This window comes from Patagioenas fasciata, chromosome 1, assembly GCF_037038585.1.
Source record: "Patagioenas fasciata isolate bPatFas1 chromosome 1, bPatFas1.hap1, whole genome shotgun sequence".
Taxonomy (NCBI): Eukaryota; Metazoa; Chordata; class Aves; order Columbiformes; family Columbidae; genus Patagioenas; species Patagioenas fasciata.
The window spans coordinates 37,847,111-38,135,468 of NC_092520.1; the positions used below are offsets into that span (position 1 = coordinate 37,847,111).

The 288,358-nt window shown below is 37.0% G+C and overlaps 1 protein-coding gene across 7 annotated transcripts; it reads right to left on the reverse strand.

The window, feature by feature from the left end:
• Window positions 1-16,937: 16,937 nt before the first annotated feature.
• On the reverse strand, window positions 16,938-243,369 carry DIAPH3 (diaphanous related formin 3). Of its 7 annotated transcripts, XR_011738190.1 has the most exons (29): window positions 242,917-243,369; window positions 232,599-232,631; window positions 218,447-218,620; window positions 213,079-213,183; window positions 207,396-207,526; window positions 204,217-204,291; window positions 204,064-204,133; window positions 203,572-203,708; window positions 203,005-203,110; window positions 189,759-189,869; window positions 189,205-189,323; window positions 188,937-189,053; window positions 187,600-187,718; window positions 187,411-187,475; window positions 186,699-186,803; window positions 183,890-184,225; window positions 182,776-182,890; window positions 146,488-146,583; window positions 145,476-145,570; window positions 143,921-144,022; window positions 121,315-121,554; window positions 116,142-116,271; window positions 103,457-103,582; window positions 93,312-93,475; window positions 87,351-87,486; window positions 75,612-75,707; window positions 75,136-75,195; window positions 21,623-21,801; window positions 19,673-19,724 (listed from the first exon to the last, which is right to left on the reverse strand). XR_011738190.1 is itself a non-coding variant. In XM_071805973.1 (28 exons), the coding sequence occupies exons 1-28, from the start codon at window positions 243,064-243,066 to the stop codon at window positions 19,465-19,467; spliced, it is 3,573 nt and encodes a 1,190-aa protein (XP_071662074.1). In that variant the 5' UTR covers window positions 243,067-243,369; the 3' UTR covers window positions 16,938-19,464. The 7 variants fall into 7 exon arrangements, 6 of the variants coding, with proteins under 6 accessions (XP_071662074.1, XP_071662078.1, XP_071662083.1 ...); XM_071805973.1 differs by lacking the exon at window positions 21,623-21,801 and having other exon boundaries at window positions 16,938-19,724; XM_071805993.1 differs by lacking the exons at window positions 19,673-19,724; window positions 21,623-21,801 and adding an exon at window positions 57,117-57,194.
• Window positions 243,370-288,358: the final 44,989 nt, after the last annotated feature.

The window sequence follows — 288,358 nt, forward strand, 5'->3', positions numbered from 1 at the left end:
CTAAAATTAATATCTGAAATACCTAAAAATTGGATAGCTTGGGGGTGAGGGGAAAGAAAAAAAAATGGCAAAAATATCTTTTGAACACTTTCTGGACCCAGGTTGGAAGAAGAATAATCTGATGGCCTTGAGGCAAATGAAATGTGCATGTTTTGTTGCTCAGAGAAGATAGAAGTGAGACATTATCATGTACCACATGAGCTGAACAATCACTACAGCAGATGTGAGCTGCTATGATCTGTGAAGATGCACTGTAACAGTGCAGAGCAGGACTGAAAACTCTCATAAATAGGCACTCTCCACTTTTCATATATACATTAAAAGACTTGTTGATACATGCAAAGTTCTGCGCTTTCACCAGTGTAATAAAAAAAGGCAAAAGAAAAACATATCTATCTTGCTACTACAAAGGGAAAGGCAGAGATTGGTTGCAGAAATGAGAACTGAAATGTGATCTTGTTTACACCCGCAGTCTGGAAACAGTCAGTACCAGTTTAGCCATTCATCCAAGCAAAGTTATGGATCTCACAGGATATAAAATATAGAGGAGATCTAGCCACAAGACCAATTATTTTTGTCCTCAGGATAAGAAAGAAACTTGAAGACGTATTTAGACCAGCTGGGAAACAGGGTATCACTTACCTGGATGGTACTCCAGTGTAAAAATGTGCATATTGTTAACTGGACGTGAGTTCCTCCATTTAACAGGACCCTTTCAGGGTACCAAATGTAACCAGTTGGTCAGACAGGGCCACAGAGGATGCTGGGAGACTGCTGGGAGGTTTGGATCAGTATAAACACCTGGACGTGTTTTTATAAGTTCTGTGGAATACCACATGTTAAATTAGTGAGGTAAATATAAGTCTGGAAGTGTGTTCTGCTTCGAGTTCTCTTACTCTGAGGAAGGGTCCACCATACTTGGACTACCTTGCACTGATGTTTGTCTAACCTTTTCCTTGAAAATCCTGCTGATGGGTGTCATGCCTGGGGGGTGAAGGTGTAGCTGTTGCCCACTTGTCTGAAATTTTTCATCTCGAAAAGTGACAAATGGCAGCGCAAGCATCCTGTGCTAGGTCCCTGTAATGTGTACTTACCAAACCCTGAAGCTCTTCAGGACTCAGATCTCTGCAAACAGCCTTAGACTGATCTGTCATTTCCACAGAGTCAGCACATCCCATTTTATCATCTCCACTGTGGTTCATTCCATGACACTCAGCTCATCCCATGAAACTAGGCTGTCTTTTTAATGAAACGAATTACAAGTGTAATTATCCAGGCCTCGTATGTCAGAGGAATAGATGCAAAGGCTGAAAAATAAAAAAAAAAACAAAACAACAAAAAAACTTACAATTGAAGTAAAATAGAGCTTCACAATGAGACATGTCCCTTGCTGCAGCACTGACCTGGGATATTAGACAGCCTTCTATTTCCTCTCTTTCTAGCCCAAGACCATTATGTTTCAGGATACACTTCTCTGCTACAGAGAGTCATACATGTCATTAAAATGTCTAGATTTACAGCAATCCATGCATGGTGCATTGACAAATTGGTTTAAGTATGTTCAGTTGTGTCACTGTCCTGCAGCATGTTCTCAGGGTTTTTTTTATTAAAAAGGTACCACAGGAACAGATATTGTCTCCTGACTTGTCTCTAAAGTCAGGCTGTTCCCTTGCTTACTCTGTTGTGGGGGCACAGTGAGAACTCCACTGCTTCCAGTATAGCCTAATGATTTGGTGATTCTCAAATCCACTTTTTCTGTGCTGTGAACTGAGGGGACTGGACCATCTTTCCTTTTGGTGAACTGAGGCAAAGACTGGCATTTGTCCCATTGTGTGTGTACATGTGTGTATGTACAAGAAAGCATAAAGTATATGCATACATAACTAGTATGTCTCTGTGTGAATATATACATAAGCATATATATGCTATTTTCCCCCAGTCTTTTCTCCTGGACAGAGAGCCCTTTAACTGTTCCTCATAAGTCTTATGTTTCCACAAGTATTGTCTCTGTTTTCCACTGACCCTTCTGCATTCTTTCTACCTGTCTACTGAAGTGCGCTGAACAAAGCCAGACATGGTGACCTAGGTGGAGTGTGGTCAGGGTACAATAGATTGTGTACTGTTACATAAAGGTTATTGGGAACACATCCCAAAATGCAAAAAGGGGCAAATCACAATGGTAATTTGTTGTCTCAAGTTAGCATTGCTTGATAGTACACTGCTGGATTAATCAAGCTCTCCACATTTTTATTGTTACATTAATTCTTGTCTTTTGTTTAAGTATTTTGCATTAAGTATTGTCTTTTGCTATTTACTGAATAGCATCATGCTTATTTCATACTATGTCTCCTATTTGCAGAGTAATTTAAGACTTTAATCCTATTATCCCAAATGCTTGCAAGGCCTCATGGCCAGGTACCATCTGTACATTTTCCAAATGTAATCTCTTCTGTAATACAACCAGTTCAAAAAAACCTGTCACAGAACAGGATCCATGATCAGTCCTTCAGGATCTGATGGAAAATATTCTCCTCATTTTACCAGTGAATTACTTACAGCTACTCACTGGGTAATGTAGCTACCACATGGCAAATTCATTTAGATAAAATTAAGGGTATATGGTAAAAAAAAAGAAAAAAAAAAAAAAGTTTTCTGAATTAAGGTCTGGCTACCCCTATCCACCAGACCCCATCAGAAAAATGACATAGATCTGCCATAGCTTATTCTTCACAGCTCTATGTTGGCTGTCCACCCCAGGCCCAGTCCTTAGGCCAGCATATGTCAAATTGCTCATGGTCCAAGAGGCTGCTGTAAGAGGCCTGGAGCTGGTTTGTGGTTGCCCTCTGCTCCTGAAGGGGCCACATTAGTTCACTGTTCTCTTCCCCTGCAAGGTTTCACATCAGATCTGCTGGCTATATCTAAGGAGGTAACAAGGGTCAAGAATGCTTTCAGTGCTTGTAATTTGCTATGTAGGAATTTGTTCTTGTGTGTTACCATACATAAAAATTAAACCAATTAATCTTGATTCCCCAGCTTCTCTTTGTTTCATCAGAAAAAGGATATAGTTACCTTTGTCTTGGTCACTTGAGCCTTCCTTGTACCCATACATTCTTGAAGACCAGGAAGACTCCATAACATATAGTTCAGAGACTGCTTTGACTTACTTCTTCAGTACCTTGGGAGACATTTCTTTGAGGAATGCTGACAAGAATTCAGCTAAACAATTTAAGCATTATTTCTTTATTCTCTCTCTCCCCTAGCCTAGGTTTCTATCTCCTTGTAAAAACACTGCTCTAAATAGCTGATCACATATACTTGTTTTTATGAAGACTGATGCAAAAAAGGCATTAAATTCCTCAGACCTGTCCGTATCATTAGTTATTGCTCTTCTCTGATTTGAATAATCAGTCTATATTTTCCTTTGTCTTTTCCACACTTCCATTTTTTCTGTTAAACCTTTCCCAGTTTCCCTTTATGTCCTTTGCTACTTGTAAACCATTTTGAAAATTACCTTTTCTGATTTTATCCCTGCATGCCTTGCTGCTTCCATAATACCTGTGTGATCAAATAAAGTAATAGTCTCTTGCTTGTAGTAGTACAACTAAAGCATTACTTCTTGTTACCATAGGCAAATGTGGGAGTCCAGATCTAAAATCCCATCTCTGCAAGATGTTGAGATGGAAGTCTGCAGCCCCAGCCTGTTCTCAGGAAGCACCAAATGTCACAACAAGTGTGATCTTCAATGCTTAAAGAAAATTGGTTTGGATCACTTGGAAATTATTTATTTCCTACAGATATAATGTGGGCTTACCATACTGCAGTAAATAATGATAATAATAATAATAATAATTATTATTATTATTATTATTAATAATAATAGCTTTCTAAGTAATCTTGAAAAGTCAGCTATTAAATATCAAATTGAATAATCTTTACAGTATAATTTTCTTAGAGTTGCTGTGAGTTCATACATTACCTTTCCAAAGCATACAAGTATAGCACAACTGAAATGCAGCCAATTCTGCAGTGAAGGGCAATAGCCAGGCAGGCTGTTGAGGAGGCAGAGAAAATGTTGGTGAAGGACAATGGGGCAATGCTTCTTTTCATGAGAAAAGTGTCACTCATTCTTTGATGTCCTTGCAGAGCAGACAAGTCCTCATTTTTTTGCAGTCCTGCATTATCATAATGGCTCTCTGCTATACACTGAGTAGTTGCTAACAAGGCTACCCCCTGCCCTTTTTTTTTAATTACTTCCAGGTTAATGCATCACATTTCATTTGCCCAGGCCATGTTTTTCCCTTCTGGATGCCCATTCTGGCCTCTCTGCGCCTCAAACACTGACAATATGAATATCAGTCTCAAAGCAAAATATATCTCTGCCTATCAGACAACTCTGTAATTTACATTTAGATTTATTTCATTTCTCAGACTCTGCAAGTTACAGAGCTGGGAACATTTTGGCCTGCAAAACCTTTTTTAAATAGCTGAAGCTGCATTCTCGTCCTCTTTTCAAACCATCAGACATCAGGTGCTGACCCAGTCCCTTTAGCCAATTACTCATACGTCATACAATTAATCTTTCATTGCAATTCGATCAAGTTCATTCCCATCTCCATATTATTCTTTACAATTCCACTGTGTAAAAACTGCACATTTTTCTCACTGTTCATTTCACCCTGGTCTGCGCAGCTTCGGGCTGGGAAATGAAGTGACTGTAAATGTAATTTATAGAATCATTTGCGATATGGAAACTCTTTTCAGGCTGACCTGATACGACAGGTTGTAATCGTTTCTTTGGAACCACTCTGGTTTGTCAAGTAGACAGGCTTTTTTCTTTAAATATCCAAAATAACAGATTTGTTTGAGCAGGATTAGGTGGTGTTCAGAGCTCTATTGCTGTCTTATCTTTTGTCTCTTTTGTTTCACATAAAACCTTTTTCTTGCAGCTTTCTGCTCATGCTGAGCTTTGGAAAGAAAAGGAAAATAATTCTAGCAGGCAAAAATTAGGTACGGAAATTGAAATCTCCACCCTCACTTTCAGGTATTTGAACTGAATTCAGCAAAAGCCTTTGCCATAGCTGGAGTGCAGAACCATGTGCTGCCTCTTCTGACAGAAAGAGACCTCTTTGTTCCCATTTCCTTCCCAGTATTCACATGCCAGGGACAGGGCTCTGCGTCAGCATTACATCTGCTCAGCGCAGAGTGGTCAAATATCACGGCTGGGTTCCAGAGGAAGAACAGCGTGTGGGCCACACATCTCGGCGTTATCACTGGCAGATCGGCTTAGGTGTCAGAGGATTACTGTGACTACCGTGTCACGAAGGAGGAGGATAAAAGTCCTGCTTTTTCTCAGATGGACAAAAAAATTACAGGGTAAGAAGGGATCTTAAGAGATTCCTCACTTAATCCATCACCCTGCCATAAGGCAGGTTCAACTCTGATTATGGAAATCCTGATAGATACTTGACTAAGCAGTTAAAAGCTGAGCAGTGTGGGGACTCCACATCCTCTGCCAATGGGAAGTGTATGCAGTGGAAGCAGGATGTATGGTGGAATCACTGTCCTTCTCTATATGTCGCAGAATGTATGGTGGAATAACTGCCCTTCTCTATATGTCGCAGGATGTATGGTGGAATAACTGCCCTCTCTATATGTCACAGGATGTATGGTGGAATCACTGCCCTTCTCCATATGGAGAAGGATATATGGTGGAATCAGTGCCCTTCTCCATATGGCTAGGAACTTTTCTTTGTTCTCCGTTTGGATCACTGTCATTTCACTTTGTCTGTGACTTTCATCCTGGTCACAAAAGGCATCAAGAACAGAGTACTCCTCTTTGTGATCCTTTTCCCTACTTTATTTTGTAGCCCTCCTCATTTTTCTTTAGGTAAACAACCCCAAATCTTTCAATTGTTCCTTCTAGGTCATGTTTGATAGATCTCTGATTGTTCTCCTTGCTCTTCTCAGGATTTATTCCTGGATTTATTATGGAAATGCAGTGCTGGAAATCAGGACATAGCTTTCCAGGGATGTCTTCCCAGAGCTGAATAAAAAGGCTTGGTTACTTTAAGGGTGTGTCGTGCTGTCCAGGTATCTATAAGCCTCAGTAGGATAGTTACCTTTCTTTGAGACAGTCTGCTGTTGTTCACATGAGCTTGCTTTGGTTCTACGAAAATCCTCACTATATTTTTCAACATAGCTACTTGGAGCTGTTTTTTAAAAATTTTTTTGTTTTTTCTCTTTGCCCAACAGATTATTTCTGATTACAGCAGGATACATTCTTCTAATCAGCTTCATAAGCATTTGGGACTGTTTCTTTTAGTCCATGCTTTCCTGTGAGAAAATTACAGAGCATAGTGTGTAAGGCCACATGGATGCCAGGGTATATGATATTCTAAGGTATTGCTCCACATCTTCTGTCTCTTTTCTGGTAGGCACCATGATTGCTATTTCCTATCCTTTTCACACCTCCTGAACCCTCAGGATTTCTCAAGCGTGGTCACTGAATGAAATGGAATAAAACTTCTGAGACTCAGCTGATGTGAAAGCTTTTAGCTTCTTCGTGCCTTTAAAGCTCCCTAGCCTAGGTAACCCTATTCAAAAATGAGGTCTGGTCCATTACTCGCAGCTCTGAACTGACAGCCATTTGATCACAGTTTCTCTTTTCAGTGAAGGCATGCAAGAAAGTTAAAGAGCTTTCCTGGAGCTGTCTCTTGATAGCCTCCCTTCTCCACTGAATATCAGACCAACACTTTTCTTAACCTTTATGTTAACATCAGTATTCTTACAAACCAATTTCTTGCCATTTTCCATATTCCTTGTTAGTTGAATCTCACGTTGCACTGCTGCTTTTGTGTGTGCGTGTGTTTGTGTGTGCGTCTCAGTGTGTTTATTTTTGTCCTTGGAAACCTGACTTATATTTGTCTCGTTGTGAAATTTTTCCGGCTCTCAAATCCCACGTAGTCATATTTGTATCTGACAGCCTTTTCCCCTAGAGATTTGTACCTTTCCCCATGGTTTGTTTGGTTTTGTTTTGGTGAGATAGTTTTTTAGAAAATGCCATCTTTAACTCATATTTCCTCTGTTTATAGAATCATAGAATTGTTGGAGTTGGAAAGGATCTTTAAAGGTCATCTTGTCCAGCCCTCTGCAATGACCAGGGACATCTTCAATTAGATCAGGTTGTTCGGAGCCCCGTCCAGTCTGGCCTTGGATGTTTCCAGACATAGGGCATCTTCCACCTCTCTGGGAAATCTGTTCCTGTGTTTCACCAACCTCATTGTAAAGAAATTATTCCTTAGGTCAGCCCAAATCTCTCCTCTTTTAGTTTAAAACCATTACCCCTTGTCCTAATGCAACATGCCCTGCTGAAAAGCCTGTTCCCATCTTTCTTGTAAGACCCTTTACATATTGAAAGGCTACTTTAAGGTCTCCCTGGAGCCTTCTCCACGATGAACAACCCCAGCTCTCTCAGCCTGTCCTTATAGGAGAGGTGTTCCATCCCGCTGATCACTTTCGTGGCCTTCTCTGCATCTGCTCCAACAGGTCGCTGTACTGACGACTACAGAACTGGATGCAGTACTCCAGGTGGGTTTTGCCTCCTTTCACTATCCTTTATTAAATGCAAATACACACGTGAAGTTAACTTAATCCTTTCCCAACTGCTCATTAAACAACAGCAACAGAAGAGAAAACCGGTACTCCAGTGCAACCTCCAAAAGCCTACTCTGTTTTTACCTGAAACACAAATTTTTTCAATTGGTACATGCAAGCTTTTCCACCTTTGCTTTGGTTCCTTCTAGTCACTTTTGGTCTGCCATGGTCATTCCTGTCAGTATTATTAATACCATACGGATAAGCAGCAGCGGGTAGCAGTTGGTGTTAACTTCTACTGGATGTCATGTCTGGTTGACAGATACATTCCACAGTTGCCCTTAGGAAAGAGGCCGCAATCATCACCACTGCTCTTTTGCTTGCTTCTGGAAATTATGATGAATTGCCAAGCCTTTGGACTGCATGGCTCTTCCTAAACAGGCAGCGAGGTTGGCGCTGTACCTGCAACACAAGAATTAGTGCCAGCAGGTGGCATTGGTAGGAGTCAGGTTCAAAATAAACAAAAGGAGATGCAGTGGGGGAGTAAACGCACTGAGTTCCTTGCCAAAGGATGCTGTCTACAAGAGACATTTGTATGACTGGAAAAACAGCAGAAAGAGAGATCAGCTGGGTGCTAGACATGTTTACAGAACCAAATCGTTTCCATAGTACGTAATTCTTCCTGCACAGGGGTATGTAGCCTGCTAGACACTGGTAAGTCCCTGCATTCACCTCCAGGGATCAGGAGTGGTTTGTTGCTGTTGTTACACTCCCTTGACACCATGCCAGTTGTCTCTGGAAAATCTCTTTTTTTTGTGTGAGTTGCTGGATTAAAGGTTTTCTGCCTTCAGTAGTACAAAGATCTTTGCTTTGTCTCATCATTTTTTGTCTTGATGCCATGTGTCTGAAGCAATCTTGGAGGATTTTGCATTTTACTTTTCACATTATTAAAAAATAAAAGCTACATGAGGTATTTTGCTATCTGATGGCAGCTGTGCCTTTCAGAAGCCCCCTGTGCAAAAGTGTCACTCTTCAGCCTTTTGGAACATGACACTAGACAATCCCCCTTTGCTTTCCCAGAGACGCTGCAAATCTGCCACAAAGCCAGAGGCTTTCGGTGTGTTGCTGCAACTGTGATCTATGAAGCATCTCAGAATGCTGTGGCAGGGGATTATGCAGTTCTGCATGTCGATATAATTAGGTGAGATAAAGGTGATACTGGGAGGCCAGCATTCTGAAATGTCCTTGTTTTGGTGAGCTTAAGTAATTTATCCTGTTATGTTCACAGGGTTTTCTGAGATAAAGTCTCTAAAAAACACAGATAGCAAGTCCTTTGCTATGTAACACTTAAGCTGTATGTTCTTTTAATTTTTATAAAGAATCTAGAGTAATATTATAAACTTCCAAGATGAAGTTCAAGAAGTTATTTTCATCATCAAAAGCCTGAGGTGAAAATACAGCCTTGCACTGTACATTGTACATCTATTATTTTTAGGAATAATAATTAAGAATTTTCAAATCTATAGGATATGAGATGGCAAATGGGTTTTATAGATGACTTTGTGCAGCTGCGTAGGTGAGGCATTTGCAGAAGTTGCTTGTTACAAATACAATCCAGGCCATGAATAACTGCTATACCAGACAAAGGCCAATTCAGGGCATACACACACAGGAGGAAGAGCAGAAGAAGACACCTCCTTGCCATGTGGTTGCTTCAAAGTTTATGCTGCTGTTTTCTTCAACTTGCAGTGTCTGCTGCTTTGTTGGTGGATTGGTTTCAAGTGAATCATTGTTTTGCTATAGGCTTAGTAAGTGAGCATGGGTGGATGGGTTGAAGGTGGGCATTTAATTTCAAGGGCAGAGCAGAAAATCCAAGAGACAGCAGACAACACCATAGTGCTAGTGTCCAGATTAAAATGTACCCTATATTGGATCATGGTTGGGGCTTCAGTTTTTGGGTTGTATATCCAGCATATTGTCAACTCCATGGCAGACAGAAGGACCTGGCAAACGGCGTTGTCCAGAATATTTTTTTTAGATTCTGGAAGGAGAAAAAGTTGTACTGATACTATTCAAAGAGAGAATTTTCTGGCAAGAGGACTCCTTTTGAGAGCAGGAAAGACTGCTGCAGTTTCAGGTCTGGCAGGAAAGAATAAAGCATGTGAAGTTCATGACGCGATGCTGAGCAGGGGCTCCATCCTTTCTTTATTCTAGATTTAGGGAGCACGGTGGTTTCTCTAATCATTTGCAAATGTTCAGATTCATCTGCCCACATCTGAGCTGTTGCCCTCAGGCTCTCTTTCTAGTCAAAGGAGGGAATAGGGATGGCTGCAGACTGGTTTCTCTCTTCCCAATGTATGCAGTCAAAGAGTTCAAATTTGCGTGTTCTAGATGGAAGGAAAGGCAGGATGAGTGGTAAAGTCAAGATGAATGATCATCTCTGCTGGGGTTTTTTACATCAGCAACATCTGAAGTTAGGGGAGATGAAGCCTGCACAAGAGACTGTGCATTGTTCCATGAATCACACACACACAAAAAACAAAAAAAGAGCTTTCCTTTCACTTTTGTTATTAGCAAGAGCAATCTGTATGAAATGCATTATATCTGGATTGTGGCAGGGACCCTAGATTTCAGTGGCAGTGCCCTCCTGCAGCCCTCAGTCTGATGTTGCTAAAAATAAGCAACTTCTTCCATGCATGACATCTCCCAGGGAAGCATAGAGAGGTGTCGTATCACAGACTTATGGGCCTCATTTTTGTATAATTAACTGGTTTGCCACCTGAAATGCTGTAATTAAGTTTTCATGTGTAAAGCAGGAGCATATGCCACTGTCAAATGAACGTGAATGAGACAAGTCAGCATTTCATGTTAATTTAACTTTACGGTGATTAACTTTCTTCCACTTGTTAGTGGTGGCCATACACACAAACTACTGGGGGTGACTATTGCTTGCAAACAAACTTGACAAGTTTCTTGGTAAGGCTATGTATTGCACTGTGTACTGATGTCTTGATACTTGTTAAAGGCAGGAGTTAGTTCTGTCCAGCATGAGGAATCTCAGTGATAAAGAGAAAATTTCACGTAGAGATTTCTTACTCCTAGTCAGTAACGTACATCTGAGTTAGCATGGGATGGAGATAAGATATGTGCTAATGTTCTTTGTTTTTATAAGAGTGCCAGAGTGTGGTTTTCAAGTTCACAAAGTATCTGACCATAATAGTATTCTACGAGAGGTCACAGCATGGGTTGAGGCATTGGGCCATGATCACCCGTACTATGTAATTGTTAAACTGCCCTTGAAGTAAGTTTCACCCACAAGAACATGCCCATGCACAGTTTGTGGGGCAACATGGAGACCATGTGTTCTGGGACGTGGCCTTCAGAACTGCTTGGCCATTGCTTGGTCCCTCCATTGGTTCAGCCACTAACTGGAATGCTGCCTTGTAGACCATGTGTCTTCATTTGAGGGGACTTAATGGCTGTGTCTGATTTAAGGAAAAAGAGAACTGTACACAGGACCCATCCTGGCTCTTGCTTGGTATTCTTTCTTTCCTTCCCTTGAAAAACCAGTGAGATGGCAACACAGAACTGTATTGTGAAATCTGATTGCAAGATCATTTTTTTCTGGTTAGAATTTCAGGCAGGAATTGAGCTTGACTATTCAGCATCATATTTATTGGGCTTACAACTAGAAAATAATAATTACACTTACCAACTGCACAGATTGGAGCTGGAAGCAATAAGACTATAAAGCCCCACAATACCAGCTGTATAGCTGCCTCCAGGCTAGAGCTGCACTTTGAGTCATCCCATTTAGGAGCTGCCTCCAGCAGCCACTGAAGTCAACAGGAGCCTTTGATTTCTTCTCAGTGGGTGCTGGATCAGATTGGTATAGCCTCCTTTTAAAGTCTAAGAACAAGGGGGCAAAAGACAAGTTTAGTGAGCTACAGTGTATGGATAAAATAATATCATTTTAAGAAGAACCTTAACCTTTGGAGGAACATTAAATCTCCAGGTGGATAAGAGTTCAGAGCACTGCGATTACTACATAATAGTAAAATTTCATCAGCGAGCAAGGACAAAGCTGACTCCTAGGGTAACACTTGATGTGCAGCATGGGAGAGATTTGTAAAGAACAAATCTGTGGTTGGAAAATGGACATAATTTAGAAACAAAAACATAACAATTAACAGTGCAGTTTATATGCAAGGTGCTTCAAATTAAAAAGGTATTATACACTCATGTGAAACTTTGCAGTGATATGAGATATATCTGCTATGATGTGAGATATATCTGCTGTGTAGATGGACAATTTTTATTTTGTACTAGTGACCTGTGCAACATGCCAATCATTTGGCAAAAAATTGCACAAAACTTCAGTTGGATGAATTGGTTAGTTAGAACATTACCCATTCCTTTCTCAAAGCCAGTCACACAGGGGTCAGGTTGTTCTGCCAGGAAAATGTCCTAAGAGGAATATTTTATTTTCACCTTTGTCAGCACATTGGGGAGGATTTTACTCAAGTCACCTTTGTATATTTTATTCATTAGGGCATGATCCCAAAAGTCGATAGGTACCCTGTGCTCAGAATGATTTTGTGCAATCTGAGAATGATGAGCACTTACGAGGACATGGATGGGACCTCATAGGATTAGGTCCTTATTTTGGCAATCTGTGTTCATATATTGGACTTCTGTTCTGAGTTAAAAAACAGGACAGGTTAATTCTTTGAGACAAGGTGCTGAAACTGTGTGAATCAAAGCATCCTAGTAAAAGGCACAGAATGAACAGTGAATCTTCTTAGTTTTATCAAATTCTGAATCTTCTTGGTTTGATCTAATTAAAACAATTCTAAGTTTATTTTAATATAGATTTGTGTATTTAGTATTACAGATATTGGAGAGGGAAAGAGAAGTCATGATCACACATGGCCTTTCTCAGGAAGGGCTTAATTTGTTCTTGCCTGTTGATTTTGATGCTCTGCCTAGGTGCTATTGAATTAAAAGCATTTATTAGTTTGTGAAAAGATTTACTGTAGTGCAGTCCTTCCGAGAAAAATAAAAACTTCTCATCCCTCTTTGGGGATTTGGTAATAAAGGAATAGAAAATTGTATGCTGGAGTTAATGAGAACTCATTCAGTTCTTCGTGGACTGGGTGCCCCTCATTCCCTGCAGAGGAGACAGGGAGAAAGTGGGTTGTTCTCCCGTGTCATCATAAGGCTTGGGCAGTTAACCTGCAGTGTGGGTTCACAGATTGGAACCTCTTACACCCCAAGTAAAAAAAAAAAAAATCCTGTTCTTACTTTAGTTACTCTTCCCTGTGATTCTCCATTATTTCAGTGGATGAAGATAGGACTCCAGCTCTCTCACCATGATGCTGCAGCACAAAATGGTGAGATGCCACCAACTATGTGGCAGGATCATATTTTTATCAGTCTAAGCCTTTTTGATGCAGTGCCCAGACACCTTGGAGATAAATTCGTCATAATCAACTCCACTTTTAAAGCGGTGAAAAGCTCTTATCCCATTTTTCATTTCAAACCTCTTTCTGTGGTTCCTCTGCCCCAGAGATTGTCTTTCAGAAGCAATGTTGATGCTTTGTCTCCAAGGTTCATTACTGAAGAAGTTGTGTGCAAAATTGATGGGTCTTGCATTATACTATCAAGGTGCCTTGTTCGATTGGATTGCTTTGCTTTCCTATCCATTAGCAGAAAGTACCCTTCATTAGTAAAAAATCTGATCAACAGACTGCATAATTGCCATTTCTGTCTTAACGGAAATAATCTTGTTGCACTGCATGTTTTCAACTGTGTGTAACAACCTTCACATTAAAAGGCAACAAATTGAGCAGGGCTTTCACAAAGCCATTTTTTTTTTTTTTACTAACAGTAACAGACTGCAAAGTTTATATGGCTTGCTTTGGACTGAAAATTTCGATTAGAGGTTGAACTATATATAACAAAGAAACCTAAATAATTGAGAATTAGAACTCCTTCTGAATGTGTAGATAGTCATCAGACTTAGAGACTTGGTGTAATAGCTGTCTTTAGGAGACATCAGGAGCAGGCGCATGTTCTGCTGCTGTTTTGACACCTGAACATTTTAGAAGACAGACTTTTTTGTTATGTTTAATGTGTGGCTACGGAAACGTGGGGCTTTTTTATTGTGACCCCATTATTTGAGCCCACATTTGGTGGCCATGGCCCTTGTGGCTTTCCTCACAGTCTGAAAGGCCATGGGGGAAAACTGCTATCTGCGTTACCTGCTGTGCTACCAAGAGCAGGATCTGAGCCCTCAGGACAGCAAAGACATAGACCTGTTGGAGAGGGTCCAGATGAGGGCCACCAAGATGATGAGAGGGTTGGAACACCTCTCCTGTGAGCACAGGCTGAGAGAATTGTAGTTATTCAGCCTGGAGAAGCCTCCAGGAAGACTTTATTGTGGCCTTTCAGTAGTTAAAAGGAGCCTACGAGAAAGACAGGGACAGACTTTTTAGCAGGGCCTGTTGCAATAGGACAAGGGGTGATGATTTTAAAATAAAAGAGGGGAGATTCAGACTAGATATAAGGAAAAAAATGTTTACAATGAGGATGGGGCAACACTGGCAGAGGTTGCCCAGAGAATTGGTAGATGCCCCATCCCTGGAAACATCCAAGCCCAGGCTGGATGGGGCTCTGAGCAAACTGATCTGGTTGAAGATGTCCCTGGTCATGGTAGGGGGGTTGGACTAGATGAGCTTTGAAGGCCCCTTTCAACCCAGACCATTCTATGATTCTATAATTGTCCCACGTGGCACCAGAGAGGCATGACCATGATGTGGACTCTTTCCTCATGCTCTTTAGCTATCCAAGTGCACAGGAGCAGGACTGATACTTGGATTTAAGATTAAAATATTCTCAGGTTTTATGGAAGCTCGTATTTATCTCTGTCAGGCTTTTGCTTCCCTTTATTCATTCTAGGGCTTCGAGAACTCACAGCCCAGCAGCATTGCTATTCTGAGGATATTCTGATATATGTCTTTGAATAGACAAGACACCTGTGGCCATACCAACTATGGATCACCCACCATCGTTTCCTTCATGACCTTTAAGGATGTCAGATGAGACTGTTCCCTCCCAACCCCCCGCCCCAGTTGCTTCATTCTGCACTAGATGCAATTTCAGGTCCCAGAAGTGAAATCAGGCAGCACATTAATCAGCTCTGATTCCCAGTCTCTGCACTTCTGTCTTTCCAATAGCTTATTTTTCTGGCTAATACAACGCAGATTTAAAAATAGGGGTATATTACCCTCTCAAAATACACACAATTCTGGTATTAGCAGTGGAATAAGCTCATTTAGATGAAAGAAGCTGTTTTATTTTGGTGGAGTGAAATACCTTATCTGCCTCTGTTTGGATTACATTCAAGTGTTATGCCTCCTGTGGTATCTGGGACTGATGTTGCATGCAAGCTCTGTGAATTTTTGGTATGTTGCTGGAAAATATTTACATTAATAATTCTTCAGTGTATGCCATTGCATGGATCACAAAAAAGCTGCATTACTGAAACAAAAGTATAAGGGCGTTTAAAATGTACTCAGCTAACATGAAATAATGGCTACTTCTGTAACTGGCAGTGAGAGAAAAATTGTACCTGAACCACCTCTTGTTTATTCCTCATTGGTGTCAGAGTGACCAGAATCCTTTATCAACATGGTTTTACGGTGAGATGTATAGACCTGATGTTAATACTTCAGGTAAAAGACACAACAGTACAATGTAGAAAGTGCATTTGGAAAGGAAGAAAATGTGTTTGCTTCATGTGCCAAAAAAATTTAAATCAAATTGATTAGTTGGCGGAGTAGTTAATTTAATAGCAGAGACTAACTTTAGAATTTCTTACATATAGGCATGTTGGCATAAAATCAGACTGAAAGCTGATACAATCTGGAATTGGTCAAATAATTTTTATTTCATAAACTAGACAAACGGTTCCCCAAAACTTCTAAATGAAGTTATTTTTCTGCTGCAGCTCAGTTGTGTAAAGTCCAGACATCACATTAAAAAAATAGAAAATGGTATAGTAATGCTTTATTTTGTTCTGGAGAAAACAATGTTGTCATGTAATTGCTTTTTTTCCGAGCTCTTTCACTTGACCCTGGTTGCTTATTATAATGTTTTAGGTGCCATAGCTTTGGGTTTATCAACCCCTTCTTGTTGTCCATTTGTTTTAAACTTACCAAGTATTTTAAGTCTTGGAAAGATTAGTGTAAAAATTTTAATTTGGTCCTGTTCATTAGAAATGGATGCGGAAAAAGTGTTAGCAGTAAATGCCTTATTTTTTCAGCATTTATTATATAAGCTTGGAGAGCTGCAGTACCTCAGGCTGCTCAGCATTAACTCGTTCAGTTCTGGAAAGTGTCACTTTGGATGGGCCACGGTGAGGATTGGTCACATGAAGTAAAACAAGGAAAGTTATGTTTTGGAGGAAAGCTGTTTATAACAACTGCATCTCGGATTTTTTTTTCAACCTGTGGTCTTTTCAGTCTCCTAAGCAGTAATGTTGCTGTAATTAATGGGGAACCAAAAGCAGCCACAATTTTTTCAGGTTGCTGGTCCTAGTGCAGTATCACAACTCACGGCAGCCACCACCTCCTGGTGCTCTTGTAGTAGTTTGTAATAAAGTTGCTACCATCATTTTTCCTTCTGGGTTCACAGGGACTAGTACATTACCCACGGTCCATAAGCCCGGTGTCAGGCTTGGTTGCGTGCACCTTGAAGAGACTGATCGCAAAGGTTCTTATCTTGATAAGGTCAAAACATTAGAACGCTGCATATGAATTTAGACCACCACCATGAATAATACAGTGTATATAGAGAGTAAAAATTGAGGTAGTAATCAAAATCCTTCTACTGAGTGAAATGAAAAGTCATCCAAAATGAGCGTGACAAATCAAAAAAAGATGTGTTAGACCTTCACAGTTTCACCGGTAAGAAAAGCCAGGGGTGTTCGTGCCTTGTGTCTGCTGCCCAGGGACAGAAGGAGCAGTGGAATGTACCTCCAAGATTATTTCAAACGCTTTTATCCGAACAGAGATGTTTGAAGACATCCAGAAACTCTTTTCATAAGGATTTAATTTTCAGGAGTGAATTACAGAAAGACAGGGTTTTGCACAGTATGTGAAGCGTCCTCAAACCCTCAGCTCACAGAATAGACTTGATACTTACTAAAAGATGGCTTACTAAAGATAACTAGCACCCATCATTAAAAGTCTACCCTAAGTATTTTTAGATTGGATTAACTTCAATTTTTAAATTGAATAAATGAAATAATTTTAAAATTTATTACAGCAATTTACTCCATATAATTTAGAAGTTGAGCTTTATACTTTAATAAAAACATAAAAGCATAGAAATAGAATACAAATGTAATACTTCCAAACTTTTGTTTACCTGAACTCATCAGGTACTACAAGCATGTTTTTTCCTGACAAAAATGTACTGTGTATTTGTTTACTTCTAATGGAAGTTAAAGAAAGATGAAAAGTAGAAAGAAAACTTACTGTGTACTTCACCTGGACTGGGTACTTGAACTCTGAATACATTAAGTAATGACGGTGCAAAGAAATACTTAAAGGGAAAAAAATTACATGCTGTATTTACATGAATTCTAACAAGTTGTATGGCTTTTTCATTCTCCTAGTTATACAAAATAAACAGTGAATTAACTTGACAGCTGCTTGAAAGTATTAATTCAGAAACAGAATATCTTAGAAAGATTAAAAGCCCTGAATACTTTTCTAAAAGCTTCTCAAAATGTAGGAAGAGGTAGCTTAAGATCCATAATTTAATTGTAAATATTTATTTTAAAATCAGAAGACGCTAGGCTGCTAGTAGCATTTTGTCCATTGAAATTTTCAGTATATAGACAGTTTTGTAACTTTTCTTTGCTCGATCAACTACACAGTACTGTCCTGGACTGTCAGTTTTCTCTTGTGGACTATTATCCACTAATTCGAATGAAAAAGTTTACTGTGTTCAGGAAAATAAAGTTGTACTTCCAACTTCACTTGGTAAGTCATCCTGCTAGTATTTCAGAGACAGTTCTCCACTCCTACCCCTTTTATTTTAGCACGTTCTCAGCAACGGAGGACATCCAGTGAATGGCTATTTTATTTTTTCTTTAACATACATTTTCTTTGTGTTTGAGACACTTTTTTTTTTTAGTCAAGCATACTGTACTTCGCAGATAGTAATTTGAACCTCATCCTGTAAACGGGGGTAGTAAGTCTTAATAGCTGAGGTGCAGACGACCTTAGTGGAACAACTACTAGTAGTAGTATTTCTACCCATCCACTAAAGGTGCATTAAGCCCCAATTCTGTGGTTACTCTACGCAACTTCAAGTTACCAAAGGTAGCCCTTGCATGACAGCTTTGCCCATTGTTTGCAAGGAGAGCTGAAGAAATGACTGTCTGCCAGGTTTTCTCTGCATCTTTCTGTTTATGCCTCTTATTTTTTTCAGCTAAGGCGGGAAATATAATTAGAGTGTATAATGACAGTTACAACAGCCTCAGAAAAATGAGATTGATTCCCATGACAGCTGAAAATCCCTCCATGCAGTATGTATTAACAGGCCCAGCTTCCAAGTTCTAATTAACTTTATTAATGTCTAGTGCAGGAAGTACGAAGGCAACGTTAAAGATATAAAAAGTACTGGAGCATTGAAATACTGGTTTCATGTAACTGACTCTTACTGAAAGACATATTTTTCAGCATTTTGTAAAGAAAAATAGAGTAATTTAGAAGAAAGATATTAGATACATAATACTCTCTTATAATAAGGACGCTTTAAATAACGGAGCAAAGATACTAATCGTAGCTTCCTACTAGGTAAAATAGGTAGTGATTCTTTACGATGTGCAATTAATAAATAGGATAGCAAACATGTAACAATGTACAATGACAATGCGATAGAAGAGATGCAATTATGTGCAAGATTCCTATTGTGCCAGCAAATACGACTTTATGGGCTACTGGAAAATGAGCTTGTGAACAACCAGTTGTAAAAACCTTTTCCATTACATGTTCCTTTTATAGAAACATATTAACTCACATGTGAAAAGATAAAAAAATTACACTGGTAAATAACTCTGAAGACATTTTCCCCCACTATGGACACAATTGCAAAACCTTGCAATCACAGAAATGTTATATATTATTTTGATATAATAATCATAACTAAGCTTAACAGCGGTGATATATTAATCACACATAAAGTATATTATTTGCATAGACTCTGTCTACTGTCCATGGATTTCCATTTTGTAAATACATACATAATGCAGAAAGCTTTGGTGCTCTTTGATGAACTCAAACTGGAACATGGCTGATTTATATAATACATATTTCCTATTACTATAATTGCAAAGGATGCTACAAGAAGGACTTTTTAGGTGCTAAAACCTCTTATGTATAGCAATTGCAGCAGAAAATATAATACCTTTGATGTTATTTACTGACTCTTATTCCCAGGCATGATAATTTCACAATGTTTTAAAGATATCCCTATTGTGAGAAGCTCTCAAAACATGTGGTCAGCAGTTTGTCCACTAAAAGGATTGTGCCTTGGAATAATTTAGTATTTGTTTCTTTTGATAATTTTTGTACGCTCAGTAAGTAAAAACATAATAAGAATCATCTTGCAATTACGCAAAACTGTAGTATCATTTTCTATGGTCTTGCAAACAGTTTAGAAGTAGAGTATTCATCCATAGAGAAGCTGGGAACTCAGAAGTATGTAATGTCAATAATAGAAAATTATCACATCTTTAAAGATGTAGGCCATTATAGCTTGGTTTTAAGCTTCGATTTAATCCCTTATATTATTATTCTATAGTGCTCGTAGTCTTGCTAGGAGAGCATCTACTTCTGGAATGGCTTCTCCCTTAGAAGGAGACCCGATACGATCTATTTTCTTGTCTTTGTTGCCTTCTCCGTGACAGGCTTCCTTTCTCCCAACAGCCTTGTTCCACACTGCAGAAGAACTTGTTTCCACATCACACGTAACCTCTTTGGTGACTGGGCTTCTTGTCAAGTTTAAACTGATACTGTGGTGTGAACATGACTTCTCTAGTTGTCCTTTCTGGTTCTCTGCAGAAGATAAAACAAATAAACCTCCTTTAACTATTAAAATATTCAGTTTCAATATTTTGTAATATAAAGAGGCCTCTTGATCAGACAAAATTTTGCATGCAGATGACATACTAGAAGGGGTAATGATTGCCAAGGATGCAAGACAAAAAATATTAGCACTTCAAAAGCAGTGGGCTTGGTCCCTTGGAAGTGATACAGACTTCACATGACTTCATTAGATTAGCATCTATATTTCATACAAAATCACACACAAAGCCTGACAGGGTCCTCCTTTCTAACTGGAGTCAAAGAGAAAACAGAAAACTCAGCACTTCTCAGTGTCTTCCAAAGTTTTCCGTGGTTGATTACATTTTCTACCTATTTTTTAGTTGTTCAAATTTTAAAATGTATTAAAAAAATCTTCTTCTATTCAATAATCCATTGTAATAATTCTTCTTTCCTTTGTGATTTTTAGACAATTAAGTAATTTTAAGAATTTGCATAACTTGCTACTTTTTTGCAAGACATTATTGGCATTGACTGTCACAAGAAGTTCCACTCAGTTAAAAACCAGGAGCTTTGCTGGATCGATATATGTTAACAGACAGATTTGCTCTTTGTCCCCCTGCTCCAACCAAGTGACTGTTCTCAAAACCAGCATCTGAGTGGTCCCTCGCACAGATTAGTTTTCAAACTTTTTTAAAAACAGGCATGCCCAATATTCATATAACCTTGAGCAAGGCTTGAAAACGGCTTCAACAAACTTGACATGACATTTAAAGTTTTTTGGTTATTCGCTGAAAGATGTTCCATCATCCCAACAGTAATGACTTTGGAGCACAGGCAGTCACTCATGACAGTGTGTTTTATGTGAGTGCTGAAAATTCCCACCGAAAACAGCTTGTACATTAAAAGGCAGCTGCTGAAGATATTTACTGCACTGTCATTCCCTGACCAGGGGCTGTCGGTGATGGATGAGGATTTTACACACTTTCTTGGACAATCTCAGCAAATTTTGTAAGTAGGATCACCTTTTGGCAAGTGGAGGAAAATAAATACCTTCTTTCTACCACCTCCTAAATCAGATAAACAATTCTTAATTACAATTTGCTAAAAGCCAAATTTTGCATTTAGCTGAAAAATGTAATTTCTGGTTTATACCATACAAAATAATTTGACCCTGAAGATGCAGCAGTACACATTTCAGTTTTCCTTAATCTCAGGAGGCCAAAGATTGGGTATAAACACATCTTTATAATTACATAGAATAAACTCATCATATGTAATTAAAATACCCCTGGCATGTACACTCTTAAATATCCCATTCTACTTAAATATTTGTATTTATTGATTCTGAACACATATTTGAAGGCTGATAAAAGCATGCTACCTGTGTCAATATAGAAAATAGTGCTTTTTGCTTACATTCAATCTAGGGGCAGCAGGAAAAATACGTGGTCTTCTCAAAATCTATACTTTTTTTTTTAAGTAGAAGAAAACAAATTGTCATATAACCAGAGATTATATATAGGTGCCGGACTTTAGAAAAGGCAAAAATAAATTAGGCACTGAAAGTAAGCTTTTCAAGTGTACTAACAACCGAATTTTAACTACTGTGCAGTTCAGTGGAGTCTTTGCCCCAAAATCCTCAAGCATGAGGATCAATTAGGTATGATGAACTAGACTGAATAACAGAGGTGGTGAGCACTTATGAACCCAGGCCTCAAAGTAAAATCCAGCAATATTTTCCCCAGTTTTGGGCAGAGTATGGTGCCTTAGAGAGAGATTTAGAACAGCAAATGGTCCAAGAAGGGATCTGTTGCCCGTTAGCTATTAAGATGTTGGGACCTATCTTGTCCCGCTTTGAATCCTGGTAATGGATTTAGCCTTTCAGAAAGGTGCATCCCATAACTTACTGCCCACAATCGGGAATTGTTGCGTGGGGATAATGACACAGTAAAGCTGAGCACAGCTGTGTCTTCCCCCCACCACCTTAAAACAGCAGCAATCATGTTGATGTTTGTGACTTCCTAGGCATAGACTGGTGAGTGGAGCACTCAACTTGAAGGACCAGGGTCTTTCAGTCTGAGGGGTCCTGCAACAATGGGAAGTGGGATTAGGAAAGTGCCTTAATCACTGGCCAGTTTCTCGTTTCATCCGTTGTAACTCCTCTGCAGTGAAGATGCCACAATTCACTGCAAAAATCACAAAGTGTCATATTCTTAGTACGTGACACTTTACACTAATGATTAGCATTACTTCCTAAAGAATGAGGACACTTTGGTCTCAGCCATGCCACCAAAAATACTGAGCAGCTAGTGTCAATTAAAAAAAAGAAAAGGAAAAATAAAATAAAGGATTTGGGCACACTATTTAATCTAAATCTAGTTGTATTATCTCAAAGTTATTTCAGCTGCTTCCTAAATCAGGTGGCATCTTTACTGTGAATGTTCTTCCAGTCAAGGAAGAATGGCTCCATGTGTCATTGCTATGCCCAAGTGCATGTCCAGTAGCAGCAGATGTGTAGGCAGGAAGTTCCCTGCTTGGTTAACTGGCTGTTGTGAATCTCACTTGGAAATACTCAGCTTTGGTTGACCTGCTCACAAAGCACAAATATTTACTTACAGTCTTAGATTTCACTGTGGTAAATAACGACCTAAAGAATTAACTGCTGTGATACTTGATGTATATATATGTGGTTGGTGGCATTTTGCTTATCAGAGTGAAAGATCACATCCATGTAAATTCAAGTATAAAATTAGTTAGGTACTAGCATGGTGAAAAGTCTCACTAATTCCTCAGAAATATTAATGTCTACCCTGCCAATTTTTTATTTTAATCAAGCAGGAATTAATTTGTATTAACCCCAAATGTTCAAACACCTTGTACTGCTTCACACACTGATTCAAAACTTGCATGTACTGGTGATTTGGTACCCCATCTATTTCACTGTCTTGACTTGGGATTGTGACTGCACCTCCCTCAAATCCTATGCTATAGTGGTAAAGCCAAAGAAGTGCATTTTCAGCCTATAACTGCTGAGATGGGTGTTTTAAAAACAATGCAGCTTGCATATGAATTTAAAACTACATGTCTACAAGCTGCTGCAGGTTAGCATGTAACTTTGATCACAACAGTAGAAGAGCTGGACTTCCTTAGTTCAGTGTGATAAAGGGTATAAAACATATAGTTATTTACTTTCAAGAAAAGCCCCAAGTCGAGATTAACTGACAAAATAAGCACAAGAATAAACAGCCATTAATAGATCAGAAATTAAAACCTTTTGAATCATCAGAGTAATGAAGTTTTGGAATGCACATTTATAGAAAGGAGAGCAAAACCCATGAGCAGTTTATAATCAGGAATTTGACCTGTTTCTGAAGGCAATATGTGATGTGGCTGCCTGCAACAGCAAGGAGATGGTTAGTGACATTAGCCACCATTTTAAACCTATGTTTCTAGAACAAGAGTACTCACAGAAACTCCACAAACCATACAGATATTATCAGACTTTTCCTAAACTACTTTGAAACATCACATCATAGACACACAAAAATTTGGTTTGTGCTTTTAGCAGTAAACTATATTTGAAACAAATTGCAGAATAAAATAAATGTATTTACGCACTTACACACCTTGGTTTGAATACACTTTCAAAGAATTAAATATAATTAAGTTATAGAAGGTTAAACTAAAACTACTAATGGAAAGGCACTTCTACATGAAGTCTTGTTAGGAAGAAAGCTTACATTTCTGGAGATGCACTATTTGTCCACCTACTGTAGTAAGATGTACCTTCCGGCAGTAGCAAGACAAAAAAGAAATCAGACATTAAAAATCACTGGATAAAGACAGAAGTTATGAATTTGCTGTATATATTAGAAGTAGTTGAGACAAGTTTTGAATGTTTGGTCACTTTTATCAATCAAAAACCATCATTCCCCTGTATCATAACAATCACTACGCAGATTAAAAAAAAGAGCAAAAACTTTGAACTTACATGTAAGTTTTCTAAAAAATGGGGAGAGGAGACATTTAATCATAACAGTTTTGATGTTACTGCTCCTTAATGTTTCCAGGCACAGGTTAGGCAGAGATCGTGTTGTACACTGAAGTCTCTGTGTCCAGATTCCATGACATTTAAATCGTCTTCTTTCCCTTGTTCAATATCTAACTCTTGTTGGTCCTTCAGACCTACTAAAATTCAGTTTTTGCAGATATGAATTTCCTGAACAGGGCTGTTAATCAAAACCATTTCAAAATCATCTTCATATAACCTAGAGCCAAACAGCTACTATCGCATAGATACAAGTCTTTCAAAATTACTTTGATTAAGAGCAACAGCCAGGAAACTCCCTGACAGAAAATTGGTTTCCAAAGTTTAAACAGTGTCCTAGTATAGAATAACTTGAAATGCTATAACTTTAAATGATATGCTTATAATCTGTTAAAGGCTACATACTTTATATTCAGAAAAAAGAAATTGTGCACTGGCATACGAACAAAAACAACAGCCCCAGTAGTATGAAACTTGCCTGCTGTGAACTTGGGGAAACAAAATATAATCAGCTGGAGATTTTTAAATCCTGCATAATCCTGTTATATTACCTTTAACAGAGAACAACGATTGCAAGAGACTCACTAAAGCAGAGACACAGATTTTTAAAAAATGATTAATAAATATTTAAAATAAAAAAGTACTTTGAAAAGCTTTATTTTATGGCATAGTTTCTCAATAAAAGTCTTGAAACTAACGACATATTTAGTTTTTATGTAAACACTTGTAAACCGATTGAAAAATAAAGTTGCAAATACAATAAGGAGAACTGCATTACATGGCATTATATGCTTGTATTACAATTATAAATCTCAATGTGGGGCATGACAAAATCATAACATAAGAAAGAACAATTGCAGTTACAACCTCATTACATCTTTTACCATGTTAACAGGGAAAAATGCTCAAAAACCCAGTGGAATGTTTCTGATTTCTGCCTTGTGCTCTACGTGCTATATCACATTCCTGAAGTTACATCTATGCTGAGATTTTCCAAAGCCTGCACATACCATCCTCCCCACCAATGCAAATTGTTTTTACACCGCAAGCCATGATATGCCTGTGCTAGAAGACACTCTGAGGGCATGCCTCCATGCCAAATGGCTTTGGCTTGGAAAAAATAACAGCCCAAGCTATAATCCCCACCACCGGCTCCCCAGTGAGGTGCCACAGTTTGTCTCTGGTTCCCTGTCCCTGATGTGTGGAACTGAAAGTCAAGGTAAAGCCACACCACCACATTTGTGCTGTGTTCATGCATTTTCACAGCAAAACAGCAGAAAAGAGCATGGGTTTTTTGCCAGCAGTGCAGTGTGCTGGTTCTGGATGCAGCTGTACAGCATTCCCACAGCTGGAATACCTGCAGCACTCCAGTCTCTGTTTGGAAATCCTGTCCATCTTCCATAAATTACACTGACCGCATCATCACGCACTTCCCAGTGCAACCTTACCAAGCATATTTGGATGATGGTCACATCCTCATCAGTGAGGATATTGGTGTGTACCCAAAAACACTCCACCTAAATAAACAGAAGCCCTTGATAAGATAGTCTGAAGTTGTTCCTAAAGGTTCTTTGCTGACACCAAAGTATTAACATAAAGCATCCTTGGTGCTTTGCTGGAGGTATGAAGAGAACAGCAAAACAGTTTCTAAGCTGGAACTGATGTTTCAGATGGTTGAGATTTACCCAGACTCTCATTTTGAAAGGCTGAATATGACCACTGTTGGTAGATGTTTTGAGGACTCCTGTTTTTCAGTTCAGGACAAGGTGGAGGCTCTGATTTCCCACTTCAGCTGCATGTATCTTCAGCTGTAAAGTAGACAGCTGGATTGGGTATAGGTGGCGAAGTTTTGGTAGCAGGGGGGCTGCAGGGGCCTCTGTGAGGAGAGACCAGCAGTTGCCCCATGCTGGCCACAGTTGGTTCCAGAGGGCTCCAAAGGACCCACCACAGGGCACAACTGAGTCTGTCATCCCTTTAAGCCATTAGCTGCCTCACTGATGGGACTGTCACCTGCTGTGATAATAAGGGGTGGGGGAGGGGTGTGGAGTGAAGCCAAGCCTCAGAAAGCAAGAGGAGCATGTTTTCCATCAGTGTTTTAATTCTTTTTTGTTGTTTTGATTTTCTTTGCAAATACTCAAACCAGCAGTTATGTATATATACATCTTAAAAATTGGCAGTAGATTACTTTTCCCCAAGTCAGGACTGTTTTCGCACATGACAGTAACTGATAAGTGATCTTTTTCTTGACCCATGAGCATTCCACCCATGTTGTTCTTGTTCCCCTCCCTGCCCCAACTGGCCAAATGGGGAACTGAATGAGAGGCTGGGAGGGAGTTTGGCTGCAACCTGAAACCAACCCACCACAATAGCTTAGAGATAAGATGATTTATCTGTTTTTTTAGCATTCCTTATTTTAATTTTTTTTCAATTTAAAAACTACACCTACTCTGAAAATTGACATTTTTAACTTCTACATTGCAAACTCTTGGCTTTCTACTATCAGCAATACCAACAAGAAAATAATTAATTCTTGTTTTCCTCTCAGGTATGAAATGAGGGCCTCATGTCCTGCACTGACCCCCATTTTTCTTAGACTCTAAGACTCTAAACCCATCTTTCCTTAATGCCTTTTCTACAGCCCAAAGTTGGCCTTCTGAAATCCATTCCCAGACCTTGGCACTGGTGTAAGAACAGAACAAGACCTAATAATCTTTCTTAAAAGCCTGCCTGACCACCCAGAGGCAGAATTTAGACATAATATGAAAGACTGCTACTGCTAGAAGGCCTGTGTCTATTACATAGCATCACTCATGAAAAATGGGATAGGTCCTTGCTGGATAGTATAATGGAAAATACTTTAAATACTTTTTATTACTACTTTTTATTAGTTTCATATTTTTTCAACAATTTCTATGACTGACAAGGGTAGGATTGGAGAATGTCCCTGAAGCATCAAAGGAGTGCTGTGTGTTGTTATGATTTATTTCAGTTAAACCCTGCAGCCCCAGCCCTAACACTTAACGGAGTGGTACCTGTACTCAAATGATCTTTGCTTGATAAGTAATTTCTTATACCTTAGTATTTCAGGCTGAATGCTCACAACTTGACTCATCTAAAGCAGACAATAATTAATGAGGCATGAAAAGGTGTTACTGCTTTTTGGAACATCTAAAAATATATTTTTTATGCACATTTCATTTAATAGTTGCTGCTGTTCTTCACTTCCATGTTAAATATGGTTTGAAGCACAAGGAATAAACAGTAATCGCTAAGATCAATTAAGATTAGACTAAGTCTCCAGAAACAGTAAATAAAGTTTTATTTCGTTCATTTCAAAGGCAAGAGTAGAGAATGTCAGTGCTAAGGTTAGCACAGAGGACTTAGAGAAACTAAATTTCAAAGATAATCAGTTACAAACTGTGAGCAAAGTAATTTGTGATGACAGGAACTATGCTGCACCAGCTCCTTTTTACTTGGCCCTAAAGCAAAGCCTTTCAAAATTCTTCTAATCCCTTACCTACCCACATTTTCTCAAATGTTACTTTAAGCTCCTGTTGATCACTCCATTCAATCTTTTTCCTGTCTTTTCCAAATGTACTTTGCATTTGCTTTGAGTTGGAACTAATTTCTCTGTTTAAACTTACATATTCTCACTTCTAATACAGCAAAGACTTTTGTTACAAGAGATGCAACTTAAAGTTACTGGGATTTAAATGGAAGTCTTGAGTGCCTGTCAAGATGAAAAGAGAACAAAAGCATGGATCAGAAATAACCCAAGGTTTTTATGTAAGTGAGAGACGAAACCTCTGAAGGTGTTTGATGGCTAATTCAGATTGAGCAGTTTGGTATCCTCCCTATCTCACACTGTATTACAGTGAATATTCTGTGTCTTCTCATGCATCTTTCCCCAAGTGAAAGCACATTTGGCAGTTTCTAGAAAAATGCAAATTGGAAATGTCTAAAATAGAAACCTATTGGTCATTTTTGATTTTCAGAGCACATGGTTTGAATAATTCTTAAAAACTGAAGTGTGTCTCTTAACTTCAAAATTGATAAATAATTTGGCGTAACTTTAGTATTAGTAAATAATAAATTGATCTTCTTATTTATGTTGCGATTAAGGGGGTTGAAAAGAGAAATATTGATCTACATGAGTACTCAGTGGCAGTGGGTCTTCAGGCAATGGTCAGAAATGTTAGCCAGTCTGGGGGTTTATGGGATTCTTCCCAAGGTACAAATAGAATAAACATCAACTTTTTGTCTTCTTGAAGTCAGGAAATGATCAGGAAATTGTAATGATAAAACTGGAAGGTAACACATTTAGGCTATTTTAGATTCCTGAAATTATGTGGTTTCTTACTTTATTTTAAATAAAACTTTATTCACAACTATTTTGTATCTTGCCATTGCAAATCCTCTTTAGAGTTAACAGAGACTCAAAAATGTTGACAATACAAGTTAGCGATCTGTGACAAGAGACACAGAGGTCCATAGCCTAAAACTATCCTCTGTTCAGCTAATGATAATTTATGCAGATCCTACATTCTAAACCGCTACTAATGCCTTTGAGCAGTAGACATATTCTCTCTCCAAACCTGTTTGTAAAGCATTTACTTATAGACAAATATTGCTTTCAAAGTACACTTTCATAAAGAATTTCAGGAATATGCATAAGGACTGCTGTCATCAAAGGAAAGTCACTGGCAGCTACAATGGCTAATGATAAGTAGTATGCTGATGAAAATAACCCAAACAGAAAGGAAACACACTATTTGTCTTCTTTTACTAAAGCCTCCTACTTTTGGAAAATAAAAACCCTAACAAATCTGAACAACAAGGCAAGTCTTAAAGATTGACCTGATGTTTATGAGATTCCATTTACTGTGGTTATAAATAACGTTGTTGTCTCTCTTAAGTATTTACTATTTAGCATAAACATTGAAAAAAACCTATGTAACTATATTTAGTAATTGCCTTTAAAGTTTAACACTAAATCATTTAATATAAAGAACAATGGATCAGAAATGTTTAAAAGCTATTCCTTAACTAACCTAATAACTGCTACAGACCCATTCAATTCGTATTTCCTATTTTTACATCAGCAATCACAGTATTGGTAGTTTGCATTGCCTGAAGGTAGAGCACAAATATTTCGTAATATCAGATCAAACCAATAGGAAAAAATGTCTTTCCCTCATCACCTGTTGCCCTTCTCTCCTAAGGCATCAATCTGCTTCTAAGGGAAAGGGGGTCTAGGATCTACAGAGTCCCACGAATGTTTTTGGGAGCACCATCAAGATGAAAGGCTAGAGCAGTAAGTAAATTCATTGGGAGCTGGGTTTAACCATTGAGCAGACACATAATTTTCTCACATTCCTGTGACAGGTACTGGACCAATGTCCTAGGGCAGTTCTGTCCCACACAGGTCACAGTCACAATGGGTTGTCATTCAATGTTATCCAAAACATTGCAAGAATAGCATAGGGCTCTTGGGTTCCTCTTGTTTTAAAACATTTTTAAAGCAAGTCTCTGGAGGGAAGCAGGGCAACAGAGAGCACTGCAAGCTGCTGTTGCAGTGCTTTCATAACAAGTGGGAGTGTAGCGACTTACTAACCCGGAAAAGTATTTATGAGAACTCCAAATACTAAGTAGATTGAAAAAATATTTACAGAACACTGATGTCAGCTTAAAGATATCTGTGCTTCTGTATAGAACAACAGAACAGTTTGGGTTGGACATCTAGTCCATCTAGTCCAACCCGCTTCTCAAAAGGACACAAGCAAAGACCTGAGAAGTTTAACCTGTTTAAACTAACATCCAAGATCGTCTTCCTATGAAGACTGGAGATGGGATGAAGCCAAATCATCTTAGTTCATGTAACTTCAACTATTCAAGCATTACTATCATGGTCCTTTCTTCCCTCTGATAAAGCTCTGCAGAAAACAGTCAAAAGCATGCTACCAAGGACACTGAAACTGCATAGCAAGAAATAGTAAATATTCAAGAAGATGCTCACACAAAACTAAATATTGGGAAATAAAGGCAGAAAAAAGTGATTCATCTTCCCCTTGCTCTGCAATAATGTAGTTTTATATTCCTTTGACAATTCTTCTCTCTCTGTTTATATGAAGCTCTAATTAATACCATGTGCTTTCACTTAATTATTTCCTTTCTTTGGGATGGACTGTACCTGGGCCTTCCTCATGTGTGGAGAGAGATGGGATATAAAAAAATGCTTCTACTTCACATTTCATCCAGCAACAACTGTACTTTGCAAGAGTGACAAATTGCTTTGAAAAGGGACCAGGATTTCACAGTGTAAAACAGGAATTATTTTTTAAGGATGGCTTTTACTGACTCTTCCTGATACCACTGATTTATCCTACAAGACAAATTCAAGACATTTTGTCATGGGTAATTAATCTAGTCATTCTGAATTCAAAATGCCCTCTTTAACATCATTAATGGTATGCATTTTTCATGTGATAAACATATTTACTGCAGTATATTCTAACAATTAGACTCTTAGCAGCTACTTTGATATGTAAAAAACATCAGAATCCACCTGTAGCATCTCCAGCTTCCTCTTTCCCTAATCAATTGCTTGCAATTACTGTTTAGCGATAACCAGATAACAGAAGTTAATTTTGCTATGTAAGAGGATTTTTTTTAACTTCAAGAAATCTAAGACACAACACATCTTTGTGGTTACAGAAGAAACCTCTCTCTCACTTACTGAGGAACATGGAGAGAAAATTTTAAGCAGAATACGAAAAAATAAAGGACACGGAAAAACTGAATCCTTTATGCTCACTGAGAAATCCAGGCAGAAGGCAGTAAGACGTCCCAAGCCACTGAAACAAAGGATTCTTACACACAGACTTTATTTTCCTTTGTCTGTTCTGAACTGCGAAGCAGCCTTACAAATCTGTTTAGCTCAAAAGGTAATATTAAAACCAAATGGTTAGAGATCATCATGGTATATTAATTATCTGAAAGAAGCCAAACTGAATTTAAGCAGAAACAGTAGACTCCAAACAGGAAAAATACATATTTTTTTGTCACAGACAGTTAAGAAAACATTTATGGTAATGCCAGAGCATCTGCTGATTACGGCCAAAGCTGCAGGATGTCAACATTAAATCACCGAACCATCTTGACAGCTTCTGGGTATTCGACTTCCATTCTAATAATAATTTGCTGTGAAATTTACCCAAATCCGAAAATTAGCCATAAAATGTTTACAAGTAATATAGGCAAGAGTAAATAAAGCATACACAAAATTGATTTACATCTGAAAAAACATATCTAAAATGGATGTTCAGCACTCAGACATTTCAGAGCTGCATGTGAACTGGTAAATCTCCAAAAAAGACTAAGCGCTTTAAGAACAGAATATAATTTTATCATCCATTTCCTATTGATTGTGACCTATCACTTTTTTGTTTAGAATTGTTAGCATGCTTATTTGTTTAACATAAACACAGATTAGCCATTTGAAGGCTGCCTGCACCCTTTAAAATCAATTTTTAATTCCTGACACCTGAGGATTCTACACAGAACAAAATACTTCATTGTAAAGCTTTAATTGATGCATCTATGTGCTGCAGAGGGTGATTACTTGAATAATAAGTATAAGAGACGTGTGATCTGGTTGCTAAGCAAATGTAAGAGAAAAACCCCAAGAAACAACGTAACAATGAATCAAGGTGCGATGACAGGATAATTATTCTACGAGCCGTCATGTTGAAGGACTCACAGAACATTGACCTGCACACAATCACACATCAGATGATTGCCTGAGGGGTAATTAAAATAATAACACACATGTCCAGTCAGTCACAAAGAAATAAATATATGCCTAACTTATTCCTCTGTAGTATTCACAGTCAAATGCATTTTCATGTTAAATGTAAATGCTTGAGCAGTACAAGAATTCAGAGGACAACAGATTACAGCAAAGACCAATGAAGTTTATCTGAATTAACATCAGTGCTTTTCTTTCTTCAATTACTCTGGGTATTTAACAAAATATTATTCATGCTATGACACGTGAAAGCATAAAATCTGGGAACTGACTTCCTGAAGGAAATTGTAAAAAAAAATTAATCCCTTCAAAATATATTTATAGTTGTAATGTAACATGTTAAAACATAATTACTGTTGTGAATTGACCCTGGCCAACAGCCAAACATCTGTCTGGCCTCTGGCTCACTCCCCTTTTCCATGGGGTGTGAGGAGAAAATGGAAGGAAGGTGAGAAGACTCATGAGCAGAGAAAATGACATTTTAGTACTGACAGCAAAAGCCGTGTGTGCTAGCAAAGCAAAATAAGGAGTTCATTCACTATTTTCCATTGGCGGGCAGATGCCCAGCCAGCTCCTAGAGAGCCGGGCCTCCATTGCTTGGGAAGACAAATGCCATAACCACAAACCTTCCCTTATCCTCCTTTCCCTGAGTTTTTATTGCTGAATGTGACCTCATATGGTACAGAGTACCAGTCTGGGTCAGTCTGGGTGAGCTGTGCTGGTTATGCCCCCTCCCAACCTCCTTGCTGTGTGTGTTTTGGGGATGGAGGGAGAGCAAGCCTTGGTGCTGTGCAAGCACTGCTCAGCCACAGCCAAATTGCTGGTGTGGTATCACCCCTTTTTCAGTCACTAATACAAAGCTCCAACTCCAGCCCAGGCACAGCCTGTAAAACTGCAGATATTGTCACAACTCTGTGCTCACTCAGCTGACATTGTATATCTAAATTTGATGAAAGCTGATCACATGATGGTTTTAAGACCATGAAGGCAGACTTTAGCACAACTCCTTTTTTTTTTTCTCTTTAGGCTTTTGTTCAGTTGCTCACTGTATCGGTTTACATTGGCACACACCTCTCTACAAGTCAACGCTTTAGTTTCAAGCATGTGGAAAAACATAGACCTGTAGAAGAAGGTCCAGAGGAAGGCCAGGAAAATGATCAGACCTACAGAGCTACTGTCCTCTGAGGACAGGCTGAGAGAGTTGGGGTTGTTCAGCCTGGAGAAGAGAAGGCTCTAGGGACATCTTATTGCAGCCTCTCAATACTTAAAAAGGGCCTATAAGAAAGATGGGGACAGACTTTTTAGCAGAGTCTGTTGTGATAGGACAAGGGATAATGGTTTTAAACTAAAAGAGGGGAGATTCAGCCTAGACATAAAGCAATTGTTTATAATGAGGGCGGTAAAATGCTGGCCCAGGTTGCCCAGAGAGGTGGTAGATGCCTCATTCCTGGAAACATTCCAGGCCAGGCTGGATGGGACTGAGCAACCTGATCTAGTTGAAGATGTTCCCGCTCATGGCAGGGGGGTTGGACTAGACGGCCTTTGAAGGTCCCTCCCAACTCAAACTATTCTACCATTCTACCCCAAGCTCACATCTGAGCAATGCATTCTGCATTTCCTTCTCACATGTAAAATGTGCAGACACACTTGAACTGCCTTTAAACCAGCCATCGTCAGTCTTGTCCACGGCAGAAACATTCTTTGCTCAGTCTGTGTTCTTCAACTTGCTTTTTGGGTGAGCTTTGCCAATTGTGTGGAATCACTGATGGTTAGTACTTTGCAACTATATGGATTATAGATGCCTACTCAGTGTAGACACAAAAAAATCCTAAAAAAAAACCTGTTTCCAGAACCAAGCTAGTCTGTGATGGAGACTGCTGGATTGCTCAGAAGAGGAAATTCAGAAATTGCCTCAATTTTTTTTTTACCTACTTTTATTCCCTATGTAACTGAAGATACTGGAAGAGAGCAAATTAGGAGAAGTTCTGTGGATACTCTTAAAAAATTAAAGACCATTGAGAACACAGGAGAAGATTTTTTGGAACACAAGGTAAGCATGCAGTTTACGTGTACATGAATTCATACAGACTAGCATGTCCACACATTATTGTCATGTCATATATAGGCACTATCACTGCACAATTCCAAAAAAAAAAAAAAGAAAATTCATTTTCTGCCACCATATTCTAAAGAGATGCTAAAAACACTTTTTAGGAAACACACTACATACCATATTATCATAATGTCATTTCTTTCTACACCAAATTTGTTCTGTAAACACACTGCTAGCTCATCAATTAAGTTACTTGCTCATACTAAATATGCTAGAGTCGTATTCTCAAATTTCTTCTAGCATCTTCATTAGTGCTCATTTCAAGAGTAATGCTATACCCAACTAGATTTAAATACTAAGAGGGAAAACTAAAGCTATTGAAAAATGTCCCAGTGTTCGTCAGCTCACTGTGGTCTAAGTAAAATTTATTAAAATGCAAATCTCAAGTATTTTAGTATTAATTTCAAAGTAACATCCTATAGAAGAAATAGAATTTTCCATTTTGTGTAATAAAATAGTACCACTTACAAATCTAGATTTTCAACGTAAGTCAGCAAGGTTAAGCCTAACAATTCAGCAGACCAGACCCCAAAGACGTTTGTAAAAACTTTGGAGCAAAAATAGTAGGCCAGATATTTGTATGCTTTTACTCCAGAAACATCTTAACTGAGGAAAACTAGGCAGAAGGGAGTGGAGAAGGGAGAACATCCTCTACCTCTAAGAATCCAGCTATTGCAATCAAGAATTCAACATTTTCTCTTAAAAATGTTTGCTTTTTCTGATGTTACTAACCACACAGATTTTTTTTCCATAAATTAAGCTTAAAATCAGGACAGTTTCAATATGCTGAAGTGGATTTAACTTTTTTGTTATCTAAGAGTATACAGCTTGACCCAAAAGTTTGGTTACATTTGAGTAGGTACACTTCCCTTTCATTTAAATTAATAATTTTTTGGGGGTTTGGTGGTAATGAATACTCTAAATTAAATTAAAAAGTTAAATTTCAAACCTGAAACCACAAATCTATTTGGGCTTATTGTAACTACAGCTATGAAATACAGATAATTCATTGAGTACAGATACATATCTATTGCAGCTACAAAAATAAAAACAGCTCTTTTCTTCAGTGTTATATAAAATTATACGAAACAAGGGCATGCTTAAACCTGTGTGTCCTTGTGCCTGACCAAAGGCCCTTGATCCCAATGTGAGATTCACTGGACCGAATGGATTTGTGCTGGTTGCCTTGGGCTCCCTTCCAGTCAATGAGGAGAAACAAGCACTTTTGAACTGCGCTTCATTTCACCCTAATGTAGATACTTTAAACGGGTAAAGAGATCTTCACTCACACGTGAATGCCTGAACTCCAGACATCTAAAGGTAACTTGTATATCTAGAAGCTTCTGACTTTGGATTGCAGCAGTATGTTCTCTACGAGGGAGGACAAGGTGCAGACTCAGCGATTTTAAGGCCTGATAGAACATTATGGGTCTCCCTCTCATCATCTGTTTAACACAAGCTATAGAATTTCAGTGTTTTCTGGTTGCATAAAGAAGAGAATTGAAATAAACTATCTTCTGGTTACTACAGTGAATGGTTTGGATATAAACAAGGAAACTCTGTTTTGTAGATTACAGATCAATATGAACAGTAGCCATTACCCATCCATTTTTTTTCCTTTTTAAATATACATATTTCATGTTCAGTAACCTTTTTCTCAAGTAAACATAGATCTTATGGTTGTTTAAGTTCCTATCTCGTACAGATTTGTGATACCAATACTTTTGCAAGTTTCTCACAGATTTGAAACATTCTGCATTTAAAAACAGAAAAAAAATTATCCGTATTTCTACATCGGTATATGGAATCCTGCCCTTCACATGAAAATAATCACTGCATTAAACTGAAGATAGCTTAGATTTAGTCCTGGCCATGCAAAACTTATAAACTGCAATAGTGTACGTTCAAACTTAAGAATCTCACACCCACGGAATACTAAGTGTTGGAGTTTAATATTTAGGGATGAAGATGTAAATGTGATGCTTTGTATGGCTTGGCAACTCTGATTTTTAGATATTACTCAGTCCTGTGTGTTTGAGTTTTTGTTAAGTAAGATAGCTAGCTTACTAGATGAAAGAACTAAAGGAAAAGTTATTTGAATCCCATGAAAATATTTTACGAGCTGTCAAAAAAAAGAAGTCCTGTAACAGTTCTTATGTAGTACATTGCAGCAAGTTAAAAAAAAAAAGGATAAAAATAGTATGCAGTGATAAAAACTGTAACAGCACCTGTTATTCATCACTACTTTAATTCATATAGTCTCATTGCCATTCAAAATAAGTAGTAAACAAAATATTTTCATTGGATCTTATAATCATATTTTATGCATATATTCAAGATTATTTGCATCTCGCTTGTAAACACACTGAATATGATGTTAAATTTGAATTATTCCATAAAACATAAAGCTAAAGAATTAGTAAAGAAAAGCATTAAGGTTCCGACATGGGAAAGGCAAGAATAAGACTAACACACAAAGTTCTTTTTTTCGGAATGAAATAAACACATACAGTTATTTCAGACTCGGTCTTTTGAAAAAAACTATTTTGATTAGCCTTTTCACTACGTTTAATAGACTTTCACACTATATTCCATCTTTCATTCAGAAACAAATTCAAATGACCTACACCCATCAGAATTAAAATAAAAATGCTATTCCCCTCACTGGATTATGCACGGCTCCGTATTATTTCATGCATGCAGGAATGACCATGATATACAAGGATCCTGCTGAATTGCATTTCAAATTTAGGAGACACCTTTTTTACAGGCAAGTACATAAACTATTCTAGGTGGCTGAAGTTGTTTTGTACTGTACTGACTACACAAACTACATAATTTTTACATGCAACACAAAGTGTGGGATGTTCTCCATAGACTCCACTTGTGTTGTATTTCACTAAAATAAAAACTTTGTAGGGTATGGCCACCTCGGTGCAGCATCATTATGCCTGACTCTACAGGACAATAATAGTAAGGAGATTGCACTGTCAAGGGACTAGTCAAGGGAAAAAGGCAATCTTCAGAGCACAATTAAAAGCACATACTTTAGATATCTATTGCCTTCTTTCGATTAGAGAGCCTACCTTAGATTAGTTTTAAATAGATAGTGAGGGCAGGCAAATCAGACCCCATGTAATTAAGTGGAATATACCTACACCAGACCGTCTTGAACTTTACTTGCTGTACGTGTCTAAACCTGCCTGAGAAGTGCCAGGTTTGAACGGCAATTTCTGACTGATATTCTTTAATTTATTTATATATATATATATATATATATATTTTTTTTTTTTTTTCCCAGACAGGAGTGGTGTAAGTTGGCTGAAGAGAAAAGGGCTGAAGGAGCTAAATGGAGTGTATGACAGCCAGAGGCCACTGGGTTTGGGAGTCCTCACCTGCCATGGGAACTCACTTTTGCTCTTCAGAGAATAGCAATTCTTGGCTGCCTTAAGGGTGACGTGAACATCGTGAGGAAGAGATCACACTTCTTGCATTAGTTTGGTAACAAGAGACTCATTTCAGGTGCGATGTGCTCCTTTTGTGAAGATTTAATTCTAAATCAGGTCACAAAAGAGGATAACTTGCCTTTAACCCTGGGTCCTCCACCAGTTCATTGTATATCATGGTCATTCCTGCATGCATGAAATAATACAGTCGTGCATAATCCAGTGAGAGGAATGGCATTTTTATTCTAATTCTGATGGGTGTAGGTCATTTGAATTTGTTTCTGAATGAAAGATGGAATAAAGTGCAATATAGCACAGTTCAAGTTTTAACTGACTCTTTTCATTTGTAGTTTCACTTGGTTTTAAATAGTGTTTAAGACTTGTTTAACAAGTCAGATTAGTAAAATAGCTAATGGTAATTAAATTATTGTGACATATAGCTAATTATACATTTATATGAAACACTGACTATATCTCAATCTGCATTAGATGTAAAGCGTCTTGGAAAGAATTAATGTAAACACTCCTGATATATGAGGGAGTTGTGGAAGATTATTTTCAGCTGCACCTGAAAGCACATAGCGGAAATGCAAGATCTCCAAACTTAGGATTATATAAATCTAGGTCTCAGTACAGTACTTAAATTTTACACAGGCTTATTTGACTTGGAAACATGAAATCCACTAAATGGGAGCATTTAACAATAGGAAGTTAAAATACAGTAGGATGGTGGGTTCAATTTAAGAAGACATTTGATCACCTGCATTTTCTAGTTTTGAAAAAACATTGTGCAAAAAATTTAAATGAAGAAATGACACAACTATGAAAAAATGTCTTTGATGTTGTATATTTTTTGACTGATGTTTCATATTGCTTCTCTTTAAGTCTAATTAAATGTCCTTTATTATTACCACAGCATGAGATTTTTTTTAATTAGGTTGAGATAATACGAATCTAGATATTACATCAGTTCAATATTTTATTGTCAAAAATAGATTATTTATATTGTCTTGATATATTTATTAAGATATAAATAAAATATTAAAAAATAGCTAATACAGGGTAGAGCAGAATGTTCACTAATGTGAAATCACCATTCCTGGAACTCTTTCTGTTTAAATGTAAATATTTAAGGTTAGAAGCTACAATTATAGATGGGTTATCAAAGAAAATATACAAAGTCTGGAGAAAACTATTAGCTTTCTCAGACAAATTTTAAAGCCATTTTCAGTAAAGTCTTCACATAAGAGGTTTCATTGAATACTTGCCGTAATATTTAAAAAGAAAAAAAATATATGCAACAGGTGATTGGAGATAAATATTGTCATATTTCATCCTCACAATTTGAAGTAAGTCATATTTTTATCTTTGTAACTACTTTACTAACAGGTTTTACTCCCAAGAATAGGAAACATTATGTTAGTCCTCATTGGAAAATTTGGTCTTCAATGTTTAATATCCCATGTTTGATAATTCAGAACTCAAGTACAAAGTATTGTCCTTTTTAATACAGAGAAACACTGGTTATAGTAGGATGTATACTGTTGCAAAGTAAGACTTTGGGAGCTGTATTGCAATTTATTGGTAGCCAGAGTTTTCTAACAAAAGCAATTGAGTAGTAGGAGGGAAAACATCCTTATTTAAGACAATAAGGAATACTCTAATAGGCAGGAGCAATTAAAAAGTTATGCACTAGTACATCTTTTAGAAACAGCCGTTGGGAAATGTCTAGTGTCCAGTGTTAGGTAAAGACATTAGACATCATCTTATGGAAAATAACCCTCCAGAGAAACGAAAAAAAAATGCAAAACAGAGCACATTCTGGATGACATTGTATATGAAGAATCTTCAGTTCTTTGAAGATCAACTTTCATCACTGGCCATACATCAGTTTACTGTAATTATCATTGTGCTACCTGATGACTTCCTATTCAGAAAAAAAAATATCAAACTTTTCATTCTCATTACATTTATTGCTTTTAAGGAGTAGTAAGAAAAATAGTTTTCCGAAGTAATCAAACCCATACATAACTGCTCTCTTTCTTTTCCCCAAAACAACAGTAATGTTTAAACAACTGCTCATTTAAAAATACTTGATTTTTTAAATATATATAGCTTTTAGTTGATTTCTGTTAAAAGAAATAATAGACACTTATTAATGTTGAGTTACTATAATAAAAATTAGGAGCAGCCTAAAAACCTGTCGCTTGATGCAGTTACTTTTTCACAGAGGGAGGAATAATTTCTCGTAGAGTGACATGTTCCCTTATGTCACAGTTATTCTTCCTTTACAAAAGCTGTTACTTTGATGGGGAGGACAAATGCCTGCCATATATTACCATGCAGTCCATTACAATGGGTTCATTCATATTTATAATACAATCTGTGATGTTGATGAAATCACTTTAGACTTCACTGTTATTTCAAACAAATCCATAACTGAGAAAAAGGCAGGCTGTTGACAGGAGTTAATGTGGGTTTTACTCTGTTTACAATTGCTTTCTAATCTACTAAATGGCTGTGAAAATTGATGCACTGTTAGAAGTGCTTTCATACACTACTACAGATAAAGGGCTGTTATACTGCAGTAATCTCTGTAATGCTAAATTGAATTTTCGACAGGTCTTTTTTTGTTGTTTTTCCAGTTTGAATGTGACAAGGTAGGCTACTCAATTTATGGTAAGCTTAATTCCACCAATGCAAAGCATTTTTCTGTTTTTATTAATTGAGATGGCTATTATTGCTAGAAAAATAAAAGATAAATCTTGTAACTATCACAATATGTACTTTAGGGAAAATCTCTTAGTGGTCAAAGCATGGGTCAGAGTTGCTGAATTTTGCAATCAAATTTGTGATCTGTTGAAGCAACGCAAATGAATCCTCAGCAGGTTAAACATAGTAGTACAGTTTGCAGGACTGCTCAGCTTGCCAGGAACGTAAACAGATCCTACTTAAACAAAACGAAATAAGGTTTAGGATTACATGATTTGCCAATAAATGTCTTTCCAGTGGGATTTTAGGGAGACATATAAAGATAGTGTTTTAGTTACATGACCAACAAAATTACAGTCATAAAAAAGTCCAGAGGATGTATACTTCAGTTTAGCACCCTGTAAAGGAAGTCAATCAGGAAAAAATAATAAAGCTTCTAAGCTTCAAGTTTCCCTGATAAAGGTGTAAAGAAATACCTAAGCTGCTACTGATATGAAACAGAAGTACAGAAGACTTTGGTACTTTAGAATAGGTGCCCTAAAAATATTCCTGACACATTACTCTCAGATATCTGGTGTCTCATTTAAACCTGTACTTGAGGAATGCAAGACAAAACGTCTTCTTATGTCAATCAAGTAGCTGCTAATTTTTATGTGAACATCAAAATATTACTGAAAATTAATGAACAGAACTTCTACATGGCTTCCAATGGAAAGAAATCCTTTATATTGGAGACATTTGCATGTCTAGTAACTTTAAAATTTGCTTATGTGTTTTAATTCTACCATATTTAATAAAGAGACACAGTTCTCTCAGCTAATAGAATAATTTACTTTGGAGGACACCTCTCTCAAGGTCATCTGGTTTAAAGCTCAGCTTCAAAGTGAGATACAGTTGCTAAGCTGGATCATAAGGTTTCTTTCAAAAAATAGGCTGTTAGATATAAAGACTCAAACTTCACAATTCAACCTTGGTGACATTTAATCACATCAGCTGAATTCAGTAGTCAAACATAACACAAAAATGCTCATACATTTTGTGCAGGACAGTATAATTAGTCTAAGCAGAGTAGTAAGTAAAATTCACTTAAACAGTCTAACAACTACTTGGCTTCATGAACAACAAATATCACAGAGCACTTTTATTTCTCTTGTGTTTTCTTTTTCTGTATGACTTATTTCTTTTTTTTGAATGTTCACTTTTTCTTCTCTCCATTTTCAAAAGAAAAAAGCTTAAGAGTGAAATTCTGTAATTCTTACTAACACAGACGAAGAACTGTTGAAGTTGAGGGCTACTGAATAAGTCTTATGGATTAGGTAACATAAAGAATAAATACATGCTTGGTATGTAAAGACTGAATGATTTTAGAAGATGACAGAATTGAAAGAAGGTACTTCTGGAGTTGCTTTAAAATGTACGGGGAATGGACATCACTTATAAACTATCACTGATTGCTAAAAACTACCATATTGATTGCAGTTGCAAATGGAATTTCTTCCCCTATCAAATTAAGTAAGGTATTACACACAGGTGTTCTATAGAAAAGTTACTATTTTGCTTGGGCGGGAGTAAGAAAAAGGAAAATTTGCTGCACAGCTGTCATTCTCCAGTATTATTTTCTCATATTAGACCACCTAATACAACCTCTTAGGAACAAAAATGTTTCTTCAGGTAATTAGTGGGCATCTTCTAAATGCTGTTAAGCACTGTTTCATCCCAATTTGTAGATATTGTGAAATACATCCAAAGAAGCCATCTACTTTAGCAGCCCTGTTTACTTGAACAACTGTCATTCTCCACAGCAATATCACAAAAGTTGTTTATGTTCAAGGCTATGATTTCACTAAATGTTCTGCGCAGCAACACTGCCTTATACAACATAGCTTTCAAATTTTCAAACGTCTGAAACTTTCCCTTAAAGTTATATGAGAAAAAAAACCACCTTATTTTAAAAGGTACTTTTATAATTTGTGAAAATTACAGAAAATCAGTAATCAGTATTTGGAATACTAACTCAGATTAAATTTAGCCCTCTTTGGTCTGGAGTGATATCTCCTTCATTTAGTCACAAAGCTGAGAAAACTTGATATAGAAGTGTACTCTTTGGTGCATTATAATATATTTACCACATAGCACTTCAAAATATGGCTGAATGAGCTATTCCTAAATATAACAAGAGCTTCAGTCCATGCTAATGTGCATATTGCATCCTTTAGATATTTCAAGAATCACTTTTTTTTCTCCCTAGAATTAAAATTGAAATCAAATGTATAACTTAGAATTGTTCTGCTTACAAAAAAACATTTGAAAAAGCTCAACAATTATAATTACAGGCATGCTAAGATGTAATCTAGCAGATCACAGGTTTTCTAATAAGTACAGCGGCCATGGAAGTCCCAGTTACAAAGACACGCTAACATTCTGGAAGGCTGACTCATGGCAGAAAAGCAGGAATTAATAACAACATCCTGCACAACTTAAGGGAAAAGAGATGATGGAGAATGAACAAGTGTATGCCTGTAAAGATGACACACATTTTGGACAGCAGGCATAATGAAAGCGGTAACAATGGAACATGGAGTTATTACTTGTGTGGAAAACTCTATGGAGTGTCAGGATTAGCTGGTTATTTAAAGCATCAGAACTTGCAGCATGATTCTGGAAGGCTGGATTTCTCATTTAAGTACAAAAGTGAGGATGACTTAAGAGAAAATGCTGCTTCTGTGGAAACATAAGCATCTCTGCTCTAGCAGGCTGATGTGCATGAGACAGACTGTATGTACTTCTGTAGAACTGGACTTACAGAAGCTCTGCCTTACTATGCACTAGTAAGAGATCCTTACTAGCAAACTGTTTAAAGCTGTAATAACCTGGCTGAGTTGCAATTTGTGGAAATTAATATGACGTACTTTGTATACTGTGTATAACACAAAGGATTTACTCATCTGTAGCAGAACTTGAACATATTCAACAAAAATAGCCATCGACAATCATAGAGAAGTTTGACAGAGTATGTTATAAATATATCTACTTGTATATCCGAGAACAAGATTATGAATGAACTGTAGTTGCCAAGAAGTTTTGAATTTGTAGTTAACCTGCCAACAAGAAAAATGTCTTTTCTTGAACAGGACTCTCATGTAACTGTGAGGTCCTACTTTGTCTAGGAGAAGAGAAGGTGGAAATACAGTAGTCAGGTCATTCAGATCATTCTTTTATTCTGCTTCCTGTAGAAGCAAACTATAGTTTTGCTGTCTGTCCATACTGAAATCAGTCTGAAATATGAGATTTTTATTTAGACACTCATATGAACACATCATATTTAGGAAACAAGTTTGTCTTCCAAACGGCACTAAGAAAAGACAGTTTCATGTCTGTTGCCATAATTATTCACTGCAAATAAGTTCCTAAAGTACTCTAACAGGCAGTAGATCTGAAGATTTCTTTTCACAGAAATAAAGGCCTAAATCTTACCTGGCCCTTAGATATGTTGCAGTTAAGAACCAACTACATAATATGAAATTGAAAATGGGTGTAGACAGTCATCTTCCATCCCTCCTAATAATCTGTACAGGTTCATGGACAGGGAATGACAAAGAGTAACTGAGACAGTTCAAAAAGTGTAGGTGTATACATCTTTACGGAATTTCAAAATAAATTGAGAAGGCATCTTTGGAATCCTAAACTTTGGAAAGCACCATGTCTACTTTGTACCATTAAGCAGAAGAATGACATTTTTAGATAGTGATGTTCCCATATAGGAAATACCATGCAACTGATGAGAAATCTCATTAAAGATTCCATAAAGCTTTTTTTAAGACTTTGACATTGACTTTGGTCATTCTACACAAACAGTATTAAAATACGAGGAGTTATTTTTTGCAAGGCCTGATCAGATTTTACAGAATGACAAAATGTTTGGATGGTCACAACCCAAGTCCAATGCTACATCTTTGCGCTACTGAATGACATTGCAGTCACTGACCAAAATTCTAGCGTCTATCCCAACCTCGCACTCATAATTCACTATGGAAGGCCAATTCCCTTCCTTCTTTTAATGTACTATTATTACTAGGCTGCATATTCCCTTTATTTTTATTCTAACATGAAAAGGTTACTAAGAACATAAAAGGTACTACTAGCAAATTGATTGCCTCATGCATACAATCAAAGTGGAACCTCATCTAAATTTTGCTGCAATTCAGTGTAAATAGAAATCTCCTGTAAGTTTCTGGTTTTCATACCACTCAAGATGCCTTTGGTGTGTTTTGTAGCCAAAACCCACAACTGTTACCTTAATAGTTTTTGTGAAAATTTGAGCTTAGGCAGCACAGCTTTGATAGCTAACTCTGTTTCACCTTTCAATAAACTACATTTCCTGAAATGCTATTCAATGAAAACATAAAGGAAATAATGTTGTATGGGCAAATATAATTAAAATCACAGTAAGATTTCAGTATGCAATTTTTACTGTTTAATGACATTTAAAGTTTTGTCACTAGCGCTGGGTAAAATTACTTTGTACAAAATGCTATTTCAAGAAGAAATAAAACAAGTTGCTTTGTAAGTACTCATATCTCTGAATTTCTTCTCTAAGAGGAAGGGGACTTCTCAAGAGAATAGTTTATAGCAGTCAACTCAGTTTCTTAAAGTATTATTCTTTATTTCATCTTCACTATTTCCAAAATACAATATCAGATTAAGCCCATCTTCAAAAGTATAAAGCTTATAATTTAGCTTCTGTGACAGTCGTTCTTTCCTCTATATATGTTGCTTGTACAAAAGAGAAAAAAACATTAAATGCAGCTTTTATAATTTCTATTTCTTGTAATTCTGTATTAAAGATACTAAAATGCCAAAGGAAAATCTATCACGAATGTCAGCACTGTATTTTTAGACATACATCCGTAATATTACAGAAGCTATAGTTCAGAAGCATATAATTTAAGTCCGGATTGCCTGATTTACATTACTGACTCCCTGATCTAGCTTAGTTGAACACTGAATTTAAACAGAGATGCTTGAAGTCAGGAGGGACTTAAGTATGTGCTTAAATGCTGTGCTGAAACAACATCTCATCACAGCAAATCACAAGTACAGTATGTTTAACAAGCCTAACACAGCAAGAATATTTATCTATCCGCAATAAAGCCAAAAATGACATCTCCTCTATGTGTTTTTGTGAGTTAGAAGAAATCACCAGGCAACAATAACGTTAGTTACTACCTAGTTTTCCTTAGAAAAAATTATTTAGCATAATAAACCAAAAACAGAGTATATATTTTGAAGTTGAAAAGGTCCAAACTGGCATGCTTTAGCTGTTTGTTAACTGATTTTCTCCTAATGAATTGCCCTGTTGCTCTGCATCACTCTGATTGCAGTATAACAGCTTTCATTAGTCAGTATAAATACGTCTTTGTGCCATGTTATTTACATTCTTATAGCAAATAGCTAGAACTTCACGTTACAATAACTCAGGGTATTTCTGCACTTGCTGAAAAATAACCTGGTAATGCCTAATACACGGTTTTACCTTAAAGAACCTTAAACCTAAATCTAAGTTTTTGCGTTTGTGGGTTTTTTGATACAACTTTGCCACCAGTGTAATTCCACCATGGCCAAAATTCTTGCCAATAACAAGGCTAAGGGAATTGGAATTTCACTGTAATTAGACTTTGCAAACTGGGCTTCTCTTTTGGTAGAACTGTCACAAGGGGAAACTGATATTCAAAGCTTGAAATACGATTATTGCTTAAAAATGAACTAGCACTGTAAATATGCATAAAAATGACCTTAGGAAAAATCTGAATCACAAATATGAATGATAATAAATATTAATTAGTAATAGGATGGCTTTCATAACATACAACTATTTTCAGTTACATTTCATTAAAAGGCTTCATTTTCTTCTTAACACTGTAGCAAGTCAATAAAGAGGACAATTCTTACCCAAAATAGTTTGATCGTAGAGACACTTTGTAGAATTTTTTTTTTTTATTAACTACATTATTTTACTCAGGTCAATCTGAAGTCGATGAATTTCAGATACAAGTGGCCTGCTTTGAATTCCAGTGAGTGTTTCAGGTACAAAAGTCAGTGTGTTTATCATCTAAAAGTGAAAAGCTTCAGTTTTTTAAGGTGTTTTTTACTTCCTAAAGTTGAAAAACAAAAGTAACAACACTTCTATCTACATTGAACAATAACTACTACAAAGAATATTTGTCGCTATTAGTATTCCTCAAACCCATGACTTTGGTACTACTGACAGTAATGAGTATGCATGTACATACACAGCAAAGTAATGATGTCTATATACATTTTATACACACATGGCTATTACATTCAGCTTTTTTGATTCAACAGGCTTCAGTATAACAATGCTAATACAAGTTTTATTAATGATCTATGCCAATACTTTAAAATAGTGATTCTTTGCGAAATCCCAGCTGGCAATCTAAACTCAGTTACAAAAAGGTATTTCACCTTTTCACTAATTCTGCCAAAGAAAGATTTATCAAGTGCATTACAATGATTCCAACATAATATTTACATAATATAATGGGAAAAAGTACAAAGACATGAAAAGATGTCTATAAATGAGGCTTAGTCAACAAAAAGGAAAAATAAAAGAGTCCTCTGAAAGAGGAACAATGGTATTTTTTAAATTCATTTTGAACCTTCCTAGAATAAGCAATTAAACTTGTTTTGTCCATATATTAAGATCTTTACAATGAACAGATACACAAATTATCTTCTATTTAGCATGTTCCTCTCTGAGTAGAAAACCATTTCAACTTGATGGATGTGATATTAAGTATATTTAGTTTGTCATCTGGCCACCTTTTGTCCAAATTACACATTGGCAACACAATCCTTGAAGGTGCTTCTTTCCCCTCCTAACCAACTATGAACCACACGTCGCAAATGTGGTGCCTACACTACAGCGATGTAACCTCTTTGGCAACATAACTACTTAATTCCATGGTAGAACGTGTTCTGAGCAGTATTTTTATATTCTTTTAAATATTTGAAAAGTTTTTCTAACATTAGACTTCCAGACCCCTTCTACGGACTTTCTCTTGCATACCCAGTGAAGATGAACAATTTTAATGTTCGTCAGCTGCTGTGGCTGTGAAGCTCGTTACCTGCTCATTTATCAAAGTGTAACTACATGGTAACTTCAATGGAAATTATTACATCTTCTTCTCTAGTGAAATTATTGTGTAGTCATTGCATAACAGATTCCAATACTTTCCACTAACAATTTGGCATCGCTATACTTATTCTCTAGCAGCAGAGGATTACATATAGCTCAGAAAAATAACTGGCAAACAACCTCCTACCATCAATGGACTGCACATATTTTAGAATACACTAGGACAATAACTGTGTAAAGTTAGAAAAAAACATACAGAAGGGGAAGTTCTTCACTATATTAAAGAAATATGTTGAATTTGGTATGCTGAAGAGCATGCTGAAGATAGCTTCATAATATGTCAAAATCAAGGAGAGCTTAGTGTCTTTTGGTGTGTACATTAATCATGAACTATCAAGTGGTCTCAGACTCAAGTCAGCTGAAACATTCTGCATTTCCCAAATGCCACTAAAAATGCATCTTTTCTCCATTTTTCATAGAATCATTTCAGTTGGAAGAGACCCTGAGGATCATCGAGTCCAAACATAACCTAACCTAACTCTAGTACTAAACCATGTCCCCGAGAACCTCATCCATAAGTCTTTTAAACACCTCCAGGGATGGTGATTCCACCACTTCCCTGGGCAGCCTGTTCCAATGCCTGACAACCCTTTCTGTGAAGAATTTTTTTCCTAATATCCAATCTAAACCTCCCCTGGTGCAACTTGAGGCCATTTCCTCTTGTCCTATCACTTGCTACTTGCAAGAACAGAACAACACTCTCCATGCTACAACCTCCTTTCAGGTAGTTGCAGACAGTGATTAGGTCTCCGCTCGGCCTCCTTTTCTCCAGGCTATTTGAAATCTTTTAAAAATCTTTTTAAAATAACTCAAAGGTACACTACCCATCTTCAATGTTGGTCTAACTGAAGACCAAACATATGAGTATGAACAGCAGCCTTAACCGCTTAATGTGGGAGATCAGAAATTTTACTAACCAAAAAATCTTACCAGAAAATGGATTTTGAAATACTCCAGAAATCTGAACTCATGTCAGCCAACCTATATATTCTCTTTTCTTAGATGTAATTAAAGAATAAAATTAAAACCGTTTTTCTCTAGAAGAACATATTTTTCTTTTTAAAAAAAGCACATTTTCAAGTCACTGGATATAGCACCTTACTCAATCTTTAAGAACGAAAAATTATTACTTAGTGCTACTTATTAATAAAAATAGGTTGGAACACCAACATTTTAATTTAGATGAATGTGAGAAATATTTCACAGTGAGAACAAATAGAGCTAGGAGAGACAAATCTAAATTTAATTGCTTAAGTATCTAAAGTAGTCAAATAACTCTTACTTAAAACTCATTTTTCTGGGAGGTTGGATAGATATAATACAAGGGCATAAGAACAGAGTTGTACTGCAGCGATCTAGTGAAAGCATGGCCAAGGTTGGACTATTTTCTTTTTCTTTATTGTAGAACAGACAAACACAGTGATAGTCTAAGAATTTATAAATACTCCAACTTGAGTTACACAAGAACAAAGTAATATATTAATTTTATTTGGAAATGATTGCTATGGTCACATGAGAAGTCTGAATGAGCTCAAAAAAAAAAGGAAACAAATTAAAACTATGAAAGAACTTTAATCAGAACAAGCTTAAAATGTATTTATATGCAAAATGAAGTATAAAATGTACTACTCTTCCAGTCAAGCTCTATCAGACCTGATGACAACTCTGGTCCCTTTTTTCCACCTGCAGTTTTTTCCCTGGCTACTTGTTTTCCTTTTAAGTACTACATTTACAACCTGTTTCACTAGATTTCTAAAATGTAAACTTCCGTAGTGATGAATATGGAAATTATGAAAAAGTAACTCCGTGAATGAGTTGCTGAGCTATGCAATCAGCAAATATTTACATGGCATTTGGTAGAAGTAAAGGCTATAATATTAGAATAGTGATCAACAGATCAGGCCAAGTACTTGCTTCCTTTCCCAACTACAATACTTCAATGTTTGGTTTCCAAAATAGTTATTTCTTAAACATCTATGACTGATCCATAGTTCAGGATTACCTATCCTCGATTAGAATTACCAGTCTCGAACTAAAATGACAGATTATTTTCCTGACTCCCCCAAATTCCCAACAGGTTGACTGAGAATAATTATCGTCCCTTTCTGCTAGGTTTTCCCTTAGCTTTTCTTCCTGAATTGGGATAAGACTCTAAATTTTAAATTAGCAATACATCAGGTGCCTGAGTATGAGCCTACCAAGGAACAGCCCTTTTCTTTTTGACTTTTTTTTTTACTTCCCATAGAGTACAATTCAGACCCTTTTCTAGCAACACATAAACACACGTAATATACATTAATCTCACAGCACTATTAGGTACCACAACCTACAATACTTTTGTAAAGCTATTTCTTTTCACTTGGAAGACATCTTCCCACAGAGATAACACGCATTACATTAATGTACTGAAACTGATGTGGAAGCAGATAATATTATAACTACGTACTTGTAGTATTCTTTCAGAGACATCTTAAACTACAGAAAATTTGGTACAGCTAGGGCAGATTTTGAGATATACACGTATTTATAATGCAATATTGTATATTTTGAAGTGCTACAGGTCTTAACACATTATAAGCATACACATATACACATGCATGCATACAAATGATAAGTGGATGAGTAAAAGTCCATTGTCTGTCCTGGTAAAATGTCTTAATACAAAACAATTGTGATAGGTGATCACCACGTTGCAATTTTTAGGTTTGCAAAGTTTCAGAACACAGACTCTTAAATAATGTTCTCAGAATGGAGCAGCATTTTTTTTGAATTCTCCTCTCTGCTCAAAAAAACAGAAAAAATATGGTGAGAGAAAAAAATCAGAAGGTTTGAGGAAGATAAAGAATGATGGAGACTGTTCAGTACCTCGGTAGGGTTTAGTTAGGCATCAGTATCTGGTTAAATGTTTGCAAGTGCTTTCGAAAAAGGACACAGCCAACTTAAAAATCACATTTGCCCAACTGCAATTCAGAGAAATGAAATGAAGGAAATAATTTCCCTTCTATAAAGGAACATTCTGCATTATTTACCTTGCTTAGCTTACCAATTTCCTCTTTTGCATTGGGCTTTCACAAAGCAATAATGGACTGACACCCATGAAAAATATAATAATAAAGCCACAGAAAGTAGAAATGGAATACACAGATTAGGTATAAATGCATACAATTAAAATTTCAAGCTAAAATGTGTCCACTGAAAACTCCTAACACAAAGTATTAAGCTGTAAGTTTATAAGCTACTGCAATATAGTGCAGCCTTACCCTTCAAGGTAGGAGAGTGGGGAGTAAAATTAAAAAAATAAAGAAGCAGCTAAAAATAAAAATCTTTTATAAGAAAGAAATAAAATTTAACCTAAAGATTGATGAACCATCTTGCAGAGGCAAACACTGAAGCTTTCTTTGCCCCCCTCCCCACCCCAGGTAATTTTAAACACCGTAAAGTGGTTCAATTTATCTCAACTTACTGCTAGGTAACAGCATTATACAGAAAATAACTGTAAAGTTTGCTGCATGGATGCAGTGATGTCCATTTTGTGAAACAAGCTCATCAGCAGGGAGGAAGGTTTCCTGTTTACCATCTCCTGACCATTGCAGAACAGGTGAACTTGAATATCTTGGACACGGGAATATTTGCTTCTGGCTTGAGGAAATAATCATGCTCAGTTTTAGCTAAGTTTCTTAATGCAGGAAGGAAGGGGATGAAGGAGACATGCACATTTTCAGAGGACAATGAGGGCGGGATAGAAATGGGTTCTGAAGATTTTAAGGTCATTCGACTCACCCAGCAGTTTTGATTTTTCACTACACAAATAAGTATTTTATATTTTTTAATATTCTTATATAGCGGGAAGATAAATATAGAGCCTTTAGTGTCTTTTTGTATGCTTCCTTCAAAGCTTTGCCTGAATTGCAGTCTCATAATTATATTCTAATCGAAAAACATGCAAGTTCCCAGGGCTTTTGACATGCCAGCTTCAGAGACAAGAAGCACCTTGGGAAATCTCAGAGGTGATTTTGGTCTGAAGCTATATCAAGTCAAAGAACAGTCTGATGAGATACTATGTAAATGTTAATGAAATGCTCTCCAAAATGTTAATGGTCTAATGCAGGTGACCAGAAGGAGAGTCTCTGAATAAGTACGCTAAGAAGAATTGATAGCTGTATATTAGCCTCGTAACAAGTTGCCGAAGTAGTTAAATTATATTAATGAAAACAAGCTATTCATTTGATCCATCTGTAAGTAAGCTCAAATGCCATATTTATCTCAGTGGACATGCAAATTTAGATTTTACCTTCTAATGGTTTCATATCTATTTACTATAGGTACTGGTTGGGAATTATTACTATTATATGGCTCATGTTAAAGAGCTGTACCCAAAGAAGAGATGGCTCACAATATCTAAGGAAAGATGATGAAGAATTTGTACCCTTAAGGCTGGAGTACCAATGTTGTGTTATAGTGACTTGCTTCAAATTTTGTTAAGAGGACACAGGAGTCTAAAACAGCAAGCAGAAAACAAAACCTGTGGATTAGTGGCAGAGAGAAATACCAGCTTAGTAAGTGAAGTGATTTTTCTGATTTTTTTCTGGGGGAAGGTGGGAGGTAAGAGTTAGAAACTGAGAGCATAATGAGCATATCATCAGCATAGAGCAGTCCATTTTAGCTCTAAGTCTCAGTCAGAGCCCTCGGTGCAGTGCCAGCTCCATAATGAGCAAGCATTCCACTCAACTGGGGAACTTAGTGTATTAAACAAATCACAGGATATAAAAATAAACTGCTTGTGGAAACAAGCATAAAGAGATCAGCCTTAATGACGAAGTGTAGCAGATAAAATAGTGAAACAAGGAGACAGAAGCACCACTAGTTTAGATACATCATTAAGCCAAATCACCTTTGACACAAGCTGGTTTGATATTTCAGTACTCCACCTGTGTCAAACCCCATGAACTTCAGCATGTTGGAATGGTGTCTTAAAGGTTGCAGCTAATTAACCCAGATTGTCTTCTGCAAGTTCCAGACCTGTTTCTTGTGGGATAGACCTCCCAGGGTTTTTTTACAGCTTAAATTGACAGGATTTAGAGTGTTACTCTTTAATATAAATGTGGCATGAAAGTAGAAAAAACAATTGCATCATTTTCTGTGAGTTGTGTAAGGTCATTGGTCAGTATTTATAGACTTATTGCAGTGGCTCAGTAATCTGAAGTAGCGTATTACACTGGTGCTCTGCTGCCTTGCTGTGGTTGCGTCCAGGCAAAACGTAAGGTGATAAACAGACTGTATGAAGTCCAAATAATTTAGACTCCAATTCTTTAGAAACTCCTTCTTCTCACAGAATTTTTTTGGTATCTGTTCTTAGAGTAACCTCTGTAGGAGCTGGAACAATGATCTTACTACAAGTTTTTTCAGTTGTAGAAACTCAAATTCTTCAAGATTATACCCATAATCTTGCCTTTACCTACATCTTTAATCCTAGTTGTTTCAATTTGCTTGCTCTCTCCAGGTTCCTTGCAGACTTCAATACTCCTTTTGTGTCTTCTTTAAATCTCAGCTTCAAGTGTTTTATCAAAACATGTAATTGAAGCAGATTTCCACTTCTTATCCACCTAACAACCTCTTTAAACTGGATTTTTTTTTAGAAGCAGTATGAAATATGATCTCTCTTTACCTCCTTCAGTTGCCTTTTCTTTCTTCATTCTATCTATAACATTACTCTGAAATTAATATCCCTTAGCAGAAAACAAAATGAACACTTCTTTTTTTTTTCTTTTTTTTTTTTTTTTTTTAACATGGAGATGTTAATAACATTGAAATAATTTAGGGAAGATATATATATTTGAAAGACCTAGTTATATTTCATGTTTGGAGGGCAAAAAACTTACAAGCAATTTTTCTTTTGCAATACAAACTCAATAAATGCCCATGTCTTTTTGAGACAATATTTTATCTGAAAAAGCTGAGCCTTGTGAGCATGCATAGAATGGGAAAGATTACAAATGAGCGTGGAAAAATCAGTTACAAATAGAAGTCTTAAGAGATTCCAGTTCCCTTTTACGTTCAGCAATGATGCTAACTTACTTTGACTTGTTGATTAATTGATGAAATTCTAAAACATTTGACCGGCCACCCGTGCTACTAAAATGCTATTTATAAAACTTGTTATTAAACTCCCTTTGCTCTTGTGTTTATGCTGTCTGCTAATTCAACATTTCTTCTCTGGTATTCACTCTCCCAAACATATACAACATATGTATTTTATATATTATAATTCTATATAATTATATATTCTCTATTCTATATATTTTATACACATACACATGCATACATGTACACACACACTTCCTGCCTTTTTTCTGTTAGACTAAACCAGGTTGTTTCATTTTAAATAGCCTCTGTATTTCTGTGTTATCCTACAGACCTGCTCGACATTTACTCTAGTTGAATTAATTATTTTTGAACATTGTTGAATGGCATCGATATTTCACCTTTTTTAATTAGAAAAATACTTCCCATGCTCCAGTCGAAGAATTTCTGACTTTTCTTACAAAATAAGTCTGACCTTTCCACCTACTTACCTGTACGAGTCCTTCCTAGCTCACGAATCCCCATCTCTCAAGTTCTCACATACATAAAATAATTATTGAAACATAGTTAGTTTGGGAATAAAGTCTGGATCTAATTGGTATACTTCACACTTATAAATGAGGAAGAGAGGGAATGTATCTATGACTTCCATGCAATTATACCAAAATATGTTTTGAATATTTCTTAAGATAATTCTCTGCAGTGTGTTTACTAATTCTATAATCCTTATTCTTGTAGGGAATGGTGAAGAAGACAATCTGTCTTTGTTAATTAACTCAGCTGGAACCTCAAACAGGAATCAAAAAGTCACAGAGAAACAAGCGAGGTTTTTCTGGACATTGCTCTACAGAATAATTTAGGGTTACCTCAGAATTAAGTCCCAAAAGCCTTATTCAATAGTATTATTAGGTCTCCAATAGCCATCATTATATTTCCTTTTTTTTTTTTTTTTTAAAACCAAACCAAACCAACCAACCAAGCAAACAAACAAAAAAACCCCCACACCCAAACAAAAACAAACCCCAGTCTATTACAGAGGCTCAAAGTATCATAGTAATACTCTGCAGTCACAGTAAGCATAAACGGGACAGATGCTATATCAGGGGAAAAGCTTCATCAAAAGACTAAACTGAATGAAATCATGAAAGCTGCTGTTCAATGCAAAGAAGAAAGAAAGAAAAGAAAGAAAAGGAAGGAAGGAAGGAAGGAAGGAAGGAAGGAAGGAAGGAAGGAAGGAAGGAAGGAAGGAAGGAAGGAAGGAAGGAAGGAAGGAAGGAAGGAAGGAAGGAAGGAAGGAAGGAAGGAAGGAAGGAAGGAAGGAAGGTCTCTTTACCCATGCAAATCCTTTCAGGTCACAAAACATCCATTAAATTAATGCCACAACATACGACAAACCCATTTCCAGACTAACCTCAAAACTGTATGCTATCAATAAATTGCATCTCAGTCTGAAAATTCTGATTTATAAAATGTTTTGACAAACATTCCCCTTTAAATCACACAACTTTGCCTCTGAGGAGTCATGTCACTTCCTTTTCATGTCAACTCTCTGCACTGCTGCATTGCCACAATCTGTGGTGCCCACTAGAGCACAAGTCAGACGGAGCTATCAAATCAATTATAACAGCCTGCCACTGTCTTACACCGACAACAAATGATTGATAACAAAACCTACCTACTTTCAGTTCTCATCTGACAGCAACAAAACAGTCCCTGCCTGTTTTTACTGGCATTTGTCATAAATCAATAGCAATTTCATCACTCAGAAAGGTGCTGTCAGCTCTACTCAGTTCATCTGGTTTCACTTTACCGTTATAATTTTTAACGCATAAACTATTCAGGAAGGTTAATGTATAAAACTGGTTTCTTTTAAAATCTCCTGTACATTGGCACCAGAGCAACACTTACAAAATATAAAGCATCAATCATTTTTAAAGATGGGAGGAGGAACCAAGAGACTCATGCTCTGTAATCTTAACAATATATCTACGCCTAGCTTTGCCGGTAATTCTCTCTTTATTAGATAATACTATCATTTGATCCAAAAAGAAATTGCTTTTTCTGACCTGTTATTATGGCCTTACAGTAATTATACATGCAAGTTAGAACAGTGAATCATTTAAATGAAACTCAGACTTTCAAGCATGAGGTGATAGATAAGCTCTGTATTCTTCCTACCATGCTCAGTTAGAAAGTCAATACTATAAAGAAAAGGCAGATCTTCAATATTCTACAAATGTGAAAAAGAATAATTATAATATTCTAAAACAGCATAAGTAGTTATAAATATAAATTTGTATTATATTACAGAACTCACTGATCTACTGAGTGGCACAATGAATTGTGTAGCAACTGTGGTGGTACAGATCTTAACGCATAGATCTCCTTCACATCAAAGTTTCCAGGGCTGATATGAAAATCATTCTATCACTTAATGAATTGTAATCTTCATTTGCTTAAAGCAGTTGGTGAATATTTCAACTTTATTGCAGTGTGTGAAGCTCTGAACCGTGGTATTTACCAGGTTATAGTGTACGCTTAAGAAATAAAGTCTTTCACACTCAGTTTTCCAGCAAACCACTGTTCAGATGTTGCTGGGGAAAATGTTGTTTTAGCAGTTTATATCTGCATTTTGGGAGACAAGCCATGTTATATTTCCACTTCGAATAACAATGATACTTCTGTAGTAGCACTTCATAGTAATGTCAGCACTTGGTTTAGTAATATTTGCATTGACTAAAATAAGTCCTTACTTAAATCACTTAGAAAGTTTATTTCTCATCTATAATGTTAACATTCGGTAGTTAAATCAGCAGAAAATAGCTCCATTAATACTTAATTCTTCTATAAGAGAACACTACAATATATGTGCACTTCTGAGGGAGAATATTGATTGATCAACAGATAATTCTGTTCTTTCTGTAAAAAAACTAAACCTGTCACAGACATTCACAGGAGTCCCTTTGTTAACTCTAAAGGATTTCTGAAAGAACACAGCAAAACAAGTCTAAGAAACTCAAACTGATTCCTGGCAGCTTTGGGGCATCCAGCTTTACCAAAAGCCTCCAAAACAACCAAAACCAAACCATGTGCATAGGCTACCTGAAACTCCATTTCTGATGTTCTAGAGTGTTGCCTTTTTATTTTTCTCTACTGAATGTCTTTTGGGATCTTCCACTTGTATTTTTAGCAAGGCTAACAGATTATAACCAGTTTCCACATGACTTGTCTCTCTGAGTTTCCTTCCTGGGATACTTAGGGCAAATGATATTGACTAACAGCTTTCTCAGATATTTTGTATTTAACAGGTAGACTAAGACATAAAAGAACCCATGGGTTTTAAAGGAACAAATGAGGTACAAATTTAGAAAGCTGCAGATGAATTGAGCAGGAGGCTGCTGTTTTATATTATGGAAAATCAGAAAACATCACCTGCTATTCAAATGAACACTTATGCTCAAAGTGTTTTATTACCACTGCCAAACACTTACTTGAACCTTTTGTGTGTAGCCAGTCCAAAAAAGTAGTTTTTTTTTTTCATTATGTTCCACTGTGACAGATATATCAAAGCCTAGGAATTCATTTTGAGAAATGAGTGGGCTGATGAGGTGATGGAAAACGTTAACATTACAATGTAAAATTTAAGAAAGAATTAATTCATTTTTTTCATGAAATGTACAGGAAGGACATTTTTGTTTGGGATGAAAGCCTAACTGAAATGCTACCTTACATCCTTCTGTTAATGTAGAAAAATACGGCAGGGACATTAGAAACATACACTGTGCTATTCAGTGTTTATCTTAACCATAACTAATGGCTAAAAAAAGAAGATAAAGAAAAAAAAAAATGAAGAAATAAAATATGCAGGAAATGACTGCTTAGTACTTGCACACCAGAGCTTAACTCATATTGATGATTATTTGAAAGAAAAATGCAACAGACGTTTTCTTGAAACCGTAGAAGAATTTATGTTGCTACTGCCTAAACTGATGAATCATCTTTTAAAAAACAATTTCTCTCATGAAGGACTCAGAAAAGGGCGATGAGGGAGACGACCTGGAAAAATATGAAGTGAAATTAGAACAGCAACTTTCCTCAGAAGTCACTACATTCATTTGAATACTGTGGCAAAACACGAACGTCCAAAAGAAAAGAAAAAAACAAAACAAAAAAACAACAAAACAACAAAGTAGTCACATTGACCTTATGATCTACAGAACTATGTCAAACATAGTATCTTTTATTCCCAAGGTGGTCAGGGAAGGTGCCTTGGGACTGTGTTTCTCCAAAGATGGATTAAAAAAATTGTCATTTATCGTGGCATGTTTTCATCAGTTATTATAAAAAGAAAGGTTGTATAAAAGAGGTGAAAAGAAAGGCTGCAGGCATGTGTTCTTTTGATTTTACTAGCACATCATCCACATAGAAAATCCTGCACCTCACAAAACAGGCCCACAGATCAATCTAAATCTTCTCAGATTTTATGCCTGATCTAAAGGTTATCTAACTTGTAATAAGTGAGGCTATAAACCCTGAAACTTCAACTAAAAAGTCAGTTGACGATCCAATGCAGTGGCTGGATGTCTTGATTAACTCTGTCAAACCCATTTCTCATTGAGACTTAATTTAGACTCTCAGCCCATCAGGACTGTTCTACTTCTCATAGATATGCAGAGCATGCCCTGACTAGGAAAGAGTGGTTAAGCTGGTGCTAGGTGACTTGTTTATTTCTAGTAAATTCACAAATATTCTTAAGCAAAGGAAATAAACTGGATCTGTGTTTCTCATACCCTGGCTAAATGACGAAGTAATCTCGGTGTTGAGCAAAGGCAGTAACATCCATCTCCTCCTTTCTCTATTGTTTTTCTTCCTTACTCTCAGAAAGCAAATATTTCATGCCAAATGGAAAGAAATTTCAGTTTTCAATACAATGAAGAAAAATTGACTTTTCTTTTTTTTTTTGGTAAAATTTATTTTTTCTCTTTGTCTTTCCACCAGAAAAAGAACAGGTTTGCACAACTCTGCTGCAGACATTTCACTCAGGTAATCCGTTCACAAACTCCTCATCGACTCATCCATTCCATAACTCCCCCTTTCCCCAAATACATCTACAGTGGCAGAAGTGCTGCTTCTTGATGGCAGCCAGTCTGCTGTTCAATGACAGGCTCACTTAAGGAAGAGCTACCCTGTTTATCTTCAGCCTAGGATTTCTCCTAAATCTTTCTGGCTAACCCATTACAACTTTAACAAGAAAGCCTCTTATTCCCCCAAAAAAGACCCCAACCCAAACTGAAACAAAAAACCCCTCATCACACAGGCAGTTTCAATTCACTTTCCTGGAGCTGAAGGAAAGAATTGAGAGGACTGGATGCTATAAATAGATATATGTGCACAGACATGAAAGAAAAGCAGAAAGACAAACATTCTGCCTTTTAAGCCAATTTACGTGGTACAAAGGTAATACAAATTTCAGCCACCTGAAAATTCAGTAACCAGTTTTAACTGTGAACAAATTTTCATCTTTCAGAAACAAACACAAATGATGTCTTCCTTTGATGAAGTTTTTCATGTAACTGGCTACTTTAAGGTTTCTTTCTGGTATGTAAAGACACATGATTTAAAAACTGCATTTAAAGCTGAGTACGTACAATACACATTTGAAACTACAGATATTGCCCATTTGTGCAGGAAATGTTACGTGACTGTGTTACTACCATCAAAGCTCATTGCTACGCATTAAGAAATAAGAAGGGTAATTTCATTTTTATGGCATTTTCATGGAAGGCAATTAGAGTGTCTGTGCTACTAGTGATCATGTACATTTTACATAAATACTAAAAAAAAAAAAAATTAACGGCATCATCACTAGTTTCCTGGAGTAGAACCGGTGTACTGCACAGTCTTTGTTTTCCAAATTCGCCTTTTAAGCCTTGTGCATCCCCAACCAGCGGGAAGAAACACCCATAACTAGAAAGTTTTGCTAAACGTGCAACAGCTTTGGAAACTCAGCAGCAGCCTTCGGCTGGGTCTCCCTTCAGCCGGGAATGAACCTGTTTTGCCAGCCAAAGGTTTGGAGGATGGCTGACACCCAGCTGGCACCCGTAGCTCCGGGAGGGCCCGGGCCGCAGCGACTGGTACTCGCCCCTTGGCCGCGGTTGCCATGGCAACACGGGTTGCCCTGGCGGCTCGGGGGCATCTCACTGCTGATGCGCCCCAACACAGCAGCTGGTTCACCTGCACTTCGCATCCCCTCCCCCTGTATTTCCCACCTTAATTCATAAGAACCTGGTTTTCTTCATCTTCCCTGCCCCAGCCCATATTATACCCAGGTCAATTTTAATAACCAGGAACAGCTGAAAGACCTTTCTTACTCTTTCCCTTATACTGCCATAAAAACACCTAGAATACAGTCAGGCAAGGAAATGCAAGAAGTCCATCCAAATATGTTAATTTTTTTTGCAGGTGGTTTACACTGCTTTCACAACTGATGGGGAGAAGAAAAGATTTATTCCTAAATAACAGAGCTGCTGTAGCAATGGAGTAAAGGCAGCTATAGGGGTGGGCAATAGTCTGCATGGTGAGCCAAGATAAGAGGAAACTGTAATTTAATTATCCCAAAGCACATGGAGTTGTTAATTTGAGCTGAATTTGAATTAACTGAAAATATTGTACCAGAAAATAAAATGTGTAAATAAAGTGTTTCAGAAGTACTCTTCAAAACTTTTAACTCAAACAAAACAGAGGACTCCATGCTGCTTTTTCCTGTTGGGCCATGCATTTAAGTCAGGAAACTGCTGTGAATTTTTAAACCTTTTAAAAGAACTTAGACTTAGTATTTTTTCTGATAACGCTTATGAATTTATCAAATGCAAACTCCACTCTGAATAATGGCAATAAATGGTCCTTCAGCTGACTCTTATTAATGCAGGTGGGCCAATGAACTGGCTAGTAATTAAATACTCCCCTCAGGAAACTAATACACTCGAAGTCTTCAAGAGTCAGTTTGGCTACGATGTCAGCTGCCACATTTTTAACAGGTTCCTATATGCAGGGAAAGAGTAAAAATGAAGATACTATTCTGATTTCTTTCTGCAAAATAGGTGCTTTCTCTTCTCCCTTTTTTAACAGGTAGAGAATGGCTATTACCAGAGCAGATTAAAGAAAAGTGACTATCAAAAGATTAAAAAAAAAAAAATCTAATTTCTAGCACCACTGTTGCTGTGAAATAATTTGTTTCCTTTCATATTCAAACGTAGCAAGGAAATGGGCACAAACCAATCAATTTCTAAAAACCAAACAAGCAAAAAACTATAAACACTTTTTCTTTAAAATAATAGCCTCCCTGCCCCAAGTTCTGCTTACAAGATAATAATTTCCACTGCATTACAAGTCAAATTCTTAGGTGAACTCTGATTTTGATAAAGAAATATGCACATTTTTATTGTAAGTGCTGATGATGGCACTTGGATAATTTATATGGTATCTTTTTGCTGCTTTGGAAGCTAGTCTTATTTACTTGCTTTGAGCTTTAATTTAGTTTTGCAAATAATATTGGTTATAACATTGAATTTCTTGTTTCCTTAAACTGCTGAAAATGTAATTCGTCAACAAGAAAGAAATAAGTAATATTAATTGGAAATAAGCAGTACCCCAGAAAAATCACTGCTTCTGCTTGATTGTTGCATGGTGATCCAGTGAGTTTCAAGGTTCACTCAATTTCTGGTTAATAATTAATGGATTTTTATTTCTAAAAATGTAAAATGCGAGCTAGTACAGATACTTCCCATGAATACAAATTAAAACAGAACATCCCTCATGCATTGATCAGTAATGAGGTATTATATGAACTCCAACCATCACTCCCAGTGGAAAGTTTAACTGGTAGAAGTTCTATTCTTAGGTTGACTTAGTACCCTGGACTGATTTACTGAGTAAATTGAAAGACATTTCACTTTGGGTGAATTTGTTCACTTCCACACGCCACTTCTAAACAAGTATAATTAAATCCAACACTACACTACTCAGCTTATACACCTCAAAGTTAAGAAACTCCCCCAAAGCGACGGGTAAAACATCTGTTAAAGTGTATGCTACTTTCATTAAGAGAAGGAGGAAGGATTTTACTGAAAATGGCATAGGTTCACAGCTCTATTTATTTGATACAACAAACAACATGTGAAAAGCACTTGAAACAGCAATTATGATATTTTTAATAATATGTGGTTGGAGAACCACCAAACTCTTTTTGTCCTGAGGAGGCACAACAGAAGCAGATAGTGCAGATACACTGTGCTTCAACTGAATGAAACAATTAGAGGGCAATATGTTTTCATAGGTTTTTTTAGTTCTTGCCAGTATCCCCCATGCAAGTGTACCAAGTGTACCATTAGCTCTAAAATCTGGAAATCTTGTTTAGTGCTGCAGTGTTTTCTGAACATTAAGCATCTCAAAGTGGACTTCTTCACTAGCTTGCTCATCCTATTCCAAGAAAACTGACAGTTTATAAAATTTTACTGCAGTCAATTTGGTTTTTGAATGTGGACAATTTCACGTAAAGAGAATTCCACATTAATAACTAAAAAAATTAAGGCTGAAATCTGCAACTGAAGCCAAGAGGATAAGGCAGTGGAGTGTGCCCTTTACTAACATACACATTGGCAGCTTAAAAAGAGCTTTCCAATTTCTCATATTTTCCTATTGTTCTCCCTAACTTGTTCAGTTTAGCTTCGACAAAACCAGACCTTGGAAGATTAATTTTAGCCAAAATTTATTTCCATATAAAATGCAGTTAGTATTCTTGTTAAAAAGTGTTCTTGACCAAATAAGTTTTCTTATCACTTGCAGAAATGTATTACTTATTGCAAACTTTTAAATAACTTTCACTATCTCCATGCAGGCTATGGTAACAAAGATTTGCAAACTAAAAAGAAGTAACTCCTGGGTTTTGGTGGTTTTTTTGGGTTTTTTTTGTTTTTTTTTTTTTTTTTTAGTGCCCTAAATTAAAAGCAGAGAAGTGCTAAATACAAGAGAAAATACCCTGCAGCTACTCAATGTATTAGCACTGTAGAAGCACAGGTGGAGAAAACCTTGTTAGATTGTATGGTGCAAAACCACAGCTGTAAGTTTTTAAAGTGCATCTTATACCAGTTTCTGAGCAAGTCCAGATTCTGAGTGACACACAGTTTTGGATGAGATGTTTGAAACCCGTCCCGCCACTTTTCCCCCAGATCCTTAAAAGGATGTAAACAGTATGGCTGTTTAATTTAAAAGCACTTTATGAAGTTTGGACAGTACAGTACTCTAAAGTTATTGCTGACCTTTTTCTCATTTAGCTTTCTTTTAGGCAAGCTAAAACATGATTTGTTAATGCATCCCTGGGCACTTTCAGTTCTTAGTAAAAGAGCAATCAAAATTATACTGTATTTGGTGTTGCTATAGCTTTTCCAGAAAAAATGAGCTGGAGATCCCTTTGCAGCCTTTCTGGTTGCTTAGTTCCTTCAACATGCACAATTTTGCCAAAGCTTTATGACCAGTGTAAGCATAGAAGATTTCTCTAATAAGTAATATTCTCATTTAGGCCACTGTACATTTATAGTGTATTGGTACAGGTCAAAAACACCCTTTTTATTAGGTTAAATCTGCAGTTACAGACTGAAGTAGGAGTAAAATGTTTTATATGCTACAGTTAAGTGGTACTGTAGAGTTTTCTAATGTACTATAGCACTGATAGATAAGTAAGGAAGATGAGCTTAGAACAAGGAAATGACAAGATGTGGCTGGGAACAAGAAATACTATCATTAGGTAGCACTCATAGGACTTTAGAAATAACTAGAAAGGAAGAAAAAATACCCACGAAGGGAGATCAGACCCCAAATCAAGAAATTAGGATATAGCTAAGCTTTTGCTTAACAAAAGATGCAGTCATTTACTGTTTATTTTTTAAGTCTTAATAATGAAGACAAACCTTTTTTAAATTGGTTATCATTGGAATGAGACAAAAGAAGAGAACAATTGCACTTCAGCATACTTTGTTTTCCACCCCATAGGAAGTGACTATTCCAAATAGTATAATATCCAATCTTAGACAGTAAGATTCATGCTTTTCTGACCTCAGTGAAACAAACCCAACATACTATAATAGGAGATCTCACTACACAACAAGTTTTCAATAAAATTATCTCAGCACAACTGTTGTTAGGTGGATAAACAGCGACTGGGTAAACCCAGCAGAGAGTAATTGGCTGTGTCCTGTTTTCAGTCAGCAGCTGGCACCAGAGGAAGAGCAGAGTTAAAGCATCAGGGCTGAAGCCTGGAGACTGATTAGTCAAGAAGCTGTTGCTAAAAGCAGCAGGAGCAGGAGCCATCCCGAGAGCTCTCACAGCAGTTTGCTCTGCCCTGTGAGAGACAACTGGAAATCCCTTAATGCACTCTGCCCTTCATTTATTTTTGCTACTGGACATTTGAGAGCATTTAAGAATGTTTCTTTTTTGAGTAGTTGCCTGATGATGGATCACACAGAATTAAAACGATTTTAGATTTCTTAGGGATAGGGGAAGACTACCATCTACAGTACAATTATAAAACTAGGAATTACCTGATAGCAAAGTATTTTTTATCCAGTGTCGAATAGCCAGAACAGTGTTGGCAACTACTCACACATCAATTCTTATTTAGTCTTTAAGCTGAACTTATCTTGCATACAAGGGAAGCTACGTAACTTAAAGTCAGGGTACTGATTCATTTACTTTTAATCCAGTTAGTCTAATGAAACATTAGTTGACTTAAAATATTATCATTGCAGCTAGCAGTATAATATAAATTACACAAACACACTCTGTATTAAAGGGAAAGAGCTGAGTACGAAAGTCCTAGAATGTGGAAGCATGAGAAAACTGGCTAGCCAAATTTTTATGTATATGCAATGTTTATGTATATGCACTGTAAAAGATTTTTTTTTCCTTACAAGAATTTGTACTGTTCATTGCCTAGAACAGAACATACTACCTTAAAGAGCAGCTATTTGAGCTATTGTTTTATCTTCAGTATTGAGTGCACGGTGCCATATTTTATTAACTTTATTATAGATAATGAAAACACAGAGAAAACTCTTCGGGTCTATCAGCCTCAAGTACTTTAAATTAGAGGCCTGAACTCACTGACTATTAACAATTTATATATGCTAACTACTGTCTAAGATGGGTATTGTCCCCCTCTCTGGCCAATATAATAAGCCTAATCTCCCTAAATTGTGTATCTATATTTATGAGGTATTTTATATCTTCAAGAGATTAAATACATACACTAATTTTGGGAGATCAGTTAAAAATGCTTAATACCTGATATCCCAGAGTAATTAACTTTATAAAGCACTTTACGTGTACAGTGCTCTGATCCTACTGCTTTCACTGCAGTTGTAGATGTTTGGTACATCTGTAAAGTAGACCCTGTGGATCTCAGCTTCAGAATCAAAAAACGAAAACCGGGAAAAAATCCAAACAACCCAGACCTGAAACTAACAAGCCCCGGCTCTACCTAGAATGGTTTAGGACCAGAGGAAAACACAGGGCACTCTGCCAGCTTCTAGCATTTCCTTTGATGTAGTTCTCATTTCATATCATCTCATTTTTTAAATACTGACCAAAATCTAACAGATTCCTCCTCAAGTTCCTCCCTCAGCCTAATTTCCTCATGTAGCATCATGTTCATATGGGTTATCTGCAGGTTTGGAATCATTAGATCGACTCAGTTCTTGAGCTAATGATAGTGGAGTGAAAGATTAGACATCATAATGTTTACTTTCTCATGGAAAAGAGGGATCAAAAATATTATATTTTAGCACACAGGAAGAAAAGGTATATTAAATCTCCCTTCTCTGGTAACGGCAGCAATAAAGTGTACCCATTGAAATAAGAATAGGTCCTCAGTTAAATTTCTCAAGAGACAGTTCTTATGGGAATAGAAAGAAGCAATTTTGGCAAGGGATTGAAGCAAAGTATTTAGGAAGGAATCTCTACTGTTGAAACTAAGGGAATGTAAAATTCACCAAGTGTAATTATGATCACAGTATAAACCAAACAAAACCACCTTATACAAAGATATAAAAGCAACAGAAGTAGGAGACTGTTTTTGCAAGATGTTTCATTCTATGACTTAGTAGCTCGGACACTGTCTCTGTTAATAGAGTATATATTATGATCCCTTCTCCAGAGGCTAGAGAAAAAAAAAGGAAGATCAATGCAGCTCTTGAAAACTAATTTCTCTGGCTAGCACATCTGTAGTACCTCAAACAGCCGCCTCTCAGTTAAGATACACAATTCTGACACTAGTTTCTTCTTCTGTTAATAACTTCAGTTATGAAACTAAAAGACCAGTAAAATGTAAGTGGCAAAATTCAGCCTGGGTAATGAACACCGTCACGCAGCTGTATTTAATCCTCATTCATCCAGATTCCATTATTCCCTCAGGAAGAGGAATTAAACCGTATTTTTCATATCCCTGGAAAGTGCCCTTCTGTTCATTGGCCCCTCTGCTCACAGAGTTCCACCATAAATATCAAACATTACTGAGTCTAGTGAATCAAATATTCATATTGAATGGGGAAGGATGACTATGAATCCTGTCACAAAAATCCAGGAACTCAAGTAAAATGCTGTCCATGATATAGAAGCTCTAACGATGAAAATACCAGCCTATCAATTCGTGTCGCATTAGGTGTTTGCCAATAAATAGGTTCTCTCTGGCTCTGTTAACCTCTTTTATCCAAGATATTCATACCAAAGCAGTGGTGATTTCACTCCATTTCATGAAACAATCTTCTCAATTTACGACTATTACAACTTATTTTTTGGTGAAGTAGAAATTAGTACCATGTTTTAACTAAAACAAACTGTCAGTATATCAAGCACAACGAGAGGCATATCCTGTTTTCAGATTATTTAAAATGCTTTTCCTCTTTCTGTTTATGAAGAAATTATTTAAAAAAAAATATAAGCTATTATCAGAAAATATTGTGTTTCTAGCTGGTATAGGTTCCCCAACAGAGACAAAAAAGCCAAGTGACAAGTGACTGTAGATATAAAAATATATACCCTATTAAAGTAGCTAATTCAGATCTCAGAAATACAAAAAATCCCCACCAAATCCTACGAAAGTTTGTTCATTATGGTACCGCATTCTACTTTTAAGGCTTTCAAATTTCCTGGACGTAGCTCCTGAAACTGCTTCTGCACAGATTCATTAGGTGCCATACACAGACAATAAAATTTGTTTTGAAACCCCATAACTGGTTGTGATACCCAAATTTGTTCCTGACCTAAAGCTCTCCTGTCTCAAGTACGCAATGTACTCTGTACAGAGCTAATTCAAGTATCTGTATGTGTACCGTACTGTAATGTAACATGCACACTCATCTTTACAAAGAAACTGGCTTAAAGCCTACGAAAACAGATAAAAAGAAAAACCTGTGGAATAAATATTTGCCCATGCCGAATATTTGCTGAGATTTCATTCCATTTCCCTGTTTATGACATTAAGTATTTTCGATGTTATCTTTTCAGTTTCTCATTTTATCACTCTGCTATGCAACCATGAGAAAGAAAAATCAATGACTACAAGTTTTAATACAATGCGGAATAAATTCACTCTTAGTTTTCTAAACCTCAGGTTTTAGACTTTTGAAAACCTAAGGCAAATATGGGCAAACTTGTAGGGTCAGATAATAGTTTTTCTTTAGTTCTTCTATATGGAGTTAAAGAAATACCATGAGACAATAAAGCATGAGGAAAAACTATTTCCCCTGAGAAGTCCTCTTTTCAACATACCATGACAAAATATAGTAACAGAAAGACTACGCCTACTCACAAGGTATTGTTGAAGTCTTTTGAAGAAACAAGAAGTATATATTAGCAATTACTGTTTTTTTCAAATGTTGAGGAAGTAAAATCTGCTACAAAACCACATGAACTTCAAGTAATTTTTCTGTTTGGTTAAAATTATCTTGCTTTAAAAAGCTGTTGGTTGCTTTTAACTCAAAAAATATTATCATGCCAAGAACAAGGGTCGAACTATTTACAGTGTATGCTGAAAGTGAACAGATTTTTGAATAGCCCAATATCCTACAAAATCCAAATATTCCTTCCTGAATCACTTAAACCATAGCTTCTCATCTTGGATTTGTAAGCTACCTCAACACAAGAGAAGAGGAGTCACAGTCCAACTTCAACAGTCACACTACTCCAGATTATTCAGTGTAAGCCTGGCAATCACCTCTCCTTCTGCCATTCATGTGAAAGCTGTATTTGCCCCCTGTATTTCCTTCCTTTACCACCACTCACGATCTCTAAGTCTGAGCCACCAAGAAAAAGTCTCTTGAGGCTTCTGACTATTTTACTGGGTTATTGATGTAGATTTTGCCTGAGGCATGTATGATTGAAATACACAGGACTCATCTATTTTTGAAATGAAAGAAAGATGATAGCACATTCATCGAGCAACTCACAGACACAACCACGAGTTCTAGTTCAACTTTAATGCAAATTTCCCTTTAGAGTGTTCCAAATATTAAAAGTAAAGATTCCAAGTGTTCTTACCCCAACAAAGGGAAGAAGCTGCAGGATACCCTTGCTTTTCCTGCATCTGTTTAATGTACTCTATTTGTACCTTTGCAGAACATTGGCTTACAATGAAAAAAAATCAGGTAGAAACATAACTGCAGGGGGTTTTTTTTGTTTGTTTTGTTGGGTTTTTGTTTGTTTGTTTGTTTGGTTTTGGTTTTTTGTTTTTTGTTTTTTTTTTTTTTTACACTCTACATTTTTGCCACAACCACTTAGGAAAAAAAATGACACTAAATCCTCCCAAAAGAGGAAAAAAAATCCCAGAACATTAAGGAAACAAATTCACTTACATAGCAAAGAAAGATGAACTAAGAAGTGTAGTTAAATTTAGAATTTCATGAGTAATGTTTTGTGCTTTCTATACATCTTTTGAATAACCAACGAAACCATGTTGCATTAAGCTAATATCAACTGAGTCACAAAACAGACGCAGGTGAGGGTTGATACACCGTTTCCATCTCAGATTTTGTCCCTAATGGAGTCTTTTAATCAGAGAAAACTCATTTCTAATGTCTCACTGATGAAATTTCCCTAACCAATATCTAACTTTTTTCCTTTCTTTTTTTTTTTTTTTTTTTTTTGTAAAGAACAAACAATAATCCCTGTAATTATAGATATAGATATATATATATATAAAAACAATATAAAAAGATTATGGTTCTCATTCAGCTGATAGATACATCATTTATTCTATTCGGATCAGAGCTCTTAGAGTCTTTGAAGAAAGAGGCAAGAGTTTAGATGTTACTAGTTCTTAGCATTCAGAAAACACAAGTGAAGGAGTCTTGTAAATTTATATGTAAAATCTTGCTTAACAAATATGGAAAAGACTTAAAAAGTACTCTGAGATGCGACAGAACCTCTTTGCTATACAGACCAAGTCAGTAATTGTCTTCAAATGTGAAGTTCTGCATGACTAAACAATGAAAAGACAAATATGGGTAAAATGTTGGTAATTTACAGCTCCCTTCACAGATTTAAGATTGTCCACTGATCCATATTCAGAAGACTGCTTTGAATATATAACTTGCCTACCATAGCTTTCAGAAATCTGGTTACCTAGTGAGATGATTATGAAGCTGACATTTACTGTATGTGCAATTACAGAATACACAGTGTCACTGCTTTCAAATGTCACCTCTTCGCCAGAATCTTACCTTGCAGAAAATGTCCTTGCCTCTTTTCAGAGCAGCGGTTTTATTCAACTACTACCAATAAACACTGCCAAGGTATTTACAAAAGCAATTAGCTCTTATGAGTGCCCAATTTGACATATTCAAAGGGTCTCACTTTAGGAATGAATGTGTCAAATCTCTGGAGATTAAGCCCCATTGTTAGCTACAACTTGTCTCAGGGTGGCACCTGAAATTTTCACTCCTAAAAAGCTTTGGTTCTCTTTCTTATCTATATTATGTTCGCATATAATTCTTTACGATAAGACATAGAATGGTAGGATATGTATATCACCCTACTCATGGGAGGTGATAAGGGAAATCTCACAAGACTTCATAAGAGGAGTAATAAAATATACAGAGACATTTTTTGGCATAATTTTCTAAATACGAGCAGTACTAAAGTTGGCATTGTGTGTTTGCCTTATACTGAGGGCAAGTTAATGACATTTTTTTTTCTTTCTATACCAATACTTTCACAGTAGTACTGTGCAATTACTACTAATTTGAAGTATCTTTTTCCATTCTTGAAAGAGTTTCCATCCACTTTGCAGCATCTGTTGCTTAAAAATAATTAATCAGTGTTTCATATACCTCTCTTTATCTCAGACTTTATTATAGAAGTTCATTTTGTTAACTTTATTGGAAAGGCTCTGAAAAAAAAATAAATAAAAAAATCAAACTTTATCATTTGTCATACCAAACTCTTTTTGCTGGCTGTCATCCCTTCTGGCTTGAATGCTTTCTTCACTCCAACATTAAATTATGAGAGGGAGATTACTAGAAAATTATTCTAAAACCTTCACATCAAAATTAATCTTATTCCTAGATATTTTGGAATGTAAATTCCTCATGGCCAGCTCTGTGAGAGATGTATGGTTATGTAACTGTGGCAATAGTTCTAAATAGTTCTAAACAAACAAATAAAAATGAGTAAATTCACTTCCCTTGTCTGGATATTTATTTTCCTCACATGCAAAATTGACCATTATGGTCACAGTTTCTTTGAACTCTGCTTCTGCTCTAGGAAAAAAAACTATTATAAACAGTGCAGATGGTTTCAGGGGAATTATTTCTGTTAGAATAAGCAGCAATTTTTCTTGACCTATGAAGTCAATATTGAAGTGATGTTTTGGTGTTAAAATAGGAACAATTGAGAACTATGTTGTTTTGTTTTGTTTTTTAATAGAAATCCTATTAAATGTTTTAGTTCTTAACAGTCCCTATTTCTGCTGAGGAAACTTGGCTATTGAGCAAAAACTTCACAAAGCCTTACAAAAATTTTCTCCATCAGAGGGACAAATACGAATGTTTTAGGTCACATACAGAGAGAAGAATAGGTGAACATGCATAATGTCTTCAAAACAGTATCTACCATGAAGAACTGGTAGTGCTTAAGAATGCATCTTCACTACTAAACGGCACTGGGTAAAAAGTTATCCTCACACGTTTCATTGTTCTTCTAGTGTTAGGTACTTCCTAATGTTTACTACATACAGTTGGCGAAATGACAGCAATATACACAGACTTAAGAAGAAAGGAAGGAAAAATTAGGCTGAAATGTCAATCATCATTTGCTGTCATATACAGCAATGATGAAATAAAATAGTGACCTCTAAGTGGTTGCACTGCCCGTTTTAAGAATTCAGATGAGCCTGAGCTCATTGTCAGCTATAATTGTCAAAAATAAGGTAGCAGAGACACTAAATTTCAACCTTGGATGACAGTTCTATTATGAATAAGAGATTAAAAAAACCCAACAAATGTGAAAAAAGGGTTTTCTTCTGCTTAATTGGGATCAGAATGACATTGATCGACAAGAATTTTATTTAACAGAAGCGTTTAAAATGCTTCAGACTAAATGTGACATAAAAATTATTCTATTGTTTATAGACTTACCGAACAAACAGCTATAGTAATTATGGTTATCTCTTACCATGGAAGTTTGATTTGCATATAGAAACAAGACCTTATTGTTACCTTTGGAAGTATAGTCCACAACTCAATTACTGATTGCAACAGAAATATTTCTTTCAACCTTTGTAGTCACAAAAGAGTAACCTGTATTTTTTTTTTAATTTCTATTTTATTATAGTATTTCTTTACTCACAACATTTTGAATACAATCTGCTTTAAAGAACAACACTTTCTGCTGCATTTGAGGTATACATACATGCAATCAAAGCTGCATCTCAGATTTATATTAATGCATTTCAGATGACATTACCTTGACTAATGTTACTGCAAATAAATACGTAGCCATAGCAGCAGAGAACTTGATGCAGGCTGCAAAGCCTGACCTAAAACTCAGTGAATAATGCAGCTTTCTGTGCTGCAGTGAGCTCTGTGCTGCCTTGGATATGCTGATATGTGTATTTGAACTTAACTAGCTTGAAATAAATGTGCAAGCTGCAAATATGCCTTGACTATTGTTGTAAATAACTGATAAACTCATATCAGCCATAGCTATTAGCTGCTTGAAATGATCTTCTAATGTGCAAAATCCTGATCATCGAAAATAAAGTGCTTTTTTCTGCTCTAAATAAAATAAAAAAGCTCCCCTGTTAGAAGCTACCGAATCAAAATCTTATCGAAATATAACACTAAAACTATACTAATACTCTACTGTGCTCTGAATGGGAATTAGAAAAAAAGCACATACTACAATATCACTGCAGTTTATGGCTCTCTGCAGTTAAAGCAAACTCTAACCTTAACAGGTAGTTGTGAACATAAATGTAATTCAGTCATTAATTTAAAAATACAAAGCACAATGAATGGAAGCAAAGCAAATATCTACATCAACAAAAATCCAGTGAAGATTATTTGTATTCTTATAGTGCTAGGATATTTCCAAGATCTAGCAGTTCCAAAAGTATATTATTTCCATTAGTTATGCAGCGGGGCTTTTCCTCAGTAAGAAATTATCTGACTGGATGGGCCTTGTCATAAGCTGAAAAAAATACAATTGGGAATTCCGATCACAGAAATAGAGTAGATTTAAACTTGACAAAACCCACATGCCATGTTAGAAAGAGGCAATCTGTTCAATAAAAGAGTAGTGCAGTAGGACCAAAAATAAAATAACACACCTAAGAGGATACCCTGGGATGCAGCATGAGAACTATTACTCCCTTTGAATCAGAAATATCAGTTGAACACTACCGGAGCTTTCTAGGGAGTTCAAGAGATCACAAAGAGAAAAATGGCCAACCAATGGCTAGCGTTCTACTTAATGTACTTTTTTGTTGTTGTTTTCTCAAGTAGTCCATTTAGTTAAAGGAAACAATTTCATTTCTCAATTACAGAACAAGCATTGGCTTGCTTCTCATTATTCCTTCGTTTTAGAGGGCTTGGCTCAGCTTCACGAGCAAGTGACAGTTTGGTGACTTGAGCTGTACCGTGCAACAATGGCAACGGTTAAAGAGATTTCCTTCCTATTGCCATTGATATCACAGTCATGGACAAAGTGTGGATTCCAGCTGAATTTCTCTCCCTTGACATCTCCTGTGAGACATGGAGCCGCTACTCTCTACTTCTCACTGATGCTTGTGTCTGATTTGTATTCCACTTCTTTAGATAACTATCTAAAATCATAAAGAGTAAACTGTTTTTTATTCATTTGCTTGTTTTTTGCTTTGTTTTGAAACAGAAGAGATTGTCTAGAACTTTATGGCATCTGCCCAACAGAGATTGCTACACTCTGAATGATTCAGAGGACAGATATTTCAAGTCATGGCTTGTAATACTTTCTGACTGCATAAGTCAAAGAAATTCATCCTAGGTATTAATCTGCACTGTGTATGAATAAAGTACATCTACTGTAAGCGAATCTGTTTGTCTCAGTAGAAAAAAAGAGTAACCAAACCAGTTACCAGTTAACCTAAACAGTCAAAACGAAATACAAAAGCAAACAAGGAAAGTGCTTGAATTGCTGCTCAAGGACTTCATTTGTTTCCACATATTTTAAGCCCACAGTAAGCCAGGAACTTTTTTGCAATGATAAAAAATTTAGCACCTATTTGAACTTTCAGGTTGGGATAAAAAGCAAATCAATGAGAGAACAAGTCAATACTTCTGTCTAACGGCATATGACAACTTTTCTGAAGTGGGCTGAAATCAAAGACTTCTTGCTTATACAATGTATATGTAATAAACCATTATATACACTTGTTATACACAAATACATAGAAAGAATAGGTTATTTCATGTGTATCTATATTAAAGCTTAAGAAAAAAAATATGTAGGATAATATTAAAAAACCCCTGACACTATATATTGTTGAATTCAGAAACTTAAAGAAACTTTATAATGATAATTCTTGCTTTGAATGTGCATACTGTTAGCTTTAGTGACACTACTATTATCTAAAAACAAACTTTGATATTCAGGGTCTAGTGCTAATTCTAGACAGTATGCAAACTGATTTCCCAATATCAAATTCTCAAAAGCAATTTCTCAACTTACCTACACAGAATAGCAAAAATTAAAAAAAAATCACCTCAAAGATAAACTCGGAAATACATAGTCATAGGTTGCTCTATCAAAAAGCCAAAAAGTGATAAGTGAAGTCACCAATATCTACAACATATTTAGCGCTCTGCTTGGCTCAAGACAGGAAGATGTAACATGTAGATATTGTTACAAGTGTCAACAAATCAAAACCATAACAATTATTTTCTTAAAAGCAAGCTCAGAGTTGTATTATCCTCTTCCTGTGCTAACAAGACAGGTGAAAGAAACGCTGAATTCATTTTAAAATATCTTAGAATCAGATTGTATCAAAACACTCTATGCAAAAAACTGACTTTGGTAAAAAAAAAATAATAATCCAAGAGTTTACTCTTCTCTCCAAATCAAATGTTTGAACTTCAAACTTCAATATCAAATTATACCCCTCCAATACACAAATCAGTCCCTGGGTTAGACCAAGATCTTGCAGAATTAAAAACTTTTTTTTTTTTTTTGTTTGGTTTTGTGTTTTGTTTTTAACCTGAAACATAAAACATGGCCCTAATGTTTGTCCAATCCAGTTAGTTTGAAAACTGGAAACCATACTGTCTGTCCACAGACAGCTAGACAAATAGGGACAGAATGGGCTGAAAAGAAGTAACACTCAACATAATTGTTCCTACAAGCAGAAACACTCATAGGATGAACTCAGATGTGCTCTGTAGTCATTATTCAAATATCAATACGCTGCATGTTAGACAAGCACCTGCCAAATATACTTGATTCTTCGAGTCAATTCCTGTAAGTGAATTAATTATCTGTAAACTGTCCTTCTAGCTCTATTTTCTTTAATTTTGTATTTAATAATGCCAAATTCTGTACATTTTTTCCCTATGGGCATTTAAGAAATAAACACTTAAGCATGAGGTATAATTAATATCGTCAATTTGACGGCATGTGCTTTATACACTCTACAGTGCATTTAAATATCAAAGGATAATGCATTCTGCTTACAAAACTAAGAAAGGACTTTTTTTTAAGTTTCTATGAAAAGTTATCTTTAACAGAGGTACTACATATATCAACTTTTTCCTGAGACCATTAATTATGAGCCACTGAAAACAGTCACCCTGGACTCCTCAAGCTTAATTAAAACACAACTAATATAATAATATTTTGTACACTGTCTAACAAACAGAGATAACAAGCATCCATGCTCTCATTGTAACTTTTCACATAGGAGCAAGTCCTACTGACTACAGTGAGAGAGTTCAGGAGTTTATGAATAAACATGTGCAAAAGACTCATGCTCAAAATTTGGAGTGATAGTGTGAACCATTCCAGCTATAGTATTGAGGAAACCAAGACAAACAGAAAGAACGCAGAGAGTTCTCTGATTCGGTATCATAAACATTTAGTAGCATTTAAAATGTTCTGCAATCTCTGCTTTCTATTATAGTACCATAATCTATTAAAATATCCTTGCATAATTGTTCTTAACGATTATAAAAGTATTACACTTAAAAACAAAACCAAATTTTAAACAAACAAAAAACCCAGAAAAGAAAAAAGAGCTTTGCGAAGTAATCAATAAGAGCAGTTTCAGGATGCAATATTCAGGTGATTCTTAAAAAGCACGTTCCAATACAGTTTCAGTGTTCTACTAAGGTAGAAAACTGAAAAAACCACAGTAGTCTTTTGAAAGCACAGATCAACTACATAAGCTATGAGCATGCAATTCATGAATATGGTTCATTACCATGGTTACAAGCTTTCAGCACAGGCCGCTGTGTGTTTGGACTGAGATTTTGTGGTATGTCTGCAAAAGCGAGAAAACAATGAAAATAAAACACAAAAATAAAGCACACCTTTGACAGTGGAGTATTGTAACAACATTATGAAGCAGAATTATTTAGAAGCTAGATACTTCTAGGAGTAAAGTGACTGTTACACACCAATGAAATAATTACTTTTACTTCCCTCATTCAACTATAAACCCTAAACAGTTAAAGTACATGTGGCTGTATCAAAGAGCCTTGTCATAATAATCAGGCTATGCTAAGTTCAGTAAATTAATCTCCGAAGTGCTACCGACATCAGTAAAACAGTCTGAACATCCCTTAAAGTTGTCATTGCAAAAAAATAATTAAACTAAATAGCATTTCAGTTCTAGAGCACTGGACCCATAACACTTTCAACTTTCTCTGAAAAATAAAATGTAAACAGAATATTCACCTTTAGGCCTTGGTATCCTTTTCCTTCGGTCTCGAAAAGCTGCACCTGACTGCAAGGCCTCCAAAAGGCTGTCCATCACCCCAGTCTCCTCACCTTCTGTAAAGGACAGAGAAGGAACCCTCTAGGTTACCATATCAATACTGAATTGTAAATAATAATATTAATAATGTAAATATTAATATTAATAACAACAACAATAACAAACATTAATTAAAACAACAAAAATATTAATGGTATTATTAAGATTACTTGTTTCAAACTTAGACTGGGGTTTTAACATTCACAATTTGCTTTTTGCAATTAATCACAACCGATTTGGTTTTCTATACATTGAACTAGGCTGAATTTTTTTCCATTCATTTCACATTCCTCTTGCTCTATATGAGAGAGTAAAGCATAGTTTCAAGTGAAATGTCATTTTAGTCATATTTTCATTTCAGTACCCTTTTGCAACTGCAAATAATCAGTTTCATGTCAGCTTTCAAGAGCTGTCCCTTAAATGATTTGCTATATTAGACAGGAGATCATTTTAGTTATTGTTAGAAAAAGTTGAAATCGTTTCTCAGCAGGAAGCTGACTGAACAATATCGGACTGGATAGGATGCATAATGATATCCATAGGTAGCTTTTATCAAAAGCCATTTTCCCTTTGTATTTAATAACCTCTGGCCAATATTAAATAATGGATGTAATTAATGAAAATTCTACTCGTCGTATTATGCACATACGTAAAATATCCCCTGACAGAATTATGAAAATTACTGTGAGATTATAATTACATGCAAACATTAAATGCCCTACTTTTATTTCCTCAAATAAACACATCAGAAACTACTGGATTTTTGAACCTTGTTAACCTCTTGTGTCTATGTCTGGGAGGACAAAGAACACAACTCCAGGGATTTACTATATGACGAAAAATCATCACAGAGTAATAAGGAATTACATGGTAGAAATCTCATCATGCTTTACTGGGCAAAACTCCCTGGATCAACACACACCTTGAATACGGTCAGACACATCACATAATTCTGCAGTTATTGCTAAAAGTGAAAAGTGAATATTCAAATCAGGATCTAAATTAGCTGATGAGTATAACAACATGTGACATCACTAATTTAAGGAATTCTGAAAGTGCTGGACTACAAGTAAGAAAGCAAGGCAATCCTTTAAACTTGAATATGGGGGAAAACTCTTATGGGAAATGATGATTTCTAACACTGTTTCTGTTTGTTTTCTTCTAAAGAAATTCTATCTTTCAATAAGCTTTAAAGAATTCTAGCATCTTTCTAAGGTAAGTGCTTCCAAGGGCAACAAAAATAATACAGACAAAAAACCTCAAAGTTGCAGACAGGAAGGTCTGGCAAAGTGCTGTCAGATAAGCATGGGCTGAATCATGAAGTTGTAGAAACAACATTTTTACTTTCCTTATTCTACTGCTAAGCCAAGAGTTGAATCTAATTTAGTTTCCCTAACCCTGGATATCATTTAAAAGCAGAAGAGGAAAGCATAACAAAAAAAAAAGGTACAAGATTTTGGGAAACAAGATATGCAGACTGTTAAAAAAAGACAAAACAAAAAAAAAACAACACAAATTTATAATCTCAAAATTTGAGCTCTCTTGTCCACAATATAAAGAAAAATGTCCTTCAAATATAACTTGAAGTCACACAGTAGTAATCTACTCATAAAATAACAAGAGTTTATATATTCAAAAATTCTACAGAAATCCATGTGCTGAGTACAGGAGGACAATCACTCCTCCAGTCCTGCTGGCCATGCCATTCCTGATACAAGCCAGGATGCTTGTTGGCCTTCTTGGCCACCTGGGCACACTGCTGGTTCCTGCTCAGCTGCTGTCGACCAACACTGTCAGGTCTTTTTCTGCCAAGCAGCTCTCCAGCCACTCTTCCCCAAGCCTGCAGCGCTGCCTGGGTTTGTTGTGACCCAAGTGCAGGACCTGGCACTTGGCCTTGTTGAATCTCATACAATTGGCCTCAGCTTATTGATCCAGTCAGTCCAGATCCCTCTGTATAGCCATCCTACCCTCCAGCGGATCAACTTTCCCACCCAATTTGGTGTCATCTACAAACTTACTAAGGGTGCACTCAATCCCTTCATCCAGATCACTGATAAAGAGATTAAACCGAACTGGCCCCATCACTGAGCTCTGGGGAGCACCACTCATGACTGGCTGCTGACTGGATTTGACTCCATTGACTCCATCTGCCACAACTCCTTGGGCCTGGCCTTCCAGACAGTTTTTTACCCAGCAAATAGTAATCCTTAGTTCTTATATTTTCCTTGAACTCCATATTATCAGACTAGTAAACTTAACAACCTTACACAAAAGAGCTATATACAAAAATAAACAACGCAAAATTAGGAAATATTTTCTAAATGTTCGTAATATTTAAGTACATTTACATTCTGTACAATACATGGCAGATACAGAATAAACACAAAGACTGAAATACGGATTGTTCTCTTGCTTTGCATTTGGTTTAACGTGCTTTATTATGTTGAAGTTTGTTCTTTTATGACTAAAGGACTATCAAAGGTATTAATATGGTTTGAAACATACTTGACAAAAAATTACTCAGATAATGCATTCATCTTCCTGAATATTTGGTGGTGGTGGTGTGGGTGGTATAAACAAACAAACAAACAAAACAATAAAAACCAAAACAAAACCATTCTCCTTCCTTCATCTATTGTCGTGCAACTCTCTAAAATACTCAAATTTGGAATGAAAACACTCAGTGAACAGTTTCAAAACAAAGTGATACCTGAAGAAATTTTGAGGCCAAGACATTAGTTACATTAAGGTACATGAATGTTGCTATAAGCATTGTAACACGTAATATTAATGCAAAAAAGACCATGATACCATAAATGTTCATAGAAAACAGTTCATAAGCTTTGTTTGAGGAAATAAGAATAAGAGAAGAAAAATTTCAATCCTATTTCAGCATGTCATCTCTTTCCTTTTAAGCCTATTCCAGACTACTATGGATTTCATAGTTCTTTTAAAAATGTAACAGTTGGCAGTAGAAAAAAATCCTGGTGCATAATCTGCTGTACTAAAAGAAAAACCCTTCAAATAAAGTTTAAAAAATATTTTAAATAATGCAATAGAAATACTGAAAACCAACAACTTTTTGTAGTATAGCTGTAACATATTTATGGGTGCTGTTTTTCATACTTATTTGAAAAATAGTGTAGTCACAAAATGGATTACAGATTAGTGCATCCATTGATATGCAAAACAGTTAACAGAAGAATAAAGTATAGAGAAACTTGAATAAAGAAACTTGAATAAAGAAAAAAAAGTAGTTTTTCTGTATGCACAGATCTATTGAAAAAAGTTAACCACTGAAAATAAAAACATTCATAGTTAATAATCTACATACCCAAAACATGCAGAAAGCTCGTTTTTCAAACATTCAGCTATGTTCCAAACTGTTTTTTGATGCCTTCACCAACAGGTGACAGTGACACCTTCTACGAAATTACACAGCTCACTATTAGTATCCACACTATCTATAATATTGTCCAGGTTGCTATGACAGAAAGCTTGAGAAATGAAAGTGTACCATGTAGTATTTTAAAAATCTCTTAAATTGAGCTAGGACACCTGCATACAACATTGCTGCACTGAAGGTATAAGAGTTGCAAATATTGTTCAATATTAACACTTCCTATAGGAACTTTAAATCAGCTTTCACAAGCTGCTACAGGTGGCTGCCACCAGTCCCAACTGGCTTCCAATCAGTCAAGTGTATCAATCTTTTGATATCCTAGAACTAGTAACTCCAGTTGGCTTGTAGATAGCTACATAGCCCACAATAATTCCTTTGAGAAATACACCCTTTTATGATCTAAATGATCTCTTTTCCTTCAATTGCAGAATAGGATATTTAAATACTTTTTAATATCCTACCTAATTAAAACTCATACAACTGTCTTTTAAATACCACCTAAAGCAGAAGTAAATTTGCCAAAATAGCTGATAAGATTTGCCCTTGACATTTCAGTGCCAAGTCAGATATAAACTAATTTCATAATTATGTCTTCAAGAATATTAGAGACCCTTCTCCTTTAGTGAACTACCATAAGCTTTACAGTGCAACTTCAATATGTCTTACGATGATAGCAACAGATACTGCAGTTAGTAAAGACTGCTACATTGTACGCACTCATTAAGGAACAAATAATATGTATCACTTTCAAGAGCGGTAGTGATACAATGATACAATCACAAATATCATTAGCCAATATAGTTTTAAAATAAAAGTGGTACAACAAAACTACTTTGGATGAAAAATGTTTCATTTTTACAGTTTCCCTGCATCTGTCTAATATAAACTAGAACATAACGCTCAACACTAGGACTCCAGAAGTTCACTTTACCAGGGGAAAAACCTCTAATAATACGTCTATTTCCTCTTCGAAAGAATCAAAGCTTTATTCAGCTACTCCCTCCCTTCCAAAATGAAGAAAGAAAAACTGTGGAGCTTCAGAAAAACCAAACCAAGAATTCTTTAGCATACTTTCTGTTGAAGTTGCGTCCTCAGCCTGTACACACAAATCTGTAGATTTGTCTACAGGGTTTTCAACTGTCCGTTTCCACAGGGATACAATTTACGGTATTGCAATTACATACAGCTTTTCATTAAATTGTGGGTATGCTCTTAAATTCTTCTGAATATTAAGCCTCATCTGAAATTAAAATTGCACGATTTGGACAAATGTATACATTAAAAACAAACCTTAGTATTTCATAGCTGTAACAGAAGGGGTGAAAATCTTGAGGGCTACTCAACAAGTTATCTGAATTAACAAAGACTCAAATTAATTATATATCATCTTTGAAGTAACTCCATGCAGCGATCAAGCTATTATACAACTTAAAAACAAATTTGGAGTGCTGAAGCTATTGGATTTTTCTACCTGGATTTGTGCAAAGCATTTGACACTGTCCCACATGACAAGTTGGAGAGACATGGATTTGATGGATGAACCACCTGGTGGATAAGGAACTGGCTGTATGGTGACACTCAAATAGTTGTGGCCAACAGCTCAGTGTCCAAATGACCAGTGATGAGTGGCCTTCCTTAGGGGTCGGTAGCGGGACCGTCACTGTGTAACATCTTTGTTGATGGTATGGACAGTGGGACTGAGTGCACCTTCAGCAAGTTTGTGGATGACACCAAGCTGAGTAGTGTAATTGACACGTCTGAGGGACAGGATGCCATCCAGAGGGACTGTGACAGGCTTGAGTGGTGAGCCCGTTCAAACATCATGAAGTTCAACATGGCCAAGAGCAACATCCTACATCTCAGAGGTGTTCAGTGACACGATAGAAAGCAATGAGCACAAACTGAATTGCAGGAAATTGCTTTCAAACATAAGATTTTTCCTTTTGAGAGTGGTCAAACACTAAAACAGGTTGTCCATCTCAAATCAAAATTCTAAACATGGCTATAACAAAAAAGAGGCTACTTTTTCACTAAGTCCACTGAAAGAGCAACTAACAGGAAAATGAAGTTATTTATCTGCATTTACACTTACTCTATCACTGACTCAACAGCACAGGATATTCTAGTAATGTCTTACATATTGCCTTACCTATTAATACTTTTTAAAAGCCAGTTTACAGACACAATCTTCTTATAAACCTTTTTCTATTCACTAAGAATATTCAGCCTTTTAGTGGAAAAATAAACCACTAAATTAAGCAGAATGCTAAGATTTAGTTACTTATATTTAATCACTCGTAACTAAAAGAGATCAACTTTGTTCATCACTATCTAAGATTAAGATTTGATGGCACAGCTACTATTGAGAACTGTCAGCTGTATACAAAGAAGTCAGTCAGTAAGTTTTACTGTTAATTAATGATTTTTCTGTTTTCTTTACACATCACAGTTCCAACTCCAACACTGACAATAATGGAACCAATCTGTTTTTCAGATTAACCAAAACCTAGTATTTCCATTAGTATTGTTTCACAGAGGGTAAAAAAAAAAAAAAAATCTATTATTGAGATATATCAATTACAATTTCATTTAGAAAGCAATTAGAACCACTCTAGCAGCATTCCTAACTGAACGTAGATTCTTATAAGAATATATGTAGCTGCATATAATATATGTGTGTGGGTGTGTATGAACATTTTGTCTCTTGGTTACCATGTGCCTCTGAAGGAGTTCATTGAGCATAGGAAAAAACATTAATATTTCCACTTAAATTTATAAACAACTGATAAATCAGAAAAATATACATAATGATCACTCATACTGACAGCCACGCTACAGAGATGAGGGGCTGAAGGAAATTTAAAAGTTATATGATTTCTCAGTTGTGGAGTGACAAAGTTCTGACTGTGTTACATGGCTGAGCTTAGTCAAAGGAAAGCTACCAGACAGCTTTGGGTGGTCGAGACCCTTTTTGTTTGGGTGGCTATAAATACAAAAGAATAGCTGGGAGGATCAGATCAAAGGTCCACCTGGCCCTGCATCCTCTGTGCACTAGTAGCCAACATCTATGAAAAGGACAGGATAAATATGTAATGACATTTCTAGAATAGTCTCCTGGTCTCCAGCAGTTTGTGATTCAAAGACTTTGTATTTGCATTTAATAGCTTTCAATGGACAGAAGCTGCCAGAGAAATCAAGTAACTTCTGTCAGCAAGCTTCAGAGCAAGAATATTTTGGTATGCAGTAACAAGACTGTACTTCTGTACAACCACTGAGGTATTGCTGAATGAAGATAAGCGTCACAGTGAACAGCACAGAAACAGAAGCAGCAGCAGACTCGGTTTGAAGGAAGAGTCAGAGACATGACCTTCTCTCCTGCAAGCTTTCCAACAATGACAGAGGAGGTACTTGGCTCTTTTACAACCTTGGACTAAGGAGAGTAAAAATAAGCATACTCTCCAATGCTTTGGTATTTATCCCTCTGCTACTTGAGAGAAGAAACTTTTGATAATTCAGAAAAAAACCCCAAGCAAACACAAAGAATAAAAGCCTTTACACATAGCAGGAGCGAGAGTTTAAAGAGGACTCTGATGTCTACCTCCTTATGGAGATGTGAGGTAGTATTTGGAGTAGGAAATGCTTAGTCAAACCAAACTCTATTCTCTGCATTAATGTTAGCACTCTTAATCCCAAAGATGGCTCTAGGGATTGTAACTTTTTTTCATGGTAATGCCGTTTTAAGTTTGCAGCATTCTTTTCACATTTGTTTAGGATTTTTACTGCTACAACATAAATGACAAGTCTTATGAGAATATTTATCTACAGACATTACTTTAATGACCCTTCATTTTTTCAACAGTTCTGTTTGTTTTTACTATTTCTCTCTCTCCCAAATATCATTGCAGTTTATTTTTTTCAGGGGCTTTGTGTAAACCTCAGTTTCACAACTGCCTTTCAGCCACTATCTCCAAAGGTTCCACTTCAAAGTAAAATTTTCAGAAAGGAAAATAATTGTTTCTTCTAAACCTCTTGTTCTTTTGGAGTTAGTACTTAGTACAAACAAACAGCAGCTGCGACATTCTGAGCCCATGGGTTGCCAATGAGTGCATGAACTACACCTCCATGCTTCAGAAGATTTAGCACCTTTGAGATCTTGTTAGAACATGACTTGTAACTACTAGTTGTTGGGTTTTAATTAATACACATTCAGATCAGCTCTACTTTTTTTTCCACAAAAAACATCTAATTCCCTAAACATCCTACAGTGTGAGACTTGATAAGGTTTTGCTGCGTCTCATCTTTTTCTGTGGTTTCTGAAGATGTATCACACATTGTTTCTGTATCATTTTCAAGTACAAATGTGACAATTATTCTTGAGGGAACATCTGTTCTTAGTAATTTACCCAAATTTATACTTTACTGTCAAAACAATAGAATTGCAGCTGAAAAACAATCTCCATACTTAGTGACATACCAGGTGACATCTCCTTTCTGGTGAAGTTGTGATTAATGTCTGTCACAACTCATTCTTCGCATGTAGGACTCAGGTTGTTTTTTTGTTTGTTTGTTTGTTTTGGTTTTGTTTGGTTTGTTTGGTTTTTTATGGCCATAAAGCAAAATTAGATCTACTCTCCAAGCCTGTCATGAGCTTACTGTCAACTGATAACTGATTAACATGAGTAAGTACTGAGTGGGCAACAGGTTACTTGATATTCCAAGAAGGGGAGCTCCCTGGAGAGCCCTTACACAAAAGACTTGTTGGATATTAACATTATACTCTCAGGATTTCTTCATAGATAGTATTATCAGATTTTTTTTGTCCCCTTCACAGTAAATTTAGTTGCACAAAACATATACCTAAATGCCCAAAATCCAGCAATAAAGCTACTCTTGTCCAAATTGTGGTTTTTTTTTTTCATAAAAGTAGCCCGGCAGACATTTTAAAACAACGAAGTATCACCATGTTGAAAACTACTGATGTAATCTCAGTTGTAATGGAACATGAGCAGATTTTTATGATCTGCAACATATGCGGTCCTTCACTCCTCTCAGAGGAAAGCAATACTATTAAGTAGTATTGATTCTCCTCTCCCAGTGGGAACAAATTAATAAAATGGAGGCCTTATGAACTTGAGCTATGCAGGGAAAACAGGGTCTTTGAGGGTTTGGAGGTTTTTTAATTTATTTCAAAGGCAAGTATTTTATCTGTTAGAATATGAATTTTAATTACCTAATTATGTTTACTATGTTCATTGCTTAAACTGTCAGTGCTGGGATCTATGGTGTCCTTTTGTTCTGAAGAACACTACAGAACTGATGAAAATATTCGTATCGCACAACTTAGCAGACAGTAATAAAGTAGTAAATGTTTCAAGAACAAAAACCTAAGATGTTCTTACCAAGTTTGTGAGACTTTTTTTTTTCCAAAAGCAGATAAAAAATATAAAACCTCTGCAAAAATAAATGCTGCAAAATTGACTGCAAATAATATCATAACTGTCTAAATGAGTTGAAACACGGATTTAACACCCGTTAGGTGTGATAAAAGTGAAATTGAGTAACGTAATTGAAAAACAACTAATATTCTAGATTGGAAATCAGATGTTTAAGACACCATTTTGGCATCACTACACTACTTTTGCATAAGAAAGGGCAGCCTTTGTAAATAACCACTGATTAAAGTGGCTTGTTACTTAAATAGTATTCAAAGTAAGACACAATGAAGATGCCACAATGATGGAGTTCTCAATTATATTACAATAAATTTAGCTGGTGTTATCACACTTATAGAATTCTTTACACTGTGATAAGATCAAAATAATTGATTGATGTGTTTTCTACTGAGAATCAGAACAGCTTGAGAAAGTATGTATCTGAATGTTAATAGTATGCAGACAAGTGGCATTTACATAAAGATCCCCTTCCACCGGTTATTTACCTTTGGAACGATAAGCATGTGATAGTTTGAACTGGCTTCACAGATGCAAGTAAAGCAATCTTATTGACAAAGCAGCTCAGGATGAATATCACATCGTAGCCCAGAGAGTATTTAGGAGACAGACTTAATTATCATAAATTTCAAAATACTAAATATCATTCACTGCTTAGACCTTCAAAATCTTTACTGAATTCCACTTACTTTTCAAGTTACGCTGGAGCTGAAAGGAAAATATGGAGCTGATATTTTTATCATGTAAAGTTAATGCCCTTAACCTGCTGTATCAGTGAATCATTTGACCGGTGATCGTTAGGACATGTTAAGTGTCGTTATCTAAGATGTAAAGTAGAGATTTATAATTTTAACAAATTACAATTTAGACGGATCTAAATTTGACGTTGGCTTCAGGTCCAAATCTCAAAAAAATACTTTCAAGAAAGAAAGTCAAATGATTCCATTTGATAACAAAAAATCTATGGTCTTATTAGAGGTCCAAATTTATATCATAAAGCCTACCTAAAAGTCTAAGTTTTTTCTAAAAGATGCTATACTGCATATTCATAAAACACTACACATTTCAGAATCTACAAAATACTGAAGTAAATATTTGTATCTGAAATATGTAAAAAAAAACCAAACAGAAAACTTCATGAAGATTTATCACAGAGTCAAAGACTTTTCAGCCAGGAGGCTGGAGATGCACGAGAAACTGGGAGGTGGCACAGCCAGGACCATTGACCTAAACTGGTCGAAGGGATATTCCATACCTTATGGTATCATGGTCAGCATATGAACAAGGGAAAAGTTAGCTGGAAAACCACTGCTCAGGAGCTGGCTGTGTACTGATTCGACAAGTGGTGAGTAATGGCATAATGCGTCGCTTGTTTTCTATATTCTTTTATTATTACTAATAATATTATTTTCCCTTTCTGTCCCATTAACCTGTCTTTACCTTAAGCCAGCAGGTTTACTTTTTTTCCAATTCTCTCCCCCATCCCACCGGTGGGGGGGACAGGGGGTGAGCAAACAGCTGTGTGTGGTGTTTAGCTGCCTGTGGGATTAAACCACAACACCTACGTACACATGTGGGCATATGACTCAGAAGCCCGTGACATTAGCACCTGTATTCTGGAAAGCCTGAACGTGACATTATGAAGAACAGGACTTGTTAGGAGCTTGAATTTTCACTTAAAGACCAGCAATTTTCCATCTAAAGTACTATCAGTCATACATACAACATGTGGGAGAGAAGAATATCTAACCCTCTTTTCAAACATTTCCAATCATGCATGAATACAGATACCAGTTTTACCCTTTCATAGTCTTCTGCAGCCTCCTCTGTCTTCTGTGAGCTTTAAAAAGATTGTCACTGGTAGTTGTCTGATTGGGTCTTGAATTTACTTCTAAAGAATTAGAAATTCTGTCTTCAGAGGGCAGCAGCCTGATTTCCCATTTTAATAGAAAGCTTTCGTCTCATACATCAAGACATGGATGTTCTTATGAAAATAAATCAAAGACTTTTGGTTTGAAGAATCTCTGAAACTAAACACACCTACTCTGGCTATTAGTGAAACACAGAAGAGACAGGATCATTTATGCCAAAGGTGCTGACCAGGGTTCGAGTGAGCAACTGTTTAACAAGATCTGCTCAGAACAAAAAATTAGAGTAGCTCACAATAATTTACACAGTAAGTCACGTATCAGTTGTAAGTATTCTGGAAGCTCCACCTGGGATAAAATAAAGCAGTACAGAGGGTCATCAGACATCTTTTTTAGTAACAGAGAGCTCACAGTGTCTGCCATCTCTTTTGGTACAAAAGACAGCACAGCACAAATAACTTTAAAAATGCATGGCTGAGGTTTCTTTTAAGGTGTTTCAATGGGGATCGATCAAAATAACAAGTGACATACTCAAATTAAAATCCAGAGAAGTTCAGGAAAGGTTTATTCTCATAGAAGAAAAAAAAATATGTAACCTTAGTTAAAAAGAAAGAAAATGGCTTCGTGATTTAGAAAATGTCTGTTGTAAAGTAAAGGGTTCTGAGCATAACTGAACTTATACTTGGTCACACAAAGTTCAATATATTCTAACAGAAAAATACCAAACAACATTACAAGTTCTAAAATAGTGTGAGGAAAACAGGTAATTAGAGAAGCTCATTAACAAAACAAAATGTATAAACTTCTTCGCTGTGAACTTTAATTGGAGAAAATCATTCATTTATTCTGTCTTTTCTCATAGCACATTCAGATAACGAAAAAATAGCAGCTTTATTTCCAGTAAAACACTAGATAAAATGCATTGTGTATATTACTTACCCGTTTTCATTTCTAACAAGCGCTTTTTCTTTTGTTGCCTCTCTTGTTTTTCTTTTTCTGCTTTCTCCTTAGCTATTTTAGCACGTCTCTGTTTTTCTTCTGCTTCCCTTCTTCTCATATTCTCCTTTACTGCTTGCTATGAAAAAAGTAATATAGAGTTCTATTAAAAGTGAAGTCTTAGCAAAACCAAAGCTGAATTTAAAAAAAGAAAAAAGAAAAAAATCTTTAAAATCGCATCTTCTAACATTCATTTCTCAAGCCAAATAAGTATTTTAATTTCCATATTTAATACATTTTATTCAGAAAAGTAACCAAATTCAGAATAAATGCATTAGAAACATACTAATTGGCCCCAACTGGGGATTACAAATTCAGCAAGAAATGCAGCTTAGGAATACGCACGTTAATGTAGGAAGAAATCAAAATATCTAAACCACCTGGTTTCATGAAACTGTAAGTATGTTACTATTTGTATTTCTAGAGTAGTTTCAAGATTTATTCTTTCTCATGTTGCTACTGGACCAAGCAAAATAAGACTACTTAGGTGACTTAGCTGTGTATTTTTTTTTAATTCTTATCCACATATGCAGTAATTCACTGGGTTTACACATTTTTGACTTCTGTTTAATACCTGCAAAACATTGTTTATTTTGAAAAAAAATAAATACTCCGAAGCCTCCAATGAAGCCAAAACAGAACCAACTTTCAGTTTTTAAATAATTATTTTGCATACTCAGGCATTAAGCAAAAAAACCGGTGTCACATTCAAGAATTTTTAAACTAAGCTATTTTAGGATTATGTTTTAGTTATTTTAGTGTACCCCGTAAATTCTCAGTGCTCTACAGTGGCTTGCACTAAATGCAAAGTGCCATGCACCTGTTCTTCATTGCAGAAAGTTTCTCTTTTCAGAATGCAGTTACATAAAAAAAATCTCATATTTCACAGTAGATTGAAGTGTCCCCTCCTACAAAATGTCCAACATTTTCACAAGGTCTGATGTAGAGGTTATATGTTTGCAGGGATAATTACTGTCTCATCTTATTTTTAGCAATAAAATATCCAGCCTGCACTCAGGAAAAAAAAAAAAAAAAAAGTAGAATGGACTGAATAAGTACTGTAATGCACTGATGAATGTGGATTACACCAGTATTTGCATGTTGCACTGTTCGTAGCATCACTGCAATAGAGAGTGACCAAGGAAGGAAAAAAATAAAATCACACAAATCTTGTGAGGAATTACCTGTCTTCAATAATTGAAGAAGAATATGATTTCAATGATGAAAAATGACAATAGTATGGACTTCTTAAAGAAAGCAAAAACTGGAGAAGACACTGTGGAAGTACAAAGTCACCTCTGGCAGCTTTCTTGATAGTGGGGAAGAAGGGGAGAAGCCTACTACTAAATGTTAAAATTCTGGAGTGAATTAATTTTCAAAAATGATTTGCTGATTTTCAGGCTGGGAATTCTGTAAAATAAACTGCTGGGCAAAACTGAAGTGGGACTTGAACACAAGTACAATTTTGGCAGAAACTACACACTTCCCTAAAGAATGACGAAGGAAATTCCTACTTTGCATCTACTTTTTCCCCAAAAATAATACCAGCAGCACTCAGCCTTAGACTGCAGTCACCCCATGTACATGCCTATTACTTTCTAACCACATTGATCAACTAAGCTCAATTTAGTAGTTCAGACCTTCACACCCAGAGTAAACTGGATGCTTTGGAGTACTCTGTCTTGCCTCTAGCCTTTCTCTACTGGTCTTTTCTATCTTCTGTGTCATAACTTCAAATTTCAGGCTGATGATGTTTTTGATACCATTTAAGACACCACTCCAGGTACTTGCTATTGACAGGTCTTCTTTGAGACATGAGATAGACAACTCTCCAGATTCCACTAACCATATTGAATATGCATCTCCCTTGAGTAGAACAGGAGATCAGACACTCAAGCTCACATACAGATGCCAACGTTTAGAGGTCTATGCCCTAGAATCAAATTCTATCCTACATTCTGTGTTTTCAACACAAAACATAGGTGCCTAAAGTTCTGCAAAATGTTTATACCAAGAACTGTCACAAACTTGACTGAGACAAACATATATTTGTTTCTCACACTGTTTCCATTTCAATGATTAAATGTCTTAACACTTCCTTACTCAAAAGGCCTAAAAAGTTAGGCATGGTCTGATGACAACTGCTATGTGTGAGCAGCATCACATTCAGCATACGACATGGCATGTAAAGTTAAATCTCAGAAGAATCACCAAAGTATACACCTGTTGCGCACCACGCCACGGCTTAGAGTTTCTGAGACAGAGGTTCTCTTGTGCTCTCCAGGACTATTTCTGAATTCTATTCAAGCATTCGTATAATATAAAAGAAAAATATTCTAGGGCTTAGGGAACATATTCTTAGTTGTTTGGTCTTCTTCTGGTTCTTTAAGTCATTTTTCTGCTGCAGAGCAATCTAGTGTTGATGGGAGCGAGGGGTTTCTATAGTCTCACGATAAGTGTACTGCTCTGGACATGAGAGTTGTTGACACAAGGCCTCTTCCCTCCCTCTCCTATAACTACAGGAAAATTCTACCCAGCAGGCAAACACAAGAAGGGTAAGTGCTATAATTACTTCACGTTATTTCAGAAAGCTGTTTTTCCAAGGAAAGGAATGAGCCTGTTAGCAGTAGCTCTGATGCTGTGAGAGCACAGAAGGACGTTAACAGAGATGTCCAATACCTAAGATGTTCCACTGACTATACCAGGAATTTAGCTTTGGGAGTCAAAGCACTGAAGGGAAGATGCTTCACCCATATTTTGGATGTAGCCAACTAACTGTGCTTAAGATTTGGTGCTTACAAAATGTGAATGTCACAGCCACCAGATAACACTGAAGTACCAAGTGCAGTCCAAAGTTAGCTGTGAACATTTTTTTTAAACATCTTTTAAACATTTTTCATTAATTGAAGACCAAAAAAGCCCTATAAGTAGATAAGTGCTGTATGTAAGTTAACAACTTTGACAACAAGGATGACTGAACTTAACCTTCCCACACCTACTGGTGACTTTAGTCTTTTAGTTTTGGACTTTTTAAGTATCTAATGATTTTTCAGCACTAAGTTTATAAGTCTTTTGAGCTAAGTTTTCTGAGATACCACCTTCAGTTTCTGTCAGTAATCAAGACCAATGCTAAACAATCATGAAAATCAGACCTCAGGCGTCTCACACTAGGCATCTCAAAAAATCTTTTCCAAAAAGCCTCAAAACTGTGCACTTATTCAATACTTTGTTTAGTGTCATTGAATGATAAGTAGTTTCATGCCTTATCTACACATCTTTTTCATATAGCCTTCAAACTGTGCTCTGCAAGACAGGATTATTAATTTTCCTCAAGGTTTCTTCTATCATGCTCATCAATAACATCTATCTGTTTCGAAGCATTAATTAATCCGTCTTTATAACACTGCTGTGAGGCAGGGGTTAGTATCAATGCTACTTTTATAGACACAGAAAAGAAAGATGGGGAAATCAAGGTAAAGCACAACCACTTATTTGTGTCTCCAGTTCAAGATGAATGTAAGCATTTAGAATTCCTGTGCTAGAGCATTTAAAAGGGATGCGTGGCTTAAACACTAGAAATTAAAGTAATGCAACTATTCCATTACATTTAGCATTTTTAAATCAGACTCCCAAGTTTCAAATTAAGCACTGAGAAAGTTAGGAAAACATAATTCTCATGTTGAAAAATCTGTCATATGTAACTTGCCAAGCAAAATTATTCTGATGGAAAACTCTGCCTTCTAGGTTTTTAGCTGTTCTTCTAGGTTTTTAGCTGTTAAGCTCTGAATTAGCAGAGGCTTCAGAATCTTTACATGTTCTAATAACTTTGCTAAATATGGGTACCATTTTAAGTCCTTTCCTCACAATAGATGGACACTGAAAATTCAAAACCATTTTTCAATATCTACAAAAGAAATATTTTTCCCTTACCTATACCCTCAGACATCTGAAATAATTTAAAAAATCCAGCCAACCAAGACCAAACAAGACTGGAGAACATGCAAGCAACTTAAATAAGAATGTTATAATGATAATCATCAAGTTGCAATGAGGAGTAGATGGCAGAATGACTAATTGATTCTTTCTACAAATCAATAGGCATGAGTTGAATTGCTGCTCCAGACTGGCACAAGGCTCATGCTCAGATAAGGTTCTTGCAGAAATGTAGCCAGTAAGTTATGTCATCATAAGTAGCCAGATGTGACATAAGTCACCATTTCCAAGTTATCCAAATGAATAAATTCACACACAATTGAGGACCTGACTTCTTATTCTGCCACTTCTTGAGAATGAGTTGCTTACCCATCAAGTTTGCAGAATAAAACAACAAAAACCACCAAATTATTTTTGCAAAGAAAGCTCAAAGAAAAAAAACAAAACTGAAAAAAATCTCACAAAACCACAACCCCCACAGAAAATCAACAACCGCTTCCTCCCCCGCCACACTTGACCAATCTGAATGTACTCATAAATTACCAAGATAGTGAACCTCACTAATCCTAAACAAGAGCTCTAAAAAAGTATTTCAAACTTATATAGCCATCAGTTTTCCTGAAGTTGTCCAGTTATTTTAATTTGAGGGATATACCAGTCTTGAGTATGTATTCTTAAGTACATTCTCAAGTTAATTATCCCTCTTCCAAAATAACTACATTGACAATGGTAAAAAAAAATGCAATAATATGGAAAACTACTAATTATAATGAAATTTGCCAAGAAGACTGTTTCTATGAAAATACTTTGTGAGAAATTTCTACCTTGCTTTTCAGAATTGTCTCTAGTAAAAACTCTTCAACCATATTTTGGTGAAATTAAAAACAAACACACGTCATCATCACCAGAATACTGAAGTTAAAGAATACCTATCTTATTATCAAAATTTGTAAGCATAATGGAAATACAGTTGGCCTCAAAGAACATCTAAAATAAAATAAAATTAGATTTCCAAAGTAGCTCAAGCTTTTAAGATGAGCTAGTATGTGCAAATGTTTAAATATAGAATGTGGATGCTGCCCTGTAACGAAAGGACTAAGTTAACCTCCACATCTGTAACTATTTTAGACAACTCTAAGCCAAAGCACTGCTGAATTTGAATTATGCCTACAACTATGTTCTGAGCACTACGCAAAATGAGCCACTCAACAATAGCCTGTCTCACCCTAATTATTGTCTGTTTCTTAAATGTAATTTGAACATTGAAAACTGCAGTAAAACAGCAGTTCTTAGCCTGCACCCACCCCAATCATCTATTTAAAAGGGAAAAGAGGAAACATTTGAAATGCATAAAACCAAAATCCTTGATGATCTACTGTCACGAAAATTAAGGGTCCTTAGAAACAGTCTGAGACTGAGGAAAATACGCTAGTTTTTTTAAACCAGGACAAGGAGCTTTGAGTTCCCATAGCAGGGAACCTGCTTACAGATGTACATCTTGACACTGATCAAGTGCTGCAGGCATAAGAAAAATTAAATTAAATAAAATTCTGGGTCTGGATTTTGCATGGGAAGAGCATGCATTATAGATATAGAAAAATTGTTAGAATATTTATATTTCAGTAAATAACAAGCATCCTTTAAAGAGGAAATGTAGTTGTATTTTGAAAAGTTAGTTTCAGATTTTTCCCCTTCAGGTTATGCACGCACATAAGAGGTTCAGTTTTAAATTACATCAATGGCTATTAGGAATTTCCAATTCTTTCAGAAAGAAATAATCCACAACTAACAACTCAAAACTCTATTATCCTTAGGATATCCTAAGAATTTAGGATGTGCAAAGTCCAATTTCTGATATAAGTATCAGACATCATTTAAGGAGGAAGAAAATTACTTTTCGTTTGTTCAGTAACTGAAATATTACAAAAATAATTTCTAAGAAACATTAGGCAGAAAATAAACAGACTGTACCATGAACATTGTCCTGAAGTTATTCAAGTCTGTTAAAAACTCCTCCACTGAAACCTTCTTCAGATCAATGGCATAATATCCCATCACATTCTGATAGAGTTTTTCCATGTTCTCATGCATCCGTGAAAGTTTCTGAAAATCTTCTTTGGCATGAACTAGAAAGCTGTGCGCTGCTGTTAAGGCTGCAAAAATACTCAGTAAATCCAGTCAAGCCCGCGATTTTTACTTAACACAGATCTGTATGTCACACACATTTTTCATTTGCATCAAATGAAGTATCAAAATAATTCCTTCCATATCACATACGATTTCTAGTATCTACTGTGCATATTCAGGCTCTGAACAAATCAGGGTGCTTTCATCAAATTTTCTCAGGCACTTAAAGATTATTCCAATATCATATAATCTTGTATGCAATGAGATGTATGAGGCTAGTCTAACTTCAAGGACCTATGTGGTTTATTTAGTATCACTGTCTCCTTATTGAAGCTAAACGTTTACTTATATAAACTACAAACACATGAAATTTAGGTACAGAAACCAATAACTAAGATACTTAAATATATAAAGAAATAGTATAGTTCCTACTAAAATTAGAGTAAAAATACAAAAATTCATAACAGTATTAAAAGTAAAAATCCTGAATGATTAAAAACTTAATCTTAATTATTTTTTAATGCTTTTGGAGCAATAGCCATGCCTACATTTCTGTTACTGGTGGCCAAATCAGGTATTTATGCTTTTTTCTAAGGCTGTTTGCAATGTCAACACAACTTAATTAGTGGTAAAACAATAGAACTACTTCTGCACCAAAACACTGTGTAACATAAATGGAATAAAAACCTCTATGTTTATTCAAGACTTTTGATAATACAGTTTGTCAAAGAAGCTCAAAGAAGAAATACTGTGTGTAGTCATTTCCTTATGTAGGACGACTTCATAAGTGTTTACTTTACTGGAGTAGTAGCTAAACAAATATTTACTTTCCATTATTTTCCTGCTGCAGGAAAGACTACAAAAGACAAGAAATAGCAATTTTACCTTTACTCCCAATTGCCCACCCCAACTCTCGCAGAAGAGAATTTACTGTGTTTGTATATTTTATACTACAGATACACACACTATGGTCACTTTACTATATGAAAAACAGGATTTTTAAGCCAGTGCATTAAAATGTAAACAAGTAGAATTTTTGTCCAACATTCTGTTTTATACACACAGTAACAATTTACTGCTGGGTGAATGTTTTTACCCTTCAGGTTTTATGCAATGCACTCTTCTTTTAGTTTTGTTCAGAGGCTGAATCCAATTTGAATTTCTGTATTAAATGTCCTTCTGTTTTGTCAACGTTGCTTTTAAAATACCAAGTAAGCAGTTAATGGTTTTATATTTATGATTTAGAATTCATGCTAGAAAGTCATCCAATGATGTTCTCGGACACATACAGGAAAGGAGAAAAAATGCACTTCCACAACATTCAAATGTCACTATTATAGAATAATGGAATCAGAATAGTTTGGGTTGGAAGGGACCTTCAAAGGTCATCTAATCAAACCCCCCTGCAATGAGCAGGGACATCTTCAACTAGATCAGGTTGTTCAAAGCCCCGTTCAGCCTGGCCTGGAATGTTTTCAGGGAAGGGGCCCTCTCTCCTTCTTAGCTCTCAAGATGCACACAGAGCTTACAGGAAACTACCATTCATAGTTGAGTTTCTTTAAAATGTTCAAAAGCTATTGGTGGGACTGCAAGGAAAGGTGGTAAGAGGTTAGTATGTACCAGCTGCCAAATATTAAATAAAAAAATTAAGATGAGAAACAAGACATGACAAAACACAGGTTAGGACCATCAAAAGAAATGTCAGCAGTTCAAAAAAACCACTAAGTGAAACTAGAAACAAACATTGCTACATCCTGTTTACTTTTGCTCCTATTATTTAGGATACTTATTTGTGATTCTTAAGATTTCATTAACAGGACTTAGTGAGAAATAAACTATATTTTGCACTTATGAGGTTGTTTGTTTACACAGAGGGTAAAGAGAAATTAGATAAATTTGTTTTGTTGTCAGTATGTGCAATGCCATACATCAAACATCCCAGTGACTTAGTTCAGTTTTCTAGGAAGGAAAACAAATTCAGAAAAAAAGCACTAAAATTATCAATAAAGTGTATACTTGAGTCTATAAACAAAGGATATGCCAGAGTATATACAGAAAAGGAAACTTGGGGGATAGAGAAGTGAGAAAGAAGAAATTTCTGTGATATTCTGCAAGATGCAATTAAAGTTACAGCTATGTAAACAGAGTAAACAGAAATATATAGGGTATAAACTGCTTAGTTTATACTGTGAAAACTGACTCCTCTTGCATTTGAGATACATAGTTTTAAACAAAAATACAGCATTCCAGAAAGATCCTTTACTATTCAGTGTTTTAATACCAGACACGATGAATCCTGAGATTTTTATTTTCCGTCTGGTGCATCACGGGATACCTTAAGCTCTTGGCATTCTATTGAGACTGTGCTTCAATTTAGGTATTTTTAATAAGTCTTCTTCCTTTTTTGCTTAAATGTGGCTTTTGTTAGCCAGCACTAGCTAAACTGGAGACAACAGGGAATACTACTGAGTAGAGCAGTCTCAACTGTAATTATTATGAACAGGTTGATATATATGCATTATCAGCTACACAATTCATTTGCTTTGGATGAATGAAGACAGAAATACAGCAGAGCGGCAACACAGGTGGGAGAAAAGGAAATCAAGAAGTTTGGTATTTGTTAACTTTTTCTGAAGTTGCTTCACTTCAGACTACCTTTCTGGACTCATGGGACTACAGATCATCATACTGCTCATTAATGGAACAGGAAAGCAACACAGGGTTGAGACAAGTCACATCTGTGGCAAAATTCTAACTGTTCTATGTTTTGTCTCACAATATTCACGGCAGCTCTTTTCATAGGGAATTGCTTGTCTGAAGTTTATACTGATTGTAATATTGTAGAATCATATCAGTTGGAAGAGACCCTCAGGATCATCGAGTTCAACCATAACCTCAGCTAAATCTGGCATTAAACCATGTCCCTAAGAACCTCATCTAAAAACCTTTTAAACACCTCCAGGGATGGTGACTTTACCACTTCCCTGGGCAGCCCATTGCAACGCCTGACAATCCTTTCTGTGAAGAATTTTTTCCTAATATCCAATCTAAACCTCCCCTGGTGCAAATTGAGGCCATTTCCTCTTGTCTTATCACGTGCTACTTGGGAAAAGAGACCAATACCCTCCATGCTACAACCTCCTGTCAGGTAGTTGTAGACAGTGATAAGGTCTCCTCTCAGCCTCCTTTTTTCCAGGCTAAACAGCCCCAGTTCCCTCAACTGCTCCTCATCAGACTTGCGCTCCAGACCCCTCACCAGCTTCGTCGCCCTCCTCTGCACTCTCTTACATATATTATGCTATATAAAAATACTAATATATTGCAGGGTAATCAAGTCAAATAAAAGCAGTTGTAACCTTAGAGCAGATCATGAATAATGTGAACCTGTACCAAACATTTCCTTAGTAGACCCTATATTCACTGCTTGTGACTTTTTTCACAAATTAACCTACATATTAAGTGTAGATAATTGAAAAGGAGTACTATTCTGCAGAAGAACAGAAGATGAACAAGTGCCTAGATGATGCATACATTTTAGCAGAATCTTCAAAATCGAACTCAGATTGCTGCTATATTAAGCCAGTAACTGCCTCCATAAAAACATGGCAAACTTTTTGAAGACTGGTGTAAAGACTTTAAGGTCACTTCAAGCCAGGATTTCAACAAATGTTTTCCACTGAGGCTAAAGGGTGTGAATGTTCTAGGGCTCTGTTAAGGATTTCCCACATCAAGTTCTTCTGAAATTAGCTGCAATTGTCTGAAAAATGTGTCATAGGGATTTCCTTTTATATACATATAGCAGGTTCAACATTAAAATTCCATATCTGAATATAATAGTCCAAGAAACACATAGAAATGTTTAGATTTTTAAATTAGCACCTTCTGAGGAGTATTTGTCAAATAATACCTTTTCCTTGACTCACTCACTCCTACTTGCATCTATGCTATAATACTAAAGCAGATTGACACGTATTTATACCACAAAGAGCTGCTGCATCCAGTGCGTGCACTCCATATATTATGAGCAAAACCACCACTGTTAGCTGTAATATACATCTGAGGTCCAGATCAGATACTAAAGACCTGTATAAAGGATTTTTTTTTACTTACGTTTACATTCTTTGCCAAAGCCCTATCTCACTACCCGTCTACACTGTCAACATCTTGACCCTCTCCCAAAGAGCAGCATACAATCCTTTTCACCTAACGAGGTCAGGTACTCTGATCTTCCAAAGTCCTTAAGATGTGATGACATCTTACAGACTTCAGTTTGTTTATGTTGCACAGAAAGAAGCTCAAAGTATGAGGCCTATTAAGTAACCCACAATTTAGAGACAGCAGGTAGTCTCTTTGTCACAGCTGAAATGGGTTTCTTCTACCTCCCTTGAATCAGACTCTGACTTGGGTAAGCGCTGCTCCTTCCTTCTCTTTTCAAAATGTCAGCAAATTAACTTAAATAGCAAGGAAAGAGGAACAGAGAACTGATCAAAAAGAAAGGACTCTGTTCCTGTCTGAAAGGCAGCACCCAACTCATTTTCTCTCAAGTATTGGTTCCATAAGCTTCTGTGAAAATCACCATTAACACTCCATTCAGCGGTAGGCTGAAACTTGTCAAGAGTTTCCCAGTTCCTATTTAGAAAATCATGAGATGAGAGCTGGGCTGATAAAAAGCATGTTGACTACGTTACTTAATTAAGCTATTAACATGCAATACTCTTCATAAACCCACTAAATTTTTATTTTGAACATGCAAGTTTATCTTGTTCACTATGCTTTTTATTGAACATTTCACTCAACGGATTGAATACTCAAAATCAATATCAATTCAATATTCTTTGATTTTCCTAACTAAAGTAAACAAAAGAACTGCAATAATATTAGAAACTATAACTTCTTTTCAGCCTCTACACATAAGATGACTGACAAACTAGCACTATCTAATATATAAGAGAAATATTCATAATTCTAGACTTTGTCAATAAAAGAGTGTGCCAACTGTGCATATATCTGACTTCCTAAAGAAATAAGAATGCTAATCAGTTCATTAGGGGCCTTTGGGTTGTGATATTTAGCGACAGGATGTAATAGCCTGCTTGTCCATGGAGTCTAATTGTACTCAGGATGAAAAATTATTTCCAACAAAGCACCATCCTTCCTTTTTCAGATTTCCTGCTGGTTTCTTTTTATGAGCTGCATGCCTTTCATGGCATCAGCATCATTCAGCTCTGCTTGTCATAGGAATAAAAGTGAAGACAGGTCCAGGCTTCATCAAGCTGTGCAGGATTATCTAACCTTTACATCAAACATTTTTTGCTTCGTAATTTATTGAAGTTCCTGTTTTTCTAAATGGGAGCTTCTTTAATTAGTGTGTTCACAGACTTTACTGGAAATAATATCCAAGTTCACTGTTCTGAAATTACTGCCCATCTGCTGGGAGAGGTAGTAGGTGAGGGCAAACTATTCCTGTTCACAATATTTACTATTCAAAATATTGTAAATTGTACAGTCTAATACCATGAAATATGTAGTACGGCTACTTTTACCTGTACCAATTTATTCTGAGTAAGACCAAATATTAATCTCACCTGTTTCTGACAGTAGTCAATACCCAATGATTAGGGAAAACAAGAAGGAAACTTGGTAAGCATAGTGTGATCATTCAACTGATCTAGTATTTACTTTCTAACAGTCAGCACCCTGGTGATTTTTCTGAGCTAAGGCTACTTCTGGACTACTGTGTTTAATAGCTCCAGACATACTACTTTCAGCTAACTATCTAAGTCTTACACAAAATTCATTTACATTTTCAGCCTCTACAACATCCTAAAAGCAAATGCTACAGTTTTAATTGTCTGTTGTGTAAGAAAACATTTCTGCTATTATGTTTTAACTTGCTGGACAGTACTTTGCTTGGGAGAAACCTTGGCTATTAATAAGACACAATTAATATGCTCCTAACCTTCCTCTTGTGTGGCATACAAAATTACAAGTATTTTTACTATATTTTCCTAACTTTTTTGATTTTCCATCTTCAGAGTGTTAATTTTTAAAATATCCCTGATGCAGAAACTATTGCCTGCTGCTGATCATTGTCACCACTCTCTGCTCCACCAGTAAGTATACAGTATACTTTTTGAGATGGGGTGATGGAAGCACTCAAAATACAAGAGTATTACTGATTTTTCAAGTAACTTGTTTGTTTTCTGCTTGCTCTTAACTACAATTGTTCTCAATTGTTCTGATGTAATGTTTTTCCTTCAAATCTATTACTCCATCATTGAAGTTGACTTGTTCTTTTGTCAGCATCTGCCAGTTATCTCATTTTTTGACATGAAGGTTTTTTCCTTTATTTTTTCCTTTCTTTTAAGATAGTAAAAAAGAAGAGAAAAATATCATTCCACTTTTGACCTAAGAAATTTATTTTCTAGCAAGTCTTTATTAAGACACCTTGTTGAAAGATGCATGGAATTTCAGTTGTGCTCTACTGACTGTCCTACCTTTACTGCTTGCTGTAAGAAATCTGCGAGGGATGGTTTCTCTTTGCAAAACCCACACTGACTCTTCCCCATCATATTATATCTCCCATTTATAGGTGTTGGTTCTGGTTTTATTCAGTCTTCATCAGTTTTCTTCGTACAGAAGCCAGACTTACGGCTTCACATCTCAGATCCTCCTTGCAGCCCTTTAAAAAAACTCACGTGCTTCTTTTCAGCTTTGATTTCTTTAGTGTCTTGGGGTAACTTAGTTCTTGTAGGAATCTGTAATCCAACTTACATTTGAGTTCATTTTAAAATCTTCTCAAGTCTTCTGTGACCACTGGTTACTCCTGGGGATTTATTGCTATTCATTTTAAATTCTCCTTTAAAAAAACTTCCACTGACTCCTTCATCTGAGATCATCCTTCTCCTCAAAATATTGCAGAGTGGGGTCAACTGAAGCTCTCCCCAGAGAAAACTGATGCAAAGAACAAATCTAGCTTTATGGCTATGGCTTATCTTCTTGGTACACATTGATAATCTAAGTCTTCCTTGGCAGGATTGTAGCTTTTGAGATGCTTGAGAAAGATGACATCTATACCACCCTTTGCAATTCCTAAGATGATCACTATCCTTAAAGCAATCAGTAAACTGCTCTAATGCTCTTCATACTTGGGAATGGAATTTCAATCCCTTAAAAAGTTACATTATATATTGACAAGGTTTGCCTACTTAGCCGATCTGACTTCTATTATATTTTAACTTTTCGAACTATTTCTCTACAACTGTGACTTAATCTTCCTAAATACAATTTATAACCTTATAGCACAATATTCTACTCCCCGACAAGAAGTTTCAGAAGTGCCCAATACATCAGCAACACAAAGGGAAATGAGGCACCCCACATAATATTTTTCTTTTTATTTTAGATCTTTGATATTAGCATAGAAGTACCTATTTATTCCTCAGCTTGCTTTTCCCATGCTCTCTTTCTCAAGTGAAGCTATTTTTTTCAGAGTATTCTTCATGCATTCTCAACTGAACTTTGCTAATTCCTTTCATGTCTGTTTTATAGGTATGGAAGTTTTATAACCACATCTCCAAAGAACGCTGTATACTAAATTATCTGTTACTTCAAACTCTAGTCCTCAGCTTAAAAATGAAAGGTTATAGGGTATTTGAAGTGCCAGCATCATGACTATTTTGGATTAAGAATAGTCTGTCCTTTTTTACAGGTTTTATTTCTTAATACGTGTTTTTCATTCCTAACTTATTAGACCATACATCATTTTCTTAACCAAACACAGACTTTGCATAGTCCTAGCAACATTTCTGAGAAAGCTATGATGGATATGTTTTCCTTTAACTTCCTAGCAATAGTTTATCTCTTGCCTTCAGGATCCCTTCTCCTAGTTTTGCTGTTATGCTACTGGCTTCTTCAGGGACAAAACTTACATTTCACACTATACAGACACCATGCTGGTGGGCTGCAACATATCTCTCAAAAACACATTGAGCTGGAAAAAAAAGCGAGCAACAAAAACAAACAGAACAACCTCACCAACTTTACGAAAAATCAGTAGCAACATTGCAAGGCTACAGATAGCCCACAGAGTCCAGAGAAGGCCTAAAGCTAAGTTGTGCACACTTCGCTTGCAGCTAGTCTACTGAAGAAGAAACTGGCCCTAATGCACCAAGAACCAGTACATCCACTTGGCCTCAGGGTCCCTTGTCCTCTTTTATTTAATAGTATGAGATTAATCAATAGGACTGTCTCCTGAGTCCCCCTGCCTTTGTACACAGCAAAGTTGTCTTCCAGCTAGGGAGCAACCTTACCATGCCGGGAGAGGAAATTTCTACCTGATTTTCTATCTGCTGATATTTCTGATTCCAGATTAGTCTTAGTCCCAAGCATATATGAACATCATCTGGTATGGAAGTTTAAGTAAAAGAATGGGTTTTTATCTTCGTTAATAAAGTATCTTCCTGTCACAAAGATTTCTTATGAGAGAGGCAGGCAGGCAGGGAAGCTGGCTGCAGGATTTGGAATAAATAAATGGGGTAAAGTCTAGTTGGAGGCCCATACCTAGCGGAGTGGCTCAAGGGTCAGTACTGGGACCAGTACTATTCAGTATATTTTATATATATACATATATACTTATATATATAAAATATATATTCAATATATTACTCAACGACTTGGATGAGGGAATAGAGTGCACTGTTGGCAAGTTTGCTGATGACACCAAGCTGGGATGAGTGGCTGACATGCCAGAAGGCTGTTCTGCCATCCAGTGTGACCTGGACAGGCTAGAGAGCTGGGCGGGAAAAAATTTAGTGAAATATAACAAGGATAAATGCAGAGTATTGCATCTGGGTAGGAACAACCCCAGGTTCCAGTATAAGTTGGGGAACGACCTGTTAGAGAGCAGTGTAGGGGAAAGGGACCTGGGGGTCCTGGTGGACAGCAGGATGACCATGAGCCAGCACTGTGCCCTTGTGGCCAAGAAGGCCAATGGCATCCTGGGGTGTATTAGAAGGGGGGTGGTTAGTAGGTCGAGAGAGGTTCTCCTTCCCCTCTACTCTGCCCCGGTGAGACCACATCTGGAATATTGTGTCCAGTTCTGGGCCCCTCAGTTCAAGAAGGACAGGGAACTGCTGGAGAGAGTCCAGCACAGAGCAACGAAGATGATCAAGGGAGTGGAGCATCTCCCTTATGAGGAAAGGCTGAGGGAGCTGGGTCTCTTTAGCTTGGAGAAGAGGAGACTGAGGGGTGACCTCACTAACGTTTACAAATATATAAAGGGTGAGTGTCATGAGGATGGAGCCAGGCTCTTCTTGGTGACAACCAATGACAGGACAACGGGCAACGAATGCAAACTGGAACATAGGAGGTTCCACTTAAACATGAGAAGAAACTTCTTCCCAGTGAGGGTGACAGAACCCTGGAGACATTCTCTGGAGACATTCAAAACCCATCTCACCACACTCCTGTGTAACCTCATCTAAGTATTACTGTTCCAGTGGGGGCATTGGACTAGATGATCTTTTGAAGTCCCTTCCAATCCCTAACATTGTGCGATTCTGTGAAATGAGAAAAGAAATTTTTTGGTTCTGTGGTTGCATACACAAAAAACAATCACAGTGGAAATGCATACATCAGAAAACAAATACAGGGTGACAGACATCTTTTCCTAAGATATTCTCTCATTAAAAAAATCATTTAACACTAAAGTGAAGTGCTTAACATTCTCATTATAACTACTTCTCAGCAAGTTAAGAAACTTATACACAGTGTAAAACCTGACAGTAAGCACTTTTCTCCACAGTCTATCCACTACAGAAGAATCCTTTAATTGGGCTGTTCATATATTTAGTTTTGAGGGGAAAGAGTTACATTTTTCAAAAATAGATGCTGCAGATTAGACGGAAGTTATGAAAAGAAATGTAAAGTTGAAAGTAGTGCAATTAAATTATTGCCTTTCTTTTTTTCCAAAAGTACTCCAAAGGATATTGACATTTTTGCTACAAACTTATCGTGCTTATCTTCAGGAACTGGAAAAGTCTGCAAATCCTTATCAAGCTGTTGGAGTTGTCTCTCCATATGCTTCAGGCTCTTCTCCAGGTTTTCTGCTGAGACTAAAATACAGAACATTCATTCTGTTAACACCTTAAACAAGAAACATTGTTTGTAAAACACATGAGTTAAAAGCTCATCCAAATCAGCATACTACATTTTTAATTCTGAAATAAAACCACACTGAACAAATAAAATACAAGATGGGGGGAGGGGAGGTGTCATTCTACAATGTTCAGCTCCTCTCACTTATGCGGTTGCCTTATTCTAATTACATGTATGCTGTTTGGACACTGCATTTTGTTTTCTTTTTATGCTTAAGGTTTTGCACTGCAATTTACACTCTTTTAAACATCCTGACATACACGTATGCTGGTCTGTCTTCTGACCAGGACAAGTTTTGAAGCTACTCCAAGAACTACTAAGCTTTCTTCCATCTCATTCTGCTAAAAGAAGAAAATAAGGACATTTGTGTGAAAGGTCATAAAGAAAATAAGACCCTCAAAACACAGAGAAAATGGAGCTATGAAACACCTATGCATGAAACATAAGATTCTATTCCCTAGTTTGAAAGCACGATGCCTGGGAAAAAAATAACAGAATTTGTCAAAGCAAAAGTGCTTGACAAGCTGGAGGGAAGCACAAGCACTTGAGAAAGTTTGGCAGAGCAAAACATAGACCTAGGAAAAAGAAAAGTGTAGAGATGAAACATCAGGGATTTATAGAAGGATGGAGAAAACGCGCAAATTTTCTGTATCAGAAAAAGAGAAATGCAACTTTCATCCATTTGAAGCAATGCATGGATGTTGAATACAGATTATAAAAATACCAAGACCATAAGTAGTAACCTGAGGATAACTCCTGTTAGCATGTATTCTATGTTGGACTTACGTTACTGAAATCAGTTAAGATTTATTTCCTGATTGTTTATGAATTAAACTTAACATGTAAATATGTTCCATAGGAACAACATATATAGATAAGAACATATTCTGAATTTTAGTCTAATGACTTGATTTTTTTCCTTTTTTTTATTTATTTATTTCATTCATAATATGCTGTACATATAATGGTAAAGCTGCTTTAAGCTTTATCTAAAAAAACTCTAAAGAAAGTTTGTGGTCCTATGACCTTACTACTAAGATCCATAGTGGATCCATGAATTCATGCTCTGAGTAGAGTTATGTGATGGAAAATACAAGACACACACACTGAACACAGCTTTCTCTCATAAAAGTCTGACAGAGTGACTAGAGTAAAATGGTACATAGCAACTACAATGCCATTCATAGCGGTTAACAAAACTATGAAGTGATCAATGGCAACCTGTTAAGATGGTAGTGTAAACTTAAAATACAAAACAAAACAAAAAACCCCCACAATTTGGAGACAACTTTTCTAAAAATAATAAGGGAATATAAATGTATGTTCATATTATAATTTATAACTCATCATTTGGTTTTTAAAACCCACTGTTTTCTCAAAAACACTGTTTTCCAGTTGAATGGTAGAGTTGGCAGATCATCACCAGGTAGGTCAGTTGGCTTTGGTAGTAAAGAAACTGCATTCTTTGGGAAGCAGAGCTAAAATTAGAAGCTGACAATGTTGATTACAGATGTGCTTCAGTCTTCACAGGTTCCTAAAACAAACCTGATTGTAATACAAAGTCATACTTCTGCTGCCATAAAAAGCCTTTGAGGAGAGGCACACAATTTTAAGACATTGATTTACTTAGAAACCTGCCAAGAAACACAGACTGTAATGCCCTGTGCTTTGTGTCTTATAGGAACCTTCACAATGTAGTTTCTCTTGCATAAAATGAGTTCATAGCATAAAATTAAAGCGACACACTTGCAAAATGTCAGAATGATGAGACTTATCAAGTACACAGGTTTTAAAAAAAAACCAACTAAACACAAAAACCACCATGAAAAAACTCTCTATAGCAATTGCAGGTAGCAGTTGACTAACAGCTGCATCCTTTTACCCACCAACTCAGGGCCTAGAGTAGATTAACAGGTTGTAAATAAGAGATTTTTGAATTCTTGCTTCCAACGAAACCAATTATAGATTTCTACTACTTCAGTTCTTTTGACCTTGAACAGTTATATATTTGATCAAGAATCTTTACATCTCTACCTTGTTCTGAAGGGTTATTTTACTCTGTCATGATCTTAAGCTGTTCCTGAATACAAAAATTCAACATTCCTTTGATTTCAGCAGTGCACAATTGTCAGATATGTTTTCCTTTAAGGCTGTATTTCTGGTGACAGCCTCATGCAGAGGCTAGCTCACAATACGCTGGTATTACTTTGGGACCATTGTCTTTGCAACTTCCAATTTAGTGAAAAACAGATGAAAAAAATCTAATCTGTAAACATGAGCAGCTCTTCAACAAAAAGATCACTTGAAAGAACTGCAAGTCTTCCCTCATGCCCCTCCAGAAGAAATAGAATAAAATCTGAAGAGACACAGAAGAATGGCAGAAAAGGAAAAAAAAATCCCTAACTTTATTCCCTAATCCCTGGAGGATTCAGATATTAACTCAAGCCAAACTGAAGTAAGCAACTCATATAATAGTTTGGAAACAAAGACTGGGGATTTGAATGTTAGTGAGCCCACAAACCCAAGTTTTTAGTTGAAGACAACACGTGTACCTTAACACTCTCACATCCTCTGAACTCTCATACCGCTATTTCAAAAAGGCTCTTGATATTTTTATAGGCAATAATTAGATTTCACGCTTAAAACAACTTTGTTTTTCAGGTTTCCTCTCCTGATTCAGATTTTCCATCACCGTGATTATTCCAAAAGTGTCTTCACCTGCTCCTGTTTTAAAACCTTTCTCCATAGTATTCCAGGTGATGACTCACGTGTCCTTTTAAAGTTTACATTACTATTTCTACTGGAAATACCTTATCTGATTATCTTACAATAAAACAACATTTTTTTTCTTGACCAAAGCTCTTATAACAGTATCAAGATGCCTAATCTTGTACTTCATACTATCGATTTTCATTTCTTTTATCCTGTTTCCTCAGGATCATTCAGTGATGACAACCCATTCACTGCCTTGGCTTGGCAAAGCTATCTAACCCTTTGTCAGATATGCTCATTGGTTCAATAATAAATGTTTTGCCATGTTCCTTTTAGACAATACTTTATTCTTCTTCCACTTTATATTCTAATGAATATTCTTTCCTTTTACAGAATACCAAGTGCTTTCCTGAAGTCAACACAGATTTCACGTGTTGATAAAAAAAATAAACTAATAGTCAAAGCTAGCAGATTAGTCTACTACCAATAAATGCATTTCCATTTTATGCCACTCTCATTAACCTCCACATGTTTGATTATTCTTTCCGTTATAAAATTTCATATTATTAAGGTCAGACAAAAAGATGTGTAATCATCCAAATCACTCTTTTCTCCCAGTTTCTTAATTATACTGTAGTCACACAACATTACTAAAGTCACAGCAAAACTCGGTAAAACATATACTTACTAAAACATGTATTTATTAAACTTTTAGTTCTATATCTCAGTTGTCTCAGAATGCAGAAATGGAAACTTGTATTCACAATATGAGAATACTGTACTCTGAATTTTTTCTTCCAACAAATTTTTATGGAGGCATTCTTCTCTCCTCTCTCCCATCCCCAGATCATTATTCTTGCTTAAAATTAAAGCAATATTTCATCTAGTTTTGGGACTACACCTGTTTTATCTCAAAACCTAGAAATAATTCTCCAAAGCAAAATGCTACTACTGTGCTCTCTCATTTATATTGCTGTAAACCTTCTGCTACTTTTTGCAACAGGTATTTCAGAAATCCTACATGCTGCCCACCCTATACAACAATTTTCTTGAATGGTCGCAATCTCCGTATCAACAGAATCTTCCTCTGCCTATAGATATTTTGCATCCCTTGTGCTATACTGGTCCCTATATTTTGAGGAGAGTGACAGTAACAAGTCTGATGCAGAAAACTATATCATATAATATAAAAAACAAAAATCTGAAAAGATATTCTTGATTTCACCATTTGAACTTCATGCTGGCCTGATGGACAGAGTTTACTGATTTTTTTTTTTTTTAATTGCCAATGTATTATTGATGTAGCATTTAAAAATAAAGTTAAACGACACAATATACCCTAAAAAACCTCCTAAAAAACAACAACAAAATCCCTGTATTGTTAAGATGGTTTAGAGCACTAAAAGAAATATTTCAGAGGCAAAATATTAGAAGGTGGAATAAGGTCTGGTTGGATACACTCACTGGGTGTCACAGAATACTGAGAATACCATATTCATGCTTTATTTCTCCCAAGGTGACGTTTTCTCTTGCCTTCTACAGCCATTTTCTACCTCTTTGCACCCCCCCACCTTTTTCTTTTTTTTTTTTTTTCCCTTGGCATGTGTATAACAGTATACAATACTCTTGATGAAATCCAATTTTCCCCAAAACTCTGACAATGCCATTGATGCCTGAGCCCTTGAAATTGCTATAGCCAAAGCAGATTCCAGTTGCACACATGAAAGAAGCAGCTCTCTAAGCAGCATTTAATTCATTTTGTCCTATTTCAAACTAAAATTTAAATATACGCAGTCTAATGCAGTTTAACTGGTAAACAATGCATAAGCATTTTTGTACCCAGTTGCCCAGTAATCATCGTACTATTATCAGTAGGAATATGCTTTAGACCTTATCCTAAGTGTGCCCTTTACTACCTACACAAGAGCCCTGGCCTGCTAGGCATGTGATAAACTTCTTTTGGGAACCTCTTGGGTGAAATGCAGCTTGACACCACATCTTTCTTTTTAAAGTGCACCATTTAAGCTCAGAACTTGAAAATATAGGCAAGCTGAAAACAGAAACCTCTGAATGACAAACAAGTCACCGATGGTCAGTTATTCATCCTTGGACTGATATTGAAAGAAAGAAAGAGCTGCAAAGGCAAGAGGTAAAAATGGCCAAGCAACATCCCCCAGTATTGCACAGCACACAGTGATATGGTGCAGTGGTGGACTAAAAGCTGTCAAGCGACAGAATCTTAAAAGAAGAAATCAAACTGGGAGGAGGGAAGAGAAAGAAGACCCTCGCATCAGTTGCACCTTCCCTCACTGAAGAGCCCTTGAGCCCCATCACCTCAGCTCGTGGGGACCAGCATCACAAAGTGCTGTGCTGGCTGCACTGGATTCTCTGTTCCCAGCTAATGAAGGGTATGATTGTTAATAACTAACTGCTTGGAATACACAGTAATAGCAATTAACAATTATTAAGAAGGAACAGTTAGCATGAAATGTTAATGAATAGCAATCTAACAAAGTTTAAAATGGAAGTTTAAAACCAGCCAGGTTTATCAACATTCTCCACAATCCCATCACCACAATCTCTATCTCCCTGAGATAGATATATAGGTAGTGAGATACACAAACCCACACATACATGTATATATATATGCACTTGCCACACTTCCCTATTCATTAAATTTAAGCTTTCTTGCTTTCAAGGCTCTATACACCTGCACAATGTATTCAACTTTTCTATTCCATTGCCCTTTCTGCCATTTTAAAGTTCCTTTTGTAACTGATTTCTGCATAACCCATTTGATACTTTTCTTTGTCTTTTAATAGATACCTACATGTTTCCTTTATAGAGTATCAATAAACTTTTATTTGTCTTAACCTCACTGTCACTTAAAATGCTATACAGCAATGAAATCTCTCAGTAACATCCAGATATTTATACCCAGTTGAATAAATATGAAATTAAAAGAATTGTACAGCTTTATGTGAATCCTGACCTGTCTACATGTTTTAATAACTGGGTGCTCAAGGACTACACCAGGTATTTACCATGATATTTAACTGCTGAATCACTGGAAGATGATAAAGCTACTTTCATAGACTATTGATATACTTCAATATTGTATAACAAATTAAAGTGTTGTTTTGGTAAAAATGTGCAAGTACTCAAATGCTTAATATTGATTTTGCTAATTCATGGTTGCAAGAGATGTAAATACTTCCATGCCCTAAAGGAACTAGAATACTTCACTCATATTTCAGCAATTCATGGCATAATTGTATCTTAAAATTACTTGCCAGATAGCAGAATTGTGCACAACTTAAAGCTACAAACATTAAGACAAAAAGTAATTTGCAGTAAGTATATAACAGTATTGCATATGTTCCATCATCTTTTCAAAACAAAATGTTTATATTGTGAAATGTACTCAATCAAAAAAAAAAAAAAAAAAACAAAAAAACAAAAAAAAAAACAACAAACCAACACAGAAGGTGAACTTATTTTCAATAAGTTAAATTTATCATACAATAATAAATTCAGACATGAATATGGCAAGTCTGTAGTATGCCAATGTGTCCCAATAGAGCAAGAGCTGTTGATCCATTACAGATATAGACAGGAGTGCAAAAAACATGAATAAACACAAAACTGTAGAAATATTTAAATGCGTACTTAAACCACATCACCATGAATTTCCCTTTGCAAATATCTAATGCTCCTGGTACATTATCTCAAATGCTGAAGTGGTACATTTTATGTCTTAAATGGTACATTTCTGGTAAATAGACATAAATTTTTAGCCTAAGATTTTCAAGATTAAAAAACAAATTATCTTCAAATAGTTTCAAAAAACAGTAGCCACAAAATAATATGCTATTTCGGTCATGTATAAGAATCTCTTTCACACAATTTAGAGCTTGAAATACTTCTAATCTAAGTACTGCATTCATGGACAAATACTTCCTTTATAATTTCCTCTGTTGCTTAGTGCTCTATAATATTGTAAAATGAATTGCTAAAAACATCACGTTTTTCACAGTCTTCACAACAAAAAGCAAGAAAAAAAGATCACTTTAAAAAATGTTTTTGTTCTTTTTAAACAATGTTATCTCAAAACCCTTTTCCCATATAGAATTCTTTGTCTGTCATTAATTTGTTATACTTCAGTATCTATTTTAAGGCTGATACCATCACTTCACAGTTCATATGAGTCTTGTTTGAAAGCCAAATCGACCCAAAACTTCAATTCCTATTACTGTTTATCTCTTGAGCCATAAAATTTAGTATTTTCTATTTTGAGTGCCACATTTAAATAATCATTATTATAAGCAATCTAACTCCATCTTAAAGCGCACAGTTGCTTTTTTCCACCAAGGAAAACAAATTTCAAGAAGGCACTTCTGTAACCTTACTCTTTTGATAGTTAGGCACATTGATCTAATTTTCTAAACTAATTTGCATTTGTGGTAATCTAATTAAGTGAAATATCTTTCTCTTCTTTATTACCCCCATACACATACTTTAGTGCTCTTCATGACTGTGGTTTTCTAACCCTTTTCTAATGACAGCTGCTAATTTTGTCTCATCACCTCATTTTACTGGGGCATTTCTACTCCTAATAACAGCAAATCTTTAGAAAACAGAAGTACAACTGTTCCCCAAATGAGCAAATTCCTTTACAAAATTAAATATTGCATTCTTTTTTATATAGTAATTTGACTAATTCTCATTTTGTTCAACTTTGATATCAACTTTCCATGGGACATAAAATCAAATTCTTTACTATGATAGAATTCCTCTAATTAAGTCCACATTTCTTTTAAGATTTTTTCACTTGATATAAGGAATACTTATAGACTTAGAGACTTATATGCCTCTAGAGTAACTTACAAGAGTATTCAATAGCTCTTATAAAGCACACATTGGCTTCTTGCCATATAAACTAAGGCATAACATAAGTTTGATACCTTCCTTGGGTCATGTCCTGATATGCAACCAATAGGATCACATACCAAAGAACCAGAGGTTCTAACAGGTACAAGTGATAGAGCGACTTTCACTCAGAGGATAAACCTTGTGTTTTGACTGTTATGATCATTCCTGAAAACTTTGTGACTATTACCATTCGATTTTGAGCTACAGGCCTGTGTGTACCAGAAAGTTGCAACAAGAGCCATTTGTCACATTACTCTCTGCGATTCCTGGAAATCTCTGAATAGCTACTTTCAATTGTATTCCATAAACCTACATATAAAAAAAAAATAACAAAAACACAGATGAACTGTATACCGTAGGTGAAGCTACCTAATAGCTGAATTAGTTAAATTAACATCTGAAAATGAAGAAGGATACAGATCCTTTTTCAATACTCTGAAGAACTCTTTTTATTCTCTTTCTGAAAAGCCACCAATTCTCAAAAAATTCTCAAAAAGAGGCATAATTAAGATAAAATTGTTACCATGTTAGTTACAAACATTTTTCAAAGTAAATCTCTGAATGGGCTACTATTCCAAACTATGAGTCTGCTATAAGAACTTGGAAACCTGTGTAATCTGCAAGATGGTGAAACCATCTGTTGATTTCAGTAGTGACTGAGTACAGTACAGTATGGAATAGCTCATGATGTTCGTAATGTTTTCTGAAAGTACAAAAAAACCCAGGCAAACAACACAATAATCCTATCTGAAAATACTCCCTGTGAATTTTGCAACCTAAGACAAAACAAAAGCCGAAGCAATGCATAGCACAAAGTATGTTATTTAATAGTACTGAGAAATTTGCCATAGACTTTTAGAAATTTTGTAGCAGGAAAAAAATACTGTTCTCTCGTGCTGTTCTAATTTTTAGATGTTGTAGGTGGGAGTGTTCTGGTTTTTAATGAGTATAGAATAAATTTCACATTTACAATTTGGTGCCTAGGTTAAAAAAAAATAATTATCTATGGAAAAACCTGAACAAAATTTCAAAAATGAGAAAACAGTTAAGTTACTTGGGTTAAGCTACTTGTACAGCAACAATGAGTTAATGACTTTTAAAGGAAAGAAAACCTGCAGTTTTACATTGTTATTACAATATCAAAGGAAGAGTGTATACACTGTTACCAGTAAGGTCTGTGTAAATTAGAGCCAATCAAATAAAACAGCAGCCTGCACAAGTCAATATAAATCATTAGAATACCAGAAAATAAGAAATTAGTAAAGTGGACTAAATTAACAAAATATTTCTTGTCTGGAATGCTAACAGAAAAGCAGGAAAGTCATTATGTTTAAAAGAAGAGACAGCTTCAATTACATGAATCTTCAGGAACTGTCATATCAGTAAGCTCATTAGCTACAATGAAAGTCTCTCCTGCTGATCTAAGAGTACTTAAAAAACAGGATTTGTTATACTTCAAAGCAAAAAGGTATCTTTAATTCATGTACTGTAACAGTGAATTAAGCCTACTTCTAGTATTACAAAAGCAGAAACTAAAACTTCAGCACATAATAGAAAAAAAAAATCCTCAAGTAAACTACAACAGCATAGGTCACATGTCCATTGCTGCTTGCTTGTAATAGATATATTTGAAAAAAATGTATTTTATTCTATAAATGACAAAACATTCACCATATGCAAATTAAAGTACTATAAAACACGTTAGCCATACAACTTATAGACCTTGTCACTGCCTTTAAAGTTTTGCAAGCTACGTTAACAGCTTACTGTACAACAATTACTGAACAGTATTTAACACAACAAAAGGAGCAAGAATGTTTCTTTTAAAAAGGATAAAAATGAGTTGCTAAACATAGTAATATTCTAATGTTCAACATTTTTAATCAGAAATAACTTGAGAGAGAAGTTTTAAGAATGAGCTAGTACCAAAACAAACAAACAAACAAAACCAAAAAAAAACCCAAAACAAACCAACCAACCAAACAAAACCAAAACCCAACAATATCAGGTATGCTGCAAATGGGCTGGTTGACACAAGGACAGTCATATCAAGGAAGAATTCTAAGAAAGCATATTTTAAGTAACTTGTTTTAAGAAGCTTGTAGAAGACTCAAAAATCACTTGATGGTGATTAAACCAGAACCAATAAATGTATAGTATAGTTCAATTTTTACACAGTGTGTTCAACTTAAATTTTTCTGTTCATTTTGATTTATGATTTAAAAGGTACTTGCAAATAACTTTATGTCGCATATAAAATGTGAAATTATTGTATCTGAAGAAACAAGCACGCAGACAGGAAATAAAAACAGCTCAATAAAAGAAATAGCTTGCAACAAAGGTATGGGAGAAACAAATATTCATATCAAACTCCGCTGATTTATTCTTGGGAATTACTTTTTAAAATTACTTCAGAGAACAAAGTTCGGTGAAACCATGAAGTCAATGGTATTCCACCACCTCTATAAGACCCTCACCTTTGCTAGCATAAAAAGCAGAGAAAAGGATTTGGAAACAAAATACTGGAATAAAATACAATCTATATTTTTCACAGAAAAATCTAACATTATATTACTATGATACAAAACCAAAAATGAATGATGTTTCCCCTCACCCAACAACTCCGAGCAACAAAGTAGCACATACGTAAAGAGAACCTTCCTATTAGATGACAGGAAAAACCCAGGCTGACGTTCTTCTTTCTGTAATATCAGCAGCCTGTTACCCTTAGACGTAACCTTTGGATCCAAATTCCCTGAAAGTCTCGCCTGCCCCCAATAAATAAAATCCAGGATGAATTATTCTTGCTAAGCACTAAGTACAGTATCTTGGAATACGCCCTCAATACCCTAATTCTGTTCTAATACACCAGTATTTCTTCTGCAATAAACAGATTTGACTAGATGATCAGCAAGATAAAGTATTTTTTATGACTTCCCTTCTATCACTCTCCCTAGCAGTGGTAACGATACCTTGCTATACCTGCTGTGTTTCCCAGCTCACTATAGAAACCTCAATGTGAATAATTCTTGGTCAACTTGTCTTCTTCAGCACATCAGTAAGTTACACCAGGCAAAGTGAGTCCATTATGTTGGACATGGCTGATCACAACCACAGATTCACAGGTTTTTTTGAACTGACCTTTTGGTAAGTTGAAGTAAAAATATTCACTTAATCAAAAATTTACTGTGCAAAAAATGGTGCACATAAATCAACTTGCTCCATAAAAATTTATTTCTGCAAAAGCACAAAAAGTTTTCAAAAAGACCTCAGGAGCTGCAGTCTTTGGGATCTGCTGGATTTTGCAAAATTCCAATGCAGGAGGAGTCTTCCAAGACAAAATGGAGTTTTGCAGGTAGGAAACAAGTATAAACAATCACACTGATATACTAATCTGTTAAAGACATCCTAAGCCTTTGTCTTTTTCATACAATAAAGCTGAAATGCAAAATACATCTCATAATACACTGAAATAAATTCAATATTTAAGCTTGAAAAATTAGTCACTGATTTCCATCCTACAACATACTGAATGAGATCAAAGATTTGTCAACGGCAGATACCTAACAAAAAAAACCCAACAAAAAACACCACCAACAAAGCAGAACACAAAAAAACCAGAAAGCCAGGACTAACGGATAATTTTACTAGCTACTCTTTCAGTGGTCAGTGGTTTATATCTCGGAAGTTTTCCAGAAGACAATCAGCAGCTTCATGTAAGATGACTGTCTACACTGAAAATAATGGCTTCTAATAATGAACATTTTCGTTCTTCTGGCTGATATACAAAATTCAACCACAATACAGTCAGTAACACAGTAGTAATAATAATAATTTTTTTAAAAGTCAGTGTCCAGGTAACACTGAAAATAATGCATAAAATACTAAATTTATACGCAGCAGAAACTCCTGTTATCAGTACAGTTAGACGAAGGGCTTGACACATCTGACAGCTGCTTAAAAATACTTGAACTTTTAAGTGGCTATAATGCACCAACTAAAATTGGAAACTTAAAGAACTGTGCCAACAGAAAGCGAACTCTATGTGAGTGACCGCTATCTCAAGTTCTCTATCAGACACCGGTTTTGCAAAGCTGTAGTTTGTGGCAGGGAGACTGATTGAGGCATAAGAGTGACACTGTAAAAAGCAATACAGATAAACAGTGACATTCTCCAAACTCACAAGAACTAAGAAATGATTAACTGAGACAGCCCATGCAATCTTCTTTTCCTGCAATAGTAGGACAGAGCTGAGGTGGCATCAATTTCTAACTCCATGGTTAGTCAGTTTAAATTACTTAAGCTGTGATAAAATATGGAGAAGGCACTCTTAATTAAGAAATCAACTGCAATAAGACTGCTGCTGCTTACACTGAGATTTGCCATATTTTATGCTGCATGATGAAGCCATAAAAAGAAGAATTTGTTTTTCCAGACTTGCAACACTACCCTTGCATGAAAAGCATACAGACAGGGAAGACAAAACTGTTCTGATTCATGTTTAGAAAAAGAAAAAAAAAAGTGATGATATGACAGCCTTTCTGAATTAAACGACACCAAGTAATAGTACTACATTTAGCACATAAAAAATTGAAAATTGGAAATAGTTTAAGATCTGGTAACAGAAAATAGCTTTCAAAATAAATCTATTTTACACAATGATTCTAGACAATACTTTAGAAAAAATGCAGTGGGAAATCCTGTAGCAAAAATTGGAGAACCAAACAATAAATATCTTTGGGACCACACACAGCAGCTCAAATTACTGATCTATTATATTAATGTACATTTTTAAAATAACTTCAGTAAAAAATAAGCATCATCTCACATAAAAGACACTCAGAATCAAAACTTTTAGTGAGTTATACACACCTTTACTAGCTTTATCTAAATGCTGAAAATCCTCAACAAAATTCAAGACATCCTGATAGTTTTCTTCACACACTTCTACAAGAAAATGGAGCAGTGTTGTTTTTTGATCTGCTGATTTCGTGTCCTTCAGCTAGAGAGAAAAAAAGAAATGTTAAAACACTGAGAAAAAGACTACTTCTGACTATTTTGATAAATATATATTACTAATTATGAACCCAAGAAAGGTAAGAATGAACTGTTGAACTGGTACAGCTCTTTTAAAGAAAAACTTAACAGGCTGTTTCATTTCCCCCCTTGCTAAAAATCCCTAAAAAGATCACATTAATTATTTTTTAATTCTATGCAATATTTTCTGTGCTCAAAACCAGTACACATTTCTCTTTTTAAAATGTCATTATCTAAGCAATACAGGAATATTCGCAAAACTGTGAATAGACTCATGAAAGTTTAAATCAGTAAATTTTTAAAAAATCAGAGCTAAATCAGCAAAATTTAACAATATATGATGTACATGTCCACTCCATGACATGATTTCCTTATGTATGAAGCTAACACTAGCCCAACGATATTTATGCAGTGGAAGTTACAACCTCAGCCTGCACAAGTTCTTGTTGTTATCAAATCTCAATAGGGCAAACAGTAGTGCACAGGCTTCATTCTTTAAAAACTTTGACTTCCAAGATTCTTAAGCTCAAACTCTTCTTCCTGAACCCTCTATATATACAAAACTATTTTAAGCTCGGCCATTTTAAAACTTGCAGCTACTTGTGTAAAAACACTAACATTTAACAATTGGCAAACAGTTATAGGTTTCTGCTACAGTCTCTTGTTTGAACCAGTCTCTAAATTGCCTGAGAGATTTTAAGAAATAGGAAACAACATCTCATATTGAAGTGCTTTCTCATTACTTAAAAACTACCTCTGCATAAATGATTTAACAGAAAAAGTACACACATACATAGGCACATACAAAGCATGCACACATACTAAGGGGCTGCCACAACCACACACGGACTTGTACATCTGAATACCAGGGGGAAAAATCTTCAGTTGCAGCTTTACAACTAGCACTGAACAAGTAGAAAACTTCAGTTAGTTTGTTTCAACTTCAAGACTCTTCTTTAGATCAGTTACCAGGAAAAACACAAGTGATCAGCAATGCTCAGTGGTGTAAGAGTAGCTACAACAAGGCATAAAGGAAAACTATAATACCTCCCTTTCCAAAGAGGGTTCAAAACCAGAAACAGAGCTACATGAGGATTACTTCTGAATAAGGAAGATTGAACCCTATTTAAATATATATACACATTTATTTATCTTTATATAAATTATCACAGTTTTTCCCACGGTTGCAAGTTTCTTACAAAGATATCTTTTCATACTTCTTGTGCTTCCCAATATCCTCAGAGATCACTCGAAGGGCATTCTATTGATCTGATTTAAAAATCAAATTAGAGTATATTATTTTATTTTTTTCATACTGTATGTAAATTAAGATGGAGAACTTCGGATGGTTGTTATCATTGGGGTTATTTCATACTTCACTGTAAAAAGTGATTCTTTTCAAAGATCAAAATCATACTATTTTAATAAATATGATGATATCCTCTTCCAGAATGTACAAGTTTTCCTTCAGACAACTGTATTAATAGTAAAGTGAGACATAATTTTAAAAATAAACAAAAAAATATATTCTACGGTCATTACTGTATGCAGTGTTATAAGTTCCTTCTGCTGTACTGGGAATCTCAGTAAGAAATGTCTCAATAACTGAAACATCACACAAAATTTCTGTAATGTGACACTGCTTAAAATACATGTAGTTAACACAAGTTAGTTTTAAAAACAAACCAGTGTTACAAACATGCAGATAATTTTAATATATCAGTATTTAATACATGATTGAATATTAGCATACCAATATCATATCTCTCTTCTGAGAATATGGACATATGTTCTCTGATGCAGAACAACTATTACAATTCAATTCTATGTGATGCAGGTAGGGGACAAGGTATGGAATTGCCTTCTGTAAAGTGGACAGTCCATATAGTTCCCTATGCATAGTTGGGCATTAATGAAGAAGAGCAGATAAATTGTATATTCTTCAAATACTACATAAACCACCTTTGAAGGACAGAAGACACTGCAAATTTCTTAAGTTTTCAGAACCTCTACTGAAAACTGCTGTGCAGACAACTAAGCAGTCTGCAATTTGCAACTTTGTAGTTTTGGGCCTTGAAGGAATATTGCTTTTGGTGGTGGGTTTTTTTCTAGTTTAATAATAACATTTTTACTAGCTGAACAAGTTCATTATTCTCAGAACAGAGGAGATTAAGCATTAACCAAGACACTACACAGAGTTAGGAAAATCCCCAAAACTGCACATACATCGTTTTACCTCTGTGTTTCCAGACAAAGTGAGCTGTCTGTGTAAGACACAGTTTCATAACCAGTGAAGGCCTGGGGCACTCACGGGCTTCCTAAATGAGGCCACAATTGGATGAGGTAAATTAGGAACTGGTAACTAGTACCCTGATACACACAGGAGAGTAAATGCAAACTTGCTGTGATTCTCTCTGAAAATCTATCAATCTCCGAAAGAACAAGTAGTCGACTGTAGATTGCACTTTTCCTGGGATATCTAGAGGCAGAGATCTGAATTTTTACAGACAGTCTCTAAGGTGGACATAAACGCTCTGCCTCCCAGCAAAATCTATAACAGTTGGTATTTCTTTCCTAATCATAGAATGTTTTTTGGCTTGAAAGAGACCTTTAAAGACCAGCTAGTCCAAGCTTGTTGCCATGGGTGGGGATATCACTGTGCTCATATCCAACAACAATGAAGGTGACATTATTTTCTCCCTGGAGAGGTTTTTAAGCACCATGGTCTAGTATTTATAAACTAGCATGAAGTGATGCCAAACCAAATATATATATGAAATCTTTGTCATTGGAATTTCGGTTTTTTACTTGCACATTTCTTACGCGAATGGAACATATTGAGTACAAAACTGAATGAAGTCCTGAAAGGAGTAAACCAGTATCATCACTTCTAATAACATAACATGACACAATGTCAAAATTACACTGTACTAAGCATTTTAATAATAGAGAGTAAATTGCCTTTTTTGGTCCTTATAGCTTTCTATCTACTTCACACACAGACTATTGGTAGTGATGAGCGTTTCTCTTGAGCAGGTTAGACTAGATGCCTACTGACATTCCTTCCCACCTGAACTGTTCCATGATTCTAAGAAACATGTACACACTTCCCAACTAGTTAACTAAATACCGTGTTCAAAATATTACGTATTTTAGCTCTTAATTTGGCCTCACGGATACTCTTGGAGAATTATTAGTACACCTGAATTTCAAAAACTTTCTATAGCCTTCTTCACTACCAAGTTCTTAACTATTTTTCAGGTAGAAAGCTTGCTTAACTTCTCAGCAAACTTGTTTTGTTACAAGCAAAGCCAATTATTCCATCTCCTTCCCTAGCTACATAGAAAACAAATGTTCAAATGACTTCTTTATATTAAATTAATAACAAAAGGACACTGCTATGTCCTCCTCATGTTACTCTCATTTCTTTTCTAAACTAAATACACCCAAATTATTTTTCATCACTTTAGAAGTGTTACTTGTTACTGCCAGCCTGATTCTCACCAGTCTATATGTTTTCTGCAGTAATTCAGGCAAGACTTCACTTGTCAGACCCTTACCAGCACCAAATAACCAGTAGATAATCACCATCTTTATCATACATAGCAGGTCCACTAGAAAGAGATTTTTTTTTCCTTTGCAAAAGAATGTTGTAACCTCCTGTAAAGTTAAAAAACCTGTAAGCATGCAAATCTAAGCAGCTATGAGATCCTAGATTATCAGAGCCTTGTAGCGTTAGCCAGGACTTATAGCCTGGTTTAATTATCTGTGTATGTCAGTTCCCTTTCCTATGTGTAGTACTTCATAGTAGTCTTCAAAATTTTCATCTTCTAGATCTTAAATTATGTTTCCAAAATAATTTTTGAATTTTGATCCTATTCTGCAAAGTGCCTGTAACAATTACCTTCACATCGTTTTCATAAATATATTGCTTTTTTGTTGCTTTGTGAATTAAAAATACAGAGAATATAACCAGACCTTGTAAAATCATACATAAGAAATAAATGTACCTAATGGGAGAGAAAATCATTAGTATCTTTCTTCTGAATGTTTCTCAACAAATTGTACATTTAACTCAATAATTTCATCTATGCTATATTTCTCTAGGTGGCTAAAGCATGTTTAAATGTTTACTTTAGAATAGGGAAGGTATAGCTTATTGTCTATGAATATTTAAGTTACAGGTATTGCATTAAAAACTCAAGAACCATTGTGAAAGAATGTGAAACATGGCAGAGTAAAGGTGATTTTACAGAACATAAATCTAACCTATTTTATTTTCTCCATTGTGTAAAAAGATAGAGAAGCTGAGAGAAGACAAAGAGCACACACAAACTTCCAAATTATTCCTTTCTGATAAGGACTATCACACATGTGTAATCTGTGAAGATTTTGCAGTGACCTTCCAGAGGGCACAGAAAAAAACAACACAACACTAAACAAAGGGAAGGCAATTAGGATAACAATCAATTATAATTCAACACTCAGGAAATTATATGTGTCTTTTTGTATATACCTCATATAAAAGCAAAAATGTAAGAACTAGAAGAAACAGGACACTGATGAAATTGAGCAGCAACAAAAGAGAATCAGATAAGAAGAAAATGTGTGTAAAAGGAAAAACAAAACTGTATTAAAACAGACTAAAATGTGACAGTCTTAGAAGGACTTGGACATGTAAGACTACAAAACTACTATGATCACAGTGGTATGGTCCTTTCATAACCACATTTAGATGGTTTCTTTGGGTGTTCGTTTTGTTTTGTTGGTTTGGTTTTTAATTATTATTATTCCCTCAATATGGAATCTGCAAAAAGTTTAAATGCATGCCAGTCTCAAGATGACTGTACACAGATTAACTGTATTGTTCAAACCATCAACTAATGCTAAGAATTACAAAACAAAACAAAATAAAAACCTGTAGGAAAATCATCAAAACCATATATTTAAGTAGCATAACAAATGAAAAAGTGAATGTAATGCTTAACATGGACATTTCAAAACTCACTTTACATAGGGAGCTGAGATTATATCCAAAGGTCTGTGCATTCCGAGAACCTGCATTCATGTAGTTTCCCATTAACAGTACTAGTTCCAGTAGCTTGCTAAAGCTTTTACTCTTCTTTATCTCTTCACAGGCAGCACTGACAGCCATGATGTCAGGTCTGATGTTGTTCACCTGCTCCTCAAACTGAAGCTTAAAAAGAATAGCACTAAGCCGTGGCTGTAGTCTTTTCACGTTGCTCATCTGATTGAAAAGAAAATAGAAGATTTCCTTTAAAATTCATGCTACACTTTGGCACTGTACAAATGCATACAATCTGTAATGATTTATTGGTGTGACAGGCTTGAAAAAGCAATATATCTGCTATAACTGATAGCAAATGAACGAATGAATGAGAGACACTTGGGTAAGCAACTGAAATCCCATCTTGTGGTTAATATGAACTGTCCCCATCCTTTCCCAATAACTAGTATGTGTAAGCAATAGAAGATAAAGTGTCATCATATATCACATCTGTCAACTCATATACCAAATCCTATAGAACTAATCCAAGTTTATAACCCAGTAGTTGCAAAGTAATAAAAGTAGTTCACAAATTTTGTATAACTCTGGATGTACCAAAACAAGGCAAATCTAATTTACTGGTGCGAATATTTAACAGCTGATTTCAATAAGAGCTTACTATAAACTTGCATGAAAATAACAGTTTTGAAAAATCTCACCTATGAAACACTTAATATAGTGTATATTAATATATAGCTTTATTCATAGCCCACTATAATCCTGAACCTCATACAGTAATTTAGGCATAGTAGAATGCTCCCAGGAAAACAGTAGCCTCTGTAGATCATAAGCCGAAGACCTGGCTTTTTCCATGGTTTAGCGGTCAGGGATCTTCAACACAAGTTTCAATCTTCCCATATAACTTAGGTCACTGATTTCCCACCCCAGAGATACTTTGCACATTATTTACTACACCCAAACAACAGGACTCAAGATTTTATTGCTTCTTTAAATCAAGGAACATCGAATGCATTCAATAAATTAAACTCCCCCACCACCCAAGTTTCCAATGTACTACTTATCCTTCTAACTCTGTCACAGAAATCTAACATTTTTTAGGTTTGGCATCACATATAATCCCAGAAGCTTTCAGTCTTCCATTCTTGCTTGTCTTCTTCCTACCAGGGATAATATGTTCCTTGTTTTTACCTTCTTCCACAGCAGAAATCATGTTTTGGGGTTTTTTTTCCTCCCTGCTCTGTGGTTCTGTTTGCATGTGAGAAACGCTAGTCTGAAATTCTTCCATGATCTTCTTCCTTCACTTTTCCCCATCCCTGTTTTCTCACCAATTTGATTGATTCATGAAGATCATCTTCCCCATTCTTTTATCCTTCCTTCTCAAAGCAAGGTTCAAGTCAATAATACCTTGACAATTCCTGAAATCCTAAACTAGGGGGTTGTTGTTGTTTGTTTCTGTGTTCTGTTTTTAATAAAAACCCCACATGTTATGGTTTCCAACTATCAGTACTTCTCAATGCAAGAAAGGAAGCAATAATATTGACACTTATCCTACAAATTCATAGGCTTCACTTAGTGGCCTTAAAAGTTTGGTTTTAAATTGGAAGTATCCCACTCCAAACCACAGTGATACCTAAGGTTTTACAGAGTATTTCTCAGCAGGTATCTAGTCTATCAATGCGAAAATAGCCCTGACAGTGCAATGTTCACAAGTTGTTTGGTGCTGATTATCCCACAATAGACTCAGTGAAAAGGATAATGGTGACACTCTTCATCCATTTCACTGTGAAGTCAAACAAGTTTTCCTAAACTGATACTGAAGGCTGCCTAATCCAAAGGGTTTCATGCTGAAGCAGAAGAGGATGGAATTTACAATCTGTTATATTGGTTTTATTGTTACAGTAGCAGAAAACCAAATCGGGTAGAGTTAACATGGTATGCTACTCAGCCACTTCTGCAATGCCAGCTTGGCAGTGCAAACCAAATGAAGTAAACCTTCCATTTGCATTTTAGTTCAGATAAGAAATCTTGAATTAAAATAAGTAATCCTTTTCACTAACCACACTTTGCTTTGCATAACAGAGCAGAACCCACAAACAGGTTGTCTTGCAGATGAAACTCCGGTTGAAAAACCAACTCCACTATGGAGCTGTAGTCCACAGATTGACTCCAGCCTGGTCCTAAAGTAAAACACTATAATGTGTATTGTTTGAACGTTAGCTCAGTATTGACTGTATGCAGATATTCTGTACTCATCACACACTAAATAGTATCCAATAGTTTAGTACAATTCTTACTTAAGGGAAAGTAAGTAAGAATAATGGGACTTGAATTTAACTATGACTTTTCACAGTAAAATGGAAATAACTTAAACCCACCTAAAGTGCTCTACAACTTCACACTTAATTTAGGAATAAATACCTAAAAGAATATTAAGGTACCGGGCAGAGGCAAATGTCACAAAGTCTCTTAGCTGCATCAGGAAGAATCAGTATTAACTCTTTTACCTCAAACAATTTATCTTCTCCATTTACATGTGTACTACAACTTCTCAGCATATTGAGAATAATATTCTTAAAGTTTCTTTTTTCTCCATTCAGGAAAAAAACTGAGATGAGAAATAACACAAAACACCTCAGAAATTATCCAGATTTTTAATATTTGTCCCGACTCAGGTTGCAATAGAGACGATCATCAAAATCAAACCATGGGAACTGACAGAGTGTAAATTACATTGATTTTAAATGGTACCAAACTCAAGAAACAACAGAAGCAGCAGACGATGCATCATTTATTTACTCAGCTTCTCAGACAGGAAGATTCTTGAAATTGAAATGCTTAGATACTTTAGATCACAAAGATGCGTTGCACAAAGATGAAAGATGCAAAGTTTTCGCCAGAACCAGTTGAATTACAACAAGTTAAGAAGTTCTGTATGTAAGTCTTAAGGATGGATGCAGAAATACGTAATCTAAAAACTCAAACAGAAGCACATGCCAGAAGCACAACAGAAATGCTGCTGTGCTTTTTAATTACTGTTTTTTCAAACACTCTGAAATCCTTAGGTCACGTACAACATATGTTGTGGGTACTATTTGTTTACCTGTTTGCTGACTCAGTGATTGAGAAGGGAGGAGATAGAGTTCCCTCAGCAATATATGGCTTTCTTTGTGACATGTAGTCTACAAATATATTCGAACTGTAAAATCCATATACCTTATCACAGGTGATGCTAAGAATTTAAGTGTTGTGATGTTGACAGGCTTATGTTCACGCCCTGTACTTTTTTATACTCAGCATATAAGCACATGTCTATTTGTGTCCTTCTAGTGGAATCCTGAAAGCAGACAATCTGAATAACTGAAAAGGCAAGTTGAAATAGAAAGCTAAAGAGTGAGTGCACTACACACATCAGAGAAGTCAGTGCATGGGTAGGTAACAAACTGTTCTGTTTTTCAAGTAGTAGTCCACAAGGATATACTTACTACGTGCAAGTCCAAATGGGAATTGACAACTGAGTTGAGCTATCTGGTAGTAGCTCTCACAGTCCTTTATCCACCAGCAAAAAGAGACTTTTCTCTCAAATACAGTATATATCAGAAGGTACCTGCAAGAGTGTGCTATCTGGTAAACTTGTGCTTCCACTGTCTGCTTTGTTGATATCAAATAAAGGAACAGAAGTTACACTGACATTACATTTTGTTCACTGAATGTGATTCATTCTTGCAGAAACTTGTAGAGAAAAACACTGCAAGGGTTGTAGTTTCACAATATACCTTCCTGAAAGGACCAAGAGTGCCAAGGCTGTCAGACCACCTGGAAGTGTTCCAATCCAAAAAATAAAATATCAGTTCCAGCCAAGGCAACTAAAAGAGTAAACTGGAAGGGCATAATTCCCTGTGGAAAATGTGTGGGTTTTCATCACTGCAGCACGAGTAAAGTCCACAGACCACACTAGTAAAGAGTGTTATGTTTCTGATGGCATTATGTCCAACAAGGATGGACCGGCAAGGCCAGTCTGCAGACCTCAGAAACAGGGGGATTCCTTTTGAATACTCCACAAGTAACCTGTTTGATGAAATAAACCATATTGCCAATGGGGACTACAACACAGCTGTGAAAACAATCCCAAGTTTACAGTCTTCATACTGAAATTCACAGATAGGTATGTTCTACTACGAAAAGAAAGGTGATTTTTTTTTCTTATCCAAAAAAATACAATTAGATTTAGTGACATCTTGACCAGAATGGAAGGCAGAGACAGCTTTTGTTTATCCAAGTTGAATTTGCACAACAGTATTTTCCTAAAAAGTAAATATTAAAAAGTGGGAGGGTCTGAATTTCCCAAATTCTTCTATTTTTAGCAGACCTAACAGATGTCAGAAAAGCTATTTTCATTAAAAGGTGCATCTGGAGCAGTCGCCACTAGACTGAAAAGCTTTCCTCACGGGAAACCAAGTCAAGAGTTTAATATAGATAAAAATCCTTCATAAAACTTCTATTTCAGACAGAAAGTCAAGGTCAGAAGTCACTGAGAAATATAAACTAGAAGAATATAAGATCAAACCAAATGGATAAACTGTGGCAAAAATAGTCTTGACATGAAGTGTCACATAAGTGAAAGCTGTGGAGGACAGACTGCATATCTTGGTGAGAGTTTCCCAGTTCTACAAAATGATCACAGGGAAAGTAAATCCTAAAGCACTTGGGCTCCATAGGAGCTCCACTGAGCTCTAAAATCTGAAGCTGGAACAGGTGAAATGTCTGTAGAGTCATTTCAAGCTCCAGGGACCTAAGAGGTACTGAGTAGCAGCAAGATTCTTCCAGCAGAGCTGCCCTACATTAGCCAGTCATTTGGATGCTGCACTTTATTTAGGTGGTTGAATTCCAAGAAACCCTTGAAGGTGCTGAGAGTCAAAATGGCAGGATCATGTACTAATCATGGTCTTTACTCAAAACAGAAACCTTTTTCTTAAGATGTTCAAATCACAATGTGAATACTAGAGGACTGCTTACATTTTTGGTGAAATAAAAGCATCAAGTCAGCTTCAGGACAGAAATTTAAAGGAATCTGCAAAGTGAATCACTGGAGGCAGAAGCAAGGACTCTTCAGACAAACAACCTTATTGATCTGAAATTGTGTAGAGATATCTGACAGGAAGAAAACTGAGATACCCTATGTGTGCCAGAAGAAACAATAACCAACCACTTTCAGCCATCTGACTTAACATCAGACAATAATAAGACTTTTTTAACCTATTGTTTAGATTACCTACCCAAAAGAGTTTCACCAGAACCGAACAAGGATAAGAGTGAGACCTGCTGGTACTGAATCTTTTAGAGGACCATTCCTCTATGATTCAGCATCACAATCTTTCAGTGATACAGACAAAATAACATAATCCGATTCAACCAAATGGTAACAGCAAACACTCAGATCAGTGCAGATCATGATGATCAGTTTTAGAAGATATGTCTGGAGCCTGGTTCTCCTCCCTATACAGGTCCAAGCTTTGAAAGACGCCAACAGTAGAAGAATTAAGGATATTATCCCTCTAAACAACATAAGTAACTTGACTGCAATATGTAATGAAGATTTTTTAACTGTCACAGTTATAGCAGAAAGTTAATCTTTGGCAACACTCCTGCAAAGGCTGGAATTACTGATGGAGAACACTGACAAGGCAGAGCAGCAGATACATGTGACTTATAGAAAACAACAGAAGTAGTAAAGGTTCACAGGCAGAAATTAACGCAACCAAAATATCTCACAGCACAGATGCACCTCACCATTTCAGGATTTTAAATAAACTGAAATGTCCTGGGGTATGGCTGTGTCCAAGCATCGAGGATTAGGAAAGGTAGAGTACACCCCAACAGACATAGTGATAGTATGATACTTCCCAGACAACAATGAAAAACTTTTATACATTCTGAGTTATCCTCAATGAGGACATACAGGTGAAACCATCAGCTGAATATGGAATTGATCATTTTAAGTGTCTCCTGAATTATTTAAGACAAACTAGCCTTCATCAGGCCTCACTCTAATCTTCAATTTACTCTAGTGAAATCTTTTTCTCTGGTACGAGCTCATTAAAACATATCCATCAATGAAGAAGCTGCGAAGCCACATAAGGATTGCTTGCCAAATTCTATTTGGGTTTGCTGTCACTGTATTTCACAAGGTTTGGACACTAATTATTTCTGAAACAATATTTCATAATTCTCTCAATTTTATCTTGGAGTAAATAAAAGTGATCAAGGAAAAATCTGTTTCTTTTTCTTTCACTCCTGGACAGTATGGGGACCTATTTCCGAATACCTCAAGTTTGAAGAAAATAAAGCAGGAGCTATCTATCACATGTGGCTCTTGAGACACTATTCTCAGCTGTGAGATGGCTAATTTGGTTGCCTACAACCAAGGTCAAATGTCCACTAATAGCATCCTGGCAAGCAGTAGCAACTTTTTACATTAAAAGTGTTTATAAAAACCATTAAAATTATGATTTTTTAAAAAAATGAATTGTACTTACAGATTTAAAACCATATTACCAAATTAAATATATCTAGGACTATCTTACATCACTAAGCATTACAGACACGGAAGAGTCTACATGCTTATTACTGGATTCAGCTCCCTCAATGCAGCATAACCAAAGGAGAAGTACTTTTGGGAACAGTTCCTGGTGCAACAGGTTGTTAATGTATGTTGGCATGGATAAGCCTGAAGCTTTAATACTGTTGTGTGGGCAAGAGAATGGGGAGAGGTAGTTGTGTGCTGGTGGGGAACTATAGTTACACAACATTCTTGGCTGGAGCAGCAAGAAAGCCTACACAACACCCTGCAACTCTCTAAAGAATCAATTATTTTTTTAGTATTCTGGCGCTCACGTATATAAATTGTACCCCAAAATAACTTGGGCAGGGTGGGGGCAAAAACCTGGAGGTACGTGATATGGGACCAAACATTGCAATGTACCTCTGTTCCTCCAAAAGCATACTGACATGTCAGGCCTGAGAGGTGCAGGGATGCCTGGTAGACATCCAAGTTCTAAACAGCTGGAATATGCTCGTAGCCAGTTTTCCTATGATGTGCTGCTCTGTCTTCCTCATGACAATACAGGGAAGATGTGCTTTGTAACCATTATAGCTTGACTTAATAAACCTATCTGATTCTGTCTTGTTCTTGAGATCTCAACTATCTGACTGGATGCTCAGCTCATTCGGTTCTTGCTGCCTCACAAACTGTGCTCAGAAATTGCTTGGCAAAGCACAATTCTGCACAGGCCAAAAGCATACCCATGTCTACTAACAAATTAGCATTATGGACAATTGCAGTTTAATGTCCAAAAAGTTCTCAGGCACTTTTTGTTGATTAATACAGACACAGCCTTAAAATGTCACTCAGTGATTTACCATCCCCACAGCTGCTAAAAATAGTGGGATACAAAATGGTTCAGAAAGTTGCTTTTGAAATATTAAATAATATTCAAAACCGACATAAAAATGATGAGAACTGAATTTGGATGGTTTTTGTCACTATTATTATCTGAATTAATTTATTACAAAAAAAGGAAAGGCCACCAAGGACATGAAGAATTGCATACACAAAGCAACACTTATAGATCAAAAAGAATGAAGGATCTCAGGGCCTCATACAAAATGTAAAAGCTATGCAGATTCTCTGAATCATCACCTGCAACAAGCTATTTTAATCAACCATTATTTTGTTTCCTCTTAAATACAAATATATCAAAGAGTATGAAAAAAAAAATCCACCCACCATTTGCCTCAAGCATTTTCAGCATAAAACAGCAATGCAGACAAACTAAGAAAATCTTCATCATTCCAGAATTTCTCTTTTTTTTTTTTTTTTTTAAATCTAAAATCATAGCTTGTGTGGACAAAACCCGAGATAAGCACAACTCAAAAACCAGGATATTATTCTGTGTTACTGATTCCTTACCATTAGTCCCTTAATAAAATCTACCTTACCAGTTTGAGATAAATTTCCAGGTGGCTTGCTTAGTAAAGGCAGAGATCAGATAATTGTGCTATGACCTAGGCTACCACTGAGATTTGTCATATGATATCCTAGGTACAAAATGTTTCTTTTCATCAGAAAGATATTCTTAAAAATATGCAATTAAGTAGTCACATCATACTAACGGCAATGTTTATATGCCATAAGCTATTTAAAGCAAGACTGTGTTTGGATATTTTGGTTAGTGTGCATCTGGAATAAGCTGGAAAACATTCTGCACTCCATTCTGCTTTCCTATGGGAGAATCAGATATTCATGTCACCCAAAAAAGGTGCCAGCTCAAAAAGATGTCTGATTACAACCTCTATAGTCTATCTAGTCAGTTAATTCCATTGTTTTGTTATTCTCACTATTAGAAAAATATTTCCATTATCCCACCTGTATCTTTTTTGTCAAAAGTATAAGCCTACTACATACTGCCATATCATCCATCCCTATTTAGGATAAACTATTCCTTTCCTTTTTCCATTTTTCCTACACATATTCTGAAAGAATATTCTTGGTCTTAAGTTAAAGAACTTACAAATAATATTTCTTCCTATCACATATTCCTATAGCTATCATCATTAGTCATCTCTGGAGTTTCTGTCTTGGTCCACACATTTATAACTGATGTACTAAACACATCCAAAAAAATGTAATATTCTAGCTGGGACTTGAGCAGTGGTGAATAGAGGAAAATTCAGAAGTTCTACAGGCTATGTTTGCACTTCTACATTTCAGTTTAATGTGCATTTGTTGGTTGCAAAATAACGGCACAACTGACTCATGTCTGACTGACAATCCACTACAATTCACTGTTCTTTATCAGAATTGCTCTGTTAACCGCGGACTTCAACTCTACAATCACTGCCATTTAAATCTTGAGTCACCGATGTTCCAAAAATATTTTTCACCCTCATTAAGCAACCTGTACTTGTTAAAAACCTTTAGTAAAAAGAGGTACTCAGCACAAAAAAGGAAATTATTCAAGGGTCAGTTACAACAGAGCAGTGTAACAAGAGGATGGCTACTGGAAACTGAATTATGATGCTTCTGACACAAAAAAAAACCCACCATAGTATTTCCAACCACCTCCTGCAAAAAGTATAGTTTGAAATATAAATTATGAGAACATATCTGAAACAATTAGGAGGTACAATTCTCATTCTCCTGTTCACAGTATGTTTGTTTGGGATTGGAAGGGACCTCAAAAGATCATCAAGTCCAATCCCCCTGCTGGAGCAGGAACGCCTAGGTGAGGTCGCACAGGAATGTGTCCAGGAGGGCTTTGAATGTCTCCAGGGAAGGAGACTCCACAACCTCCCTGGGTAGCCTGTTCCAGTGCTCTGTTACCCTCACTGAGAAGAAGTTCTTTCTCAAATTTAAGTGGAACCTCTTGTGTTCCAGCTTGATCCCATTGCCCCTTGTCCTATCATTGTTTGCCACTGAGAAGAGCCTGACTCTGTCCTCATGGCACTCACCCTTTATATATTTATAAACATTAATAAGGTCACCCCTCAGTCTCCTCTTCTCCAAACTAAAGAGACCCAGCTCCCTCAGCCTTTCTTCATAAGGGAGATGCTCCACTCCCTTAATCATCTTTGTTGCCCTACGCTGGACCCTCTCCAGCAGTTCCCTGTCCTTCTTGAACTGAGGGGCCCAGAACTGGACACAATATTCCAGATGGGGTCTCACCAGGGCGGAGTAGAGGGGAAGGAGGACCTCTCTCGACCTACTGACCACCCCCCTTCTAATACACCCAAGGATGCCATTAGCCTTCCTGGCCACAAGGGCACAGTGCTGGCTCATGGTCATCCTGTTGTCCACCAGGACCCCCAGGTCCCTTTCCCCTACACTGCTCTCTAATAGGTCATTCCTCAACCTATACTGGAACTTGGGATTGTTCCTGCCCAGATGCAGGACTCTACACTTTCCCTTGTTAAATTCCATCAGGTTATCCCCCGCACAACTCTCCAGCCTGTCCAGGTCCCGCTGGATGGCAGCACAGCCTTCTGGCATGTCAGCCACTCCTCCCAGCTTAGTGTCATCAGCAAACTTGCTGATAGTACACTCAATTCCCTCGTCTAAATCATTAATGAATATATTGAATAATATTGGCCCCAGTACTGACCCCTGAGGCACTCCACTAGATACTGGCCTCCAACTGGACTCCGCACCATTGACCACCACTCTCTGGTTTCTCTCTTTAAGCCAGTTTGCAACCCACCTCACTACTCTATTGTCGAGACCACACCCCCTCAATTTAGCTGTGAGGATGCTGTGAGGGACTGTGTCAAAGGCTTTACTGAAGTCAAGGTAGACCACATCCACCGCTCTGCCATCATCCATCCACCTTGTTACATTCTCATAAAAGGCTATGAGGTTGGTCAAGCATGACTTACCCTTGGTAAAGCCATGCTGACTGCCCCTTATGACCCTCTTATCCCTGATGTGCCTTGAGATGACACCAAGGATAAGCTGTTCCATTGCTTTCCCAGGGACAGAGGTGAGGCTGACCGGTCTATAATTACCCGGGTCCTCCTTCTTGCCCTTTTTAAAGACTGGAGTGACATTTGCTTTCCTCCAATCCTTGGGCACCTCTCCCGTTTCCCAAGACTTGGCAAAAATGATGGATAGCGGTCTAGCAATGACTTCAGCCAGCTCCCTCAGCACCCGCGGATGCATCCCATCTAGACCCATGGATTTATGGATGTCCAGACTATTTAATTGTTCCCTAACCCAGTCCTCATCGACTAAAGCAAACTCCTCCATTAACCTGGCTTCATCCGGGGTCTCAGAGGTACAGGGTTCCCCAGGACAGCCTCCAGCAGAGTAGACAGAGACAAAGAAGGCATTCAGCAATTCTGCCTTCTCTGTGTCTTCTGCCACCAGGGCACCCACCTCATTCATCAGTGGGCCTACATTGCCTCTGGTATTAGTTTTATCTGCTATGTATTTGAAAAAGTTCTTCTTGCTGTCCTTGACCCCTCTCGCCAGCTGTAATTCTAAGGAGGCCTTGGCTACCCTAGCTGCCTTCCTGCATCCTCTAACAGCAGCCTTATATTCCTCCCAAGTGGCCAGTCCCTGCTTCCATGACCTGTAAACTCGCCTCTTCTGCTTGAGCATACCCAACAGATCCCTATTCAACCACGCAGGCCTTCTGGCTCCCTTCCTCGACTTCCTACGTGTGGGGATGCTCTCATCCTGAACATGGAAGAAGCAATCTCTGAATGCAATCCAGCTCTCTTGGGCCCCTTTTCCTTCAAGCAGTCTTGCCCATGGGATTTCCCCCAGCAATTGCTTGAAAAGGCCGAAATTAGCCCTGCCAAAGTCCAGGGTTGCAATTCTACTTGCTATTCTGTTCCTGCCACACGAGATGCTGAACTCCACCATCTCGTGGTCACTGCAACCCAGGCAGCCCTCGATCTTTACTGCTTCGACCAGACCCTCTTTGTCAGTGAGGATGAGATCCAGCAGTGTACCTCTCCTGGTCGGCTCCTCCACCATCTGCATGAGGAAGTTATCATCAATGCACTGGAGGAACCTCCTGGACTGTGGCTGGCTGGCTGAATGGTCCTTCCAGCAAACATCAGGGAAGTTAAAATCACCCACAACAACCAGGGCCTGTGACTGTGAGGCCACTCTCAGCTGTGCATAGAAGGCCTCATCAACTTCCTCAGTCTGATCTGGTGGCCTGTAATAGACACCTACAACAGTATCACCCCTGCCAGCCTGTCCCTTGATCCTGACCCATACACTCTCGACTCGTTCCTCATCCGCTCCTGGGCAGAATTTAGTACATTGCAGTTGCTCTCTCACATAGAGAGCAACTCCACCACCACGCCTGGCTGGCCTGTCTTTCCTGAAAAGGGCGTAGCCATCCATGACCACATTCCAGTCATGTGAACTGTCCCACCACGTTTCCGTAATTGCCACCAGATCATAATCTCCCGACCGAACACAGGATTCTAACTCCTCCTGCTTATTCCCCATGCTGCGCGCATTGGTGTGCAGGCATTTCAGGGAGCGAGCAGAGCACACCAGTTTCTCCCTAGGGGCACAGGAGGCCACCCGGTCCTCATCTGTTCTTTCAAACACCATATTTACTCCACAAATAAAAAGGAGAGTTGTTTGTCAACAAGTTCTTTTTCAAGTGCATGTTCCTTGCTGAACAGATTTTTAGAAGTGTGTAAAAAGAGTTCAACGTCTTCTTTTCTCAGTGGCACTTCCTGTCTGCAGGATAGACATTCACAAAAGCCCTTTACACTCTGGTTACATCGTTAGGTCAATGTGATCTTTTCCTGCTCTATCATTTTTTACCAGAAAGATTAAGGTTAGTGTGAATAGAAATGTAAGCATGCAAAATACACAGCAGCATAATGGTCAACAGAATGAGCTGTATTTCTTCTCAGGACACCATTCCCAGCAGGTTGCAGTGCCAAGTTGAACATGAGCCAACAGTTGTGCCCTGGCAGCCAAGAGGGCCAACCATGTCCTGGGGTGCATCAAGCACAGCATTGCCAGCTGGGCAAGGGAGGTGATTGTCCCGCTCTGCTCTACACTGGTGTGGCCTCACCTGGAGCACTGCATGCAATTCTGGGCACCACAGGATAAAAAGGACAAAGTGTTAGAGTGTGTCAAGAGGAAAGCGAACAAGATGGTGAAAAGTCTTGAGGGCAAGACTTATGAGGAGCATCTGAAGTCACTTTGGCTGATCAGCCTAGAGAAGGCTGAGGGGTGACTTCAACACAGTCTACAGCTTCCTCTAGGGGGAAGTTGTAGGCCAGGGAAACCTGGCCAAAATTTTCAAGAAGCTGAAGTCAGGAGATTGAGACAAAGACAACCTCACGGCAACTGATGACTTGTGACCACGCAAAAGATCTGTCAAAAAAAAGCTTGCTGTCATCAATCAAGAACCACCACAGAGACATAATACGGGTTTGAGATGGTCCCTTGTCTGCTGTGCTGCACATCAGCGACCCTGGCCAGACTATGTGGAAACACACATGGCGCTGCCCAGAAGAATGTGGGTACGACAGCACAAGTGAATTAAATCTGTAACAGGTTTAGCAGGTAGAAATCAATTTACGTCAAAACTGTGCAAGTAAAAATCACTCTTGCTTCTCCACAAGACTTCACATATAGTTTTTTCTCTATGTTCATCTTTCCATGCAAGTTTAAAACTTAAAAGCTTTGGGTTACTGTAAACTTCTCTTTTGTATTTATCCTTCAACTTAGAAGAAAATTCAGAAAGTTTACTTCAAACAAGCAAGTAATAAGATGCCCTTATCTGTTGCTTCATGACCCTTACAATTTTAATATCTCAGAAAAAAACCTCAGACTCTGATCTAATTAATACAAATGAACAAAAATAGGAGATGATCTTTAGTACTTGAATATTTTACATTCAAAAAGAACTAACAAATGTTGACTCACACATATCTATTCTAGTTTTATTAAAAACAATTATAATGAAGAGTGGTTTATTTCTCAGCTCTCCAGCAGTCTGTCAAATAAGGACATCCTATTTATTTTCTCACACTGTATTTCTTAAAAGGCTCTAAACTTGCTTGTCTGAAATTAATACCACTGTATTATTGGACCATTCTTAATTAACCTGTATTTGAATAAGTGATCTTCATTACTTCTTTTTGTTCTTATTTTTTAAAAGTTTTACACAACTATTAACCACAACTCAGAATAGCATATAACTAGGACTTCCTATCTATTTACAAGATAGACTGTCATTTAAAAGGGTTCAGAAGAGTTCTTGTTGAAAAACTACTGTATAATCACATTTCCCAATAAACCAGCTCCTCTAGAAACTTCTAGTTTCTGCTTTCTTCAACATAACTATATTTTTCTTCTATTTTGTCATCTATAAGTTCTTTTCCTGTGAAAGCAGCTCCATGGTCCAAATCCATTTATTTTAACTATTCTTTATACTTAAGATTACCCATGGTGGAGTGTCTCCTTTTAAGTTTCTCTCAAGAGGATATCTAAGCAAACATTATTTTTTCTGAAGTTATCAGAATCTTCACTTGGCAGCCAAATGGGGGCTTGAGATGTCCTAAGCAAGAGATAAGAAAAGCAAGGCTGTCCCCAGGTGAGTCAACATTGGACTCATGTCAGAACACTGTCAGTGCCTGGAGTACAAAGGAAAAACATACTCTAATGGAGCGGAACTGAAGCAATGTTAGATGTTAGCTTAGCTCACACAGCCAGAGAAGGGCTCTGCTGCTCCTGGAAAGCCACACAAGGGGAAAACAAAACAAACCCACAAACAAACAAAAAAGAAGCCCCACCACAATAAAGAAATAAATACACAGCTAAAACAGATATGCATATTGGTTTCTCCCTCAGCTATAACTGGACCTATAGTCATCAATGCTTAAGACAGACACTGTGCTGTGCCACCCAGACAAAACCCTTGAAGTCAAAAGGAAGCTGAAACTTGAAATGACCAAATAATAGCTAGAAGAGGGGACAATATAACTATGTGCAAGTAAATATGAAACACTCTTCAACTTCTGGCAGGAAATTGTCCAGTATTTCACAGAACTATGAGAAAAAAAAACGAGGCAAGGAGGCTGTCAGGGTTTTAGTATAAGGACACGAGAACAGTGCTGATAAATACACTGAGGGCTATAGGCCTCGGTCTTTGAAAGAAGTGATTGAGAATTCCACACAGACAGGACCACTTCTTTGTACAATGCAATTTTGAAAGAGACCAGCCTTTAAAGAATTTCACGCAACTAAGATAAGGAACTTTTACCAGCTGAAGAGTAAGGGAGAGAAGAAAATTTAAATTAAAAAAAAAAAGCAGAAAATTTGTTTATATGTGGAAGACAGAAGGACAAAAACCAGCAACGAGCTCGTCATCAGCAGTGGAATACAAGGAAAATACAAACCGTCAGTGCGGTAACAGGAATAAAGACAGGTAATAACATAATTAAACATATATTTGCATAAGAGTCCTTGGACAGATTGATACAGCAGAGTGAATGTCTAAATGGAAGGTGAGATGTATTCTAAAGAATATGCAATTGACCAAGTTTTGAAGTATAAAATTCAGAGAGAAAAAAGTTACTGCAAACATGAATGGAGATAACAGTATTTGGTAAGTGTTTCTGCTTGTCCAAAAAATTAAGGAGATAAAGGAAAATATTTGGCAAAGACAGACAAACTGTTCGCAATAAGAAAAAAGAACTAAACATTTTAATTCTGCTTGACGACAAAATCTATGATCATCAAAAAAGTGAAGATGACAAAAAGTAGAAGAAAAGCAACTGCTATATCAATCAATGGTCATAAGTGTTGTCTATTAGGTATTTCAGACAGAAAAATACTGCAGATGGTTAAAGCATGAGACGTGTCCCACAGAAAATTCCCTCCTGAATCTTTATCGTACAAAAGAATTACCTTACACTGCAGGAAATTTCTTTATACACATGCCTAATCCTCTTTTACAAAGTTTTTGCAAAAAAAGTACATAGCATAGTTTAGCACAAAAAGTGCAGTCAGGTAAATATTAGTTTTGTAGCTAACATACTTTTAGAAATGCCAAACAAAAAGTACTAGGTTAAAAGAGGCTTTATTTTAATAAAGATTTCCAAAGTCCAGTTAGTTATTCCAGAAATCTCATTTGTTACTTAGTAAAAATATTATCTTAACCTGGGATAAATCAGCATTTAGTGCATACTTTTATTTTTCTTCTAAAAAAAAGATTCTAAACTATTGCTTGACATCCCAACATTTCTTTTTTCTGGGATTCCAACTCTTCTTTCACTAGAATACTCAAAAAACTTGTAAGATGCATAACATCAGTTTAATTATCATATTCTTGCAATATTCAAAACCTCACTAGTGGTTCCTGATTCACTCCTTGTCTGTGAGGACAAAAGAAAAAAAAAGGAAGAATAACAGACAAACTGGAAATGGAATGCAACAGCATTCTGTCATCTTGTTTGTGAGGCAGAAAGATATTTAATCACTATACTTCAAGAACTCAGTTTCTTCACCACATGAATTTTAGCAGAAACAGTTCATTGTTTCAGCACTTTATAATCTCTTATGCAGAAAGACTCAAAGAAATAGGCTATATGGTATACACTAGGTATTATTAAATATAGGGCTGGATAAAACCATGTAACCACGAAAGCCTTTGGAGGAAGACGTCTGAAATGCAAAGTGTCACTGTTGATGGCAAATGCTTTGGGTTTTGTTTCAGGTGAAAGCCAAATATACACCTGTACTCAGTTGCAAGGCTTGAATGGTGGTATGGCAATAGTTCATCAGTGGAAATCCATTAAACAGGTTACTGTATTTAAAGTATCGGTCACGATTAATAAATCTAACTAGTAACTATTATATCAACTTCACCGAAAACAAATGAGATGACATTATTTAATTATCTACTCCTTTATTTGATATAACGACAGAGACTACATCCAAAATTAGAAAATATTCTGTAAATCAATATGGTTTTTCTCAGTAGGAAAGAACTACTTGCAGAACAAATCAATGTTGCTAAACATTTGAAGTCCTAAAGCAACATATTACTTATATCGCCCACCAGAGAAAGCACCAGGAAAAAATATATAAAAAAACCTACAAAAAACAAACAAACACACACAAAATAAATCAAACTTCTGTCAACAGTCACCTACCAAGATGATCATCTAGCTGAAACCCCATTCTTATTAGATGGGTCTTGCACTGAAAGTGTGTTGTCATATGGCTACTCATTTCTAAACACAAAGATAATCTTCATCGTTCACATGTTTTATAGAATACATCACCCAATATCAGTCGTAATCAATGAGACCTCCAAGAAAATAAGATGACAGTTAGGCTGCTTTAGGAGGAAGTTTATTGCACTGAGTAAAACCAACTACAAAACAATAACTATAGTAAACCAAAATGCAACTGAATATTTAAATTTCAGCAAGCACAAGCATACTTCATCAAGAATTTGAGCAACGAAATACTGCATTCAAACCAAGATCAAGTTAAGATAAAACTATTATATGAAGCTAAGTTAAGCACTTAGTAAGATGAACACATTTAATACAGTTTTCATAAAATACTTCATGGATGCATGGAAGCTCCCCCTCCCGCCCCCAAAAAAAGAAAATAAAAGTAACCCAAACTCCACAGTAATAGTTGATAGTATCTATGTTCTGAGACATCAACCTGGAGTAAGTGAAGGAAAGAATGTACAGGAAAATAAAGTAGTTTATCTAAGGAAAACCTAAAGTCTGGAAAAGAAGATAAGGGTAATAAAGGATTTACTTTAAACTTACTGCTGAATGAACAGAAAACATAAAAGTGCAAAATAACTTAAGAATAAGAGGATAATTGCAGAAACCACAAAAGCAACCTATAGAGTCACTACAAAAAGAACAACAAAAGCTCAAGCCACACTCATGAAGGGACGCTGAACTGTTTAAGAGTCATGTCCTCAATGTCTTTAAGCCAACAACAAGTTAATTAACTTCAGTTGAAGTAAAAGCTACAGTACTGTAAGTCACAGCATGCCAGTTTCACGGTAAGTGTCTAGCTGTTTCTTTCAGAATACCAAATCTTGACTTTGAATTCAAAGTCAGAAGGACAAAAGAGGGCTCCATTATAATTATCAGTTTACTCACTACTTAGGCTCTTCCTTGGAAGTCAAATAGTTTAGTCATTCCCTTAATCATAATTTTAGACTAAATTAACATGGGATCTCTGAATTCTCTGAAATACCATTGCTACAGGACATTAACCAGCTAAAAGAAAAACCTGAAAATAATGTATAGTATGTTTGATTCTCCTCATTTGAAGAGATTAGCAAAAAATGCGGCATAAACCAGCTATTTTAAGGAAAAACAAACAAAAACCACCAACAAAGCACAACAAATACACTTAGAAGATTCATATTTATGTCAACAGCAGTACTTAAAAAAATGAGTATAAGTTCTCAGCCCACTGCCCAGCCAGTCCAAAACAAAAGATAAAGACAGCCAGATAGAGACTGAAGAACTCTGATGAAACACAAATACATGAGATTCCATTTACAAAGAGTAAAACAAGTGGCTTCTTCAAAACTTCCCTCCTTCAAGAGAAATGAGAAATATTTCATGTTAAAAACTGATTGTAGCTTGTTCTCTAAAAGAAGCTCTACTGGATGAATAGAAGGTGTGACACCAGAAAAATGGTGCCTTTCAAATTTATTTGTACTTGAATACTACCAGATTTAAAACAACAACAACAAACACACACAACAAACAATCAAACAGAGAGCAAAAGGATGGTGAAATAAAAAAGACCCTATTGTGTAAGAGTTAAGAAAAGTGTGAATTAACTTGTGGGGGTGCTTTAAAATGTATCTTAATTTACAAAATTATTTACAGGTACTGCAGAAAGGGAAGTAATTAAAGGATTAATGTGACTGAACTAAGTAACACAAATGTGTTCAGAAATGTTATTACTTCAAGATTCCAGAAAGGTTTGCTGGCTATTAAGTAGACACCATTTTACTTGCCAACTGAATTACCTTTTTAGACAAAACTGATCTGGACAGCCAATTCTATAGTTGTACAATAGTGAGGATACTGTTAGCATTACAGAGACAATAATACAGTATTAAAACCACTGCCAAAAAGTGCTCAAATACTACAGAAGTCTTGATGAAAGAATGAAGACTAGAGATTATTTAATAAAAATAGAAAATAACACTTGTTACGATGGTTTGATGACAGCAAAAAAATAAAAAATAAATACTTTTTTCCCCATAATCCAATTTGCTTTCCAAAAGACATCTATTAGGTACTAGAGGGCTCCTGATCAACTGCAAAATGTTAACACCCTAAATTTCAAATTTATTACTATTGTTTGCATATCCAAATGCAGTAAATCTGATTTTTAAAGAACAAAAGACAGGTTTGTCAGTTGGGTAAGGCTCAAAATATGAAATAAAATAGCAAGGCAAGCTTTAACCAATGTGGAATTAATTTTTAAATGTCTTATTTGAAACAATGCCTATTCTTGATAATAAAGTTAAATATACGTTTGCTACTTAACTTTGTATTTTACTAATTCAGTTAAAATGCATAACCTTGCAAGGAACTGTCCTATATAAGTATTTCCCCAATGAGTCAGTTACATAAATAATACTGTTGGAATGATTTGGCACCATCAAATAGGTGTTTGCTCCTCAGCCAGTCCAGTTCATGGTCAAATTTACTGGTGTAAATATACCTTCGTTGACATTTTGCCATAATTTGTCAGGCTCAAGTGAACCTGCTGAAGCTCAGACATGCTTATCTCTGTCATCCTGGCAGACGTAGTTTGAAACAAGGTTATCAGGAAGAAGTATCGTGCTCAAGCTACTTTAATTCAGCACAGGACACCTGAATTTTTCTCAATAAGCCTGACGCATATGAACCTCTCCTCTACGTCAACAATCTACCCCTTCAGTTTTCTAACACTGAATTTTCTGGAAACCCACCAACTTTTAAGATTACTGGACAAAAGTGCATAGAGCTGAATTCCAGATTAGATTAAAGTGTTTCATTTTTTTTTAAACTAAAAAGTAATGTTTGATGTTTACATGAAACTTAAACATAAAACCCAAAAATGCTACCATAGAGTCCAATTCTGACAAGCACAGAAAGACTTGTCATCTGTGGCATCAACTGAGTCAAGGAATTCTACCAACAGATTTTATTCATTACGTAAAGAAATTTCATTCCCACCTCATGCATGATTGAGACATGGGCCTATGCAGAAACATATTCTTAGGAAACAGATGTATTACAACACATTAAATTCTGAACATATGCGACTCCAGACTAAATCTAGTATATCTGATTTTTAATTTCATCAGATTCTTTAACAGCATTTAGGATGAAGACATATTTTTGAGAATAAGGAAGAAGTTTGGAGAATCTAACATAGCTGTTTTAGCCTACAGGATTTGAAAAAACATTTTGGAGAGAAGATGAAAGTGAGAGGACGGAGTTAACTCTTCTAAAAGATAAGAAGCCTTCCATACCATACATCTGGCTGCGTATTCCAGGAATGCCCAATTACCATCTACTGTATATCAGTTGCAGTATTAGTTCATGTTCAAAGAGAAATAATATGCAAGTGAGAAGAATAGAAGTTCAAAGCCCAGAACCACGGAACGTCTAAAGAATTTGACATGTCACAATGTACAACTAAAGTAAATGTAAATTATTTTTCAAGATTATTGAAGTGATTTTTTGCAGGTATGGGGTTTTTTTGGTTGTGGTTTTTGGTTTTGCTTTTCTTTAAATGGGACATTAATATATTGATGCATCTTAGCTTTACATTGATTACCACAACTGGGTAAACATAAGAACACTCATTTATAAAGTTACAGATTTAAAACAAATTTTACAGCTGGAGAACTGATGCAAACATAATAATCATTTTCACAGCCTCCTCCCAATTCTCACCACCAAAGGTTAAATTCTGTTGGTCATGGTGGATTTAACTGTCAACCTGTTTCTCTCTTTCTAAAGCTCTGTAATATAAACTAGACTGAAAAGAAATCCAAAACTTATTGTGAAACCTACCTTTCTGAAACTACTGCTATTTAATGAACTGAATAAACAAATATTATAACCAAACAAGTGAAAAGGTAATAATTTCTCTGTCTTTAGATCTTCTGTGTTCTTTCCAAGCAACAGAGGTGCTGAAAGCATTAGTTTCTTATCTCATAAAACAACAAAATATGTTTTGACTGCATTTTTTCTTGGTTGAGGGAGGATACTCCTTTTAAAGGATCTCAGAGATCTATCCAATGACCTCTTGAGATAAGTGGTGCTAATTTAATCGAATAAAGTAAGGTTAAGATAGAGATGAACTATAAATAGATGCCTTGAATGTCTGATAAAATCTCAACAAGAACTAAAACACAAAAATATTTATTAGCTCTTTAACTAAGAAATTTGGACTAAGAGAAATTGATAATTTGGCTTCAAACAGAAAATCACATATTAAAATCTTGGAAATAAATAAAAGCATTAAAAACAGTGGTGCTCTTCCTCTTTCTTTTCTGCAGTTAGAAGACTCCCAAGAACACCAACACCAGCAGTGCATTAGATGTACAATGACTGTTAAAGATTGATCAAAAAAGAACAGCAGCAACAGCTTTCAGCAAAAGCACCACTTCAGAACTAGGCTGGGTTTTTTTGTGTGTGTTTGGTTGGCTTGGGATTTTTTTAATTATTTTTGGTTTTGTTTGTTTGTTTGATACTTGAAGAAGACTGTGTCACATCTGCAATTGGCACCAATTCAGCGTGGTGGTGTTTCCTGATCAGACCAACGTTCTTCAGCTGACTCAGAATAGTGACCACTGCTCTCATATTCCATACCTGTACTCCAGCTGTTCCAATATTTAGTACAGGTATTTGATATCCATATAGAAAACTATCAATAGCAATTGCCTACTCTTACAAAGACGAGATACTCCTCTTCCTGAAGTCCATAGACACAACTAAAATACTTATTTCCCTCCCAGGGAAACCCTCCCAGATGAAGCTAACAATGACCATCTTAGCTTGAAACACTAGAAGCGGACAAGAAAAATGAAAGACTTATATAGGTACATGCACCTAGGAAAAGAAATAGCCTTATTCTGTGTTTGTCTGGATGAAACCGATTATGAATTATGTGCTATATAGAAATTTTATCCAAACTATATTTCCACAAAAAGCATCAACTGCCAGCAGGGAACTAGCAGTATTTTCTTTTATCTCTTCCTTTCCTCCTTTGTTAATTCAACCTGAGAGATATGAGAAGTGTATTTACCCACTGGGAATGGAAAAAGTGACTACAAGTACTCATGACAGAACATACTATGAAACAGAGAAAGAAGGAGAAAGAATACATTAACACGGTGATAACTACAGTATTTTCTTCTCATTTACATGGAGAACAGAAAGAAAAAGATCAGTGTAGAAAACTTCACTGAAAAAGTTAACATTCAAACAAAATTATAGCCAGTAGATTTTAGCTATAGAAATTCAAAAACAAAGCTCTGTATCTCCCAGCGAAAATTTGGCACAGAAAATACCAGTGTTGGTTTGGGTTTTGGTTTGGGTTTTTGGTTGGGTTTTTTTGTTGTTGTTGATGGGTTGTGTTCTTTTTGTTGTTTCTTTTTTTTTTTTTTTTTTTTTTTGAGGGGGTGGGCAGGTTGTGGTTTTTGTTTGGTTGGGTTTGGGTATTTTCGTGGTGTGTTTTTGTTGATCTTGGTTTGATTATTTGTTTGGGTTATTTTGTGGGGCGGGAAGGGGGATTGGTAAACTAAATCAGCTTTTTAAAGAAAGGCAATCGCAAATAATTCCAGCTGTAATATTCCAACAATCAGGCCTTTCACATCCATAGATATGCCCACTAAAAATCAGATTAAAAGGCAGCACTTGTACACTTCTCCCAGTCTGGAACCCTCTCACATTTAGGAAGAAGCAGCCAGTATTGTTTCTGTAATATATGAAAACTGCTTTCCAGGAAAGGACAAAAATAAAATGGTAACAAAATAGAACTCACCACAACTCCAAACTGCTCTGGCTCAGACAAGTTATTATACTCGTTCTTGAACTTGGACAATGCATTCAGCTGTTCTTGTTCAGGAAGATGTTTTATTAAATTCTACCAAGAAAAGTAAAATAGGCTTTAAAAATCTCAAATTCTATGTTGCATGAAGTATTGCAGGCAAATGGCATTACATACCCATCATTACCACACACTTCAAACACAACACACTGCCCCGAAGACAGTACCATATTTCAAGAAAGGATCAGAAAGGCTAATTCGAGCATTTCCCCATTATTTGATGGAAAAGGCAGACATTTCAGTTCAGTCAAAATCTGTTTTATTACAATGCAAGTAAATAGCTTTCACTATATACAATCAACAGGCTGCTTCATGATATTGCTGAGGACCTAATTTTATTAATAGACTAAATTGTCACTGTTGAAAAGGAGTGGTAAGGTCAAATAGCATGAGAGAGAGTCTCAGAGCAAGCATGGACTATCTCAGACAGAGGTGAAGCTGAACATAACAGCATAGCATATTCCATCTCTCAGCTTTTCATGCTATTTTAGAGCATTTCTAGTTTTATTCCAAATAAAACAAAGATACACATCATGCTTCTTTTGAGCATTAAGAAAACCTTTAAAAAGAAAAGTGACCTAAGCGTAAACTAGAATAAACAAACAGCTTAGAGGTATAAACTGCTCTGTTCATCCTAATAACCTTAAAGTATTAATAATAGTTTCTGTAACAGTATTAACTGTATCATTGAATGAAATAAAGAGGTTTATACCACAATTATATATACTGTCACTGAAGATGACGGCTCATGTTTGTTCCTTCAAAAATTTCTTAAGAGAAACATTCTTCAAATCAATAAATCAATCAGTAGACAAGCTCCTTCTAAAGGAAAGTGAGGTCTAACTAGATCAACAGAGTTTAAAGATGTTAGAAATCCAAGCTTGAAGAAGTGAGGGCCAAAATGCATGCGGAAAGGAAAGGAGCATGCTAAACATTGCAGAGTCTCCTCACTATGACCTTATTTTGACATTACAATACTGTGGAAATTTATTTTGCAAGCAAAGTGTACGAATATAGATTTGCCTTGTTTTGACCTTCGCATACAAATTGCTGTGTGTTACAGTATGAGTCACACATTTGAATATCAAAGAGCCTTAATGCATTAGGAAATAGAGACTGCCTTAGCCTATGTTCAGGCCTCAGCTTATTGACCTATGTGGTATACTGCTTCTTACAGAACTTAGTTACATATGCCAAGTGGGTTATGCTAAGCAAGTTTGCTTAGGCCATAAACTGTGAACTTTTGAATTTTCTGTCCAGTTGAGAAAAGAGGGGCCCCAGAGTCAGTTCAAGTCAGAAGACAAGGGAGCTTTGATCGCCAGCAGAAGCTGCATTCCTAGAGATAAGTAAAGGAACAGAACAGCATGTCTGAGGACAAGAAACAGTAGAATGTGAGAAGTTATTAATGTTCTGGCCTTTTAGCTACAAGTTTCTATTTAATGAGAGGCTTACCCTGAAATATTTGGATTCAAAGTGTCTTTTTCCTTACCTGAATCATGGACTCTGATAGCTGTGTTTCATCTACTTCCAATATCATCATTTTGATTTCCTCATAAGGCACTCGGAAAGAGCCAAGGAAAATTGCTAAAACAAAGATTCCACACATAATGAAGAAAGACAACAAACTTTTTCTACTTACAAAACACAAGTTAAACGGGCTATAGCATCTACAGGTTAACAAAGACTACGCAAAGTAATACAGATAAAAAAATAACAAATGTAAATGTATTTTTATTTACTGTTCTATAATTCCAGTCCACTCCATCCATTTGTTATGCACAACATGTAGCATCACAGAAAACCTCCAGAAGCAGACAGTGACAAGTCTACTCTGCAGGACAATCTTTGCTGTTATAGTATTTTGTGCTGAAGTGACAATTACACTTTTTTCTTCAATGGTCTTGTAAGAGCTTCCCCTTAAAAAAGCATCATGAGAAACCAAAACCATATAAACAGTTAAAAACCAAAATGTTCTTATAAACACTGTTCATTCATTCACTACAATCCATTCGTTTCTATTTTATCTCTGTTCGCATTTAGGAACCTATTCTTTACAGCACTCCTCTCCATCAAAACTTCATAATCTTTATTTGCATACTAGCACATAATAGTGACTATTGCCTTCTTTCTAGAAAGTACATAAGAAATTGTCACGCTTCTTGCAGACATTATTGTTGTTTTGTTAGGGGAGCACAGGGGGCATAGTGGGACAGGCAGTACTGCTTGATGCATATGTTGAAAATATAGATAGATAATTAGATATATAGCTGCATGCTTGTACTTCAATGTATACAAAAGACAATAATTTCAGTCTTAAACGAGGGAAAACCTTTAACTGTTTTCCAGGTATTTTGAAATGTGCCTGGGTTTAACACCAATGTGCACGTATTCTCACACACTTTAAACAAAAAGTGGTTACCAGGCAGTCAGACAAGAGAGAAAGACATTTTTATGGAACATCTAGACAACGTTACTTCATCATAAAACCAGACTCTACTTACACAGATTCTGTGCAATCTTCGGGTCCAAAACTTTTAATTCTTTGATTCGTTTCTTAATGGATTTCTTTTCTTCAAAATCCTCCTCCTCTTTTTTTACTGCCAAAGTAAACACAAATACACTCACTGTTTACTCTTAATATTTAGAGAAAACATTAATGAATTCAGAAAACATATTTGCTATCAAAAAAACAGTTCACAAAGAACATATCATAGAATATACAGACAAAAAAATACAGAGGTTTTGCATTTATTCCTTGTATTCACAAAATTATTGCTCTTCAGTCAAATTTTTCAGCTTGTCAGCCTTCTAGAAAAAAATATATATATATTTTTTTAATATATAGAAACTGAAAAAAGATGTTAATGGTAATTGTACAAATGGTCTAAGGTCATGAAAGTCATATTTAAAACGCCATGCAACATACTTCAGTCAGCCTGGCCAGGTCACCATTCTGAACTGGATTTTACCAATAACAAATCTTAAAGAAGATATGTCAATATGTCTCAGAAATGAGCAATAAAGAACTAACCCAAAATTTAAGTATTTTTGTGACAGTTTTTGTCTAAATACATGCACCAAAATTATCAAAGGTGACCGAATCATTAAAAACTTAATATTACCTTATGATATAAATGAGTGTATACCTATTTTCTTATCTCCTCCAAAAATATGTATTTTTAAACATATGATGTAACCACCATATTATAAAATACCACAAAGTGATTGTATAAACATACATTAACACTGCTGGAAATTTTGGTTTATTCTTTCTTTTCAGAAAATAATTCATAAAATAGCATCTCCCAAACGCATTACATAAGCTGAATTTATTTCTCATTATTCACACATCATAAGAATTTCACTTAAAATAACTGCACAGGCTTGATAATGTATTAGTAGGAAGCATTTCAATTATTGTGCAAACAAATGAAAATACCAAAACCACACAGATCTTTCCTTAAATCCAACTTGGTTGTCCTTTTTTATTGTTTTCCTTTTTTCTTTTTCTTTCTCTTTTTTTCCTCTCCCAGCACAAATCTTCACCATCAAATGTTATTCACCCTGTGTATTACTATTGTTTATCTGATTATCTATACTCTCTCACAAATGAAATTAGTTTCCATGCTTTTACAGCATGATTGTTCCAAATTAAGTTATACGTGTTTCAAATATTTGAGAGCAGAGTAGAATGCTGTAATAAAGGTATATGGTGTATGTATATATATATATATATATGTATAAAGGTATATGCTACTGACTTACAAAGGAGATGGATATAGATGAGAGGTCTTGTCAAGAAGAGGCACAGGATTAAAATCTCTAGCTCACTGATGATTCCTGACAAAACTAGATGTAACATGAATTATCAAGAGGATTTTCCTAAGCTGAAATGACTTCTGTCACTTTTAAGCTTTGAGAGCTATGTCATACTTAAAAAATGTTTTTCTAAGTACAATAAGTTTTGTCTAGGATTGGGACACAGACTAAATGACCTCTTGAGGTCTTTGAGCTTTGTTGTCTGGGATACTCCCAAAGACATAAGAACTAAAAGACTTCACACAGTGACTGAAGGGACTAGATTCTAGTCCCTGTGGAGTTGGTGGAAACACAAATTTGAATCATCTCTTAAATCACTTCTTATACTTTATACCTGGCAGGCAGCATGATGACCTACTTGAGGACATGACAGAGTACAAAAAAGCACGTGGTATTCTGAAAAATGAAATTACTGAGCTAAGGCTTAAGGCAGTCCTTGCAAGACAGACTGATATCCAGGGTCCCAGCAAATCACAGGATGTCCCGAGTTGGAAGGGACCCACAAGGACCATCAAGTCCAACTCCTGTCCCTGCATATGACAATCCCACACTTCACACCATGTGTCTGAGGGTGTTGTCCAGTCTCTTCTCGAACACTGTCAGGCTCGGGGCTGTGACACCTCCCTGGGGAGCCTGTTCCAGTGCTCCACCACCCTCTGGGTGAAGAACTTTTCCCTAACGTCCAACCTGAACCTCTCCTGGCACATTTTCCTGTCATTCCATCAGGTTCTGTTGTTGGTCGTCAGAGACAAGAGATCAGCACCTGCCCCTCCTCCTCCCCTTGTGAGGAAGCTGTAGTTGCCATGAAGTCTCCTCCAGGCTGAACAAACCAAGTGACTTTAGCTGCTCCTCAACAGTATTTATTATGCATTTGAAAGCAAATGAAGTAGGTTTTAATCATGAATGTCACAACTCAATACCCCGTGCTCAAAAGGAAGAGAATGGCATTTGAGCTACTGGAGAAAAAGGAGGTTAACACTAAAGCTTCACTTTTATCTGGTTATGCTTTAAGAAGAGTCCCTACAGAACCCAGAAGGGCATGTCAGGGGCTAAAAATCTCAAGATGATGCTACTGTTTTCTGCTGCAGTTACACACCTCAATGGACCTCTCAGATTTCTCATTGGCTACATGCTGAAAACAGTCAAAACAGGAGGTGGTTATGCAAAATGATACAGCAAAACTTACGGTATCGTAACCCTAAGGAAAAAATGTATAAGCATAGAACACATTTACTCTAGTGACTTATGCAGGAATTGTATGCGAAGTTATACAACTATACAACAAACTAAATTGCTGCAAACTTACGTGGAACTTCTTCAGGAGAATTCAGGTCACATCCTTACATAGTTGGCAGCAATAAGAAGCATAGGATACATATTACTTGTCTTCCCTGTGGGAAATGTTACACTTGCCAATGAAAACTCTGATACCCCCTAGGCGCCTGCAGACATTTTTACCTCACTTGCTTATTAACGTATAAGTGAGAAAGGGAGGGAGAAAAAAGGAAAAAAAACAAAACAAAACAAACAAAACAAAACAAATAAACAAAAAGCAAACAAGCACCACCAAGAGACAAAACCATTATCTATTTCCAACAAGAAAAAAGGGAAAAAAAGCCCATTGGTAGAATGGGGGGAAGAAAAAAATTAATAGAAAGATGTGAACAGGTGAAGTAAATATCAAGATTACAAAGAAATCAAATAAAATAAGCAATTAGATTTTCATTTGGGGAGGGCACTGGAGCAGGGAAGAAAGTATACAGAGGACAGAAAATGGGAAACATTTGCTTAAACTGGCAAAGAGAAAGCAGCCCAGCAAGAGTGGGCAGCTGCTGCAGAAAGGAGGTGACTATCAAGGGAAAAAGATGTAAGATGTTGTCGTGGTAATGAGAGAAACATCAAACAAGGGTACCTCAAAATTCACAGACAGCTCTCATGGCTCCGAAGCTGGACCACCATACTAAACCACTAACTTTTTCAAAATCAAATGTCTTATTTCAGGTATTATAGGACTGGAAAGTAATGCTACATATCAATAACCACACATCCTCTCTAAGTTCTGTCGATATGTTACATTTGTCACACTGGGGGCATACGCGTGGGCCCAGCATCTGAACTGGATAATTTTTAGTCAGTAGTACCTGATCTGATGCTCTAGCTCTACCCTCTCAGGCTGGAAAACAAAGTGCTAGAGCACTTCAAAACATGTGGAATTCAACTCACACCCTTCACAGTTCCTCTTTTCTCCAAAATCCCACATCCTCATTAACATGACTCTAAAACTAACAGATGTGGTTGCCAGTGTACAGACGGACAAAACCTCAAAGGAGTTTTAGCTGTTGGAAAGATTGCTTTTAATGTCTCCTTCAAACATGTGTCCATATACTAATTCAACTGTAGTCAACTACCTCCACCTGTGGTAATTATCTGGCTGAAACCAGACTCCTGACAGGAGTGGTGACAGGACTGTTTTACAAATATAACATCACAGTTGGAAGCCTGCAGAACAGCATTTCATGGAAATGTGGATTGAATCTCACATAGCTGCTCCGCAGATCTACAAAAGAATAACAGTCTTAGTATGTACCACTGAAACAATCTGTACAGTCAAGAATTGCTATCCACTATTTCAATTTCTGCCACAGGTCTTGATTTGATCTGCCACCCATTATCTTTGTGTAGGAAAATCCATGTCTGTGCATCTGTATTCTAAAGGTTTTTTTTTTTTTTTCTAAAATACATCATCTTACTGAATAAAAACAAAATACTTTTGAAATACAGGCTTCAAAAGGAACATGCAGATCTGAATATTTATTTTAAAAAGTCTGAATTCCTAGTGCAGATGACACTTGAAAACTACATTACACAGAAATCTACAGAATACTCAGTGGAGTTATTTTGTCACTAAGTAACACAGTGTACAGAAAATTATACAAGACCTTGCACCTTTCCTACCCTCTTAGCTAAGGCAATAATCATCTTGCATTCTATCTTCACTGAAAAATGAAAGAACAAGCCTGGGGTCACAGGCTCAAAGGATGTGCCCATCCCAATTCTCTTTATGAAAGTAGATGCCTACCTCATCTCTTTAAAAGTCTAACCCTTAGAAGTAAATGACAGCTTGTGCCCCATATAGTAGGATATTCAACTGAAAGACCTGCATTCTTCATCTCCAAAAAGTTGTCGGGATCAAAGGAATAGGTGTTTAACAGAAGATGAAGTTGTAGCTAAATAACAGATGCTGCAAAAGTTCTTAGCTATTCAAAGCAAAAATGTGGAATAGCTTGCTATAAATCACAGAATGACGGAGTTTGGAAGGGACCTCTGAAAGTCACCTGGTTCAACCCCCTCACTCAAACAGGGCCACCTAGAGCTACGTGCCCAGGACTGTGCTCACGCGGCTTCTGAATATCTCCAAGGATAGATGGAGAGTCCACAACCTCTCTGGGCAACTTGTGCCACTGCTCAGTCACTCTCACAGGAAAAAAATATTTCCTGATGTTCAGGAGGAACTTCCTGTGTTTCAGTTTGTGACCATTGCCTTTGGTCCTGTCACTGAGCACCACTGAAGAGTGCTCGGTCCATCCACTTTGCACTGTCCCTTCAGGTGTTTTTATACATGGAGAAGATCCTTCTCTGAGCCTTGTCTTCTCCATGGTAAACAGTTACAGCTCTCTCAGCCTTTCCTCATAAGACAGATGCTTCTGTCCCTTCATCATCTTCATGACCCTTTGTTGGAGTTTGCCCAGTATGTCCATGTCTCTTTTACAGGTGAGCCCCGAGTGGGCCACAGAACTCCAGGCATGTCCTCATCAGTGTTGAAATCAAAGGTCTGACAAAAAATACATGTCTTTTGACTGACATAACACAGTCTTTTGAAGACTTGGATTGTCTTAACTGCTCCACAAATACTGTCCTATAATGCGACATGCAAAGCAGCAAATAGAAGTTTAATCTCCAAAAAAGGACACCAACAAGCCTGTTTCCTAGATGCTGATGCTACACAGGTGCAGATTTCATACTGAATTGCAGAGTTCACCAGCAAAGTTATTTGTGAAAATCTGCTTCAAAATAACAATGAAATTATGAACTAGATCTAAATCATTCTGCAATATCACTTAAGACACTTATTTGACTTTTAATAAATTAAGGCTAAAATGAGGATACTGGGCACGGTCCACAACAGTAGGAAGAACAACTGAGGGTTGAGAGGCCAGGAAGCCGGTAAATATCCTTCTTTCCAAACAGAGCGACCAACTTAAAGTTGTATCAACACGCATGTAACTCTCAGGAACTGTTCATTACTCCTAATAACCTAATCTAGTCCTTTTATGGGGTACAGACTATTTTTCAAGTACTATAAAAAAAACTTTCACACTCCATCTTATTTTACATCTACATATATCTAAAACTAGAAAAATCAGCATGAAGTTATTAACTACGATAGGAATATAAATACTGTTCACAGTTTTATCTGTCAGCTTTGAAACTGAAAACGTTTCCATCACTTCACATGAAGTTGGAGTGCAAACTCCTAGAAAGTATGGGTACTTGCTATTCTTCTTCATGTTCTCTACAATAGGTATGTGGAAAATATAATGCAAAGGTGCCAATGTATCCAGTGTTTCTGTTTATTCAGGCCTCCGTCCTTTCTGACAATTTCTATTCATCAGCAATGCATATCTTCGGAATGGCAGTTGCTACAATAGTGAATATTTCTTAAATTCTACCATTTGTTCTCTGAACGGTTTGTAATAGATTGTCACTTCATAGCTCCCTCAAAACTGTTCAGTCATGCACATGTGCAATGTTGCTCCTATATTGACAATGCTGCTGTTGAATTCACTCTAATACAGAATCACAGAATGGTTAGCATTGGAAGGAACCTCTGGAGATAAACTAGTCCAACACAAATTCATGTATACATCATGACAACTCAGTCATGCTTCATGATAACTTCAACTCATGAATCATGATCTCATTCATAATAGAACATTTTACCACAAATAATTGCTCAAGGGTACATAAGAACTAGCATCATTGACAACAGCAAAGATACAAATATAATCAGGCATTTTATCTTTGCCAGGCTATTGCAAGGTAACGCAGAAAAAAGTAACTTAGGCCATTACAATTGGCTATTAAATATGTCCAATGACTGACTTTATAGAGACTTTAACACAAAGCTTCTCTATGAATCAGCTTATTTTTTCAATATTTTAATTTACCACAAAACACCCTATTAAACTTGTACAACTATATAATCTGCATGAGAGAGCAACTGAAGCATATATAATAAGTACAAAAGCTGGAGAGGACATTTTCTTATAGCCCTGTAATTTTTTTTTTTAAATTGTAACATCTTTTCAAATGGTTTTAGCACCTAGCACCTTTTATATTACTTAATAGAGTCTTTAACTTTCTGTGTGTACATCACATTAAATGCATAAAAATAAGTACTTCAGCATAGAAACTTTATAGTTGCCAGAACATGCTTACCACCCACTGAAGTACACAGTGCAACCATGGTATGAATAGGTGGACCAAGATTTTTTTTTTTTTTTTTTTTTAAAAAAAAAGGTAGCTCTGATGGACATATAAGGTTCTTGCATGCACAAAGTAAAATGGACTTCTGTTCGTGCTTCCACCTTTTCACCCCTTTTTATAACAAGCAACACAGGAGTTCACAGTTAAACAGTACAGTTTTTGGAAAATTAGCGAAATAGCTAAACTAAATCACTGTGTTTTTTAAAGCAGAGATACTGTCTTCATTTTATTTTGAAAAACTGTTAACGTACTGGATAAATAGTTTCTAAATAATGTTAGTTCTTTCAGAAACTAAAGACATTAAGCTGTCACGTTTTTAATAGCAACTGATAAAATTCTGAAGAACAAAAAATAATCTCCAAAATCCTATTTTTTAAGAAGCAACTATCTAAAATACTCTCAGAAATATGGCATATACAAATCAGAAGCATTTTTTTCTTAGTTACAATCTGAACACCTGTGTGGCTCCACACTAGAACTGAAAGTTTTAGCCAAGATTGATTCAACTCCTGGAAGGACTGAAAACTTCACTAATTTTCCTGGCATGAGAAAAAAAGGGGGGGGAACAAGACAAGCTTTCTCTGCCATAATGAAGTTTGCTCAAGAGGCAAAAACAAAACATGCGATGTTCCTAGCAGTCAAGCTATCTAGAATCTAGTTCCAGTGGACACATAATTCCGCAGTTTTCAGACCTCCCGATTTTAATATATTTTCCTACCATCAAGACTTAGCTGCTTGGGCTCACAAGGCTGATCCATCACTTGACAGAAGACAGCAAAAGCAGACTAACAGGACCTGAGTGCAGGTGCACCCAAGGTGAGCACAGATGATCCAAGAAGCACAATAATGCTCCTTATCCTGTGAAACTGAATGACAACTGTTTAACTCTACTTTTAGGGGTTCAGTATCTGAAAGAAGGTAGATAACCAACAAAAGTATTGGATAAGGAGTCAGCAAAGGTCAAGTTAGGTGGCATAAGGCAACAGAAGGAACAAAATCCAGTTAAAAAACAGTTGGAATCATAACTAGACTGCTGCCTCCAGAAACCTCTTCATAAGAATAACTATGCCCTGTTGGATCAAAATTCAACCTCTTCCAGGGATCAATAAGATGCACAGGAAAAAGTGAAACACCAAGTCAAACATACACTTACTTGCACATCTCCATATATTTGCCTTTCAGAGGCTGTCCAATTCCAGAGCAAAATCTTTTCATTAAATAACCCTCGATAGATTGTTCTCCCATCCTTTTTTGTAATTGCTTTTTACACCTAGACATTTTTAACGTTAATGAAGTCCTTCAGCATAGAGTTCCCATTCTTAATTATGCATGGTACAAAGAAAGACTTCCTTTATGTGTTTCGATAACCTTCATCAGTTTTGCTGTACCTTTTCTGTGTCTTTTATTAGTAAGAAGATACAAAACCACACAAAGTATGCAGGATGTGAGCACAGCTTGAACTTGCACAGTGCCACTTTTTTTTAATTGTTATTTTGGTTTTCTTTCCTAACAATTCCCAAAGCCCCATTTGCTTTCAACCATCACTGAGACACAGAAGGTCTTGCCAGTATATTAGTAATTTATTAAATCAGTAGCTAATTCTACCCTTTATTAATGATTATCTACAATAAGCACCATAGGTATCAACTTTGTTGATCATAGATCCTTCAACCCCAGAAATTGTTTTAAAATCTGTCATCACATTTGTCACCTTGCTTCCCTTCCTCTGATCCTGGCATAGACTCAAATAACAGTTTACACAGCACAGTTCATAGCTCAGCTGTTTCATCCTTCAGTTCCCTCAGAAGTCTGGGGTGAATACCAGCTGGTCTTAGCAATCTGTTACTGTCCACTTTATCGACCTAATCTAAAACTTCCTCTACTGACCATGCAAGTTGGGATTCATTCTCCAACGCACTGTTCCCTTCCCAACAAAGACCAGTTTGGAGGCAAATTCACTATTGAATAAAAAAAAATTAAAAATAATAATTTTAAGCTTTGGCATTTGGAAGTAGAAAAGGGGTGTTACTCAAATTTTACCCTCTGCCCCCTTGGAAGACAGAAGCAGTAAGACCGACTTTTGTACTCTATTTTTATTTAGCCTTTACCCATGATCAAAAATCACTTGTAGGAAAATTTTAACACCTTAGCTCTAACTCAGCAAAGCAGTAAGAAGCAGAACATCATTTGAAACACACTGAAGTCCCTGAAATTTAAATACAAGTATACACTCTGAAGTAAATTCTGAATGAGAGACACTCCAAGATGTGGCTTATGCTGCTTACAGACTCCATGTAGTATATGTTAAATATCATTAATATGCTGTAGTATTTGTATTTCACACACTATGTTCTGTTGTTGTTTACCAGACTAGTAGTTAATTTTTTTCTTTATCTTCTAATGAACAATTCATTACTATGCTTCATCTCAAAACTCTTTCAAATTCACTAAATAGCTTCTAAAAGTTAAACAATCACTTATTTCTAGTTCAAGGTACAAGCTAATTTTAGATATCTCTACTGTGCAATTTTTCAAATTGTTAGAACTATTTCTCGTTTTTTATTTACAAGACTAGGTAAAATGTATTTTTCCCATTTGTACTCTAATTGACTACAATGTCAAGCTGTTTCATGATAATCTATATTTTCATTTTAAAATATGTGAGTTTTAATATACTTGAGTTTCAAAGATGGAAAGTCTGGACCAGTTCAAGTTTTTGCATCTTCAGTTTCTCATACAACCAACACTTTCATCCAAGCTGGGTTCTTAATTCAAAAGTACACACTTAAACAAGATTGATTTGATGACTGCGGTTCCCTTTAAGCAAACCAGAAGAAAAATCTTTGTAGAACAGAGCACGGCAACTAAAGATTTAGTGGAACTGTCCTCCATTTCCTCTTTAAAGCTTCCTCCTCCCTGTAAATTTGCAATTCTTAAAAAAAACTTATCAAAACATACACTAGTCTGCAAAATCATCACTGAAAAAAAAACCTCAATTATTCACTAAATTGATTTAATTAGCATGAAAACTTGTAACTGTGCTTCACACATATACCGTGAAGTACAAAGGAAAGACAAATCAGAATACTTTCCAAAATAGAAAAAAAATAGACTGACTTCAGATATAAAAAATGACAGCATGCAATGACCATTGATTCCATTACTTTCAAATGACTTATCTGCCCTCAGAGGTTTAGAGAGAGTTCATCTGATAAATTTCTGTTATTGTACATATTACACACATTACTGCTTACCAGTTAAGACATAATATGTACTTTTTTTATGTCCATAAATGTATCTTTTTTTTGTAGTATATACAAGACATAAATGAATTCTCGTCTTTGTACTAGTGCCAGTCTTTAAAGTCATACACTATTCCATCCTAAAAGATGAAAGAAATTCAGAGGATTACATTGCTAGAGGGTTCTGGCCAAGTACTCAAGAAGTTCACTACAGATTTGCAGTCAAAATACCTTTTTGTAAATATGGAATGCATATATTGTTCAGATAGCAATGAATGACACAAAAAGCTGAAAGACAGCATCTATTTTGAGATTAAAGATCTTGCTACCAAACAAGGTATTTTATGTAACAGAAGTGAAATACCATGTTCAGTGTACATCAACTAAGAAGTCTTTTGATTAAAACACACAAACACAGGTTTTACACTGAGAAAGATGGACGGTTTTCGTATCTAAGCTATGTTAAGCATATCTCACTAAATCTAAAAATGTGGACCATCAAACACTAGGAAAATGCTATCTTAACCACAGATATTTTGTTCTAAAATATTATTTGCCTTGTGTAATTTTTCCCACCCATTTAAACACAAATATTTGCTCCAAATGTGTAAATGTCCACATAGCAGGAAAAAAAAAAAAAAAAAGAGCATTAGTTTGTACTAAGAAAATTACACAAATCACCAAATGAAATACTTAGGCTATAGTATCATCATTCCACAAATCACAGTATGCAGACACAGCAGAGCACTGCTCATAAAAGAAGAGTCCATTTGTCTTCACACACTCAGCTTTTCCCATGGCTGCATATTCCTACAATTTCTGAAAAAGCCAACACAATAATGAGGTTGCTTCAAAACCTTTCTCAGTGTACTAAAATGGCAGAAAAATGACCAAGCAAAAAACCAAAACTGTGGGTAGGTTTCTAACAAAGTAGCAAGTTTGATAAGCTTGTGGAATAATCTAACAAGCACCAGAATGGGCAAGACCATGTACCAAAGTCCATGTAAGCAGGAGCAGGGCAGGAGACATCAGTCAGGCCTCTTCCCTTCAGCATCAAGGAACTGATGCGTTATCTCCTCAGTTGCTCACAGATAATCATCCTGTGATCCCAGCTGAGCAGAAGCTGGCACTGCATTGGAAGAGGCTGTTCCACCCTTTTTGCTGACACTTCACACTGATCAGGATACTTTTGTCAGTGTAGTGGATGGCAGAAGCCAGTGTTAGGTTGTGCTAATTCCCTGCCCAGGCTCACTTCGTGGCCTCAAACACTTGTGTCAAAATAGAAAGAGATTTGGACCCCTCTATCCAGCAGCACCCAATTCACCTGTCACTGAAATAAGGCACAAAAATCCATGCAATTCGCTACTAAATTAAAATATAAACAGAAGTTACACATTTTCAATTAAACATTACTTTTTACTTAGAGATTGTTTCTCTCAGAATGGTGCACCTTAATAAGATAAATATTTTTTCATAATTGACTTGATCTTTGTGATTGTTAAGATTTAAAATTAACAAGTACCATCTATATCTGCAGCCAAATAGAAGACATATTCTGACAGAAAAATGATTCCATTAAAATCTCATATCCATCCTTTAAACTACGGTTTTAATTTAACTTCATAAATTCATGTGGTGTTGTATAGTCTTACCAGCACTCAGTTCTCAAAATCAGTGTTTTACTGCATACCCCTACAGACGAATGACATCTCAAGGTACTCACAAAAAGATAATTTTTACTAGTTATTATGTAAAAATCATTTCATCGCAGAACACATATTGCGCTATACAGTACGCTTTGGTAAGTACTGTCACTGAACACAGATTTTTTTCAAAGGGTACCCTGTGTTCTGATGTTATTTTTAATTCTTTTATTAACCTCTGATCTCAATGTAAAACAATTCCAGATGTTTCCAGCAGGAAAACACTGGATCAGGCTTTCAATCTCACTCATCAAGCAACTGCACAAAAAAAAGGACATGGCAGGAAAAGAGATGGGGGAGTGAAGGGGCAGGAATGAATGACCTGACATGAGAGGGACAAAAAGCTTACTAAAGCTACCACACTATCACCTCACAGCCCTGTCAGTGCAACAAAAAGGCAGGGGCAGTACTAACCTGACACAGGACTGATCATTAATCTATGGGAAGAAACAGCAGTAAGTGGGACTCCAAACTGAAAGGCAGGGGGGAGAGAACAGCAAACTGGGATTACTAGGGAGGAGCTGGAACATCTTGAATGAAACTGAACCAGACCATCAGAAGCAGGTTGCCAAGGTACACAGGCAGTGGGAGGCTGAGGACATCAGAGGTAATAAATAGCACTTCCTCACACCTGTCCTTGAAGTACACCAAAGAACATGAAATATGCCTGGAGATCTGGATGGGTTGCTTCTACCAACCTAAGGTATCAGACTCCAGCACATAACCAGGCAGTGAAGTATCTCTCAGTCTCCAAGATGAATGCTGAATGGCAATCTGAAAGCAGCAGTGGACTTGCAGGTCGAATACTTGGCTTTGAACCTCCAGAGCAAGACTGCTTACTTACTCATTGTCACAGTTCCTGAAAGCTGAGAAAACTGGGAGGCAAGCCAAGAAACAGCAAAATCACTGGAGATTTCCCATCCTGCAGTCTCCAGCCCAGCATCTTCCTGACACACTATTGCTGCACCTGCTGCTCATAAACATTTACCTTGTGTGGTATATGGGGACAGGGGAGAGAAAATGTAAGAAAGCAAGTCTATCCCTTACTTGTAAACTTCTGAAACAGTAATACTAACTATAGTGTCATCTAGTAAATATAAAATAGGAACTTCCATTGTCCAAAGGCCAGGTCACTCCTATATAAAAGTACAACGTACATATGTTTCATCTTTTTATTAAGTCTACCTTCAAAATAATGAGCTCTTTTTCTTTAAAGATGCATTCACAAGAAAAGTGTGCCTGAACCTCTCTGTTCTAGTTGATTGGAACAAATCTGCAGTTTGAATTTATTCATGACTCGTTTGTACTACTTCTCTTGGTTTAAACAGTTATTTTCCCTTCCTAACGCTCTTCTAAAAGAATAAGAAAACAGTGCTACAACACAATCTTTGCTTTTTCTTAATTAAAGATTTCAAATCCATTTAATCTCTTCACCTGATCATACCAGCAACTTCTATGCATCTGTGATTTAATCTGTCTTGAGTCTGGGACAGTAGAACTGAAAGTCACATTACAAAGCGTGACTTGTAAACACATTAACAACAATGCTTCCCTACTGGAAACACTTCTGTGAAATCTCAGATTTGTTCTGCTCTTCTTCGCTTACCTTTTTTTCTGTTTTTGTTTTTTTCTTTTTCTGTAAACAACTGATGTATACATATACATACATACATGCATGTACATACCCCCAAATTAAAAGAAAAAATATAAAAAAAAAAAATCACAGATTCTAGGGGTAACCTAAAGTTTGTGATCACACTATTAAAATTCAGGCATAAGCACCTCTTTGTTTAGGTTCTGACACCCTGACCACAAGGCAAGGCAAGTTCTATTCAATGCTCTTAAATGAACGGGCTGTAGAAATGTTACTTTGTTTCAGACAGCTGCTTTCTCAGATTATTATTACCAGGTTTTCTGCCTTCTGGTGATACAGGTACCCTTGCACTCACACTCTCCCTTCTCAAACACCAACAGTACTCAGCAACTTTGTAAGCAGTCAGTCAGGTCTTATAAAGTATTAGCAGGTGGATGCCAGCAAGGCACCACAAAGATAATAAGAAACATTTTAAGGACTGCTACAAAGTGTATACTAAAGGTTACTAGTTGCTCTTACTATCTGGAAATATGCGTTCCTCCCAACCCGGTATTTCAATCCCTGCTCGCAACATCAGACACAGGCACTTTGGACATAGTAGCATCCTGTTAAATGCCAGTTAGGTAAATACAGTAGCATTTAGCAATAAGAACAAGGAATTGAACACATTGAAATTTCTTTGTTACAAGCCAAAAGGTCTGAGTAAATACAGATAAGTGATGCCATATTAAGGTTTGTACAAGCCCTATAGTTCTTACTTTGTAGATCATACATGTAGTACAAATAATTTGAGGTGGCTTTAAATGCATTTAACTAAAACAAGTTATCTGAGAATTGATGGACTTAAAAGTAACAGCAAAACTGCCAATTATATTTAAGTGTCTGGCTTTGTTCCCAAATTTAATTTGTGTTTCTACTACTTATCTAGTTTCTCACCTGTGACATCCTAATCTCCTTCAACTTGAGGATGCCTCCAAACTCTGCCATCAGAAAGCTCAGCCATCTCTTAACATGTGTAACAGACCATTAGGACTATTTAATAAATAATTATTCCCAAAACTGATGCTTCAGAAACTCTACTAAGGGCCTCTTAGTCCAATGCATCCTCTTTGGATCTTCCACACCTCCTCTTCAACTTACACGCCTGCAGATAATCCCATTTTTCATTAATACCTGCACAGATGCAATCCTACTGCAGTCCAGAGATTAAATCTATCACATTTACTTTGGTTAGAAAAATTATAATCTTCTCAAAAGAAATAAAATTTTATCAACCGTCTGGTATAATTTACTTTTCATATGCTGAATCTGATACACACAGCCCTTAAAGATAAAACAACACGAAAAACCTCTGCATCTTTGTTTATTATTTTGTAGAAAAACCATTCGGTATTTCTGCATACCATTGATATTGGACTAATGAATCTACAACACAAAGTCCTTTGTGATTTTTAAAATTAACTTACAGAAAAGGTACTAGGTCTTTTTTTCCCCAGCAAAGATAAATATAAAAACCCCTCAGTACTCCCTTGCTATAACCACTAAATGATGCACGATTCCCTTGTAATCATCACTAAAAGTTGCATACACCATTCTTAATAAAAGCAACAAAATGGATGTATATAATCGAATAAAGAAAACACGCTCCATAATTAAGTTAAAATCAAGGTCTTTATGTGCACAAGCAACCTGAATATTAGGCTGAAACAAAATACAGCTTTATCCAACACTCTTCATTGCTAAATCAAGAGCTGTCAATCAGCACATGTTTGTGTGGGCTCATTAGAGTACATCGCCTCAATCTCAACAGTCATAGTAAAGAATGCGGAAAGCGTAACTGTATCTACTTAACCTTCATCAACCAGTATTCATGCACCCTCATTAATTTTTTTCATCTTACTTTCAAGCATGACATGGCTCATACCAGAACAATAACTTGCTGATAATTGTTCGAGACAACAGCTGGACAGGAACAGTGCAGAGGTGAACTTTCTTATAGATTATAGAGTGCCTCAGTGAATTACAATTAGTTTAAAAAGTCATCTGTCCTGTTCAGCAGCTTTGAAAAGAAGACATTTCATTAGCAGCTAAAGAAATTCTAACATATTTTAGGCTTTCATGATCCAATTGCATTGTTTTTTAAGACAGGAATTTCTCCAGATCACGTGACAAATATGGAAATGTGTGAGCTCACAGTAGATGTAATATTTATGAAATTGCTTTGTGATATAAACTGAAGCTTAGCTTGCCATTCATTATTTTCCAATTTAAATGCTAATAAAATAACCAGAATAACTTATGCAACTCCCAAATTACAAACCATCATTTCAAAACTCTCTGATGGTAACTTTACTGCACTCTTTTGAAAGAAAATCAGTGTCATATTTAGAGAACATAACAAAAGAATTCACATTGAGTACACACTGCTAAAACAAACCACAACAGAAAACAATTGTATATATAGTTTTATAGTTGCATTCCATAACAAGCTAAAGGAAGACAGAGCTCCTTTCTTAAGAAAATACTGTTCTTTCTCTAAAGTAAGAAAAAAAGCCATCCCCCAATCTTCTGGTCTCCCCCAAAACTCCAAATATAATTTGCTGTAATTGAAAAAAAACAAGGAAATATCAGTGGAAAATCCAGTATACATCTGCGCTTCTGTGACAAAATAATATATCCATGTATTGCAGATTATGGTTACTATAGTGTACTGATAGTAAAAATGACTAACAAGATTACTTACAAAAAATGCTAAAAAAAACTCATATCTTTCAGATGTCTTTGTTAACAAACTGCTGTGTGTTGATAATGTTCCCTGTCTCTTCTACAACAATAACTTCAGTGCTGCATTCTCTCTTGCTTGTCCTGCCCCAAAACTCAAACTTTTGAAAGTCAGAGGATAAATTTCTCTACATTTATCTCTAGTTTCTGAGGAAGCTTTGAAATGGAAGTGCTCCATTTCAGCAACAGAAAAATCTCCATACTTAGAGAAACATTATTTCTTAAAAATTATTCACAGTTAGAAGGCTGTCTTCGTGATAAAAATATGGGGGTTTTTATTATTGTTAACTGACAGATCTGTAGAAATTACTATGTATTTTTTTTTTTTACTATAAAAAAAAATAGGTGATGAAAGAAGAGCTATAAAAATAAAAGTGGGTTTTCAATAGCAAGTCTAACTTCAGATGCAGAAAAAAAATACAGCTGAAGGTCCATTAGGAACCTATCCTGCCCAAATTCTTCGCTTTGGAATAGGTTAATACACAAGATCGCAGCAACAGCTAATGACATTCATTTATACAGAAAGTAATTATCAAAGAAAAAAATAAAAAAGGATTTGAATTAAAACTTCTCACTGTCATAGGAAAGAGCATACATACTGACAGCATGGGAGACAGAGCAATGTGTCTATTCCAAACAGAATGTTGGATAAGTATCATTAAAAACAAACAAAAATAAGGAGAGCAAGCACAAGACCTAGTTTTCCTTTCTTCATCAAACAACCTGTAGTAAGCATCATTCAGGAGGCAGGAAACATTTCAGGTTTAGTTTAAAATAAGTTGTTTATCAAGGAACGGTTTTCTGCAGTATCCACCTCCCAAAGGCAGCATTGAGTTAAAAAAGCACATCAATACTGAGATGCCAGTATTACTCGGAGAGAAAAAAAAAATGTCAGTAACTGAAATTCTTTGAGATCTGTTATCCAGACATATATGTGCAGTTATAGTTTCTAGCATAAGAGCACAAGTGTACCACAGGTTTTTTTGCCATTGTCGTTTCTCAAAGTACACAGTAAGTCACCATGTTCCTTTTCACACGTCCTTCCCCAAACTGGGCATATTTACATACAAATGTGGTGCATGATCTCTACTTTCAGTCTCACAAATTCAGAAACAGAAAGGTTACATGCATACGCATAGATAACACATCTTAATGAATTTCACTTACTGAGAAGTAATTTCTCTCTCTCTAATAGTTGTTTATATAGGCATTGATACTGTGGGCATCATTTACCTGGAACAGCATCCTGGAATTTAACAGCCTAAATATTGCTCTTTCAAAAGCAATATGAAACTTAGAGATATAGCAGCAGAGTAGCTGATAAAAGCACAAATGCACTTGAAGCAACTGACAACCACATTATTATCATAAAGATCTCTCCATGTGGCAACCAATGTTTATTCATCCTAAATCCCAACAATTTTCCTTGTAACTCTGCCTGATACATCTGTAAATGAAACTTTCTGGGACATCTATAGTCCAGAACTTGACACGGTCATGACAGATGGATTGAAAATGCACTGGTTTGCTTTGGTTTAACCTGATCAAAGTAGAACAGGAAGAGAGAAGTATTTAGAAATCTTTATTTTAATTGTTGGTGGTGTTGTTCTTGTTTTGTTGGGTTATTTTGTTCCTGTTGGTATTTTTGCTGTTTCGTCTGTCTTTTTTTTTTTTCTTGCGGGGGGGTGAAGGGTGTGTGTGTTGTTTTGGCTTTTTACCTTTGCCCTTTATAAACATTTTACTGTCCAGTTGGCCATTGTTCATCAACACTTCTCACACTTCCCATGCTTACTCTGGAAAAAGTTCAAGAGGTTCCTGCATTTCCCATACTGTGGCTGGAAAACGGGACTATGAACAAGTCAATGCTAACAGAGTTTTTTGGAAAAGAGAATCTCTGAAGAAAAAGTTCTCTTTTTCATTTCCTTTTCAAGAACGAGCTTTAGAGAATTTGGCTTATTGATGCTAAACTAAATCAAAGAACAGAAGAAGAGATACTGTGTCATAACAAAACATTTATCCTGTCACATTTTATAATTTGGGTTGGGAAATTTAGAATAAAAGCTTTGATTGATATTCAAAATCAGGATGGTCATTCCGCCTTCTACCTTTTCTACCGACTTAAAAAATTAAGCCTTTATTTCTCAAAAAGAAAATAGAGAGCTGCTGCCTTTTCAAACTTATTCACCATTTGGATCTAAAATGTCTTGTGCCCAGTCAACCTGAACAGACCTGCAGCTGTGTTTACAGTACCCAATAAAATGAAGGAGGGAGGCTATACAGCAGCTTCCCACTTCAAAGTAGAACATCCAATTTTTTATGAGTACTATGAAATGTAGTAGGTAGCCAGAAATGTACTGTACCAGACACAGAAGAAATGTAAAATTCTACTTCTAAAGCTTTCCAGTTCTTTTTGCTGTATTTCTTTCCATAAAGCTTCAGGTATTTGAAATAGCCACTTGGTTATAAGTCGAAAAGATTGACCAATGTTTAAGAAGTCAGGTCCCCAAACATTTGAGACTATGTACCACTGCAGTTTCCAAAATGAACTATATTCAGTACCATCTCAAATCAGATATTGAGAAGGGATGTTTTTCTACACTATCTGCACTGAGACTGGAAATCCATGAGCTTATTCTAGCTCTGTAATGTTGATCTCATTGTTATTGTTGATTATTGTACCAAGATAATTCATGCATTAGTAAGCACCTGGGAGATACACTTTACATCTAGAATTTGCCTTACTATCAATCTACTTTTTCAGTTCGAATGAGATCTAAAATATACTGAGATTTCACATAATGATTGTACTTACTAAAGTTACCTCAGCATAAAAATTATTTACAGAGTTGCCCTCTTGCATCTACTTTCTGAAAACAGATGCAAACACATCAGTCACAAATAATAAACAAATAACATGGTTGTTCAATGTTTAAAATATTCCCTTTTTTTGTCCAGTTAACTTTAAATAAACACATATATCTAGACTGACTACATGTGGCACTGACAGACATAATTTATGCTTTTGTCAACGGATAATCAAAGTTATTAGTGAAACTGTAAGCAAAAAAACCCTATACTTATATAGAAGCATAATTATTTCTAAACTATGACCTTAGTTGAAGGTTGGTAGAAAAAAATATTTTTTTATGCTGTCATGGATAAGTGAGAAATCTACAAAGTATTACCTTATAAGTTTATTCTTAGAACTACCAAAATAAAACCCTTCCCTGAGAAGAACTGATATTTTGGTTTAAGACAACTTTGCTTCATTAGAAAGTATAAAAGTAGCATTTCTGAAACTCTCTCTGAATATACTTAAAACCAGAAGTTAACTAAAATACAAAATGTATCTTTAAAAACTGTTACTGTTGCAGAGACTTGGAAACAAAAATCTATACCTCAAACTGCGTAGTCATCACTTTCAACACATACTAAATGTTAGATTTTTTTAATCAAATATTTGAAATGGGTCTAAAATCACAATTCTAAACTACAACAGAAAGAAGGAGAAAAAAAAAGAGGCTTCCTAGCTTAGTCTCTTAAAAAAGCAGAGGTTGCAAAAGCAGAGGTTGCAAGGTTTACAGAGAACCATCAATTAGTAAGTTATTAAATAAGACATTAAGATCTGTTTCTAGTAAAAACGTAAGATGAGTAAAGTTTGGAACCTTTTTAAAATATACAAAGGTCAAAGTAATACAAGAAATAATACAGGTTGAAAAAAGATCCAAGAATCTGGTTGCTATGGTGAAGGCAGGAAGAAGCAGAAAGTCAAAACAGCATGCATAAATACTTTAAAAAAGTATTGGGATATAGAACAAAAAAGATGTAATGCAAGAACGCAACATGAGACAATAAACTGATTTCATATAATATATGTGAAATTAAAGAATATTGTATACAAAGACAGAAATATACATGGAAAACTTACTGAGAAATCTGAAGTAGTGCACAGCCAGAGATACTTAACTGACCATTACTGTTTCTATTAGCAAATGACACTGCAAACTGAAAGTTCCTGATCTTCACTTATTTTTTGTCAGGAGAGTACTCTTGCTGACTACAAAAGGATACCTTACATAATATTTACAAAATCATCTTACTTTGATATGACATAATCAATAATTAAGATCTAAGGTGACAGAATGTTTTACTGTTTTATTTTAGGATTTAACTTAATTGAGTTAACTTAATCTCAATCATTAAATGATCAGGCAGATTTAAAACAATGCTAAAGCCCAGAAAACTTACCACCTTAGACTTAAGTAACTGAACTATCATATTTATGTATGAGTTTCAGATCAAATACCAACAGTAAGTTATAATTTTGATCTACCTATTCTTGCAAGTATATATAATCTCGTAGTAAGAGACTGAGGTTTAAAATAAGCTAGAATTAAGAAAACAGTGACGAAGAACAGAAGTTATAATAGCTCAAATTTCGTAACTATAAAAGTAATGAGATTTATTCTAGCACACAGAACATAGTTTCATATAGCATAAACTTTCCTTCAGGAAATTGCCCCAAATATTTCAGAGGGCAAGGGAAGGCAGGTTGTTTTGTTAGGGGTTGGAGGGTGTTGTTTGCTTTGTTTTTCCTTGGGGATTGGGGGTGTCAAAGAGCCTAGAAAAGGTTGGTATTACTATGAGCCTTCTACAGGCCAAGAGGCCTGACCTCATACACTCAAGCTGGAAACAACTGGATTCACCAAACATATTCTAGTTCAGGAAGTTTCTATTTAACACACTACAGTTTACATCAAATTGTAAGATCACTTTAGACACATTTAAAGGTTGCCTAGTCCATTACCAGTGGTTGAAATAGGACATTAGGAATACTAAATGAGGTTTTAGAAGTTTCAGTGCATAGTGTGTCAAACAAAAGATGAGGTTATTATAGTGGTATACTGTCTAAGCATGTGAGTTACACCATTAAGAGTCCACGTGCTCATCATATTAAACACTAAAATCTCATACTCTCAAGCCATAACAACACTGCAAGTAAAGGTAAATGGAGCATACCTTAATTTAGATTATATGCTTTAATATACTCTGTAATAAGCCAATTGTTCAAAGCTGTTCAGAAGAGTGCCCATTTTAACTATTGATTTTGGACAGGTCTAATGCAGAAAAAAAAAACTAATAAAAAGTGCTGAGAAAAACATACAAAATGAGTCAATGATCATTTATTTAATTTTATTACCTTAGAGAATGTCTATTAAAGTTCTACTTTGCTTGAAGAGAGCCTTGAAAGAGAAGAAAACTAACAAAGCAAAAAAGAAGGTAAGTACCATCTAGTAACTGTAGCCACAAGTTCATTTATCAAAAAGTCATTCAGCTACAAACTACAACAGGTAAAACCTTTGTATTCATAATACAGTCACGAAACTTTCTACATTGTGAGGAAATTGTATCACATACCTCTAGATACCAGACTGCTCAGATATTAAATTGTTTTCTTTTCTTTGAGATGCAGGGACTCTCACACACAAAGTTGAGCACATAAGAGCGATAGCTTCTTATTGTTAGACTTTTAAATACCAGAAAACAATATTTTTCAATAGCAATCTCTAGGAGAAACAAACCATTAGAATTCCTCTGATGGATTGATTGATACTGATACATGGAATTGACAATTAACTAATTAACACTTAAAGAACTAACACTTGACACTTAAAGAACTAACCCTACCCCACATCACTAAAGAGACTTAGCGAGCTAACCCTTTAACCCACATCTCTATTGCCTAGCCTTGCTTAACTCTGTGTAACTTATTGTACGAGAAACAGGAATTCACCGACACCTCGCAAAGATAATAATCCTTGGGTGCATCCTTGGGTGAACTAGATTACAGAAACTTAGGCACAGGACAGGAGATTCACCAGTTTTAACCAACTCAGCAGTCTGAGTCCCAGGTAACTCAGCACATCAGGCCAATGGTAACAGTGTACAGAGAATGAGGACCCGGGTTCACAATCACTGCGCAGCTGCAACCAGGAGGAGCCAGATGTGGAGACTATGGAAAGAGTCTCCCAGAACTAATTGTAATAAGAACCGCCTTCTGGGGGACAGGTTATGAATACGTATAGGCGTTACTAAAACTTTCACGAATATGTAACACTTCACTGCATTTAACCAAGCTCACAGTTACTGTAGTTTTACACACGTATTAGGTGAAATGATTCCCCATGTGTCCGGCATCGTAAATAAATACACATCTTCCTTATAACCTCAAGGGTTGTAAGGTCATTTCCGCACCTCAATGCTAATGCCTTTATCAATGTATATCTGAATGTAACACAGAGAGAGGGTTTTAGGTTGATGCGGTTAACTACAGAAAATGCCAACATCTCTCCTTTACATTTCCAGCTGAAAAAATACAAAACAAAACATATTGTTCTCAGTGCTGACAGTAGTGCACCTTTCTAACTGTTCAAAAGATGCAAGCAGCTCAGAACTTTTTTCTTTCAAATGAAATCAATGTGAAAAATTGGTTATATACTAAAAGCAGTAAAACTTGCTTGATTGCTGCAAGTCTGATATCCTGTAGTACCAGAACCAAGGTACTGAAACAGAAAGTATGTATTTCATTCTCAAAAAAAGCTCAGCCTAGCACTGCTCTCACATATTCCCAAGCTGATTTTGTGCAAATAGTCTTTACTACCTCCTGTCACTATCCAGAAATCTACATTAAAATACTTTGCAATCTAAATTAAATACTATCTTCATGTAATTTTTCTAACTACTGCTTATCTTCACTTGTTGTATGCAGAAACACAAAACCGCATGGTAAAAATGTTTCCAAGAAACTTGATTGTTTTCCATGTTTGAATTTGCAATGTACTTTCCCTTCACATCAGTTTTCCCATATTTTGAAGCATATTTTTCATGATTGCTCACAACATCACAGGTATGAGCAACAGTCAGAGCCAAGAGCAAGCTTTCTGGGAAAACAGAAAATAAATTAAATAACTAATAACACTAAAATACCATCAACAGTTTAATGAAACACTATCTCCAGTGGAATCCACAGTACAATTCTCCAAATACACACGAGTGTTCCGATCTTAAAACAATATTTCACAATTTGCACACTGAAAACTTCTAATCACTACCATTAAAAGATAAGATATTAAAAGAGTGAAGTTCACTAATATAGGTACATGATTTCTAACCCATAAAAGAACCTTTCCTACTGATTCACAGCCTACATAGTCAGAAACATTTAAATATACTCTAAGATTCAATATTCAGTGTACTATTCTACAGAAACAGCTAATAAAATACTACAATTTCCTTTAAATAAAAATATTCTGTTAAAAGCTTTCCCTAATACGAAAGACAAATATAAAAAACTGACACAAACAGGAATCAACTAGGAAACAAGATTCTGAGTTACAAGATGCCGCTTGCTAATTTCCCTGATAAGACACTTGCAGGAAATACCACCGACCTCACTTTTCAAAAAAAAAAAAATGCGAAAAGTCTTTTAGTCAAAAGTGTGCCCTATGTACCTGCCAATTACAGAACATGTTACTTCAGCATTATTACAGAAGTAAAACAGATGTCACTTCCAAAGTTTGTATTTCTTATGAGTCTCATCTTTCACCAGATCTGTAATAGATATTGAGTAATACAGACCATTTACTGTACTATGACACACTCTTGTGGTACATTAAGGAATGAAGTGATCAACCAATCGTAAACAGAGGAAGATTCAAACTGAGAAAGCATCTATTGCAAGTAAGCTTTAAATACATAATTTCAGAATTTTATATTAAAACATGTGTGGGAGAGAACTGTAGCATTTATCCTCAGTAAAACACTGTTGTATCTCATGTACTGAGACTAAACAATGGTGATAATGGAATTGCAAGTGAATTCTTGTCTTTATTGGCTAGAGAACAGATAAATACCACACTATACTATAAAATTGAGAGTAACTTCACTGCAAATTCCGATCTTCTCTTATGTGGAAAACGGATATGTACTTTGCATTCCAAATAGATAATAGGAAATCAAATGTACCTAACAAAGTTAGCATGCCAGAAAAATATCGTAAATATACTTTTAGGCTAAATATCAAAAGACTCCCTAATTAGCATGCATTTTAAACTCCATCCAGAAAATTCTCATTCCTTCAGCAACTCAGGGAAACAATCTTCATATCATTAAAGCTTCTTGAATTCCTGCTCATCATAGTCAATGCTATAGCTTTGTGAGAATGAAGATGATGAAGATTCTATTATAGAGATTCTGAGTAGTCAGTTGAGTATACAGTTTTATTTATTTTACACATCTTTTATAAAAAAAATACAATTTATTATTACACAACAACTGTGGAAGTATTTATCTATTATCTGGCCATACATGTTTATATTAGCCTCAAATTTTTGAGTGCTGGAGAAAGATAAGAAAGGAAAAGTAAGTCTGCTTTGTAGCAGTTTAAGTCCTTCCAGTATTGATTACATTAACATCTCTAAATGCTGTAGAACAGGATTTTATCTCTTTCTTCCTCTTAGTTTTACATATGCACAACGGCTAACTATCTAGTCACTAGACCTCACTGACTTTTTGATACATATAAGATTAGATGAATTTCTCAAATTATTTATTATTTCTATTTGCAAACACAAACAAAGCATTCACTCTAATTGACCTGAACATAAAACTGTCAGAAGCATCATTATCAGTTAATGTGATACTTGCAGCAAAATCATACTTTAATTAAACCTATATGACTTCCCTCCCCCCGCAAAGACTGAATACAAATATTTCTCCAAGTAAACAGAAAAATCTGATTTGTGATCAAAGAAAAAGCCTTATCTTCAGAGACTGGAATCTCAAGCACCAAGAGCTACATAGCCAGTTCAGAACAAACACTGACAGTGCTACAAATGAACAGTTTTTTCTTATTATTTTTAAGGAAGTGTTATGTAATTTCCATTTCACCCTAAACGTAGGCACAAGTTCTAGCAAAATGAATCACAGTATTTTCTTGGCAAATTAGAGGCACAATAGCCCCTTGAAACAAGAAACCCTTTGTCCTTAGTTTCTCTTACTCTTTTCAACCATAATTATTTTTGCCTCTGTTGTTTCAGGAAGGCTTCTATCTAGTCTCACATAAGCTTCATACTTTGAGTTTTGGTCCATACTCCCAGTTTCTCCCTTAGTAAGAGTAATCTGAAGATCAGAAGTGGCTGCATCTAGTGAGTATGGATACTGTTCTCAAAAGGACTATTTTTGTTCAAGTGGTTCAGGTTCTTTACATTTATCAAAAAGTGTGCATCCGCACAGCACACCTCAACTCAACATTTGCCCTTCCTTGTTCACTACCTCTTCCATTATTTTCCTGAACAAGGAAGACTCAGAGGTGCATTCTGAGAGTCAACCGCTAGCAGCAAACAGATTCTATCTCCCGCTTTTTCAAGTTTGACCAAGTCAAATCCTCCATCTATCATTGCTGCTTCTCTTCTATAGAGGATTAAAAAAATCAGTTTCTGACAACATCTGACAAAATCACTACTGACAATAAACTTTCTCTCCTGGTTTTTTGCAGTTAGGATGGTCTAACCCAGTTCGGTTTTAGCTCCAGGTTTGTTTCTTTTCACAGTAGCATTATACATCTGTTGAACTTCACATGCCAACATTTCTCCTGCAATGTGCAACTGAATCTTGAATCCCAGACTCTATTCACACATCCCAGTTACTTCTACCCTCCATTTTGTCAGCTTTGATAGCAGCTTTCTTTCAAACAACCTTACTGAACATTTAGTTGCTTTTTCCATCTTCCTACTCTATGTCAAATAGATGACCCAATACTTTAAGATCTTACACTGAAATGCAGCAACAAAAACCAACTTTCTGCTGCACGTATAGCAAGTACATTGCAGTAGAATGTTAAGTGCCAAAAGGCATTACGCCACACAAACAAGGTACTGCAAAGATAAGCAGTCACCCTAAGTAGTCTCTTTCCAGCTTGTTATCCTTGCCAGCTATACATATGCGTTTACAATTTTAGGAACAGGCATTTCTATATCAAAGGACAAGTCAGAGTGCATAGCAGAAAACATTCGGTCTTTACAACTGTTAAGTTGAATAACAGAGCAGATAAGGTTTCTAAGTTTCATTACTCAGGTGCTGTTAAAGGTGAGTAAGGTTGTAGAAGAACTGTCTCCTGAGTTTAAAAGTAGAGCCTCACTAACTTGTAAAAAATTGGAAGAGCAGTGAAGCAAAGCCATAAAACAGATACACAAAGCTGTCAAAAGATACAGAACATGTTGTCCAATGTTTTCATTCTCTTAATTTAAATGAAACTGAAAGCAACAAGCTGATCCAGAAGAAGAATGTACCTGAAAACTTATTTACAGCGAAACAGTACTTAAATATTGGGAAAGAAGGAGGGAGGGAGGAAGGCAGGAAGGCACATGTCCTATTAGGAAAGTTTTCAGAATGCTGAACTGGATTATATGTTCTGTAAAATAATATTTTGTTGGAACTCTGATTTAACTCCCCCCCAAAAAATTCAACCATTTCATACCAATTAAATTATCTCCATTCTCACACAGCCTTCAGAACCTGATTGCTATTAATGGGGCAGGGAGGAACCCCATCTACAGGACATTTAGAAAATACACATCATTTATGGTGATGTTTGTTTCATAAAACACATTGAAAGAGCCTCATTAAATAGTTTGTCAGGACACTCTCAAAGCAACATACTTACAGACCAGAAGAATCTATTTAGAATGAAAAAAACTATGAGAAATTTATTACATAGAGATCATGTAGAGGAGAACAGCAGCCTACAAGTCTGTTTCTCAAATGTTCACATGAAGTAATCAACTTACTATTTTTATATAAGACCTCAATTAAGAAGTTTTGCATAACATAAGGTAAGATCATATTTACTTGGAGCTAGAAAGTAAAGAGGAATATGTAATCTTAGCAGGTAAGGAAAGAAGATGTCTATAACCACTTTTTGCACATAAATAAAGTAAAATATTATTCCAGCGAAATGAGATTGAATGCAAACAGAATCAAAGGCTCTGCCCAATATACTTCTATATTCTGCATGGCATACCAGTGTCCACCCAAGTGCTGTCTACCAGCTGCCTAACTGGAAGTCACTGGTCCATCAACACATCTTGTTGTTTTTTGTTTGTTTGTTTGTTTTTTTAATTAAATTGTCCTTTAAATGAATTTTCTCCGAAGCAAGCATTTCACTGAGAAACTAAATGGTAGATTTTCTAAAGGATGAAGAGTAATGCTCATGGAAATTTAAATGCTAATAATTTTCATCAACAGTGACTTTGAAGGTTTGCCAAATAAGGTTTGTTAAACGTTTCTTTTCTTGCATTTAAATTATTTTTCTCAGCTCACAATGAAAAAGGACTACAATAAAACCACTGTTGTAATGAAGATTTTATTGCACTCAAATATAGTGTTACATTTAGTCAGATATAAACACTCGTAACATTAGATTAGAAATTCATCAAAGGCACTTAGTGTATAAACATAACAAAACTAAAAAAGGAGGAAAAATTCATGAAAATAAGGACTGTAGTATGTGTATAGTATTTTATACCTTGTGTGTGATACAAACACTATCAAATTGATTCTTGCAAGATCCTTTCCGGTACAGGGACAAACATACAAGTTGTTATATTGAGTGTTTTCAATTAAATAAACAAAATTATTAGTTAGAGCAGTGGCACTGTGATGATCTCCTTTAACTTCCATTCTAAGTTCCAAATCTGTTTTTCAGTTCCATTGGTATTTATGGTTTACAACTTACAACACGGAGCAGACTTTGTGTCCTCTCTGGATACAAGAAAATATCTACCAAACGTCTACCTCCTCTAGCATTTCACTTATTCACGTTGTAAAAACATTCTCTACTTGAAATCAATAAAGGAATGCTCTAGTTGCTTCTATAACAAGCCCTTGAAGGCTTTTTCTACTACAGTGTTGCAAAATGGGAGTGGAGTGTTTTTGTTAGCTTGAATATACTGTCATATTTTCATCAAACACGAGTTGACTGCAGACTAATATTGCATTCTAGGTAGAAATCAGCTATGAAAAAAAAATTGTTTGAAAGAAAAATGTAAAGCTGAACTACAGGAACTACTCCTTCAAGGCACTTCACTGCAGAGAAAGGCAAGCACTCAATCTGGTTTGAAGCTGACAGCAAATAAATAGTCTGCGTGTAGAAGGTAAGAACCAATCACCTAATAATAACACAGACTGAAACTATGCCATAAAGAAAAAAAAAAAAATTAAAGTAAGTTAAAATAAATTAAAATCAAGGTTAAATTAATACTTCACTTAGGTGGTTGTTTAAAGTGCTGTAACAAACTCTTCAACAATACCCTTTCACTGTCTGATAAAGCATTTTCTTACTGTAAATAGAAGTCAAAGTACCTGTTCTAGCAACAAAAGTTTTTCTGAAACTATTCACAACATCTACTGACAGACTGCTATTGCTTTTCTATAGTCCTACCAGTATACTCATCTGATGTTATGGATGATTCCGACGTACTCAAATTAGGGAACTGATGAGAATTTATCCTAAGAAATTGCCATAGAAAGAGACTAAAGGGGAAAAGATGCCACAATTTATAGCTCCAGAAAGAAACAAAGTACAAAATAAATGCTATTGTTAGATTATTCCAACCACTACTATGTTAACACACTCTTCAGGTTTTCATTTTTTGGTTGCTATATATGAGATTCTCTCAATATAAAAGTCACGTATTAGGAGTTATTCACATCCCACTTCCCTAAGTACAATTAACATCCTGACCAACTCAAGGTTTCTCCTAACTGTGGTAGGACATTAAAAAAAATACATTAAATTAATTGTCGCAAATTGAGGCTGCCTTGGCTGTGATGGTAACTGGTAAGAAATCTCTCTGTCTTAAAGTCAATGCACAAGCTTTTCCATTTTGTAAGAGAATGGTATTCTCTTACAGGTATTCAGATAATATAAGAGCAGAGATTGTTCTATCTTTTAAGAATAAAAACTACTAATCAATTTACCTCTGATGCAACCACCATCAACCTCTGATGTATACCATCTCTTTCCTTGACGGAAAGAGCATATTAAAATTGCAAGATACCATTGATATTTCAGCGCTTGTAATTGGTTGCTGTCCCTTGTAAATGCCTATAGCTTACTCCTGCATTCTTCGGGAAAAAAAACACCAAAACACTTTTGTCCCTTTTTCATTGTACATAAAAAAAATTTTAGAATAATTTTATACGTTACTAAAATATATTGTTGGCAGTCTTACAGGTTTATAATACTAAGATTCAACAAGAAGCACAGTTTGGAGCAACTTCTGTGTAATTCCTTCTTCAGCTTCTGTGTAAATCATCATCCAGAGGAAAAAAGTATGAAGACATTATGATGGTCCACCTAATCTTTCAGGTTGCTGGCCACAGGTTCTATTGCTCATGCTGGGTAGGCTGTGGCATGTCAAATACAGCGCTAAACTAATTCATACGGCTGATCTGACCTTCTTGCTACCATTTACTCGCTTTTCTGATGTAAAATGTTTGAGACTTGGTTGGCTCCGTAGCAGTCTAGGCCTTGATGGTTTTTCTTACAGACTATAAAGGAGAGGAAGAAAAAACAATAGAACTATATTGACTTTTCCAAGATAAGTGCCAACAGATATAGCACTCCCACAGAAGTGCTTTACTCTGAATAATCAAGTCTGGCAGGAGCTCTGGTGTTATGGGATCAGACACTGCCATCTCCAATAAGATTAGGAGGAAAATCTGTACCAGTTGATTAAAAAAAAAACAGAGAGATCATGCAGTCTTTCTGTCTCAAGTTTGCTAGATCAGTTCCCTTTAATATCTAGAAAAGAAAGAGGAGTAAATTTCTAATTTCCTATGTCATCTCCCATTAACTGCAGTTATCTGCATATTGTTGAAAATAAAGAAGAACTTAGGAGTGGCTTCTCGCGTGTTTGATCTGCAATTGCTAATCCTCATCTGCACTTTAACACTTTAAACATAAGAGTTATGGAAAAAATATTTGGATCAAATCAAATCAAATAAACTTATTAATAGGATATTCATAAACCCAGCACACTAATTATAACATATGTACTTCAAAAAACTACCACCTTTCTAATATTTTGCATACATGAAACAGATTTTCATTTTGGATTTAAATACTTCCAAATATTTCTTTTTGGGTAGAGGTTGCTTTCTTGTGCATTCCATACAACCTCCAAAGCCCTGAAATCACCTTTGGCAAACCACTTCAAGCACCCAAAGGATGACTCCAATCAACAGGAAGTTGGTTCTCTCTTGAGTTACCCTGAACACATGCCCCACTTTAATTCTAACTACTACAGTACCACTACATTAATTATACTTACTCACAGTATTCTACCAACTTATTGCTATATCTTCTCCACACCAGTACTCTTCAAAATATCCCCACAAATGAAGTACATTTCTTATAGGCGCTACATTACTTTTCTCCTTTCTACAACAAGACCAAGCATTTGCATACAAAAACTTACCTTATTTCAGCATTGTAAGTCTTAAACACAGTAGCTTGAAGCTACTCCAAGCAAATGGGCACTCATATCCATGATTAAGAACCTAATAAATGCTCTACTGGGTCTGACTAGTGATCCTCCTAGCCCAGCACTCTCTCTCCAAGACTTGCAGTAAGAGATGCTATTTAAAAAAAGACATCATGCCGGCATTATAACTGCTGATAATCTGTTCTCCTAGCTTCCCAAAAAAGGGAGCTGTTCTTCCTTCCCTAGGAATGTTACAGCCTTTACTATTTATTTTGGACGACTTATCCCTGAATCTGTGTAAGATTCTTTGAAACCACTGAACTTTTGGAGTTGTCACCAAGTGGTCCGACCAATTCGTTTGCTAACTTCATTTTCAAAGAATTAAATACACTTTTCAATATCAGGTGAAGTATCTTTTGCAGGAAATTAGGAATTCTCAGAGAGTATGTGAATAATGCTCTGTTTACATTTATCTAGCCACACTTAATGAGTTTTCTTGTTATCTTCATTTGGGCAGGTCTTCCACACTTTAAATGTTCTCTTCTTCCCTGCAACACTGTCTTTAACTTTTCTATTGAGCCACACATGTTATTTTACCCTATAGCTTTAGTTGGGCTTTTTCTGAATTACATGATGAAGTTCATTCAAATCTTTAAGACAGCATTTTCAGAATAGCCTCTGGGTTGCCAGTAGGTCTGGGTATCTTGCTTGGTTGACCATCTGTGTCTTTCATTCAGTTCTCTGTCCCAAAACTGAATAACTGTATAACAGATTTCCTTCGATTGTTCCCTCTTGGTACGACATTAAGATAGTGATCATCCCCCTCCTCCTTTCTTGCTCTGACCTCCCAGATCCTGTGCGTGACTGAAGCCCATTCCCAGAACAGTTCCCTTTCACGCTGACTACAGGAATATAAAAAACAATAATTTGTTGCATCAAAATCTTTCATCTTCTCATAACATCCTGGTGAGGTTCAATTCAACCCATATGCAGGTAGTAAAATCTACCACTTCATTGCCACAAGATTTGCAGCTTCTCTAATCTCACTTAACATTTTCTCATCACAAACATCATGTGATTCGAGAGCTATTAATATAGTACGATATTATATTATTAGAAGGAATTTCTATTCAGGAGATTTTGCACAGTAGGCTTTTTTTTCCCCACAAGATTTTCATGCTGCTACACTTCATGCTATCTTTCATGCAAACTGCCACTCCCCTGCTGCCTGTGTGTCTAATCATTCCAGCAAAGCTGGCAGCATTCTCCTTCCATCGGGCTTCCAACACATCTATTATAAAGCAGTTTTCATTCGATAACAGGCATTTTTGTTTGTTCATTTTATCTCTGAGGCTTAAGATAATATAAATACACATATAAGGTTTGCTTCAGCTCTGCTGCTCAGCATTTCACACACCAGTTAACTTTAAGTCATATATTCAGTTCAACGTTTTCAAAGTATTAGAGCAAATAGAAGATTCCTTTGATACTTTTGTTGCCAAAAAGGTTTTTCACAGATTTTCTTCACTGATTTGCAACCAAGAGTATAATCCTGATAAATCTTAAACACTTGATATTTCTTATTATTTCTTTCTCTTTCAAGTCTCTAACTATCCTTTAAACCAATCCTCCTTTCCGCATTTAAAAAGAAAAGTTATCAGAAAAGTGAAGATCATTCATACAAACTATTCACATTCATCATTTTCTTTTCAGAACTCCTCAATTACTTTTTTGTTCTTTCCCCATCAGCCAGGGACAGAGCCATGGAACATACCTTACTTCGATGCTGATGTCTTTAAGGCAGCAATTTAATTCATTCTTATTCTTTTAGATGCTGACAATAAGCTAATGCTTTGAGGGTTCCAGAATCTTTTGTTTGTTTCTTGGGGCATGTCACAATAAACTCTCAAGTTTTCTGGCACATATTTAAATGTATGTACACTTTTCAGTCATAATCAAATCTTTTCTCAAGTATTTACACTGAAAATATTCCTTCCACACACTCAGCTGTATTTCCAGATTCTGAGCTAATATTGTCCTCCCACATTCACTGTGTAGCAGTAAATCTATATGGTTTTATGACAAAGGAGTCGGTTTTCCATAACGCCTTTCCCTACTTCTTTCGTAACTATAATCTTAGATTTCTTTAAGATTACAAATTTATTCTGAGACATGAATCAATTCTGAGTCAATAAATAAATTACACTTTGTCATCGGTTGCTACAAGGATATTATCTGCAATTGGTGCTTTGAAACTTCTCCTTGTTCCAGCTCAAAGTTTTAATTTTTATAAAACATGTTTATTTCACAAAATGGTTCAGTTTCTGGAAAGTGACAAAAATATCTTCATAACAAGTAAAAGAATGAAGATACCATATACCAGCCACAGACTCATTATCGCCATCACCATCATTATTACTACTAAACAAGCAGCACAGTGAGAACATTTCCTCCAGTACGTTATCAAAACTGCTGTCAGCAAAGTAAAGCAAGTCATTAGTTCCCTCTATTCTCTTCTCTCTCAGGAAGAGGTATGTGGAGTACTTTTTCAGTTTGAGGCTTCCCACTTCAAGAAAAATATAGATATATAGGAACAAATATAGTGGAAAACCATCAACACAGTTAGAGGGCTAAAACAAAAGATGCAGACAGAAAGGCTGAGAGAGCTGTCAGTATTGAGGGTGAAGGTCAAGGGAACTCTTAGTGCTGTCCAAAACTGCCTAATAGAAAGCTACAATTGAGAGCGAATCAGATTCTTCTTGGGGGTGCACAATGAGCAAGAAGCAACAGACACAAGTTGCAACAAGAGATATTCCAGGAAGATTTTATGAAACAAGATTCACCACAATGATGACAAACATGGGAACAGGTTGTCCATCCACACATCTCCATCTTTAGGTGTATCTCAAACTCAGGAACTCTCCTTTTACAAAGGTGCTTGGACCAGATGACCTCCAGAGGTCCCTTACAAACTATGTAATTCCATGATTCAAGAACATGTCTCTGACATGTCTCCGGACATCCTCTATGAAAGTATTTTTTTTTGCTCCATGTACCATTTTGGCTCCATACTACTACTCATTATTTTTCCTACACTCTGAGGCTCGTCTCTCTTTTACTTCTTTGTTCTTGCAGTAATGTTCCTTTCATACCTTCATAACGTATTCAGTTACTTCAATTCCTTTAATACCCATTCAGAGTCAACACATAACTTCTACACAAACATCTGCTAAAGCTTCAAGTCTATTCTATACTGTTATCTATTCCTTTTTCTAGTAGAAATTTCTCAATGGATTATTTACATACACATAAGACTTCCTCTTATGGATCAACACTGAAATACTTTCTGCACATCAGCTGGCAAAATGCAGCAACTGAACATTTGAGTACTTCAGTCTGATTTTACTTAATCAGAATAAAATTCATTTAAAGCATCATTGAACATTCTGGTCCCTGCTTGCACAACTGGATACCTCTTCTTACACAATGGCTTCGATGAAAAGAGTGCATAAGCAGACTCTTCAACAGAATGGAAAAGAGCTCACTCTTTGAATGTCATCATTTGGCTACAGAATAGTTTTCAACTTCTCGTCTTTCTGGTTTTAGAGAGAAAGCTTTAGAAATAGTCAAGGACTGCTCCCAAATTGAGTCTAGTAAATGGCTTCCTCATTCCACTATAGAATGCACAGTGTTAAATCTCTTCAAGATTGAAAAGTGAAGAAAACTGGATGTCTCAAACTCATCTGGCAAGTTTTGTTATGATTGATGTTACGTACAAGCTACAATGAAGCATTCCCTCTCTCCATGGTCATGAGAACAAAAGCAGTTACTGTGCTGCCCTTTGTACTAGAATTCATGTTCTTAAGAGACATGGAGATGCCTGATGCTGTCTACTTACATTCAGGCAAATTTCTGTAAACTACTCACTTGAACAAAGATGAAATTTAGTTCCAAGTTGCCCTTTAGATACCTACTACTCACTGTTCTAAATAAAACCTTCAGTGTCTCCACTTCCTTTGAAAAATTAAGATGATGTCACACTTATATCACCCATGTGAAATGAGAGAGATTTCAAATCTTAATAAAAAAAGATTAAGAAGTAAGCTCCACCTGTAAAAAGTATTAAATTCGTCCCTGCAGGCTACAGCTTTTTAATCGTCTCCCCATTCCTCCCCCCATTTGGTACAGGAGTGTACTTCACTGACTTTTCAACTGTAGATCCAATAACTCTTCTATTAGATTTTGTCAAAACAGTGTATTCAGTTCATTCAGTTAAACTTTGAAGGGCTGTTAATCTTATTAACTCTAATTTTCTTCCTGTCTGTGGAGATTCACAGTCCTCTTCTGAGCCATTAACATGTTTGGCCTGAACATCATCTTGTCTCCCAAATTTTACTGTTTAATTACACATAGGAAACAGTATTTCCTCCAGTGGCTTTTAAACTTTCCAACCTATTAACTCAGGAAACATTCTTGGGAATTCTCCTAACATTATAAAGACACTACAACTATCTTTGAGGCTTACTCTAACAGGTTCAAGCAAAAATGTCTGAAGTCTGTGATGTTTTCTTGCCTTTTTATCTCTGTACAACATTCTTAATATAATAAAATATCAACAGTAGTAAACTGTTATACTCAACTCAGTAGAAATACTGCTAGAGCATAAAGCCTGATTTGACAAAAGCAGAATAAAGTTCTTGGTTATGGTAAAAAAATATTGGATAATACACATCAAAGAACTAAAAAAATTGAGAAACTTGAGAATGTCACGCATTATATTAAATAAAAATATCAAAGTGAAATTCGTAAAACAAATTAAAAATGTAATCATGCCTTTTCAATTTGAAAAGGAATTAATCCTTGCACCCCTTTGGCTGCCCCAAAGTATTAAGTCTCTGATACCTATCAAGGAGGGACAAGGAGGGACGGGGACGGGGCGGGGGAAATCTGTCAAGAGATCACAGTGGAAATACAGGCATTTTATATATGGGGCAGAATAATCTAAACTACTTCCAGAAAGGGAAAAAAGGTTTTAAGTCAGGAATTTTGCTCTTCCACAAGGCTTAAAAAAGTGAAGAAGCTAAGCAAAATATCTGAGATAAATGTTGCTACAGGTTTATCCGAAAACAAAAAAATTAATTAGAAGGCTCTCCTTCATGGAACCAAAACACATCAGTTATCACATGCATTCTGAGGGTAAACACATCATCTTGAACTCTAGATAAAGTCACAACATTTTATTAAAGAATACTGACAAAATTTTATAGATAGATTTTTTCAAAAGTGACTGAATAAAAGTCTATATTATTTGAAAACATTTCTTGGGTTTTTTTGGTAAGGACTTCCTTATAGGTCACACAATTTTTGCCACCCTTCAAGTAAAATAGTTCAATATTACTGCTTTAAACAGTTTGGGATTTTCAAATTTATTTCTTCACACATCTCACTTAAAACCAGAGCATTAATGTTATAATCTGAATTTTTCATATGATATTTAAGCCCCCAAGATGTTGAAGATATCTACAAAAGCTGAAAATTAAAGCAACCCATTACTTACCCCTTTTTTGACAACAAAACGTAAGTTCCAATTTGCAAAGCATGTCAGCATTCTCATACTTGTCCTCTTCTGCCTTAACCCAAAAACAGGATTCTGTCATTTCCTGAGGCCTGATCTACAAGCAAGAGACAAAACAACATTTTATTAATTAAATTATTTTGATACTATGCAGATATTGTGCTCTGTAGACTCTAAAGAAATACTTAGAGGCTCTGTAAAACACATGAACTTTCGGTATATTACCCATCTTTAGAATTGTTAATATATTTCTGATTGAAAATAATAATGTTTAGAATAAGTGCTTTTGGACATACGATTCTAATAATGCAGAGCAATATAGACAACATACTCTGCTATCTAGTGTCTAAATGTAGCAAATCATATTTGCTCTAGATCTAAAACCTGGGTAAACTTAAAATAGTCTTTCAACACAGCCGGTTTAACTGGATATTAAGTGTCCTTTAAGTATAGCTTTTAGATTATAGCTTTGATTGCCTCATAAAACTCTGAAGAATGTTTTACAGACTTAGTTTGGTCTAAATAACTATAGTTTCCAAAAGCCAGTAGATTGATCATCCTAGTATACTTGATCCTGTCACAATGGAGAAGGAAAAAACAAACAAACAGATTGTATATTTTTTCCAATCAGTAAATTCATATAAACATATTTACACTTAGGACAAACGGAGAGACTTGCAATGCCTCTTCCCACAGTCCAGCTAGAGAGATGTAAGAGATTTGTTTGGAAACTATCTGGCTGTTCAGCTATCAGTACAGAGCAGTGACTGATCCAGGGTCAACAGTTTGCTGAAAGACACGTCACAGCAGGACTCAGGAAAAAAACTGCTACCAAGGCTGCATTATTCTAGACCAGAAACAAACTTTCCAGACATCTCATAAGGTCGACAGATACTTGCCCAAATGATTCATGAGTCAGTGAAACACAGATTTTGGAAAACAATGACAACTAAAGGCAAAAAAATATTCATACCTTACAGAATTTTAACTAATGTATCATATGCTCCATGTATATATAATCTTACTCCTGACAATCTGTTTATCCTAAGCTCTACACAAAACTTTACATCAGGTGTTTGATGTTAATCAGTACTACCTTGGACCAGTTGAGTCTCTTCATGGTAACCTCAGGTCTGAATTCTTTCTTTGGCTTCATTCCAAATGGCAAAGTACATGAAGGTGGAGACCACTGTGCTCCGGGCAGGCCTGGCAGAGGTGGTGGTGGCGGAGCACCACCAAAGGCCAGAGGAATCCCCAAGTCATTCAGAAGTGGTGGAGGAGGAGGGGGAGGCGGTGGTGGTGGAATCGCTCCATTAGAAGGCAGTGGTGGAGGAGGAGGAGGCGGCAGTTGATGTGGTCCTGCAGAGTCCAGGAGAACCACAGATGCATCTCTATGTGTTGACGGTAGAAAACCAGGTGGCAAGGAACCATACTGATAAGGAAAATATTCTTATGAAGTTTCACATGTTTTATCAACAAAATGCCATATCAGTCACAGTTTATAGATTAAATCCAGCAAGCCAACCGAAAGTTAGTGACATTTTTCTTGTATAGGACAATCAAATATGAATTCTAATGAGGCCAACACGCCTTGATTTCATAACTGGAATTCTCAATATTCGAAGTAAATATTCAGACCAGGGGGTGCACACCAAAAATTAAAAACTGAAATGCTATATCCTATTTGTCATATTTCACTGACCATGATCTAAGAAGTGTCTTGACGAAATTTCATCTAGAGTACCACATTTTAGCTCAACCTAAAAAAATCCCACAACATCCTAGTCTCTAGTGTTCTTACTTATCCTACAAATTACAGAGAAATATTTCAAAGACATAATAGCAGAATCTGATGAGATTAATAATTCTGTTGAGAAATAGATATTTTCCAGTATAGGAGTGTTATCTTTCTACAGAATCAAAGGCATAAAGTAATGATGAATAAAATTTCTTCCAAAAAATACAGTTGTCTTACAGTGCTTCTTTAAATCTGTAGACACATAAAAGTAGTGGCTATTCTATCTGTTAAAATTGGAAACATTGCCCTATTATAACTAAGTGGACAGGGAAAGTAGTAACAACAATATTTAAGCAGTTTTGAAAACTGTATTGACTATTTGTAAGATACTACACCAATTTCTTATTCTGTATATTAAGAACACCTATTCTGTATTGAAATGGGCTTATTGGCACTTCAGTAAGTCTAAAAAAAAAAATACAGTAGTTTCTACTCTTTGAAGAACTTCCATCATAGGCCTTCAAACATTAATAAATACGTACCTGAATACAACAAAGAAAGAATGAATAAGTAATATTTATCTAGTGGTGATAATGATTGATACAGGTGACAGTATTAATCAACTTTTCAAATAATGATTATGAGCTAAAACAGTCAATTTTATTTTTTAAAAAATGGAAGGGGATACAATAAGCAAGGGATTTAATTTTTTATAAAACGAAATAGCTGAATATCAATAAATGCAAATAAATATATGCACAACGGTATTACTATTTTGAATTTCTCAACATATACGTTGCTTACACTGACAAGTAGACACTGAACAACTACACTGTAACAACAAAAGAAATTCATGAACAAATGCCAAATACAGCAAAAGAGTAAAGGAACGAGACCAGGAGAAAAACAGCCCTAACAAGTAGAAGTAGCCATGGCAAGTAGCAACTGATGCCATAGGCAAACCAGAAATTCCTCTTAAGATGGATTTAAGAGTATGAGAACTAAGTTGCAGTAATCAATTACTTGGCATTTACAAAACATTCTAAGTAACATTAACAGTGGGATAATTCATGGTATGATAATTTGTGAGTATGATATATATGCTATGCTCACTGTCTGCACATAAAAAGCTATACTTAATATACTGAACAAAAGAACAAGTTAAACACAGAAAACTTATTTCACTTACCAAAAAAACTAAGTATGTTTTCAAGATACACACATAAAAATACTTCCTTAATGGGTGATATATAGCTCTTAATAAAATTCATTTTAGAAAGCAACAATTTCTGTAACTCCTTTTTTTTAAAGCCTATTTGACTTCAACATTAACAGTTAATTCTGAAAATAAACCTGAATTTGAATGTTGTTTTTAAACAGATGAAAGCAGAGCTAAACTAGTTTTCATCACTAAGAAAAATAATCAAGCTGAAAAGTATAAAAAGACCCTCTATGATCAAACTTATATTTTATCAACTTCCTATATGTATGTCTTCCCAGTGCTGTCTTTAGTCATTTTTAGATCGTGCCTCTTATTCAAGGAAATAAGACATAGGAAAAATTACTTAGTCACACAGTCTGCTTATACAGACTTTAGAGCTGAAGCAGGTACAGGTTAACTCAAGTATTACTCTCAAAAATCTCAGATACTCCTCTCCATCACATTTTAGAATATCTATTTATTCTTGAAAATTGAAAAATTATCAGGAAATGTTCTTATCCAGCCACAGGTTATTTCTTTCGTTGCTGGATATCCATGGTAAGGTTTTAGCAAACCAAACTGGGTAACGAATAACTTCCTGTGGAGGGATAAAGATCACAGTGATGAATGCTAATCTGAAAGCATAAGACTTATTACCCTGTGTGGTTAATTACTTTGGAAATATATGACACTGAAAGCAAAACCCAAATGAAAGCAAAACCCTTAAGAAACTAGTTTAATTAACAGAGCTCAGGCACAAAAAGGATCATCTGGGAACTCAAATAGCTAATTAATGTCACACTACAACTCTTTGTATAAAGTAGAAATAAAGGAAACTAACAGTCTATAATAATCGATAACAGGATTCTTTGAAAGAAATCCTCAACTGTGCTATCTGCAAAAAAATGCGAAATGAAGTCCACTTTGAAAACAATACCTCATACATTCATTTAAACTGTCTTATACCTGTGATTTAAAAGCTTGTAATTCTGCTTCAAGTTCATTAATCCTTTCTTCTTTCTTCTGCAGTAGGGCCTGGGTCTCCTGATAAACTACAAAATCTTTTTCAAACTAAGAAAAAAAGAAAAATTACATTGTTGACACTAGTCACTCAGCATAGTTTCCCTAGATTTCAATTTTTCCTTTCGTGTTTCTTGAAGTTCACATGTTAACAATACAAAGGACATATACAATATATCTGCTATTTTAACTTCCACGTATCCACTGAGTGGAAGTACCATCTCTGTTACCACTACAAGTTTTTACTATATGAAATAGCATAAAATACTTAATATATTTTAAGTTGGAACTAGACTGAGAAGCTTGAAAAATTGATGTACAGTACTACGGAGTCTGTAGATACAAATACGTAAATTCTTATTCTTCCACTGTTTATCTTCTCGAAGAAACTGTTAAAATAAAGTACTCAGCTGATGTTGAGACGTGGAAATGAAAACTTAAAATAAATAGTAGAAAGATTTTCAATTAAAGTTAACTACTTTATACCACTTTTCTCTGCTTCCTAGTCCACAAGACACATCCAAAATCCTACTTAATCGTAAGAACTAATAGTAATTTGAAGTTAAAAGCCATGCCACTTCCAGTTAACACTATTCATGAAGATACAACATAATCCCCTGTGTTCATCTTATGATCACATAACTTAAAAATTACTTACTTTTCTGGAAAGTTCAGAAGCCCTCTCTTCACACTCTTCCAATCTTGCTTTATCTACACAAATATCTTGAAAAAAATAAAAAGAACTCACACTTGCACAAAATTCTTAATCACATATACAACCTCAACTTGTTTTTTTTAACATATAAAGAAGTAAGATATCGTGATCATTTCTAAGCGTAGTACTTACCTACTAAGTGGCTGAAATCTACATCTAATCTTTTACGATACGTGAAGTCTGGGTCGGTCCCACTTCGATGTAACACTATCTGGGACACACACTCTTCAATTAATTTGAAATACTGTGGACTGAAGACAGAGATTATTTCTTTTGCAACATGTTTATTTACTAGCGTATACTTAAAATCCTGTCTATGAATACAGTAACGTCAAAAGATTTGGACTGACTTATTTCCACAGAAGAATAGGTGCAAAGCCCAAAAGTCTCAAAGGACAAATATATCTGACAGCTTATTACACAAGAACAGTTTACATAAAGCCTGAAAAAAACAATGGACATAAAGATATACCCTTCTTACATTATAAACTCTCCATCTCTCCTCCTGCGGAACTACAGGAACGAAAGACTCCTTTCTGCTTCCTTTCAGTAAAGGGAAGGGTGTCCCTTCAACTTGATCCCTTCTGGCTTTGTGACTTCTGTAACTATGGGTGCATTGCAGCCCTGCTGCAGTAAGAGGAATGAAAAGCGCCTTGTTCCAAAATGCCAAGGGGTATGAGAGCTGGGTCACTTGTCCAGAACATGCAAGCTGTGAATTCAAACCCTTTCAGGTGGAAAGGATCTAGAAAAAGTGTACCAATGTCAGACACTCTTAACCCTTAAGGGTACACGTGTACCAGACTTTGCCTGAAATTCAGGGTTTTGCAGAAAACAGATGGGTTTTCTGCCCTGTTCAGTTCATATCTGGTTCCTCTAGTGCTTCCTCAAAAGCAACACAAGCAGATTTTAGAAAAGAAAGTATTTGTGAGCTTCAAACACCTACGATTTTATTAACTATTTCCCTGTAATTCCTCCCACGAATTTTCTAAGAGCCACTAACATGTTCAAGCTGACCTACAATGTATATTGAGAATACTCAACTGCCAACTAAAAGTCACTCTAAATTAAACATGTATTCAGATAAAGTGCACTTCTGTGCACACTTGATTTTGTTCTTTGACTCAAATATACTACAAGATTACAATGTTACTACCATAATTTATAACCAATTAAACGACTTGTCCTAATCACTTATACTTGCAGTAAATAAGTTTCAGATTTCAACAAAAATAGTTTTCTATATTAATATTTAAAATTATATTGTAAGTGGAAGAGACAAAAACATACAGATGGTTCTTATTCAAAGCTGATATTTTTGAACATGACTTCAAAAAGGAACACTTAGAAATTGCAGTCTGCGCAGGAAAATTATAAACTGTACACATCATTAAATGAATGGAAAAAAATTCTATTAATGACTAAGTGACAAGAAAATCCATAATTAACATTTAATAGAGCATTAAACATACCGTATAAAATAATCATTTCTTATTAGCAAAAGATGTTGGAGAATAGAAAGAAAATATCCTTCAGCACTAGTGTCCTTAACTGTATTCCACACCATGTTGTAAACATCATTTACTTCGGTAAAAGAGTTAAGGAGAGTAATAGCAAGAAAAAAAAAATATTTCAGTCAAATGTTGACTGATAACTCTTTTAAACAGAAGTTATACCAGAAAAATGACCATTATACACTTTATTCTGTTCATTTTCCTCTTGCTGATATCAAAAGGATATTCTAGTTCAGATCTAATATCTTCTAAACGATGAGAGAATTCGATCATGTCTTCTTCTTTATGTTCATTGAACACTTTGAGCTGAATATCTAGTGCTTCGTTCTTTATACATTTCAATCTCTGCAAAGAAGAAACAATAGAAAGGCTTGCAAAATTAGCATTTATATATGTAAATAAACCTTATCTTTTTAATAACTTCCAGAAGTATGTGGTATTTTAAAATTCAAAATTACAAGACTTACATGATTTAAGTTAAGTATTCAAAGGTGAATGTGGCTTTAGCCTGACTTAAGAAGACTGTGACTGTGCACAGTCTGTCACATGTTCTAAATCAAAGACCTAAAATGCCAAGGAATCAGCATAAAGTTTAGAGAGCACACTTCACCTTTTCACCCTTATTTGAGGACTGATTCTCATATCTAACTGCTCATGTCCAGACTTAATAAAATGCCTTCGAGAATAATTTATTAGAATTTATTCTCCCAGGCCTCCTCTCAGGCTCATGTAGTCCAATAATTTAAATAGTAATGCAAAGAGAGACTATAAGACGCTTACTGGCAATATCTCTTTCAATCCACTGCGCATAAATTCATTTCTGATGTGAAGCCTAAAATCCAAATCATCAGGAGACGTAACAAGAGCATTGATGAGCTGCATGCAAGCTACCTATAACAAAGGAAATAGCAAACTATTTTATTTCTTAGATTTCAATATGCACCACAGTCAAAAAGACATAACAAACTACTAATTAGGCATTATGTCATATCTAATTATCAATCTACTATAATCTTATAATTAAGATACTTCAATTTTTTATCAACCACATGAACTAGAAACATCAAACATTAGATAACAAATTTCCATAAAAACAAAGTATTTTCTCACTTAATTGAATTTTTCCATTTCATAGAAATGGCAGGTTCCTCTGGCAACTGAACTTTAGCACATAGTAAATACCTTGATAAGCACAATTCTCAACATATAAAGATCAATGTAAATACACGTTTATCAACATATATTGAAACAGTGACGTAATAGAAATGGTGAAGTCTGTGCTAACAGTAGAAAATGCAATAGAAGACAAAATGCTGATTAAACTAAATTGCGCCTGAAGAACAGAGTGGGCTTTGTCCCCTTCTTCTTAAAACTCTTCCCTCTTTTAATATACTGACTGTCATACAACACTTGATGAAGATCATTACTTCAGCTCAAAAGAAAGCATTAGCTCAACTATGATGCCTGTATCAGTCCGTGGTTAACTACCAAGTAGCCCCTCTTCCAAAGAATCAAGAGATTTATGTGGAAAACCCATAGCCAGGAATAGCAGAAATTCACTGTCCAGATTCACAAGCCTTTAGGAAAATGGCAAATTATTATTTATCATAAATAACAACAGCCACTATTTCCTTTTTCTCTCTTTTTATTCCCCTCTTTATTGTTTGCACATCTTGCTTCAATGCACAGGAAATGTATTATTCATGTATTTCCAGCATTTTACAGGGGGTTTAAAAGCACAAGTTAATTAAAAAGTGTCTTCTGGCCAAACATACTATGTAAACAAATAGAACAAACTGGTTTAAATACTTTCTGTTGTAAAGCCTTTTATCATCTAGAAAATGATGATGTGTTGTGCCACTATCGGGCAAAGGGTGATCCCAGGAACATACTGTATCAGTCATCTTCAGTTATGTATAATTCCAAGTACAGAATTTACATATGGTCACCAGAAGAAATCAATGGCCAAGCTACTTTGAGATAGAGTGTAAGAAACACAACAGTACTCATTAGGTTTACAAGAGGAATGTGATGAGATTAAATGATAACATAATTATAACTATGATCATACATTTATCTTACTGCAAGGATTATAAGTAAGAAAATAGTTTCATACATTATTGTACCTAAATTGTTATGAGAGTGCATGGCAGTCAGCATAACCGAGGCCTACTTCACAGCAGTGTTACCATATCTAGATGAACTTTTCTTAACACTATAGGAGAGGGGAGTAGTTCAGTTATAAGCAGGATGTAACAAATGTAAATAACCTGTTAATCAGTGTGAGAGCTTTGAACTTGTTGAGAAAATCAAGTTAAGCAGACTGTGAGCTCCAGCATGTGGTTAGGGACCAAGTGTTAGAATTACCCAATTGAGCAATTAAGGCATTCTCCACCCCGTCCTGGAGATGATGGTGTTTGGAGTCGCCTGGAGAGAGACCCCCAGGAGACCCACAACTGTATAAGAGGAGCTGGGACCGTGTCTCCAACTTCCAGACACACCTAAGAGGACAAGGATGCTCAAGGAAAGATGGCATGACACAGCATGGTGGGAACTGCTGTATTAACCCATCTGACACTTCTGGAGAAAAGCTGCTGTGGTAACATCTGTTCTTATATTACTCCATCATACAACATACCTTGCTTCAACAGTAAACTTTAAAACATCAATAAAAGGAGGGAGTAAGCTTTACTCCTTTCCCTTACTTGGATGAAGAACTGAAGTTAAGTTCTATTCCCTTGGAACTTCGATGAAACTCAGCATGTGCAAATACCCAGGTGTGTATAATAATGAAAAAGAAAACTATTGCTTTTACTTTATTGACAACTATAGGACAAAGAAAATTAAATTCAACTAATTAAATTAACTGCACAAAAATGTTGTAAAACTACTGTAACTTTCTCCAGTCTTAGAAAATAATTATTGAAGTTATGACATCTAAACAAACTAAAACAATGTGGGGGGAGGGGGAAATAAAAATTTTAGCTAATTGAACATGAAGTTGTTTTAAAGTAGACTGGGGAAAAAAAAAAAAGAAAAAAGTTTGAGGGACAACTTCACAGAATCACAGAATGTTAGGGATTGGAAGGGACCTCAAAAGATCATCTAGTCCAATCCCCCTGCCAGAGCAGGAACACATAGATGAGGCTACACAGGAATGTGTCCAGGTGGGTTTTGAATGTCTCCAGATAAGTAGACTTCACAACCTTCCTGTGCAACCTGTTCCAGTGTTCTGTCACCCTCACTGAGAAGAAGTTTCTTCTCCAATTTAAGTGGAACCTGCTGTGTTCCAGTTTGCATCCATTGCCCCTTGGCTATGGGGTTGGTAAAACATGACTGAGAAGTCATGTTGACTGCCCTTAATGACCCTCTTATCCCTGATATGCCTTGAGATGGCACCAAGAATAAGTTGTTCCATCACCTTTCCAGGGATGGAGGTGAGGTTGACCGGTCTGTAGCTACCCAGGTCCTCCTACTTGTCCTTTTTGAAGACTGGAGTGACATTTGCTTTCCTCCAGTCCTCAGGCACCTCTCCTCTTTCCCAAGACTTGGCAAAGATGATGGAGAGTGGTCTAGCAATGACTTCAGCCAGCTCCCTCAGCACCCAGGGGTGCATCCTATCTGGACCCATGGATTTATGGATGTCCAGATTGCTTAATTGCTCCCTAACCCAGTCCTCATCAACCAAGGCAGACTCCTCCATTGCCCTGCCTTCCTCTGGGGCCTCAGGGGCACAGGGCTCCTCAGGACAGCCTCCAGCAGAGTAGACAAAGACAAAGAAGGCATTCAGTAACTCTGCCTTCTCTGTGTCTTCTGTCACCAGGGCACCCACCTCATTCATCAGTGGGCCTGCATTGCCTCTGGTGTTAGTTTTATCTGCCATGTATTTGAAGAAGTTCTTTCTGTTGTCCTTGACCCGTCTCGCCAGGTTTAATTCTAAGGAGGCCTTAGCTTTCCTGGTTGCCTCCCTACACCTTCTGACAGAAGCCTTGTATTCTTCCCAAGTGGCCAGTCCTTTCTTCCATGATCTGTAAACTCTGCTCTTCCACTTGAGTTTGCCCAGCAGTTCCCTGTTTAACCAAGCAGGTCTCCTGACTCCCTTCCTTGACTTCCTATGTGTCAGGATGCTCTGATCTTGAGGTTGGAAGAAGCAGCCCTTGAATGCTAACTTGCACACAGCATCTATGATTAACACATCTTTTTTCCCTTGAAGGTAACAAAAGAAGGAAGAAAGACAAGCAGAGAATCTGTCCAGTAAGTAAAAGATAACGGTGAGAAGAAGTACCCAAAGAAAACAAAGACCAGAGCAACACTTAATTAAAAGTTCTATTGGAGTACAAAATGAGTTCCCAAAGTAGAACAGACACATAAAAGTGTTCAGGGGTTGGCAGAACAACCTACAAAAAAAGCCAACAATGAGAAGTCACAAAAGACTCTTTACTTGGAAGTTTTTAATAAAATTGAGGACAAAATAGTAATATGACCCTAAATAAAATGCAGCATAGAGAAGAAGAGGCATGAGATGTAAGCAGAGACACATTAGTACTACTGAGAATAATTTGATTAGAACATTAAGACTTGATTTAGACTAACAACATATTATTGGCTTCGAATATAAGGTGTATTCCTTAGGCCCACAAACTGTACAAGTTGCAGTGTCACAATGCAGTGGAGAATCTGATCACCCTGTCTGTAATTTGGATGCAAACAATGACAGAAAATGCAAGTAAAAGAGGTAAAATTTAGTGCAACTATACAGTACAGGGCATATTCTCTTATTATCTAAGCATGTACTATATTCTTTATTCTTAAACCTTTTTATACTGGTTTTGATATGTGTCCACTTTACCAAACCATCCACTCTATCAGTATTTCTAGTTTTCTTGTGGGGGACTCCGTGGATTCCCTGACGGAGGGCATGGGAACAGGAATTAGCCTTGAAGATATGAAGGCCTACCCATGAGAAAGATGGGAGTAAAGGAGTATCCGGAGATATTAAGGATGTACCCGTGAGAGAGAAGGGAGTAGAAGAGTAACACTGATGATAGCAAAATTAGCCAATGAGATGTTACTGCTGTAACTTGTAACCAATAGTGAAGAGACACATGAATTGGTAAAACTGTATAAAGATACACTTGTGGCAATAAATGGCATCTACTACTTTCATCCTGGAAGAACTTGGTCCATGTCGTTTGTCCGTCTCAACCACGACATTTTCTTCAGCAGCTGTGATAAAAATTTTTACTTTGTCTAATTTTGAGCTTATTTAATTGAAAGCTGTTATACCATCACCAATTTATCTCACTGGAGTGCTGAGTCTTTCATTCAATTGCATTTTCTTGATTCAATTAACTCTGCCATTCAAAACCAGCAATTCAGCACATTGACAGATGCCACTAACACCTGTACTACTGTTAACATGAGTGAGGCATTTCAGTGATTGCAGATTTCATTGGACAACACTATCATACAGTCAGCAATAAAGTACAGTACTGCAAGGTTACATTTACATTTCAAATCAAGTCAAATCCGTGTTGCTTGATTACATTGGAACTGAAACCTTTGTCATTGTTATCAGCAGCTTAAAACACAGTATATTTTCATGCAAAACTTGACATGAATGGACTGCTAAGCAAGGAATCAGCATTTACCACACTTGATTTAAACAACCAATGAAGAAGCAATCAGAGACTGAACGAAGTATGCTACTTTGAAAACCCTGATCAAGAACAAGCTACAGTTTTATCTTTGAGGTAACAACGCAATTTAGATGAAAGTATGTGTACAGATGTAATTGCTGACCAAAAAAAAAAGGTATTTTCTTTTAATTTGCCAAATCAATAAGGTACCTGTGCACATATGCTATTCAAATAAAACAGAGACAAGATATGACACTGAAAGCAAGAAACATATCAGTAAAAACTAATATTATTCTAGCACTTCAGTCAAATTTGATCAAGTGGGAATTCCACTGCAGTTCATAACCAGAACATACTTCAGCTTTCCTGGAATAAACAAGGCAAAGATCTACAGAATTGACATTAGCAAATTATTTATATAGGAGCACAAAGCAGCAATGAAATTTGCAAACAGAACTCTATGAAAAGCAGAATGAGAAAAGGTTATACAAGAGGAAGCAAACACAAGTCTAAGCAAGTCATTGCTTATACATCTACGAGTAATTTGCTTCATTAAAACTTTAAAAGAAAAATTGAAAAACTTTTAAAGGGGCTAATGATAAAGACAACAGCAAGAATCTGTCACTAGATCACAAACATTTAAAACATGCTCCAAATGAAACTATCATTCAATATCTAGCAGTTAGCATACAATACTTAAATCACACATGATGACAATAATTTGAAATTCGTTAATTCACTGAGAAGTAGATTGCAGCAAGATAGATCTGTTTAAGCAAACATAAAACCGATAAGGAAAAAATGTATTAAATTCTTGTAAAAATTTTAGTAACACTGCAGTCTGGAAAGTTAATTTTGAGGGAACGCTCCAAAACCAAGAGAAAGAGAAAAATAGCCTTCTTAAGCTTGATTAACATGTAAGTGGCTCATTAAAAGAGAGTTTTAACCAATAACCTAGGGAATATTCAAGAGCAAAGAAACGTTTTGCTATCCTAGACTTTGCAGTCGGAAAAACAATATATTAATATTATCCTATGTTTGACAGTAAGTCGACTCAAAAAGAGTAGCAAGCTTAGTTCAGTTAGTGTCTTCATAAGACACTGGAATAAACCCCAAGAGAATCCTCAAGAGTTTTCCAAGACAAAACTGTTCGAGTTTCAGATACCTGTATTTAGATGCTTGTGTGTAGACAAATATCTATATGTAGCTATATGCATAGCTAAATTCCCATTCTTTTACTCAGTAGTCTACTAGTTTCTTCTTTAAAGTTCTTCTGTAAGATTCTAGACTCTGAAAGATCTTTGCAACACACATGTCATGATCAGGACACTCTAGTTTTTACTGACTAGGGATCCAATCCATCACCCTAAACATGAACACAGAGCACACAGAGCACCATTACAGATAGTTCAGAGTGTCCCATCTGGCTTGAAAGTATCAGTCCAGAAGGGTGGGAACCTCCTAAAGGAACCGCATCATATCTACAAAGGCATCTGAAATTGCATTTGAAGTTCATGCATGGACAATTAATTTGGCCCTTGGATTGGTTACCTCAGAGTTTAGAAATCTAGCTCAAATGCTTGATGGGTTGACTTACTTGCAGATTAAATCCTATTCAGTGTCTTACATTGCTAAACATAAAGATCTGCCACTTACTTAGAAAGGTCATTTGTTTCCAATCTACAGTTTTAAATAAGTCTCATATTTTATCTCCATCAAAGATAGAGGTACATGAGTTTTGTTTAGAAATAACAGATTATTAATTTCTCATCTTAAAGTAGTGCTAAATCTGTGTAACAACATACTTAAAAAATTCTGCACTTCCAAATACAGATTGGTATTTAGAATTATTAAATTACCAGAAAGCACTACTGACTTCAGATCTAACAACAGTCAGACAATGAGTTTGTTTCCTACTTCCAGAGTGTGGTTACTAATCAAAGAAAAGTGGTAAAAATAACAGGGTAATTTCTTCCACAATAAGAGACTGTCCCGTCTCTAATGCCGCTAATAAGGGGTCACACGAACAAGAAAACAGAGTTCAAAGAATTGAAATAACTTTTTAAGAAGAAGGGAAGCTACAGATAAGGAATTCTTTTACTCAGGTGCTTGCTCTGCGTGCGTTTATACTACATACAATACTCCAAGGAGTATCCACACATTGGTCTTCAATGTTCCTAATTAAGAAAAAATTGAAGAAAAGTTATCCCAAATGTAACATCGACAATTTTTGAAGTACGTAGCACTTAAGGAAAATGCCTGTGATGCTCCAGTTGACAGGTCCATAAATGTCAGCTCTTGGGACACCAAACAATCAGTCAGTACTTGCACTCCAGACAAGTGGGCCTTAACCACATTCTTTTACACTCAATTATCTTGGATAAGATTCTGTAAACAGACTGACAGCCTTTTAAATTTTCAGGCATGGACACAACGTGGAAAGGCTGTGTCCATATCAAAAAAAGATGTGTCATCTTCAATAAATGAAGAAGTACTTCGGCTGAGGTAGTAGGAAGTTTAATGAAGACAAGCAAATTAGCTTCCTAGGAAGGCAAAAATCATTGTGAGTAAAACATACTGCACAAATGGTCTCTATGAAAAGCAAGTCAGGAAGAGTTGTAGATTCTGTAGATGTCAGCCTGCCCTTAAGAAGATGCCTGAAGAAGTGAAATTATTTTAGGCTCTAACAGCAAATGACATATGGTAACACACAGCTCTCTAATGTACCTTCTAAAATTTTGTTGTGGTGCTGACGACTGCAGTTTCCAAGTACTCTTTCCTGAAGGACACCTCTAACACAAACAGTAATTACACCTTGAGAGTATCCTGCTGCTTACAACAGGCATGCAGTGGAAGCGTGTAGAAGCACTTTCTTCAGGGAAAAGAGTAAATCTTTTACTTCAGCTGGCAGTCTGGTTAGATGCTTCCTTCCCTTCTTCATCCCTAAAGAACTGCAGCTAAGTATAGTTCACCGTGTTAGCTTTCAGAGGACTTTTGGGTCTGCGAGCATATTCCATCTGGAACACTTAACACCCTGCTGCCACACGGTAGGGAAACCTTCAATACTTGACTATGCATGTTAATTTAAGAGATGGGCAAATATTGATGGATGAACACACATTATTTCTGGCAAGGAAGAACTTAGCATGGATCACAATACAGTTCACATAAAATATCAACATTTTGAATGTTTTCCTCCATAAAAAATTAGACGATGCTAAGTGAAAAGTTACAGTTTGAAATCCCAGTCTTCTGTGATTCCAACCAGTGAAGTCTACCAAGTTACAAGATGCATTTTCTGAGGATTCCACAGTTTGTACTTTAAACTTGCATTTTTCCCAGTTCAAAGCCAGAAAGAATAAACCACCCAGTCCTTTTCTGGTAGAAAACGTCAGGTACATCTCAGTAGCTCAGAGCAGTATTAATTTTCTTGCAGGAAAAAGCTAACTATGGGGTAGATTTCACCTTATGTCATATCTTCCCCATTTTAATAAGAGGAACTGTAGTAAGATTTTTCTACTATACTTTTCTCACTCTTACTGCAAGTGTGCATTTGTAGAAAAGTCTGTAAAGATGATGCATATTTAGTTAAATTCTGCTTGCCAGTACTAAACAGGCTGTAGATTTGGCTTTGGTACAGGCACTATATTGATCTTCATCCATTATTTGCCTTTGCTAATGACCAAAAAAAGAAAATAAATTCTTAGTAATGACTTTGAGATGTACCGCATACATGCATGTACCTTTACATGCATCTGAAAAACTTATTATCACTCTCTACATTTACTTTAATAAAACCAGAAACTCAGTATTACTCCTGACTGTAGTTACATTCTCAAAGTAAATCAGCAAACTTGTCCTGAACCAACATTTGTTTTCCATAATTTTGGGTTTTATGAAAGACAAGAGGAAGAATATTCTTTGCTTTCAACCAATGCAAAACGTAGATACATAGAGCTTTCAATAAAAACACAAAAATCATCATACTGAAGCTTTTTATATATTCAGCCTTCAAGTAACAGAAATGTTAGTCAATTCAAAACTGAAAAGGTCAGCTGTTAGTGTCAAATTGAACTGCCACAAAGCAAGCCTACATATATCAAGCAGATAATCAAGGCAAGTATGCCAAGTAACTGACAACTGTAAACTTTTGCCTCATTAAAACACTGTCAAATGAACTACCAGGTCAATGTCATTGTTTCATTGTTATAAAAGTTTACAACTGATTCACATGAGGAACCTTGACTTTTCTGGTCTTAAAAAAAAAAAAAGAAATCTAGCATTTGTGGAGTCTGAAATGAAAGAAAGCCTTTTAGCAGAAAGAATGTATTCAAATGGAAGAACTTTCATTAAATTTTCCATGTCTACAAAAGACACAGCAAATGAAACAGCAAAATGTTACCTATTTTCATGAACTTTAGGGTAACATTATCAGTAAAGACAAATTAATATATTTGGCTGAAGTATTCCAATTGAACATTTAGATTAAATTCTCAGTTTGAAAAGTGCTCCTATGTCCTATATCAGAGAATAAAAAATACCAAATGGAAGTATACCACAATCATGAGAAGGCATACAAGTAGAAAAATACTTGTCTAATATCTGAAGAGTAGTCCTAGAAAAACAGAAGTTTTTACTACACAGTTAACAACTCAGCTGAAGTTTTCTGCACTGATTCAGTTCTCTCATCAGTGGTGTCTCAGTGATAGAGTTCAGCATAGTTGCAAATAGTGAGTACGAAAGTGCTCATGTTTGTAAGTGTCCAGAGATACACAGCTATGACCTTTTTCCCCCTCCATACCAACTGTATCAACTGCCATTAATATTGGTATCTATTTCTTAAAGGGGCTGCTTACCAACAACTGTTAACAAGGGATTATAATTTCCAGAGCCTATTCCCAAATGTTGATTCAAAAGAGCAACTATCTATTCACCTGCAGTTTAATCCGCAAGATATATTTATAGATTTAGAGAGGCCCTTATACTTTTATTTAATTTTTAAAAGGGGGAAAATGGGTGAAATGCCCATTTGGGTACCCATCATGGATAAAAGGCAAGTACATCAAATTAGTTTAATTTACCTGCTGCTCCAAATAAAGGGGTTGCTTCTAAGGTAGTTTGTGCTTTTTGAACTGTATAAAAAATGGATCCCCTTATTAAATCTAGACACATGCAAGTATATGCAGTTCCGTAAAATTCTAGATTACATTTGAAAGCCTTACACGCAAAAAAAAAAAAAAAAAAATCAATTTCAGGACTCTGAACACCTACAAGCCAGTAGAGAATAGTCAGAAAATAATTGTTCTTCATACTATTAAAATTTAGGAGTCTCACGTAAGTGGTGTGATGGACCTGGAAGTCTCAAACCTTTATATGCACTATAGAGAACACAGACTCTTAAATTCTTTTGAGTCAGATACAATAGCCTGAAACTGGAAAATATAATTTCCATGATCTAAAGCATTTCTCCCTACTGAATCAAAATATTTTTAACAGTGTTATTGATATCCATATTCATGTCAAAGAAAGAAGCTGCTCAACCAATACAAAGAAACATTGAACTACCACTATTCAACATTAAAACTGATTTCTGCATTTTTACTTCGTTTTAAATTCTTTGACTGATTATATTTATGAATAAAATTTTCTTAATATATATTAAAACAACAGAAAAAAGCATAGCAGAAGATCACCACACTTTTCATATTTTTGTTTTTCAGGTTGATCAACTAAGAACAAATTTTTTTTACTTATGTCATGAGCTGATATCCAAGAAAACCAAGCAAGCAAAGTAAAGACTAAAAAAATAAGAAAAGCAGCGAGATCATAGTTATATTGTCCTGAAAGTCTGACATGCCCAAGCTTGCACACCTGGTCCAAATTCATACTGCCTTCTATTTCAAGGATGCTAAAATACGGAGCAAAAAAATCATACTGAATAGGAACTTGTTAACTGAACATCATGCACCTTGAAATTCAAATGAAACAGAGACCCCAGAGAAGAACAGAAATATATGAGATCATATATTTAAATTTAATACTGAAGAACTGCAATGATTCTTGCAAAAATACCTAAGGCAAGGATCCACTATGACAAGAAATTTATGTCCAATCTGGAAAATGCAGACTCAAAAGCCTTGAAAAACAGCAAATTTGTTGTCTTGTAGTCTACACTTTCCTTCTGCAGTCCCTTTCCAGTCTCACTATGTCTGGAACATAAAGGTTTTTCTCCCTCTCCTTGTGAATCTTAACTGCAGGCTAAGCCCCCCAGCCACTTCTCAAAGAAGAAATTTATTACTTAACAGTTGTCTTTATAGCCCCTTGCCAGCCTCACTCCAGCCTTGCCAATATAAGGTCTCCTTTTTGATCCTTAAAGGTAATTACTGTGATTTTCAATACATTAGCAAAATAAAAAATCTGGGAAGAAAAAAAAAAAAAGAGATAAAAAAGGCAAACCTTTCTACACTATGGCAGAATCAACGCCTTCTGTATGAAACCAATGTCGACCTGATAACTTTTAAAACCTTTCAAAACCAAACAACAAATAAAATATAAGAACAAACAAAATATTCTATATTTCCAGCTCTTAAAAATTGACCTTCTTGACCCTGAAACTGACTGTCCGATGTTCCTAAGCAACTTTAAGTATCAACATTGGTAGTGGAGTGCAATATGCTTATACAGGCATTTAGAAATCTTCAAGGTTGAAGCAAAGAAGGGAACTACAGGATCTATAAAATCCTGGATTTTCATTCAAAATGTTTTTAATTAAGTGTAATAAATCCATACTGAGATTAACATATACAAGACTTAAAACAAAAAGATATTCAGTTACCACCTCACCTGGTAACTACACCATATATTCCTACTGCCAGAAAACTGAGCAGTAATTCAAAGCTAAACTTGTCCTGTTATAGTAACTGATGCCCACTATGGCTATGACAGCAAGATTTAAAGGAAGAAAAATCTTGCTTTCGGATGTCTCACCCAAGACAAAGAACACAGGGATACCTATGAACACTACAACAGAAACGGAAAAACCAAAATAAATGGAAGGCAATAATTTCTTTGTCAAATTAAAGTAACTTAATTTAACCAGATAGTTATTTGCTATCTCCATCTTTTATATGATAGTCCCATGATTTCAGCTGACCACTCCTAGGATGTGTATTCTAGGACGCATTTCAGAAAATACAGTGCTTTGGTAGCGATTTTCACAATACTGGATAAAAAAGAAAAATTAGTTTATTTACTCAACAAGTTATACTACAAATTACTTTTTAGACTACTAAAAAGGGTCCAAAAAACCAATCATATCCTGAGAAGCTGTGGGTGCCCAATCCCTAGAAGTATTTAAGGTCAAGTTAGACGGGGCTTTGAGCAGCCTGATCTAGTGAAAGATGCCCCCCTTATGGCAGAGGGGTTGGAACTACATGATCTTTAAACGTGCCTTCTAACCCAAACCATTCCGTGATTATGAGACAGAAAGAGTAAGAAAGGAAGGACAATTTTTCAAAAGAGAATCCCATTGGTACTGGCATAACTCAACTACAAATTCTTCTCCAGCTTCAGATATTTCTTTATGGCTAGCTTTTCTGTGAGACAGATGAAACAAACAGCAATCTTTACTGTCAGACATGGACTGTTTAATCCAAAAGTTGACAGTGGAGTAACACAATCATATCTTCCAAGCTTGGGATTCACCTTCTGACATTTTTGTAATGTTCATGAAGAAAGGCAATTACGAACAGCATTCAGTTCCACTGATGTACATGAAAATCAATATGAGTTAATATTTACACTCTTACACCAATTATTTATAATGACCATTCAAATGCAGTGTAACACTTTGTATTTTTTTGCTGTAAACTCTATATCCAATTGAGAAAAATTGAAAATTGAAAATAAAGTGCAGAATTTCTTTCCTCAGACTCTCTGGGTACAATTTTATGAAATCATAAAGTGGACACGGGAAACAGATTTCGTGCTGGCTTAAACATTAATTATAAAAAGCACTTGCCTAAAAACTTTGTTCTTTACTATTATTAAAGCTTCAACAAATATCACCAGAAGTGAGATAATATTTTTACACCTGAACATATGACTAATGCTTTATTTTAGAAGGTAGTGTAAATATAACTTCCAAAGTCTGTAAGATTTGGGAAAACAGAAATCAACAAATTAACCTGCAAAGCCTCTGTGTTTCTCACCACTAGGTCTTTCCATGGCGCTTTTTAAAAGATAACATTATAAACAACATTCCAAAATCTGACCCTTATTTGAAACGGTATCCCTCCCCATTTTTATCTTCATGTCTTTTTCAATACAGAAAAATGAGCAATTTTATTTTTGCTCATTGCAGAGATTTGTGCAAAAAATTTGCTTACTTGCAGCTGAACTGAGTTATCCTGGAGACCTTCTACAATAGGAGAGAATCTATCAACATTCCTTTCCTCTGCTGCTGCTGTTATAGCTTCCAAAATTTTTTCAAGGCTGTAAGAAAAGAAAAGCATTTCACTCAGGAGAGATATAATATTTAACCTTGCTGTTCATTTGTTATCTGAAGAACCACGTTGCCGAAGCATTCAACTTCTTCAATTTCTTGCATACAAATTTAGTACATATAAGCATTACTTCATTTCCTGGAGACTTCTGTAGGCTAAGAATGACTTACTGAATTACAATGGTTAAGATATCTTAAAAGTCATGCTAAAAATATTTAAGTAAAAGAATGGCTGCTTCCATCTAAGCAGTAGATCCACGCATCAAAAAGAAAACTTGTATTGATACGACCATAATGAAAATCACAGACAAAGGTATTCTGAAAACTGGCAATGTAGTGTAGGTATTACTTTCAAACCTAAGCTGAAAATTTTAGCATTTATTTCAAGTATAATCAGAATTTTGGATATCCTAAAATCACCTTACTGTTTCAGGCTAAATACAGTACTTACATGTTTTCTTCTCCAACAATGCACATTGCAGAAAGGAGTTTAACTATATCCGTCATCATGTTAGTTTGCTTAGGATCAATTGCTTTGATCAGCAACAAAAGGCTTCTCTCTTCTCCCAAAATTCTTTCCAATCCATACTAAACAACAGAAAAACAGTTGTAAGGAGATTTGGAGGAAATCCAAATAACCGTATTGAATATCCAGTAAAACACAGTGATAGTTCCCTCAAATGACATTTAAGTCTGTCAAATACTTAATAAAAAAAATTAAGTGAGAGAAAAGTCCAAATTGGGTCACTTACTCTGTAATAAGGGTATACACCAGCATCAGAAGTTTACACAAGTCTCTGGAGAGGAAGTGGCAGCAGAAAGAACTTCAAACCACAGCTGACCAACACACTTCTTCAAACTGTAGTCCTATACCCACTGACCATGTACATTATCTGATTGAACTATAGTAATTCAGATTTCTAGATTAAAGAAAATCCTATACCTTATTATTCATGAAGGCTCTCAAACACTGTATAACCTTGTGCTGACTCCTCTTCACAATTTTATCCTGGCTGAAGAAATAAAAAATTTAGTGTAATTAAATGTTGTTTACATATTAAGAAAAGCTGGCAATTTTATATTAAATCATCCTTACTTTTTTGTCTCAACCAATCTTTCCAAAATATCCAACAGTAGCCCCAGACCTTCTCGGCCAAAGTTTTCAACCCAGCTAGGGAGAAAGCAAAAAGATATTTAAAGATTGACATTTCAAAGCGTAATTACAATGAATGAAAATTGTCAGCATAACTAAAAGCAATATAACCGAATCATTTTAAAACCCCAAATCAACTTTTTGCTCAGCAGAAGATCAAGAGTCATTCCATTCACTCATCGAAGCACTGGATAACCTTAAATTTAAAAAGATTAAAAAATTACAGTAGCCATTACATGTAGTAATCTTAATTTTTATACATTCTTTGACACAGAACTGTAATTAAAAAACCCTTGAAAAGGAAGGGAAGAAAAATTTCTACTACATACTGTTCTAGGGTTTCCTGGAAAGGTTAGAATCTAACTGTAAATGGTAGAGAATGAAGGAAAAGCCTAAAGGAATTGCACAAGTGGCCACCCAAGATATTAATCCATATGAATATCTCCAAGAGAACACAACAAAAAATTGAAATCTCAGCTCTTGCCAAAGCTATCTTTTGGTGAGGTTAAACCTGGGTACACTGTTTCCACATGAGACAGTGTTTCACAGCCCTGTTCACTAATGCTCAACACTCCCTGATATCAAACACAAGTAACTGCACCCATGCCTGCACCCAACTGCAACCAACAGCAGTAGCTGTTGGTCTTGCTGAAAAGATGATCTTTGATCAAGTAACCTAAAGTTCATAGCCAACACTGGCATTCATAGTCATAACAAAAGAAATATTTTGTTCTTTAGACTTCATTGAAGTTTAAAATATCTGTGCCATACACAGACAAACTAACAAAATCCTTCTGTGGGAAGGAGAAGTTGGCTGCGAAAGCAACAAAAATACACATATAAGCAGAGAAATTGTAGGGACTATTTGCTCGGGGAATTGCTTTTATAAAGGGTGAAGTTATAATCCTCAATTATAGAATTAATTCACAAGTACTTGAATACTCTTATAGAAAAGAGGCAGGAATATTTCCTGACACTATTAGTCAACTTTCCATGCCATAAGACAATCTTTGGATCTCATATTACTGTCTTTGACCAACAAGACAGAAAATTATTTCATAATTATTTCATAATATCTCTTCCATACTTTTTCTCCTCTTAGCTATCACTTTTACCTATTAACTGATTACAAAACCACCTCCATTTAGAACACACATAGTTAGTATGGTGAAGATGTAATACTTTTCACCATCTTCATCATCAAAATGGTCTTGTTGTGTGTGTAGTACCAATAGCATCTGTGCATTCTTTAAATTATTACTTAAAAACGGCTTAAGCTGAGTAAATGCCATGCCATGTATTAACAAAATACAGTATTTTCTGTAAAAAGAAATCATCCATTCTGCAATGTCAGAAGTTCAACATCAAGTTGATCAGAACTAGTAAGAAAATTACAAAGTTCCCTTTAGTTAGGTTATATAGCCTCTCCACTATTTTCTTCGTTTTGTCTATTCAGACACCATTGTACACATTGGGTAAAATCTATCACCACTTTTGAATAGTAAACAGAATATTTAGATACTGCTATAATGGTGGGACCTTACTGGTAAATAGTAAGCTTTTCTATTGGAAATAATATAAGGGAGATGCAATAGCTTTTAGAAATACATAGTTCTTCCAGTACAACACTAGGATGGGATTAAACAGTTCTTTGTCTCTGCTAGATACAAGACTGTAATGGACTTATCAGAAGAAAAAAATCAGATAAGAAGCTTCTATGTTTTTCCCCTAAAAGTAAATATTTATGATAACAATTTTCTCCTTCCTGGATAAGTGTTTCATTCTGAAATAGATCAGGCAAATAACTGTCAATTATTTTTGGTATAACTGACCATATCTGACCTAAAGATGATCCTACAAGACATGCTAGGAAATGTCTAGTATGAGACAGAATTGTGTGGAGCCACTTTGTCATATATCCAGGAATTGAGGATGCCGAGAATGATCAAGTGCTTAAAATACTGTTGCATTATTATTGCCCTTTCCTCTGCTTCCACAAAAAGAATAAAGATTACTTACACTATCCAGAGCAAACACTCAGCTTTTTGTCAGTCTGCTAAAATACCAAGCTATCACATTCATAGAGGAAGTGTATTTTGTAAAACCCTCCATCAGAAGAACTTCAGTTAATGTAAAACGTGTCTTCCCATGTGAACCATTACATCTTCTAAATAAGACAATCCAATTAGAAAACAAATTAATAGAAGGAAAGAAGCAAACACACATACAGAAGACCCACAACAACTCTGTCAAGACAGTTGCAGAAAAAAGAAAGTTATCTAATCCTTTCTTAATCATATCCCATCATAAGCATTTCATTTGCATTATTTAAAACTAAACCCAAAATACTTTCCCAAAATCATGTGTTCAACCATTGGCTTAAATAGGAACTCTAAAACAAAAGGTTGCAAATAGGGGAGAATACAAAAAAATATAATTTAATAAAATGAAGCCAGAATACACAAATTAAGTTACATGGATCAAGGTTACACATAAAGATAGATACCAGTGTTAGAGTTATGATTACTGTAGAGTTAGCCTTTGTTAAGAAAAAAAAAAAAAAAAAAAGAAAACCCAGAGGTAAACTAATGTTGTGGTCTGTTCTGTATACATAAACCCCACAGATACAGTAGAAATTACTACAAGGCCAAAAGGAAGAAAGCCTAAAGCACAATGGACAGAAGAAGGAACACACAACTAAAAACACATATGTTTTCTGGCTCACAAACACAAAGGTGCCTATGTCCCATTATTGATCACTCTGACAAAGTCACAAGATTAAAGAGTTAAGAGAATATTTCAAAAACAAAAACGGAAAAAAAAAAAAAAAAAGGTTTGACTTTTTAGCACTAGAAAACAAAGCAAACTGCTCTCCACTGCACTTGTTTTACATTCTCTTAGCATTACCTTGTACAGATCAGTTAACTCTACAGAAATATAGATTGACGGAAGATACATAATCAGTTAAAAAAAAAAAAGAAAAAAGGCACAGTCATTCACTAATGCATACACATTCATTAACTAAAAAACCTTGAAACATGCACATCTACAGATCCATTAATATTAATCCATTAAGAAATAAGAATATAATTAATCTTTGCAATATGTGTTAATGATGTTACCTGACAGGATTACTAGTTAAGGACACGCGGAGAGATTCTAAGCAGGTGACTAGTCTTTCATCTGTTGAACCAGATTTTAATTCCTGAATAAATTCTTGGGGTGAAATCTTCCGTCTATTCTTGAGACTTCCCTGAAACACAGAAAACACATCCATTTTTTATTTGGCAAATCTAGAACTTGAACAGATTATTACTGGTTAACCTTCTTTTCTGTTCTTAAAAAAAAAAAAAAAAAAAAAACCACAAAAAAACCCCAGGAAAATAAAAGATATAATTTAATCCTGTAACTGTTTCTTGTCAATCTACTATATATTCTAAATTCTGACTAAATGTCTGTCAATTTATGAACAAATTTATCATCAGCAGTCAAAAATTGCGGGCATCAAATGCAGAAATGTATCATGCACACTTGCTGCAATACAATTTTTGTAATGAACGGATTCTGTTTATGCATTATAAACATCTTAATTTTCAGTACTCAACTGAAGAAAAAAAACAATGCAGGCCAAATTTTGCAAAGATTCAATGATCATCTACTGACAATTCTGAGAGGAACCAAAGGGCTAATTTCATGCTGTTTGACCATCGTTTGCTGATGAATGTCAACACATAAAGGTGAGTAATGTATAAAACCCATGAAAGGGAAATTTTAATTATAGGTTAACCTTTTTGTGTATGTGTGTTTTAATTTTAGAACTGATTTGTCTTTGTGTGTGTGCATGTTTTTAGATAAGAAAACCCTGTTTTAAGTTCAGTGTGAACCTTACCATTTATGAATGTTTAACTAAGTTGCTATTTTGATTGATTAAAACAAATTTCAATCACTTGTTTGAACGAGCTGATGATTAAGTGCTAGCAAAAGTTATATGACTTAACCTTGTAATCTACCACAAAAATATTAATAAATTCTAAATTGCTGCTAAATCAAAGCCATGCAAAAAATTGTATTCGTGACAATTCCTCTTCAGTTTTGACACAGCTACATCTAAAGTAGAATGAAAAAAACAACTGAAGAGAACCTCCAAGCCAAACGTAGACAATCCTAAACAAAATAAAAAGCATTCATAGAATTAAGAACTCAATATCAGAGTTGATAAAACATGGAAGGTAAAGACTACTACACCACGAGTTGCCCAAAACACTGCAAATTCACTGGCTAAAGGGAACTGGCAACAAGGGTTTCTGTCTGGTTGCTCAAGAGCTTATACACTGAGCACATCCACCCTGTTACAATAATGCCCAAATGTTTTAAGACTAGACAATATGTACCCCTGAGGCATTATCGGGTGAATTTGAGTTATGGAGGAAATTGTTACAACTGCGGTGTAAGAAGGGATCAGGGCCATGCCTGTATGCACAAGCAGCATATGCAGTTCAGCGTGTGACCCTGGATCTTCCCAGCTGGTCTCTGCATAGATGAGATAATGGACTGACTACAGACATGGTGACCAGAAGAACTCCAAGCAGCCTTCATAACAAAGTGTTTAACTAAATGTTACAGGAGCTCTCCAGCTGGAAATTTCAAAAGGTCCTAGAAATTCTCCTGGCAGCTCTTGCTGTGCATAGACTGGTTGGTAAGCACTACTTGGATGCCTGAGCATATGGATTAATATTCTGGGTAGAGAATCTGTCATTTCCAGTGACTTCTCACAAAATTTCCTGCTGTAAAATAGACCAAGCTGGATATAACTAAGATACTTATAAATAGACAGTAAAATTGCTTTATTTTGATGCACAGTCATGCAGGGCAGTCATGTGGACAAGACACACAGCTAAAACAGTTAGAAGATATTTTGGAAGTAATTTAATACAAGCAATAGCAATGTGTAAAGTGGAAAGGTCACACGGGACAGGAGTCCAGTCAGACTATAAGAATACACTAGAATGACATTTCAGAGAGTCTCATCTGACCCATCTGAAGACACTGTCACAAGCAATGGAGACTCACATCAACACCCAAACAGTAACCAGCCACCCAGAGTCAGGCTCAGCTCCCCACCTGAACACTCCCCTGTGCAAAAGATGCCAATTAACTGTCAATGTCTGTACAACACACCCACAGTACCAAGTATCACTTATTCATAGTTACACGTGGTTCTGCAACACGATAAAAATATGACACATCTGCCAGTGCTTTAATAAAATGAGAGCTGCACTTGGTACCAATTGTGAAACTGATTATATTAGCTATATTTCTGCATGGGAAAAGCTGCTTAAGTTCAAAATGCTTGAGCTAACTGAGAAACAGGAAATATCTTGAGGCATCAGTGCCTCTAGAAATTTAATTGCTCAGCTGAAGAACAACTGGTATGTGAGCAGATGCAGTATGAAGTCAGCATTAATTAATTCAGTTCAAACATTACAAGGGAGTGAGCTGCACAACAAAACCAAAATCTCATGATGAAAACTCACTTTAAAAACCCAGTTTTTGTGTGTGTGTGCGTGTGTGTGTGTGTGTGTGTGTTTTCAACATACAGAACAGCAAAACTTATGGTAGGGCAACATAATATCAATACTGATTTTATTTCCACTTGAGTATTGACTCCCTAACATGGAAGCTGATTTTTAAAACTTTTCTGGGCTGGAACATTTTTGTATGTGTTGAATCATAATACATACAAACAGCTACAAAAACACAGAAAATATATTTGACATAACAGTCTCTAACAATAAACAGAGCCACACTGCTTTTGGTAGATGAGAATTCACACTCATATAATAGCCTTCAAACACATCTGTTGTTCCCTTCTCCAACTGTTTCCTGAGAAATAAGACATGTCACCACAGCAGACAGAAATTTCATTCAAGATTTTCAAGTCATGATGGTTTAAACAATATATGATATACATCTCTAAGATAGTGTTTTTAGTGGAAGAAATAAGGCTTCATCTAAACAATATACACTACCAGAAAACAAGAAAGTATTAACAGAATACTGAGGTACTTGAGCAGAATTGTTCCAAGCATGTAATTTTTGATATTGATCAAATTGTCAGTAACTACTAATATCGCAAACCCCAAGACTGTTTATTCTTAGCAATTCTTCTACAGGGAGTCCCTGAACATGTTATAAAGAGTGATGGTAACAACATAGTTCCTTACAAACTTATACAGACATATACACAGAAGCATGCTTTCAGCCAACTGTTTAAGAATTCTCGAAGCAAAGTGGAGTGAAATCAATGAGTACTGGACGATGCATGTCAGTAGAACTCTGGTTACTTTTAAATAACTTTGGGTCCTTAAGTGAATGATTCATTCTAAACATCTCGTGCATATACAGAGGTAGGTCACAGTATTCTATACATAAATAAGCACCTAAGCATGGTCCCACCAAAGCCAGTATAATTTCTACATGGATCAGCAACAGAGATGTGCTCTGTGAATATTGGAAAAGAGTTCTGCATTTCTAAGAAACAGTAACCCTGATACCAGAGTCAATGATGAAGCTTTGACTATAATGGATTCTACTTTCATGACCAGAGGCTGCTTGTTTTTGCTAATCCATTCAAGACTGTGCCTCTGTTCTTAAATTTAATAGTTTTCTAATCATCATTTCTTTAAATGAAACCTGTTCAGTACTCTGCACAGCAGTTGCAAATGAGGATATTTGTCCAAACACAATATAGCTTAGTACTCATCTTCTTAAAACTTGAGAAGCATAAATTATCAGAAGAAATTACTGCAGTATCACTCACAGAGAGACCTGAGATGGAGGCGTTAGTTGTACGTAGTATTCAGGAGCTATACGGCATTTCAGCTCTTCCGATAATGTATGACACTCACCAAGTCAAGGTACACCAAAATCTAGCCAAGAACCCTGGCCATTCAGTGTATTATTCTCTCTAGACTGAGAAGGCAGTAAGACAGTCCAATTCACTTGAAGTATGAAAAACCATGCCAGGAACAAAGAGTTTGCAAGGGCAAGGGAAGGGGTTTCCCCTCCCAGTAGCTCCAGCACTACAATGAATTCATCTGCAGTACTACTGTATCAAACAGCTGAATCTATGCATCACAGAAACAGCTCCTCCCAGCTATACAGTGAGTGAATGCCATTTTCAGTAGGGACACAACAGCAGCAACAGCATTCAGTAAAGACAGGAGTTGCCTTGTATGTGAATTAGTCCTCAGTGATCTCTCAAAACAGAAAGGGGGATAGGTGAGCTGTCAGCAGAGGGGAGTGGAACGAAAAGGAAAAAAATGCTGTCGGGGGCTTTATGAAAACATGCAAGACAACAGTGTGTAGGAACAAGTCACTACTCTGGGGAAGGAAACCAAGCTGTCCTCTTCAAAAGAGTACCTTGCCTGGCTGCTTTGGGCATAGTGCAAGAAGCTCCATTGCCAAAATACAAGTGTCATGACAACCGAATAGAAAAGAAAAAAATATTTATTGTAAATGGTACTCAGAGAGAAGGATTGATTAAACCTACTCTGCTATAGGCTTCAGTTCTCTGCAAGTATTAAGTGCCAAGAAGTAAAAAGTTAACATGAAAACCTTTCTCTTGAGAAAGAGAGTCTTAACATCACCATCATCACGATGTTAAAATTCCAGCAATAGATGTGGACACAGCAATTCTGCACAGACACACATGTCCTATTATCACATTACTCTTTAGATCAAACAACTGAGGTCTTAGAATGCATGTGGAGCCTAAGGGTGTCAACAACATAAACCTTGACGTGTTGTTTTGGGCTGAGAAACTTCAAAGAACGTTGTTGAGACTTAGTAACCTGAAGTTTCCTAATTTCTCATGAAATATCTCTAAAAAAGAAAAACAGGCTAGACCTCCTAATCTTCCATTACTAAGGAACATTTATGCTATAGAATGATTAGTAGCTTTGATAAGCTCATCTTAAATAAAACAGTCTTGAGACAGTTTAGTCCTGTACTAGGTATTTCCCTTCCTAAAAGTGCTAAAGCGTTACACTAATGAGGTGCATCATTTAAAGGAGAGAATAAGATAAATACCTCATTTAAATTATTTAATGACTTCTTTTCTCAGTATTTAGTTATAATCACATATGGGCAATTTTTACTGATACCTCTACATGCATGGAGCAGTGAGAGTCAAAGAATCAAATATGTGAATTCTAAAACAATCAGAAGGTCTGAGGACAATATTAGCACTGTAGCATTCAACAGTGGAGTCAGTCCCCACTTCTCAAAAATTAAAGCAGTTTTTCTTATGCCAGCTTAATCCTTAAACTGCGAAGTACACAACTCCTTGCACTTCTCTAAAACAGCCAGTAATTATCAAGAAAATGGACACTAATGTGCAACGCTTTCATTATCAACTTTTACACAGTGTGACAACATGAATTCTGTACTGAAGGCAAGTATGAAAAAAGCTAAGAAGATAAGGAATTATTTTTAAATAGTGCTAGAAAACAGGTTCACATTAAACTTTTCCAACAAGTTTTCTGGAGAATCTTTCCATCTCCGCGAAAGCCATATCTTTACCAGAAAATCCTGTTTTGTGTACAGAAGACACACCTCAAGTAAAAGTGAATATCTTTCATTGCAGCCCGTAAATGAATGAGATAATGCCCTTTCAAAATGTTTGTGTCTATGAGAAATAAAGTTAGTGAAAAGAATGTAACATGAATCATCGTTTTTTCTCTTCAAGAGGAAATAACACAAATATTAGGTTATTGTTGGTGTACTTCAGAGAAAATTACTTACAGACTTTGAAGCAGTACTAATATATTGCATCACCATTTCTTTTTTGGTATTAAAATCCTTTTCTCTCAATGGCATCTTCTTGTCTTCATTTAAATTCATATCTTCCTAGAATGAGAGGAAAAAAAAAAGTTTAAAATGTCATCCAGCAATATAGTTAAGATATTGATTTAAAAAAATAAAGACACAAATATACAAACTTGAACAACTGAAAGCTGTTCTACAAATAACTTTTGTGAGTTAGATGTTATTCAAAACCATAAAAACCTTTATCCACCTTCTCTAGCTACTCAGACTTAAAAAACAGTCAACTATGTCAGGATAAAAAGTGTATGACAACCATTACTAGCATAATTTCTTAGAAATCTACAATTTCAGACACATACATGCACTAAAAAGCATTATTTAACACTTCCCAAAATATTTATAAATGTACTCAAACCACTTTCTTAGAAAGATCTTTTTAATGATATATCCATTTGTTCTAAACTTCTGTTCCTCAGTTCTCAAATACTTAATCCTGGGCAGTGGGGTCTGCTTTGTCCTGAGAAGTTCACAAAATAATATTCACCTTTGCAATAGGAAAGGACCAAACACTTGAAAATTCGATCATTAAATCAACACCTTCAACTGTTACCAAAACCCCATCACAGTTCTTTCATTCCAACATAAAGCCAGAGGTCAAAAAGTATAGATGTAGAATCACATTCAAAGCCCCACAGCGGCTATTCATTGACACTTCTGACACAGAGACTTCTACTGTTCCAGCCTCAAAATGCTCTTATCATTGTAATCAGCTCCACACCTGTGAGAAATTAGATTTCCTATCACACTGGAGGTAAAAAAAAAAGAAAAAGGTTTTAAGAAACAATTTGGGCACACACACATCAGAGCATACACAGTATTACAATGGTCACTCAAGTTTAGCAAGAATTACTGCTGTTATTTTCAGCTGAGACTCACGAGGTGAGTCCCCGCCAGCTTTGGCAGAAGCAATTCTACAAAAGTAACCATCTTGATGCCAAAGCTCTTTCACCCAGTCAGAAACCAAAGTTAAACAGCAAGCAAACTCATAACCTTGGAACTTTAAGAAAAAAAAACCCTAAGGACCAAAATTTTATACTACACTGAACCTTAAGATTCCTTGTCTTTCACGAGTTTTCATAGTGAATAAGATAGAATCAAGCACAGTTCGTAGAAACATTTAGTTTTGTATAAATCCAAGCCGTAGGAAGACATTGCAGAAAATGCTTGACCCATTGAGTTGAACTTCTTCAAAGTAAAATTAGGGAAATTTTGTGTAGAATCTGGAAACTTACCCTCACAAATGTTGCTGTTTCCTTTCCTCAAGGACCAGAAAAAGTTCCTCACTTCAGTCTAGCATGTGTTTATTATTTATTAAATTAGCATTTTTATTTATGCACAGTACTTTAGTTTATGCACTTATTATTTATTAAATCAGTATTTTTATTACTTATTTGGTATTATGTAGTGTATTTATAGTATTGGATTAGTATATTTGATACTATCAATACACTATATTACTTGATAGTTTTAGTATCAAATAAGCGCAGGGTGCATGTTGTAAAAAGTTGCTTCATTCAAGAAATTATAAAAATCTTTTGCCTCCTTGGCAGCTACCTTGCATATTGGTGTTACTTCCTACAGTTGAATGTGAATGTAAATGCAAAACAGTTCTGTCTAAACAAGCTGGAAGGACAGAGGCCACACATACATAAATTTTTTTCTAATAGTTCTGTTCTTCAAAATATTGCATTCCTTTGAACAAAAATTCAGAGAGAAACTATTTGCTTATGCCCAAACCAAAATTCTAGCAGTGCATAAGGACACACATATTTCTGAATAGTATGCAAGTTGCCACATAGTAAATAAAAAGTTGGGACATGATCCTGAAAGGACATGCTGCATTTTCTAGCTTTTCTTGGATGAAAAAACGAGAAACTACTATGATTTACTTAATGATAGGAAACCTGCTGTAATCCAAAAACACTGCACAGACTCAAATATCCGTGCTAAAATTAAAACAAAATAAAATAAATCTTTAAAACAGGCCTAAATACACATACATTAAAAACACTGCTGTGATCATATATTGTACGCAAAGATACCGTTTTCTTCCAAGACAAGTTTTGTGTGTGTACATACCATTTGGAAAAAAAGTGGAAGATACTTAAAGTTACCTGTCTCTGTCAAAGCTTACAAGTTTAGAAAAGCTTCAAGCTTTGCAGCTTCTTTAAGATGAGAAAGAAAACATAACCAAACACAAAAAAATGGTGTCTTCAGTATTTCAAATCAAAAACCTAGAGTAATCATCGGTTCAAAAGACAAGTACATGAAAGCTGTTAACCATGCTGTTAAAAGGTCAGGTGGAAACCTACAAATTTATATCTGTTACTGGAGAACTCAATCTAAATATTTTCATTTACTGGTCAAGCATTTTGCACTTTATTACATAAATAGCCAGGACTTTTACAATTTGTCAATGAATTCTGACACTGATATATGGGTTTGGAGGTAAAGATTTGGGGACTGCTAAAAGGCATCTAAAATAAGAACAGTTAAGGAGGTTCTTTTTAATTTACTTTTCAAAATCTTTTTTTCAATAACAAATGCTTTCAAAGCTAAAAAAATACTCCAACTTTAAATTCTCAACAACTGTTTAAAAATCTTTATGCCTTATCTAAAACATTTCCTTAGCTTAAAAATGTGGGGGAAGGGTGAAAATTAAGTCAGAATGTGAAAAATACTACCATGTTAGAATTCCCTCTAGACTTCCATTTGTTATCTTGTTGTAGGTATTTCTCATTTAATGCAGTATTTCAGCTAAATTAATTACTTTCTATTAAATGCACAACATATTTAAGACTATTTTTATTACCAGGCAACACATCTGTTGAGATACGCACATGACAACCCATACGATAAATTACTAAAATCTAGTCCGGCTCGACATTACCAGATAAACTTATTTTCTTCTGCAAGTTCCAATAAGCATCTTTGGAACACTGTGCCTCAGGATACTCTTTACATGTATATTTAATAAGGGCAGCTGTATTTTATTTAATACTTAAATTGTATTTTTAAATAAACGAAAAAAAGCTTTTCATAATAGCTTGTTGCCACTGCAAAGTTCCTTCTTCTGTTTAAATAAGTTTTGCAATTCTTTCAGACTAGCTCTTTTAAAATTTTCTGAAAAATAACTCCTGAAATTAAATAACAGAGAGAAAACAAGGAGAAACAAAGAAAAAGGGAAGTAAGAAACCTATCAGTACGAACTATAGTCCATAATCCTAAATGTAACAGCAGGTTTATTTATGGGAAATATTCAGTACGTGAAGTAAAATGTTCATTGTTGTTTTTAAAAAATGAAACATCATTAAAGCAATTGTTTTTTGAAGATTAGAAGTATTCAGTGGTACAAGGGGCACATCAGACGTGGCTCAGTTTATAGAATACTTAAACTCCATTCTTTTATTTCTTCTTAAATCTTTTAAAGTTATTCTACAGCTGAGCAATACCTCTTTGGAAAACAATAAGTCATTTCACAGAAATATTTTCCTAATAGCACTGACGGAAATGAAAGGAGCTAAATGACAATTCATTACTAGCTTTAACTGGCTTTATGAGCTCTTTCATAACTTTTGCCATCAAAACCACACATGACACCACTGCATAAAAGATCAGGAGAAGGAAGCAGTATGCATGCAGGAAAACTCAGAACATAATGTAACACGTTCAGTTAAACTTCAGAATTGAGAAACTGCTCCCTTCAGTACTAACCAATTGACTATTTTTATTTTGTGCAAAATTGGCCCTAAAAGCCTGGCTACAACATTCAAATTGTTCATCACCCTGCTCCCTCAAATCACTGAGTTTGATCAGAACAGCAAACTAGAGGCTACAATATATAATTAGCTATGTAATCTACTGTGACTAAACTAGCTTTATTCCAGCTCATTCAAGTGTGGATAATCTGAAGAATCCTTTCTGTATTACATGTTATAGCTAAAATAACACTGATAAAGTAGTTTATCAAAGAGAGTTTACGTGCTTTGTTATTCAATGTAACTAGGAAAGCATTCAAATTATCTACAATGTCATCATTACTTTAAGATATTTTTACAAAGTAGTTACAAAATTGGAATTAATTGCACCATGATCTGTGGATTCAAGCATTTCTGTTTACCTAGACACACAGTAGTAGGTTTCTGAGAAAAGTTTCCATTTTTTTGAAAGTTTCCATTTTTTATGGCATAGTCTCAACATCACGCTCTATCATATACCAGAAACTCTGCAAGATGGTAGAGAAATACAGCCTACACTTATGTAGCAGGGGGTGTGTGCAGGGAGGCATCTCTTCAAGTTTTATGAAAAAAACCCTCTCTCATTTCCTTACATTTGAGCAACTACCATTTCTTCACAGAAGTACAATATGCTAGACACTGCAGTATGCCAAGAAAACTAGACCATTTGAGAACAAATACAAAAGTTGATAACACAGTAAATTAGTCCTCCCCTTCAGTCATAGCTCTCAACAGTTCTACAAAAGCATCTTCAAAACTAAACTAACATTATTGAGTACTAGGAATTACAAACTCCATAAAGGTACTTCTCTCATAGCACATTTAATTTCCTCCACATCCCAGGTCCTGGCAGTCCCTTTGTATTTCAAGAGTTACTCGTTACTTGTTGTGAAGCAGAGAAAAAAATAATAATTTCCTTGTTAGTGTCCTCTTGTGCTCTTCAGATTGCAGTCACTTTATTCTCTCATGGTCATTCCGTATCTAGTTTTTCATTGTCCAAAATGTCATCATCATCATGACAAAAAACCTCAACCTGTTGAATTGATACCAATGCCACGAGATTTTTCTGTGACTGCTCTTTTGTAGCACAGTAACCCTGACAGGTAAGGAAAAAATGCAAATGTGAGACTGCAAGTGCAGATTGATGCGGCTTTGGAGACCAAGAACCACAGGTCTTTTTTGTGCAAGAGTGACATGGCATATAAGCTCAGAACAAAACCCTGTTGTGACATTCAAAGGCATAAAATCCCTCAGTAAAAGTTTCAGGTCATCTTGAAAGCAAGTAGGATTCCCCATGTCTTGTTTCTCCTCAAAATCTGTAATCAGAAACCTTTAGTTTCCATTTCAAATATATTTGGAGCAAGATCTTGTCAAAACAATTCAAAGACTTCATTCCCCCAGAAACACCCTAAAAAACATGTAGTTACAACTCACAACAACAATACTAAAAACTTAGGTAAAGATCACAACACATGCACAAAAGAAGGCACCACCTGTCAGATAGCCATGTTGTTATTTTAAGTTAAAGAAATCCACATATGACTTACCATCATTTTTTCAAACAGTGCTATGATTTCTCTTTCCGATAGTGGTTTTGAAGGAAACTCCTCTGCATCCGTAGGTGTGGATGCCCAATCTGTAGAATGAGACTGCTTCATATGTGGCAAAGGAGGTCTTTCCTTTTTACTTCCTGGAATTCTTATACTGGCAAATCTATCCAACTGAAAACAGAAAAAAAAATATAATGTATCACATACTGTTTCCACTCTATGTAACCCTAATTAAGATGGGTGTTCTTGGAAGCTAAACAGCCTTATTTTTCCATGGCAACCTGTCTGTTATTTAACTGTCTTATTTTAAAGGGTTATCCTGAAGATACATATAACAGTCAGTTGCCTTAGAACTCGAGTTAACAGACTAGAATCCCATTACATTACGGAGAAATCATGCAGAACATGAGAATTTTATGGAAAGTTTGGAGGAAAAGATATCTACAAAACCAATTTATGAAGAGTTCTTCACAACCATTACATGTAGAATACGAAAAAGCAGGCTTATTTACCCAAAAGCACAGCTTTAAAGTGTTTTTTGTTACTCTGAAAAAGCTGTACTCCTGACATTGTAGTAGAATATACAGATATGCAAAGAAACTATTTCTTATTAAAAGACAGGTTAACATGACTAAGACACTGGTCTATTTATTTTTTATTTTACCCAAAACTTAGTGCCTTTCTGTGCTCCAGTTATTCTGAAATTAATTTAGGAGACACATAAAAAACATCAGCTCTTCTATTCCAGTTAAGAAGGATACACTCACAGTTTCATGACTAATCCTTATGACTTCACCAACACAAGACCATAGCTACAAGACCACAGCTCTGACTTTACCCTTTCAAAAGCGAAAAAAACCTCTTTAGAACAGTGGTTTGGGTTGTGATTTTTTTTTTTACTGTTTATATATTTACCAATTACTCAATAAAGATTTACTAAGTGAACTTTTAAACATTTTCATTGTTAGAACTTGTGTGTTTTAATGCATATGTGTAAGGACCCACAGTACACAAAAGCAGCTGACATACTCAGCGAGATGCATTAAATCTTAATAATCGTCGCAGACTTTCAAACAGATGTGAAAAGCAATTATTACACTTGTCAACATAGAAGAAAGTTACAGTGGCATTTGATGCATAAGAGAGATTTTGGACAAGATTTCAACTATATCAATAGACTTAGATCTTTAAAATGCTATACAAAAATATTCTGAGGCTTCAATATATCTTGAAGATAAGGATCTTGAGTTATCAATTAATAAGTACATCAAAGTTACCAAACCAAATGACAAGTAAAGTTATTACAGTGTCTGTGGAACTAAGATCGGAGAGAGCAAAGAAAATTAGTAGCAAAAATTGGGTACAAGTGTTCCACTCTAGTCTGAGGAAGAATTGACTATTAGACTTTCATTAAGAGAGATTTAGAGAAAAAAAAACAAAAAGACCTTAATTCTTCCTTTTCAAAATTGAAAAGGAACAGTTTTTGGAACATAGTAATAGAATGTAAGCCACTCACATACAGATGGTTGTAGAACATGCAAAAGAAGAAAATTAATATAGCATAAACACAAAAGAGCCCAGCATGGTTGATGAGGCCCTTCAGTGTCACATCAAACCAGAAGGCAATGAGGAAAGCACACTCTACAGCAATAATTACATAGGCAAGACCCAGCAAGAAAGGGAATGTGGCAAAAGAGAAGGTAACATCATTGGAAGTGGATCATAGAGTCAGTGGCAACAACCATCTTACATCTTGACCAGACAGCAATTTCCCTTCCTGTCACCAAAATCAGAAGCCTATGGCAAGCATGGGGGATATGAAGCCAAATTGAAAACTGACAATGACTAGACTCAAATCTTAAAAAGCCACAGTTTTCACAGAACACTGATGAAAGGCTGCACACCTGCTCCAAAGAATGAGTTGGCCAGTAACTTCTCCACTATCAAGTCTGTAACCTAAGAAATGAACCATTATATTTGGATATTCTTCATACACAGACCTGAGGCAGGGGTATAGGGAAGACACTTTGGTTGGATTTCAGCCCATGGTTCAGTCAGCAGAGAATTGCCTAACTTAGCTTTAAGAGAGGTATTCCCTACACCCTTTATCCCATCTCTCCTGAAAAATCTCAGCCTTTTCCTTACAATCTGTGTTCCCCAAGTGTCCCATCTTCCTCCTCCCACCACACAGCAGCAGCAACAGCAGTTCTGGCCAGGCAGAACCACCCCAGTCTCTGCCATTAAACACCCCATGCAGTCCCAGATCTACTCTTGCTCCACTAGGAACAGGCACCACCAGTTCAAGGACAAGAGCCAGTTCATCCTTGAAAACAGCTACCCCTGATGGGCAAGACAACTCACTTCTGGTCAATACCACGAACTTTCCCCTAGTTTGAAGACCCCAGACCCATTTCCAGAAGAGTCTTTCTAATTAGCATGAAGAGCAAGCAAAGGGAGGAGACGAACCGCCTTCTCCTATCTTGCATGTAAATGAACTGGGTTATAAAACAACCTCACGTATGATACAGGTTGGCGGCGTGTAAATCTTCAATACGCCCCCCACTCCAGAGGTCGTCGCGGGACCGATGTACCTGTGGAGTGGTAATATCTTACTCTCCCTCTCTTGTCTCTCTCTCCCTTTCTCTTTCTGATACCTTAGTTTTCCTCTTCTCTCTCTCTTTTCCTTTTTCTTAAACATATAAAGTAATTTCATTGTAAGTTCTGCCGCTAAAGTCTTGTTAAGTTTTGTATTACAATTACTAATTGTTGCAAATCCACTGGTTTTAGAAGGGTTTTTGATAAGTTTTGTGGTACTATAACATACTTTTGCCAAGTCACTGATTGCTGTAATTTGTATACCACAATGTGCTTTTAGTAAATTCATAATTGGACCCCTGGAGCGATTGTCTGTTATCCACTTCGCATTGCCACACAGAATTACCCGGAGTTAACTCACACCTGATCTCATCTGTTGAGTCAGGGCACGTGTCGTGTTCAGAGTTAACTCATCCCTCATCCCATCTGTTAGGAAGGGACAGGCCGTAACCTTCATATTCCCCAAATCCTATCCCACTTGTCCTAGAGAAGGGAGGCACACTCTTGGAATACATTTGATCAGGAAGAACATGTAAGGCAAAGTGAGATATTGGCGTTATAAACATATTTAAATATGTCAAATTACTTTAAATAATTTTAAAAATGTGGTCTAAAAATAAGATTTCCATAGATTAAAAAAAAAGACAATGCACAACAAGACCTACACAGCAGTACAGTGTGGGTATTCTACATACAGTTATATATTGATATTGAATTACATATTGATAGTGCTTCATAAAAGTTATTACCTCCCAATATTCCATACATGCAAATAATTTCATGGTCCACAGAAAGCACTATGTAGAAAAAAACCAGAAATTTCATTGCTTGGTTGTAATGATATCTACCACCACTGATGTTGCTGGCAATCCAAGTGTATAGAAGAGGAAACAGCAAATATATAGTTCAATAATCTTCCATGTTACATCGAAAACATTTTAAATCAGGCTAACCAAAGGGGAATATCTAAAGTTAGCTTTGATACAAAATGTCATTACAGTTTAAAGAAGGCTTGACCGTCTATCTTTTCTAAAGATGTCTGTCTTATTTTCATATTTATTTTACCAATAAACACATACAGACCCAAACAGGAACAGTGCTTTAGGACAATAATTTTCTGAAAGGGACAAACTTTTCCCTTAAGGTCTTTGTAGTGACAACATTAAAATAAGCCAAAGAATAAACAGTGCTTTATATAGTCTTGATACGAAGTATTTCCACAGGAAAATCTCTTCGAAATTCTCCAAACCAGCATCTGGTTTGAAGCACCGATGGAACTCAGAGCAGATTTTCCAGAGTTAAGAGTTCAAAGGCAAGAAGGAGTGAGAAGAAAATAAGAGTGCCGTTAAATACTTCTGGGCCCTCAGAGGACAAAGCTAGAATTTTTTTAATACGCTATAAAAAAACATAACACGGAATCTCTAACCAGCTCATTAATTCAAAGAACAATCTATTCCTATCATCATAGCACAGTGTTACTGAAGATGAAGAAAACTATATTTCAGATACATAATCTAAAGAGAAACAATAGTAAAATAATTAAATCCTGAGTACAAAAGGACTGTAAAAATATTCATTAAAAACTATTATCTTCTAAATTGTAAAAAAAAAAAAAAAAAAAAAAAAATCAACTGCCCATGTAACCACAATATGGTATGCATAGTGGCCTTACATTTAAAAATGATGTGATATTGAAAGCAGCAGTGAAAGTAACTAAAAAGAAAAGTTCACTCTGGAAAGGAAAGACTGTTGAAGGTAGGAAGAGTTTCCATTCCAAAGGTAAGACTAATTCTAGAAATAACACAGATAAACTACTATTTTGTTAACAAAAACTAATCAAGACAGTACTAAGTCTTTTTTGGTCAAACAGCAGGGTTTTTGGTCTCGTTGGCTTTGTTGGTTTGTGGGTTTTTTTGTTTTGTTAAGGTGGGATAGAAGAGGAAGAGGAGGTAAGAGATAAACATTAACTAGGACAGCAGAGAAGCTATTAAAGTTATAATTCAGACAGTTCTCATTCCTAGGACAAGATCCTCCAGCATGAAAGGCATGAGGAGTCTTTTCTCATAAATGTGAATTTAAAGCAATGAGCTGTCTGCATGTATTTTAGCTTTTATGTCTTCGTGCCTCCTACCACCAGAGACTGGAATATCTAGAAAGCCATGTACTTTATTCTGCCAGTGTGCATTCTCCACAAGACAAAATCAGCAAGGCAACTGAAACAAAATGTTAACATCAGAACTGAAACACAGTGAAGAGTAAACCAAGGTCAACTCATGAATGTGAGTTACCATGAGACTGCTTTTCAGTAGCATTTTACAGTTATCAGACTGAAGATTCTCATGAAGCCTTGGTAGAAACTCTATCAGGGTCCCCTTACACTGTCATAGTATAAAACTCTGTTACAGTAGCGTTTCTTCCATTGCTTTTCTTCACCACAAAGCTCTGTGAAACTACAGCTTCAGAAGTTTGGCAACCAAACCCTTCTGACAAGCTTCAGTAGCATATCAGGTGCAAGGCAAGTTACTGAATGTACACAGTAACAGTGCTGACAGCATCTGCACAGGGAAAAATTGTCTCAATAATCACTTGGCAGACACGACATGTCAGTGAGTTATGAAGTTCTCACATAACTTTAAATAAAAAAAAAAGTGCACACAGGGCCAAAAAGATCTAAACTGCACTTTTTTTTACTAGTAGTACAAGAAAGTGTGATCATTTCTTTCAAAGGCAGCATCATCAAAGCAATCTTCAAATCCCATCAGGATTTAATTCCTAACAAATATTTTTAAACACAGCTACACAACTGACACAGGTAGGACATATCAAAAATTTTCTTCAATACTCATTATCCTTATGAAGGACAAGACGAAAGGAGATGCATGCAGTGCGATCAAGACTAAAGGAAAGGACTGTCTCTTAAGGTCATGTGCTAAGAAGTCCTTTTGTATACAAAGGAACACAGAAAGACAATGGTGGGTGGTGGAACCCAAATAATACTTTCACCTGGCTCCTTCCAAGCCTATCACAGGAAGCCTTAACCCATCAAAGGCTTATCTCCACAAGCCCAGATGAACAGAGGCACAATGGTAGGTGGGGGAACCCAAATTACAGATTCAGAGGAAGGGACATGGTATGCAGGCTCTTCCCAAGGCTGTCCCAGCAAAGTCTTTGCCTTACAGTCCAGGTCTGACAGCCCCCCATGAGTCTACATGATCAGCTCTCCAGAGCAACTTTCAGACTAAAGAGTGTTACTGCTTAGGGGCATAAGACACGTTATTGGACAAAGTGGGAAAACATTAGGGAATTGTGCAAGACTTATTTTGCAGTGTTTACGGGAAGAACTAAAGGCAGGGAAAGGGATGGATCTCAGTGATTTGGAGAGGAACAAGCATGAGAAAAAGACAAGGGGATAAATAGGCCCAGTTGTGTGTAAACAGTTTGCTGGTTGGTACACTTGTCTAGCCCTGTCCTGTACCCAACCGGCATAGTCAGTCCTACCTTATTAAATTCCGTTTCCAACTATTTTCCTGGGTGAGATGCTCTACTTCATGTGCATGTGTGTATGAAAGTACACATGTCAGCAACAAGATCAGACCACGAGTCAGAGGGACCACAGACCAGCCACTGGACAGACCAGAGAGAGTGAACTTAAGTACCAGCAACTTGAGTAGGACCTCAGCTGTGTCCATGGTGCCAGCAACTAGAATGAGTGAGGGTGGTGAGTCAATGATCACTAGCAACTATCAAGCTGGACTAGTCAGAGGGCAGGTGAAGTGGCCTGAGCAAGGGAATGGAGATTTTTGTTTGTGTGTGTACGTCTGTGTTTCTGAAAACAAGGCCACAAGACCTATCAGAGGGACCAGGTGAGCCCCACGAGCTGCCAAAGAGCTCTCTGTGTGTATGTGCCCACACACATGTCTGTCCCTGAGTGACGAGGTCTGTATCAGCAACTGGAGCAAGCCTGCCAGCCACAGGGAAGTCTGGGATCTGGGGGCCAGCAACTAGGCAGCAAGCTTCTGAGTCACCTGCGGATGGATCCACCCTGTATGTTTCCCACTAATGGATCTTCATCCTCATCAGCCAAAGAGTGTAACAGGATGACATCCGCCGTGCTGTTCGTGTTGATCTGTGTGGCCTGCCATGCATATACATCCATACATGTTGCATGCATGTGTTTGTGCTTACTGGGAATACATGCTCAGCCTCGCTACTGGTGGGGCCTGTGGGGCATGGAGCTACAGCAGTCTCACCTCTGTGGTGTTACCAGATTCATCTTCCCCCTTACATTTTCTTTCCCTCACAGAACAAATTATTTCCTTTACCCAACAGGGGTCAAACATTCATAGCCACCTTGCCAGTAAGATCAGATATTCTTAGCATGTGTGGCAGTTGCACAATCACCTTGAGATCTGGAGCCTTCAATGGGGCAGTTGATGGCTCTTTCAGCACCTTTTGTGGCCCACTGTACCTGTTGTGGCCCCCCCGCCCACGTAAGGTGATACCAAGGTGCTGATAGTCACATCCTCCCCATGTCAGGGTGATTTCACCTCCACCAGCTGGTGGGGCAGGAGGGTTGGGATGCTCAGTCAACTGACAGGGTCATTAGCAGAGCAGGTGCCCAGAGTAGCTGCAAAGCTTCTGGACCATGTTGTAATGCCCACAGCCAGATCTGACCAGACTACAAAACAGGGTTCCCAACGAAGGCCCCCTTGGAGTGGTCTTCTCAGAGTAGCAGGTCTGTGAACTGAAGCCCCTCTTCTTAGACTGGGATGCCATCTAAAGAGACTTCCCAGGATTGAGAGCGCCTCACCTCCTCATTTAGATGAGTGGTTATTTACTGGATGTATCCTTGAACGAGTCCTTGCCTAACCAGGCAAGTGTGAGTCCTTGCCTAACCCAGGCAAGTGATTATTTCTTGTAGGCACCCTGGAGTCAGAGGGCTCTGGTTTTGTTTCTTGTGAGTGTGTGCATGCACGCTGTGGATCCTCATTATTCTTATTTTGCTGTACCCCAATAAAATACATGTTCAGATATCAGTTGAGGAGGTTATGTTGTCGGAGTGCTAACTTATTGTATAAACCCTTTTTCTAGTTGGTTTATTGGCTGCACTTTTCCGGCCAAAATAAAGTCTGTTTTGGAACTTGTTGTTTGCGTACAACTGACTTTGGGGTGCCTCTGTGACAACATGTGAACAATTTTTATTACTTAAAATACTAGAATCATTCACAGAGAAAAGACCCTTAAGATCACCAAGTCCAAATGGACTTAAAACCCACAAACCTGCCACCAAGCATTACAGGATCATATCCTTCACTGTTTGAAACTATTAACAGTGTTCTAGACATTCTCAAAATATATAGAAAGCCACAATACACAGTACTAAGGAAAGAGAAAATGACAAGTCTAGACAAGCAGCATTCACCCCCCCGCAGTGTTGTAAATTGGTATGAGAATTTGAATCAGTGGTAGCAAGAATAATAGCTGTAAGAGCCAAAATGAAGCAAACTTCACAGGAAGAATGGTGAAGTTTTATTTCATAGGCTCTCTATAAATCCATTGAGAGCTTACAAAATAACAAAATGATTTTATGCACACACCATGGACCTCAAAACCAAGGTTACAGAGAGATGCACAATATGAACCTGGGTCATCACACTGTCTGATTAGGTCTCTAGAGAGTACATCTATTTGTGCTGTCATTTTGATCTTAGTGAAGACTTCTCATCCATTCTCTAAGACAACAGTATCTATTGAACTTACACACTTGATAATGCAGGAATCAATGGATTAGTTATTGTTAGACTAATTGCTGGCTCAACAGCTTATCGAGACAACACCTCCTAACAGAGCTGCTATGCATGCAGGAATGAAAGGTATTATTTCCCTGCCATCCCACCTCCCTCATCTTCTCCAACCCCCTTCATTAACACAAGAGCATCTATTGCTATATTAAGAAATTGCTCAAAAATAAAATCCAACAGATGCATGTGTAACCATATTAATGATCACTAGTTCTGCCAGTGTTTCACTCCAGCCTTGATTCAATGCTTCTCAGCTACAGAGTACAGCCAGTCAGATGAGAATGAGAACGGGATGCCATCAGGAAAAGCCTGAAGGCATCAGCTACTATTGAGGAAACAAGACTTGCTAGAGAATTCCCATAGGCCTATCCATCTTTGAGACTGTTAACAACTGGATGTCATGTTTAACACAAAACTGACATATGCAGGATGCCTTGTCAGCCAATAAATTCAGTAACGTTCTTTTAAACACAGATGTTCTATTTAAAAACAGAGTTGTAATTGCTTTATATTGTCGAATTTGAAATAAATGTAAAAAAACAAATACCACAATAGATTCTCCATCATACTTCAAGTTATTGCTGTAACTGTCAGAACCGTGGTACTTACACTCAGTTGCAAGTTAACTGAACAATTTAAGTTGAAGGTGATTAACCATTTGCAGACAATAACTCCTAGAATAACCCAAACAGGAGAAAACAGTTATTTTCTGAGGAATGCTACTAACACCTCTGCTTTGTGAATGTTCTGGGAATCAACAAATCAAGCTGAATCAACCAGCACAGCTGGTCTTATTTACAATCAGAGAGGAAGTGGGTAGGGAATAAACACAATAATTTAGCAGCTGAAGCTACCTACATCAAGGACAGAACATTAGATCAATTGGGTCTTACCTTTCTTCTCCATATCCAGACTGAAGACCTCAGACCCAAACAGGCAATGGAACAATAAGCACACCAGTAAAAAAAAAAAAAAAAAAAAAAAAAACATACCAGGAGGTTTTTGTAGAAAAACTTCCAGCAGTGTTATTTTTTTACTTGGCATATAAAGTGTTTCCTACTGCCCCTATTTGGAGGAAAAGCTTGCATGCAACATCTTGTAGGTCTCCAAAGTTATTATGCACACTGTCCACATATTTAGTCAAGAGAATTTAATTATGGTTAGCATCCTTTTTTAGATAAAAGTGGTGGACCTAATCCAATATCTCATCACCGGCTAAGCAACCTAAATTTTGTTAAATACACAAACGCTATGAACATATGCTGTATTTCTTTATAAACACTGTTTAGACTGTATTTACTGTAGTGATTGGACACCAGCATTTAGAAAAAATAATAGAAATTGTACCAAATTAGCAGGTAGCAGGTGGAAGAATTAGTTAGGTTTATACAGGATATGAAAGTTATGAAAGTGGGCCTGTCATAACCAATAGTAAAAGGAGTTTACAGCTGAAACATTATCTGAAGTCATGAAAAAACTTCTTAGAGGAATTTACAAAAAAGCTCTCCTTTTTCAAGGTAAGCAGTAGCACGGTACAGTGGCTTTGCCATGGAAGACACAATTCATGATCTACTGAAAAAGAAAAAACGGACTAAAATTCCATCATCCACAATAGCCTTTGATTCCTCGACTTTTCTTTTTCATTCTTGGAGATGGTGTTCACCAGATTAGACATGACATGCCTTGGTCTGGACCCAAGCTAACATATTGGCTCAACAGCTGCACCATACCATGTGGATTTGATGTTTCTGGCACTAGCTCTGTGATTCCTGCACTTTGGTTTAGTGCAAAGAACAGTGATGCCTGGAACACGTAAAGCATATAAATCAAGTGATGCAAAATCCTCTCACATTAAGGTTGAAGCTAACGGATGTAATGCCCTTGAAACAAGAATCACAACTGTATCTCTTCATATTTCTTTTCTCCAGTTGTACAAAGCACATCAATCTATACCAATTTTGTGAGACAAAAATAGTAAAATATCATCCTTTGTTAACATCCCAAATCACTGCGCAAAGCTCTGGGATGTTCCTAGGGAAGAAAATTATCCTGAAGGGTCCAGATCAACATGCTACAAAGTAACCATTGGCTTGGATCTTTGTTTTCTTCACCATAGAAACAGCAAACTTTCCACAGAGACATGTTTATGGAGTATATATTACTAGAGAATGTTACTGCACTACAGGACAACCTTTATCCTAAAAGAGTAGGCAATTCAGTATCAGAGAGAAGTCCTGGCTACATAAAGTGTGTTGTTTTCCACAAATGAGGTATCACTACTTCTGATACCTAATTATGAAGAGACAGGTTTACAGAATTGTTCTGGTTTAGCCCAAACTATGTTACCAGAAGTACTAAACAGTCTTATTTCTTCCCCTCTCACTCCCATTCTCATGAAGAAACACATACACCCACATATGGACCATCAAGACACCAATGACTATCACTAAGCACAATTTATTAGGAGAGTTCTGATATGGAATACACAGGTATGAAATCTTCATTTCCTGGCTGAAAGCATAAAGACAATAGCATTGCTTACAGCTTTGCTCTTTCTCTAGGTGTCTTTCTCACTCCGCCTTATGGATCTCTAGGACAAAAAGTACTGCCATCCTCAATTTTCAAGTTCACATTTTTGACTGTCCACTACTTATATACTCACTAAACACAATTTTACATCTGGAAAATCTGCACAAATACTACAGTATGACTCAATATCCCAGACATTTTGCCACGCACTTTAGTCACAGAAACCAACAGCTTAATCAACAAAGTCTGCAATAACACCCTGATGTAGACACATGACAAAGAACTAGTATTAACAGAACATTAACAACATAAGAAGAAAGGAAGTAGAATACAATGCTGAACAAATCCTGTGTCTTCATTTGAAATAGTTGTTATTTTTACTGGATGGAGAACACATAGGGGAATAGGGTTGCATTAATTTCTTTCAATATCTTTGGAAGTAAAAGCAAATCAGTATTTTTCCTTACCAGCAAAAATACTTCAATGAGATCAAAGAAGTTACTTCCAATGATTGCGAATCAAAGACCTCTTAACATCTTTTTGCTCAAAGCTCCAGAAGATTAAAAAAAGTATATTCTCTCTTTGACAGTCAAATTGCTCTACAAGATTAACTTACTATATGAGAAATTCCACTGCTAGCAGTAGAGCTTTTAGTACAAGAAAGACTTGCATAAACCAAGATACTCAGAAGGAACCCTTTCATTAGATGACTCCTTATTCCTAATATTCACAACCTCCCAGAGCTGATTTTACCTTTCTTGAGAGCCGATCATTTAACTAATGGTAGAAAATTAAAAGTTACAGAGGATAGGACTGTGCAGTCACATCTTGAATGCATAGAACATATTGCACTCCAAATCTTGTTTCTCTATATACCAGAAATTATACAGTCTTTCTTATCTTTAGAGCAGTTGCTACAAAATCAGTCAACATAAATCTGTGTTATATAGAAATTCAGTATACGTTTCATTTTTGTCTGCATAATATATCTTTTAATAAAATTCTGCCAATATGCAAGGATTTTTTAGTCTTTATGAACCTTATCAAACATTTGTTGGAATGTAGAACACTTGAGATAAAAAACAGACTTGCTTCCACAGTGATCTTGCAGGTAGATAACGTCTCAGACAACTACTTGGCCCTCCTCTGTGGAATAAGAATAAAATTCTTGGCTTCATAGTTTGTAAATAGACAAGCTAAAAGAAGCTTGTGTTGATTGTGTAAAAAATAAGGTGTTTCTGAACATAACAGGGATTCATCACTAAAAGTAGACAATCCATCAGCATCTCAGGAATAATCCAATACAATTCAAATATTGAAAAGCAACCTGCATTTTAGACTCTCAATATGTTGCTAACTTACCTAAATATAAAAAATAAAAGTTCCTGGTCACTGTTACACAGCACCGTATTCGTAAGAAACAGACTGGGACTAATACAATATAATTATTTTATAAAGCATAGTGCAGCAGAGAGCAAGTTAGCATGCAAACGATTGCCCATGAGAAGAAAGGAAATACATTATTTCATTGCAAGCTACAAAATCAAATATAATCTTAAACCTTCCATTTGTTAATCTTCTCTTACTTCAACTTTACCCCTTGTCGCAAAAGGAATTTGGAGAAAAGATTTTTACCACTTTTTGTGCTTGGTATGAAAAGTCAAAAACACTCTGATCTGAGCCACGTTTGAGTAGCCTAGAACTCAGATACTTAGCAATACTAGCTTTTTCCCAGAGTCAGACAAAAAGAGAGTAAAACAACAGAAAACTCAGAGGGACAAAAAATGTCAGCTAGAAAGCATGACCTTGCTCCAAAATGAAGCTGCAAATGAACGAAATACCCACCTTTAGAAGTATATGTCACTGCAACTTTTTACAGTAAGCCTTCCACTAAACAGCTGTCATTTTCCTTTAAAAATATATAAACGGACCATTTGGTACATTTGGTGACATTTCTTCAGTCTGTTAAGGGGCTTTCAGTATGTTCTGAGAAATTTGAGGAGTGGGGAAGACTGTTTACTACTGAGCTATTGGTCTATTCATCTTTATTCCAACAAACACAATTAACATCCTGACTAATGGTGGCTAACACTACAAGTTAGGCATTCAATAGGCTAAGGAAAGGACATGGGCAATAAGACAGCAAGTTAGCCTCTTTAACAAACAAATAGCAAAATGTAGTGTATATACCTCTTAGATGACACTACTAAAATAAGTTCTAGTTACCAAAAACTGCTTTTGCTTTGAGACAAATGTGAACATTTCCTCAATGCTCCAAGATAAAACACAAGTTTATAGAATCAAGGTTGGATTATCAACCCAGACTAAAATTTCTTAATAATCATTTCAAAACTATGAAAACCTGCTAAAGAAATAGCAGGTCTAGGAAGGATAGATGGAAGTAGTAAGCTCAACACTACTAATTGTGCACACCTCATAAAAAATGACCACACCCCTGTTCCCTAAGGCAGGAAACAGCAGTCAGCATTTCTGAGCACAAGTGTGTTGCACATCATCCAGCATAAAACACTCTGTGCTTAAGCTCTCAGTTATGCCCAGAAGTACTTCAGCAAGAACTCTGTGTAGCACTGAAGTCATAACAGGTGATCTTTAGATGCCTATAGAACATTACTTCCTAGGTTAAAAATCAAAGACTTCATAGAATTATCCCCTTTAAGAAAAGTTATTCTTATCTGGAATAGGATAGTACAGACAATGAAATAGGTAACTTCAACAGTAAGAAAAAAAAAAATCTGCTTTGTGATACAGAACCTCATCTCCTACTCAAGAGACAGATTAAGTTTGAGAAACACAGTGTTAGCATGACACTGAATATACCCAACATTGTTTGAAGAAAGCATTAAAGAGTTTTACAAGCAACCGTTAGTTTGTTAAACACGGTATTTTAAGCTAGCCATGCAGCCCAAGTAACTTTAATATTAAGCATGCAATCACAGATAACTGCCACATGTAGGCTGGCACAATTACTTGCATCAATCTCATTTAGCTATGATTAGAACATACTTCAAAGCCATCCATAGATTTTTTTTCTAGTTGCACTGAGTTTGTTGCAGATAATTAACAGTTTAGTGAGACTTTGCCAATTAACTAAAGTTAACTTCACAATTAAGAGAGTTTCTTCTCCCAGTAAGGTTATTTCTATTGCATTAACAATAAGGTTATTAGCTTAGCAAAGCCAAAAAAAAAAACTTAGGTTGGCTTACCACATCATCTGTCAGTGTCTTGATATTTAAGTGCTGTAAATCAAACAGGAAACCAGTCATGTCACAATTGTGCAGTAAAAACAACAGCCAAAAAACCCAAAAAAAAAAGCAAGTGTCAGTTAGTTACAGTTACTCAAAATAAGATGTAAGTTAAACAGTATTGAATCATGGCACTTGAAATGAAGTTAGAATTTCTTGGCAAGTTGTACTTTGTTGGCTTACAATGTACACCAAGTAATACAGGGAATACAGTGTAGATTGAAAAAAAAAAAAAAAAACAAAACAACCTGTAATCTGACCCTTAGAATAACACCAGAAGAATACTAATGAAGCACAGCTTGAAACAAATTGTGGTTTATTATAATTCAGAGCTAAATACAGTAGAATAGAAGACCTGTTCATAGTTCAGCTACTAGAATTGTGTCTTGTCAAAATGACTGTGGGGACACCACCAAGGAATCAATCCAGAGTTTTTAAATTCCTTAGAAGAACAGCACAGCAGTTCAAAACTATCTGCCAAGCTGCAACACTTGAGCAACTGAGATTGTTGACTACTCTCAAGCAACGTCTATGTGGCAAGTGGAGCATGAAGTTATGTGTAGAAACTGCCATAAGCATCTATTAGTAGTAACATCCAAAAATCTAAAGAAGATCACTCACTGCTGTGTGAAACAATAGTTCTTGAATCAACTCTTTCGCTCTCCACTGCACACTGACAAACGGGAGCAAGTACTGGGACACAGAGCTCTTGCACAAAACTGAACAGCAGCGCTGAAGAGCAACATTGGTGACTGATGAGTCAGTGTTGCAGGGATACCATTTATAGTTTTTATTAAGAAGCTGAGAACAGACTTGGCAGAGAAATGGGAAGAATGTGAAGTCACATACTTAGTAAGATAGACTCTTACCCTATTGTTAGGCTTCCATCGCTGCCTAGGATACAAAGCTTGGCAGCAGCTATAGAAATTGTCAATGGTTACATCTAAATCAGATCTGGAAACACTTGCTTTGTCTTCACCAAGTCAACGATACTTGGGCATCATTACTCATGATATCTTCTCTGGCTCTTCCCTCAGAACTGAAGAACAATTTGTGTTAAATCAAATATTAACCTATGATAGCTCTACTCAGTATTGTCAAGAATGTGAAGAAGCAGCATCTGATGAATGGTTATGAAGTTAAAAATAAAAAGCAAGTGAAGTGTGAGTAAACACTCAGTACTCAGTGACATAGTGTAAGTTCTGCCATCAGTAATACAAAAAAAATGCAGCTAGGTCAGTACTGAACTTCTATGACAATCCCACTCCATGTTCTAATAGATGCGGACTTCAAATAAATGAAAACAACAACAAAGTGAAAATACTTCAGTCAAGTCAGGAAACTGAAGATCTGTATCCCAGTGTTCTAACTGGTGTTCTCATGCCACAGAATCAGATCAGATGTTTGCCACACATGCTGCTGTGGAGCTGGGTTTTATGACTTGTTCCTCTCATTCTGCTAAATAGCTAAAAAGGCAGCATAAGCGTTCATTTCCATCATTTGCAAGAGCTCAAGACTTCACATTTAGCAAGGTGTTGGTTATAATACCTCTATCCTTAAGTGATCAAAACTGCAGGAGAAAACACTAGCATATGGTCTTACACTGCAAGTTGGTAGCAAAGAACATAAAAGTTTATTCTTTCTTCATACACACAACTTAAATTGCTAAGCCTTAAGCAAAGCACAGATACTATTGTGAAACTCCTCTAGCATGGTAGGAGACTGAGTAATCTGCTTAGAATGAAAATCTTCTGCATGATGTGCTTTGAGGTGGAAGTTTGAGACTCATGTCAAACTCACGTACATTCCACTAAACAGACAGAAGAAGGACAACATCAGGTTCACTTGCACTTAGGAACAGATGTTGGATGTTCTGTGATTGCTCTGTACAGACATCATTATCATCATCCATGGAATTAAGGCAATATTTTCCAGATTCGGGTTTTGTTCTTTGAAAAAGACAAAGTTAATGGAATAGTTCAAGACCGTGTTGTAGTTTTCAATTAAGATCTGAAATTCAGCAATGGAATTTACTATGGTAAAGTGGGAAAAGTTGCCCATATCAGAACATCTCACTGACCCATGTCATCTGACTAATCAGTGCAAAAAAAGTCTACCATGCAACCAGTTAAGGAGGTTTCTTTATAAAGTAGGAGAAAACCCATACAAACCACAACCTAACATTCAGATCTTTTACCATTCTAATATTAAAGGGCTGAATGACTTGCAGTAAGACATCTCAAAAGACTTACTCTTAGAATTTTATGTTATAAGACTTTTCAGTCAGAGGAGTTGGTGAAAACATAACTAAAGTGATCTTTTTCCCCTCTCCCTCACCAAGTCCTTCTCTTCTGGCAAGGCTGTACAATGTAAAACCAGTTACCAACTTGCCTGGTCTTCTGTAGCATTCAAGGATACAGAGGTACGGAACATTACATGTGATCTTAACAATAAAATCTTATCACACTGGATCTTTTAATGGCATTAAGTTTAGAGGAGTACTGTGACTCAAGAACAAGGGGTGTATTTGTTTTGTTTCTTTGGCCTGGCAAGAATAAAAACACATTTCTAGTAAGGGGAAAAAGTAACTAGATCACAGTTAGGTAGAGGTTGGAGTGCTTGACTACCTCAGGAATGTATTTTTATTTCAAGATCTGGATATGTCAGTGCACAGAAGACATATTCTGCTCAAGCGAATAGGTTTCCTTAAACATAGGCCTGGAAGCAAATAAACCTGGCATAATATTCCTGTAACATTAAATACTGCTAAAAACATGATATAAGCTTAGAGAATACTGCTTTGCGATGGATGAAAACACTCATATGATATTCTGTGGCTTTCATGAACTTCTCCAGAATAACAACATTATTGCTTTTCAGAGCACAGGAGCTAAGTAACAGTATTCCTCTAGTCTGTTTATCACGTAGAAAATAGATACGCAAAATTGAAAAACAAATTAATGATATTTTAAGTACATTGATATCCTGTTTTCTACTCAAAGCCGTACAAAACCATGAAGAGATTAGGAATTAATTAAGATACTTTAGAAGTCCAGATTTATTGGTAGCATCTACAGCTAGAAAAGCAGAAGTATCACCATTGCTTAGTGTTCAGCTATACAAACACATTTATAAAGAGCTAACATTTTGAAATTACATTTTCCAGGGTATCTTAGTTTTTAGTCTGGGACATGAAAGAAGAGGTTGTTTGTTTTCCAGCTGAACCAAAGCAGTTCAGCTAAAGCTAAATGACAATTAAAAAGAAGTGTATAGATATATCATTTTGAAGAAAGCAAGCAATCTCACATGGAATTACCCCTTATTGAAGATTATGTCCCTCAGGCATACTGGTAAATAACTGATTCCATTGGACACAGGATATACACATACATTCAATGTATGATACAGCGTTCTTGAAAAACTGTCAGAAGACAGCTCGTCTCAAAACATCAAAGATAGTGAGAGCTTTAGACAGAAATGGTGCTCGTGTCACCTGTTTTCTTCATCTCCCTGTTGAACTCTTCTTTAGGCCAAGAGACATTGCAAAATGTGTATGTGCAGAACTGGCTAGTTGGTAACATTTTTGTTGTCCTAGAGAAGAGTTGAAAAATTAGAACTGACTTCTGTAAAATGGGGAAAACTGCTTTATCCTTTCATCCTTTCTTCTTCAGGGAAGGTCAACAAAGCTGATGAAGGGTCTGGACCACAAGTCTGTGAGGAGTGGCTGAGGAAACTGGGGCTGTTTAGCCTGGAGAAAGGGATGCTGAGGGGATACCTTTTGCTGTCTATAGCTACCTAAAAGAAGGTTGTGGCATGGAGGGTGTTGGTCTCTTCTCCAAGGTAACAAATGATAGGATGAGAGGAAATGGCCTCAAGTTGCACCAAGGGTGGTTTAGATCGGATATTAGGAAAAAATTCTTCACGGAAAAGGGTTGTCAGGCATTGGAACAGGATGTCCAGGGAAGTGGCTGAGTCACCATCCCTAGAGGTGTTTAAAAGACACGTAGATGAGGTTCTTAGGGATGTAGTTTAGAGGTGGACTTGGCAGCGTCAGGTTAACAGTTGGACTCGATGATCTTAAAGGTCTTTTCCAACCAAAATGATTCTATGACACAAGAACTGAGATTCACAACACATGCATGGCAACAAGAAGGCTACTCACAGAACAGAAAGTGTACTCTGTCTCTTGAAAAGGCCATACATGATGAAAGCATTTGTGATGCAAATTCTGCACCACTCAGCTAGGGAAAAGTAAGGCAAATACTATTTGGTCTCACATATATTCACAGTAAAGAATCTTATTGTCATATAGAGGAGGATGATCTTATGTTGCACATTCCAAGCAGTAGCAATACTGGAGGTTAATCTGCAAGACAATTTGAGTCATTGTCTATATACCCATGACAACTCTGGGTAGAGAAAGTGAAGCAAAGACATGAGAAATGCCACTTCATTCTATTAACAATACTATTTGGATCTTTTGTGTCATTAGATTTATTTCTCTATCTTTGCATATGCACATCTATAAACAAAATTATACCTAAAAGCTGTATATCAGTCCAGGCAAACAGGACCAAAATGCAGGAGGATGCCACCTTCTCACACAGGACCTTCAGTCTTGTGTCTTTGGCTTTTCTGCCACAAGCACTACAGCTCAGTGTGGCCTGGAAATGAAGAACATCCCAGTAAAACGCACAGTATAGTTTGTATCATCTAAAAGTTTTGGCACTCTACCAAAAGGGGCAGCATCTCCATTCTTCACAAGTGCACTTTTCACCATCAAATAAACACAATGCTCATCTGAGTTCCTGAATCAAAACATCACGTTTAAAAAGAGCATGTTTGGTACTTGAACTCAAATCATGCCCAGGAGGGAGTTAGTTTGCCACCAGAAAGGCAGACAAGGTCTGATTTGTTGATCATAAATAGAATTAGAAGACAGACAATCACTCAGTCATACATTCCTGCCAGTATGAGAGGAGTTTCAGACAGCTAAACAAGAATTTCAAGGTCTGGCTTCCACCACAATGAAGCACTTCAAATTACAAAAAAAAAAAATAAAAATCACAGTCTGGTATCTAAAGTCTTTATGGATCTTCATTTCTGCCTTCCTTGCAGAAGAACCCAAAGGAAAAAAAAAAAAAAAAAAGGCTTTAAGCAAGATGCAATGAGTTTTAGAAATGGACGACTCAAACTTGAATGCTGAAACTAGAGAAACAAAGACTAAGAATGTGCAAATAATCACACGATCCCCTCTGTACCTTTTTAAATTAGTGAGAGAGAACTCATCACGCACTGCCCATTAATTCTATCACCAGAAAGATTCAACACAAACTGGTTTTCTTCCCCAAAGGTTATTCTCCAGCAGAAACACAACCAGAACAGTGAAGTAGGGATTGCAAGGAAATCTGTAGACTCAGTTGGAGAGATGTAAATTGGATTATTACAGTGAATGCTATTACTTTAGGATCTCCTTTGTCACAATATTCCCTCAGTAACTTTGCTACCTCCGTCTGTAAATGCAATTTAGAAACTGCTGTGTAACTCCACAGCATTTCCTACTTTTAATTTCCAATATACTACTTCAGCATTTATTTAATAGCTTTATCACACTCTCTGTTGCTTGGAAAGCAGTCTGAAAAGCAATCAGGGGCAAAATTATCTTAACAAGACAGTTTCTACACTGATTGTGATGTTCTTTAGACATTGATGAGTTAAACTCAAAATTGGTGCTTACAGGTAAGATTATATAACAAAGTGCTAGAACACAGCACTAAAATTTAATATCATAACCCACAGTGTTAATTCCTGCCAACAAAAATAACAGCATGAGGAATTTACAATTTTACAAAGCTGCAATAAAGTGTTTTAGGTAACATCTGTTCAGCAATCATTTCTTTAAAAGACTAATTTAGATTCAAGGTCTTATACTGCAGCCTAACTGCAGCAATAATTCAGTCACTTTGTAATTAAAGATATTGACACAGATCGGTCTTACCTTTCTTCTCTATGTCAGAGAAATGCTCTTAACTACATCTTTCTTTGATTTACAGACACTGTTAAATGCAAGTGTTAATTTGTCTATTTTTAACAGATTGGTGCCAACAAGAAAGCCTTCTTGACTCACATAAATTTCATAAAAAGCTTCATCAAAAACGTAACCTGAAAGTCACTGAAGACACATCAATACTATACTGAATTTAATAGAAACACCTCTAACTTGAGCTAGAAATTGATCTTTTGAGGTCTAGGAGTCCTCAGGATGTAGTCCCAGAGAAATGAAGTTGGAAATCACGTAATATAGCACTCTCTCTTATGATTTCCAAACACTTCTAAGGAAAAAAAATAAAAAATAAAAAATCAAGGACTGAAAGTGGCAAGCAATGGCTTTTTACCCCACTCCCCAGAAGACTTCAAAAATGTATTTCTCACTAAATGTATACACAGAAAACAAGTATGAACACCGTCATCCTTCAATTCATTTCCTCTTTTTACCAGGCCCTAACCCTCAAGGGTGAATTTAAGAGCTTTCAATAAGCTGAAGTATCACAGTACCATAGAATATCTTTTATCCTTTTAAGAGGCCCACACTTGCAAAACCTTGGACCTGCTGAAAAAGCCAAGCTGGTATGTGCTTCAAAATTAACCATCACCTTAATTATTATTTTTTTCTGTAAAAGAACAGAGAGAACTAAGGACTTACAACTCATTCACTACTTCTGAGAAACCAGCTTGTTCAGAAAGGCAGTACTTCAAGATGATATTTGACTGGAATGAACCACTGTTACTGTTTAGCTCAAAGACTCTTTCTCCACTCTCCAAACGGAGTGATTTTTAAGAATCAAGAACTTTCTTTGGAGATAAAAAAAAGGAAGGAGGTACATGTTAACGATGTCAGCTTTGCAAACAGCAATCCAATTTCACCTCAAGGTTTGTCAGGGGATGAAATTCTTTTTCAGATTAGCATATCTGCTGTGACAGATCAATATGTTGCATTGATTGGAATGGTCCAACCTGGAACTTATTTTCAAGCCTTTCACACTGAAGAAAATTCGACTAATATAATGTGGATGACTTGAGTTAACTGAATCTAAGAGCCAATTTCATCCACATTTGACAAACGTACAAGAGATCAGAAATATAATTTAGGTGACATGAAGAAGTATGGCACTGTAAGTATCCCAAACACAGGAAAGGCTACATCTTATATCTAAGACTGGATTACAAAGAATTCAAAAGAGTAAGAAAAGTTTTATGTATTCTGACACAAACTAATTTAACTAATAAAGGTATACTGAAGACATATTATGGGAAGAATTAGATGTGAACAGGTCAACCCAGTTACACCATCTCCCCCACAATTAAAAAAAAAAAAAAAAAAAAAACAGCCTTGTAAAACAACGGGAGGTAGATAAGAAGGAGTTTGTCAATTTTAGATTTAATAGCCGGATGATAAATATTCTGCATGGAGCAGCATGCTGCTCTTTAGTAACCGTTAAATTCCACAGATCGCATTTGTAAACTATACCCCTCATAACAGTTTACATGAAGACAGAGCCACTAAACTCTATTCATTAAATATCCACCTCTGACTCTTCTTAAGGTCACCCAGTGAGCAATCCAGAACACAATCCAGGTTTGGAGAACTAGAATTCTTCCATCTTGTATCAACACCCCAGGGCAAAACTGAATGCAATATTGCAGCTGGAAGTGACCTACAACAATTGTCTTGTCCAACTGCCTGACCACTTCAGGGCTGACAAAATTAAAACACGTTGCTAAGGACATTGTCCAAATGCCTCTTAAACACTGGCAGGCTTGAGGCATTGCCCACCTCTCCAAAAAGCCTGTTCAGGTGTTTGACCACCCTCTTGGTAAATAAATGCTTCCTAATGTCTGGTCTAAACCTCCCTTGACACAGCTTTGAACTATTCCCACACATCCTATCACTAGATACCACAGAGAAGGGATCAGCAACTCCCCCTCCACTTTCCCTCCTCAGGAAGCTGAAGAGAGCAATGAGGGTCCCTCAGCCACCTCTTCTCCAAACTAGACAAACCCAAAGTCCTCGGTTGCTCCTCACAGGACATTCCTGCCAGCCCTTTCACCAGCTTTGTTGCCTTCCTTCTCTGGGTACATTCAAGCACCTTCATATCCTTCTTAAATTGTTGGGCCCAGAACTGCACACAGGACTCAAGGCGAGGCCACTCCAACACTGACTACTGCGGGATAATCACCTTTTTTGAAAGTTGCCGTTTGACAAGGTATTGTCATAGATTAAGTATATTCTCAGTCATCCCTGCTGAAAGAGTTTCAGAAACTGGGCAGGTGGAACAGGGGCAGGACAAAATTTTAAAAGAACCTACATGATGATCATATACTCTACAAAGCTAGGTCAGATACCAAAATTTAGCTCCCTTTGTTTCCTGTAAGCTGGATCAAAAATCAACACTGTGACCTCAAGAAGACAGCCAGCTGATGCCCATATCTACTCATGCTCAAAATCACCCTCGCCTAGCATGGGAAGTCTAGACATGCACCAGACAAGCTCCTGCATCTAAGAGAAGGCTTGCTTCCACTAAAAAGTCAATCAAAGTTCATTTAAGAAAAAATTCTCGGTGGCTTGTGCCACATATCTTGTAGGATTATTCACCAAATAAATTATTGTATTTCTATTTTAACACACATGAAAAAAAAAAAGTGAACATGATGGCAACACCCTATTTCTCTTTTAACACACGGTTAGGGAAAAAAGTGGAAAATTATTGCAATATCCTGTAAGCATAAGAACTTAAAGTATCGATAAGAAGTTTAACTTTTTGACTCAATGCTTTCATCAGTCTCACACACAAATCCATGTCTCCCATTCACCACAGCAATAATCCAGCCAAGCTATATACCCGTAACCCTGTTCAGCCTTTTAGACTGAGCAGACCATATAGGTTTTTACTCAAGGAATCTCTTCTAAAGGACATCCAGCTGTATCACCTTCATGACTAAAATGCAAACACCTCCAGAAGATACATAGCCAATTATAAAGACAAACAAACAGTTCTTGGTCACACTGCTTCATACATGCCTATTCTAACATGCAAAAACAGGCACAAGGACTTGGATCCAAAAGCAATCTGCACAGTCACAATATACAAAGGATTCCAGGAAACAGGAATGTTGGGAGCAAGTTGTGACCTTCCAGAACAGGTTTGGCCAGCCTACAGTTTGATACTGTTTTCTGGCTAACATTTTTGAACCTGTGCTCAAGTGCCAGACACTCAAGTCCTAAATATTGCACAAAGATGCCATAGAATCAAGAATCTACTCTATGGTAGGTATATTACAGTACCTATTTTGTAAGCATATAATGCAGCTTAAAGTAGGTTGGCTTTAAACCCACCTGGACGCCTTCTTGTGTAACCTCATCTAGGTGTTCCTGCTCTGGTGAGGGGATTGGACTAGATGATCTTTCGAGGTCCTTTCCAATCCCTAACGTTGTGTGATTCTGTGGCTCAGAGTCGACTAAACAGACTAACATGTGCATCACCTAAACATAAGCATGGGATGCATCTGCTCCATATGCGGTGGATACAAGACTAGTAGAATGTATGTTTGTGCCAGCTTAACACTTGGAAATCTCATGATGTCCAAACAAAAACTGGCTCTTCCTGGGTGCTTTTTAGTCAAAGCACATCTCACAGACACATTGTCTTGTGGACAATTATCAGTCATTTCAAGTTCCCCAGTTTCTTGGCATGACAGCCAAAAAATTGTAAAAGTAGGGCTAGGGAGAAGAACTTTGCTATGTTCCTTAAATTCAAAGACTTAGTTTTTCACTATACAGTTTACACCACCAAAATAAAATAAAACAAAAAAAAATCCAGTTCAAATAAAAGTAACATAATTTAAAAGTTAGAATTCCATTCATCTTATACCCAAACAGTAAGATAATAAAGCTTTATGATGAAGAGGAGAGACCTGAAAACTTGGTACAAAATGAAGCCTGGTCCTTTCAGACAGGCAAAGAGGTGACCTGGAGGTGACCTGGAGCTGGCCGGCTCATCTTTCGAAGCCCGGTTGAAGACGACGGCGCCGGTTTGTAGCTCCTCTATTCCCATCAGGCCCCCCGGTCTCTCGGAGGGCTTCAGGTCAGTGAGCGCCCCCCGGGTCGGAGGATGGACCCGCCGCAGGTTCGGGCCCCCTCGGCGCAAGCCCGGCAGGAAGGCCCACACCTCAGGCAGCCCCAGCGGGGGCAGGGAGTGGCTTGGGATCGACTCGTACTTACGAATTTGGGCTTCCTGCCGTCCGCCGCCTCCTCGAGGCCGCCGCTACTGCCGGCCCCCGGTGGGCCCTTCCGACGGAGCCCCTTGTTCTCCCGCCCACCGCGACCCGGCGGCGAGGACGGGGCGCAGTATCTTGGCCGCCGCGGCTCCATGGTCGCGCCCGGGAGATGAGAGGAGGGGAGATGAGGGGAGGCCGCTGCCCGCGATCGGGCCCAGGCCCGGCGGCCCTGGCCGAGCTGGGCGCCAGCGATTAGCGCAGCTTAGCTGAACTCCGCCGGGCAGGACGCAGCGGGGGGAGGAGGGAGGCTCAGGGCTAAAGCCGCCACCGACGTCTCAGCGCAGCAAAGGATTTAGCGAGGCTCTAATCCCGGCAGCGGCGGGGCAGAGGCACGCGCGCTCCCAACGGCCGCTCGCCGGCGCCTGTCAGAGCCCAGGAATGTCCCGCCGTCCGAATCGTCCCGCCACTGCTTGTCCCGCCCCCGGCCTCCCCGCGCTAGCCAATCCTGAGGCGGCGCGACGGAAACGTCGTTTCTCGGTTGGCTGGCCTCCTGCCAATCGCCAGTGAATCAGCTGTTCTCGGCAAAGCGCTGGCGAGGCGCCCCAGTGGCCGCACCTGTTTGCTTGCGCACCGCCCTCTCATCCCTCCGGACTACGTGTCCCAGAGGGCTGTGCGGTGGTCAGCCGTAGTCCCGAGCGGGCCAGACGCCTGGGATTAGTTCGGGAGCGGGGTCCGTCGAGTAGCGGGGCTTGTGAGCGCTTATACTTTCTTTGTTTGTTCCAGGGTCTGTGACATTTTGTTTTGGCCTCCGGGAAGTTTTATGTTGCCACGTAACCGCGGGCCGCCCGGACAGGGCGGTTCCCCCGTCAGCGAACAGCGGATGCGCAGCCAAATTAACGTCCCTCGGGCCGGGGGATGTCGTTCCCCTCTGGCAGGGAGAGTAAGGTGTGCCCGCCCCCCTCTGCCTCAGCTCTGTGAAAGTAGCGGCAGAACACGGGGTAGATCCCCGTGTTTTAGGGCACAGTCGCCTTCATCTAAATCAGGGGTGTCAAACTCGTTTTTACCGGGGGCCACGTCAGCCTGGCGTTTGCCTTCAAAGGGCCGAATGTGAGTTTAGGACTATATAAAGGTAACTATTCCTACATTTATACAGTCCTAAAATTATATTCTGCCATTTGAAGGCAGTCGGGGCTCCCAGTGAAAATGAACCTAACACCCCTGAGATAAGGGTTAAGATGCACCCTCACCCCCTCAGGAAGTTCTGCTCCATTGCCTCTCAGGTTTGGCCTTTTCTTCTGAGTGATCTAATCACCTGCAGCTGAAGGATGGGACAGGTCCCTCACTGGTTTGTTCTAGGATGACAATTTCCAAAACCTGGTTTAGCTAAAAATTCTGATTTCATGGAAAAGACCCACTGTTTTACAAGTGAAAACTAGTTCCTCTCTTTCTAGGTAACTTGCTTAATATATTTAGAGCCTTGATTTTTTATATATATAAATACACAATTTTATATTTTTTATATTTATATGTATTTAATATTTTTATAATACATACTTTATACCACTTTGCTGGTTCTGAGTTAAGAAAGCAGAATAACACAGGAGATAGGCCCTATTCAAAACAACGGCAGTATTTTCACTGACCTCTTTAGGCCGGGATTTTGGTTTGTGACTGAAGGAGTCTTTGTGGAGGAGCTGTTAACTGTACTAGCAAGGCCAAAAGAACATGTATACCTACATTCCGTATTTGTTTAACGCAAGCTGTTGTTTTCTGTAACAGAAAGCCCTGCAGTTTTTGGGAAAATACACAAGTAGATAGAGATTTCGTTAGCTCTATACTAACGAATTGTATATGGTTTAGAAAGCAATTGAATTCTCCTTACTATAATCAGTACCTTGTATTTATTTTTATCTTAAATTAACAGGAGTTAGAATAATTATGCAAAATGGAGGGGAAAATCTATTTCCAAACCTCAATGTTAAGTATCATTAAGAAAAGTAAGGGTAGCACTCAGCATTTATATCTATGGAGTATTTTCTAAAACAGAACAAGTTTCATTTTTCTTCTGTTATTCAGTAAGAAAGATGCTCAGGTTTCCATATTGTTTTTACCATTTTGTGTTGTCTTGAATGCAGTCGAAGTAAAATGCTCCCTCCAACAATTGCATTCACTTTTTTTTCCACATTATTTGATAGCCATTCATTACAATGCAATGACACATCAAGAATAAAGATGTCAGTCCTTCAGCATGACTTACACAGGCGGTGACCTACAAAACATAACGACTACCACTATATGGAGCTCACTATATGGAGCTCTGGTGAAATGCAGCAGGATGCAGCCCCAAACTGGACCTTTGCAGGAGTGGGGCTTAACACTAGGGAGCTGTGGGACTATGTAGAATAGATAGGACAGTTTAATGTACACAAATAATTCTATGGCACATTTTTGTAGATGTTTTGTAAATTTATATTGGAATTCTTTATGGAGAGTATAATTAGCACAACCCTGTTTAATGTCATGGTTAATGATTTCCTGGAACATTTGATTAGAAAATTAATCAGCCTTTGTGTGTGTATGATAAAGCTGTTTAAATGGACCTCCTAATTGCACTGTGGTAGAACACAATGGCTTGTGCCAATATATCACTTTCAAGGTACTGTATTGCAATAATAGAGAAACACTGAAGGGAATAATTTATCAGACAGTTTTACTAAGCCAAAAGTAAATGTTAGTACTTTTGATCAATTATCATTATTTTATACTACCCCTCTTGTGCTTGTTAGGTGCTTCACAGAACAAATACACTCTTCCAACAGCTTAGCTGGCCAAAATTAATCATGGCTGAGGAAAAAATTGTGAGAAAGAAATTCATGAGTAACACTGTAATTATGCAGAGATTATACTTAGTCATGACTTGCATATAGCTTGGCAATTTTGCATTATTTTTGTTCTGGAGTAAGAATTTTTCAATTATTAAAGTCTGAGACAAAGTAAATGCATGAAGTTTAACATGCAGATATTTGCAAAACTGGTCATTTGGAGTGATGGATTTAATTAGGCTTTTCCCATTCTGTTCCATGTTGGTTGGTCTGTTTGTTTTCTTTTTTAAAAATTTACTGTGACTCAGGTCTTAAACCAAGAAAAAAAAAAAAAAAAAAACACAACACCCTCCTAATACTCATTGTTCCAGGGAGATAGTTTTTCAAATAAATCCCTGCACACAGTGTTTGTAAGCTGGCTTTTGACTGAGTTTAGGCAGTTCTCAATATTTCATTTGGAGACGTCTAGTTCTTGCCTATAAGAAGAAGATAAAACAGTTAATTAACTGTTCTGTAATTAGGTTCATCCTCTTAAACTGCCACATAAAAGTTATGAAGGATTTTGTGAGCAATGTTGTTGTTTTCATAGAGCAAGTATACAAGTTTAACTGTATTACTAAAACTATTTAAGTATTCTAATAAGCAAAAGCTTCAAGAGGCACAGCTCCTGTGGCTTGGCAGAAGCAAGGCAAACAGCAGATAGACATGCCTTTTCAGGAAAATGGTTTCTTCTTTCTCTCATGAAAAGCACCAAACAGACCATTCTATCCCGAATCCCTCAAACTTACATAGCTGTTTGTAAGTCATACCAATTGAATGTGTATCTTATACCTTTCCTAATATCTTATTCAAACAGTTCATAAAGTAGTTACACCAAGTTACGGGATTGTCGAACTTATAATGCTGATAAAAATTAAGTTGGAAAAACACAGGCAATTGGTGCTGTTTATTTTGTAAGGAACTCTTTAGCAGTTGCATTTTCATATTACAACAGCAGTCATTAATAATTCAAATGTATTACAATATAACACCTTATGGATACCTATGGATACGTTGCTACTAAATTTTCACAGCATGGGTGTTCTGCAAAGTGTATTATTCCATTATTATTAGATAATGTACCCATTAAAAACTCAAATCATTCATCTATTAAATTTACTAAGGAACCTAGCTGTTAACAAGTTTATCATACTAATAAATGAACAAACTTAAGTTAGAGTTATGAGAAAATGGTTAGTCTGTTCAAATAATAAAGTTTTACTGAATAAATTTTGCTATTTTTTTTTTTCCTGTAAAGCGAACAGCCAGAATTCTTGTGACTTTTTGGACATCATATGATTATCATCTAGTCAGTGGCACTGCCACTATACTAGCACATGTCATTTCTGCTACCTGTTTGGGTCATAGACTAGGAAGTTGAAAATTCATAACTAGAGCTCTATGCTGGAAGATCATGGTTATCAGTCATTAAAAGGAAGCAAGTAGATTTTGCAGCCTAATATGACACTAGCCTGAAGTTCTCACAAGGGAAAAAGCTGTTAGACATTTTCTGATATACACTTATAGTTATGAGCTTAGTTATGAACAGTTATGGAGTTATGAGTCTACTAAAATGTGACAAAAAGGAGTTCTGGATTTAATAGTCTTTTCATAAAGGATTGCATTTTTTCTTTCCTTAAGATCACCATTCAGAAAACTTTTGTTATGGATCTCTTTAAAAGGAATCTGAGAACTGAGCTTAGGTTAAACTAATAAATAGTCATTTTTGAGATTGCTTGGGTTCTTTTTTGATAACGAGATAGTTTTACTTATGTGATGCTTTAGGAATGTATGATGTTACTTGTCTTATGATGCTTCTTTTCAAAATCTTGTTCTTACTCTGATCTGACTGCCCGGTGTGCTACATACTGTTGGAAGTACTCGTAACACTTGTTTGACGTAATTTGCTGGCACCCTTGCAGACAAGTATGTATGTGCTTGTTACTATTCATCTAATACTTTAAAATATTTTAGGTGAAAGTAGAGTCCTGTGACAGGATGGATAATTAAAGAAAATGCTGTTTTCTCTGGTATGTTGAATTGTCTGCAGAGACAAGTAGCTTAGAGCCATTTGGATCACAGACTTGTTAGCAGTCAGGACACATAACCATGGGCGTAGTTATATGCGGTGCTTTATTTCAGCGCTGGGAAACCAGGGGTTCGCACCCAAAGCTGGCTTCAGCGGTCAGTTTAAGTTACACAGTATTTATGCAGTCCATTCACATACATATTCATATATTCATTAGGATCATTAGAATATGTAATAGTTGCTCAACATTTATTGCAACATCGATTGCAACACCTTGGAACTACTTTGATCATGCGCAGTGTCCTCTGGTGGTCTTTCAGGGGGTCTTCAGGATGAAGTAAGTAGTCTTCATCGCTTCTGTCCTTTTCACCTTTTGATGCTGCACATGCACACTATAATTGCACAACTGCTGACTAGCTTAATTTTCAGAGATACTGTATATATTTCTCCTCGTTCTAAGCATATTTGGGCTAAGATAAACGCTAGGTTGATAAGATAAAAGTATACTCAAATCCCTTATTAGGTAAAACACGGTATGCAGAGGTTGAATCAGTCTTGTACCCATCCCAGAAGAGAACATCTTGTAAAATTGATCCTGTTAGTCTCCTGTTAAAATTGACTGTATTGATTGTATTAGTATAGTCCCCTATAAAATTGATTCTGTTTCTAACAGACTTAGTAAAGTTGCTCTAGTCAGACCTCTTGAATCAAAAAATCAGAGAATTGTTGGGGTTGGAAGGGGCATCTGGAGATCATCTAGTCCAACCCACCTGCTAAAGCAGGTTCACCAGAGCAGATCACACAGGAATGTGTCCAGGTGGGTCTTGAATGTCTCCAGAGAAGACATCTCCACATCCTCTCTGGGCAGCCTGTCCCAGTGCTCTGGCACCCTCAAAGTAAAGAAGTTTCTCCTCATATTCAGATGGAACCTCCTGTGCTTCAGTCTGTGCCCATTGCCCCTCATCCTGTCATTGGGCACTACTGAAGAGTCTGATCCCATCCTCTTGACACCCACCCTTCAGATATTTGTAAGCATTGATAAGATCGCCTTTCAGCCTTCTCTTCTCCAGGCTGAGCAGACTCTCAGTCTTTCCTCATAAGAAAGATTCTCCAGACCCCTGATCATCTTTGTAGCTCTCTGCTGGACTCGCTCCAGTAATTCCTTGTCCTTCTTAAACTGGGCAGCCCAGAACTAGACCCAGTGCTCCAGATATGGCCTCACCATGGTGGAGTAGAGGGGCAGGATAACCTCCCTTGACCTGCTGGTCACACTTTTCCTAATGCACCCCAGGATACCGTTGGCCTTCTGGACCACAAGGGCACATTGGCACATGTATTTCTGGTCTCTTAATAATCTCTGAACTATAATAGTACCTTCCCTCTCTCATAAAAAAAAACCCAAAAAAATAATATGGCCGTATTTGTTGCAATTCATTTCTGCTACCAACAGAAGTACTTTTGAAAAACAGAAACTTCTTGACTTTCATCCCAATTCTTTATTGCTGGGCATCTTGGTTAGTTACACCTGCACATTGGTAAGTATCAGTGTTAAGTATCAATGCAATATGTCTTCCACTAGTTATAACAGATATTCAGGTTTTAGAGAAACACAAAGGTCATCAGGGCTCTTTTTCAGTTATACATAGCAGTAAATTCCAGACACTTAAAAAATATGTATTTAAGTGACTCAAGCTGAAATGTAGCTTTCAATGAGATCTATCTTTAAAATACTTCTATACATTTTTAATTATTACATGAGAGTTCTTACTGAAGAAAACAACAAAGCAAATGGTTTTAGCAGGTTCTGAAGGTATAGCTATATAGCTGTCTTTACTAAAGAACATACAGATGAGAAAGGCATCCCTAAAGACAGTCTATGTCACAATCCTGTTATTGATTTTCTATCAGTCATAGCTTTTTGAAATGTCAAACAAAATTTTACATGCAATGGATTTATTCTCTCTCTTTTGTAGCTAGAATTTAAATTAAGAACTTTCAGAAGTAGTTGTAGTCTGAATAGCACCATTCTCCTTTTTGAAGCTTTCAAAGTCACCCTTTTAAAGATGAGACTATAAGAAGTAGGAAGGTATTTCACTTCATCAATTTATTGTGGGTTACATGTTGCTAATAATTTCTCACAAAATATTTTAGGCTAGCCTCTCATTCAGTTGAGGAAATTCAATATACCTCCTTCATGATACTGCCTAGATGGGGAAAAAATCAGTAGAGAAGTCCATTAAACAGTTCATCAAATGAATCTTTATGAGGATACTGGAGATGTGATTTGTGGCACTATTTAGGATACATTGCATACCACATTACTATAAAGTTCAGGTTTGTAATTTAATTATGGTCCGAATTATCTTCAATTCTAACTCTAGTCCAAGTGACTAGGCCAAGCCTGGCAGCTGAAATAAATTATATGTTGTAAGTGGTCTGAGTGTCATGGGCTGCAATAAAGGGTACGTTACATAATTTTATACTTCATGTGGGATTTTCAGAGCCTCCTAAAGAATTAAATGAGCTGCTCAAACTTTGTCTACCATTATACTATTAAATGTACCTAGTAAAATTATTGCAAATAATTAATTTTTTCCCAAAAGAAAAAATAAAAAAAATAAAAAAAAAAAAAAAACAAACATGTTTCCATAGGAGAAAATTCTGATGAAGTTTTTTGGCAATGTAAGGGTCCATAGTAGTGTGATCTAGCATATAGATTTTTCAGGGCATTTACTATAAAGTTTTTAAGGCTCACATCAGAATGCTGGGATGTAATTACCTTCCATTACTTCTTGATAACTTCCTGAATTCCTCATAGCTTTCCTTTTTTAATATACTTCTGTCTTTTTTTATGATTCACTTTCCAAATTTCCTTCTAAGATTCTGTCTTTCATTTTTACTTGTGATAATTTATATTACTTTCTACTAGGGTGTGATACTGTGTGCTTTCAAAAATCCCTTATTTTCTTTTGACAGATGTATCAGTTTGAGAGAGAGCTGTATATAAACGATATACGTATGTGCATACATAATAGTTTTTATGAGTTATGTATTGAGGAAGTCTCAAAATTGACTATAATTTGTTTATATAGCTTTTATTTCTCTTTGACTGATTTTCTTATTCTAATGCATCTTTAAATTTCTCATTCCAGTTTTTTCTCTCTCAAGAAAAATTGATATAATCATATCACAGTTACTGCAACTTAATATTCAGCTACAGTTAGTGCTGCACATGTACATTAAGAAAAATTCTTCCTCTCATTTAAAAAAGATAGGTATAAATCATTTGGGGAAATTTCTGAAATATATTCTCGGTGAAATGTAATCAGCAATTTTGTGGGTAACAGAAGTCACTCTGTAGCTATCCAATCTGCGTATTCCTTTTTGATCCTCTGTTTCTTGGCATGTTTCAGTGAACAACCTGGTATTTAATGGCTCCTTACCACACATAGTTGTATACGCTTCTACAGAGTGCAACGTGTTACCTTTCTTGCATTAGACAGAAGCTTCATCTCTTGCCACAGGAAGATGAAGAGCATACTTGGAGGATGCATTTTGTGTCACAAGTATTCCTCCAGTATTTCTTCTAACAAGTTTCTTAAGTGGCATTTTTATGGCAGGTGTGAATCAGAATAAACTTCATAAGTTTCCATTTTCCTTCACCTCTGTTATAATAAATGAAAGCTGTTGGTTAAGAAAAATGAATGCTTTCACTATTTTTACAAAATCTCTCTGCAGAAACAAGGGAGATCATTATGTTGAATTGTGATTGAGGTTATCCTGTACAACACAGAGATGTAACTAACTCTCAGGTGAGGTTTTGTGGGAGAAGGCAGATGAAAGTAAATCTCCTCGAAGAAGTTACGATAACTTTTTACAAGATTAAAAATGATGTAGGGAGTCATTAGGGAATTAATCACTTTACCCTGCTAAGTGCTCCTGAAGTTGTGATTTACATGTGTGAGTTTCAAATCCGGACATCAGATAGATGCATGTTTTCTAGCTAGAAAAGCATCAACAGAGATCTATTTTAGTCCCATTAAAAGAGAGGGACTATGAAGACCTACACAGGCATGCAGAATGGTTACTGTACTGGGGGATTAATAAAGGCAGCCAAGTTTTGACAGTCCAGATACATGACTTGGATGGATGATACGTATTTTCAAAACAGCTTCCTTTATGTGAACTACAATGTGGATAAAGGAACAATATTGTCCCAAAAATGGTTCAAAGCATACATTTTTAAGAGCAGTACACTGGTCAGTTATTCTGCATTCTTCACTGGAAATAAGAACAGAGCACCAAGATACAGGATTCTCTGAAGAGAAGCATGCACAGAAGTGAGATCAGTGTGCAGGGCATGGATCTGTGCAGCAAGAAGGCTCATTTATGGAATGGTGCTGAGGAATGAGCATTCAAAGGTATTGATCCCAAATAAATGTGCATTGCCCGGGGACAGACTTTTTAGAAATGCGTGTTATGACTGGACAAGGGGTAATGGTTTTAAACTAAAGGAGGGGAGATTCAAGCTAGATATAAGGAAGAAATTGTTTATAATGAGGATAGTAAAATACTAGAACAGGCCACCCAGGGAGATAGTAGGCGCACTATCCCTGGAAACATTCAAGGTCAGGCTGAACGGGGCTCTGAGCAACCTGATCTAGTTGAAAATGTCCCTGCTCATTGCAGCGGGGTTGGACTAGATGATCTTTGAAGGTCCCTTCCAACCCAAACTATTCTATGCTTGTGCATATTGTGAGCTTGACTCACCTTCCACTCCCCGACAGCAGTGTCATTGTCACTGTAAGACTCTTGGTCCCTGTAATAATTACTCCTAGTTGTACTTAAGTGAAGGGACTTTCCTGTGGTCTTGCATGTTGCAAGTCAGTAATGGTATTGGGGATGAGTAAAAGGAGAACGTATTTCGAAGTGCTATGGATCCATAAAACAAAATATGTGAGGGGTTTGTAACATTTATACAGAGGGGAAATTCATATTCTTCAGATTAGAGCAATCTAAAAGGTAAAGAACTAAGTTAATCTCTTTCTGTGATTAATGAACTAACACTTAAGCGAAGCTCTCACTTTAGCTAGTGAGGAGAAACCAGCACCTGCAAAAGTCAGTTCATCCACTCTTAAAATATGGATATAAAACAAGTGGAAATAAGAACCTCTGGAGATCCTTCTCTGTCTGGACTGACTATAGATGGTGCTTCAATACCTGGCGTAGACTGGATGAGTACCTCTTACATGCTGTAGGTGAGGTAAATCTCATTTTCTCAAACTGTTCTGGGGACTTCAGTAATTTGCAGTCAATAAATTCCCTCCCTTTCACTGGATTTTATGAGACATATTAACATTAATTCAGAAAACCTAGAAATATTTCAATAGCAATGTTAATAACTCATTGGAATGAACATGAAAATTCTCTTGTGATCCTCAGAGAATTAACCTTTGAATAATTATACTTCCAAAATAATCTGAACATCTCTGACAATAGTCTTTGATAGACTGAAAATTGAAGACAGATTTTTTTCCCCAAAGGATTAAAGACTACTTCCCTTACTCCTTTTGCTGCAGTCTGTTATCATTATGGATATTAAACTACTCCAAAAACTGTGGGAAGGTTTAAGTTGCAAATATACTCTGCTTTTGTGTGGACTTACTTGGACAGTGATAAGAAGGATTGATGCTGCTACCAACCTAGATGTTCTAGCACATTCTCTTGACAATATGTATTCCATCTTTCTGTTTCATCTTTCCTTTTTTTTCCTCCAACTTTTTCTGTTACAATGTATTGCTTTTTCTCCCTTTAAAAACTTCCCATTCAACCCTGGGACCTTTTGGAATATGAAGAAATTGTCTCTCTTTGATAATCAGTGCATGACAGCAGTCTTATCATTAATTTGTTAGGTACCTTTGTGCATTCTCCCCAGATGACATTCGCTCTGTGAAGAACTGATCTGTAAGCATGTGCAAGCAACTTAATTATTCCTTTTTGAATCTTTCTTTTAAATTATCCTTTGCCAGTATGCCCACAGAAATGTAGATTTTAATTAAGCCCCTCTCACTGTTAAGTGTTGCTTCTGATTTGATCTGTCTCTTTTCTACGAAGAGACAGCAAGCTTTTGGGGCATTGACTTGCTTTCATTCAAAACACTTACAGCTCTAGGACCCTGGCATTTTACAATAATAAACATATTGATTGATACCCAAAGCTTGATACTTACGTTACATGCAAAAACTAGAATGCCTAAACTCTATTTGATTTCTAGACTTTCCCTCTGAGCTTCTGCTTGCATTTACGTGGGAAAATTCTCCAGAACAGATATATCACAATAAAAAAATACTTGCTTTCCAAATGTAATGTTCCACTCTTCAAATATGACAAAAAGTCACTAAGTATCTATTGTAATTTTTCAGTGTTCACCACATTTATTAAATAATTCATGTTTTATAGTCAACATTGTTCAATAAAGCTCTCAGACTTGTGGTATTTTATAGCTTTGAACTGTACACATGCACAATCTCAGAATTGACTATTTTATCCCCATGTCTGTTAGTATGGCTTGTGAGAGGAGTTGGAGATGGATATAATTATCCATTGATGTTTTCGTCAGAGACAGAGGAAACCTTGACCCATGTATCTAGAACCAAAGTCAGTCATTGTACAACCATTTCTTTTAAACTGGGAGATTGTACAAGCTATATTAATTCAGATTCAGTCTTACTTGAGTCATGGCTTTGCAATCACTTAGAAGTTGTATCACATTAATCTACAGTGACAGTGTTCAACAGAGTCTAGGAAGCTGTTTGATTTTACACTTTGTAAATGACAGTACTCGATTTCCTGTAACATTTTGAACCACAGACAAAACCTTGTTTCAGTAACTAAATATTAACTGGACAGTTACACATGAAATGCAGAATTGGTGTGGTTGGGTGATATGATCAACATTCATCACAAGCTACTAATGGTGATTTTGAACACCCTAACTGAAGATCACACAACTCTGTGTAGTGTGAAATAAGACGTCTGGATGATTGTAAAGATTTTGACTGGTCCTTGTGCTGATAGCCTGCAGGAAATTTTAATATTCTGAAGTCATACCAGATGGGCAATCTGCTGCAGCATATACCTTGGCTCAGCTTTAAGCTGCAAGGGTTTGACATCTGATGTCACCTCAAGGGAAAAATAATAAACAGCTGCACTAATGACATTTTTTAATCTCTCTACTCTTGATTTACCTAGGCTTTCACTGATGCAATAGTCAGCTTAGGATAACTGTAGAAAGGCACAGACCTTCCACAATACCAAGGTATAAAAATGCACAAGGGGATCAGAAGTGGAACTGGAAAAAAACAACTAGCTATTATTTAACTGTTCTATGCACACTTTCTAATCCTATGAGCAAAATGTAACTTGTTGAAAAATAGGTTTGGGAAAGCACACAGATATAAGAAAAATGGCAGAAGAATCACAATTTTAAAATGAGTAAAAGCTTCCAGATGAGATTTGATTAATTTTTTATAGCTGCAAGAAATGTAGTCGGTTTTCTGGATTAATGGAGGTATTTATTCTAGGAGTGAGTAGATAGTGGGACCAGCACTCCCCTACTCCAAGGTTTTGCTGGATAAATTCTTGCATAGAATTTTCCATGAAGACAACCTGAGTCAATGTGACTTTTGTAGTCCTTGATAACAGTCCCCAGGATTGGTGTGGACTTTTACCACAAAAAAGACTCATAATTAACAGTTCATCAGCTGAGTGAGTCTGACCAGTAGGTTATGCAATTGATAAATGGATATGTAATAGAGGATGTATTGAACTTTGAACTGACCTGTAAATTCAGGTTGGGGTTTTTTGTTTGTTTTTGTTTGGGGTTTTCTTGTTTGGTTGGGTGGGTTCTTTGTTTGATTTTTTTGTTTTAATCAGTTGCTTTGGATTACAGCAAATATGTCATATTAAACATGCTAAAAGAGAGAGAAAAACATGGGGAATTAGGAGCTGTTGTTATAAATGGCTGGTTTTGAATTAGGGAGCCAAAGAAGGAACAACAATATCTTGTATTCTATTATGCTATGCAGAAGCATTCAGAAATGGTCAGTGAATAAACAAGATCTCATCTGAGCTCTTTGCCCTACTGTGACTGCTGAACACACGTACAAGTAAAGGGTAGAGGAAGTAGTCTGAGTTGAAAAATAGGACATGTAAAAGATCACTAGAACTTTCACCTGGATTGTGAAAAGAAAACAAAAAATTTAAGGAACACTTACCATTTGCCATCCAAGCACTGAATGAGGAGGAAAACAATCATAAGGTCCTGTATTTCTGACCATATCTGGTTCTGTGTCACTTGTTATGCTTCATAGTTTTTAATTAACTCGGACTAATTGTTAAATATCTTCATCATGATAATACACTGTGAAGCCTGATTGAGAATGGTGCCTTCCACATAACTGTGAGATGCATGAAGGATGCATTTAAAAAAAATCTCTGTCATTAAAAACCTTGTTGGTTTGACTTTTCTTCTTTGAGATGAGATAGAAGTAAGAAGGAAAATTACATGGGACTCTACTCCAGCACATTATGGGATAACTTACATTTGACTTGCTGTGAACAGGCTGAAAAGCCAGACAGGTGAAGTGATTTGTTTTTAAAGTGTGATTTGCTGAAATACTCTCCTTCTGTTGAAAGATAACTAATTGCACTAATCCTGAAGAATGTAACTTTATATTGTTTAATTCAAAGATGACATAGCTAAAGTGGATAATAATAGACAGGGCTGCCTTAAGCCCAAGGTATCCTCAAGATCAAGTGATGCCACATGCCGCACACCTCTGAAGCACTGATTAATGAACAGAACTCTTCCTAGAAAAAAATATCTAAGTCTCCTTTTCTAAGTGAGGATGTGTTTTTTCATTGAGATGCACAGTACAGTACAGTGAATTAAAGGCATTTTGGAGTTTTGTAGCTGAATGTCATTGCCTTTAAATGAGATACTGGCAGTTAGATGGCTTTGATTGCTGCCAGCTGTCAATACCCCTGAGGAAAGCAGAGACACTTCTATGATGGAAGATGAACAAGAAGCCTGCTGATCAAACACATCACAAGTTGTGACAGAGGATTACTGAGTTAAATAAAATAGATGCGTGTTTACACTCTTCTAGTCATAAACAAGCTGTCTGTGAGTTTGTTGTTTTGTTGTTTTTTTCTTTCCTACAGAGAACATTTCATACTCCAGTATGTTAACTGGTTTTTGTAGCCTCTGTTCTTCAGTTATGGAATACACGTCCATAGATTAAGAGGAAAGGAACTAAACCAACCATTTTAAAATATCTATCCATTTTCCTTGGGTAAGTACCATGTAATGAGACAACAATAGTAAAAATGGTTTACTTTTTACTGTTACTTGTTGTAGTAAGATACACAGGCTAGAATTTCAAAACTATATACACACAATTTGAAATATGCAGTTAATTCATGGATCTAATACCTGCTTAAAGAAAAAAAAAATAAAAATTTTAAATCTGTCTTAACACCTGTGCATTACCAAGTGTTTGAGAATATAAAGTGCTGCTTTGAGTTGGTATGTTATCCTTCAAAGCCTTCAATATTAGCCAGTCAACATATTTTAGAAGTCTGTGAGGCTGATAAGTGTTGGGCATAAGTTATCTTAATAGAGATACCTACTGGGAAGACTTGTCCAACCTTAACAATCTTAATAAAGAAACAATGAATATCTAATTATCTTACATAGTAAGTAAGGGAATGGAATGTGAAGTTTCTGTATATTTAATTCCTAAAAAAAAAAAAAAAAAAAAGTTGTGTTTTGTTTTTCCTTGATAAAGAACTAGATTTAATGGAAATTAGTCTAAATCAATGCAAGAGTATATCTGAGTGTTGTATAAACACCGAGGTGTCCAAAGTCTGCAAAAATTCTTGATAAAACTGTGCTTTCTAGACCACCAACTGCTGCAAACAACTTTCTCTGAGTTTAGTAAAAGCTTCTGAGACTCTTTTAATGACAGATTGTCATTATGTAGCAGCCACAGTAGAAGTCCTGTAGTGTTATACATCTGATTTGTCAATTGTCTTTCTACTTGGAGATTGATACTACCCAAGTTAGGAGGGTAATCACCAAGGCCACCTTGGCACTCATGAAGTAGTCCTTAAATCTCTTTTAAGTGGTAGAGAAATCCTAGACAACTTATAAACTGAACAATAGAGACCAGACAGAACAGTCAACCAACAGGCATCGGATGAGAAGGGAACTACAGAAGGGTTAAGAGCTGGGTATAAAAGTGTATTTCATATTCTTCAGAGGCAGATAATCTGTCTGCTTTTCTGTGTGATCCAAACTGAGGCTTAGTTATGTGCACAGACCAAGGTAACCTAGACTAAGAACAGAAGTTCCTAGAATTCTTTTGTTTTGGTTTTGTTTGTTTGTTTTTTTGTTTGTTTGGTTTTGGTTTTGTTTTTGTTTTTTTGTGGTGTGAAGGATATAAATACATTACTGGAGTGGGATTTAAGATCCAGGTTCTGGTTTTGCTCAGATACAGATCCATGGTGACTGTGAAAAACCACGTGGAAGCTGTAAAAACCAGTCACAAAGGCAGCATTTGGTTCATTTTAATATCGTTCCCAGCTGTCTAGATAAGGGAATATCTGAAATGTGCTGTGGCTGCCCTCCCCAAATGTGCATTCCTTTTCTGTGAGTGCTCAGTGGCCGATGAGAGGTTGGTACGTGCATTAAGTCTAAACCTGATAGAGAGTCAGGATGTGCCTGGACCAGGGAAGGCTTCTTACAATAAATGTGGTCAAAGAAGTGCCTCTAACACATAATGACATAATAAATCGCTTTCTGAACATTATGTAGATTGATTCTCTTTTACCTCTGTGATAGTCTGCTAGTGTGGGCACCTGACTGTGGCTGGGTGAAAGGAATTCCCTCCCTTTTGTGCTTTGAACCTCTTAGGCGAGGTGCCTTTTTTAATCTTCCCTATTCCTTCCTTTTGCTTTGAAGGGAGCTTTTATTCAGTATCTTCATCAAGGTACTCTCTTTTTTTACAACCTGAATGTCTGACCACCTCAAAACTTGAGTGCACTGATCAGAGCAGCACTGCAAAGCCCAGCAGGCTCACTGCTGTCTCAGAGAAAAGAGAACTGAGGACTAGAGTAGTTCAAATGACTTCTCAACAGCTGCACGCTGAATCTGTGGCCAAACAAAAAATTCCGGCCCTGAATACTGTACCTGCCCCAAATTGGGTGTGTGCGGGGTGTGCATGTGGATTCACTGGCAAACTCCAAGCTGGGCCAGCTGGGGAGCAGGAAGCCCTGGGTCCAGGGAGGGCTATTGGGCAGGCGGAGGGACTTAGCTGGTATTTGGGGTGACCTGTGAGAGTAGGGTGCCTGTGGGATGAGTGTGTGGGTGCTGTGTGTGCAGAGAGCACCCAGCTGGAGCAGCTAGGGGGTCAGGACCCATGGGGTGGATAAAGGGGGCTGGGATCCAGGCATGTGGGGCAGAGGGGCCATACTGGTGCTCAGGGGATCTGTGAATGTGCATGTGCTTGTGAACGTGTAGAATGTGGTGTGTGTGCTGCACTAGTGACCTTCTGCCTCTGCCAGCCCAAGAAGAGGACGGGACTTAGCTGTCTGTGCCTGTGTCTGGTGTGAGTCCTGAATGTGGGGGTTGCTGGAGGCTGTGCCTTGTCTGTGGCCACCTGTGTGACCAGCCATGTCGGTGTCCTCTGTGTGTGTGTCCACGTATGTGTACGGGTGCATATGTTTGTGTGTCTCTGGGATTAGTGCTCAGCTTCACTGCTGGTTGAACCTGCAAAGGAGAAAGCATCAGCCGCACCCCTCTGCCTGGGCAGAGACTCCGGTTCCCTGGGTACTGGGCTGGGCTCCAGCGGTTGAGCAGGAGGAATCTCCAGGCCTGGAGGTGGCAGCCTCTTGTAACAGCTCTTAACATTATGCTTTTTTTATCGCTGTGTTGTCTGGTACTTCCCCAAAACAGCTTTTTTTTTTTTTTTTTTTTTTTTCATGCTATCCTTTAAAGTTACAAAGATATTATACCTATAGAGACATGGCCCACAGTGATTAAGAGCAATATATTCAGTGACTAGTCCTTTTAGGTTACCTCACTTAAAAAAAAAAACAACAATTCCAGCTTAAATCACTTTCAGGGGGTTTGAATTTTGTCATAATATTGTGGTTAATAAAGCTAGAGCCCCTCCAGGGCACATGAGACCCTGAGTGCCCTGTAAATAAGGCATTCATAAAAATGAGAGTTGAAAAATTATTTTGCATTTTTGAAAATGTGGCTTGTGACACGGTTAATATCACACAGCAGATGTAACGTACCACAGAGGACACAGCTCACCAGCTGAGGTGGAACTGAGCAGAAACCACAAGGAGAGATTATACCCACAGAAACAGTTTATTACAAGAGAGCTGAAGGGCATTGGCGGTGGATAAACTAGAAGAATTTATGCCATAGTTTAACCATCACTTTAAATTCCTGAAGCTGCCAAAAGAGGCATTTCAGCCTTCCCCAGATCACTTTTTCTGCTGCTGTGCCCACACAAAGCAGTTGTGCTGGACAAAGGGAGGTGATGGCAGAGGGACATGCAAAATAAATATTCCATTTTTAACTTGGACCAGTTTCTCTGCCTAGCTTACCACCTGGAAGCACCAGCTTTTGTGTTGGCACAAGTGAGGAGTTAATATAAAGATGGAAATGAATGGCTGGGAATGGAATGGATCTCTTTATTCAGCTGGTCTTTGCTGCATAAAAATGACTGCAAAATTTTGGCGTTGTAATTGCTCTGCGGATAAGTAGGAAAATGGATTTCCTCACAGTTCATAGCATAATTTAGGTTAGATAAAAACACTGAAGGTGACCTAGTCCTATGTCCTGATCAGTGTAGGGCTTCCTTCAGTGGTAGCTGAAGTTGCTCAGGTCCTTCCTGAGTGGTGTTTTGAATGTTTCTGTGGTGGAGACGACACAACCCCCTTGGGCAGCCTGTTCCAATTCTAAACTTGTCTTTGGAAATATTTTTTTCTGTGTGTCCGATCGGAGTTAATTTTGTTGAAGCTAGTAACAGTTGTCTCTTGTCTTTTTTTGCCATGCAGGTCTAAGAAGTTCACTCTGTTTTCTGAATAATGCATTTTAAAAAACAAAATATGAAGAATAAAGTGAAAGAAATAAAGTAGATCCCCCAATAGCCTTCTCTTCTGCAGGTGGAACAAGTCTAGCTCCACTCAGCCTGTATTCTTACGTTCTGTGCTCCAGCACCCTGACCATCTGAGTGACTCTCTGCTGTACTGTCTCCAGTTTGACAACATCTCTTGTCTTGGGGAGCCCTGACCCGATCACTGTATTTCACATGCTGCCTCCATAGTGCTGAATAAAGGGAAATTATTGACTTTCTTGACCTGCTGGCTAAGCTTTTGCTAATGCAGCCTGGTATGTGGTTAACCTTTGTCACAAGAGAGTACATTGCTGACTCATGTTGAACTTATGGGCCATCATGATAGCTTTCACACTGGTCCTTTTCAGCACAGCTCTTTTCTAGCCCTGCCTGTACTGTTTCATGGAGGTTTTTTCCTCTTACCTTGCAGGTTACTAGAATGTGATTGCGTGAGATGAAATACCAAGGCGATTCGGAAAACTTTGAAACAAGCCCATGTTGAAACTATTTCCTAAAATGGCACCTTAGTCTTTACGGGTCCTTGGAGATCTGAAGTTTGTTGTCTCCCCATACCTCCCACTCAGTCTACTAAGGTTCACCTTCCCACTCTTGCTTTCTACACATCCATGATCCTTCTCTTTGGAAGGTCAGAGTAAACATAGTTAAAAGCAAAACATTTAAAATTCAAGAATAAAAATGAGAAAGGAAAAGGATAAGAATGCAGAAATATATTACTCTTTGTTTTGCAGTTATTAGGACTGTGACACAGAGAGTAGATTGTATAAACAAACAAGAGAATATGAAACTAGCATATGTTACTAACATTAGGAATAGTGTTATCATGTCAGATAAAGCTCCTATAAAAGTACATTTTGTTCCCTTTGTGACAATTTTGCTTTTGAAATTCCTCTGCATGAAACTGTGTTTAATCATTACAAGTGTGACTATCCCTATAATGTTCAAATGCCTTCTTCTACTTCACTTTATTTCTTATCGAGAACAGCACTCCAAACAGTTCTCTCAGCATTCATATCAAAGCAGACAAAATTTAGATCTCTAAAGGACTGAATTGCCTTATGCGTTTTTGCTCATCACAGAGAACAAAACCCATACTTTCAAGTGCACTAGGTGTGTTTGTAGTGCCTTGCCCACTGCAAGGAAATTTTTCTTCTCTAACATTCTGCTTTGCTCGTTCTTTCCTCCATTGTTATAATTGAATTCATAAAACAGATCTTTATTTTTTGTGTCATAAACGGAATGTTCTTCGGGAACAGAACAAGAATACATGCACAGAAATCAATGAAGAGTTACCTCTATTTGAAAAAACTCACTTTCCACAGTGAAATAAGTAGATTTGATGAATGATGGCACTATATGAAGAAGAGTAACTTATTGTTTTCTTACCTTAAAACCACCATGTTTCACCAAGCAAAGTAATTTGAGAATAATTTATTTCATATTCTTTTTCTTCTATAATAATTTAGAGACGCACCTAATTAAGGTATCATTTTAAGGGGGAAGAACATGTTATGGAAAGATTCAAGTATGAAGGTTAGATTCAGTAGATGCTCTATATTTCTCAATAGAGTAGCACTGAAAAAAAGGTCTATTGTGTCCCTTTTTTTTCAAGTCCTTGAAGCATACTAAGAGTTTATTTTGCTATTGTATCTAGCTCAAACATGCTAAGAGGCTACTTTGTCATTATATCCATCCCAAGCAACAATAGATTATTAGACCTGGATTTAACAGGGTGAGATTGAGCAGCACCAATTTGAGGAATGGTAACAATTACAAAAGTTCATGGGGTTTCAGTTTTTTGTCTATGAAGATCTCCCACCCATTTTGTTCCCAGTTTTTCTTTCCAGTTATGTAGAATAATACATGAAAAATAATACATGCAACATTTTTCAGAATAAGTATGACTAGTTTCATGAATAATTCATTTCTGTCTTGTATGACTTCATTATGTCATGTATAACTAGCACTTTGTACTGTCAGACTTAAAAGCTACAAAAAATCTTTAACCTTGCAGTATAAATTCATAACTTGTAATTTGAAAAGTTACATGATATTACACAAGCCCCAGTATTCTCAAATGTGCTTTCCCTGATACCTTATTTAAAATAAAAAAAATACAAGATAAAAAATATACAAGACTAGGAGCTATTTTTTTTTTCCACATATAGAGGTCTGCCTTTCTTAGAAGCAAATAATATATTTAATTATCTTCACCGGTCTAACAGCTCTCATAAAGGAATTATTTTCAGCTATTGGTCTTAATTGTGCAGGATAGTTAAAGCCATAGCTAAATATTTCATCAGTTATGTCAGATAAGAGAGCATAATATTACACCCATCTTCTGAGTGAGGAATTTCTGGCACTACTCAGAAACTAATGAGTATTGTTCCCTAATTGCCTAAAGAAACAGTCAACAACACAGCTGTGAGTTTGCTGTGGTTTGAAGCCCAGAGAGTGACTTGGCTCATCTGGTACCTGTGGCACTGGTTGTTCCAGTGGGAAGAAAATAAAGGTTTCATTCAAGAGTGTATTTGCAGATACAACTATTTGGTTGTGTTTCTGTTGATATTCTTTTATACAGTTTCACAGGTGCTGACCAGAGAATGTGTTTCTGAGGAAAATGTTCCTAGAAGGATGGTAAGTTGCATACAAGTTAGTTTGCTTTGGGATGTCCTCCTGCAGAAAAAGGAATGAAAGCAAGCCAGCCTTCCTCTGCCTGAATCTCTCAAGCTGTGCAAAATGTGTTACAAGGTCCTACCTTCAGTAATAATGTAATCCACACATAGTAAGGGAATACTCCTAAGCACTTTGTTTTAGACATCAAAATTAGGTGCCTGAAATTTCACTTCAGGGGTGTTTTGAAGCCCACACTTCTCTCCATTGATTGTAGAAGGAACCTGAGAACTTATTTGGGGATTGCTTCATTCTAACTTTAAGGTTGTGACAGTTGCAAAGTAAAACTCATACTTACTTTTTTTTCACAATGTGAAATGTGTTTTTCTAAAACTACTATTCATGGTTACTAACAGTTGCTCTTCAGTGGCATTTAGAAGAAGCTGCCTTCAGGGTCAACAATTGCATTACTTGGTCATAAATTCAGTTAAGAGCTGTGTGTACAGATCCTCACTGACTTGCCAGTGTGTCCAGTAAGGAACAGAATCAGGATTAATTGGTACCTCTTAGCACTCTAGTGCCCTTCAGTCTCAATGCTCCAAGCAGGGTTTAAAAAACGTCCTGGTTTTGTTTTAATTACTTTGGTTTTCCATCGCAATCTCGAGACGAGGAGAATCATAGGGATTTATATGGACTTCTTTTTTGGGTAAATAAGCTTTGTTTTGCATTTTAAACTATTGAACAAGTTCGTGTTTTGGTTTTTTTTCTTTCAAATACATATTTTTCCCTTTCAGCATACCATTATGTATATATCTCATGTATGCAGAGAAGAGATCACTATGCAGAAATGGAACATGAATGACATTTTCCTATCACGTATCATCATGGTTTTGAAAATAATACGTTTGCTCAGATTTCTCGCTTCACAAACTGTGATCCAAGAGTGAGTCGACCTCATGACAACTAACAATTAAAGGCAAAACATCTCAGAAATAAAGTATGGAGCCTCAGGCAAGTTCTGTTTCCTGTAATGTCAGAAGAAAAGTTAATACAAAGTGAGTCTTCAAATGAAGAGAAACTAATTTGATACTTGGCAGTAGCTAAGGAAAAACTTCGTTCTTCTTTAACTTTGTATTTTGTTTTGCTTTTCCTCTTCATGCAGAGAGATTTTGTAGTTTTTCATACTTCTTCATAAAAGCTTTAAGGCAGAGTTGTCTAGATAAGACAAGTGATTCATTGGACCAGACTTCTCAGGTGAAAAGTGTATGTTAAAATTACGTATGAAGAATGTAGATAGGAATTTTTTATTCACCTATTCCATACAACAGCCTGGCATGTGAGATTATGTGGGGATGTAAATTTGTTCACCAAATTCCATTTTCACAGTCTTTGAACCAGCAGTAATACTGGGAATTCAACTACTGCTCTTCTCCATTCAGTATGCAGGTCACTCTAAAACTGCTGGTTCAGAAGCTTCTCCTCTGGCCTGCCATCACCTTTCTTGTGTCAAAAAAAGTTGCTAAAGACATCAGTTCTAAACCCAAAGAGGACAAATAGATGACTCTGCCATCATCCCTTTGTGGCGGGGCTAGCACAACACTTCCTTGGAAGACCTGACCTTGCAATGTCATTGCAACAAATTAATTCTGGCCTATAGGTAACTTATTTGTGTAGAACTTGGCAGAAATTGGATGATTTATCAATCTTATCCTTCATTTGCAATTGTAAATAGAGTATTGAGTAGGCAGGTTCTATTTTCATCGTACAAATTGATTGTCTGGTACAGAATTATTCAAATACTAATCCTAATTTGCACCCAGTGCAATACTACTAAAGTCAAAGGGTAAAGGAAGTTTTTTGACCTCACCCAGCAATTGACCCATTTATTTTTCATTGTATTTTATTTGATGCTTTATTTATTAGAGAGAAAGGACTGTGCATAGTCTGCAATCATATTCCCATAGATTAGGAATCAAAAATGAAGCCCTTTTCTGAGACAGTGTTATACAGCTGAGTACTGTGATCTTCAGTGCTGAAGTGTGTTCGTCACCAATTCATCAACCTTCCTCCTCGTCCCAGTTTTAAAGCAGTGATAACTTGACATGGTCAGTACAGATCTTAGAGCCTCCTTCCCCTTACTGTGTTGCTGGAAGGATTTCTTACATTAAGGATGGAGCTGCATAAAAGAGTTTGGAACTGGCTACTCTTTTTTTTTTTTTCTTTTCCAGAAAATATATTTAACTTGTTATTGTATGTTTTTTTTTTTTTTCTGTCACCTTGGTTATCATCCCTCAGCATGTCCTTCTAATCTTGAATGATACCTGTATTCAAAATTTACTTTAAATGTTTTCAAACAAGCACCTTTGTGTTTTCTCTCATGCTCTCATCTTATCTGGGGATATCCTCTAACACTTGCAAATTCTCCTCATTATCATTCCTTAATTCCTCCAAAGACTTATTTCTTGTATTGTCAGGTCTACACATTTTTGAAAATTGTTGAACAGCTTGTATTTTAGAACCCCACTGGCTTGGTTGACAAACAGTGTTTCATTAGTTTCAAGTTTTAAGGCAAAAAACTGTCCATGTCCACCTATGTCTCCTTTTCTAAAGCTTCTGATGATATTTTCTTCAGGATTTTTTTTTTGTTTAATGTTTTTCTATTGTGCCCCTCCCAATATGACACCATGATAATCTGTGATTCTGTAATAATAATGAATTAGAAAAACACAACGTCGGATAGCTGATTTTTATATTGTAAGCAACATGTTTGACTAATTCTGCTGTGTATATATGCTTTTTACATGTAAGAATAAGTAATTAAAAATAACTGGTGGATTTTTTATACAGTTGAAAGGTTAATCTTTATCCGAACAGCTAAATACAAGTCCGTAGGCCGAGGGTAGACATAAAAGCAAAATGACCAAGGTGAAGCCTGACACCTTAGTTCCTTTCCTTTTGTTTTCCTTACATTATCTGATCCCTCTTACAACTTGTCCTCTAAAGCAGTGTCCTGCTCCTCCACCTTCTTTCATCTCCATTATGGATTTTGATTTGAACTATAACGACTCACTGTCATGAGGCAAATAAATGGAATCCTATAGAGTGCTTGCCTACACACTTTACAACTGTTCTTGCTCATGAATTTGTATCTTAAATTTATTGGTTTAATATCTCAACAGTCCAACAGCTTATTAACTGCTCAGACACTCAGAATACACTTTTTTCTGACCATGTGCCATTCATTCTAATGGGTTTGTTTTTTGAAGGAACACTAAATCTTATAAGCAGTGGTTTAATATCCTCCTTTCAAAGAAAAATGAAAAAAAAAAAGAAAGTATTTGGTGTTGGCTGTATAGCAATGAGATATTCATCTCTATTTCTGTCTATTGAGATGCTTTTCAGGCTAATAATTGGGAATTGATCATTGTAAAAAGCTATATTACAGCAACAAGAAATGACATATGCATTGCACTGATAGGATTTTAATACTGAAATCAATTTTTCATAATAATATTGTATGGGGAAGCATGAACTTTTCACTCTTAAAATGTGTTTTGAGAGTTTCAAGAATACTTAGTATCTCTAATTATTTCATGTAAATTTCAATTCCCTCACTTGCATTATTTAGTTAATAAGTACTGGAATTTTAAATCTATGTTCTCTCACATTTTTTCATTATTATGATGAGAATTTTATATTCTTTGGGCATTTATATTTCCATAGCTAATAAGCATAGTCAGTTCTTGCAAATTTCCTAATTCTGAACTGTTTTTTGCAGTTTTTCTTTCTGTAAAATTAATTACAGCAGTTCGCTAGTGGAATAGTTGGTGGGCATCAGGTGTGGGGTGAGGAGCAAAATGAAATGGGGAAATTCTAAATGTGGAGATTGACTTGAAGGAGGAGGAACCTAAACACAGACCTGAGCCACACATATTGAGAAACTATTTCCTGTAGGTCCAGGTTAAAAGGTGTTTCAGATTCAGTAGGAGAACATGGCAAGGTGGGCTTTTTGGTAAGGTGGTTTCCATCAGAGGAAACTCTTACTTTTGGGGTGATAGGGTCCATCTCCACCAGAGCTTTATAGAAACTAGGAAGAACTTTCTAAGTTTTGATTTGCTCCTGCAATAAGCAGGATAGCAGACAGACTAGCAAATCATCACACTAGAAGTGAGTATACACACAGGGAGAAAGAGGTCTACAGCATAGCCCTTGGTGGAGGCATGGGCATCCTCAGCAGCTGAAAAGCATTAGCAGTGGTGAAGCTCTTCACAGCATAGAACCAGTCTTGTTTATCTGTGGTTCCAAATCAACACTTGCCATATGTAGACCTCTGGGATCAGCTTGGAGAAGCTGCTGCTCCTCAATTTGTGTGGTCCAAAGCTGTGTTTCTATCTCAGCTGAGCCAGAAGCTTTGAAATGTGAAGATAAATTCAACCCTCTCTAAAGTTTTGGTGCTCAAGGAAAAGAGGTAGAATGAGGATGACCTTCTGAGAAGGATATTTTGTGGAGTAGGTTCTGAATCTAGCTAGGACAGGCTCTGCATTCTCAAACTCTGTTCTGTTTTTCTCATATCTGTACAGTTAGATACCATGGATCATAGCAGGGAATGGGAGTTGGGCGACTGATTCTCTCCACTTGAACAGAGATGCTGGTGTCATTCTATATTGGGTGTCCATTGTGAGCTGCTGGCAGCAGGGGCCACAGGGGCCTCTTGTGAAGAGAGGCTGGGGCTGCCCTGTGCTGGAAACAGCTGATTCCAGCTGGCTCCAACCCACCCACTGCAGGGCATTTCTGAGCCCCTCAGGCAAGGTGGTGGCACCTTGAGGAAAATGTATTTTCAAAAGGGCCAAAGACTGCACAGGCCCAGAGGATGGAGGGGAAAATGTGAGATAAATAGCCCTGCAGACACTGAAGTGAGAGAAGAAGAAGGAAGTACTGTATAAGTGGGAGCAGAGATTCCTTTGCAGCCCCTGGAGAAGACCATGGTGGGGCATGGGAAAGATGGGAGGAGGAAGGAGCAGCAGAGACGAGCTGTTTTAGACTGACCCAAACCTCCATTCCTCATCACTATGCACCGCTTGTGGGAAAGTAGGTGGAGTAGTTGCAGATGAAGGAGTGATGTGAAGCCTGGGGGAAAGGCAGGGCTGGATGGGGACAGGTGTTTTGAGTTTTTGTCTTTGTTTCTCACCATCCTACTCTATTTTATTTCTCAGTAAATTAATTTAATTTTCCCCAAGTCGAGTCTGTTTTACCTGTGACAGCAGTTGGTGAGCAATCTCCTTTTCCTCGTCTTAACCCACAAGCTTTTTCATCCTACTTTCTCCCCTGTTTTGCTGAGGAGGTGGATAAGTGAGTGGCTGGGGGGGAGATCAGCTCTTGGCCATGGCTGATCCACCGCTCCTACAGCAGTGAATTATACATTGTCTCTAGTTCTGCCACTGACCAACTATCCATAACTTGAAAGGGATGCAATGACACTTCTCTTCTGGTGGTACCACAGGCATTAAGTAGCTATTGTCTATAAAATGATACCTCCTTGTTACTCTTCATAATTATGCAGTGAGTAAATAGTATGTAGTGAGTGTAACAGATAGTGAGTTTGATGTTTTTTGTTCAACAGTCAGCAATATCACAAATACAGACTTCAGGAAGAAAATATTTCAAGTAAAAATGTGCGGGGATGTGCCCCTTAGTTAATGTGTTTTATTTGAATATTGACAAATTTATTAGCCTCTTAAGAGCAGTATGATTATTTTATTAATAAGAATTAGTACCAGATATTGATACTAATTAATGATGCCATTTCAATTCTGATGATCCTACTTCCTTTTTAATGATCAACTTAGCCATTATTTCGAAGGCTTTTTGAGACACTCACAAAATGAACTGTATTTAGATGTGATTGCTGTTTGTTCTGGGTAGTAATGGCCTATTGACTTTTTGAGATGATGACATGAGATCAATGAGGATTTGGAGAAGATGAGTAAAGTAAGTCCACAAACACCGATATCTTGAGGGACATAAATATCTTCACCTTTGCTACTTTGTTTTATGCAATCAGAGTTAGACAAAAGCAGTTACCAGTCAGCCTTCTCTTATTAGCCTCTGTGAAACAAAACTGGGAGAGCTCAGGCTACTTGGAAAACAGTGCTAACCCACTACTTGATTAGTTTCAAGCTAACCTCTTTTACTGACATTTTCTGAAAAAAATAGTAGGGATAGATTAATAATGGAGGCAGCAGCTGCTCTGGTCCTTTATACTCATTCTGTTGGAAAAGGCATAGGCAGATGGGAGCTGCTATGCCACGCCAACATATTTCCTCTTTCAGTATGTATTTCTGGTTTTAGTGTATATGGTGCGTCCTGTTCTGATATGAGTCTTGGTTCTATCACATGTGGTCTCTGCACTTTGTCAAGGAAGGAAATAAACCTCAAAGATTTTACAGAAGTTTTTAATGTTCTGGTGGAGATGGATTCTTCTCCCCAAGGTAAAAACCATTCTTGCGTAGACGTGATGTCTTCTGTAGTCACTAATATGTCTGATGTACTACACAGACCCAATGTGGCTGCACAGTTGATAGATTTCTTTTTCCTTTCTTTTTTACTCTGAGGCTTACTCAACTGGAAAATTCCTTAAGTTCAAGTTGTTCCAAAAAAAAAAAAAAAAAAAAAGGTAGATTTAAAAAAAAAAAAATTAAGCTACTCGAGAGTGTTCTGCTAGAGAGTATCCAGAAGAGAGCTAGGAAGTTCATGAAGAATTTGGAGAGGAAGCCGTATGAGGAGCAGCTAAAGTCACTTCGTTTGTTCAGCCTGGAGAAGAGGAAACAGAGAGGAGACCTCATTGCAGTCTACAGCTTCCTCACAAGGGGAGGAGGAAGGGTAGGCTCTGAACTCTTCTCCTTATGACCAATGACAGAACCCGAGGGAATGGCAGGAAGATGTGCTGGGGAGGTTTAGGTTGGACGTTAGGAAAAGGTTCTTCACCCAGAGGGTGGTGGAGCAGTGGAACAGGCTCCCCAGGGAGGTGTCACAGCCCCAAGCCTGATAGTGTTCAAGACAGTTGTGCTCCAGGTACCCAACCCCCTGAGCCAAATACTGTTGATGGCCAGTCATGAGTGAAGTTCCCCAGGGCTCAGTATTGGGGCCAGTCATCTTTAATCTCTTAGTAGGTTTGCAGATAACAGCAAATTTGGTGGGAGTGTTGATCTGCTGGAGGGTAGGAAGGCTGTACAAAGGGATCTGGACTGGCTGGATCATTGGGCTGAGGCCAATTCTGTGAGTTTTAAAAAGGCCAATTGCCGGGTCCTGAACTTCAGTCATAACAATCCCAAGCAGCACAACAGGCTCAGGGAAGAGTGGCTGGAAAGCTGCCTGCCAGGGAGGGATCTGGGTGTGTTGATTGACAGTTGGCTGAACATGACCCAGCAGTGTGCCCAGGTGGCCAAAAATGCCAACAGGATCCTGGCTTGTATCAAAAATAGTGTGAGCAGAAGGACTAGAGATGTGAATGTGTCACTGTAGTTGGTGCTGGTGAGGCCCCACCTTGAATACTGTGTTTGGTTTTGGGCCTCTCATCATAAGAAGCCCAAACCCAGGAACTGCCTGGATCTGTGAATTGGAAGACCACAGCTGCAAGAGAGGTGACTTTTTGGACTTTCCCCACTCCTCATCCTTGAGAACATGGAATTCTGCAGACACTCAAGAAGGCAGCTCTGCAGCTGCTGTTTGTATTGCAGCTGGGAAACACCAAACTCCTCTCCAGTTTTCCATGAGAGTGCCAACACCAACTTCTTGCTGGAGATTATGTGCAGAAGAGCAAAGTGGGTGTTAAAAGGTTGAAGTTAAGGAAAATCATCTCCGCACTGTGTCACCATGCTGAATCCTCTTTCTCTCTTTCTCATAACAAGAGAGAGCCTTTCTAACCTGGCTCACTGCTTTGGCTGGGGGAAACCTGTCTTCCTCATCCTCACAGCAGTGGAACTGGGACACCTGCAAAAGGAGAGTGGGACCAATAGCGGGTGGCACCAGTATGAGCATAAAGGATCCCAGGACACAATCACTTAGATTCGTTAAACAAAGCAGCTTGGCAAAGCTGCTGGAAAGCAACATGACACAAAAGATCCTGGGGTCCTGGTGGACAACAAGCTGACCAGGAGCCAGAAAAATGCCCTTTTCCCAGGGCGGCAGCGAGTGGTGCCCTGGGCTGCATGGGCAAATCACTGCCAGCAGCTGGAGGGAGGTGACTCTTCCCCTCTGCTCAGCGCTGCTGAGGCTAGGCCTGCAGCGCTGTGCCCAGGTCTGGGCTCCCCAGAATGAGAGAGACATGGGCATCCTGGGGAGATCCCCAGTGCCCCTCCCCCCACACTGCGGTTGAAATGCGATGCTGTGTTGATCCGGCGCTGGCCCGGCAACAATTCTGTGCCAACACGGAGCGGCACGGGGCAGAGCCAAGTTCTTCCCCAGCAGCACTCTTCGGCACTTGGGCGCCCTTTGGGAGCCCCTCTGTTGCCTACTGGGCACTATCTAGAGGACCACCAGGGTGTCCAATGTGACAGTTCTTCTGTCCTCGTTGGGATGGGCCAGGTGAACTGCTGCCGTGGCTCCAGGTGGGTTCCCCCAAGGCTCAGGGACACCTTGGCACAGCCAGACCCCACAGCAGCCACTTTTCTCATGCCCAACACTGTCTGCTCTGCAGGGACAACCCTGAGCCCGTGCAGCAGTGCACACCCGTCCCGGCATCTCGTGAGCCACTGCTCCGGCAGCGCGTGCGGGTGACCCAGGGCCGTGTGACGAGGAAGAGGGACCTCCTCCTCTTCAGTGACACCTTGGTCATCACCAAGCCCTAGTAAGACTTGCAGAGCCCAGCTCCCTTTCCTCCCAAGCCCTGGTCCTGCCACCAGGGCAGGAACACCCTGGGATGATCCCAAGACCCCAAACAACCTGGTTCTGGGTGCTCCCATGGCCGAGGCCATGGCAGGAGGATGCCAGAGGGGAGCCGTGGAGCTTGGCCACCTCCAGGTCACTCCCTGCCACTCCTCTCTGTAGACGTGGCAGCGCCCTGCGCCCGCAGCTCTGCCTGGCCCTGGGCCAGCTGCGGGTGCTGAGCAGTGGGAAGCAGGGAACTGGTGACGTTGCTGAGGAGGAGGAAGGCAGGCACACTACCTCACTCGTCCTCGTCTGGCCCTGTGGCTCCTGTGTCATCACTTTCCAGTGAGCCTCGGTGCCACGTCCCATGGCAGAGCCAAGTTCTGCTCCATCAGCCTTTGTCCTGCCTCTGTGGCCATCCCCACGGGGACAGGAGGGCCGTGCCAGTGCCTGCCTCTGCCCGCGGACTGGGGAGCAGCGGAACTCAGGCTGTTTCTCCTCTCTTTCTGCAGCTGCTGGGCAGTGAGGGAGCTGTGGGTCAGTGCTCTCCTTGGGTAAGCTCTCCCTGGCAGTGCAGACTGGGGAGCCCGTGTTCCCATCATGGGGGGATGCTCCAGGGGTAGCTGTATGATGCAGCAACTCCTCTGCCCAGATAGGGAGAGCTGCACCCATGACTGTGGGCAGCTCTTACTTGGGCAAAGCTGGTGGAGCGACTTCACCCAGGTCTGTCCAGCCAACACCTTCCCAGCCCCGTCCTCATCACCGCCACTGCTCTCTGCTCGATCCGGCCAGTACCTGGCTGCTTTGGGCAACTTGGAAATGCTCCCGGGCTGGCTGGGGAGGGAAAATGCAGCTTCGGTGTCACACAGCTTTTCTTTTCCCCTTCCTCTCACTCAGAACACCAGAAGAAGTGGAGGGAGCTCGGGTCACCCAGCTGTCCTCCTTCAAGCTGCTGCTGAAGTTGCTGAGGGCCCGCAATGCCGTGAGTGTCCCTACTGTCTCTGCTCTGTCCCCACAGGCTGCTCCAGCCCAGCATCCATTGCATCAGTTCTCACCTTGTGCTCTTTTCCCCTTGCCCAGGCCATGACACTGCATGCCAGCAGCCTGGAGAGGCTGGTCGAGAGACAGGCAGAGGTGAGGATCGCTCCGGATGCAATCTTGGCCGTCCACATCTCTCACACAAGGCCAGGGCATGATGCAGAATGCTGGGGGACCTTTCTGCTGCGGGGCTGTTCTGTGAGCGCAACACGTTTCTTGCAGGCTGGTGCAGAGCAACAGCCACCACCGCTTGTCTCCTCCAGCAGCGAAGGTGGAGTTGACCACTCGACTGGTGAGTTTGGGGAAGATGGGAGCAGGATGGCCCTTCTCTTCTCCTCTCCCAGACGGGCACTCATGCTGCCCTGAGGCTGCTGCTGCCCTTCCCACAGGGCATGTACATGGCCATCACTCTGCAGAGGGATAGACCCATGCCCCCAATGTCCCTTACTCACAAATTATGCTTTTCCCCTGCACTTGGCAGTTAGGAGAACAATGCTGAGATGGCCAAGGGAGGTTTGCCTGGCATTTCTTATCCACACCTCTTTGCTCTCTTCTCCTTGGCGGCAGGTGGGACTGCCAGGAGGTGGAGGTGGCTGCCCTGGACCTTTGCACGGCAAGGGACCTCAGCTGCTGCAGAGGCTGCTGAGCTGTCAGGCTGTGGTGACAGGGGAGTTTTGTTCTTCCAGCCACTAGCAGCTCTCTGCAGCCAGGACGGCGCTCTGCCCCAGCCCATCCAAGTAAGCCTACCTGCTCAGGGAGTCCCATCCCACTGGCTCCTCTGGAAATGCAGTGTCCCCATCAGAGGGACCCCAGATGGGTCTTGGAAACAAAGCTGCCTATTCTCCATGTCACCCACCTCCAGCCAATGCCTTTCCTGCCCCAGTGGGCCCTCCAGACCCTTCCACACCCACTCCTGCCCCTGAGGAGTTCCGCTGTCCCAGAGCCTGTGTCCAGCTCAGCAACGTCCTCCTCTGTCCCCTGCAGGACCTGCTGGCTTTCCTGCAGGAGCACGGGCCATCCACGGAGGGGATCTTCTGTCTGGCAGCCAGCAAGCACACCTCCCGCGAGCTCCAGGAGGCCCTTGACAGCGGAGCCCACGTCCAGCTTGAAAGCCAGCCGGTGCACGTCCTGGCTGTCATCCTGAAGGTGAACCCTGCTGACCTGGAGCCCGGCAGCTCCCGGCTCTGTCACTGCTGATGGGCACCTGCCACAGCAGGAGCCCAAAGCCAGGAGCTGCTGCTCAGCCTGAGCGCTGAGGGTGCTGCCTGTGCTCCCAGCGGCAGTGGGCACAGCCTCACCCACAGCCCTTGCCTTTGCAGGACTTCCTGCGCAAGATCCCCTCCAAGCTCCTCCAGGCAGAGCTCTACCAGGACTGGATGAGTGCCCTGCAGAAGACCAGCAGGCAGGAGAGGCTGGCGGGGCTGAAAGAGTAAGTGTGGCCAGCAGCCTGTCTGCTGCACAGGCACTGCCAGAGCCCAAAACTTGCCTGCAAAGCCACAGCCTTCCTGAAAAAGACGTGTTTTCTGCCAGACACCTCTTGCTGCTGCTGCTGTGGGTCAGGTTATGGCAGAAAGTGGCACAGAAAAGCATTTGTCTCCTTGGGGCAATGCCTGCTGACATTCGGGGTGGCTCCATGAAGAGAACCTTGCCAGGACGGCAGGGATGGAGGGAGGTGGCTGTAGCTCAGCCAAGGCAGTCCCTCTGCTGTAGACGAGGTATGGCCAGAGAGCCTTCCCTCAGGTGGGCTTGGCTGGGATCAGCCTCATTAGACCTCTGTTGACAATGTCTCCTTTATCAACCTTGTGCTCCTGTTTTCTCAGCGTGGCCAGCAAGTTGCCCAAGCCCAACCTCCTCCTCCTCAAGCAGCTGCTCACCCTGCTCCACACCATTAGGAGGAACACCAGCACCACCAGGATGACGACTGTCAGCCTGGCCATCTGCGTGGGGCCAAACCTCCTCAGCCCACCCGAGGAGGACACACTGGCCCTGGACATCCTGGTGCAGGTGACGGGGAAGGTACACTGTGTGTAACAGCCAGCTACAGCCTGCCAGGCCCACCCCAGCTTTGCTGCTCAGAGTTTCCTGGCTGCTTCCTCTCTTCAGTAAACTCTGCTGGGGGAGATGCTGTGAAATGCCACCCCACAGCTGCAGCTTCTGCAGTGAAGTGAAGGTCAGGAGTGGGAAGGGCCAATTTTAGCCACTGGTTTGCTGTGTGCGGGTGACGCAGCTGGTGGAGTTCCTCATTGACCACCACGAGGAACTCTTTGACGAGGAGGAGGAGGCTGGGCTTGCCGACATATCCGCTGAAGAGTTGCCAGCACCAGAGACAGAAGCAGAATCCTCAGAGGTATGTCAGGGCCACAAATAGCATGATAAAAAAGCCTCCGTGGTTCCCAGGGTGGGAATCCTGCCACAGCAACAAGCAAGGTCCTCCACCAGCCTGCAGTTCTGCAAAAGTGGAGGGCTGAGGTACATATTGGGCAAGCAGGTCCCTGCCACATCTTCACTTCTACGTTTCCCTTGCAGGTGCCTCCAGTCACTCTGGAAAGTGAACACCTGAATAGCGCCTCTGGGGAGAGAGGGTAAGATGAGCTAGTTTTGATTAAGAGCAGGATTCGTTTTTAGAATGGCGTTACAGTGGAGGTTTAGATTGGATATTAGAAAAAAATTGTTCACAGAAGGGATTGTCAGGCATTGGAACAGGCTGCCCAGGGAAGTGGTTGAGTCACCATCCCTGGAGGTGTTTAAAAGGTGTTTAGACAAGGTTTTTAGGGACATGGTTTAGTGCTAGAGTTAGGTTAGGTTATGGTTGGACTCGATGATCCTGAGAGTCTCTTCCAACCACAATGATTCTACAATTCTAAGAAGAGACTGGCAAATGCCCTCAGACACATGGTGTGAACTGTGGGGCTGTCATATGCAGGGACAGGAGTTGGACTCAATGATCCTTGTGGGTCCCTTCCAACTCAGGACATTCTGTGATTCTATGATAAAAATTTTTAAAGATGTAAATAGTATATTTTCAAATTTACTTAATTTTTAATATTTTTTTTTTTCTGAAATAACCTATCTCAAAATATCTCACTAGAAAAACAATTTGGAATATTTTATCATATACAGTGACTTCTGTGTTTCTTCTTTAAGTAACAAATACTCGTTTTTTTTCATTTACTGACTTTGGAATTTGTGTGCTCTGTAAGTTTACAGAGGATGTTACATGTAGCTTTATGGTAGGATACTCTCACACATATAGCTTTGTGATTCTGAAAGTGGTGCTGTGGTTTCTGTGTCTCCTGTAAACCCTCATTCAACAACTGCAAATCTTTCTTCTCACAGATACATAGAAAAGCTTCTGATTTCAAGTGACAAATTCAGCAGCTCTGCTTACATTTTGAAATACGTTAACTGCATGGACCCAAACAAATCTGTAAAAGGGAGCTGAGAAGCAAGTCAACTAGAAATCCCAGTACCTTTTGTAAGTTCTGCCAGCTAGTTAGCCAACATCTGATTAATGTGGCAAACTAGGTATGTGGCTATGCCTGGAAGTATAGTTTTCAGTATTTTACTGGAAGTTACTGACAAGAGTGAGTTATTTTAAATAGCTTATCTGTTCTCCAGAAAACCTATGGAAAAAAGGAAAGTTGAGCTTTCAGACCTGTTGTCAGATGCTTCTCACTCTTTGATACATGTACATAGCACATTATTTGTAGATCAAGTATTTATTTACTTATAAAAGTAAGTTTTTTGACCATTAAAAATACCTATATATTTCAGTGGGACTATTCACATCATTACAGTTATTTATGTGAACTTTTTAATGAACTGAGGCATTGTGATTTCATCTATATACATATGCAGAACAGTAACAGGTTCTACCCTGAAGGGCTTTCAGGTGAATGAGTATGTGACAAAGGCAAATGTCTCTCTTTAAGACCATCCTATGTGTTTTCTCTAACATGCTGAATTATTTCACTAAGCAGCAACTTCCCTTGTTATCAGTTGAAGTACACAGTTGTAGTGTGATGTACACAGAAGTGTGTGCCTTGATGCACTACTGAGTTTGCTAATCTATTCTGAAACTTGGGACACTGGCACTAATAACAGCAACATTAACAAAAGTGCCATTAAAAGTGCTTTGTTTCAAACCTGTCTTCATTTTTCTGTACAAATACCTGAGAATTCCTTCATTTATTGAGATTTAAACTAAAGGGCAAAAAATGACTAAGAGCAAGATGTTGCTTGTGTGAGACCTTTTTTCCATATCTGTCATTAGTTTCTCCAAAGTTCTGTGACAAGTAGTAGAAAATATTCCTTTGCCTGGGATTCTTTCTGTCTTTCCACCATCCCTTACAGCCTAAACCCTGACAAGCAGAGCTGCATACTCCTTCAGTGTGAAGAAATATTGCCTATTAGGTATGACTGTAATTAAGGATTCTGACTCTGACTACAGGAAAATGATATTCCTGACAGAATGCAGTCTAAAAATTTGGGAGTCCTGGGAGCAAGCTTTCCAATATTTCTCTCTATCTTTACACAAGATCAGTTACATTTGAAGAGCCTTCATGTTTCCATATAATAGTGTGAATTAGTCTGCTGCCCCATACATAGGTGTGGGTTTGGATATGTAAAATGGAGAGTCATTAGAATCAGAGGAATTTTTAACATCAAATTTGGAAAAGGGTGTGAGCTTATTGATGTGGAGATTTTGGTAAGTAAGAATGTACCAGCATAGGAAATGTGCTCACTTTTTTTTTTTGCAAATTGAGAGTACATCTGAGGAGGACATGTTATTGGGGAGCCTGTAAATGCAGCATGATGAAGATTCCCAAAAGACAAACAACAAGGATGGTGTATAGTGTGATGCTGAGAAAACAGTGGTTGAAGAAAATGCAGAAGAAGCACATGGGTTGCTACTGTGACAGTTTCACAACTCAGGATTCTCCAGAAAGGCTAAAAGGATTCCTGGCACCTGTGCATTTCTTCTGTATCACCTTTTCACACAACTTACCGTTCCTTACTGCCACTCCATTCCCCTGGCCGCAGCCCTACGGAAACCCTTGCTCTGCCACTCGCAGCTCCCTGGCAAAGCCGCCCTTCCCTAGGTCTTAACCTGTGAAGCATTTTCCAGGATGTGCCTTTCAGCGTGAGAACCACCAGGTAGTTGGTATGAGAGGTGCTGTAACAGATTCTGAGAGGAAAAACAGGGAAACAGGGAGTGTGTAGAGCTCCCCTGTCTACTATAAAGGAGCTGCTTATTTAAAGCAGTTCAGTTATATTAGCAAGTTATTTGCCATCATCTTGTTTTGAGATAGCTCAGGAATCTCCCTGTGCTGCTGCAGTGGATTATCTGGTCATACTCCATCTAATCCCTCAACTGAGCATAGGGACAGTCTCAGTGTGCTGTACACACACTGTGGCATAGCAGTGATTAGCCCAATCCTGGTATTATCAAGTGGTTTTCTTCCTTGTTATGTTAGCTGAGTGAAAAGGAAAGAAGGAAAAGAGGCAAGAACAAAGTCTTTGGATTTGCATAGCTCTCTTCTAGGAACAAAATGTATTTGATGTGTTTGTTAACAACAGAGTTCAAACCCATTTGATATTTTGCTAGTCCAGTATTTGGCATGTAGACAAAAAAGCAAAGGCAAAAGGAAACATGAAATTTTGTCTGAAGCAATGTTGTCCCCTTAATCACTTGTAATTATGTACCTAGCAAACAATTTGAACAATAATAGGCTGAGATCTGAAGAGCTGTGTACAGGTTATTTGTAAAGAAGAATATTTATAAACATTGTGGTTTTCAAAATGTGAATATATTTAAATAAAAGGTATGCACTTATGGTCTCAATGCCATTAAATTTGCTTTGGAAGAATAAATATCCAGTTGCAATGTGTCAAGCACATAAATGAGAAGGATTGTCATGCATGTGAAAAAACTCCATTGTTCTGCTGGTTTTGAAGTAAATGACAAAAATCACAGAGTAATTTGCATAACTTGGAGATTAGAAATGTATCCCTTTATCCTTATTAATATATTTGCCCTTCTTAATTATGAAGATTTGAATCTTATTTAAAAATAATTTCCTACAAAATATTCTTGGGGATAGAAGCTGCATGTTAATTCTGAACCGATTATTTGCCTAACCTCACAAAAGAGATAAATTGCTTCTGTTTGATAATAGCCAACTAAAAAAAAAAAAAAAAAAAGAAGTTTTAGGATATTTGGCAAAAAAAGTGACGCCTACGTAGGAAAAATGTTCTCAGTATAAGTTTATTTGTCTTTATCTGTCATAGACCTTTAGCCACGAAAGTCACATTTCTGTTTCTGTCAGTTATAATTTCCTGTATACAAAATAATACACAATATAGAATTTCAGATAAACTTTTGCCTATGTTTGTAAAACTTTTAAATTAACTCAATGTCAGTTCTCCTGTATGTCAGTTTGTAACACAAGGATCTTGACTGATTCACAGAGTCACAGAATTGTTTGGATAGGAAGGGACCTCTGGAGATCATCTAGTCCAACCCCCAGCCCACAGCAGGGGCAGCTACAGCAGGTTGCCCAGGTCCGTATCCAGTCATAGTGTAAATATCTCCATGGATGGGACCTCACAACCTCTCTGATCACCTGTGGCAACGTTTAATCATCCTCACAGTAAAAAAAAATGTTAGCTTGTGTTCAGATGGAATTTAATGTGTTTCAACTTGCGCCCACTGCCTCTTGTCCTGGTCACTACTGTGAAGAATCTGTCTCTCTCTTCTTTATTCTTTCCCATCAGGTATGTATATACATTGATAAGACCCCTCTGATCCTTCTCTGGGCTGAACAGTCACACCTCTCCCAGCATCTCCTCATTTGAAAGATGTTCCAGTCCCTTAATTGTATGCATGGCACTTTGCTGACCTCACTCCAGGAAAACCACGTCTTGGACTGGGGGTCCCAGAATGGGACTCAATGCTCCAGACATGGCCTCACCACTGTTGAGTAGCAGGTACAGCAGATTCATCAGTAGATTCACCTGGTGAATTAAAAGAGGTTGCATATAAGTGGGGACAGTATCCTTGATATGAGAGGAAATCTGAATACTGAAAGGAAAAAGATGATGCATTTCTTTAAAATACATATTCTGTAACTGCCTCTAAAGGAGAGAAGTGGTTAATGACTTTCATTCATGCCTTCCAACCTAACTAGCTCTTACTTTTGTTCATTCTCCCCAAAATGTTGAATATCTTGATGCCTTCAGATATTAGTTTCCAAGATGACATAAATATTAATAATGAGGGAGCATGGTGTTGCTAAAGAATCACAGCATAAAACTGTCAGAGGCATTGTGCGCTAGAAAAATAGACACTGATACTGACAGGAGGGAGGAAGGAATGAAGGGGCAACACAAAAACTCAGTGGTGGATATAAGAAACAGAATGGGAAACAAACAAACTCCTGGCAGGCAGAGGAGGAATTAGAACAGTGGCAATACACACACTGTAAAAGATCTTGCTTTGAGAGAAGAAAGTTCCTGCTTTGAAGGGTAAGAAGCAGGACACACAGAAAAAAACTGATGAAACAGAACAGTCTGAACATGACCACACAAGTGAGGGGAATGAGTGGCAAAGCTTCTGGGGACAAAGAAAGAAATTTTATCGGTCTAGATGGTCAATAAAAACAGAAAGTGTGATGTTTCACAGCAGGTATCAACAGGTGTTGACACTGTAGAAGACAGTCTGCTCTTTCAATAGTACTGTTTCTGCTCCATTCCTACAGACAGCTCTGTGAACATTGCTCTCTAACTAGTTTTCTTTTTCTATGTGCTTTGCTAACATTAGAAAAACCCACAGATGCTCTTTATAATTTTGAGATATTTTCTTGAAGGTCAACTCAGTGCTTTCTATCAGGATGACTTCATTACTCAAACCATAGAATTATAGAATCATAGCATAATAGAATAGTTTGGGTTGGAAGGGACCTTCAAAGGTCATCTAATCCAAGCTCCCTGCAATGAACAGGGAGATCTTGAACTACATTGTGTTTCAAAAAGGTGGATCAAATTTCAGTTTGAAATTACTTTGAAATTGGGTCTGTCTTTTTGAAGCATCCTGTAGATCAAGTTGCTTGGAGCTCCAAGCAGCCTGTCCTTGAATGTTTCCAGGGATGGAGCATCTACCACCTCTATGTGCAACCTGTTCCAGTGTAAAAAACTCCTTCTTTATGTCTAACCTGAATCTCCTCTATCCTAGTTTAAAACCATTACCCCTTGCCCTATCCATACAGGTCCTGCTAAAAACTGTCCCTGTCTTTCTTATAAGCCCCCCTTTAAGTACTGAGAGGCTGCAATAAGGTCTCCCTGGAGCCTTCTCTTCTCCAGACTGAACAACTCCAACTCTGTCAGCCTTTCCTCATAGCAGAAGTGTTCCAGCCCTCTGATCCTTTTCATGGCCCTCTTCTCCAAGAGAACCATGTCTTTCCTATACTGAGGGCTCCAGAGCTGGACACAATACTCCAGGTGAGGCCTCACCAGACTGGAGTAGAGGGTCAGAGTCACCTCCCTTGACCTGGTGGCCATGTTTCTTTTGATGCAGCCCAGGACACAGTTGGCTTTCTGGGCTGCGAGTACACAATGTCAGCTCATGTCCAGCTTTTCATCCATCAGTACTCCCAAGTCCTTCTCCAGAGAGCTGCTCACAATCCCTTCATCCCCCAGCCTGTATTGATACCAGAGATTGCCTTGACCCAGGTGCAGGACCTTGCTCTTGGCCTTCTTGAACCTCATGAAGTTCACATGAGTCCACTTCTCAAGCTTGAGTCATGATGGTATCTCTGAATTCTGGCATCTCCTACAAGGGCAGGAGATACATGATTTGTCTCGTGGTCAGGGAAAGCTTGTTGCACGTGTAGAGTGCTGTAGTAGATGCAAAGTAGTTATGATAAATGTAAACAAACGTGAAATGCAGACTAGGTATAAAAATAAATACTAAATTTGTAATTCTTAGGAAGAAAAAACGTACGCAACATTTGCAAGCAGCAATTTTATTCAGAGTCCTCAAGGTGCAGTAGTACTATTGAAAGTGTCTCACTTTTAGGCTAGCTTCAGTGCTTTGAACAAGCAGAAATAGTCAGCGAACATCTGGCTGAGATCTATTATCAACATAATCTTAGCACTGCTTTTGTCTACTCATGCAGTTTTCTGGAGGCTTCATCTTCTTAGGAGCACCTCTTTACCTTTGGTCTCCAAGACTTTTCCATCTTCTAGTGACGAAAATGCCAGAGTTCAATGATAAGAGCTAAGTGTGGGTGCCATCTATATGTCCTCTGAATTTCCATGTGGCTGACAGTTAGAACTTTGGAATATTAGAAATAACTATGGGAATTAGGAGATTAGTAGTGATATAATTTAATGGATTTACATAGACTGCTATATGCCAATGATTAAATGGTTTCTTTGGTATTTTGTAAAAAAATTTACTTTGTATTTACAGGTAGCATTTACTTGATATGGACACTGGGGTTTTGTGTCTGATAAGTCTTCATATTTTTCTTTAAAGAATCCTTACTTTGCAAAACAATGTGCTTAGGATCTAGTAGAGTCTGCACAATAAAATCTTAATCTAGTCAGGTTTGTTTATTCAGCTATTATAGTGCATCAAAATGAGGTCATGAATAGAGCAATTATTATGAAGGAAGGGGTTTTAGGTTTTGGAAACTGATATTGCATGTATTTTCCTTGTTATTCAGACTTTTTGCTAGCTTGGGCATCTGCCTGGACTTGACAAGCACCAACATGAATGACGTAAGAAATAATATTCCTATTTGGGGGAGATAAGAAAAACAGGGTAGTAATAATTAATTCTTTAAAAACTGCAATAACAATTTTTAGTCTTTTTCCCTGGGGGTGGGAGGGGGTAAAATGCTGCCCTGCCTGCAATTATTTGCATCTGCTGTTTGAAATGATTAGGGATTACCGGGTAGCACTGAGTCAGACTGAGCCAATGTTGGTGTCAGCCAAACTCCTCTCCATGAGCTGTGCCCCCTGCAGCCAGGAACTTGCTAGCTCTGCTTGCCTGGTGCTGCCCAGGCTAGCTGCTGGCATGCTGCACTTGCCACTTTTTCCTCTACAGCTTCTTTCAGCCAGCCCTACCTTGCTCTGCCAGCTGCTTCTCCACCTCTTCTACCTCTCCTCAGCCCTTTAGCTGTGGCCCTGAGCTCTGCCCAGCACCACTGCCCAGTCCTGCCCTCCCCACAGCCAAGCCCTAGGCTGCTTCTCTCCCCACAAGCCTCCAAAACCCCTTTATCTACATAAGAAATTATATTTCTTTCCTTGAAATAATGCTTTCCATGACAACCTGTGTCCACTGCAATGAGACTTGAGCATACATGAGGGAACATAACATTTATGTCATCATCAATGGGATTCATGCCTAGGCTGAGACTAACCATGGAGATTGCTGCATTTAAAACAGAATATTTTTTAAAAAATCCTTTACATAATTTTTCTGTTATAATCTTTCATGCATGTAGGTGCATAAAACAGTCAAGCTGTTTCTACAAAGTGAGAAGTTAAAAAAAAAGTTATTTTAAATGTTTAAGATGTTGATGGATATAGTGATGACAGAAGACACATAATTATACAGATGCATAAGGCAAAATGAAATAAATGTAAAAAAATTAACAATGGACAACAGTATGAATTTTGGGCCTTTCACTTCCAGACTTCGACTTTCACAATTTTTCTTCAGTAAAGTCATTGGATAAATTTACCCTGTATTTACATTCCTAATGATGATGAGGTTTTGTGTTGACTGCTTCTGTTTCTCTGAGGGAAGAAAATTTCTTTCCAGTCTTTGAGGAAAGCAAATCCTGGTTAATGGTATCTGCCAAATCTTAAAGATTTTACATTACTGGCAAAATGCTGTATGGCTTAAGATATGAAACACTTTTATTTGAACTCTTTTCCTCTGCTGGATTCTGTCACTCATCACTCCTCACTGAATCACTATTTTGTGTGATATATACCAGCATGGCTTTCCCTGACAAAGCAAAAGAAATCGAAAACTGTAAAAAACCCAGCAAATATGTCACATCCTTGAGACAGAGCTGAAGGAAACTTTTCAGAAACAAGATGGTCATATTTAACTATTCTAGGTTCTTCAAGATAAAATCCATCGTATTTTTATGTTCTGAGGTTATCTATGTCTATTTGTTGAACACATATGAAAAGGAAACTTTTGGGTTTAGTGTCAAAGAACAGAGGTTTAAGAACATCCTGATCAATATGCTGAGGTTATTTGATGTAAGTCCAGGGAAAACATCAGCTGTGCAATTGATGGAGCCCATACAGTGACTGGTGAGACAAATTGTTCTGCTGGCAAAAGAAAAGTTCAGGTCAGAAAGGTCTACCCCAGACATTTTTTCTTATGATATTTCATTTTCAGCTTTATCAGCCACTTGACAAGTTAAATTCCCTTTATGCTGTTATAAAATAAATGAGTTCAAAATGAAGATCTGGAATCATGGGCAAATCTGGGCAATTATGTAAAGTATTAAAAACTTGCAGTTTCATAGCCTGTTGTAATATACTGAGGTCAAACAGTTTTCATGAAGACAAATGGTCATCCCATTAACACGTGTGAGAGAGAGTCTTGCCATGGGTAGGTGCCACAATTTCCAGTTCTATATTACATCTATGAAATACTTTGTACTGTTATATATTGTTTGGGTGAATTCCAGTTGGAAGAGACTGAAGTCAGCTGAAAGCAGTTACAAATTGCAAACAGAATTTGTACTTTGTAGTGAATATTTTTTGTGTGCTCTCTGATTGCCATCTCTCCTGTCTCTGTTTATCAGACAGAAATTATGCGAGGACAGAGACCTCTTCTCCCACATCACAGGATGACTACAGGGGCCATCCTGTCTCCTTTTATCTGTGAGTGAGTGTTATTTTACCTTTTGAGCTGTGTTTTGTGGCCTTTCCTTTGTCACATGGGAAACAGAGGGAGAAAAAAGAAGAGATTGCAGCTGATTGGTCCTCTTCCAAATGGGATTGTCTATACTGTCAGTATTTACACAAGGTAAATTGGTTTCTGTTTGACACTCGAGTGCACTAGGCTTTGGTATCAAGTTTAGATTTGCTTTCTATGCATTCAGGGACCTTCATACATTTCTATACATATATTTATTGGCTTTTGTGTTACTTTTTTCCCTCTGGCTTTTCTATTTGCAGTATCTATTTCCCCGCTTTCCTCTTAGCCTAACTTCATGCAAATCCCATGTCATTCACAGCATACAGAGTAACCTTTTTTTTCACATGGGTCAGAAGGCTATGGTGAACTTCTCTTCCTCCTGCTCAGTTCTTTCATGGATCATACAAAAAATTAACAGATAATGCCTAGACACAACAACAGTTAGAGAAACATTCATTAATTTAAGCTAAGGGGAGTGATAGGAAATAGGATTTCTTCCACTGCTCACTTTTGTCTGTTAATTTTTTGTTCTTCATCTTTGCTGCAGAAAGATGTCCCGGCCTCTGTCTGGTGCCTACTGCACACTGAGGTCTCCTGTGACCATCCAAATGGTCACAAAAGCTGCCCATATCTCTACTCTCTGTGTCTACTTCCAAACTAACACCGCAGTGAGAGATGTGACAGCTCAACTCTTGAGGACAGTGTCCCTGGCTCTTAGTACCTTGGAATTTAGAACTTTTAGAATTAGCTTGCACAGAAGAGTGGAGCATCATCCTTTTCCTATAGGTCCCTATGTGAAAATTGCCTTGTCAGGCAGTACACTTGCTGAACTTGGGTGTTTCCTTCTCTTTTAGCTGTGCATGGTACAAGAAGGTCCAACAATCATGAATTGTGGACGTGTAAGCCATTTCTTTTTGTGTTTACGCTATTTCTGCAGTAGAGTTTGGGTAACAGGTTGTACAGTGACAAGGTTTATGAGCAACAGGGAAATGTGACATTGCTACCTGTTACCAGACTTCATTTTAAGCTGAAAAGGCATTAAACAAAGTTCATCTTCAATCTGCAAGTGGAAGAGGGAGTGATATTCTCATGTTAGTTGCACATAAGATAGACTCAACAATATATTCCAATTATTTTTCGGTAGGGACAGGTAGAAGGGAAGTCATCAAGCTTATGTGCCTGCCACAGGATGAGTTAAATAGATCACCCATCATGGACTGGATTGATTGATTTGCTTACAGATAGGCATACAGTGTCATTTGAGACACTGTAGGGTACTGCCCTAAAACCTGTTGCCATTCCTAATGCTGGTTGCAACTGAGGATCTCCTGTACGTTCTGCATTACATCTACTAACCTTTGGCTGATGATAGAGTTTAATAGTACAGAAAAGGATAATGATAATGGTAATAATAATAATATATAAACCAAGTGATGCACAATGCAATGGCTCACCACCCATCAGCCAAAACCAAGCCAGTTCCCAAGCAGTGATCCCCCAGCTAACTTTTCCCTAGCTTATATATTAAGCGTGACATCGTATGGTATGGAATATCCCTTTGGCCAGGTTGGGTCAGCTGTCCTGGCTGTTTGGTCTTCACAGTTTTTCTTGCATCTCCAACCTCCTGGCTGAAAAGTTCTTGCCTTGTTATAAACCTTGCTTAGCAACAACTGAAACATGAGTGTATTATCAACATTCTTCTCATACTAAATCCAAAACCCAGCACTAGGAAGAAAATTAGCTCCATCCCACTCAATGCCAGGGCAATCCAAACTGTAATTTCAGCTGTGTGAGCACCGAATTAACCTTTGTTGAGTGAAGTAAGACCTTGTGTGTCTAGTGCATAGGTAGTCAACTGTATTTAGGTATCTATGATCTGGACCTAAATCCTGCCCCATATGTTTCATAGCTAACTTAGATGTCAATTGAGTGATTGTCTTTAAAAATTATACTAAATATGTGTTGCACATCCAGAAGGCTCAATATAAGATGGCAAAGCCAAGGGAGAGGAGTAGGAGCAAGTACAATCATGAGCTCTCACCATGGACTTGCCCACTCTATCTGGCTTGTCTCCATGCTGCTATGCAAAAGCTGAATCCAGGGACAGAGCCATGCTGGTCTATACAGGGACAGGCAGCAGTGTAAACAAGTGTCAGTTCATGTGTCCTGGAGCTACAAAAACCCTAAATACTTTGGAAAGTATAGGAATGGTTGTGCCTTCCTCCAGTACAACTAGTTTTGTCTCATGATAGGACTTCAATGGGATATTTGGCTAATTCTTCCTACTCTCCACTGGGGCAAGCAAACATGCTGTTGCATCTGCTTAAATATAAACACTTTCAGTAAGATAAATGAATAATTAGAAATAGAGAGGTTATTTGGTTTTTGAGGTTTCTTTCGTTTGGTTGTTTTTTATTTGTTTGTTTGGTTGTTTTGTTTGTTTGTTTCTTTTTTAACAGCGTATAATGGAAATGCAAGCACAGATAGTATCTTTAAATGGCATTTTGAACAGGGCAACATAGTGTCTGCTAGTCCTACCATGACTTTCTTCAGGCTGCCATTTCCAGGTGATTGTCTACTACTGACTCTGTTGCCACCAGACAGCTAGCTCTATTTCAATATATAATGTTTTTCTTATATAAAACACTGAGATTTAATGAATACAACACCACAGTTGTTTCCATTATGCTTATAGGCTGCTGAAATCATAGATTATTCTTCTGCATGGGCTCTGATCATTCTTCTAGACAGTACACTTTCAGATGCCATCTTTAATTTGTGATATTAATACTGAACTTGATCACTGTTCAGTGGTTTTACTGAAGTATTTACATATAGATTAGTGAAGTAATTTTTTCTAGAGTATTGAGAGC

Coding starts and splice junctions, on each gene's coding strand:
- DIAPH3 (XM_071805973.1), bottom strand. CDS start 243,066: ATGGAGCCGCGGCGGCCAAGATACTGCGCCCCGTCCTCGCCGCCGGGT. Junction 204,292..207,395: donor TTAACTAGTAATCCTGTCAG/GTAACATCATTA, acceptor CTTTCTCCCTAG/CTGGGTTGAAAACTTTGGCC. Junction 187,719..188,936: donor AGAAATGATTATTTTATACG/GTATGTTTAATG, acceptor CTCTGTCTTCAG/TCCACAGTATTTCAAATTAA.